This window comes from Gouania willdenowi, chromosome 16 (genome assembly GCF_900634775.1).
Source record: "Gouania willdenowi chromosome 16, fGouWil2.1, whole genome shotgun sequence".
Classification (NCBI taxonomy): domain Eukaryota; kingdom Metazoa; phylum Chordata; class Actinopteri; order Blenniiformes; family Gobiesocidae; genus Gouania; species Gouania willdenowi.
The window spans coordinates 3,036,039-3,274,597 of record NC_041059.1 but is presented as its reverse complement, the minus strand read 5'-3'; the positions used below and the strand labels follow the sequence as shown (position 1 = coordinate 3,274,597).

Here is a 238,559-nt window from a genome sequence, read left to right as displayed (position 1 = left end):
CTCCTCCTCCTCTTTCTCCATCCTTTGCTACTCAACAAATGACTTATTCTTGACGCTGCAGCTGCATTTTCAGCCCATTTTTGGTTATTTTTTACCCTTTTTTGCAACTCCATCAAACTTTCCATATTGTAACCTGTTTTCATCACTTTTTCTTTCCATATTTTTGCTCCTTTTAATGCATTTTTGCTACATTACTCCAGTTTCTGTCATTTCTTTGTCAAATTTCAATGCCTTTTCTGCACATTTTTTCCACTTTTAAGACATTTTAAACTTTTTCCACCACTTTTCCACCTAATGTCATATATTGACCCATTATTGTCATTTTAACCTCTTTTCACCAATTTTACCACATTCATGATTTGTCAGGGCCTTTATTTGCCAGTTAAAATTAATTGTTTTAATATTGACACTTTGAACCTTTTTTTTTTTTTTTTTACTGTTTTACTCTAATTTGCAACTTTTAACCAATTTCACCACCTTTTCCACCATTTTTGGTCACTTTAAACCCATTTTATTTCTGATTAAAACAAGTATTTGCATATTTAAGATGACTATAATAATAATAAACGTTCTGGATAACAGTGGATATTATTCAGATAAATAAATAAATGTGTTATCACAGATTCATAGAACAATGGACCATCATTTTACTGACTTTATGGATGGACCACAAAAATCTCTCCCCTTTATTCCCCCTTATAGATGGTCCTGTCTCCACATGACTGTTCTGTGTTCAACCACCTTCAGCTACAGTGGGGGTCAGTAAAGCCCCTCCTACTCCACACATCTGAGATAAACCATGCCTTTGATCATGTGAGAAAGAAGCTCATGCATTAAAGGAAAACAGCAGAAAAAAAGGACTATGAGAGTAAACATTTAACATCAATGCGTGGAAGACGTGATTAGATTAGTACTTGTGAATGGTGAGAAACAATTGTAAAAGTTACAATTCTGAAATCAAAATGTTGTTTCTCATTTTCCATGTTTTATATTTATCATTTATAGTGTCTGACAGGTGAGAGTTGTAACCTCAGTCGACGCCATCTTTGGTCTAACATTCTAACATCGTCAACAGGTTTAACACAGTTGGGTCATTCCATGTCATTTCAACAAATTTTCGGGACACCCCACACACTTCGGTCTCAAAAAATTCAGAAATTTTTACCACTTGTTCCGTGATTAGTCAATAGGCACACTGTACATTTTTACTTTGATCGGATTAATAATTTCTGAGATATGGACAATTTATTATAAGAAATTGCAATATTTGTGGAAAAACTTAGAGTTTTAAAAATATCTACAACTGGATTATTTGGTAATTTACACAATAATTCATGTTTTCACTGTCGTTTTTTCCTGCGGGCCACATTGGATGCTCTAAAGGGCCAGATTTGGCCCCCGGGCCATGAGTTTGACACATGTGGTATAAGATAAAAGTTGTGGAATGGAAATATGATATCATAAATGTTCTCATCAGTTTTCACTTTTCATGAATAAACATTGATTAAGGAGCCGCTCACTGCTTAGAGTCTCTATAGCACAAAGACTATCACTAATCATACTGATATTTATTCACTATTATTTTCAAACATATTAAACATTGATAAAGTCCATTATTAACTGAAACAGGTCCAAAGCATTCATTTGACGTAATTAACCACTTTGATTCATTCAAACGCCAACAGAGACAGAAGTGTGGGAGGAATGTGACTCTTTCATATCAATGATGACGTTAATGATGATGATTCTATTCATTCATCTACTTTTTACACTTGTTTATCTTCTTCAGGTTAGCTTATCTGTTAGCTTATCAACATTAGGGCCTATATATATATATATATATATATATATATATATATATATATATATACATATATATATATATATATATATATATATACATATATATATATATTCTATATTCTCTCGGGTAGAACCCTGCATTTGGTTTCATATCAGGCCAAAATATTAAAGTCAATTTGTAATTGCACAAAAAGACAATGTGAAAATGTCTGTTTTCATTTCACCTTGTTACAGTGTTTGCAGAGACTTTTTAGTCGTATCTTAAAAATAATATATTGGTAAAGAAAAAAATGTAAATTACCAAATTTAAAAGCATCTATTAGTGTGTGAATATAGACAAAATAAATATTTTATTTTTATTTTTGGAATATGGTTAAAAATAAATGTCAAATTTATTAGGTTTGATGAGTCTTTGAACAGAAATGAGCTTTTTTTTTAAAAAAAATAAATAAAATGCTATTGCACTGATACAACCGCCACTTATGCAGCAAGTTCAGAGGTCAGCCTGTGAACGGTAAAAAGTAAAGTTAACACTCATGTGGTGATGAAACAACAATAGCAAGAATGTTCAGAATGTCCCCAGAGAGAGAAGTGACCCAGCAGCATACAGTACAGTACAGTATATTCTACTGATTTCACTCTCTTCTGCTAATGGTGCATTCTAAGAAGCTGGAAAGAGGAATGAACTTCTTTTTCACAGTAAAATATGGGGCCCGGATAGTAAAGTTGTCCATGCTAAAATAAACAGCGACATTTAGCAACAAACTATATATTTTTTTCTCAAAAAAATATAATGTCAATGTTAAATCTAAATGTTAAATATTAAATCTAAATGTTAAATATTAAATCTAAATTAAAATGTTATATATTCAATCTAAATGTTAAATCTAAATGTTACATTGAAATCTAAATATTATATTCAATAGTTAATGTTAAATCTAAATGTTAAGTCTAAATCTAAATCTAGATTTAATCGAAACATTAAATGTAAAGCTTAAATGTTAAGTCTAAATCTAAATCTAGATTTAATCAAAACATTAAATGTAAATCTTAAATGTTTACACTTAAATTTCACAAATATCGCTGTAAATCTGGTCAAAAGTAACATGAAAAAAATATTCACATACGTTTTTTAAATGTGGTTTATTGCTAAATGTTGCAAACAGTTGCTGTTTATCTAGGCGTGCCCAACTTTATAATCAGCGCCCCATAGTAAAATCAAGGTTACTATGTTAACTATGTTAAATCTACCTGTAAATTTTAAATATTAAATCTAAATATTAAATCTAAATCTAAATGTTGAATCTAAATGTTACATTTAAATATAAATGTTAAATGTAATAGCTAAATTTTAAATCTAAATGTTAAGTCTAAATCTAAATACTGAATCGAAATTTAAACGTTATATTTAAATCTAAATGTTAAATCTAAATGTTAAATAATAAATGTAAATCTAACTGTTGAATCTAAATGTTACATTTAAATATAAATGTTAAATGTAAAAGCTAAATGTTAAATATAAATGTTAAGTCTAAAACTAAATGTAGAATCTAAATGTTACATTTAAATATATATGTTAAATATAAAAGCTAAATGTTAAATATAAATGTTAAGTCTAAAACTAAATGTAGAATCTAAATGTTACATTTAAATGCTAAATGTTAAATCTAAATGTTAAATAATAAATGTAAATCTAACTGTTGAATCTAAATGTTACATTTAAATATAAATGTTAAATGTAAAAGCTAAATGTTAAATATAAATGTTAAGTCTAAAACTAAATGTAGAATCTAAATGTTACATTTAAATGCTAAATGTTAAATCTAAATCTTACATTTAAATACAAATGTTGAATCTAAATAATAAATGTTACATCTAAATGTTAAGTCTAAATGTAAATGTTAAATCAAAACATTAAATACAAATCTTAAATGTCTAGACTTAAATTTCACAAATATCGCTGTATACCTGGTCAAAAGTAAATTAAAAAAAATTCACATATGTTTTAAAATGTGGTTTGTTGCTAAATGTTGCAAAAAGTTGCTGTTTATTTTAGCGAGCACAACTCTACAATCAGCGCCCCATAGTAAAATCAAGGTTACTATTTCATTTAGCAGATACTTTTAAACACAAGCACAGATGCTGAACATCCCACAGGTTGGATACAAATGGTTGACCCGCTTCCTTAACTGTTACAACTCCACCACCAGAGCAGGTCAGCTCAATAAATGACCACTTTAAAACAGCTGCCACATGATTGTCCTTCTTCTCTTTGGTTAGACGTGTTGAGCACCTGGGGGTGGGGACTGGGCGTCGCTGTTGCCTTTAAATAATTTACTGCTATCTTAGCTTTTGTTTTTTATGAGTGTGATTTAATAACACCATACATCCCGTTTCACCGTGTGGAGATTTAAAGTGTGGGAGAGGAACTTGTTTCTTTGTGTGTTTCTCACTAGGGTGCTGGGAAACAGTTTTTATAAACGATCAGTTTAGTCTAAGAGCAGTTTTACTCAAACTTCACATAAAAATGAGAAGGAAAAAAAAAGAAGATAAAATGACAAAAAACAAAACAATATGAACAATCTTTTTGAAAGATTTTGTAGGATGACTTTTTGGTATTCGGGGGTTAATGACTGACAGTTGCACCAATCCTTATTTCAAACTCAAGGCCCTTTAAAACATCCAAATTGCCCCACAATGGAATGTAAAAATGGCTGAAAAAACAGTGCAAATTGCTACATATTGTGGTTGTGGATATATATCTCAGTAGGATTGCAAAGAGAAGCAAAATATCTGACAAATTTCCAAAGGATGCAAAGCTTATGAATATTGGCAATATTCAAAATATTTAAACTTTTCGTGGGAATTATTTATTCAAATTAACCAGAAATTGGGAGTAATTTTGCATCACTGTATCATATCCAAACATACTGTAAATATTGGCATTCATGAAAAATAATAAACTTTAAGAAAACACAATGTTTCAACAGATGCAAGTTGAACTTTACAATTATTCAAGTGGAGTTTGCAGTTTTCCCATGCTTCTATAAGACAATGAAAGTATTTTTTACTCTCAAATTGTCCAAAGAAACCTCTTTTTTTTCCAGAATTCTGCTCAATCCATAAATTATTTGATAAAATAGCTGCAGTTGTTTTTTATTATTGTTGCTGGTACATAAGGTGGTTATTTATTTCTGCTGTTATATATTTTTTTTGTGATTGTGACCGTTTCTGTCTTTATTACTGATTTTCTTTTTTTTGTCTCATCTTTTTTTGTCTCATCTTTTTTTGTCTCATCTTTTTCTATTTTTTACTGTTTGCACCACTTTACGTAATAAAGAAATAAAAAATAAAATAAAAACCCACTATGAAACAAATAAAATGAAAAAAAGTACACACAAAAATCTGCAAAAATGATACAAAAACATACTAATTAACAGAAAATAAACAGAAATGAAACAATGATAAACAAAAGGAATACATAAATAACAAAATGACATTAATGAAAATAGACAAACTTACTCCATAAACACAACAGACAGCTACAAGTAAATTTAAAAATACACCAATAGAACAGCAAAAACGACAGAAATACATAAAATGACCCCAAAAGTTAAAACAAGAACACACAAAACAAGAGACAATATATACAAAAAATCAACAAAAATTTACAAAATTAATCCAAAAATACTCACACACAGAAAAAAATAAGTATTTCCTTTACTAATGCTCAGATTAGTCATTCTAAAGGAAAAAATAATGAATCAGAATCAATTTTATTTGTCATTGTAAATGTTACAGAGCAATAGAAGAACAAAATGTCATTTCAGTTGTAGCCCGTCCAAGAAAACATGAAAAGACAATCACACTTAACATGGGGCAGGCAGGACAGAGAGGGGGATCGGATAACCAGCCGCTGGGGGGCGCGGGCGTGCAGCCTCTCTTCTCACTCCTCCACAGACACCTTCCCTGAGCTGGGAGTGAAGGGGAAACCTTTGCACTCTCTCTGATACAGTCAGATGTTATGTGGCGACCTTGCAGAGTTGGCGCCAGCCAGTATTAAATGGGGGGGCATTAAGAAAACTGCGGAAAAATATGAAGGCATGTAACTTTTTTGTGAATGCGTGGGTCCACAACCTCAGCAGTAACGGCTATAATGTAAACAAACATGTAAAACATCTTAATGACGACGTTAGCCTGACAGTCAAGGATACATGAGGTTTGTTTGACACATGTGTATATATATATATATATATATATATATATATGTCTTTCATCATGATAGTCTGAGAGTTCAATGCTCATTTGTTTGGTCTCAAATGGACCGCAGATTTTGGATGAGATAAAACGAGCAATTATCAACATTATTGTTTTTACTTTCTCATATTACTGATGATGTGTTGCAAATATAAAGAGTTCTGTTCTAAAAGCCTCTTCCATAATAATGCTGCTGTTTTTCCATCTCTCTGCAGTAACAGGTGGATCAATGGGTGCTAAAGTCCTACAGTCTTCCACTGGAAATGAGATTCCACAGCATAGAGCCTCCAGACCATGACGTAATGGATAAAACGTGCTATCAGACAGAAACAGGGCCAAAACACGTGGAGTTATCCTTTCTCTCTCTGCTGCCCCTGGGGGCCCCTTCCTCTCCCCCTCCCTCCCCTTCTGCTCCACCGCACTCTCTGTTTACCAGTGCATGAATCGCTCTATTTCACTTTAAACAACTCCCAGCCCACCTTCAATCCCACCACTGCTTTTATAATAAAAGCGCCCCCAACACACAGGCACACACACACACACAATCCCTTCCATTGCTTTCATCTCCATGACAACACACCATAGGGGAAAAGAGAGGGGGAGGGAAAAAAGAGAGAGTGGGAGAGTCTTCGCTTGACCTTTGGATTCATTTGTAAAGAGGGAAACCTTCACTGAGTTGAGTTTATTGTGGAGTTAAACTGGTCAGTCAAGAGTGCTTCCACAAAAGCACCTGTGTCAAACTTAAGGCCGGGGGGCCAAATCTGGCCCTTTAGACCATTAAATATGGCCCGCGGGAGAAAGTTAAAAAGACAGAAAAAACATAAATATTTGTCCAAATTACCATATAATACAGTTGTAGATAAACCAGCTCATATCTAAGTACACAAATTCCCACGCTTCTTTCACATGTCATTTTAAATTTGAAATTATTTCACATAATTTCCGCAAATTAATTAAAAATTGCTCACAAAACTTATGAAATTTAAAAGAGAAAATCCTCCAGGGACTGATGTCTGTCACTAACTGTTTGGATATTGTCGGTGCTTTACGTACTTTATGTATAATTTATACGTTGTATAAAGTACAAACTTGAGGACATTAATGTATATCTTAGAGAAAATTCCCAATTTTTGCTGTCTGAAAAGAGTTTTTATTGATCATTATTTTATTCCATAGTCTCTGCAGAATTTTCTTCTCTCTCTCTCTCTCTCTCTCTCTCTCTCTCTCTCTCTCTCTCTCTCTCTCTCTCTCTCTCTCCCTAAAATACCCCCTGTAGTGTCATTGCGTACCCCCAGGGGTACATGTACCCCTATTTCAGAAACATTGCTGTCACTCATTCATTCAGCTCTTCATGAATGGGTGACACAAACATGGCAGAGATAAACAAAGGCTAAAGGTCTTTAGGTCAAGTCTCAGGGGGGCTTAGCCGTCGCACACATTCATAGGATTAAATATATTATTTAATTCAAGTCACTAGATTAAAGCCAGGATTAATTTCACCCTCCTGGTGGGATAGTGTTCCACTATCAGGACTGTGTGTATTCTCTGTGGGACCATGTTGTTCCCTGCTTGGCGCTCACATTACACTCGCTGCTTGTTACGCTGCTAATCTCAGTGAAATGATACTGTATTGGTTTCCCGTTAACTACTCACACAATTGTTCATCCTCCTCCTGAGGATCATAAAGTTTTACAAAAGTCCCACGAGGAGGACAAATACTCCAGCTGCAATTAAAGGATTCATGTTCACGAGGCAGGAAAATAAATCTGAATCAAAGAATGACATTGTTTTCAACGGTGAATTAAAGTATTTATGCAGTTTTTAACATTGTGGTGTAATTATAGGGACATTGGTGGTGATGTGGTCACATTGCTTGCACCATTTGTATACAGTTCTTGTTCTTCTACTGCAGACATGAGCAACTGGTGGCCCTTGGTCTAATTTTGTGTGCCCCCAAATTAAATACACATAATGACCCCAAAAACACTCAAAATTACAGAAGTACATGCAAAGAAATAGCAAAAAAATATACCAAATGACTGGAAAAAAAAACGTACAAAATAACAACAACAATACACTAAAAAAGACTCAGAAAAACACACAAAGCAACAAAAAATAAACAAAAATGACATAAAACACACAAAACAACAACATAATTACATAAAACGACAATATAAATAAACAAAAATGATAGCAAAACCCTTAAAACTACAACAAAGATTCCCTTAAAGCAAAAATGACAAAAAAGTAAAGTAACTTTATTGATCCCAACTCAGATAAAGTGCAACAAACAACAGAAGGCAACACACAGAAACCCAAAAGACACCCGAAAAATAGTGCAATGACAGATATAAAATATGATACATATATAAAAAGAAATATAAATAGAAAATATATATATAAAATAATATAAAAAGTATATAGAATATAGATATATTTTCTTATCCCATAAGAAAAAAACACAAAAACCAAAACAAATTTTAATACCAACAACAAAAATGACAGAAACACACACAAAACAACACAAACCCTTTGTTCTGCCCTGTATTAATGTTCAGATTACAGTTAATAACACTGACATGTATGTTAATAATGTGGCCCTTGGATCAGACAATCACATTTTTGTGGCCCCCGCTGCGGTAAAAGTTGCAGCTTTAAAAGATGATTAACATAATGCGCCAGAATTTGGGCCTGGCCAATCAGAGCACAGCATCCGGCTCCGGTTCGTTAACGTTGAACCGCTGATTATTACGGGGTCTGAGTCAAGGCCACGGTCGCTACCTGTTACCACAGCGGTTTGTAGGACTTCTCCTGGACTACAACCTGTCTTTATTTACCGTGGTGAATAACTGAATACATATTCAGAGTTAGTTCGACTCCTCGAAGGAGCTACATTACTAGCATAGCATAGCTAGCCTTACCTTAATCTTCCCATTGCTTTAAGTCTATGTGCATAAAACGTTTATAACCAACTGGAAACGCTAATAATACATGTTAAGACATGTTTAGAAGACCGTTAGCATTAGTAAACGTCTGAACTACTGGGTGAGGGTTTACCCGCCTGAGCTAAACGTGGCCTGTGCTAAAGCTTGAAGCTAACGGTTAGCTGCTAACCACGTGTTGAAACATCTCAGTGTCTTTGCTGTAGTTTACACTACCACGTACAATTAGAAGATAAAAAAATATGCACGGTACTGATAATATCCAAGCAATAAGTGACAGATTTCAGTCCCTGCAGGATCTTCACTTTATATTTTTTTGATTTTGTAACCACTTTTTATGTAATTTGGGAAAATTTTGTGGAATAATTTGAGGAAAATTCTTGCAGGACTTGAGTTTGAGGTGTGCTAACTCCTGAAGCTAACCACGTGTTGGAACATATCAGTGTCTATGTGCTAAATTAGCACATTTAGATATTGCTTAATTAATTTATCTATTTATGGCACATATATGTTTTCAGTGATTCATTAATTCTTTCATACGGTATATTTATTTGTCATGTATCTGTAGGTATTTTAATATTTATTCATCTATTCGTCATAGGTTGTTTCTCACTCCTCACATGCTGGAGGCTAGATCCGTTCCACACATATCTACTATCCACAAATGGATGATATATACATATATATATATATATATATATATATATATATATATATATATATAGACCAATAAAAATGTAATCCACTGTTCAATGCTCAAAGTGAATGAATAATGTGAATGAAACACCACAGTGAAACTTGATAGCTTTTAATATTCTGACCCCACACCCCCTCCAGCATTGCTGCAATGTGTCAAATTGTTTACTTTTAATATTTGGTGTCATTAAAAAAAAAAAGGTTTTTCCTGCCAAATTCTTGCCAGCCTTTAGACCCTGATATGATTTGGACACAATCTTAGAGGGTGTTTGCTCGTATGCTTCTGTTAAAACCTTAATAACCTTGCTGCCCTCTACTGGTAACTTTCTTCTCATCCCTTTGTCAAAAAAATGTCAGCTGTAAATATCCTGCATATATCTGCAACATCTTTAACACAAAATCCTCTCTGTGATTCTTGAAAAACCTTGTCAAATTATTTGAGTTAAATGGATAATTTAATTCACAAACGTATATCAAGTGCAGCAGTTTTTAACTCGTCTGTTTTTATCTTTGTGAGTTTGAATCCTGGCAAATAAATCCGATTTTAGATGAAGCTCATTGATGACTAGTGCTCAAAGATTCTCGCAAAGCTCATCAAAAGTCTTGTCCAGGAGCTCCTCAACGCCATGGCACTGGTCATTCTACACATTTTATACCATGCTGCAGAGAACGATACATGTACCACAAATGTTAACTAAATACCTGTTGAATCTCCACCTTTGAAAGTTCTGAAATAATTTTAAGTGAGAAAGTGACTGTAGAATATCAACCTGTGTTTTTTTTTTTTAATCAATAAAACTCTCGTTATTTTATGCTGACATTTCACAGATCTTCAGAGACCCGCCATTGTGCTACACTTCCTCACAGTAGCAGTGCTCGATTAGACTGATTATCCGGTAGGTGTCAGACTCTGCTTTGTTCAGTGACTTTCCTGCTCCTGCTTCCTTTCTGTGTTTGTCTGTGCCACCAGGTCTTGGATTAAATATCTAAATACATCTGTTGCCTCTGTCCCTGCTTCTGAGTCCAGATCCGCACATTTCAGACATTCCCTGATGACTGCTCAAAGACAAGGACGAGCCATCCTTCGCCTCCTTAATCATATTGGGAATGTTTTGGTTTCCCTGCAGAAGTAAGTCAGTATTTGTCACATCAAGACATTTTAATTTCATAGCAAAGTTTTGTAATATAAGGATACTTTGATGTAGGTGTTAAACGTAGGGGCCCTCTACGTTGTGATTTTGATCCACTATGACAGACAGGCAACTGGAGGCCTCGGGGCCACATTCGGCCCTCGGTTTAATTTAATGCGGCCCTCAAAGCAAATGTACAAACTGACAGAAAAATCCGCAAAACAAGAGCAAGAATGCATAAAAAAACAAAGAATTAGCCAGTAACATTGCAAGAAAATACAGTAAAAGACGAGATAAAAACACAGAAAATACTCAAACACACAACTACTATAAAAATGAACAAAACAGTAATACACAGAATTACTCAAATATACACAAAATTACAGAAAATGACAACAAAAGTACACCAAAGACCATAAAGACGTGAAAAATGACACCATCAATCCACAGTATTAACAAACAGGCTAACAGAAGTACACAAATGACTCCAAATAATGCTAAATGACAGCACAAATACACAATGACTCCCAAAAACATACATTTTACAGGAAAAATACACATAAAATGCACAAAATGCCTCACAATAAGCAAGACAACAAACACACAAAATTACTATAAAAATATAATATATAAATATTAAAAGTTACCTACGCTGTTTCAATCAGCGTTAGGGGCTTTTTTGTTGTTTTGTCCTTTTTTTAATCAGTACCATATTAATAATTGTTGCACACTTGGTCACAAAAGGGACTTCCAGGCATGCTTGTGTTGTTCAAACTCTTTTAATCTGCAAAACCGAGAAACAAATACATCTGCTGCACCACGGAAAATAACGTCCCTTTGTTTACTCTACATAATCGTTTTGAAGCCCTCTCATACGAAAATGGAGACAAGCGTAGTCCAACTGAGCGTTCTAAAATGACCTTCCTCCAACTTCACTCATTATTTGTGATTTAATAACTAGAAAGATCAGATTCTTTAATGCGATCGCACACTGTGTTCCAGGTGCTACAGTTCACACTATCTAAAACAAACTCAACTAAATGCTCCCAACAACTGTTATTAAAATAGTGTTACATGTAGGAACAAATGATAATTAAATCTACTGTTCAAAGCTGAAAGTGACATAATGTGTCTGAAATGCCTTCATCACGAAGGGGCTGTTCATTAATTCCCCTGTTGCGCTCGCCTCCCGCTCCGGAGCTAAACATTTCGAATTTACCACCCACAACACGGGTGAATCTCAACTAAAACGTCAGTCCAAAATTTTTGTGTTTTAGAAAAACTGATATATTAATAGGTTAATTAAATAATTGTTTCCTTGTGAAGGAATCAAGGAGGAGGGGCACAAATTGTGGTGCTCCTCCAGAAGGTGCTATTGGGCCCTGAAGGCGGTCCTTATTTTAATGATCACCATGATGTTCATCTTGGGTAAGATGAGTTCTGTTAGCACTGTGCTACACACTTTGACTGCTGTCACCTCATATCACATCTCATATCATACAGTAGCACAATCTTTCTTTAAATGTAGAAAACATTCTTAAAATGAGATCTTTATTCATACTTGGTTATTATACCTTAGGATGCGTTCACACCGAACGCGACTGAAGCGACTAGATTACATTCAAAGTCAATGTAAATGACGCAACCTCCCTTCAAGCGAACCGACTTGTGAAAGTTGAAAAACTTCTTAAAGCGACTTTAAATGACAAGTCCCCGGCACACACAAATGTGATGAAATTAAATAAAAACTAGGGAAGACCTGTGTTTGTAAGGCAAATAAGTGTTTGGCAATTAGAAAAATTGAAAGTAATGCAGGAAAAACAGAAGACCTTGACTTTAAATATGACCTTGAGCGAAGGTCAAAGTCACTCATTGAAAGGAAATGTTCAATGGTACCAGTCTGAGCACTGTATCAATTTGTGGCCAAGTTATAGGGAAAAAAGTTTTTTTTTTTTATGACGTCATGAACTCTGACCCCTACCGATCTTTTTTACTGGTGCGTCATACAGCTTCGGTTCAGATAAATAAAATACTTCACTTGAGATGAGCTTTTCATAAATATAAGCATCAAACTTGTACGATAAATATTTGTAGAGATGTGGCAAAACTTTCGGACACTTGACGCGACCATGACATTTTGTCTTCAAAAAAGTTAATGCACATCCTTGATATGGTACAATGTATTTGGCAATTTTCAATTGCCAAATACATTAAATGAAATATTGTTTACAGCCCTGGCGTCCCGAGAGAAAGAGGGGCCCAACCGGGCAGAGATTTATAACTTTAGAATAAAAATGTGTGGCTTGCCTAGATTTGGGGTTTTCATTGTAAAAGGCTCTTGTCACCAACAGGCAGTAGGACCTGAATAACAACAGGAGATGTTTGAGAGCAGTTTTAAACAAACAAGAGTTCACAGGCTGACATGTTGGGAACAAAGAGTGTTTAGAGTTGAGCCTTATGTGTTCATATACATGGGTTCAACTCCTACACACCTACACATCTTCCCCTACTCTCCTGCTGACGGACTCAAACATTCACACACACACAGTATTTATATTGTTTTAGTTTGAGTCTCAGTATTTAAATTATTGCACAACGTCACTTTAACTGCTGTGCGAAAACACATTTTGGTGAATCTGCTTGATCTGTAAAAGTGTCAGAATTGGAATTTCCTTCCTGTGGATATCAGAGGGTCTGACAACATAAAAAAAAGAAAAACACGGCTCAAGCCTTGGTTAAATTTGTCTTTTTAACCATTATTGAGCAACTCAATTTCAGGTGAAAGTAGCTGATTACAAGTACTCGCTTTTCTGTAATGAAGTTTGTTTATGGGTACTTGTACCTTTTGAGTGTATTTCTAAATCAGTTATTTTACCTGTAACAAATTACTTTTAACACATACTTAAGTACATTTCTACACCCATTGTGAAACTACAAAAAAAAAATGAAATAACCAGACAACAATCAAATGCATCACATCATAGCCCACCAATCAGATTAAACTTCATGTACAGCACCAAAGCAGCATTGAATGGAGGTTATTTTCTCAGTTTTAGAGTTCATAAATTTAGCTATACATGTAGCCTGATCATTTAAATTTAATTATTTTGATATTATTTAAAAAAATAATTGTACATTTTGACAAACCTTTTATTTTATACATTTGCCTTTATGGAAAATAAGTTCTGATTGTGCAAGATGTAATCTCCTCAAGGGAATCGTGGCAAGAGTTATTATCAAAAAATGCATTCTTATATTTAATCATCAGACTGTTGGGTAAACTTGTCTGTACATTCTGTACATTCCACTGATCTTAATGTACGCTAGGCAGGAATACAGCCTTGACAGGACACACAGCCCCATGTGGTGCAGGCAATTTAAAGATTCCGATGAACCAACCGTGCATGTCTTTGAAGGTTGAGAGAAAACCAACACAAATGGTAAATGAACTTGATTTATATTGTGCTTTATCCCTGCACTGAAGTAGTCCCAAAATGCTTTACATATCAGCTTATTCACATTCACACACCAATGGGACAGAGCTGCCATGCAAGACACTGAACCCTAAGTTCACTGAGGACACTTCGACACATCGACTGGGATCGAACCCTTAACCTGTCGATCAGAAGACTACCACCTCAGCCACGGTCACGACAAGCAGTGTCCGCCCCAGGACTTGAACTTGACACCCGAAGTTTAATCATGAAATCAAAGGTTGAGGTGGAATGCTCAAAGATACAGAACCTGCATCAGCGCAGGGGACCATATAGAGTCAAGCTACATCATTGTCTTGTATATTTATATTAGGGGTGTGCATTGCCATGAATCTGACAATACGATACGATAATATCCTGATACTAAATACAATATTTTGCAATATAAATCCCAAGATCAATAATTACAAATTTCCCTTCATAAGTACAAAATGGTATGAAATACAATTTATTTATTTATTATTATTATTTTTTATTTTTTTAAATGCGAGGACAAGTATTAATATAAAAAACGAGTGGTATGGTTATCAAACTGTCAAATTACGTTTTTTAAAAAGGTTTAACTTTTGCTTCTGCAACAGATTCTGATTCTGTTCTCAAATAAAATAAAAAGTAACCACACATCTATAAAGGTGTAGTTCTTTAGCGTCTGTAACGCAAGTCATTTTTCCCTGTGATAATTAAGTTCTTCTTTTATGAAACTAAATTCCAATCAACTTTCCAAGCTAAAAATGTATTGTGTACGGTAATTTAACCAGATCTGATGGTGCGTTCACTGACACAGTGGTCGGGCGTTTACGTGCTATGCATATGTTGGCACAATTACTTATTTTTTTAAGTAAAAAACACAATTTAAAAAATCAATTTGAACATTTTTTTGCTCAATACCGTAATCGTGCGGTGAAATATTGCGATATATCACTAAAGCGTTTTTTTTCTTACTGTACGCCCTTAATGGATATTGCGGGATTGTACATGGTTGTGGTATTCTAAATTAACCCCACAGACTCCACAGAAAATAATCCCAGAGCCATTTACAAAATTTTACTCAAAGCTTTCTTGATGTGAGGTAAAAGATTCAACCAATAAAACTGTTTGTGCTGCCATATTTATAAAAATGAGCCCAGAGGAGGCAGCGTTGGAACCACCATTGCTGGTGATTCATTAATCTAAATGTCTCTGATCATTTTTGAACAGCAGTATAAGTTTAAGTGGGTGGTACCTTTAATGCTTTCAAAGATTGAAGTATCTTTCACCATCTTTACAGTACACTTTGTTCTGTGACAGCGATGACATCTTGGAGACGACCTTTGTGTCGTTATGGCAGAACAATGAATAAGAACATTTAAACAGTATGTGACGACGAGCAGGCTTAGAGATTGTCACTGTCGTTACGTAATGCTAAGACCTATTACTTATTTGAGAGATGAAGAAGCAGTTTTTCACATGTCTGGCATAACTTTAAACAAAGCTTTGCATGCATGGTGACCACCATGTACAGTGAAATATTCAGAACCGGTTTTGTGTTGTTTTCGCGATGCTTTAAATCTTCGCCCAGCTTCATAAGTCCCTCATTCGCAACTGAGGAAAAGATCGGCGTGGTGGCAAAAGGTAAAAGTACACTGGCTTTCTATTGGTTTTACCATTCTGAGTTAAATGCTTCTGATCTGTTCTATTTGTTTTTTAAAGGTTCACCATGGCAATTAAAGGCTACTTCTTCTTTTTAATCAACTTTACTCTCTTATCAGTTGTCATCTCACATCCAGTAAGTGGTTACAAGTTAAATTAATGTCTGAAATTTACAGTTGTACATCAATGAAGAATAAAATACTTATTACACCGATAATAACAGTAACCATGTTACAAGCAGTACCTGGTTCATGCATTGTTTTATCACCTAAGCCAATACGTTTAATTTTATTCCTTATTCTCATTTTTAGATTGAAACAGATGCATTCGGTAAGTTGGAATATATTTTTTTGCAAATAATTGGTTCTGCTTTCATGTAATGTTTAATGTTTGTCGCTCCTTTGTAGAAATTGGCGAGGAGAAAGACATTACAGAGATAAACAAAGGTAAAATCAACTATATTTTGAGGATAACACAACACATTGCATTATTACATTTCAGTTTTAAAATATTTTCTTATGCCTTTTTTTTAGGTTTAATGGTTGATGATATTGTGGAGGTGAGTTAGGCTTTATTTCTTGAACCTTATTAGAAGCATTTGCCATTAAAGTCGTATCAATGTGTAAGTATTTTACAGATACAAAAGACTTTTTATTTTTATTTTACTGCATGTATTATATAAAGGAAACCACAGGAAGGAGTGCGACGACCAGTGGGAGGCTGTGGACATCCCCGATTGCTTATATAATGCAAAAGGACCTAGGTAAATATAGTTTGATTAGGATGAAATGTTCAGCTATTCTGTGAATATTACAGGCTTTTTATGTGTGGCTCAGTGTAGTCTTGATTTTTATAGTTTTGGACCTTTAGCTCATTAAATATCAATTACACAGAACCTGTGGAGTCACTGGAGAAGAGAAATGGAAAGAGGACAGAGCAGAACTAAGCTCCCCTGCAGAGAGTCCGACTGTGCAAACCACCACTACATCAGCATCAAAGAAATAAAGACTCATTCCCACCCGTCTGTTGAAGTTAACTGTATAATTTTTCTTTCTTTACTATCCTTGAATGATGAAAGATGTCAACAACAAAGGAGTCATCCTGAAAGCCATCGAGCAGTTTAGGTTAAAGACCTGCATCGACTTCAAGCCAAGGGACGCAGAAGAATATTACCTTCATATCCAACAGTTAAATGGGTATGATTTATTTTATTTTAATTTATATATATATATATTGCAAATTAAAGGAGCATAGGGCTAATAATTTTAATTTTAAGTCTTTTAATCCTAATGGTTGATGAAACGCTCAAAACCAAAGAGAATGAGCCACACACATTTCTACGTATTGCCTTGAACAGATTGTGTGATTTGTACTGCTGTTCTGGGGCCGATTTCCCACCGCAGCTCTGCAGGCGTCAAGTCAAATAACGCTGGTGCGGGTTCTCAACGACGTGGAAATACCCCGGAAATAAAAAAGAATGAGAAGAAGACGGCTTGGAGACTGAAAGAAGACAAGCACGGTGGACTAAACTACTGTTTGGTTCCACAGATGTATGCAGAGGCATGTGCACAGATCTTGCAGTAAACTGTCACATGAACGGCAAGTAAATAAATAACCATGTCACGGTTAGTGTGGATCGGGCTGCATTTTGTCATCTGGGTCCGACCCAACAGTAAAAACCTTAAACAAATGACACATTTATGTTTGTTTTAGTGGTAAGCACTGATTTTATAAAAAAAAACTGTTAATGTAAACATCAGATCAAAGCACGGATAACAAGCGAACGTCAAACACAAATGGGCGCAGTGCACGCAAGAGACCCATCAGATCTATTTACATAATCCATTTATCAAAGAAAAGGGTAATCCATTGTCCTCCTCTGCTCCAATCTACATCCACTGGGATCTTGTTCTCACTGTTACAGTTAAAGCTGTATTCTTCAAAGCTACAGCAGCTGCAGCAGGAAAGAAAAAACGCTGCGCGCAAACGACATGTGACTAAACCCAACCCAAAGTTATAAATATCTGTCAGAACCCGACTCGTCCGGTGCTGTTGGGTCTCGTCAGGGAGTGGTCAGGTATTCATCCTCTAGTATCAGCTTTGGTCCTAAAGAGTAGATCCACGCTCCTGCGGCAGCTTGGCTGATGACCATTGTGGTGTCACTATGGAGTCTGATTTCTAGATCCTGTCCTTTGCTTCTTTAAAAATGTCTTTGCTTTACACATGATGGTGATTAGTCTCCTTTCAATTGTACAAGAATGAATCTGACAACTGATAAGAACTATGAATTACCGTTACTAATCACCAGTAATTTCCATTCCAGATGTTTTTCAGGAATCGGACGTCGTAAACCTAAGCCTGAAGGACAGACCCTTTCTATTGGACTAAACTGTGGTGAAGTCTCCACTGTGGAGCATGAGTTTCTCCATGCCCTTGGCTTCTACCATGAACAGTCCAGATATGACAGAGATGAATATGTGACAATTGTCATGGAAAACATCGAGCCAGGTTTGTTGTTTGTTCTTTGTGATTAGAGATGATTAATATTAGGGAAATGGTCGTACTGAAAGGTCAGGTTGGGAAAGCCAAACAATATTATGTTCCACCACTAGGTAGCACTGTTTAACCATAAACAAAGTAAATTCAGAGGCTTGAGGCAGAGCAGCAGGTATGGATTTTCAATAACCAATTTCAACCACTATTACATTTTATGGAAAATTTAGGCCGATATTATCTTCCAGCTCAATTTGTGATGGTGCATGCATGTTTTTCATGTACAGACAACAATGACGTTTGTTATGTTGAACTTGGTGTCTGCAGGGGTCTCAAACTTATTCTTTAAGCAAAGCTAGATTTTACAGTTTAAGGACAGCTAGTTTATTAGAATTTTTGTCGTTGTTTGGTCAACCTGCAACAAGACTCTCCACTTGAGTTGTTATTGTTTTCATGTAGCTAGATACCTTCAAGGATAGTAATAACCTCTTAAAGTAAGGTATTTTGGAATAAGGTAACAATTTAAACATGCAGGACTGATTACCTCATGGATGGAGTTGAAGACCTCTGTGTATCATGAACAAATACTACTTGGCATCATTTCATGGCAGCTTCAAAGCAATGCACAATATTTACTTCATACTTTTCTTGTGTATTTTCCAGGTTTTGAAAATAATTTCAAAAAAGTTGACAGCTCAAAAAGCACCACCCAGGGAATTGAGTATGACTACACATCAGTGATGCATTATGGCCAAAAGGCATTCAGCATTGGAAAAGAAAACACAATCATCACCAAAGACCCAGCTTTCCAGAACGCGATTGGCCAAAGACTGGAAATGAGCCCAAAAGACATCCTGGAGTTGAACCTCCTCTACAAATGCAGTAAGTGTTTGATGATATTAAGTAAAAGCAACCAAGTATTTGTTGTCACCAATCATATGAGATCAGAATTGGTTTGCGACACTAGAGCCATCTTTGACGGTAACATTGACATCATCAGAAGGTAGATTTCTTTAACTAGACACCACTGAACTGTCAGGCTCTGATGATGCATGTTTTAATTAATCTCATGTAGTTCAAGAATAGGTAGTTTTAGATAATATCGTTTCTTCAAATGTCAGTGATTATATGATCTCCATAACAGGGCATCTATGAGTAACCATTTTATATTAAGTATTAGTGGTTTATGTGGTGGTTTAGTGGTTGATGTGAAATTGGGAATGACTGAAGAGGTAATGGAAGGAGTACAAACTTATACTTAAATATCTAGCTTGCTTTGCAGCAAAACTCACACTAACAGGCACGAGGTAAACTTTAACAGAAAAACCAAACTAACCCAAATATATTTAGCAGGGTATTATGCTGGTTTTAAATATGCTGACACCTCAAGATACTAAGCAAAAGGCAGAATTCAGTGGTGTTATGCTACCGTAAATCGTCCGAGCAGACAACAGACAGGAACAGATTGTAAGTCCCTGCTCTACGCTGTGATGACCTGAGCTAGACATAGAAGTCCTAAGCAGAGCCCTGCAGCTAAGATGTTTACCGTGAGAGAATGAGGAGATACACGTATCGAGGAGATACATGTATCAACATTACTAAAAACAGATTAAAAAAATAATTCCCATTTTTATCTTTCTCTGTTTATGGCCCTAAACATAGCGTTATTTCTTCACCTCCACAGACTCAGCCATCACCTTCCAGATGTTCTGTGGCTTCATTGATGAAAGCACCTGTAACATGACCAAGTGTTCGCAAAGTGAACTTCAATGGGAAATGGTGACGAGCGTTTCTGACGGTCCTACATCTGACCACACCAATCTACCCAGTGGAAGTGGTGATCATGGTATGACTTCATAACGCTTGTAACTTGAAGATGAACATACTCATTTTTGCACCACTATGACCATGTTTTCAGGTGACGGTGCAGGTAATTTCATGCACGTCAGCACAGCATCAGGAAACGAGGGTGACTCGGCGTGGCTGGAGACCAATAGGATGAGCCCCAAAGGGAAGTGCCACGTTCAGTGTCTCCAGTTTTACTATTACCACACTGGAAATGAAGGAGACCAACTGAACATCTGGATCAGAGAGTTTGATGATGAAACGGACACTAAAGGAACTGCCCGGGTCATGGGACAAATTACTGGTAATGTCAAACTGACCAATCATCTGTAAAGCTGAAAAAACTAAACTGAAAAAAACTTTTTTTATTATTCTTGTGACAAAATGATGAGTTAATACTTATTTGACATCCTGACCTGTAATAACAGCAATAAATAAGTTTAGCTTAAGGACTGACAGTAAGAATACAGTGGGTGAGCATCAGTTTACGATTAAATGCCCAGTGCATAGCACATTAGCTTCTTACTGCATTTTCCAGACACCTTAACATAGCTAAATAGTCTTTGAAAACGGATCCCATCAAGGAATATCTCTAAATCATCTGTTAACCTCTCAGGCTAAACAGCTAGGGGCAATTGCTAACCAGATGTTGTTCATGAACCACACTGATGGAAAATGTTTTGAATGTTTGATACTTTTTTTGTATTAATGGCCAGTTAAAATTGTCTCCAGGTCCAGCTACGTCACAGTGGAAGCTTCACCATGTTTCACTGAACGCCATGAAGCACTTCCAGGTGGAGTTTGAGGTTCTCAAAGGCACTGGGAGTTCCACAGGTGGCTTCTCAATCGATGACATTAATCTGTCCGACACAGAGTGTCCCCATGTGACGATGCAGATTGACGATTTAAAGAAACGATTAGAAAGTGAGAAACGGGGAACCACCTTATACAGCCCACGTCAGTACTCTCCAGACGGATACGCTTATCGAGTGGCCGTGAGGCTCTATCGGCTCCATTTTGGACTCTTTGTGCAGCTTGTGTCGGGTGACAATGATGACAAGCTGGTGTGGCCTTGTCCGTACAGACAAGTGACCTTTAAAATGTTGGATCAGAACCCAAACATCCAGCTGCAGATGTCCAAGCAAAGGAGCATCACCAGTGACCCAGAAGCTGTTGATGACGATGGTAAAGTTACACACAAAATAAATCGTTAATGTAGACCTAATAATCCTACAAACTACAGTGGGTGCTTTAAAGTTTATCACACCCTGCGGTAAACAGGTCTGTATTTATGGGACAATCCTCGGAAATATGGAACAACATTTTTGGATGAGAACAACAAAGAAGCCTTTGCCGGACCTCTGCTTGGCAAAAAACATTTTGGTGAGAAGGACGACTTGGCTTTTCAAGACTATGCCAAGGGATCTACCATTTTCACATTCAGCTTCCAAGGCATGAATTTAATATTTCCTCTAAAGTTTTACCTCTTCACTCTGCAGAGGTCATTCTGACGTGTGTGTTGTTTACATTTTGATAGACATCAACCCTCTGTTTGAGGAAACTGAACTTCCCTGTCCTGTTGTGGGGCCAGTGAGCATCACACATCCTCACAACGGTAACGATGACGGCCCATGCTTCACGGGGTATGCTTTCTTAACCATCTACCAAACCACTTACCACCATACCCACGACCTGATTTTTTCTGTCATGACCAAAAGCTCATGACAATAGGTGTCAGCCTTTAAGCTTCATTAAGTGTTTGAATGAAGTACATGTCAAAAGCGTTTATTTGTATTTTTATATTGACAGGATCCTTCCCTTCATACTTCCTACTAGAACAACAGATGACAAAAGGTATTTTTCTTCTTTTCTTAGTTTAAAAATCGAAAAGGACCTTTACACTTTTACTGCTGAGGGTCATAAAAAGCACAGAATCATCTTTATAGAAGCGAGTTCCTCCTGTCAGTTCAGTCGGTTCCCCTGATTGCACAGGGATCTGGATCTGTTAATAATAATGCACTGGATTTTATATAGCATTTTATCATAGACACTCAAAGCGCTTTACAGTATTAAGGCATTATTCTTTCATTCTATTGTAGCCACAACTGCCCTTGGGCAGGCTGACGTGAGGCTGCCATAGTGCGCCATCGGCCCCTCCGATCACCACCAACACTCACTCATACACTGCATTCATACTCGGCAATGTGGGTGAAATGCCTTGCCCAAGGACACAATGACAGATAACACTAGAGCGACTGCCACCCCACTGTGGCACCTGGAATTCTCAGTGGTCTCCATCCAAATACTAACCAGGCCCAGACCTGCTTAGCTTCAATGAGTCCATAGTTGGTTGGTCTTTACTGTCAGGGTGTATCGTGACAGACAGAAATAATTAAAGGGTACCTGTAGTGATGGGCCACCCCGATCAACGAACGTGAGTCACATCCTGACCAAAATGGTGGCTCTCCCTTATTCAGGACCCAAGGTATATATTTTTCTAAAAAGTCCTTTTAATGTGTTGTTTCATAATTTTTAAAAAAAGGTGCACATATTTTCTTTATTTTTAATGCATTAAACACATTTTTTGTTATACTGTATACTACGGATGTAACGATTAATCGTAAGGCAGTTAAAAATCGATTCATAGATACCACGGTTCACATCGATGCTCTGAAAATTGAATTGCAGTACTTTTTTGAAACAGCAGAGGGCGCTATATATTAATCCTTCCAGAAGCGGACGTTACGGGCGGAATCTGCTACTATTTTCTTTCTGGCCGCCATTTACTGTTAAACATGCTCATAAATAATTCATTACCCCTTTAGCACCGAAAGAATATCTGTAATATTACGTGAATATCTGTAAAAGTCACGTTTTTCTATTAGCACTGTTGCTAGCATAGCTTCTCTTCTTTACTGGTGGAATAACTGCATGCCAACCGACCACTGGGATACTAGCGCCCTCTGCTGGTCTAAACAAATATCTGACGTAAATACAGTAAAATGACTGTTTTTTTTTGGGGTTTTTTAAGTCCAATTGTTAAGGCACAAAATACATTTTCAGTTGCACTTTTAAAAAGAAAAAGAACTATTATGCAGTTTTGAATTGTTTACTATAGAACCAGAATTTTAATTAATAGGTTTCTTCTTCATTTGTATTATTCATTTATTTATTTCATTCAAGATTTATTTTTAGTTAAATTGCATCATTTTGAATAGTTTATCAAGGAATTCTTTTGACAATGAAAAATAAAAGGAAAATAGTACAGTATTTTCCCCAAAAAAATAAAGGGATATTTTTCAGTCATTTGTCAACATTCCCATTTTGTAAAATAAATCGTGAGAAAATCGTATCGTGAACCCAGTATCGTGAATCGAATCGTATCGGGAGTTGAGTGAATCGTTACATCCCTACTGTATACATTTCCCCAAAAGGTACCCTTTAAACTCATATTTTTATTTGACAGACTTCTGAACAGATTTTGTTGATAAGTCACCATTGATAATAAGCATCAATTAATGCACTCATTCACTCCTAAACTCAACATCAACTCAAATAACTGAATATACATGTTTTTTTTTTTTTTTTTTTAAATCTGTGTTAAAATTATTGTTTTTCTTTTTACAGTACCCAAACCTCCCTACCGCCTATAACAACAACAGATGACAAAAGGTACCCAAAATAAAAACAACTATTCATACACTCGTTTACTCCTATGGGTAATATCACCAAAACATACATGTTTAGAACATTTTCTTATTGTTACAAATATTTTATTTTTTATTACAGGATCCACACCTCCCTGTTGCCTATAGCAACAACAGATGACAAAAGGTATCTCACTTTTTTCTTCAATATTTAGAAAAAACAACATTATAATCAAAAAAATAAGTCATAGTCAAGTTAATAAATACCCTCGTAACAGTAATATCAGGTAACATTGGTGTCGGTTCTCCTACTGATATAGAAAAACTGATGCACTTTTGTTTAAGTTGCTATAAATAAAAGTGTCACTTTTTCCAATAACTGAAGTTGAATGAGTCTTATTTTGTACTGAGGATGTTTTATGTAGAATGTGTGTTTTTTGTGATGTTATAAGCAGGATGTTTTATTTTTACTTTTACAGGTTCAACGCCACCTTACAGCATTTTACAACTACAGGTGATAAGAGGTATTTTCCATCTTTTCTTCAGTCTTAGAAAAAAGGAAAACATTTAAACAATTAATGCTGGTCAAACAGAAAGATCAATAAGGACAATAATGCCCCAAAACATTCTCATGTTCACCAGCTTAGCCTGAATTGAGTTGGTGGAGCCCATTCAGGCTAATTTTGGTAGCTCTACAGGGGTTTAGATTTAAGACATAGGAGCATATACTTTATTAATCTAATCAACCATCCATCTTCTCTACCTGCTGATCATAGTAGTCAGGGTCAGGGTGCTGATCTCCATCTCATGTTGGCTGTCAGGCAGGTTCACAGAGCCAAGCTAATGATAAAAACAACAATTCACACACGTGTTCACTCCTATGGGGAATATCACCAACTAACAATAATCTTAATTTTACAGGATCCACACATCCCTGTTGCCTATAGCAACAACAGATGACAAAAGGTATCTCTCACTTTTTTCCTTGATATTTAGAAAAACAACATAATGATCAAAAAATAAGTCACAGTCAAGTCTTTAAACACCCTCATTCTTAATAAACGCAAAAATGTAACAAGGTTTCTGGAGCCCACCCCAGCTGACTTTAGGCTCTCTGTAGTGGAAAGCCTTGGGAAGCAGTAAATTATGGGTGATATTATTGGCTGATATTTGCAATGAACAGTAATATCTTGTGACATTGGTGTTGGTTCTATTGATTAAAACAACCATTCATACACTCGTTCACTCTCATAGGAAATATCACCAACTCCATTTATCCTAACATACATGTTTAGATCATTTTCTTGTTGTTACATATAGTAATTTTCAAATTGTTTACTTTTACAGGATTCGAACCTCTATCCCTTTTATTGCAACAACAGGTGACAAAAGGTAATTTCCTTCTTTTTTCAGTTTTAAAAATGAGAAGGACCTAAAACTTTTCATGAAGGTCAAATAAAATAAACACATCTTAATTAACTTTGAGTGATCTGCAAGCGTAAAGCCAAAAAAAATGCAACAACATATAATGTTCTATTCTATTTTCCTTCTTCTGACCGGGTCAGTGTTGCGAAGGCAAAATTCTTAGCAGAGTAGCCCAATCTAGGTCTACTCTGAGGTCTCATCCCCACTGGACATGCCAAACTCTCCTTCTTGACTGGCTCCTCTGGATGTGGAGGAGCAACAGCTCTACTTCACATTCCTACCTGATGTTCCATGTCCTCGCCCTACCGCTCAGGCTAAGCCTGGAAATCATGTAGAGAAACCTCATTTCAGCCGTTTAAACTCGTGATCTTCATCTTTTGAACTTTAGCCAAAGCATGTGGCAATAGATGAGTGTTGGAATGTTGAATGACAGGTAAAAACTTTGCAGAACAAAAGAACTGGTTAAGCTTTAGCATTACTGTAAACACCGCCCTGGTTTGCCTGCCATCATTTTGTTTCCTTGTACCCACACTAGTGAGCAAGATCCAAAATAAAACCTCTTCCTCTTGAGGCTGGACCTCTCACCTAACATGGAGTGGACCATGGCAAGAACCATGGTCTCAAAATTAGAAGTGATATGAGGTGCCATGGGGCCAAGATAACAACGGAGTGTAATTTCTCTGACCCCTGAGCTAGCCTCCGCCCCAATCCCACCCCCAACTGTGCCTGAATATTCTGTCCTTTAAAGTCCTTTACAGATGCGGTAACAATGAGCCACTCTAATAAATTCCAACTATCACTAGGAAGAGGTCAGACAGACCTGCTCCTTAGGTTTAGAAACTGAATATCCGCTAGCAAAGGACCAAACAACCGATACTCCCAGAGCTCCCTGCACAGGATGCCCCAGAGGACCTGGTTTTAAGCCTCATTTAAATCCACAACACATGTGGAATAGTTTGATAACCTCTCATGTCCCGTCCGGTGCCCCTGCGAAGATAAAAATTACATCCACAGTTCCGTGTTAAGGATAACAACTACATTAATGCACTTTGAACACGCAGGGAAACAACCATCTTTTCCACTAGGGTTAAGCCCAATGTACAGGTCTTAGAGTCTGGAGGGAGTCACAAAGCCCCAACTATCTTCTGGATCAAATACTGCCAAAAGAGAAAGCCCAGCTCATTTCATAGACTTGGTTTTAAAGCCAATGCTGAATGTGGAGGTAAGGCCGACTATATTGAGTCGGTAACTAGACCTCAACCTTTTCAACCAGCTCCAGCACCTTCCCCACCAGAGAAGTGACAGACTGTTATGGTCTCCTCAAGGAAAGTACAAAAAGAACAAATGGCTTGAAATAAGAAGATCAGAACATAGTTAAGGACATCACACAAAGATTCATTTAAGTGTTTTTAATTAAATAAATCAAAACTCACAAAAAGTGGAAAAACTAAAAGGGCCTGGAAGCTCCAGCTGAAACCAACAAAATGCAGGGGGAGGCAGGCCGACCCCTATAGGGCCGTTGAAGCTACTCCCCCTCCCTAAATTAGAAAACTGGGATTAAACTAAATATATAAATGAAAACATTGACTACCGGTCACTCCCAGGCCAAGCTAAAATATTAAACTAAATAAATACAACAAAATGAAGCATCTGCTCAGCCCAGCCCTGCATCCTCTCCAGTCTGTCCCAGCTTTCCTCACAGAATGAAGGGCAGGCCTTAAATAGCCGGCAGACTCCCTCCTGCAGCCAATCAAGCAGGTGCTCTTGATGAGGTACCTGCTGAAAGAGAAAAGATTTAGGGGAGAATGTCATGGCCCCATGCAACACAGACCATGTCTCAAAAGTCAGTTTCAGCTTGTTTTTCATTGCCTGGGGTTTATGGTGCCTCAGTACCTCATTCATTTGGGTTGGGCTAGGCCAGGCTCAATGTGCTAAAGCCCGCACATTGGGCCCTCCCTTACAGGCCTTTGCTCCAGGCCAGGTACAGAAGCTAATGTTTCTATCTATCAGTCTTTGAACGCTTATTTGTCTTGCCTTTTTACAATTTGACTTGGGTGACCCTCTCAGGGTCTGGATGTCCCCAACATAGCCCATATGATGAGGTATGATAAGGCAACAGTTCAAGGAGGAGATATAATAATGTAACAAGCTTGATCTTTAACACACAAATGTAAAACATCTTTGCCTTGATGTACAAAAGCGAAATAAGAATCCCCTTTTCTGTTGCAGTATTTTTGGTCTGTCTCCCCGAATGGTGGCATCTCCTGTTCTCATCTTTCTACTGGCTTTGATTTTGGTGCATTGATGAGCATCTCCAATTCATCTAATATTATATGAACATCCCCTGCAAATAAGCATTATTTTGTGAAATATTGGTTGTGGTTGATAATACGATTTGATAGTGTTTATGTATAAAAGAGAAAATATTCATAGGACGTTGTGGGGTTTGGAATGGTTTGAAATCATCACAGCTTTCCTTTTCTGTTGATGTTTTAGGCCAATGCACAGTGGTCTGCTTCTGTGGGTGGGTCATAATTGTAATATTTTATTACATTACTATTGTCTCTCAACAGAATTCTCATAATAAATGTTTGCAAAACATCATCTTGATCTGCTTTTATTTGCAAAAACGAGAAAAAAAGGGAAAAAGAAATCAAGCCCTGCTTTCAGTCCTCGACTCTTGCCTTTCTCTCAACAGACCTTTCTCATAATAACAGGAAATACGCAATTGTAGTGTATGCAGACTTCCGGTAAAATGTAAACACAGCAGAAAGCCGGAATCAGAAATGGATCAGAGAGTATACACAACTTCTTTCACAGATTTGCCAAAAATTACCTTTGCCGACGTGGCAAGAGTTGTGGAGGAAAACTCCATCACCAAGAAGAAGAAACTGGATGAAGGATACAAATATTTTCACAAAGAATTTGTCCATAAGTATCAAGGTAAGTAATGTCAGAGTGCATTCAGGATAACTGTTACTGAAATGTTAACTAGAATGACAAATCATTAGTGTGTCCGCTACACAACAACATAACTAGGGAATTAGACACATCGATATGAGGCAAGGAATGCCGTTTACATCTTTAACTAAGCTGTGGCAAAATACTGACAAACTGTTACAGTGATTGAAGAAGACAACACACTTCTCTACCATAAAGACATAACGTTAGCATTTAAGGAGGTAGAATTTCTTATCTGCGGGCGGCGACGTTGCATAATCTTGGTCCTGTTTCAAAGCTTTCTATGCAATCTCTTTTACCTAGACTCCTACCGACGTTAACTGCTTCTGCTTTTGGAACCGCTCATACACAGACTCCCTTTTTCCTTTAGAGGTGTAATTGTTCCAAGGAATAAGGCTCGGGACAGACTCTGGTTTCGAGCGGCGAACAATGATCCCCAAGACGTAGTCTTCTGGTGTAAAGTGTCTGCTGCAGACATTGTACTCCCCTTTTTAATTGTAAATGTTGGACCTTCATCCTGCCGAATAGCCTGAACCCATTTTTGTCTAGCTTCATCGTTAACAGGGGAGGAGTGGAATGATAGATAAGGCTGCTTTTGGACATTACAAGAACAGTCCGGTACGCTACAAGAACTCTTGCTTGTTGCTTGTTTACCCATTGCCCTGACCACAACAGGAAGTAGGTTTCCACAACGAGTGCTTATTTTCGGTACAAAAAACGGAAGTTGTGAGAGAGGTCTACAGTTGTCCAAGTTCTACCGGTACCCTGTAGGTCAACAGGACCGATGGCGCGCATTGTTAACCCAGGCCTCGACCAATAAACCGATCTGATATGGAAGTCATTGGAGTGATAAACATGTTTAATTTGGAATAGCTTTTACGTCCGATGCCCTTCCTGACGACATACTGGCTTGTGCCCTCCTTAAGGTTGTATTTCCCCCTAAATTCAATACAATTCAACTTTATTTATATAGTGCTAAATACAACAATGATCATCTCGTAGCGCTCATCACAAAATATAAAACTGTTTAAAAAAAAACAACACTTCCACATGAACAAGCATCAGTTACGGTGGGGAGAGAAATCTCTCTTTATTGGGAAGAAATCTCCAGCAGAATTCTTTTTAATCAAAGTTAATACTAGTGTTTGAAGTATTTTCAATCTGCTCCAAAATACCTTTTTTGGCTGATATGCCTAAGCAATCCCCCGCCCAGAGCCTAAAGAGAGCCGGAGATTGGCACCGGCAGACCCCCGCGACCCTGAAAAACAGGAACAAGTTTGTCTGAAAATGGATGGATGGATGGATGGATGGATGGATGCCTAAGCAATCACTCACAAGAGAATGTCCCTTACCAATCATGGAAAACTTGATGCGAATGTTTAAGAGAGCTTTATTTTTATTTAGAACTATTTCAACATTTAGATGAATCGCAACTGAACTAAAAATAGCACTTTTTCTTTCACAAAAGGAAAGAAAACAACAACAGGCAAAACTGACAATTAAGACATAATTACATGATCAACCAAACAGTTTCGCTCCATTGACATCAAATTGTTATAATTATTACTTTTGATCTATTAAATTCCATGTGCCGTGTGTGACCTGGACATGCTGACATGCTTGTTAGTTGCCCTTAAAGCAATCAACTCCAGTGTTTTCTACCACATACTGTGGATGGAGCGGCTTCTATCTTTGTCGTACTTTCATTGATTACAAATACAGTTTCTGGCAGCAGATACTGAATCTACATCGCAGCTAGACAAAAACATTCATAAAAATAACATAGTAGAGCCTGTGATCCCCAAAATAAAGGTCCCAGGGAGTGGAGACCCCCACTGTAGATGAAGTTGGTTGAACACAGACATGAACATTGAAGAACAGTCATGTGGAGACAGGACCATCTATAAGGGGGAATAAAGGGGAGAGTTTTTTGGGGTCCATCCATAAAGTCAGTAAAATGATGGTCCATTATTGTGATAACCACATTTATTTATTCATCTGAATAATATCCACTGTTATCCAGGAACGTTTATTATTATTATACAGTAGTCATCTTAAAGATGGAAATGCTTGTTTCAATCAGAAATAAAATGGGTTAAAAGTGACCAAAAAAAGTGGTAAAATGGGATTTTAAAATCCACAAAAATTGGTTAAAAAGTTGCAAACAGTGGCAAAAAATGGACAAAAAAAAGTGGTAAAAAGGGTTCATATTGTTAATATAGATTTTAAAGTGGCAGAAATGGGTAGATAATGGGAAATAAAGGGCATGATAAATTGTGAATGTGGTTAAATTGGCAAAAAAAAAAGCATTAAATACAATGAAAAGAGGTTAAAAGTTACAATAATTGGTCAACATATGTGACATTAGGTGGAAAAGTGGTGGGAAGGGTTTATAAGTGCTGAACATGTCTTGAAAGTGGAAAAATTGTGCAGAAAAGGCTTTGGAATTTGATGTAAAAGTGTCATTAATGGGAGTAATGTAGCAAAATGCATTAAAAAGAGCAAAAATGTTGCACAAAAAAGTGATAAAAATAAGTTTTTGAGTAGTTACAGAAAAAAAGTAAAAATGGGCCCAAATTGTTCAAAAAATATGTTTAGTTTGTCTTGCAACCTCAAGGTTGAGAACCCCTGCAATAAAGTAACAGTACCTGAGGAACTTACTTTTAAAAGTTATGCATTAGAGTATTAATTACCAACAAATGTTATAGCATTACAGTATCTTATTAGTCCCAACACTGGTGTTGAAACCATCATCTCTTACTATCTGATATTTTTTGAGCAGCAGCATAAGAGATGAAAGCACACATTTGTCAAATAACCCAACCAAGTCTGTGACACACCCAGTAATGACATTATAATAAACACTAGATGCCCTTTGTGTTGATAATGACAGGTTGTACTGTACTGGTATTTAGCTTTGTTTTTAGCTGTTTCCTCGTCACACAGCCAAACCTTCTCATATGCAGCTGAGGAACAGACATAAACACATTCTCAATGAACTAAACTGAGACTTAACTACATCTAATTAGATTAAATTCTCCAACTAATAATAATTTTGATTTGATTTGTTTATTTTTTTGATAAAGACACTGACAATGAAGGGCATTTTTTTCCTTTTGATCATCTTGAGTATTTCAGCAGTTTTCCTCTCTGATTTGGTAAGTGTATATACATTATTTTAAACTCTTAAACTTTATTACTATTTTCATTTCCAGGCTTTGTTGCAGTTTATGGTTTTTGTATGATGACAATTTGCTTTTTTATATTAACTGTTTAGCACTTAATAGTAGCTGCAGATAGTGACTGTTACGAACAGTGCCTAATGTATGGTAGTTTTTTTATCATCTAAACTAAAAAACTAACTACATTTTATTTCATTTTTAGATTGAACCAGACACTTTTGGTAAGTGGGAAAACATTTGTTTGTAAATATTTGATTTTGTTTCCTTATAATTTGTTTTTTGGTGCTCTTTTGTAGAAATTGGTGAGGACAAAGACATAACAGACATAAACAAAGGTAAAAGCAAGCATCTTTTGTGTATAAAATGTAATAATTTATTAATTTAATTTAGCGTTTTATTAGTAGGCTTATTATCTTTCTTTTTTCTTTTTCTTTTTAGATTTTATGACCGGTGATATTCTGGAGGTGAGTAACCTTAAAGTGTTTGCCATAAAACATATCAAAATGTATGCATTACATCTCTATGTTTTGGGCCACATTTTGCATGGTTTTACTGCGTGTATTATTTTTAGCCAATCATAACAAGGAGTGCGATTATAAGTGGGAAGCTGTGGACATCTCCAGTTCCTTATGTCCTCAACAGTAACCTCGGTAAATATATTTTAATTAAGATTAAATGTTACACTATTCTGTGAATATTAAAGGCCTACTTCAAAGATCAGCTCTTTGTCTGTTGCTCATCTGGGGACTGTGTGAACCACCACTACATCAGCACCAAAGAAAAAAAGACTCACCCGTCTGTGAAAAGTTAACTGTGTAATCTTTCTTTGTTTGCAATACTTGAACAATGGAAGAGATCAACGCCAAAGGAGTCATCCTGAAAGCCATGGAGCAGTTTAGGTTAAAGACCTGCATTGACTTCAAGCCAAGGGAAGCAGAAACATATTACCTTTCCATCCAAAATCTAAACGGGTATGAACCTTTTTTGTTTTCAAATAATAAAGTAATTACTACAAATAAATTAATGGTGCAGTATGATATTTTTCACCCATCTCCATTTGTTCTAAGAACCCCAACAATATAGTATTTGAGGTTTATTTTCCAAAACTCGCTTGTTTTCCATAGTTTTAGCCTCTGAAAAGTGACTTTCTGAGCAGTTCTAAAAACGGGCTGTTTTGGGGCCTATTTATGCATATTCATGAGTGGGCGTGTCTGTAGATGCAGACTTTTTGCGAGGGGGATCAGTGATCACCACAGCTATTTTTTTTTTGCTATCCACACACTTGTTATTCCATTCATTCATTTTCAGACCCTCTTGTTCCTGTTTTTCAGGGTTGCGGGGGTCTGCCGGTGCCCATCTCCGGCTCACACTGGGCGCTAGGCCGGGTTACACCCTGGACAGGGTGCCAGTCCATTGCAGACTCTTGTTATTGTTTTCAGCCATAAAACTGCACATTACAGTAAAACACATTGTTATTTGGTTATTTAGGCGACTATTGTGATTGTGAGTCAGACGAACAATGTTTCAGAATGTGTGTGCACCGTGCAGAGTAAATCAGCTGAGTCAGCTGCTTCAAACATTTACCGGAGCTGCTACGTTGCTTTCTTGTCATCATCTACTGATTACAGGAATGGTCCATTCAACGTGAAAATCCACTGTTTTGTCCAACCACTGCATCGTATTGCGTCAATATAACGGGTACTAAAAATGCTCCAGATGCCACTATTGCTGCCCACTGCTCCTCAGGGAGGGGTTAAATGCAGAGAACACATTTAGTGTATGTAGCTTTATATACTGAATATGACAAAGTATATTGTATATTAAACCACAGTGTTTGTTTTAGCTGTAAGATAGTTTAAGAGGGAGGAGCTCACATTCTTATAGGGTAGGAGGAGCCAAGATTGTCAGGAGGATGAGTTTCCGCAATGTGATGTCACGTAGTGAGAAAAATCTAACTGGCCCGTTTAGAGATGACTTTGTACAAACTGTGGAATAACAAGGGAGGGAGGAATGAAGCTAAAGGAATGTACATCACTGTAGCAAAACCATTATAAAGTAAATTTTTCATAATACTGCCCCTTTAAACTTGTCTTTGCCAAAAGTTACATAAAAGGGTGATTTCATTTTAATGATTGTTAGGATTCTCCTTCCTTCAATCTTAGCATTTTGAGAACTGATGATTTTATAACTCTAAGGGACCAGTAATGATACTGGTATTTTCCATTCCAGATGTCAATCATTCGTTGGACAACAGGAGCCTGATGGACAGATGCTTTCTATTGGACAAAACTGTGACACAGTTGCCATTGTTGAGCACGAGCTTCTTCATGCACTTGGTTTCTACCATGAACAGTCCAGATTTGACAGAGATGAATATGTAACAATTATAACAGAGAACATCGAAAAAGGTTTGTGTATGCATTATTTATGATGTCCAGACTGTAGATTGAAAGCTGCTGGGTTGAAATTTGGAATATTTTTTGCTGGTGTTATTTAATATATTGGCCACTGGCCTGTGAATGGGTGAATGAGCCGATATTGTAAAGCTGGTAATAAAGTACAATATAAATCCAGCCCATTTACCATTAAACTTAATGGAAAATCTGATGCACTTGTATGAACCTCTGGTACTTGTGTAGCACACTTCTCAGCAAAGAAAATAATCAAAGAGAGGAAGATGTCTTCATTTCTTTGTTTATCTATGGGAGCAACAAGGTGGTGGGAGGCTGAAGTTCTGGTGTTCAGATTATAAACAAAGTATTTGGTTTTTGATTCGTTCCAAAGCTCAGTTGCGTGTTTGGTGAACATAAGGAAATTAAGTAAACTCACCAAAGTTAATATAAACATGCCTTTGTTGTTTTTGTTACCTGTTACAAGACACCTGGTGCTTCAAAGTGATGTAATGTAATAGACTCATGGCTTTTGTTGTGTATGCTTCAGGTCGTGAACAGAATTTTCGTATAGTTGAAAGTTCACAAAGCACCACCAACGGAGTGGAGTATGATTATTTATCAGTGATGCACTACGGCGCAATGACGTTCAATAATGGAACTGGTAATACAATTAACACCACCGACCCAGCGTTCCAGGATGTGATTGGCCAGAGACTGGATATGAGCCCAAGAGACATTTTGGAGTTGAACCTCCTCTACAGCTGCAGTAAGTGAATGAAGACACAAGGGAGTTTTTAAAAAAAATAGATATTAAAGATCTAATCTAATGAGATCAGATTAAATTAGAAATCTAGAGACATCTATAGAGTGTACATTAATGTCTGTACTTCATGCTTTTTGATTAGATGGATTTCTGTTAAACCCAGCGTTGCTTTAAAAATTGTATTTCTAAATTTAAGCACATCTACAAATACGAACAGACGATAGGAACAAACGTTTAACCAATGCTAAATTGTGACAAGGACTGTAAATAAACAAGAAGTGATTAGAAAACTTCACTGTAAAAACTGTTTCACATTTTTATCTTCTAATTTTTATCTGTTCATGACCCTAAAACCAGTGTTCTTCTCTCACCTCCTCAGACTCAACCATTGCCTTTCAGATGTTCTGTGGCTTTATTAGTGGAAGCACCTGTAACATGACCAAGTGTTCGCAGAGTGAACTTCAATGGGAAATGGTGACGAGTGTTTCTGACGGTCCAGCATCTGACCACACCTATCTACCCAGTGGAAGTGGTGATTCTGGTATGACTTCATAATGTCTACTATCAATATTAATTCAAAAGTAACTTCAATATAAATGTATAACCTCTGTCTTTGCACTGATTTGACCATCTTTTCAGTGGAAGGTGAGGGTTATTTCATGCACGTCAACACAGGGTCAGGCCAAGAGGGTGACTCAGCATGGCTGGAGACCAATAGGATGAGCCCCAAAAGGGACTGCCACATCCAGTGTCTCCAGTTTTACTATTACCACAGTGGAAATGAAGGAGACCAACTGAACATCTGGATGAGAGAGTTTGATGATAAAACAGACACTAAAGGAACTGCCCGCCTCATGGGACAAATTACTGGTAATGTCAAACTTTTCAGTAATCCTCAAAACTGATTTACCATTGTTTACAAAAGAAGAAAAAAAAACTTCCACACTGAGAATATAGTAGTTAGTAATTGGCAAAGTATTTGCATTATTTTCTCTGAATAGCTCATAGTTAAGGTTCAATTTGATCAGACAGAAATCTAGGTTTAGTTTCTTAATAGTCACAAGCCACTTCTGAAACAAGGGGTCAAGGTCGGCCGTCACTTGTTCTGCTTCCCCGTGGTCAGCATCTTCTGCAATGTATTGACAATGTCTCCCCGACGAGCATGTTTCTTTTTCTCCTGGCAACTCTACAAAGATTCGTGAAGAAAGTGACCTGACCCAACCTCAAGATATTCTTCCAATGTTTCTGGCCATTGATGATATACTGTAAACAAACATTTTGTCTCTTCTTGAATGTAGCAAACACTTCCGAAACAAGGGGGGATTGTAGGCCGTTGCGTGTTCCCTGCTACGTTCTCTAGCTAGTGGGCGGGATAACACTACAGACAGGATGACAGCACTAGAGATGATAAAGAAACCTTCTTTTGAGGAAAAACGACAGCTTTTAAAAGTTGGGAGACCAACATCTGAGCTACCAGACCTTCAGCAAATGTTTCTTATTTCCACAGTGAATGGAACAAAAGGAAGGATTGGCTTTGTGGATGCTCCTCACTGAGGCTGTTCTGAGTTGTTGTTACATTTTCTTTGTGTTTCTGTGTTTCCAACACTAACAAAGGATGCGTTGCCGTGTCATGAGATATATCTTATTGGGAGACTATGGAGGCTATATTAAATAATTGTTTGTTTCTTTAATGGTATTTTACGATGTTGATTTTGTTAGATTAACACTTGCCAGCAGAAACATATAAAATTGTCATTGGTGTCGACATTGGTCGTCCCGATTTGCAACACCCTGCCTACCCAAACCTAGTGGTCATGACACGTCACTGAAGGATGCCCAGTTTAACTCTTACCAGCAGAAATACCGGTCGGGTTGCTGATTGAGTAGTCCACAATCTGACCCGTGTCACAGGTTGGTTCATTTTGCAATAGCAGATCAGCTATTGTCTGTCAAACTTGTATAAAAGCTAAACATAAAACAAATACATGTAAAGTTCACTGTGAGCAGGAAAGTACAGTAGAGTGAAGAATACACTGTATTATGAGCTGTGTTTCCATTACCCTTGGAAATGCGCAAAATCTAAATAGTGCAATAAAAACTGGTCATGGTGTCACGGCAAATTTGCAGTTGACCTCATTTGGAGACATGATTTATTGCTCTGGTTGAATGATGGAGTCCAGGCGAGGCATTGATGATTTTATAAAAAAGGTTTATTATAAAACTAAATAAAAAGGAGTACAAAGATGGACAAAATTAGTGACCGCCCCGGGCGGACGTCCAATGACAGAGTGGCACAGTTCTAACTCATCACGTATATTTCCCTCCTCCCCCCAGGAGATAAAGAGGACAGGGTGGAGGTGAAAGAAGAGGGTGAAAAGAGACAGTTTCTTCTTTGGGTCAAAACAACCAGTTCTCTGGTATCTCCTGATTGTCGTGAGTGTTGGAGGTGTGTGCGTGTATGGTGTTTGTGTGTATGAATGGATGTGTATTGGGTGTGTATGTGTGACTATGTGAGTGTGTGTAGGCATGTGAGTGTGTCATGCCTCTGTGTCTGAGGGGTAAGATGTGTTTTGGGAAGCTGACCTCGAGAAGAGAGCAGAAAACATGAGACAGCAGAAATGAAAAGTCTCAACTTAAAGCCTTAAAAAGAATAAGGTCTATGAGTAAATATGTTAATAAACATAACTAACAATTTTGCCCTGACAATGGAAACGCCTGAACTTTGAAAAAACACTCAAATATGGCTTAAAAGTTTTTGCGCTTTCGTGAGGAATTTCAGACATTTTGAAATTAAAATGTGTTGCAGAAGCTCTATGGAAACACTTTTTCAGCAAATACACGTCACAGAACGTGACGTACATGGTCACATGATGTGACGTACATGGTCACATGGTCACCAATTCTCTCCAAGAAAACATGGCGATGTACGTCTAGACAGAAGAGGAGACCAGGATATTTCTTAGCATTATACTTATTATAATTATTAGTGCCACATTAGATGTGAAACTACAAAGAAATACAGAGTGTTATAAGGAGGTTTGGAGCGTCCATCTTTCTGCAGCGAATTCTCACGGGATGAGATTTCACGGGAGTTACGAGGCTCAAAGCGCAATTGTACTTTGTCGACATTTAGAAATATCACTTTCATTTTGCAAAAAAGTGTAATGGAAACACAGCTATGGTCTTCTTCTTCTTTCTTGGTTATTGGAGTGTTGCAACCAACTTGAATAGGTGCATATCGCCACCTACTGTATATGTTTTCATTTCATTACTTTCAACATCAGAGGTCAACCACATTAAATGATATGTTGTTATTGTTTGTTGCACTGTACTGGAGTGTGTCATCTACATCTGGTTACTCATCTGTTCTGCATTTCCCTTTGCGTTCTGCCTATTGCATCATGGTGGATTGTTAGCATCTTGTAGTACATTAACAGCTAATAGCTTAACATTGTAAGAAGACCAGATTTAGGTTGTAGAAAACCTCTGATATCTTGCTTTAACTTCTTAGGCTAAGTGATAAGAACTAACCAGACTTGTCTCCACAGGTCCAGCTACATCTCACTGGAAGCTTCACCATGTTTCACTGAATGCCACCAAGCACTTCCAGGTGGAGTTTGAGGTTCTCAAAGGGACTGGGAACTCCACAGGTGGCTTCTCAATCGATGACATTAATCTGTCCGACACACAGTGTCCCCATGGGAAGATGCAGATTGACGATTTAGAGAATCGCTTAGAAAATGAGCGTAACAGAACCATCTTATACAGCCAACGTCAATACTCTCCAGACGGATACGCTTACCGAGTGGCGGTGATTCTTAATTCTCAGACATTTCTGGGACTCTATGTGCAGCTTGTGTCAGGGGTAAACGATGACATGCTGGAGTGGCCTTGTCCATACAGACAAGTGACTTTAAAAATGTTGGATCAGAACCCAAACATTCAGCTGCAGATGTCCAAGCAAATCACTTTCACTACTGACCCAGAACGTATCTTCAATGGTAAGATTACAAACACAAAGGATTGCTGAATGTATTCATTCTACAAACTTTAAAGTTTTGCATATTGTGTGTTCATAGGTCTGTATCTATATGACAATCCTCGTAAAAATGGATCAACATTTATTGACGAGAACAACGAAGTAGCCTATGGCGGATTTCTTTCAGGCAGAAGAATTTTTCTCACTCGTGATGACTTGAAATTTCGAGAGTTTATCAAGGGAGGTTCAGGAATTTTCACATTTAGCTTTGAAGGCATGTGTTTCCTCTAAAACATTTACACTTAATATATGTCAAATGATTTCCCATACAGAGGTCATTCTAATGTTTTTTTGTGATTCATTTTTGATAGATATCAATCCTCTTTTTTTGGGAAATGAACTTCCGTGTCCTGCTGTGGAACCTGTGACGATCACACACAGTCACAACGATAATGATGACGGCCCATGTTTTACACGGTAAGAACTTAAAGAAATACAAACCCTGAAAAAAAGCTTAGAAACAAAAAACCCGCCATTACGTGATGCTTTTATTTCACCACTCGTCTGCCTCCAACAACAACTCAAGAATTTGATACGAATATTTTCACCTATTATTTCTTGTTGATTAAAATAGCTCAGTTTAGAGTTTAATTCAGTTTAGAGGGTACCTGCAGCAATTTTAAATAAAAGATAAGGTTCACTAAAATAAAATATGTAGCATGTTAAGGTTTTTCTTTTATTCAGACAACTTTTTTCAGGAAATTTACTTTGATTTCTTGACATGTTTTGACTTCTTCCTCAGAGGCGTCTGCTGATTTTATGTTTTTCTGTCATTTGTGAATTATTGTTGTGGTTTTTTCTTTTTTTTTCCTATAGTTTTTGTACATTTTTTTTGTATTTTTATGTAATTTTGTTGTTTTTTTGTGTGTTTTATGGGGGTTTTTTTTGTGTTTTTGGGTCAATTTTTGTTCTGATTTTGTATATTTTTGTTGTTTTGTGAGTTGTAGTCATTTTAGTGTACTGTTGTTATCCTTTTTCTTGTATTTATTTGTAATTTTGTATGTTTTTTTCTAGTCATCACTCCTCTATATCTGTTTAAATTGATCAAATAGCTAAAGCATATCCTATTTACTAACTTGGGGTGCTCTGCAATGTTAGAAATATATTATAAATAAAATTACAGAAAGCCAGTAACTGTAATAATGTAGTAACAAATTAATAAACGTGATCCTGACCATCGAAGAAACAACTTGTGTGGTAATAGTTTAACAATCATATTAAATAGAGCAAGTGTTATCATTAAAATGTGTTCAATATCGACCAAACTCTCGTCACTGCAAAAGTTCAATATCTTCTTATATCTGTGATTCAGTTTTTTTATATTCACATCACAGGATGTTCACCACTATTGATCTGCCTCCATCAACAACCTCCGAGAAGTATTTATAGTTCATTTCACATTTTATACTTTGATGAATTCCCTATTTTTAAGTGTTTCTCATCTATTGTATCACAGGGTTCACACTTCCTCATCACCTACATTAACAACAAAGGACAAAAGGTATTATTTCCTTTTTTTTCTTGTTTTTTTTTACATGAGGATCTTTACATTTTTGCTGCTGATCAAAGAGGAGGAAATGTTCACGTAGATGGAAGTTTTCTCCCAGTGTGTCACGCGTAGATTACATTATTCTAATATGTATTTCTCATTCATTTATTTTGTAGGATGTTCACCACCACTGATCTGCCTCCAACAACTGCCTCTGAGAAGTATTAGAAGTTTATTTCACATTTTACACTTTGATACATGCTGTTACACATAGTGCATTAATGTATTTTATTCTTTAACAGGATGTACAACACCACCTCACCACCTGCAGAAACAACAGAAGGCAAAAGGTATTTTGTATGATGTCATTCAAATTTAAAGGGGACATATTATACCCATTTTTCAGATTTTAAAATGGTTCCCTGTGGTCTAAATGACATATCTGTGCTGGGGTTTGGTCAAAACACAACATGAATCAAGCAACAGAAGAGGTTTAATACCCTGTATAATCCAGCTCTTTCAAAGCGCTCCGTTTGGGGGGTGATTCAGATTCCGAAAATTTTATTTGTCCCCGAGGGGTAATTCAGTTTCAGTTACATCCCGACCAAGAAACATGAAGTATAATAACATATCACATGGGGGACAGGTACGGGAGTACTGCAGCGCTCCGTGTCTTAGATAAGAAATATGAAACAATGGGTGAGAAGAAGAGGTAAAAAAAAGGCAAAATCCAAACTGGGCCCTTGAAGAAAGGGGCGGAGTTTGGGATCATGAAAAAACTCTTCAGCAAACATTGCGACAAAAACCAACAAATAACATTCAAATTCAATACAACAGCACGTTGGGTGTATCCCTGGAGTTGCAAACACCTCCCCCTCCCCCTACCCCTCTCTTCTGCGGCACACTAAAGGTGTGTTCACACCAAGCGTGACAGAAGCGACTGAAGCGACTAGATTAAATTGAAAATCAATGTGAATGATGCGACTTCAAGCAATCCAACGTGCACTATTTCGGCGACTTGGTCCTGTGTGTGACCTAGTCACTCAAAGTTGAAAAATTTTTTAAATTTTCAAACAACGTCAAGCGATAACTGCCCCGTCCTTCACTGTCTGTAGAGCCGAGGCACAGCCCCTCCCTCCCGCTACAGTGACACGGCTGCAGCAACTGTACACTTCCTCAATTTACCGGGGCAAAATTATAGCGGTTAATTTCTTGAATAAGCCTACATTCTGGGTGAACTCATCCTTTAGTAACTCTGTAAGTTGATCATTTAAATTGTAAAAGCGGCGCTGTCTATAATACGTGTTGTAAACGTACGACCAGAGAAGAAGTGACAGGCCCTCTCTCTCCCCTGTCACCAGCTCCACACACACACACACACACACACACACACACACACACAGTTCCCTGGTCACCACATCACTGGAGCAATGAAGTGACCAAAAAGCTCCACTATGTTGACTCATCACGGTTGATTGAAGTGACTGCAGTCACTACAGTCGCGTTCGGTGTGAACGCACCTTCACTCCTTCGCTAGCGAGAAAAACAATGGTGGACTTTTGCAAAAGTTTTCATCAGGTAGGGGGTGGAGTCCATGGGTGGAGATACCAGCGGAGGGGAGGCGATTTTTTTTCCCGATTTAGCGTGTGACATCACAAGGAGGAAGTGGTCGATTTAAGTGTTATTTGCGTTCACTTCAACGCTGGGTTAAGAATAAAGACTGATCTGAATATTATTACAGGACAGAACCAAGGGTTTGTGTGTTTTCGTTTTATTTGTGTTTCTGTCATTTTTTTTTTTTTTTTTTTGTGGTTTAATGGGTTTTTCTGTCATTTTTGTATATTTTTATTAGCGTTTTATGTTATTTTGTTGTTTTGTGTGTTATTGGGGTAAATTTTTACTCTGAACTCTCCTCTGTATCAGTTTAAATTGAAACACTGCAAAGGAATGAAACAAGTTCAATATCTTCTTATATCTATGATTCAGTTTTTTTATATTCACATCACAGGATGTTCACCACTACTGATCTGCCTCCATCAACAACCTCCGAGAAGTATTTAAAGTTCATTTCACATTTTATGCTTTGATGATTTCCCTATTTTTAAGTGTTTCTAACCTATTGTATCACAGGGTTCACACTTCCTCATCACCTACATTAACAACAAAGGACAAAAGGTATTATTTCCTCTTTTTTTTTTTTTTTTAATTTAAAAATGAGAACCTTTACATTTTTGTTGCTAATCAAATAGGACGTTTTCTCCGTGTGCCACGTGTAGATCATAATATTTTCTATTATCTACTGCAGCTCACTCACCACCACTGATCTGCCTCCAACAACTACCTATGAGAAGTATTTAAAGTTTATTTCACATTTTACACTATGATACACATTACAAATAGTGAATTAATTCATTTTGTTCTTTACCAGGATTCACACGTCCTCACCACCTACAGAAACAACAGAAGACAAAAGGTGTTTTGCTTCTTTATTCTTTCAGTTTTAAAAACCTTGAAAAAATATGGCAAGAAATAGTGATGAAAATACTGTAGGTAAAATATGGCAAGTTTAGTGGAGCTGCAGAAAAAAATAAGCAAAAATGGGCTCTAATTGTTAAAAAAAATATATAATTTTAGATTCTTGAAGACATCTGGTGACCCCCTCCCTCCCGGTGTCTCATGACACCCAAATGGGGTCCTGACCCCAAGGTTGAAAACCACTGGTTTAGGGGAAGGCTTGTTTTAGAAATCTATCTAACTGAGCTTTTCAAGTAGCGACTCCTAAAATGAGTATTTTAATACAAAATAAGTTCTAAAATAAAAAAAATATATCATCAAAGGCGATTTTGTAATTTTCACCAAAATAGAAATCTCGATAAGTCCTAAATCTTGATATATCACCCAGTTCTAATAATCAGACATGTTTTATTCTGAATGAATGAACAGTTAAAAGGACAGTCAGTAGAGGGCAGTAGAACACCTCATTCATTAATTAATGTTGCAGTAGGAGAATAACTATAGTTTAACTAACAAACTGTATGAAAATGGTGTTTAACAACCAAACTGTCATCACTGAAATAATCTAATATCAATGTTTCAATCATTTACTTTTGCAGAATAATCACCACCACTGATCTGCCTCCAACAACTACTTCTGAGAAGTATTTAAAGTTCATTTCACATTTTATACTTTGATGAATTCCCTATTTTTAAGTGTTTCTCATCTATTGTATCACAGGGTTCACACTTCCTCATCACCTACATTAACAACAAAGGACAAAAGGTATTATTTCCTCTTTTTTTTCTTGTTTTTTTTTACATGAGGATCTTTACATTTTTGCTGCTGATCAAAGAGGAGGAAATGTTCACGTAGATGGAAGTTTTCTCCCAGTGTGTCACGCGTAGATTACATTATTCTAATATGTATTTCTCATTCATTTATTTTGTAGGATGTTCACCACCACTGATCTGCCTCCAACAACTGCCTCTGAGAAGTATGAGAAGTTTATTTCACATTTTACACTTTGATACATGCTGTTACACATAGTGAATTAATGTCTTTTATTCTTTAACAGGATGTACAACACCACCTCACCACCTGCAGAAACAACAGAAGGCAAAAGGTATTTTGTATGATGTCACATTCAAATTTAAAGGGGACATATTATACCCATTTTTCAGATTTTAAAATGGTTCCCTGTGGTCTAAATGACATATCTGTGCTGGGGTTTGGTCAAAACACAACATGAATCAAGCAACAGAAGAGGTTTAATACCCTGTATAATCCAGCTCTTTCAAAGCGCTCCGTTTGGGGGGTGATTCAGATTCAGAAAATTTTATTTGTCCCCGAGGGGTAATTCAGTTTCAGTTACATCCCGACCAAGAAACATGAAGTATAATAACATATCACATGGGGGACAGGTACGGGAGTACTGCAGCGCTCCGTGTCTTAGATAAGAAATATGAAACAATGGGTGAGAAGAAGAGGTAAAAAAAAGGCAAAATCCAAACTGGGCCCTTGAAGAAAGGGGCGGAGTTTGGGATCATGAAAAAACTCTTCAGCAAACATTGCGACAAAAACCAACAAACAACATTCAAATTCAATACAACAGCACGTTGGGTGTATCCCTGGAGTTGCAAACACCTCCCCCTCCCCCTACCCCTCTCTTCTGCGGCACACTAAAGGTGTGTTCACACCAAGCGTGACAGAAGCGACTGAAGCGACTAGATTAAATTGAAAATCAATGTGAATGATGCGACTTCAAGCAATCCAACGTGCACTATTCCGGCGACTTGGTCCTGTGTGTGACCTAGTCACTCAAAGTTGAAAAATGTTTTAAATTTTCAAACAACTTCAAGCGATAACTGCCCCGTCCTTCACTGTCTGTAGAGCCGAGGCACAGCCCCTCCCTCCCGCTACAGTGACACGGCTGCAGCAACTGTACACTTCCTCAATTTACCGATGCAAAATTATAGCGGTTAATTTCTTGAATAAGCCTACATTCTGGGTGATCTCATCCTTTAGTAACTCTGTAAGTTGATCATTTAAATTGTAAAAGCGGCGCTGTCTATAATACGTGTTGTAAACGTACGACCAGAGAAGAAGTGACAGGCCCTCTCTCTCCCCTGTCACCAGCTCCACACACACACACACACACACACACACACACACACACAGTTCCCTGGTCACCACATCACTGGAGCAATGAAGTGACCAAAAAGCTCCACTATGTTGACTCATCACGGTTGATTGAAGTGACTGCAGTCACTACAGTCGCGTTCGGTGTGAACGCACCTTCACTCCTTCGCTAGCGAGAAAAACAATGGTGGACTTTTGCAAAAGTTTTCATCAGGTAGGGGGTGGAGTCCATGGGTGGAGATACCAGCGGAGGGGAGGCGATTTTTTTCCCGATTTAGCGTGTGACATCACAAGGAGGAAGTGGTCGATTTAAGTGTTATTTGCGTTCACTTCAACGCTGGGTTAAGAATAAAGACTGATCTGAATATTATTACAGGACAGAACCAAGGGTTTGTGTGTTTTCGTTTTATTTGTGTTTCTGTCATTTTTTTTTTTTTTTTTTGTGGTTTAATGGGTTTTTCTGTCATTTTTGTATATTTTTATTAGCGTTTTATGTTATTTTGTTGTTTTGTGTGTTATTGGGGTAAATTTTTACTCTGAACTCTCCTCTGTATCAGTTTAAATTGAAACACTGCAAAGGAATGAAACAAGTTCAATATCTTCTTATATCTATGATTCAGTTTTTTTATATTCACATCACAGGATGTTCACCACTACTGATCTGCCTCCATCAACAACCTCCGAGAAGTATTTAAAGTTCATTTCATATTTTATACTTTGATGAATTCCCTATTTTTAAGTGTTTCTCATCTATTGTATCACAGGGTTCACACTTCCTCATCACCTACATTAACAACAAAGGACAAAAGGTATTATTTCCTCTTTTTTTTCTTGTTTTTTTTTACATGAGGATCTTTACATTTTTGCTGCTGATCAAAGAGGAGGAAATGTTCACATAGATGGAAGTTTTCTCCCAGTGTGTCACGCGTAGATTACATTATTCTAATATGTATTTCTCATTCATTCATTTTGTAGGATGTTCACCACCACTGATCTGCCTCCAACAACTGCCTCTGAGAAGTATTAGAAGTTTATTTCACATTTTACACTTTGATACATTCTGTTACACATAGTGAATTCATGTATTTTATTCTTTAACAGGATGTACAACACCACCTCACCACCTGCAGAAACAACAGAAGGCAAAAGGTATTTTGTATGATGTCACATTCAAATTTAAAGGGGACATATTATACCCATTTTTCAGATTTTAAAATGGTTCCCTGTGGTCTAAATGACATATCTGTGCTGGGGTTTGGTCAAAACACAACATGAATCAAGCAACAGAAGAGGTTTAATACCCTGTATAATCCAGCTCTTTCAAAGCGCTCCGTTTGGGGGGTGATTCAGATTCAGAAAATTTTATTTGTCCCCGAGGGGTAATTCAGTTTCAGTTACATCCCGACCAAGAAACATGAAGTATAATAACATATCACATGGGGGACAGGTACGGGAGTACTGCAGCGCTCCGTGTCTGAGATAAGAAATATGAAACAATGGGTGAGAAGAAGAGGTAAAAAAAGAGGCAAAATCCAAACTGGGCCCTTGAAGAGAGGGGCGGAGTTTGGGATCATGAAAAAACTCTTCAGCAAACATTGCGACAAAAACCAACAAACAACATTCAAATTCAATACAACAGCACGTTGGGTGTATCCCTGGAGTTGCAAACACCTCCCCCTCCCCCTACCCCTCTCTTCTGCGGCACACTAAAGGTGTGTTCACACCAAGCATGACAGAAGCGACTGAAGCGACTAGATTAAATTGAAAATCAATGTGAATGATGCGACTTCAAGCAATCCAACTTGCACTATTTCGGCGACTTGGTCCTGTGTGTGACCTAGTCACTCAAAGTTGAAAAATGTTTTAAATTTTCAAACGACTTCAAGCGATAACTGCCCCGTCCTTCACTGTCTGTAGAGCCGAGGCACAGCCCCTCCCTCCCGCTACAGTGACACGGCTGCAGCAACTGTACACTTCCTCAATTTACCAGGGCAAAATTATAGCGGTTAATTTCTTGAATAAGCCTACATTCTGGGTGATCTCATCCTTTAGTAACTCTGTAAGTTGATCATTTAAATTGTAAAAGCGGCGCTGTCTATAATACGTGTTGTAAACGTACGACCAGAGAAGAAGTGACAGGCCCTCTCTCTCCCCTGTCACCAGCTCCACACACACACACACACACACACACACGCACAGTCACCACATCACTGGAGCAATGAAGTGACCAAAAAGCTCCACTATGTTGACTCATCACGGTTGATTGAAGTGACTGCAGTCACTACAGTCGCGTTCGGTGTGAACGCACCTTCACTCCTTCGCTAGCGAGAAAAACAATGGCGGACTTTTGCAAAAGTTTTCATCAGGTAGGGGGTGGAGTCCATGGGTGGAGATACCAGCGGAGGGGAGGCGATTTTTTTCCCGATTTAGCGTGTGACATCACAAGGAGGAAGTGGTCGATTTAAGTGTTAGTTGCGTTCACTTCAACCCTGACATTTATGTCAGGGTTAAGAATAAAGACTAATCTGAATATTATTACAGGACAGAACCAAGGGTTTGTGTGTTTTCGTTTTATTTGTGTTTGTCATTTTTTTTTTTTTTTTTTTTGTGGTTTAATGGGTTTTTCTGTCATTTTTGTATATTTTTATCAGCGTTTTATGTTATTTTGTTGTTTTGTGTGTTATTGGGGTAAATTTTTACTCTGAACTCTCCTCTGTATCAGTTTAAATTGAAACACTGCAAAGGAACGAAACAAGTTCAATATCTTCTTATATCTATGATTCAGATTTTTTATTTTCACATCACAGGATGTTCACCACTACTGATCTGCCTCCATCAACAACCTCCGAGAAGTATTTAAAGTTCATTTCATATTTTATACTTTGATGAATTCCCTATTTTTAAGTGTTTCTAACCTATTGTATCACAGGGTTCACACTTCCTCATCACCTACATTAACAACAAAGGACAAAAGGTATTATTTCCTCTTTTTTTTCTTGTTTTTTTTTACATGAGGATCTTTACATTTTTGCTGCTGATCAAAGAGGAGGAAATGTTCACATAGATGGAAGTTTTCTCCCAGTGTGTCACGCGTAGATTACATTATTCTAATATGTATTTCTCATTCATTCATTTTGTAGGATGTTCACCACCACTGATCTGCCTCCAACAACTGCCTCTGAGAAGTATTAGAAGTTTATTTCACATTTTACACTTTGATACATGCTGTTACACATAGTGAATTAATGTCTTTTATTCTTTAACAGGATGTACAACACCACCTCACCACCTGCAGAAACAACAGAAGGCAAAAGGTATTTTGTATGATGTCACATTCAAATTTAAAGGGGACATATTATACCCATTTTTCAGATTTTAAAATGGTTCCCTGTGGTCTAAATGACATATCTGTGCTGGGGTTTGGTCAAAACACAACATGAATCAAGCAACAGAAGAGGTTTAATACCCTGTATAATCCAGCTCTTTCAAAGCGCTCCGTTTGGGGGGTGATTCAGATTCAGAAAATTTTATTTGTCCCCGAGGGGTAATTCAGTTTCAGTTACATCCCGACCAAGAAACATGAAGTATAATAACATATCACATGGGGCACAGGTACGGGAGTACTGCAGCGCTCCGTGTCTGAGATAAGAAATATGAAACAATGGGTGAGAAGAAGAGGTAAAAAAAGAGGCAAAATCCAAACTGGGCCCTTGAAGAGAGGGGCGGAGTTTGGGATCATGAAAAAACTCTTCAGCAAACATTGCGACAAAAACCAACAAACAACATTCAAATTCAATACAACAGCACGTTGGGTGTATCCCTGGAGTTGCAAACACCTCCCCCTCCCCCTACCCCTCTCTTCTGCGGCACACTAAAGGTGTGTTCACACCAAGCGTGACAGAAGCGACTGAAGCGACTAGATTAAATTGAAAATCAATGTGAATGATGCGACTTCAAGCAATCCAACTTGCACTATTTCGGCGACTTGGTCCTGTGTGTGACCTAGTCACTCAAAGTTGAAAAATGTTTTAAATTTTCAAACGACTTCAAGCGATAACTGCCCCGTCCTTCACTGTCTGTAGAGCCGAGGCACAGCCCCTCCCTCCCGCTACAGTGACACGGCTGCAGCAACTGTACACTTCCTCAATTTACCAGGGCAAAATTATAGCGGTTAATTTCTTGAATAAGCCTACATTCTGGGTGATCTCATCCTTTAGTAACTCTGTAAGTTGATCATTTAAATTGTAAAAGCGGCGCTGTCTATAATACGTGTTGTAAACGTACGACCAGAGAAGAAGTGACAGGCCCTCTCTCTCCCCTGTCACCAGCTCCACACACACACACACACACACACACGCACAGTCACCACATCACTGGAGCAATGAAGTGACCAAAAAGCTCCACTATGTTGACTCATCACGGTTGATTGAAGTGACTGCAGTCACTACAGTCGCGTTCGGTGTGAACGCACCTTCACTCCTTCGCTAGCGAGAAAAACAATGGCGGACTTTTGCAAAAGTTTTCATCAGGTAGGGGGTGGAGTCCATGGGTGGAGATACCAGCGGAGGGGAGGCGATTTTTTTCCCGATTTAGCGTGTGACATCACAAGGAGGAAGTGGTCGATTTAAGTGTTAGTTGCGTTCACTTCAACCCTGACATTTATGTCAGGGTTAAGAATAAAGACTAATCTGAATATTATTACAGGACAGAACCAAGGGTTTGTGTGTTTTCGTTATATTTGTGTTTCTGTCATTTTTTTTTTTTTTTTTTTTTTTTTTTTTTTGTGGTTTAATGGGTTTTTCTGTCATTTTTGTATATTTTTATTAGCGTTTTATGTTATTTTGTTGTTTTGTGTGTTATTGGGGTAAATTTTTACTCTGAACTCTCCTCTGTATCAGTTTAAATTGAAACACTGCAAAGGAATGAAACAAGCTCAATATCTTCTTATATCTATGATTCAGATTTTTTATTTTCACATCACAGGATGTTCACCACCACTGATCTGCCTCCATCAACAACCTCCGAGAAGTATTTAAAGTTCATTTCATATTTTATACTTTGATGAATTCCCTATTTTTAAGTGTTTCTCATCTATTGTATCACAGGGTTCACACTTCCTCATCACCTACATTAACAACAAAGGACAAAAGGTATTATTTCCTCTTTTTTTTTTTTTCAATTTAAAAATGAGAACCTTTACATTTTTGTTGCTAATCAAATAGGACGTTTTCTCCCAGTGTGCCACGTGTAGATCATAATATTTTCTATTATCTACTGCAGCTCACTCACCACCACTGATCTGCCTCCAGCAACTACCTATGAGAAGTATTTAAAGTTTATTTCACATTTTACACTATGATACACATTACAAATAGTGAAGTAAATCATTTTGTTCTTCACCAGGATTCACACGTCCTCACCACCTACAGAAACAACAGAAGACAAAAGGTGTTTTGCTTCTTTATTTTTTCAGTTTTAAAAACCTTGAAAAAATATGGCAAGAAAAAGTGATGAAAATAGGTTAAAATATGGCAAGTTTAGTGGAGCTGCAGAAAAAAATAAGCAAAAATGGGCTCTAATTGTTAAAAAAATATATATTTTTAGATTCTTGAAGGCATCTGACGACCCCCTCCCTCCCGGTGTCTCATGACACCCAAATGGGGTCCTGACCCCAAGGTTGAAAACCACTGGTTTAGGGGAAGGCTTGTTTTAGAAATCTATCTAACTGAGCTTTTCAAGTAGCGACTCCTAAAATGAGTATTTTAATACAAAATAAGCTCTAAAATAAAAAAAATATATCATCAAAGGCGATTTTGTAATTTTCACCAAAATAGAAATCTCGATAAGTCCTAAATCTTGATATATCACCCAGTTCTAATAATCAGACATGTTTTATTCTGAATGAATGAACAGTTAAAAGGACAGTCAGTAGAGGGCAGTAGAACACCTCATTAATTAATTAATGTTGCAGTAGGAGAATAACTATAGTTTAACTAACAAACTGTATGAAAATGGTGTTTAACAACCAAACTGTCATCACTGAAATAATCTAATATCAATGTTTCAATCATTTACTTTTGCAGAATAATCACCACCACTGATCTGCCTCCAACAACTACTTCTGAGAAGTATTAGAAGTTTATTTCATGTTTTACATTTTGATACATATTACAAATAGTGATTTAATTCATGTTATTCTTTAACAGGATGTACACGCCCTCACCACCTACAGAAACAACAGAAGACGAAAGGTATTTTGGTTCTTTATTTCTATTTTTAGAAACGAGGCAAATTCTTACAGTTACGAGCATAATTATGATTTTTAATTTCACAAATTGGTGACCCCGACGTGACCACAAAACATGTTCCTGATAATAAAGTGATAACTTTAGAGAGGAGAAGAATAGTGTGACACCCAAATAGTGGTTAGTGTTTGCTAACTTATGACATTCTGCATGTGTAAACGTATAGTCATCTAATATCTAATTTAATCTGTTATCTTAATGAAATAAATCACAAATGAATAATAAAAACTCTCCGTTTTGTTTCTGTTGCAGTATTTTCAACCTTTCTCCTACAATGGGGGCTTGTCCTGTCCTCATCTTTCCACTGGCTTTGATGCTTTTGCTGCCCTGATGAACATCTCCAATGCATCTTTTATTATTCATTATTATACGAACATCTACTGCAAAGATACAAAGAGAAGATTGAAAAATAAATGTTAACGGCTTAAATTTTGGGTAGGTAGTTTAGAACAAGTTCTAATTGTAAATGACATTCAGCCCTATTATTTACATTTATCATGTTTGTATGATTTATTATGGTGTTTATCAACCAATGTTCATATTTTCATTGAAATAAATTCCAAACCACACCACCAATCAAAAATGTTTAAAAAAAAACTAATTTTGTAGCCTATATTAACAATATATACAGTCATTCTTGAATAGGAATCAAATAAATGCTAATAAAAAAGTTTTTATTATCTTTCATATTTCTTCTTTCAAATAAAAAGTTCAATTAACAATCTGTGTGTTTTTAATAAGAATAAAATGAACAACAACCAAAAAATCTATTGTTTATTTTTTTCAAATAATTAACAATATGCATATGTCATTCTAATCAAAGTGTCTTGAATTCAAATATAAAACTAAGCGTTAAATATGATTTGAACTACAAATGAACCATATTATGTTCAATACATATGATTGAGAGGGAGATTTTTGTTCATGTTGTTGATCTAATGTGTTTGTTGATGATTTGAATTGATTTTACTAATGATTTTAAATGTTCTTATTGATTTTAAACAGTTGAATCTTTTATCATGTAAAGCACATTGAGTTTCCTTGTGTATAAAATGCTCTATACAAATAAATTTGCCTTGCCTTGCCTACTGTTTTGCTTTATATAATGGATTTTTTTTAAAATATTAAATTGTTTTACATTATTTCTATAATATATGTAGATATAGATAGTAAATACATTTATAGTAAATGAATAAATATAGAAATACATTTTTATAATTCAATTTTGTTCTGTGTTAAACTTTAAGAGTTTCAGTTTTCAAAAATGTTAGGTAAAATAATAATTTCCCATGGCACACAAGTGTGCCCCGGCCCAGTGGTTGAAAACCCTGGTTTATCATCATGTTTCTAGAATAAACAATTGGCTCCACCTGTTCATACACCATATCTGAGTTCATCCTGCAGAGAACCCCTCAAAATTATGACTTAGTATCTCTTTATTATGACTTAGTATATCTTAATTATGACTTAGTATATCTTAATTATGGCTTAGTATATCTTAAGATATAATGGGAAATAAAGGGGCATGATAAATTGTATAAATTGTGAATGTGGTAAATTGGCAAAAAAAAAAGCATTAAATACAATGAAAAGAGGTTAAAAGCTACAATAATTGGTCAACATATGTAACATTAGGTGGAAAAGTGGTGGGAAGGGTTTATAAGTGCTGAACATGTCTGGAAAGTGGAAAAATTGTGCAGAAAAGGCTTTGGAATTTGATGTAAAAGTGTCATTAATGGGAGTAATGTAGCGAAATGCATTAAAAAAGAGCAAAAATGTTGCAAGAAAAAGTGATAAAAATAAGTTTTTGAGTAGTTACAGAAAAAAAGTAAAAATGGGCCCAAATTGTTCAAAAAATATTTTTAGTTTGTCTTGCGACCTCAAGGTTGAGAACCCCTGCAATAAAGTAACAGTACCTGAGGAACTTACTTTAAAAAGTTATGCATTAGAGTAATAATTACCACCAAATGTTATAGCATTACAGTATCTTATTAGTCCCAACACTGGTGTTGAAACCATCATCTCTTACTATCTGATATTTTTTGAGCAGCAGCATAAGAGATGAAAGCACACATTTGTCAAATAACCCAACCAAGTCTGTGACACACCCAGTAATGACATTATAATAAACACTAGATGCCCTTTGTGTTGATAATGACAGGTTGTACTGTACTGGTAATTATTCAAAGCTTTGTTTTTAGCTGTTTCCTTGTCACACAGCCAAACCTTCTCATATGCAGCTGAGGAACAGACATAAACACATTATCAATAAACTAAACTGAGATTTAACTACATCTAATTCGATTAAATGCTCCTAATAATAATTTTGATTTGATTTGTTTATTTTTTTTGATAAAGACACTGACAATGAAGGGCATTTTTTTCCTTTTGATCATCTTGAGTATTTCAGCAGTTTTCCTCTCTGATTTGGTAAGTGTATATACATTATTTTAAACTCTTAAACTTTATTACTATTTTCATTTTCAGACTTTGTTGTAGTTTATGGTTTTTGTATGATGACAATTTGCTTTTTTATATTAACTGTTTAGTACTTAATAGTAGCTGCAGATAGTGACTGTTACAAACAGTGCCTGATGTATGGTAGTTTTTTTTATCATCTAAACTAAAAAACTAACTACATTTTATTTCATTTTTAGATTGAACCAGACACTTTTGGTAAGTGGGAAAACATTTGTTTGTAAATATCTGATTTTGTTTCCTTATAATTTGTTTTTTGGTGCTCTTTTGTAGAAATTGGTGAAGACAAAGACATAACAGACATAAACAAAGGTAAAACCAAGCATCTTTTGTGTATAAAATGTAATAATTTATTAATTTAATTTAGCGTTTTATTAGTAGGCTTATTATCTTTCTTTTTTCTTTTTCTTTTTAGATTTTATGACCGATGATATTCTGGAGGTGAGTAACCTTAAAGTGTTTGCCATAAAACATATCAAAATGTATGCATTACATCTCTATGTTTTGGGCCACTTTTTGCATGGTTTTACTGCGTGTATTATTTTTAGCCAATCATAGCAAGGAGTGCGATTATAAGTGGGAAGCTGTGGACATCCCCAGTTCCTTATGTCCTCAACGGTAACCTCGGTAAATATATTTTAATCAAGATTAAATATTACACTATTTTGTGAATATTAAAGGCCTACTTCAAAGATCAGCTCTTTGTCTGTTGCTCATCTGGGGACTGTGTGAACCACCACTACATCAGCACCAAAGAAAAAAAGACTCACCCGTCTGTGAAAAGTTAACTGTGTAATCTTTCTTTCTTTGCAATACTTGAACAATGGAAGAGATCAACGCCAAAGGAGTCATCCTGAAAGCCATGGAGCAGTTTAGGTTAAAGACCTGCATTGACTTCAAGCCAAGGGAAGCAGAAACATATTACCTTTCCATCCAAAATCTAAACGGGTATGAACCTTTTTTGTTTTCAAATAATAAATTAATTACTACAAATAAATTAATGGTGCAGTATGATATTTTTCACCCATCTCCATTTGTTCTAAAAACCCCAACAATATAGTATTTGAGGTTTATTTTCCAAAACTCACTTGTTTTCCATAGTTTCCATAGTCTTTTTTGAAAAGTGACTTTCTGAGCAGTTCTAAAAACGGGCTGTTTTGGGACCTATTTATGCATATTCATGAGTGGGCGTGTCTGTAGATGCAGACTTCTTGCGAGGGGGATCAGTGATCACCACAGCTATTTTTTTTTGCTATCCACACACTTGTTATTCCATTCATCCATTTTCAGACCCTCTTGTTCCTATTTTTCAGGGTTGCGGGGGTCTGCCGGTGCCCATCTCCGGCTCACACTGGGCGCTAGGCCGGGTTACACCCTGGACAGGGTGCCAGTCCATTGCAGACTCTTGTTATTGTTTTCAGCCATAAAACTGCACATTACAGTAAAACACATTGTTATTTGGTTATTTAGGCGACTATTGTGATTGTGAGTCAGACGAACAATGTTTCAGAATGTGTGTGCACCGTGCGGGGTAAATCAGCTGAGTCAGCTGCTTCAAACATTTACCGGAGCTGCTACGTTGCTTTCTTGTCATCATCTACTGATTACAGGAATGGTCCATTCAACGTGAAAATCCACTGTTTTGTCCAACCACTGCGTCGTATTGCGTCAATATAACGGGTACTAAAAATGCTCCAGATGCCACCATTGCTGCCCACTGCTCCTCAGGGAGGGGTTAAATGCAGAGAACACATTTAGTGTATGTAGCTTTATATACTGTATATGACAAAGTATATTGTATATTAAACCACAGTGTTTGTTTTAGCTGTAAGATAGTTTAAGAGGGAGGAGCTCACATTCTTATAGGGTAGGAGGAGCCAAGATTGTCAGGAGGATAAGTTTCCGCAATGTGATGTCACGTAGTGAGAAAAATCTAACTGGCCCGTTTAGAGATGACTTTGTACAAACTGGAATAACAAGGGAGGGAGGAATGAAGCTAAAGGAATGTACATCACTGTAGCAAAACCATTATAAAGTTAATTTTTCATAATACTGCCCCTTTAAACTTGTCTTTGCCAAAAGTTACATATAAGGGTGATTTCATTTTAATGATTCTCCTTCCTTCAATCTTAGCATTTTGAGAACTGATGATTTTATAACTCTAAGGGACCAGTAATGATACTGGTATTTTCCATTCCAGATGTCGCTCATTCGTTGGACAACAGGTGCCTGATGGACAGATGCTTTCTATTGGACAAAACTGTGACACAGTTGCCATTGTTGAGCACGAGCTTCTTCATGCACTTGGTTTCTACCATGAACAGTCCAGATTTGACAGAGATGAATATGTAACAATTATAACAGAGAACATCGAAAAAGGTTTGTGTATGCATTATTTATGATGTCCAGACTGTAGATTGAAAGCTGCTGGGTTGAAATTTGGAATATTTTTTGCTGGTGTTATTTTACATATTGGCCACTGGCCTATGAATGGGTGAATGAGCCGATATTGTAAAGCTGGTTTTAAAGTACAATATAAATCCAGCCCATTTACCATTAAACTTAATGGAATATCTGATGCACTTGTATGAACCTCTGGTACTTGTGTAGCACACTTCTCAGCAAAGAAAATAATGAAAGAGAGGAAGATGTCTTCATTTCTTTGTTTATCTATGGGAGCAACAAGGTGGTGGGAGGCTGAAGTTCTGGTGTTCAGATTATAAACAAAGTATTTGGTTCTTGATTCGTTCCAAAGCTCGGTTGCGTGTTTGGTGAACATAAGGAAATTGAGTAAACTCACCAAAGTTAATATAAACATGCCTTTGTTGTTTTTGTTTCCTGTTACAAGACACCTGGTGCTTCAAAGTGATGTGATGTAATAGACTCATGGCTTTTGTTGTGTATGCTTCAGGTCGTGAACGGAATTTTCGTATAGTTGAAAGTTCACAAAGCACCACCAACGGAGTGGAATATGATTATATATCAGTGATGCACTACGGTGCTATGGCGTTCAGTAATGGAACTGGTAATACAATTAACACCATCGACCCAGCGTTCCAGGATGTGATTGGCCAGAGACTGGATATGAGCCCAAGAGACATTTTGGAGTTGAACCTCCTCTACAGCTGCAGTAAGTGAATGAAGACACAAGGGAGTATTTAAAAAAATAGATATGAAAGATCTAATCTAATGAGATCAGATTAAATTAGAAATCTAGAGACATCTATAGAGTGTACATTAATGTCTGTACTTCATGCCTTTTGATTAGATGGATTTGTGTTAAACCCAGCGTTGCTTTAAAAATTGTAGTTCTAAATTTAAGCACATCTACAAATACGAACAGACGATAGGAACAAACGTTTAACCAATGCTAAATTGTGACAAGGACTGTAAATAAACAAGAAGTGATTAGAAAACTTCACTGTAAAAACTGTTTCACATTTTTATCTTCTAATTTTTATCTGTTCATGACCCTAAAACCAGTGTTCTTCTCTCACCTCCTCAGACTCAACCATTGCCTTTCAGATGTTCTGTGGCTTTATTAATGGAAGCACCTGTAACATGACCAAGTGTTCGCAGAGTGAACTTCAATGGGAAATAGTGACGAGTGTTTCTGACGGTCCAGCATCTGACCACACCAATCTACCCAGTGGAAGTGGTGATTCTGGTATGACTTCATAATGTCTACTATCAATATTAATTCAAAAGTAACTTCAATATAAATGTATAACCTCTGTCTTTGCACTGATTTGACCATCTTTTCAGTGGAAGGTGAGGGTTATTTCATGCACGTCAACACAGCGTCAGGTCAAGAGGGTGACTCAGCGTGGCTGGAGACCAATAGGATGAGCCCCAAAAGGGACTGCCACATCCAGTGTCTCCAGTTTTACTATTACCACAGTGGAAATGAAGGAGACCAACTGAACATCTGGATGAGAGAGTTTGATGATAAAACAGACACTAAAGGAACTGCCCGCCTCATGGGACAAATTACTGGTAATGTCAAACTTTTCAGTAATCCTCAAAACTGATTTACCATTGTTTACAAAAGAAGAAAAAAAACTTCCACAGTGAGAATATAGTAGTTAGTGTTTGGCAAAGTATTTGCATTATTTTCAGCTCATAGTTAAGGTTCAATTTGATCAGACAGAAATCTAGGTTTAGTTTCTTAATAGTCGCAGGACCACTTCTGAAACAAGGGGTCACTGTTCTGCTTCCCCGTGGTCAGCATCTTCTGCAATGTATTGACAATGTCTCCCCGACGAGCATGTTTCTTTTTCTCCTGGCAACTCTACAAAGATTCGTGAAGAAAGTGACCTGACCCAACCTCAAGATATTCTTCTGATGTTTCTGGCTGTTGATGATATACTGTAAACAAACATTTTGTCTCTTCTTGAATGTAGCAAACACTTCCGAAACAAGGGGTGAGTGTAGGCCGTTGCGTGTTCCCTGCTACGTTCTCTAGCTAGTGGGCGGGATAACACTACAGACAGGATGACAGCGCTAGAGATGATAAAGAAACTTTCTTTTGAGGAAAAACGACAGCTTTTAAAAGTTGGGAGACCAACACCTGAGTTACCAGACCTTCAGCAAATGTTTCTTATTTCCACAGTGAATGGAACAAAAGGAAGGATTGGCTTCGTGGATGCTCCTCACTGAGGCTGTTCTGAGTTGTTGTTGTTACATTTTCTTCGTGTTTCTGTGTTTCCAACACTAACAAAGGATGCGTTGCCGTGTCATGAGATATATCTTATTGGGAGAGTATGGAGGCTATATTAAATAATTGTTTGTTTCTTTAATGGTATTTTACGATGTTGATTTTGTTAGATTTACACTTGCCAGCAGAAACATATAAAATTGTCATTGGTGTCGACATTGGTCGTCCCGATTTGCAACACCCTGCCTACCCAAACCTAGTGGTCATGACACGTCACTGAAGGATGCCCAGTTTAACGCTTACCAGCAGAAATACCGGTCGGGTTGCTGATTGAGTCGTCCACAATCTGACCCGTGTCACAGGTTGGTTCATTATGCAATAGCAGATCAGCTATTGTCTGTCAAACTTGTATAAAAGCTAAACATAAAACAAATACATGTAAAGTTCACTGTGAGCAGGAAAGTACAGTAGAGTGAAGAATACACTGTATTATGAGCTGTGTTTCCATTACCCTTGGAAATGCGCAAAATCTAAATAGTGCAATAAAAACTGGTGATGGAAACGCCTGAACTTAGAAAAAACACTCAAATATGGCTTAAAAGTTTTTGCGCTTTCGTGAGGAATTTCAGATGTTTCGAAATTGCAGAAGCTCTATGGAAACACTTTTTCAGCAAATACACGTCACAGAACGTGACGTACATGGTCACATGATGTGACGTACCTGGTCACATGACCACTTCTCTCCAAGAAAACATGGCGCTGTACGTCTAGACAGAAGAGGAGACCAGGATATTTCTTAGCATTATACTTAAAAATTATTAGTGCCACATTAGACGTGAAACTACAAAGAAATACAGAGTGTTATAAGGAGGTTTGGAGCGTCCATCTTTCTGCAGCAAATTCTCACGGGATGAGATTTCACGGGAGTTACGAGGCTCAAAGCACAAGTATACTTTGTCGACATTTAGAAATATCACTTTTATTTTGCAAAAAAGTGTAATGGAAACACAGCTATGATCTTCTTCTTTCTTGGTTATTGGAGTGTTGCAACCAACTTGAATAGGTGCATATCGCCACCTACTGTATATGTTTTCATTTCATTACTTTCAACATCAGAGGTCAACCACATTAAATGATATGTTGTTATTGTTTGTTGCACTGTACTGGAGTGTGTCATCTACATCTGGTTACTCATCTGTTCTGCATTTCCCTTTGCGTTCTGCCCATTGCATCATGGTGGATTGTTAGCATCTTGTAGTACATTAACAGCTAATAGCTTAACATTGTAAGAAGACAAGATTTAGGTTGTAGAAAACCTCTGATATCTTGCTTTAACTTCTTAGGCTGAGTGATAAGAACTAACCAGACTTGTCTCCACAGGTCCAGCTACATCTCACTGGAAGCTTCACCATGTTTCACTGAATGCCACCAAGCACTTCCAGGTGGAGTTTGAGGTTCTCAAAGGGACTGGGAACTCCACAGGTGGCTTCTCAATCGATGACATTAATCTGTCCGACACACAGTGTCCCCATGGGAAGATGCAGATTGACGATTTAGAGAATCGCTTGGAAAATGAGCGTTTTGGAACCATCTTATACAGCCAACGTCAATACTCTCCAGACGGATACGCTTACCGAGTGGCGGTGAGGCTTTTTCAGACATTTCTGGGACTCTATGTGCAGCTTGTGTCAGGGGTAAACGATGACATGCTGGAGTGGCCTTGTCCATACAGACAAGTGACTTTAAAAATGTTGGATCAGAACCCAAACATCCAGCTGCAGATGTCCAAGCAAATCAGTTTCACTACTGACCCAGAACTTATCTTCAATGGTAAGATTACAAACACAAAGGATTGCTGAATGGATTCTACAAACTAACTTTAAAGTTTTGCATATTGTGTGTTCATAGGTCTGTATGTATTTGACAATCCTCGTAAAAATGGATCAACATTTATCGACGAGAACAACGAAGTAGCCTTTGCCGGATTTCGTTTTGGCAGAAGTACTTTTCTCACTCGTGATGACTTGAAGTTTCGAGAGTTTATCAAGGGAGGTTCAGGAATTTTCATGTTTAGCTTTGAAGGCATGTGTTTCCCCTAAAACATTTACACTTAATATATGTCAAATGATTTCCCATACAGAGGTCATTCTAATGTTGTTTTGTGATTAATTTTTGATAGATATCAATCCTCTTTTTTTGGGAAATGAACTTCCGTGTCCTGCTGTGGAACCTGTGACGATCACACACAGTCACAACGATAATGATGACGGCCCATGTTTTACACGGTAAGAACTTAAAGAAACACAAACCCTGAAAAAAAGCTTAGAAACAAAAAACCTGCCATTACGTAATGCTTTTATTTCACCACTCGTCTGCCTCCAACAACAACTCAAGAATTTGATACGAATATTTTCACCTATTATTTCTTGTTGATTAAAATAGCTCAGTTTAGAGTTTTATTCAGTTCAGAGGGTACCTGCAGCAATTTTAAATAAAAGATAAGGTTCACTAAAATAAAATATGTAGCATGTTAAGGTTTTTCTTTTATTCAGACAACTTTTTTCAGGAAATTTACTTTGATCTCTTGACATGTTTTGACTTCTTCCTCAGAGGCGTCTGCTGATTTTATGTTTTTCTGTCATTTGTGAATTATGGTTTTTTCTTTTTTTTTTCCTATAGTTTTTGTAAATTTTTATTGTTGTTTTATGTAATTTTGTTGTTTTTTTGTGTGTTTTATGTTTTTTTTTTGTGTTTTTGCGTCAATTTTTGTTCTGATTTTGTATATTTTTGTTGTTTTGTGTGTTGTAGTCATTTTAGTGTACTGTTGTTATCCCTTTTCTTGTATTTATTTGTAATTTTGTATGTTTTTTTCTAGTCATTTACCATATTTTTGCAATTTCTTTACTTTGCGAATGCAGTGAAAACTAAATGGACAAAGAACTGAGAAACAAAATTAAAAACAACCTTTACACTTTAAATTATGTCTGAAACAACAGATCTGCCGGGTCATTAACCACTGACCCAATCTCTCCTCTATATCTGTTTAAATTGATCAAATAGCTAAAGCATATCCTATTTACTAACTTGGGGTGCTCTGCAATGTTAGAAATAAATTATAAATAAAATTACAGAAAGCCAGTAACTGTAATAATATAGTAACAAATTAATAAACGTGATCCTGACCATCGAAGAAACAACTTGTGTGGTAATAGTTTAACAATCATATTAAATACAGCAAGTGTTATCATTAAAATGTGTTCAATATCGACCAAACTCTCATCACTGCAAAAGTTAAAATTCTACTTATATCTGTGATTCAGTTTTTTTATATTCACATCACAGGATGTTCACCACTACTGATCTGCCTCCATCAACAACCTCCGAGAAGTATTTAAAGTTCATTTCACATTTTATACTTTGATGAATTCCCTATTTTTAAGTGTTTCTAACCTATTGTATCACAGGGTTCACACTTCCTCATCACCTACATTAACAACAAAGGACAAAAGGTATTATTTCCTCTTTTTTTTCTTGTTTTTTTTTACATGAGGATCTTTACATTTTTGCTGCTGATCAAAGAGGAGGAAATGTTCACATAGATGGAAGTTTTCTCCCAGTGTGTCACGCGTAGATTACATTATTCTAATATGTATTTCTCATTCATTCATTTTGTAGGATGTTCACCACCACTGATCTGCCTCCAACAACTGCCTCTGAGAAGTATTAGAAGTTTATTTCACATTTTACACTTTGATACATGCTGTTACACATAGTGCATTAATGTATTTTATTCTTTAACAGGATGTACAACACCACCTCACCACCTGCAGAAACAACAGAAGGCAAAAGGTATTTTGTATGATGTCACATTCAAATTTAAAGGGGACATATTATACCCATTTTTCAGATTTTAAAATGGTTCCCTGTGGTCTAAATGACATATCTGTGCTGGGGTTTGGTCAAAACACAACATGAATCAAGCAACAGAAGAGGTTTAATACCCTGTATAATCCAGCTCTTTCAAAGCGCTCCGTTTGGGGGGTGATTCAGATTCCGAAAATTTTATTTGTCCCCGAGGGGTAATTCAGTTTCAGTTACATCCCGACCAAGAAACATGAAGTATAATAACATATCACATGGGGGACAGGTACGGGAGTACTGGGGAGCAGCCATAAGAGCAGCGCTCCGTGTCTGAGATAAGAAATATGAAACAATGGGTGAGAAGAAGAGGTAAAAAAAAAGGCAAAATCCAAACTGGGCCCTTGAAGAGAGGGGCGGAGTTTGGGATCATGAAAAAACTCTTCAGCAAACATTGCGACAAAAACCAACAAACAACATTCAAATTCAATACAACAGCACGTTGGGTGTATCCCTGGAGTTGCAAACACCTCCCCCTCCCCCTACCCCTCTCTTCTGCGGCACACTAAAGGTGTGTTCACACCAAGCGTGACAGAAGCGACTGAAGCGACTAGATTAAATTGAAAATCAATGTGAATGATGCGACTTCAAGCAATCCAACTTGCACTATTCCGGCGACTTGGTCCTGTGTGTGACCTAGTCACTCAAAGTTGAAAAATGTTTTAAATTTTCAAACGACTTCAAGCGATAACTGCCCCGTCCTTCACTGTCTGTAGAGCCGAGGCACAGCCCCTCCCTCCCGCTACAGTGACACGGCTGCAGCAACTGTACACTTCCTCAATTTACCAGGGCAAAATTATAGCGGTTAATTTCTTGAATAAGCCTACATTCTGGGTGATCTCATCCTTTAGTAACTCTGTAAGTTGATCATTTAAATTGTAAAAGCGGCGCTGTCTATAATACGTGTTGTAAACGTACGACCAGAGAAGAAGTGACAGGCCCTCTCTCTCCCCTGTCACCAGCTCCACACACACACACACACACACACACACACACACACGCACAGTCACCACATCACTGGAGCAATGAAGTGACCAAAAAGCTCCACTATGTTGACTCATCACGGTTGATTGAAGTGACTGCAGTCACTACAGTCGCGTTCGGTGTGAACGCACCTTCACTCCTTCGCTAGCGAGAAAAACAATGGCGGACTTTTGCAAAAGTTTTCATCAGGTAGGGGGTGGAGTCCATGGGTGGAGATACCAGCGGAGGGGAGGCGATTTTTTTCCCGATTTAGCGTGTGACATCACAAGGAGGAAGTGGTCGATTTAAGTGTTAGTTGCGTTCACTTCAACCCTGACATTTATGTCAGGGTTAAGAATAAAGACTAATCTGAATATTATTACAGGACAGAACCAAGGGTTTGTGTGTTTTCGTTTTATTTGTGTTTGTCATTTTTTTTTTTTTTTTTTTGTGGTTTAATGGGTTTTTCTGTCATTTTTGTATATTTTTATTAGCGTTTTATGTTATTTTGTTGTTTTGTGTGTTATTGGGGTAAATTTTTACTCTGAACTCTCCTCTGTATCAGTTTAAATTGAAACACTGCAAAGGAACGAAACAAGTTCAATATCTTCTTATATCTATGATTCAGATTTTTTTATATTCACATCACAGGATGTTCACCACCACTGATCTGCCTCCATCAACAACCTCCGAGAAGTATTTAAAGTTCATTTCATATTTTATACTTTGATGAATTCCCTATTTTTAAGTGTTTCTCATCTATTGTATCACAGGGTTCACACTTCCTCATCACCTACATTAACAACAAAGGACAAAAGGTATTATTTCCTCTTTTTTTTTTTTTCAATTTAAAAATGAGAACCTTTACATTTTTGTTGCTAATCAAATAGGACGTTTTCTCCCAGTGTGCCACGTGTAGATCATAATATTTTCTATTATTTACTGCAGCTCACTCACCACCACTGATCTGCCTCCAGCAACTACCTATGAGAAGTATTTAAAGTTTATTTCACATTTTACACTATGATACACATTACAAATAGTGAAGTAAATCATTTTGTTCTTTACCAGGATTCACACGTCCTCACCACCTACAGAAACAACAGAAGACAAAAGGTGTTTTGCTTCTTTATTTTTTCAGTTTTAAAAACCTTGAAAAAATATGGCAAGAAAAAGTGATGAAAATAGGTTAAAATATGGCAAGTTTAGTGGAGCTGCAGAAAAAAATAAGCAAAAATGGGCTCTAATTGTTAAAAAAATATATATTTTTAGATTCTTGAAGGCATCTGACGACCCCCTCCCTGCCGGTGTCTCATGACACCCAAATGGGGTCCTGACCCCAAGGTTGAAAACCACTGGTTTAGGGGAAGGCTTGTTTTAGAAATCTATCTAACTGAGCTTTTCAAGTAGCGACTCCTAAAATGAGTATTTTAATACAAAATAAGCTCTAAAATAAAAAAAATATATCATCAAAGGCGATTTTGTAATTTTCACCAAAATAGAAATCTCGATAAGTCCTGAATCTTGATATATCACCCAGTTCTAATAATCACACATGTTTTATTCTGAATGAATGAACAGTTAAAAGGACAGTCAGTAGAGGGCAGTAGAACACCTCATTCATTAATTAATGTTGCAGTAGGAGAATAACTATAGTTTAACTAACACACTGTATGAAAATGGTGTTTAACAACCAAACTGTCATCACTGAAATAATCTAATATCATTGTTTCAATCATTTACTTTTGCAGAATAATCACCACCACTGATCTGCCTCCAACAACTACTTCTGAGAAGTATTAGAAGTTTATTTCATGTTTTACATTTTGATACATATTACAAATAGTGATTTAATTCATGTTATTCTTTAACAGGATGTACACGCCCTCACCACCTACAGAAACAACAGAAGACGAAAGGTATTTTGGTTCTTTATTTCTATTTTTAGAAATGAGGCGAATTCTTACAGTTACGAGCATAATTAGGATTTTTAATTTCACAAATTGGTGACCCCGACGTGACCACAAAACATGTTCCTGATAATAAAGTGATAACTTTAGAGAGGAGAAGAATAGTGTGACACCCAAATAGTGGTTAGTGTTTGCTAACTTATGACATTCTGCATGTGTAAACGTATAGTCATCTAATATCTAATTTAATCTGTTATCTTAATGAAATAAATCACAAATGAATAATAAAAACTCTCCGTTTTGTTTCTGTTGCAGTATTTTCAACCTTTCTCCTACAATGGGGGCTTGTCCTGTCCTCATCTTTCCACTGGCTTTGATGCTTTTGCTGCCCTGATGAACATCTCCAATGCATCTTTTATTATTCATTATTATACGAACATCTACTGCAAAGATACAAAGAGAAGATTGAAAAATAAATGTTAACGGCTTAAATTTTGGGTAGGTAGTTTAGAACAAGTTCTAATTGTAAATGACATTCAGCTCTATTACGTTTCAAAAAATAATAGATTCACATGGACTATACGCACTGTATCATATCATTATTTTCATTTTTCTGCACATTTATCATGTTTGTATGATTTATTATGGTGTTTATCAACCAATGTTCATATTTTCATTGAAATAAATTCCAAACCACACCACCAATCAAAAATGTTTAAAAAAAAACTAATTTTGTAGCCTATATTAACAATATATACAGTCATTCTTGAATAGGAATCAAATAAATGCTAATAAAAAAGTTTTTATTATCTTTCATATTTCTTCTTTCTAAAAAAAGTTCAATTAACAATCTGTGTGTTTTTAATAAGAATAAAATGAACAACAACCAAAAAATCTATTTTTTTTTTTCAAATAATAGTGTAATTAACAATATGCATATGTCATTCTAATCAAAGTGTCTTGAATTCAAATATAAAACAAAGCGTTAAATATGATTTGAACTGCAAATGAACCATATTATGTTCAATACATATGATTGAGAGGGAGATGTTTGTTCATGTTGTTGATCTAATGTGTTTGTTGATGATTTGAATTGATTTTACTGATGATTTTAAATATTCTTATTGATTTTAAAGTTGAATCTTTTATCATGTAAAGCACATTGAGTTGCCTTGTGTATAAAATGCTCTATACAAATAAATTTGCTTTGCCTACTGTTTTGCTTTATATAATGGATTTTTTTTTAAATATTAAATTATTTTACATTATTTCTATAATATATGTAGATATAGATATAGTATTAGTCGTAAATACATTTATAGTAAATGAATAAATATAGAAATACATTTTTATAATTCAATTTTGTTCTGTGTTAAACTTTAAGAGTTTCAGTTTTCAAAAATGTTAGGTAAAATAATAATTTCCCATGGCACACAAGTGTGCCCCGGCCCAGTGGTTGAAAACCCTGGTTTATCATCATGTTTCTAGAATAAACAAGTGGCTCCACCTGTTCATACACCATATCTGAGTTCATCCTGCAGAGAACCCCTCATAATTATGACTTAGTATCTCATAATTATCACTTAGTATATCTTAATTATGACTTAGTATATCTTAATTATGGCGTAGTATATCTTAATTATGCTTAGTATATCTTAATTATGGCTTAGTATATCTTAATTATGGCTTAGTATATCTTAATTATGGCTTAGTATATCTTAATTATGACTTAGTATATCTTAATTATGCTTAGTATATCTTAATTATGGCTTAGTATATCTTAATTATGGCTTAGTATATCTTAATTATGACTTAGTATATCTTAATTATGGCTTAGTATATCTTAATTATGGCTTAGTATATCTTAATTATGACTTAGTATATCTTAATTATGACTTAGTATATCTTAATTATGGCTTAGTATATCTTAATTATGGCTTAGTATATCTTCTATATATTTTAATACTGTTTTAGCGTAATTTTATTGTGGTTTTATACTATGTACTGTTGTGGTTTTATTATGCACTGTAAAGTTATTATTGTTATTAATTGTGACTTAGTATCTCATTATATAACTTAATATCTCGTAATCATGGCTTAGTATGTCATCATTATAACTTAATATCTCATTATTATAACTTAGTATCTCATTATTATAACTTCATATCTCATAATTATGACTTAATATCTCACTTATGACTTATTATATCATAATCATGACTTAGTATATCATAATTATGACTTAGTATCTCATTATTATAACTTAATATCTTGTAATCATGACTTAATATGTCATCATTATAACTTAGTATCTCATTATTATAACTTCATATCTCATATATATGACTTAGCATATCATAATCATAAGTAACTGGGATACTATCTCATAATTATCACTTATAGCTCAATCATGACTTAGTATATCATAATTATGACATAGTATTTCTTAATTATGGCTTAGTATATCTTAATTATGGCTTAGTATATCTTAATTATGGCTTAGTATTTCTTAATTATGCTTAGTATATCTTAATTATGGCTTAGTATATCTTAATTATGACTTAGTATATCTTAATTATGCTTAGTATATCTTAATTATGACTTAGTATATCTTAATTATGGCTTAGTATATCTTAATTATGGCTTAGTATATCTTCTATATATTTTAATACTGTTTTAGCGTAATTTTATTGTGGTTTTATACTATGTACTGTTGTGGTTTTATTATGCACTGTAAAGTTATTATTGTTATTAATTGTGACTTAGTATCTCATTATATAACTTAATATCTCATATATATGACTTAGCATATCATAATCATAAGTAACTGGGATACTATCTCATAATTATCACTTATAGCTCAATCATGACTTAGTATATCATAATTATGACATAGTATTTCTTAATTATGGCTTAGTATATCTTAATTATGGCTTAGTATATCTTAATTATGGCTTAGTATTTCTTAATTATGCTTAGTATATCTTAATTATGGCTTAGTATATCTTAATTATGACTTAGTATATCTTAATTATGCTTAGTATATCTTAATTATGACTTAGTATATCTTAATTATGGCTTAGTATATCTTAATTATGGCTTAGTATATCTTCTATATATTTTAATACTGTTTTAGCGTAATTTTATTGTGGTTTTATACTATGTACTGTTGTGGTTTTATTATGCACTGTAAAGTTATTATTGTTATTAATTGTGACTTAGTATCTCATTATATAACTTAATATCTCGTAATCATGGCTTAGTATGTCATCATTATAACTTAGTATCTCATTATTATAACTTAGTATCTCATTATTATAACGTCATATCTCATAATTATGACTTAATATCTCACTTATGACTTAGTATATCATAATCATGACTTAGTATATCATAATTATGACTTAGTATCTCATTATTATAACTTAATATCTTGTAATCATGACTTAATATGTCATCATTATAACTTAGTATCTCATTATTAAAACTTCATATCTCATAATTATGACTTAGCATATCATAATCATAAGTAACTGGGATACTATCTCATAATTATCACTTATATCTCAATCATGACTTAGTATATCATAATTATGACTTAGTATTTCTTAATTATGACTTAGTATAATTATGACATGGATTTTTACAATGATCATTTTATTATTTATTTATTATTTTTTACTTGTGGGAATGATCTTCTATATGTTTGTATGATTTATAATCACGTGTGTATGTTTTATTATCCCGTTTGTACTAAATAATAAACACGTGTCTACACCTGTTCATACACGATCTCTGAGCGCGCGCGTCCTGCGCAGACTCCCTGCATCCCCAGCATCACTGAGGGAGGAGAACAGCACCGGACACACGCACGAGCAGACAGACGCACGCACGGGCCTACGCACAGACGAACAGACAGACCTACGTACAGAGACAGACGCACGCACGGCCACCCCTATGGACGTAAAGTGACCGCCCGGTGGGTCTCGGTCTGTCCGCCTCTACTCGCTCCTTCTCCGGCTCGGGTTCGTCCTCCTCCCGCTGAAAGCCTCTGAAATGGCGGACATCATCGAGCTGGGACCGGCCAACGGTGAGCTACAGACGACACTAACTAACCCCGGTCCCGGTGTCCATGTCCGGTGGTGGAGAACCGTGGTCCTCAGCCTCTGAGTCAGGCCCGGTCTGACGCGCACAGGCCGGGGTGCGTCCACGCAGGATGACCGCATCAGGCGTTTCCCCGGTTGGTCGGTAACAGACGGTCATCAGACGGTCTACTGACGGATATTTAAATCTATTCTTTCATTCACCGTCACAATAACAACCGATCACACCGGATTTTCATCGTTTTTTAGGCGTAAAAACGAGATTAAACGCAGTGCGCTGTGTGACGTCACTCATGTACAAAGAAATACACATTTATTGTTTACGTTGTGACCTCACACACACACACACACACACACACTCACACACACACACACACAAACACGCATTTATCATAAACGGGGCGTTTGTGTGCTCTCATACACGGGCGCGTGCGTGACAGTTGGGGTGGGTTACTGGAGTGACGTCATGTCTGTGAGTGGCGTAAGACTTTATTATTAATCTATACATTTTTTATTCCAAAGAAGGTCAAATAAATCAATAATAAATAATAAATAATATATTTCCCACTAATTCTTACTTTTCAAAGTTTGCTGAGATAATTGTGACAAACTGAAAACAATAAACGGCTCATATTTTATAAATGTTCTGGAAGGATATGGAACATTATTTGATCAATGATTTGAAAGGTACATTAAGTCTGACAGCAAAAGATGCAATTTTGTTATACGAAAACAAAACAAAAATAACTACAACAAACAATTCCACATCCATAAATCTTACAGCATTCAGCATTGAGTGTAAATAATAAATATTACATAGAATCCATCAAATTAATCAATAATAATAAGTCTATCCACACATTCAATTTGATTAATGATTTATTTAATTATTAGAATTCTGCTTTGTTATTTTTTTACCTACACTGATCTACCATTTAAAATGCTGCTATTTTTTATTTTCTATATTGCTGTTGTTCATGATGTCATGTTTGATACACTTATTTTTGTACTGTTACTAAATATGAATGTATTGTGCATAACATTTAATTAAAAAAAAAAAAAAGTATTATTATTACTATTATTATTCAATTAAACTCAGGTTGTATTCATTTATTTATCTTTTTGTAGAGTATACTTCTGTTTTTTCCTTGTTTTGCACCTTCTATTGTTATACTGTCTTGGCTGATTTGTTGTTTATTAATAATCATAATCATAATATTCATTTTGTTTAAAAGTGCCTTCCAGGCCACCTGAGGACACTTTATCATAAAAACAGAATAATAAATACAGTGTATTATATTATAAAACAAAATAGTACACAAAAAAAAAAGAATAGAAAAAAGAGAAATTATGGAATGTGAATTATAGTGAATGAGTTTTGTAATTTTTTCATCAGACTAAGGGACATGCATAATAATTCCATTGCACCTGTTCTTTTTAACTTGTACATATGACAATAAACTTTATGATATAGGACCAACTACAACAATAGTCATCTCATAGCGCTTATCAAATATGAAACCAATAATTCCACATGAATTGTTGGGTTCAAAATAACCACAAAAATGACTAAAGAAAATATTACACACTGTAATACACAATGTACATGTCTAATATACTATAATATATGCATGCAATACACACCATAGTACACAATAATACCCATATCTAAACTGTAAAACACAATAATAGTTATTATTATTACCAATGGGTCATCTGTTTTATATCAATGATTTATTCAGTGGGTTTGTTTGTTCATATCACACATTATATACATGTTTTTATGTAAAATGTGTTTAAATAACTTATGTCAAACAGAAACACGTTTTAAAACTTAAAAGAGAATTTAGTCATCTGTAATATTTCACCATAAACAATCACACACACACACACACACAGACACACACAGACACACAAATTCATGTAAAACAGCATGTTCTATATCACTGTTAAAAATGTGTACACAAAAATCTAAATCTAAATGTTAAATCTAAATGAAAAATTGAAATATAAATGTTAATCTAAATCTAAATGTTAGATGTAGATGCTAAATCTAAATATAAATGTTAAATATTTGATTTGGATTAATTTAATTTTTATTTTGAACATGAACACAACAGCAGTGTATCTCACAATGAAAAATGATAATATAATAATAGTGATAATAATATTAATAATAATAAAAATGAAAATTAATCAAACTAAGCAAAGACAGAGCAAATGGTACAAAATCCTGCTCGTGAAGCCTGTACATGTTCGAAAAGATGTAGGAGGAAGTATAGACTTATTAAATATAAATCTAAATGTTAAATCTAAATGTAAATATTGAATCTAAATGTAAAAGTTAAATCTAAATGTTAATCTAAATCTAAATTCTGAATCGTAAATCTAATTGTTAGATGTAAATATAAATGTTAAATATAAATCCAAATGTTAAATATAAATCCAAACGTTAAATGTAAATCTACATGGCAAATGTGAATCTAAATATAAAATTTCATCTAAAGAAATTAGATTTAACATTTACTTTGTGTAAAAAAGCGTGCACATTTTTAACAGTGATATAGAACATGCTGTTTTACATGAATTTCTGTCTCAAATGAAAGAAAAATGAGCAAAATGTTCAAAATATGTCAGCTATGAAACAATGAGTGAGTTTTTACATTCGGCACCCCATAGACACACACACACACACACTCATCTGAGAATGTGTGCATGCGTGTGTGTGTGTGTGTGTGTGTGTGTGTGTGTGTTGCCAGGCAGCGTCTTTAGCTGCTTCCAGCATGACATCATCTGTTAGACTAAAAACAATGAACCAGAAAAGACGATTTGACGCTTATTTTTGGATCATTTTTTAGCTTGTTTTTCAAACTGTGATTGTTCTCATGCGTTTGTTTGTTTGTTTGTTTGTGTGTTTGTTTGTTTGTTTGTTTGTTTGTTTGTTTGTTTGTAGAGCTCACTGTGTTTGTTCTATCACAGACCTCCAGTCTACCTACATCTTTCCAAACATTCTCTGTGTGATTCAGTGTAATATTGATTTATTTTAAAACTATAAAGACATATTAATGTCTATTTACATTTAAATAGCACTGGTTATTGGTTGATTTATATTTTGGAGGTTTAATAATTACAAACAGAAAATAAGATAAAAACCAAAATAAATAGGAATTCACTCAAAATGTACATTTCTAATTTGTTTTAAATAGCGGGGTTTGAACCTTTTAAATAGTACACAAACTGCCATAAAATAGGCCGACCGCATGGAGGCGCGTTTCACGCATGAGTTGGAAGGATCCGAAACGATCAGGCCCGAGAAGGGTCTAGTTGCGGAACTGTACAAGCCACGCCCCCACAACCACGCCACCTACTACAAACCACGCCCTATCCAGCCCCCTGAGCCAATACCTGGACATGAACCTTTTCACTAACCTTACCCACTACTGCCTCCACTTCCTGGATAACTTTGAGGTTACATTGAAAAATTGCTTCACCGTTGCACACGTGGGCGTGGCTCACAGCATGCTTGCATGGCACATGTGAACTGTTTTTTACCGACTGCGAGGGCACGGTTTGTAGTAGGGGCGTGGTTGTAGGGGCGTCGCTTGTACAGTTTCACGGGTATACAGCTGGGTATACTTGGAAGGTCCGAGTGTGTACGCGTTGCCCGCACACGTTGAAAGGATCTGAACGGATCCGGTCCATGAAAAGATTAGATACTAACACCTCCCACATTGTGTCTGAACATTTCAACACGTGACCACGTGTTCATTACTCACTTCCTGTTTCCTGAAGGTTCACAGTCAACCAACAACTCATCTACCCCTGTTTATTGGTTAATCATGCACGCACGCACACACACACAGTGTGAAAAAGCAGCAGAGAGGAGGAGACTGAGGAGGTCTTTGTATGCTGTGCACAGAGGAGCATTGTCGCACAATCACCATGACACACAGACACACACAGAGACACATAGACACACACACACAGATTCTCATCATTTTCCCACAAGTCGCTGCTTAAAACCACGACTGCAGGACATTTTTTATTGCTTTTCTTTCATAGCTTTTATTTTGAAAAACAAACTGTTTTAACGTTGATCTCTTTTAAACCGAGTTCAACTTATTTATTGATTAGTTGATCATTGATTTTCATAATGATGAGTACATAAAATGAGGACTCTGTCACTGTTTAATATGATCACCAGTTGATTTAAACCATCACTAACTCCTTCATTTCACACAGCTTGTTAATCTCAGCTGTTTTAAACTAGTCCATACTCAACAGCAGGAGCTGTGCTTACACATCATTTTGTGTTTCTATTCTTTATTTGTGGCTGTTTTGTATCATTTTGTCATCTTTTTGTGTAATTTTTTGTCATTTTGTGTACTTTGATTATTTTAAAATCTGTTTTGGTGAGTGTTTTAGTCTTGTTTTGTTTTTTTGCCATTGTTTTCTGTTTGTTTGGTGTTTCTGTGTCATTTTCTCATCGTATTCGATCTTTCTGTTGGTTTTTTTTTTGTCTTTTTTTTGTGTGTCTTTTTGCTGTTTTTCTTCCCAATTTCAAAGTGTGTTACTCTGTCAACAACTTTAAACAAATTACAAAAAATAAAAAAGGGCTCCACAAAACAAGCACAAAACAACAGCTGTGAACAAAAACAATACAAAAGAAAAGGAAAAAAAACAGAATTAAATGTATAGAGCGTCTTGATATTCGCACCTACTTCAATATATGTAACATATACAATAATACAAAAATTATTTGTAACATAATTTAATTTATTTGTAACGCTTTCTGCTTTATTTTTGCTGCAGCACCATAACATGAACTGGTGGGTGCAGTGTCGTTTCACCATCTACATTGTGAAGAAGAATTGCGCAACAGAAGAAGAACCAACCTAAAGTCGTTCCATCAATAATAATAATAATAATAAAAAAAATTTATTTATAAGCATTTTTCAAAATCTCAGACACATTACAGTTGTTAAAACAATTACATACAGTACAAGTCAAAAAAAGAAACTAACAACAATAAACGTGAATACAAAAAAATACATAATTATAAGTTAAAAGCTTGGTAGAAGGAGTGTGGAAGCAAGGGGCGTCTGTCGCTTTAATACTGTCTCTCACATTGGTTTTACAAAACTGCTCAGATCAGCAGAAAGCCAGGTTCCCCCAGTCTGAATATGTGCGTCATTCCCGGGTAGAGTCCGAATTGCACCCGCAGTGTTTTAATCAACCAGGGGTCACCTGTGTGGAAGCAAGATGACTGCCTTTGCTTCAGTACTGCTGCTCCCATCGGTTTTCAAAAGTGCTTGGATCAGGCCGAATGTGGTATCAGTGCAAAACTCTGTGTAAATATGTGTAATATTAATAATATAAACACTATTAAAACACTAAAGATCTCTGGAGTAAAATAATAAACACAGTTAAATTGGAAATATCAACAGAGTGATCTTTTACCCCGGATGTCACGCATGCACAGTTCCAGAGTGTGAAAAGGCTTATTCTGTGTGTGTGTGTGTGTGTGTGTGTGTGTTTCAGCCATGTCCCCGGTCCTGGCCGGGTTCCTGGGTGCCGGTGTCCTGGTTCTGCTGGTGGTGGTCCTTGTCCTGCTCTGGTCCTTCTGCCAGCGGCGTTACCTTCGTATCTCCGGTCGCTACAAGCTGCACGGCGACCGTTACTGCGACGCCGAGGACCCGCCGTACAAGTTCATCCACATGTTGAAGGGCATCAGCATCTACCCAGAGTCTCTGAGCAGCAGCAACAGGATTGTCCGCGGCGTCCGGCGAGCCGAGCGCGACGCCGAGCGCCGCGGGATGGTGCTGGTGGACGCCGAGAACAACGTCCTGGATGTCCCCGGCACATTGCAGATGAGTCACCTGGTCCCGCCCACATCCGCAGGCTCCGCCCACAGCCAGGCGAGGGTGGAGCGTGCGCTGCCCGTGCGCGGAGATTTCTGCTGCCCAGACAGCAGCTCGGCCGGCAGCAGCAAGACGGCGTCGCCCTTCACGCCGGCGTCTGACCCTGAGCCCGAGCCCAGCCTCGGCGCCATCAGCCTCACCGTTGACTACAACTTCCCCAAGAAGGCGCTGGTGGTCACCATCGTGGGCGCCCGCGGTCTGCCGCCCATGGACGAGCAGGCGGGCTGCTCCGACCCTTACGTGAAGATGACCATCCTGCCTGAGAAAAAGCACCGCGTGAAGACCCGTGTCCTGAGGAAAACTCTGGACCCGCTGTTCGACGAGACCTTCACCTTCTACGGTGTGGCCTACAGCGCGCTGCCCGAGCTCACGCTGCACTTCCTGGTTCTCAGCTTCGACCGATTCGCTCGAGACGACGTGATTGGCGAGGCGGTGGTGCCGCTGAAGGACGTGGACCCGAGCACAGGACGAGTGCACCTGAGCCAGAAGATCACCAAGAGGAACATGCAGGTGACTCTCGTTACTTTTGCTTTGAAGGAACAATCCTTCATCCTTTCACTTTCCACAAACTGTAAATAGCCAGTAGCTACGTAGCTGCAATGTTTACTTCTGGAAGAAAGTATGAAAATGTGTACATTGGTGGTTTTGAGTAGCTGAATTTATTTTTAATGGAATCCACGCTGACAAACCAATGGTTCCCACTCAAAATCAAGAAATTCAAGATGGCCTCTATCAGTATTGCCAATTTGAGATAAGTTGTGATAACTCTGGATCTATTCGACATAGAAGCATGATCTCAGTGGTTATTAAAATACTGTAAATTGTGCTCAGAGCAAGATACAAGATGGCTGCCATTTGTATTGCAATTTTTTTTCCAAAAATAAGGTGCCTTTTGTATTTTGAAAGTAGAGGCTTAGATTTATTTGGTATTTTTAGGAAAACCATTGTCATATGTCAGGATAACAATATGTGGTTATAACGGGAATCAATGGGACCAAATCGGTCCTGAACACAAAGATTGTCGGTACAGTTTATATCTCCTGTTCGATACATCTTGCAATAAAAGTTATCATGGAATTATGAACATGATGTTAAAAGAAAATTCTTTAAACTGATTGAGATATTGAGAATTTAGAATACGTACACGTTTCGTCCCCAATGGTTAAAGCATCACAAGATAATAGGATGACCAGTCGAAATGATACACCAGCAGGTTGTGTAGTCGTTGTCTGTCGGTGGTTTTTGAACCGTGTCCTTGTGCGTCCTCAGTGTGAGAGTCGTGGGGAGCTGCTGACGTCTCTGTCCTACCAGCCGGTGTCTCACCGTCTCAGCGTGGTCGTCCTCAAGGCTCGACACCTTCCAAAGATGGACATCAGTGGCCTGTCAGCCAGTGAGTGACTGAATCCCCTTTTCTGCGTACAGTACCTACTAGGGTTCTCGCCAGTGCTCTTGAGCAATGGGGTCCCCCACGGTGTCATTTTGATCCCCAAGAGAAATGATAACAGTGTAGCTTCAACCAGACATAACGTGTAGCAACGCATGAAGCTTCTGGTCATGTTTATAACTATTCTACATGTGCACACACAGGTGTGAATACTGTCTGGTTGAAACGGGTTCAGGCTTAAAGAGACTTGTTCTGTCAGGCTAAGGCCCTATTAAAGCTCTACTGTGTGCTTGTTGTGTTACCAATAATTACTGTTCAATACAAACAGTGGGGGGAAGGGGAGGGCGTGTCCATAACAGTATAATATTACTGCAGGTCCCACATAATACCTCATTTATATTTGAAAAGCATATCTTCAAATCAGTCTTTTCAATATTTCAATGTCTCTACAGTAACTACATTCATCATGACCCTTCACCAATTCAACAAATAACTTTCTGCTTTAAAGTAAAGCTGGAACAAAGATGAAAAAACAAAACAACTAAAAGTTTAGCTTTACGTTTGCCGTGTGATCCCCCTATGCTGTGAAAAGTTCCTGGTGAGAACCCTGAGGATCTACAGTACACGTCCTATTGGTAAATCTTTCCTCAATCCCTCCTCCTCAGATCCGTACGTGAAGGTGAACGTTTTCTACGGTCGCAAACGAATCGCGAAGAAGAAAACCCACGTGAAGAAGTGCACCCTGAACCCGGTCTTCAACGAATCCTTCATCTACGACATTCCTCCCGAGCTGCTTCCCGACGTCTCCGTGGAGTTCCTGGTTGTCGACTTCGACAGAACCACAAAGAACGAAGTGCTGGGTCGCCTGCTGCTGGGCCTGCACAGCCCGTCGCCCTCTGGCTCCTCCCAGTGGAGGGAGGTCTGCGAAAACCCCCGCAGGCAGATCTCCAAGTGGCACAACCTGAGCGAGTACTGAGGAAGAGGAAGAGAGGAGGAAGAGGAAGAAAAATAAAACTGCCGTTTGAGCGGCCGAGAATGCATCAGAAACAACACACACACACACACGTATAACTACATCATGATATACACACACACACACACACGCACACACACCCATGTATAACTACATCGTGATACACACACATAAACATACACAGTCTCTGTTTTCTTCAACGTTTGCAAATGTAAATTCCTCCGTAGGCGACAAACAAAAACAAAGCAGAATCCATTACCCCTCCCCAAAGAGGAAGGAGCTTGCTGGCTTCAAAATAAAAAAGAGAAAAAAAGGATAAAAAGTCCCCCCGACCACCCCCCCACCCCCCTGCTGTCTAACGCATGTCGTCTGAAAAGCTACTGACCTACTGAGGAGCGTTGGAAGTCCTCCGTCTGTGGACCTGGATGAGTTTATGAGTTTTTCAAGTTATTAAAGCATGACAACATTCAGCGTCCACCAGAGGGCGCTGTGGTTGCAGGAAGCTCACGTTTTCATGGTGTTTATTTTCTGGTTAAAAGTAGTTTTTTTTAATGTAATATTGATCAGAAAAATGACAATTTTCTGCTTCTTTAACTTCTTCTTCTTCTTCTTCTGCACATTAAGCTTCATGATCGTTCTGCTCTCTAAACCAGGGGTTCTCAACCTTGAGGTCAGTTCCCCATTTTGGGTCGCCAGAAGTCCAAGAAATGAACAATTTTTTTTGAACATTTTGAGCCCATGTTTTGGATCACTTTTTGTTGTCATATTTTTGCTCCTTTTAATACATTACTCCCCTTTCTGCCTCTTTCAATTTCAAAGCCTTTTCTGCATTTTTTCCACTTTCAATAAATGTTCAGCACTTATAAACCCTTTCCACCACTTTTACCACCTAATGTCACATATGTTGACCCATTATTGTCACTTTTTTTTTTTTGCCAATTTAACCACATTCACCATTTGTCATACCCATATTTTGCCAGTTAAAGCTAATTCTTCCTCTTTTTTTTTTTTTTTTTCCCTTTTTACCACTTTTTCTCCCCATTTTTGGCAACTCTATTTTCCAACTTTTAACCAGTTTTTGTGTTTTTTAAAATCTCATTTCACCACCTTTTCCACCATTTTTGCTCACTTTTAACCCATTTTATTTCTGAACAAGGATTTCCATCTTTAAGATGACTATAATAATATTAAACGTTCCTGGATAACAGTGGATATTATTCAGATGAATAAATAAATGTGGTTATCACAGATTCATAGAACAATGGACCATCATTTTACTGACTTTATGGATGGACCCCAAAAATCTCTCCCCTTTATTCCCCCTTATAGATGGTCCTGTCTCCACATGACTGTTCTTCAATGTTCATGTCTGTGTTCAACCACCTTCAGCTACAGTGGGGGTCCCCGCTCTCTGGGACCTTTATTTTGGAGGGTCGTGGGCTGAAAAGGATGAGAACCCCTGGTCTCTAAACACACACACCCTACGCCTCTGTCTGCTCTCTGATGTAAACTCTTCATCTTTTGCACAGTTTGTGAAACCCATGGTTGTGTTTCTTTTGTATCGCTGTCCCCTGACGCTCGCTGAGCCTTTTTTTAACGCTCCTTTTAGTCCTTTGGCGTGACGTTAATCCCCCTCAACCCCTCAGAGGAGAAGAATAAAAACCCGGCAGCAGACTCATGGATCTGCACAAAGAGACCTTCTTGTCTGATGTCCTTGGAGCTTTCGTGTGTGTGAGCGCCCCCTGCTGTAGACCCAGATGCTAACCTCTGTGTTGGGTATGTTAACTCTCAATTGGACGTGAAAATAAAATGAAGTTAGCCCAAAAATCAAGTGTCATTCATTAATTTGTTGGTACTAAGTTCATGTGTTTAACTGGAGGTGCAGTCATTGTTAAACTAAGTATGTACGAAGATAATCCATCTGTTTTTGTCCTGGTTTCCCTCCTTTACGACCATCAATTAGCGCTGGGCGATATGGACCAAGACTCTTATCTCAACATATTTTCTCAAAATGGCGATGTACAATATACATCTTGACAATTATAATTCAAATAAAGTTTGACCAGAAAGACTATTTAGGGTTAAATTTGCTGATGCAAAATGCCTCACAGGTGTATTTATTAACGAACAGATGTTCCACTTTTGGCTTTTTCTCCTCTAAGGCAGTGTTTCTCAAATGGGGGTACACGATGGCACTACAGGGGGTGCATGAGAGGCAGAGAAATGCATATGAACAAATAAAGTGTCAGTCTTGGTCCCCACCCAGGTCGTGAGGTGATCATAAACGTAGGGCAGCAGATCATCTTAGCTTTGAACTGAGCCTCTGTCTTAATGTCCATATTAGAACTTTAACCATTGTCTCCTTCTCTTCTCTCTGTCCCTGAGTCCTCCTCATGTCCCCTGGATAGTCCTCCTGTGTCCTGATTTGCTACAGGTGCTGTTAGCTACGCTAATCGCTGCTGCTGCTCTTTTTTGCGATTTTCACAGGTACATTATTACAAGGAGTGCTATTAATGAATGTACAGTACTTTAAACAGATTAAAAATGACCTTCCTAAAGATGGAGATTAGCTCTCACTATAGTCACATCTTTTCATGTTTATGTGTATTCATTTATGGTGCACTGAGCCTTTATGAAACTGAAGGAGGGTAAAGTGACCCAGATACAAAGAGGATAAGATATAAACAAAGTGATGTTATAGTTTTTGTGGGTAAAATAACCATAGAGATCAACAAACTCCTGAGATGACGCTGTAAAACGTCTCTGTTCCCTGATCGTCTCCAGTAAAAACCACCAAATCCAGTGTGGAATCATCTGATCACATGAAGGGTGGAGGCAACAGAGACACTATTCTCCTTCGGCCTCAGGGCCTTTGCCAAATAAACACCACAGTGATCAGGAGGAAAACAAGTCTGAGTGGATGAAATCGTACACTGAGCGGGTTTGACGTATATAAGCATCTTTAAAAGGGTTCCTGTTTCTGATCTTATTTAACTAACTTTAATTATATGGAGAAAAAAGTTGGTTTCACAACAAAGTGACTTGATCTGAGAGTCCAGTGGTTCTCAACTGGTCTGGCTTAGGGACCCACTTTCCATACATACATACATACATACATACATACAGAGAAGGCGCAACCCAAATCATGCAACATTTTCAATATCTCAAATGTTTTTAATGAAAACTTGTTGCAGTTTGAACCTGACATACAGTATAGTGCAAGATAATGCAGTATTCCAATACACAAAATTCAAGTTTAAGGTGAATAAAAGGTTGTCATCGTGCTAGTGATTAACAATCAACTATTTTAATCAAAAAACCAAAAAGTGTGTCTTGGGGACACAACAATGTACAAACAACTCTGAACCTTAACCTAACCCCAGTGACATTTTTTTTATAACTCAGTGTTTCTGCTGTTGGCCTTTTTATTCATAAACTCAAAATATATGAATCAAGGCACAACCGAAATTTACAGAGTTAACTTTGTTCAGTTTAGCTGCTAACAGCCTTATCAATAGGTAAATCCAGGAAAACATTTGAATCCTTACATGGATTTTAACAAATGAATGAGAAAACTGGGCCATGGTCGTTGGTAAATGAGAGCAAATCATGGGATTTCTTCTATATGTGAAAGGTAGGAGACCATTTGCATTTCCACGTGTGTTTGGAGAGAAATGAAATGTGGCTGAAACACATAAACGTGTTCATCAAACTCTTTCTCATAGTCAGCGAAGATTCTTGTTGCATCAGAGAAAACCTTCAAACCAACATTCTCTCTGAACCGCACCCAGGCCCAGTCCTGTTCATTATGGGATGTGGTTCTCCATCAACAATCAATAATCGATTAGCAGGCCTCCCTGAGTATGCAGACCATAGAGCGCGTGAGTCTGATGTTGGTCTTGTGTAAGTGAACATTGCTCGTCCTGCTGTTATTATCTAAAGAGTAAATAAACGCTGAGGTTTTGGCTGAAAAAAAATCTAGTCAAAAATGTCTTGATTATGGGCGGGGCTCCTGGAACAGTTAGAACACACCCACTCTCAACTATAAAATGTCTAAAGAACAATCTATGCTATGCAAACTAGCTACTCAATACTCACTATAGCTTTCTAGTCACCTGTGGCCTCTAAGCTAGGGGATTTCAACCTTTTCAGCCCGTGACCCCCAAAATAAAGGTTACAGAGACCAGGGACCCCCACTGTACACATGAGCATTGAAGAACATGTGATGGAAAAAAAATAGTGGGAAAAGGTGGTGAAATTGGGATTTTAAAAACCACACAAATTAGTTCAAAGTTGCAAATTAAAGTGGCCCAAAACAGACAGAAAAAGTGGTAAAAAGGGTTAAAAGTGTCAATATTGGCTTAAAAGTGGCCGAAATGGCTAATGTACTTTAAAAAGTTGGAACAATTAGATTAAATTAAAAAGTAATGGGAATGACAAATGGTGAATGTGGTTAAATTGGCCAAAATAATCATGAAATATGGTGAAAATAGGTTAAAAGTGACAATAATGGGTCAACATACAGTATGTGACATTAGCTGGAAAAGTAGTGGACAGGGTTTATAAGTGCTGAACATGTCATGAAAGTGAATTTGCATATTAGCTAAATATTTAGTTTCACCCGTGACATGTTTAAGATTTAGATTTAGATTTAATGTTTAACATTTAGATTTTAGATAGTATTACCTTAAAAGACAAATCTAACCCACCCACTGTCGGGTCCAGATTTGGTGAAGATTTAATTCATTTTGTGGTGTTTATTGTATTGATTTGTTTCTCTGTGACACAAACAAATTCCTGAAGTTATTTCTCACACACTTGGTGAAGTTTTGGTAAATTATCCTAAAAATGTTTGGGATTTTCTCCGTAACCAGCGGCTCACGCTGGAACTTGACATTTTGTGCTGATAGTTGAAGTTCAGCTGCGTCTCATCTAGTTTACTTTGTGAATCCTTCCTTTCATTGATCCCAAATCGATTGTTCAAGGACACAAACAGCAGAGCGTTTATTCACTGAGTCAAATGAGCACCAGCACGTTATAAAGACTGGGAATCTTCTTCTTCTTCATCATCACTCGACTCTGCCTCTTCCTCACTGACAGCTTTCTGATGGGGTAAGACTGAATATATAGAAATAATAACATCGTAAACATGTTTGATAAAAGATTCCTTTAATAAAACTTGATTTTATTACAATTTATTTTTAATTTAAAAAAGTACATTTGAACAGAGAAATGAATTAATACTTTATTTATGACTACAGGGATTTCCTTTTGAGCTGTTTTACTAAAGTTAATTTGAACAGTTTTTGGTTCTCGGGCGGGGCACCTGGGACTTTTCTTCGTGGAGTTTGCATGTTCTCCTGGTACTCCAGTTTCCTACCACGGTCAACAAACCTGTATGTTGGATTATGTTAATTTAACTGTGTGAAAGAATAAACAGGAGTCAGAATTAAATTAAATTAGATTAAATTAAATTAAGGATAATTAAAGCTACATGTGAATTAAAAAAACAATGAATAATTGGCTCACTTTAAACCTCTTATATTCATATTATTTATGTTTACCAGTTCTCACTTTGATCACACAGTTCTTTAATATCTGACTGGTTGTTAAATCATATATATATATATATATATATATATATATATATATATATATATATATATATATATATATATATATATATATCATCAGTAAATCTGTCCCGACTGTGTCTAAATTATGATACATTTTCTTTTGAACATAACTAACATAAATCAACATATTCATAAAGGATTATGATTAATGATTATACTGTTTTATTTCAAACAAATTGCAAATGCAATAATACATGAAAAACATTATTACAATAAACAAAATATTTGATGCAGATGGCTTCCCTCCAGTTAAAAAACAAAACTATAATTACATATATTACTGCATACACGTACGTTTTGTGTTTGAAAGGGAGTGGAAGTATAAACTTATTAGTCCCGCCCCTTTTCCTACATTACAGTAACAAATTTCTAACCATTGCTGTTGTTAATAAATTAATTTTGTCAGATTTTTATGTAATTAACAAATTAATATTTGTTTGATATTTGTACACTTTCATTTCCACTGACAAACTGTTCCAGAATGTTAATCCACATACTGTCCTAAAATTAATTTTACTTCTCAGTTTAAAAGCCACTCCCTCTCAATAAAGAGCTTTTAAATGTTTTCCGGAAATAATTTATTCTTGGGTTTAAATCCAACTTGAATAGCTTGAAAAATGACTAAATCTGCAAATTGATGTAACTTTGACTTGAAGAACAATGGGTTTGTATAATCTAAATGTCTAGCGTTATAAATATATAATGTTATTGCTCTCTTTTGAAGTTTAATTATTGATTGTAAATTTGTTTTGTAATTATTTCCTCAAACTTCTGCACTGTATGTGAGATAATATGTTAGTAACAGTGAACAGTAAATCAAACTACCATGTATATATTTCATATTAAAATGAGTGTATCAAAGTAAACCTACAGGAGGTGATTGTATTTCCACTGGATTCAGCAGCTGACCTTTGACCTCTGTTTCTACCCACAGACTGGGAGAAGGAGAAATGTCCGGTTACGAGGTGAGTTCATCAACTACGGCCGTTCTTTCGTTACAACAGGAAGTTAAAAATGTTCCAAGTGGTCAGCTGTTGGTTGGTTTAAGATTGAACTTTTGTAAAAGGTGGGGTTGGTTGGTTCTTGGTATAGTTGGGTTGGTTGGTGCTAGATTGAAGTCTTGCTTGGTTAGTTGGCAAATTAAAATGTGTGGTTAATTGGTTAGTTGGCTAAGTTGGTTGGTTTGTGAAGGATTGAACCGATGGTGGTTGGTTGTTTCTCAGGTTAATTGGTTAGTTGGCTAATTGAATGGTCAGTGGGTTGGTTGGTTGGTTGGTTGGTTAATTGGTTGGTTGGTTGGTTGGTTGGTTGGTTGGTTGATTGGTTGGTTGGTTGGTTGGTTGGTTGGTTGGTTGGTTAATTGGTTGGTTGGTTGGTTGGTTGGTTGGTTGGTTGGTTGGTTGGTTGGTTGGTTGGTTGGTTGATTGGTTGGTTGGTTGGTTGGTTGGTTGGTTGGTTGGTTGGTTGGTTGATTGGTTGGTTGGTTGGTTGGTTGGTTGGTTGGTTGGTTGGTTGGTTGATTGGTTGGTTGGTTGATTGGTTGGTTGGTTGGTTGGTTGGTTGGTTGGTTGGTTGGTTGGTTGGTTGGTTGGTTGGTTGGTTGGTTGGTTGGTTGGTTGGTTAATTGGTTGGTTGGTTGGTTGGTTGGTTGGTAATGGGTTAAGGTTATCTCTGTAACAGTTCACCTTTGGTTTTAGACCAGCGCGGTGCTCAGAGCTTCACGGCTCCCTCTGGTTCGCTCAGCGGTGAAGTCGATGACTTCAGTGTACTCAGAGGTCAAAGGTCGCTACCCTCTCCTGGGCGTGATGGGTAGTGTGGCCGAGGTTGGAGTTCGCAGCGTTTCCTATGAGGCCATGAAACGAGCCACTCCTATTCTTCAGAGTCTGGAACCACAGAGTAAGAGGAAGAGAATGACGTTCATCCATCTTGTTTTTTGTTTTAAATCTGAAAAATAAATTCATGACCTTTTTTTTCTCTTATCTGCAGTTGAAGTGGCCAACAGTTTTGCTCTTGTTGGTCTCGACCGTCTGGAGAAAAACTTTCCCATCCTGAACCAGTCGACAGATGAGGTGAGTCACACAGAACCAAGTCAGGGTTTCCAGATTTCAGGTCACACTTGATTTGTTCACAAAGAATTACAACAAAGTGACCATCATTAAGTTAGTTTTACATTAGTCAACTCAGAGTTTGTTACTGTACAGTTAGCTTGAAGTTTATTCATAAAATTGACTTGAATAACTCAGCCTTTGTTAAGTTGGTTTTTGTTGAGTTAAACTCAAAGTTTGCCAACCAGTCTAACTTTAGGATTAGTTTGTCAGCTGTTGTTGTTCACCTAGGGCCTGTACGACAAAGATGGATTTCCTCTGATCGCGTTAACTTCTATGATGTGTTCGGTGTGTGCTGTCCTACGATGCTGGCTAACGTCTTACGGAGCTAAATCACCACGGTAACTTAGGCTGAACACCTAACCTGGTCAATAGTAGGTTTTGTTCTGGATAGGATCTGAGCGAGTATGAAAGCCCCGCCTACTGACCAATCAGTTCTCTTTGAAAACTACCTGCAACTTTTTACCGATGACATCCAATAGGAAACACATATATTTTTATCTGATGGACTGACCTACATTAGTCAGCTGATAAAGCCTGTGTGTGTCGGGCATTTTCAGACCCATAAATGAATTAATTCATTCATTCATATAGTGTTGTTGACGACGCAGAGAGCCTTAGTCCTGTAAGATAATATAAAACATAAATAGTCCACCTTATGATGTAGGCTGAGCTGTATGAACACAGCATCAGAGCCACAGACAAGGTGTGAGCCTTAATAAAGTGAGACTGATCAGAGTGTCTGTTTATTCTCCCATTAATTAATATTATATAATTTCACTAATTTGAGTATTAACACTCATCGATTCCTGCATTACTTCCTTCCTGCTTTTTTCTTGCAGCAACAGTGTTGTTTTTGGTCTGAATTATGGTTTTGAATTCCTCATATTTAAAAAAAAATATTCCTCAAATGTGACGTAAGTTGAAAGTAACACCCCCCCCCCCCCAGTTCTGCTGGTCCAGTGTTCGCCAATCAGTACCTTGAGATGAGGTCCGGGTTGGACCTGGAGGCATTCTTGGTTGGTAAGGACAAAGTTCGTGGTGCAACCGTAGTTCTGTTGGCATAATAGAAGCGCTCCTCAGCCGATCCAAGGCATTCGAGCCTGTCGCAGCTGTGTGGATTAGGGGCGGAGGATATCTCAGAGGGACTACTATTGGGGCCGCGGTCTGGACTTGGCAAATCGTTTTTTACGCACGTCAACAAGAACATAGTTTCACTGCAGAACAAGGTTAGTCTGAACTTGCTCTCGCTCCTGCAAAAAACTAACTTGCAGCTAAAAAGAAATAAAAAAGGAAAGAAATGAACGATGAAGGAAGGCGTTTGAGCATGAATGCCGGAGTTCAAAAACAAGGGTTTTCTGGCAGAGCGCGTCTTTTTCAAAGGAATTGGAGATGCCTCTCTCTAGGAGGGGCTTCGTTGATTGTCCAGAAATCATGTCGGTGGTTGGCTGGTCAGACCCAGTGTGTCGGCTTACAGCTGTAGTATGCGTGTCTTTCGGTGTGTGGTTATGTGTTGACAGATAATCGGAGGGGTTCTAAACATAACATAAATGATGATAATTAATTCAGCGTAATTCAAATCAGCTTTTCAACATCATATCTTGAGTTATCATGTGTTATGGGACAATTTGATATCAAACACAGCTGGAAAATAGCACAGTATTACTTCAGAAACCGGTTAATGAATTTTATTGGTAAACATGAGTGTCAAAAATCATGTTATGCTTTTTCTTTATTATATGGTAAACATGTAAATACCTTAAACTAACTTTTGTGATGTTTTCTGGTATTTTAAGCACTTTTTAAATGATGAAACATTTAAAACAGCATTCTGTTGGGTATAGAATTACCTGAAAAGAGTGGCATAGGACAGACAATGTTTGCAATTTCTATTTCTGCAGGAACCATTCCAATAATGTTTTCTTTTGTGACTTTTCAAACATAGTAACAATTTTTTTGTTCTCATTTTGGAGGGGAAAACGATTAGTGTTTTTCCACCCAGCCTCTTGGGGAAGGCCTGGGATGTGTCCGAGGTAACAGTGGTCACCACAGGGGGTCAAAGGATCAAAGTTTTAGTTAGAGTTCCAGTTATTGAGAAGCAGACTCCCCTTTGCTTTTTCCCTTTCCAAGTGGGATGAAAGAAGGGTCATATAAACAGTTGGTGATAAGAGATCCCTTTTGTTTGTATGTCCCTTTTGTTCAAACCTGAGGGTCAGGTGAGGGTCAGGTATGCACTTCAAAGTTACTGAAACAGCATTCTGTAAACAGTTTGTGATAAAGAAACAGGCTCCTTGGTAAACCCTGTTAGAGAGGGGGTCTTTAGGCCAAAGTGTCCCTACATATTGATCTAGCTTCAGAGGACAGGCCATTATTGTTCATCTGTTGTTGTTGTGCACCTACTGCTCAGGTGGTCGGTCACCTAAAAGATGCCTTCTTCGTGACGCTGGATGATGTGCAGATGTTGGTGACGGAGGGACTGGACGGAGCTCTGGATCAAGTGGAGCGTTTGGCGGACGCGGCTCGTGAGGCTGTGCAGCAGCTGCAGGAAACGCAGGTGGGACGAGCAGCGATGACTGGGTTGGACGACGTGATGAGCCGTTTGGAGGATGTAACGGCCTTCTACCTGCCCCTCCCCCCCACGCTACGTGAGTACACATTAGAATCTTTCGTTTTAACCATATAAACCATTCTGAGACACAACCATCACAGCAAACACAGTCAATTGTTTTGTCAAGCTTGGAAAAAAAATGGTGACACAAACAAGTCGGCACTCCTCAACTTTAAAGGCATACTGCCTCCCTTCATCTTTTGATTGTGTATGCAGACAGTAGTTGATCTGTAACTTTGGGATAAGGATTGGCTCTAAAGGCTGGGGCGGTTGGGGCAAACGAGGGACGGGCAACCTGGTGTGCGGGGCGGCATCCGAAGGCGGGTTGACGGAGGGGGCCAGGTCTTGGCGGTGTCTTTTAACCTCCTCAGAAGCAGTTTTAAACTTTTTGCTTGCCTCGGCCATGACCAGGAGTCGAACAGGCGGGAAAATAGTAGCAAAAGCATTAGCTCATTGAGTATATCAGAGCCTGTGGTCATGTGAATGCCATAAAGTGATACGTCCTCCAGGCATTCTCCAGGTCACATTACGGACCATCTCTCCAAACTTACATGGTTGGTATTTCAAGAGGAGCATTGATGCTGTCAAGCGCTGTTAATTGGCCTGAGGAATAATTTAATATAACTCATATGGGTCAACTCTTTAGGTCACAAAGTCTATGGTATGACTTTAAAGTGATGCCATGTTTGACTGAATCAAAATATTCCATCAAAACTGTTTCAAAGTCTTTCTAAGACATTCAAAAATCCAATGAATCCAGCATTTAGTCCAAAACACAGTAAAACTGCTGTAAAAAAAATAAAATTGAACGTCTTATTTACAAGAAGAAAGCATCTCCGCCCTGATTTCCTCTTACTTTTTTAGCTCTGTGAGGCTGAATTGTGTCATGAATTCATGATAAGATCAGGCCGGCGGCTGCTTTCTGCTTTCTGCACCATTTACATTGTGAAGAAGAATTGAGAATAGCAAAAGAACCAACCTAAAGTCTCAAAAGTTTGGGACTATTTCACCCCCCCAACAGCAACTCTGCGTATGCTTCTTATCTCAATTCTTATGATAAAATAAATAAATTTGCTTTAAAGAAAGATCAATATTTATTGTGCTTCCCTAATAAACATCTCTTCTTGTGTCCCTCCGTCAGGCCAAGAGTGGGAGAGGGGGATTCAGGAATACGAGGACGAAGATGACGATGAGGAGCCCAGTCTGTGGTCCAGACTGCGCTGCCTCCTGCTGAATCTCAACCTGCAGTTTTACCATCGCCTGATGAAGCTCAGGGAGCAGCTGCAGAAAGCTGTCGGAGCGCTGGGAGAACGCGCTGATAAAGTCAGACCAATGTTTAAGCAGTTGACTATACCTTGATATCTGAATTGAACTAAGCTAAGACTAATGCACGAGTGACTAAAATCACGGCTAAAGTTTTCCCTCAAAAATAAATACTAAACTTAAATGTTCCATAACAAACAATAAATTGTAACAACGGCTTCTGTCTAATCAGTGACTAATGTTATGGGGAGGCAGGGGCATGATGTTACATGTGAAAAAGGATAAGAATCAGAAAGGATCAGGAATGATGAGTTAAATCATAGTTAGAAGCAGGGCTGGGCAATATATATAGAGATTCAAGATATATACATTTTTCTATTTTGGTGATATAGAAAATTACAATATTGCCTGTATCTATATGTTTTTATTTTATAGCATATTTTGTATTAAAATACTTGTTTTAGGAGCCACGCTTTCACTACTTCTCAAAAAGCATTAAATGCTCAGTTAGTTGGATTTGTGAGTGTGTCCTAACCCAGACCTTCATCTAAACAAGCCACACTACAGAACTCACTCACAGGTGCTGTCCCTTATAATAGAAAATGCCAAAAGTGACACACATTGTGCAGCTGTTTATTAATAAATGTCCCATTGTGTATTACTTTCCTCCTTTTGTGTTATTTTTTTTATTTTTTTGTGTGTAATTTATATTTTGTGTTAATAAATGTGTCATGTATGTTGTTGTTGAATTTTTGTTGTCCCATTGTGCACTTTTTCTGCTTTTGTGTCTTTTGTTGTCCTTATGTTTGTTTTTGTTCATTTATATATTTCTGTTGTCCCATTGTGTATTTTTTTCTCTTTTTGTGTATTTTTGTCTGTGTGTTTCTATTTATTTGTAATTTTTTTTTTGGATCTTTGTTGTTCTATTGTGCATTTCTCTGTTATTTTGTGGTTTTGTAGTAATTCTGTGTATTTTTTTTTTTTGCTGTATTTTCTTTTTTTACTTTAAACACGGTGATGTCATTTTAGCTTGTGTGGCATTTTACATCAGAAAATTTAACCCTGAATTGTCTTCCTGATAAAACTTTATTTTAATTATTGAGATTTACTGTATATTGTTTATCGCCATTTTGAGAAAAAATATTGAATATTGAATTTTGCTACATATCGCCCAGCCCCAAATAGAAGTAATTTTAATCGATTAAAGCCTCCACAGGTATAGTTGAAACGAAGAATCTAGCTGGTAAAAACAGACAATAAGATAAAATTGGGTTTCCTAATGTTCCATGTCTTCATGCTTCAGGTGGGGCTGGGTCGGGTTCTCCAGCTGGTGAACGGCCTGCTTCAGTTCATGCAGAGCCTGCTGGTGGCGCTGGTTTACCGAACCGAGGGTCTGAAAGAGACGACAATGAACGGAATCAGGAATCAGGCCGCGGCGTTAGCCGAGCTGCCTCCGGTACATCGGGTTCTAGAGCTGCCCGTTCAAGTCCAGCAGCTGCTCCGCGATCTGCAGGAGGTCACCAAACTGTTTGTTCAGCTGGTGATCAATGCCACACCGCTCTACAACATGGTGAGGAAATAAGGAAGAGCGACTGATAGCACACGGATTATGCTAATACACCTTAAAATACTAAAACATACCTGTAATCACAACGATAACAAACCTCGAACACACCTGAAAAATACCTGAAACACATCAAAAACACCTGAAACATTCCAATTTCATACATTTTTGCCAAATAACTGATGAGCATGCTGCATCTTCTTTTAATAATATTTTACTAATAGATGCTTGAAGTCAGGCCTGTACAACAACAACTGTGCCTTCTTGTTGGTAGTAGCAAAAATGCCAAACTTCTTACTTCTAGTTTCAGACGTGAACTTTCTCTATGTTTCAGCTGCAGCAGCCATCGGCTCAGGATCTAGAAGACTTCCTAAACCAGGAAGATTTCATGGCCGAAAGCTCGTCCCGTCGCAACTCGGTTAACAACCTCTTTCTGAAGGCCATGGATGGACGCACTCGTCGCCGCCGGAGTCTCTTCAAAAGTGGCGGACGAACCTCTGTCAGTCCTGAGACCTCTAGCACAAACCGACGCCCCAGTTTGAAGGATTCCCCGACTGCCACCAACCGACGCCCCAGTTTGAAGGATTCCCCGGCTGCCTCTGACCGTCGATCCAGCTTTAAGGATTCCCTGGAGGTGGAAAGTCTTGTTGTCCCTTCCGAGACCCTTGCATATCGGCGACCATCGGCCACCGAGATCCTCTTCACGCCGCTCAAACAGTTTGTCACTCAGAGCCAAAAGGCCTTCGAGTACCTAAGCCCCAACACCTCCAACGACACCGTCGAACCAGAGCAAGACAACTAATAAACTTCCAGCTGAAATTAGACCACATCATTCCGGAGTCTTTACTCCTGCCACCCCGTACGATCAGCCAACCGCAGCCCCAACTCACCGACAACCAAGCATCAATGCCTCAGCTACTGCTTGTTGGTGCATTTGAATTCAGTCGCAAAGCCATTGCCAAGTTATCGCTCAATAACTAATGCTTTATTTTAATGTGTTGAAACATACCTGAGATCCCACCTGATACAAAGCCCTGAAACAAACCTGAACCAGGTTTCCCACTGCCCCCAACCATTGTTTCAGCTTGAAGGAGGTACAAAGTCACATCATGCCTTCTACGAGCTTGGCACACTATTTGGCCGTTGAATTAATGACGTTACAGAGATGAACGCATCCTAAACTTCCAGTTAACATTGACCTTGTTGTTCCACGAGCCTTCACTCATGCTATTCCTCATAAACAACCAACACCCCCCCCCCCCCCTTGTTCCCCAACAATTTGACTTGAAGAATTCCCCAACAGCCACCTACCATTGTTGCCTCCTGAAGGTATCTCTGGAGGTGGAAAGTCTTGGGATCCCTTCCAAGATCACTAGCCATCGGTCACCGAGCTGCTTCTCACACTGCTCAAACAGTTTTTTGCCCTGAGCCAAAAGGCATTTAAATACCTTTTAAGCCCAGATGAGCTATTTCCATGTCTTACAACAAACAACAACAGATGCACCGACTACTAATCTTTGATGCTCCCCATGTTGCTGCTTGTCTGCGCATTTGCATTCACTCGCAGAGTTATCTCTAATTAACTGATGCTGTATTTGCACATTAAAAAAGTGACTCAAGGGATGAAGAAGCCAATAATAATTTAATTTCCTTCAGGTTTTCCTAAAAGGCTTCAACTCCTGGTCCAAAGTTTTCAAACTGGTAGATAAAAGTGAGTCCTGTTTTCAAAAGTCATGGAAAAGATCCTGTGATTTCAAGATAAGATGAGATACGCTTTTATCCTTTCACAGTCTGGAAATTTGGGTTGTTACAACAACAAAATCCCTTACAGTAAAAAACTGTGATAAATTTGTTACACCTAATTAGATTTAATTACTGATTTGGGTTGTTATCAGAGTTATGGCGGCAAATCTGAAAAATCATGATTTTCTACCGAATCAGCATTAAACTGACCTGTCTGATAATAAAAAAAAAGTGCTGACTCATACTATGTGTCTCTGCTGTAAACATTATTTTGGAGTTGAATTTATGAGTTGAACATCTTTTTTCCCCTTCTTCAAGCCTTGTGCAATATTTAAGTTTGGAAAACAAATATTAACTAACTTTCCTTTATGTTTATGAATATAGTTCAAAATACAGTAGGTTGAATTTCAGGATGGAGATCAAGAATCGTTCTTTATAAGTCAATAAAATTATTGTCCACACAGTCCAACAAACAGAGCAGTGGGCTGCTATTCCTGAAAAATTGTGTAAGAGTGTTTTTATCGCCTGGCATCTTCTACTAGAGTTCCTGCTCTTATAATTATAATTATATTCTCATATTATTGTTTTTTATTATCAATAATTTATATTATAGTTACTGGTATTATTATTATTATTATCAATAATAATAATAATAATAATAATAATAATAATAATAATAATAATAATAATAATAAATGTCGTTCATTATTAATATCATTGTTTTTATTATTGTTACTGGATTCTTATTATATTATTATTATTATTATTATTATTATTATTATTATTATTATTATTATTATTATTATTATTATTATTTCATCATCATTAATTATTGTAGCCAAAGAACTGAAATATTCAAAATGTGGGTGTGGAGATTAAGTGTTGAGTAGTAAAACCAGCATTTTAAATATATCAAAACACCTTGTATCCTAGCTACATCTGTGACTTTTTCTTTTAAAAAATTAAACAGTTTGGAAATCGGTTCAAAATTCAACGAATAATTCTACTTAGAGATTGAAAAATACCTCTTTCTTTCGTAATGTCCATGCACCGCTGCCTCCACCAGCACCGTTCCAAGATGGCGGCGCTATAGACGCGTCCCTTCCATAGATTTTATACACTTCTATTATGTCTATGTTAGCGTGAACCTGAGCTGCAGTTCTATTTGTGGCCATAAGGGGCGCCTGTGTTCCTTAGAGCTGAGCCTCTCACGCGCCCTGGTCTCAGTGAAGAAGTAGAGGTTTGTGTTCGGAGTGAAAACTACAACAAAGCATCACTTTTTTGCCACTTCAAGTTTGTAATGCTTCAATTTCGTCAAACCGTGAAGATTCCTTAGTGTCAAAATGTGAATTCGGACCTTTTAGAGGAACTTTTTAATGTGTGGCTGTGTCGAGGAGGTCGTTGAGGGGAGAGAAAAGACAAAGTCAGGAGGTAAATCCGAGCTAAAGTCTGTGTAGTACCAGTGTCTACAACTGCATTAACTGTTCAACTACTTATCTTTTTCATCATAGTTTTAATAATAATAAGTACAAGTTAATGAATTAATACACTTTTCATAGTTTAAATTCCTCAATTTTGAAATGCTTCTCAACGTGCGGGTCGTAGACTGCCTTTCAGTGGGTCGTGGGCCCCAAAATATATGCAATTATGTAGATTTAGTTCATTTATTTTGAAGGGGATTTCTTTCTGAAGCAGAGTGTGGACTAAGCACGAGAAAAACAAAACAACTGGTGCTTGCTATTCAGCTTTAGGTGTGGGAAAACAAGCAATTTTAACTAGAGCCGGGCGATATGGAGCAAAATTCAGGTTTCAATATTTTTTTATCAAAATGGCGATATACAATATAAATACCGATAGTTTTAATTCAAACAAAGTCTTACCAGGAAGACAGTTCATGGTAGAAATTCATAGAATAACATCACTGTGCTTTAGGTAAAAAAAAAAAAAACAAACATAAAAGTTGTGCGTGTGTCACAAACATGGGCAACTCGCGGCCCCCAAAAGTTAATGCACAAAATGACGAGCAAAAAATACACAAAATTAATATGAAGCACAAATTAACAGAGAAACACACAAGAGAAGAACACAAATACTTAACAGGACAACAAAACACACGAAAGGAGGAAAATAATGCACAATGGGACAACAGAAATACATCTATCTTTAAAGCATGGAATCTCTGGGTGTGTGTGGCTCAAATATCTCTGCGGTTCAAGGACAGACAGAGCTGAGACTTTGAACATGGCTGCTGCTTGGTTCAGTGGTGTGCAACGTCAGATTTGATTGGACGCCCCACCTCCTGAGTAGACGGACTCATTGATGATTAGGTTTGGGCCCTGAGAACTGGAACTGTTAAAAAGAGATGTTTGTATTTCGATTTGTTTTTCGGTCCTAAATGCCCGTATTAGTTTGTTTCTGCGGTTTGTATTACTCCGCCCTCTTTGCTCCATTTGTTTACCCGGGGTTTGTATAAAGGTGCGTTCACAGCGAACACAACTGCAGTCACTTCAATATAGTGGCGCAAAGAATCGGAATCGAGAATTGTTTAGAACAGGAATCGATTTTGAGAATCGGAATCAGAATCGTTAAAATCCAAATCTCTCTCTCTCTCGCTCTCTCGCATTGCCAAACAAAGTGTGACATAGAACGATGTACACACAAAAAGATTAAATGTTTAAAAAAATAGCTACATTTGTGATGTGCAAAACAATAAGATAAAGTAAAAATAAAAATAGGCGTTTAACTATATACTGTACATGTTTAACAAAATTTACAATTAAGTTATGAGTGTTATAAAAGGGGAAAAAGTTATGTACGAAATTTAGCATATATCAATATACACACACACACACACACACACACACACACACACACACACATGCGTCCGATTGCACAAGTACATACATATATATATATATATATATATAAATACAGTACATGTACATGAACACCTACGTTAAATAATACGTTAAACTGATAAAAATGTATTAGTTTCCACAGCTATGATTATATTATGTTATATTGTATACTGTATATTATTATAGCTTTTGATAGTTTCCTGAGAACATTTCTGTGTTTTGTAAATCTGTTTATTGATTCTTACCAGAATCTACTTTATCTCACAGGAGGAGAAACATGGAGACGCCAAAGGAACCAGTAAACGCTCCCAGTTTGCAGGTAACTTTTTTGGCTGTAAATGTTAAATTTCCTTCAGGGTAATTTTTAGTCATCGCCTCGTAAAGATGAATGAATGATTTCACTTCCGCTGTTTAAAATAAAACTTCAGTTCCTGTTTACCACATCCAAACCACACAAAATACTCGTTTCAGGAGTTGCTGCTTTTGCTACTTTTCAGAACAGCATTAAAAGGTCAGTTAGATGTTTTGTATCCCAGCCCTTTATCTAAACAATACACACCACACAGAGCTCTACACTATCTTTCTCAGTTGGTTGCACCAGCACACAATTTGGTCGCACCCTTTTATCCTTTTTTTTTGAGCGAGGGTGGGGGGAGTGTACAACATAGCCACGCAAGCTAATGAATAGTTGACTTAACTGGCGTACCGTAGTTTTGTATGAAGTAAAGATTGATTATGACTTGAGATATATTTGCTTAATGTTTTGGTGTCAGTATTAAGTTTTTCTGCAACAACCAGTGGCTGAAATAACAGGTCATTTATTTTATACAGATTTAAAAGAAGACGTAACAATTTTTTTTTTTATTTATTTTTTTTTTTTAATTAACACCAAAGCAGGTTTCATGTATTCTGTTTTTAATTTTTTTTTTTGCAGAAATGCTGTACTTGAATCAAGTTAACAGTAGCATAACCAACTTAGCATTTGTATTTTTTCACCCCATGGTATTAAATTCAGAGGGTCCAGTTCTTATAGTGGGGTCTCCTAACCCTCTTCCCCTGGTCAGGGGTCTGCAACCTTTGATTGATTGATTATATTTATTAATCTCCGAGGGGAAATTCAGTTTCAGTTACATCCTGACCAAGAAACATAAAGGACATTAACATACAGTATCACATGGAGGACAGGTACGGGAGTACTGGGGGGCAGCCAGCAAGAGCAGCACTCTGTTTCTTAGATGAGAAATATGAAACAATAAGGAGGAAGAAGAGGTAAAAAAAAAAAAAAGCAAAAACCAAACTGGGCCCTCGTAGAGAGGGGCGGAGTTTGAGATCATGAAAAAACTCTTCAGCAAACATTGCATCGAAAACCAACAAACATAACATACAATTCTATACAACAGCACGTTGGCACAGGGAATGGATCTTTAGGATGGGTAGTTCACAGGTCAGCCACAGTATGGCGCTGCCCTTGTGGCACGCCTCCTACTGCCAACCGCTCGGAAGGAGGAGGGGGTGGAGCCAGAGGAGACGGTGACAAAGACAGGATATGTAGTGATGTAGTAGGAGTGAAAGTATTCGTTGAGATAAGCCTGTTTAATCAGACTCTCACATAGAGATGACCTCGAGAGTTCGTTAGCAGGTCCAGGTGTACATGAAAAGTGAGGGTTAGGTCAGAGCGTCTTATCAACATTCCGTCCTTGGAGAGTTTGGCTCCTTTCGTCGTTAACGACGGCTTCCAATAGTGCTGCCATCGTAATCCAATTTTGCGATAGATCAGGAAAATGCCAGATCCAATCAGCAGAAGACCCAATATCATAAATTCCATTGTGGTGGTGGAGGTCTTCCATGTCCTCGGGACTTGCAAACTCTCCCATTGCCCGTCCTTCTAGTAGAGAGATTTGACCAAAAGCGAAGAGAAAACAGATAATCAATTCCATGATTAGATTCAGGATCAGGATGCTGAGAGAGGCTCCTGTTAGATTTGAACAAGACAAAAGAGCAGCAAGCGGGAAAAATAGCATTCTTCTCCTCTGAGAGCAAGCAGGAAAAAAAAACTCTCCAAGGAACAATTTAACATCATCTCATCTAGATTAAAGTCCTCCTGGAGCTGAAAAAATACCTTCTCAATAATGACAATACAGTGTATTAAATTCTATACAGTTAAAATTATATAGAATAATGTTTGATTTGATTTTCATTGATCATGTAAATGGCAACTTAAAAACAGTTTAAAATAAAATAAAATAAATTGATATCAAGAAATAAAACAGTATCTTCATCTTCAAATTCTTACACATCTCAGTTTACATGAACACAATGTTATATAAAGATTTGTTTTTTAGTTAATATGTTTGAAAGACTACAAAAAGTAACTTGATAACACATGATCATGTGATCAACACATGCTAATTGCTCATTTCTTGCCACACATAAAACATGCATATTTAACCTGTATATTGGTAGTTAAATGAATCTGTTCCCACACAATTAAAATCTCTATTTTCTTCCAGAATAGTCTTTTTGTTGGTTTAATTATCTTACCAGGGATTTAAAACTTAAGGTTAGCCACAGGTGCAGGAAAGTTGATGGTCTGTAGATGTTGTAGGAGGTGAAATAGGAACGTGCTGAGTCATTGCACAACGTGATTTTTTTTAGGTTAACAAATTGTTATATTTTATTTGTCATTAATCATTAATAGCTTCTGTAAAAAAAAATATTTATTTCAATAGTGTTTTTTAAAGCTATAGGGAGCCATTGCATAAGAGTCAAAGGGCCACATTAGGTTCCAGAGCCGCAGGTTGCAGACCCCTGCCCTGGGTGAACCACAGCTGAACATCTGTCCTGGCATCATAGTCCATCAGTTCTGGTCCCTCCATGATGATTCTGATGAGCATGTACGTTCTATCGCTGAGCTCAGCACGTTCTTCCTTTTTACTGCTGCTTTCAATGTCTGCGCGCACTCAGTGAGCGGCTCGTTATGTCTGGCTCAGTTCATAGCGGACCACACTCACTCCAAAGGAGCACATTGATGTTTATACCCCACGCATTCAAAGTTGCATTACCCGCAGCCAAGTTGCATGAGCGGGCACCGTTTCCTCAACTGCAGCGCGGAGCAAGAGAGAGAAGTGCTATCAATTTTGGAGATCCCACTCCTACTGTAATGCCATCCTAACTCTCTCCTCAGCTGTGTGGTAACTGTGACGTTGCCGCTGCTGCCGTCTGGTGTTTGGACTGTAATGGAGGTCTGTGTGATAAATGCGAGCTGGCTCATCGACGAGTCTCTCTGACCAGAAACCATCGACTCCACAACCAGCTGGTACAAGGTGAGGCAGCGGCTCGACCAGCAGGTTTAGATCTCACATTCATCCTAATTCATGTAATGTTCAGATAAACCAGGACCTCAGAGCAAACACTGTGATCAGCATCCATCTGAGCTGCTGGATCTCATCTGTCTCACCTGTAAGACGTTCACCTGCAAGGACTGTCAGCTGATGAACCACATGAACCACAGGTAACCTAGCAATAGCATTAACTTAGCATTAGCAATAACCTAGCAATGACATTGCCCTATCAATAGCAGAAACCAAGTATTAGCACTTATTTAGCATTAGCATTAACCAAGCAATAGCATTAGCCTAGCATTAGAAGTTACCTAGCAATAGCTTCAGCGTAGCATTAGCATTAACCTAGCAATAGCAGTAACTAAGCATTAGCACTTACCTAATATTAGCATGAACCTAGTAATAGCACTAGCCTAGCATTAGCATTAGCCTAGCAATAACATTAATATAGCATTAGCATTAACCTGGCAATAGCAATAACCTAGCAATAGCACTAGCCTAGCATTATAACTTACCTAGCAATAGCATTAAATTAGCATTAGTATTAACCTAGCAATAGCATTACCCACTAGGGATGTAACGATTCACTCAACTCCCGATACGATTCGATTCACGATACTGGGTTCACGATACGATTCTCTCACGGTTTTTTCATTTACAAAATGGGACTGTAGACAAATTTTTTTTTTGGGGAAAAATTAGAAAATACTGTATTATTTTCCTTTTATTTTTCATTGTCAAAAGAATTCCTTGATAAACTATTCAAAACAATGCAATTTAACTAAAAATAAATCTTGAATTAAATAAACAAAGGAATAATACAAATGAAATTGAAGCCTATTAATTTAAATTCTGGTTCTATAATAAACAATGCAAAACTGCATAATAGTTTTTCTTTTAAAAGTGCAACTGAAAATTTATTTTGTGCCTTTACAATTGGACTTTAAAAAAAGAAAAATATGTCATTGCACTGATTTACGTCATATTTGTTTGGACCAGCAGAGGGCGCTGGTAACACAGTGGTCGGTTGGCATGCAGATATTCTAGCAGTGAAGAAGAGAAGCTATGCTAGCAGACAGAGCTAATAGAAAAACGTGACTTTTGCAGATATTCAAGTAATATTACAGATATTCTTTCGGTGCTAAAGGGGTAATGAATCATTTATTAACATATTTAAGAGTAGAAGGCAGCCAGAAAGAAAGTATTAGCAGACTCCGCCCACCGCCAACACTTCCGGATAGCGCCCTCTGCTGGTTAAAAAAAGTACTGCGATTCAATTGTCAGAAAATCGATATCAACCGTGATACCTATGAATCTATTTTTAACTGCCTTACGATTAATCGTTACATCCCTATTACCCACGCATTAGCACTTACCTAACATTAGCATTAACCTAGCAATAGCCTTCACACTTACCTAGTATTAGCACATACATAAACATTTATCTAGCATTAGCCTAGTATTAGCATTAACCTAGCAATAGCATTAGCCTTGCATTAGCACTTACCTAGCATTAGCATTAACCTAGCATTAACACTAACATATCAGGGACATAGCAATAACATTAGCCTAGCATTTTTACTAACCTAGTATTAACATTAGCCTAGCAATAGCATAAGCTAAGCATTAGCAATGACCTAGCAATTGCATTAGTCGAACATTTGCACTAACCTAGCAATAGCATTAACGTAGCAATAATTACCCTAACATCAACCTAGCAATAGCATTAATGTAGCATTAATTAGCTAAACACTAACCTAGCAATAGCTTATAAAGATTTCCTAATAAACCTTGTGTGAATAAACCAAGTCTTAAATTGTAATGCTACACAATTACAATTACAATGATAATTGAGCCCAACCCTGGCGTGATATGTGTGGTTATTTTCACACGGTCCTGAGTTAATTCACTGATCGTATCTTCCACCCTCATCTTCGTACAGTTCCATCACGTCCACCATCTTTCACTTCCTGTTTCAGCTACCAGTTTGTCAGCGAATCCATGGCCAACGTGAAGAAGCACATGTTAGCGGCCGTTAACCCAATCAGAGCTCAGGCAGACACGGTGAACCGGAGTCTGAGAGACATGGAGACAAGGTAGATGCTCAGTTACACAATGACACGCCTCTGTTCTACAGTTTGTATTAGGGATACACCACGATTCTCTGTCCAAAAACCTGCTCACAGCGACTGAAAAATGTGCATGTATCACAAACATGGGCACATAGCACCACTCAAATGTAAATGTACAAATGATGGAAATTAACAGTGAAATACACAAAAGAACAACACAAATACACACAAAAAAAACCAACGGCACAAAAAAATACACAAAAAAACACAAAAAGAAAAAAAATGCACAATTTAACAACAAAAATCAAAGAACAACATGCAGTACATACAAATAAATGAATACACAAAACGACTCAGAAAAAAACACACAAAAGAACAATGAAAATTCATAGGACAACAAAATACAGTACACAAGGCAAAAAAAATTCACAATGGGACTTTTATTTATTTATTTATTTATTTATTTATTTTGGGGACATTTATTAACAAACAGCTGCACAAAATGTATCACTTTTGGCTTTTTCTCCTGTAAGGGACAGCACGTGTGAGTGAGTTCTGTAGTGTAGCTTGTTTCGATGAAGGCCTGGGTTAGGATGCACAGTAATATATCTGACTAAGGTTTGTATTAAAGTTAGTATTTGAATACAGAATAAAATATGAATATATATATATATATATATATATATATATATATATATATATATATATATATATATATATATATATATATATATATATAGATATATGCGATATTGTAATTTTCTATATCACCAAAATAGAAAACTTGATATAGCTTGATTCTCGATATATTGCCCAGCCCTAGTTTAGATCAGTGGTAAGGTTGTGCCAAAATATCGCTACGATATATCGCAAGGTTTTGTCACGCGATACGTTATGGATTCACTGGCGCCAAATATTGTGCGTGTGTGTTTTACTGGGCTGTCATTCATGTGAAATTGATTGACAATATAATTAGTATTATTATTATTAGTATTATCTATCTTGCTTTATATTTTTACTACTGCAATGTGTGTGTATCTAATCCTTATTTTTAACAGTCTTGTACTTAATTAAACACTTCTTTAACATTTATTCTTTCTTTCATCTTTGTTAAACGTTTTATTCTTTTATTTGGTTTTTTTTTTTTCTTAAGTGGCTGTAATAAAAGCAATTTCACCCTGGGATTAATAAGGAATTCTGATTCTGATCAAGGGCAAAAATATTGTGATTTATCATATCGCAAGGTACCTGGCGATACCCAGCTCTAATCAGTGCTTATTAATGTGTTTCAGAGTTTTATTTGAGTTTTCTTTAGTAAACGTATCAGTAAAAGTATTAGTAAGTAGTTAAAAACACAAGCCGTGCATGTGTACTGTATGTGTTTGTGTTTGGTTTTAGGTTGAAGTACATTGAAAAGAGTAAAGCTCACCTGAGGAAAGACCTGCTTCATTTCTTCAACATGACCATAAAACATCTTAAAACCAAGATGATGGACATCGTCAGAGAGATCGGGGTAAAGTATTGTCTTTCAACACACAATAAGGTTAATTGTTCAATTCAATTCAAGTTTATTTGTATAGCGCAATTTACAACAAAGTCATCTCAATGCGCTTATCAAAATATAAAATTCATAATAAGAAAGATCCACATGAACAAGCATTTAACGAAGAAGAAACAACTTCCTTTTAACGGGAAGAAATCTCTGTTAGAACCAGGTTCAGAGGTGGCAGCCATCTGCGTGGACTGGTTGTGGTTAGAGGACAGAAGGACCAACAGAACAGGATAGAGAGATAGAACATCAGAGTGTCTCAGACTAGTTGAGTCGTGAACCACAGATCAGGAACTGACATCATCAGCTTCACGACACCTGAAACAGAGCAGAGAGAGAAGGACGAGGAGAAGACACTGACTGTAGAAAAACATGATACATTATTATCAAGTCAGCCTGTCTTGGCCTTGGGCCTCACTCCCAGTGGCCTAGTCAGCACTTATAAAGGTGACATATCTCTTTCCGTTTAATGGTAAGTAACAGTGACTCCAAGGTCTGTAAATGTGACCGTTCACAGACGAGCCCATGTCTGCTCTAGTGGTTAGATTATGTTATGATTCAGTCCTGTTTATGTGGACTGTAAATCATAACCAGCTACATCAGAATACGGAGTAATGGGCCCCATTCTTATTGTAATGTTTTCAATAAAACGTGAGACTCCACCTTTTAATGTAAACAGGAACAGCTCATAACATTATTCTTCTACGACACTTACTCCTGTGTGTCTATGCAATATAACTGTAGACACCAGTAGAACTCAGGCTGACACCTAGTGGATGGGAGAGCTAATCACCACACATATATTGGTATGTGTCAATGATTCGATAACACCAACTGTCGCAAGATTTGACTCACAAATAAATGAGAAAACGACTTTAGTGGAAATAGCCGAAAAAAGAGGGGTGGGCCCGTCAGGCCTCTAATTGAATTGTGGGAGGCATAATCGTAATCTACGTTGCATTACCTTTGAAACGATATATCACACGACTATGTTCCCATAAATTTGGAAATGACCAGAAATGGGAGGTGGGCCGCATTTCAAAAAAAGATCTCTGAGCGTTTCATCATATTTATTTATAGAGCATTCCTACCAAACTGCATTCAGATCTAACGAGAACTAACAGAGGAGTAGTTGTGGTGCCCCCGTGACACGTACGGGGTAATGGGCCCCATTTATATATTGGTATGTGCCAATGACTCGGTATCACCAACCATTGTAATATTTGACTCGCAAATAAATGAAAAATTGACTTTCGTTTATTTTTTTCTTTTGGGCCCCCCTGGGCCCTAAATCAAAATTCGGGGTCTGAGCGTCAATGCATACCCATCCATAGATTATAGCTACCAAATTTCAGCTCGATCCTCTCACGAATAACAGACGATTAGTGATTTTAACTAGTGTACACAGCAAGAAGAACAACAACAAGAACAAAGTGAGTGGTGTTTTGAGTCCGGTAGCCCTGCCTAAAAATGATGAAAATACAGCATTTCTTGTTGCAGTCAGTCCAACTTGGGTATGGCCCCGCCACTTGTTTTTCTCACTCAAACAGAGCTATAGTTTTTTGTTACATTTAGCTCATTGCTGGTTTCTATAATGTGTTTTGCGTGCAGGAGAAGAGCAACCTGGAGAGTAAGCAGATCGTCAGTCGGATGGAGGCGCTGAAGCAGCTGCAGCGGAATCATGCGGAAATAATGGAAGCCTGTGAAGAATCTCAGTCCACCACTGAGTTTTGGATGGTCTTGATGAACTGGAAGAAGGTACAGTGCAGGTTTCATTTGTGACTGACACAATGACAAAAAGACAAAGGGTTAAAGACAAAACAAACAATTGTAATTCAATTGCAATTTCAATTATGACACTGAACAGTTACAAAAATAACATAATTGAGAAATCAGACTCCATAGTGACGCCACAGTGGTTAGGGTAACGGCAGTCATCAGCCAAGCCGCTGCGGGGGCGCGCATCAACTGTTTATCACCGGAGCACAGCTGATATTTTGGTTTGCATGCAGCGTTCTTCCTTTCCTGCTGCAGCTGCTGTAGCCCTGGAGAATGCAGCTTTAACTGAAACAGTGAGAACAGGATCCCAGTGGAGGGAGGATGGAGCAGAGGAATAATAACATGGTATATCCTTATCTTTGATACATGTATTATGGAAATAAATCCCATGGGTCTCTTGCGTGCACTGCATCCCTGTTTGTGTTTGACGTTCGCTTGTTACCCATGTGCTGATCTAATGTTGACATTAACTGTCTTTAGCCTGCGGGACTTTATAACGGCAGGGGATCTAAAACTGTCATACTCAAACAAGAATTCCCCCTCTACCTTGTCACCGAAGCTGGCTGCCTATCCTCTATTATTGTTATCTAATAAAGAAAAGGACTAAATGTACTTCCTCCTATTGGAAGTCTATCCTATTTTTGGTCTCTGAGTAGTCTCGCTATAGTTTTGTGGGATTGATATTAAGACCCATCCAATATAGGTCGAAGCTGGAAACAACTCTTTTTTACAACAGCATGAGTTAGCCCACCCCGGGCACCCCTATTAAGAGGATACCAAGGGCAGGCTCACTTACCAGAGGCCTAGAAGTGTGTCCTCCACTCAGGCGCCGTCTCAGATGTGGGTGTTTGCAGGCGGTTAATTTAATCAAGTAGGCTTCTTAATAGTTAATGAATTTTTATTGTAGGTTTACAAAAATTAAAAGTCAATCAAAAAAAAAGTTTCAAAGTATCAAAGTCTTAAACTATCAGCCGATTGAGAAAGAAGGGGGTTTCATGAACAACTAGAATGTCCATGTAAGAGAAGCCCCCGAACACAATATATCAGTGGTATAAATAGCCTGAAGCATGGCGTGATAATATGTCATAATACATGATCTGACCACCTATGCGAATAGAAAAATAGGACAAAAGTTCACACAGATGTCATGGCCCAGCTGGCGTAACAGGTGTTCACAAAGGGTGGTTTCCATACTAGTTGTTGTTGTTTGTGGTTAACACTTGATACATAACAAGGCGTTGTTTTCCTGTTAAGTAAAGTGTGACTTCTTACACCTCGAGGTGATAGTTTTAGCACCTTCTGTGGAAAACAGGTGTTGTTTTGGGTATCACTTAACATTTGCTTTGCATCTGTGTCTTTACAAAAAGCTGTAAACAGGTGTGACATGTCAGAACAGGCTAATAGCTGTAATGGTTAAATAAGCATTTCTTTTGCAGAATAATGAATGAATGATTAATACACCCCATACAACATTAACAGTTGTTTGTTTATAGAATCAGTACTTACCCTTAAAATATTCTTTAAGGAAAAAATTAGGTTTTCACTATTGGGTCGGTCTCGGACGAGAAAATGCGGCCCGATCCACACTCTAACTGTGACACGGTTATTTACAGTATTTACTTGCCGTTCATGTGACAGTTTACTGCAAGACCTGTGCACATGCCTCTGCATACATCTGTGGAACCAAACAGTAGTTTAGTCCACGGTGCTCGTCTTATTTCAGTCTCCAAGCCGTCTTCTTCTCATTGTGCTTTATTTCCGGTATTGGGACGCCTCTGCAAGCCGTCGAGAAGGCGTACCAGCGTCATTTGACATTACGTCTGCAGAGCTGTGCTGCGAAATTGGCCCCTGAACAGCAGAATAAATATGTATCACACAATCTGTTCAATGCAATAGGGAAAAATGTGTGTGGGTTCATTCTCTTTGGTTGTGAGGGCTTCATCATCATTAGCAATAAAAAAAGCTTAAAATGAATGTTTATTTTTCGCATATCCTGCCCTGTGCTCCTTTAAGTGTTCAAAGAATATTTATTACAGCAGGGGTCACCAACCTTTCTGAAACTCTGAGCTACTTCAAAGCTAGTGAACAGTCTGAAGGGCTACCCGTTTAAAACGCACTTATATACTAAAGTTTCATGTTTTGACTTGAGGTTTCCAAATGCAACACTTTATTTCTCCTAATTCATGTAATCGTTTCATTTTCATTACATTTCACAGGAAAACCCCGTGTTCCTATTTCACTAACAACTTTAAATAATCGAAAAACGTGTTTGTACAATTTAACCATTACGTAACATTTTTCGAAGATCCACTTTACATTTAAAAAAAATATCTTATCCCAGCCCATATCCTAAATCTGCGACACCTAAAATCATTTGTCATAATGTTTTAGTGAAAATAAACATTTAAAGATTTTAATTTAATATAAACAAATATGCATAAAGTGCAGTAGTATGTATCTCTACTAAGGCACTGACTACTTTTTAGTGTCCGTAGCAGTTCAGTTGCAGTGCACTGCATTTGTTTACAGAAGGGAACATACTTAAATAATATTTGTATTGCTGCTTTGCACCTTTTTATTATTTGCATTCAAATCCATTTTTTGTATTTTTTGTTTTGTGCTAAAGTGAACATACTTGATTGTAGTGTTTGAAGGATTGTATTTATGTTTTAAGAACATATAATTTATATTGTTTTGTACAAAAAATGAATAACTTTTTGATTTATAAATTATCGTGATTTCAATTATGACTAAAATAATCGTGATAATTGTTTTTTCTATAATGGAGAAGCCCAAATCACCAGTTGATTTAATACTCAGTGCATATCTTTGAACACTTTCTCTTAGATAGAACAGACTCACCTAAGATTAAACTAATAATTCAGCACGCACACACACAAGCACGTTGACGTCAGACAAGCGAAAACATCTCCTCCTCATGACCTTGGTTCATTTCTCATTCACAGATAAAGGAAATCCTGAAGATCACAAGGGATCAGGATTTGTCTCCTCCTTCAACCATGTCTCACTTATTAGTATGTACTCAACAGAAAACGTCTGAGATAATAGAGAGAATGGGTAAGTTGGTGGAACCATCCTTCATACTTCTGTGAAGGCAAAAATACTTCTTTGGAAAAAATAATGGATGCTCCTCGTTGTAGGACTTGTAATTGTGTTAAGCCATGTAAGAATCAAGCAATATCACACTCGAGGTCATTCCGTTGTGCTGAAATATCAGCACTGGTGTCGTAGATAATCGCACCAAAGTTGATTTATTGACTCGAAAGACTTGTATGACAGGAATTAGTAACAAAGTTTTATTCGATCATCTAAAGTTTTCTTTTACGGTGCTTTCACACATGCCTCTTTGTTTTTTCCATCATGCTTCGCTTCCTCGGATTCTCCGGTCTTTTTGCGATATGTGAAACGTCACTGGAACTCTGGTGCGGAGCTAACAAGCAAACTCTGGTCGTCTGAAAAATGTAGGTCTCGGTTCGGCTCAAGTGAAGCATGGTGCGGTCTTTAACCATGTGAGAAAGAAACCAGGACCAAACATAGGACTTTACATTGAAGCACACATTCACAACCCAGTGCTCCAGTAGCAACACACACACATCCATCCATCCATCCATTTTCAGAGTCGCTTTGTCAGCACACAAACAAACACGTCACATTTCCTCACTTCCTTCTGTATTTCCTCCACATCATTTATTTATTTCACTCATCTCTGTTTTCCCAAACTGTTCACATGATCAGCAATAGCTTTGTTTTATCTGCGTATATATTCTCATTTATTCACACATTACACATCCTTACCGGTAAGTTACCGGTGACATGAGGGCTCTGAGTGCTGACAGGTGGAGACGGAGCGGAGTCACCTCTGTGTTTATGTAGAGCATTAGCGCAGGTTGTGGCATCGTGTGATTATGGGTTATTTTGAATTATTATTAATGACTTTTCTGCAGGGATTGTTTTAGGATTTCCTTTGGAAAGGAAGAGAGACCAAATATAGGACACCAGGTACAGTTTAACACAGTACAAGGAATTTAACTTGGCAGTTGGTGCAAAGAACATGCGCACCAACACGCCATCTGAGGCGCCATCATGTTTACATGGAAAAATAGGAGGAAAGGAGAGGGGAAAAAAGGCAGATCCTAGACTGTGTTCCCATAGTAGAGTGCACAGTGTAGGACTAGGAAAAAGCTCCTCATCACATAAGCAACGAAACACAATTACAACAAAATGCAAGGGCAATAACCTAGTGATAGCATTAACCTAGCATTAACGTTAACCTAGCAATGGAAGGCACTAATCAACCATTGCCCAAGGACACATAGACTGGGATTGAACCCCCAACCGCTGGATCAGAAGACAACCCCTCTACCACCCGAGCCACGGTCTCCTGTAAGGGGTTGTCAGTAACGATGGTTTATGGTGGTACTGATGCAGCTTTTTAGATGTCATACATTCAGATTGTTTGTCTTTTGGTTTTCAGTGTTTCTTCAAACTGGTTGGATCCCCTTCGCTGTGCCTCAAGAAGAGGCCATTAAGGACAATGTTGCTCAATCTGATACCATCATACCAGCAAAGTCATCCTCATCAGAGCTTTGTTCCACTTCCTCTGCTTCCACATCATCCTGCAGTTTCACTTCCAGTGTCCTCCATCAAAACACATCCACCTGTGACGCCGATGCCAAACAAACGACCAGTATGGACTCCTCTTTGCTTGTTGGAGGACCTACTAATGTGATCACTGACCCGGTTGTTCAAAGCAGTTCCACAACTTCCATTGCAACAATTCATGCCCCGAACAAGAGTCTTCCCTCAGTTTGTTCACAGAAATCCAGCTCCAAAATCCAGACTAGGAGGTCTGAAACGGACTTGTTGGGTCCCACTATTGACCTGTCAAACTACAGTGTATCGTACCCCGAGACGATCCCTCCTCCGTATTTGTCTTCCCATTGTGTTACCTCCTTTCAGACGGCTTTGTCCCCCCATTTTCAAAGTAACTCTAATTTTGTATGTCAAACTGTTCCCAATACTTCCTTCAGTGGTTCTTCACTTTCTGTCACTAATCCCAATGCCACAGTGTCAAAAAAGATACAATATTCTCCTCAACCTGTTTCCCCAAATCAAATAGCCAATCCCACCCAGTCTTCCCGTGATTTGACATTTTCTAAAAGTACTACGACTTTTGCCAAAATCCCACCAGAAGTCAGATGTCCCCTTATTGCAGGTCTGTTGGAAGGTTCAATCCCAAAGATTAACCAGCCTCCTTCGGTTCCCAGCCATTACGTCAACCAGACTTGCAGGGTCCAAAATATCCAAAAGGCTTCAAGAGTCCCTGACCAGAACCTGGTCCGGGCTCCTATTTCGACTTGTGCCCGGGCTACAAGAGATTCAAGCCAGCATTTGGTCCAGGCTCCCACTTTTTCCAGTCAAGACTTTATCAGGACTACAGGGGTCCGCGGCCTCAATGTCGCTGCCAGGGCCCCCACCCAGGCTGTCATGGTATCCAGCCCTAATGTTGTCCAGACTCCCATGGTATCCACCCGTAATCTTGTCCAGGCTCCCATTGTGTCCACCCCTAATTTTGTCCAGGCTCTCATGGTCTCCAGCCCTAATGTTGTCCAGGCTCCCATGGTCTCCAGCCCTAATTTTGTCCAGGCTCTCATGGTCTCCAGCCCTAATCTTGTCCAGGCTCCCATGATCTCCAGCCCTAATGTTGTCCAGGCTCCCATGGTCTCCAGCCCTAATGTTGTCCAGGCTTCCATGGTATCTAGCCCTAATGTTGTTCAGACTCCCATGGTATCTAGCCTTAATGTTGTTCAGACTCCCATGGTATCTTGTCCTAATGTTGTCCAGGCTCCCACGGTATCCAGCCCTAATCTTGTCCAGGCTCCCTTGGTCTCCAGGTCTAATGTTGTCCAGGCTTCCATGATATCTAGCCCTAATGTTGTCCAGGCTTCCATGGTATTCAGCCCTAATTTTGGCCAGGCTTCCATGGTCTCCAGCCCTAATCTTGTCCAGGCTCCCATGGTCTCCAGCCCTAATGTTGTCCAGGCTTCCATGGTATCTAGCCCTAATGTTGTTCAGACTCCCATGGTATCTAGCCTTAATGTTGTTCAGACTCCCATGGTATCTCGCCCTAATGTTGTCCAGGCTCCCACGGTATCCAGCCCTAATCTTGTGCAGGCTCCCTTGGTCTCTACGTCTAATGTTGTCCAGGCTTCCATGGTATCTAGCCCTAATGTTGTCCAGGCTCCCATGGTATCTAGCCCTAATGTTGTCCAAGCTCCCTTGGTCTCCAGCCCTAATGTTGTCCAGGCTCCCATGGTATCCAGCCCTAATGTTGTCCAGGCTCCCATGGTATCCAGCCCTAATGTTGTCCAGGCTCCCATGGTATCCAGCCCTAATGTTGTCCAGGCTCCCATGGTATCCAGCCCTAATGTTGTCCAGGCTCCCATGGTATCCAGCCCTAATGTTGTCCAGGCTCCCATGGTATCCAGCCCTAATGTTGTCCAGGCTCCCATTTTCCCTAGCCCGACCTCTGTTCAGACTACAGGGGTCCTTGGCCACAATGTCCCTCCCATGGTCCCCACCTGGAATGTTGTACAGACTCCCATGCTATCCAGCCCTAATGTTGTCCAAGTTCCCATGGTATCTTGCCCTAATCTTGTCCAGGCGCCCATGGTATCCAGCCCTAAACTTGTTCAGACTCCCATTTTCCCCAGCCCGACCTTTGTCCAGACTACAGGGGTCCTTGGCCACAATATCGCTCCCAGGGTCCCCAGCTGGAACATTGTCCAGACTCCTATGGTATCCGGCCGTAATGTTGTACAGCCTCCTATTGTCCCCAGCCCAAATGTCTTTCAAGCTCTGCAGTTCCCCGTCCCGACTTCCATACAGGCCGTGGGTGTTCGAACCCAAAATTCTGTCGAGGCTAACACAGCCCCCAAACATCAGGCTCCCGGGGTCCCCAGCCCAAACACTGTCTCAGCTTCAGTCGGGTCCTTGGTAAAAACCATGGCTCCCAGCATCCCGTCATTAGGAGGACCCTGTCCTGTCCTCACTGTTCCCCAAACAGAACTACTTCCAAATGTAAGGGCTCTACCCTTCAACGTCCAGGGCTCTCTCGTCCTAACCAACTCTGAGACTTTGTGCATCCCAGTTGTGCCTCAGTTTCCTACAGTAGCTCTTTATACTTTATCCAAAAATACAAGTCTCAGTGATGACTCGGAAGATAACACCTCAAATACATTGGATCCAGTCTCCTCTGGTGATCAGACTCTTGGCTGCAATTTACATCAAGAAGACAATGTGGACAATGAACCAAGCACCACTGTGTCTGAAGAACCTGAACCAAAACCAAGAGAATCTACAACCAAAGTAATATCTGAACCTGCAACAGCTGACAATGAACCTACCTCAACAGTGCCAGAAGATCCTGAACCAGATGAAAATGAACCAACAACCACCACCACAGAGGAATATGAACAGATCACCTCCACATATGATATCAAAGCAGAAGACAAACTATCTACTGCTGAAAGGGCAGAGTTGGGAACTGTGATTGAACATCAGGACTTCAAAATGAAGCTGTTTGATCCACGAGTGTCTCTGCTTAGAATCCCAGTATCCAACCACAAGCCAGGGTGCCCACTGCCCAGTTTTCATGTGGTTATTGAAGAAAGCAACGATCAAAATTACTTGAAGGAAACTGAGGCGTATCAGTCCCCAACCCCTCATCCATCCTCAGACTTTATAGACCTAACAGACTCTACAGATGAGATGGACCAGGATTGTGTGATAATGGACACCGTCCTGAATAGTCCTGTAGAGGATGGTTTGGATCTAATGGAGCCTTTGCTACTTCCAGAGTCGCCGTTTTCTCTTGAAGTTCTTTCCTGCTCTGTGTGCACGTCGTCTGAGTCTTTAATCATCTGCTCTGTCTGCGCTCGAGGATTCCACAGACACTGCCACGTCCCCAAGGTCAAATCTCTCTCCATGTAAGACGTCTCCTGAATAACAAGTCTGCCAGGTGTCCCTTTATCAGGGAGCCAATTTAGTTGTTATTGTCTGGGGTTAGTTTGGGTAAAAATGTTATTTCAACAAAAGTTCAAACAAAGGCAAGATGGCTAACGCTCTGGACCAAATGCATGACATTTCAACAAAAACTAAAATATAGGCCAGTGGCTTCCAAACAGGGGTAGGTTATCCCAAGGGCAGTCATAAGCAACTAGCGGCCCTAGTAAATGTACACAATGACAGAAAAATACATAAAACAAAAGCAAGAATACATAAAAAATGACAAAGAATTAAAAACATTGCAGGAAACCACAGAAAAAGACAGGAGAAAAACAAAGAAAATACACAAAACCAATCCAAAAATTAGCAAAACAACAGAAATACAGAAATATTATTAAAAAAAAAAAATGCAAAATGGCAGCACAAATTCACAATATAACTCCAAAAAATATATCTTTTTCAGGAAAAAATTACAAAATGACACCTGAGGGGTATTCCATAAAGCAGGTTATGTTTAAACTCTGAGTATGTTCAGGCTCAAATGAGGGAAACTCTGAGTATCTCATTCCTAAATGCGTGGTATGTTCTTCTCTGAGTATGTTACCATGGCAACATTGTCCGTGAACTAAACCTGGTTGCTCGCAGGTTTTATCGAAGAAACCCTGAGTTTCTATTAATTTTTTATTTTATTTATTCAGTTTATTTCCGACATGGTTACATTCACTTTTTTTTACTTTTTTTTTTTTTTTTTGTACATGCCGAAAAAGGAGACGAGAGAAGCAGTTTGCTTATCTAGGTCCCGTCCCCTGTTTTGTACATCGAAAATTTACATGGGTTTACATGTCTCTCTGGTCAAACATTCTTCTACCTGGTTCCGCCCACCTGAACATCGTTTCTGAACACTTTAATGAACCTTAACACTTCTCTCTGAAACACATTAGTCACATCACACACCACAGACGTGTTCACATCATTACTAATGTTGTGTTGCTTTATGTTTTTTTTGTGCAAACGGTAGTTTTCTTTATAACATTGTGGATCCGTAGTAAAGCTCCCTGAATACAAACCTGTGGATAATATAAAGGAGGAGATGATAATTTAAATTACTCCACTTTTAAGGCTCGCTTGTTGTTTTATATTGTTATACAGTTAAATCTGTAGATCGCACATCTTTGAAGGTATGATGGCGCAGTGAATTGTGACGTTGGTTTTGGAAGCAATGGGTTGCGGGTTCGTGTCCTGCTTCAGTGTTTTTTTACAAAAATTTTTAGGACGTTGAGATGACTCTGGTGACAATATTACATTAATTATTATTATTAAATAATATTAAATAAAAAAAAAAAACGCCTTAAATCACTCTCTTCCGTTTGGTTGTCATGGCAGCTCGAGTCATCTCTGATCCATTGATGATGGCTTTTTATCGCGCGCGTGCATGTAAGTAACCCAAGGTTTACATACTCAGGGTTGATTGACCCACTTCATACCAGCTGTAATGGAATCAGATACCCAGAGTTTCCCATCACTGGGTATGTTGACCCAGATTTTATGGATAGACTCAGAGTTTGTTAACCTTCCTTTATGAAATACCTCTCAAAAATGCACAAAATGCCTCACAATGAGCAAGACAACAAACATACACAGAATGGCAGAAAAGAACACATAGTTACTATAAAAACTATTTGTTCTTTCCTGTGTTAATGCTTAGATAGCTCATTATTCTAATTGCTGACATGAATATTGATCATGTGACCAATCAAACAAAATTCTTTTTGTGGCTAAGCTAACATAGCAGCACAAGCTAATAGATTTTTTTTTTCCCTATTGATGACCATACAGTAGGTCTAAATGTATGTGCAAAACGCATCAGGCTAATTGAGAAACCAACACAACAAAACATAGCAAGTCAAATTTCATAAAGATCAGTTCAATACAAATCTTCTTTAATTACAGCAATAATGAGAGATTAATTTTTCAGTTTTTGAAACTGATCCGTATCCCCTCCAAAATGTAATGGAATCTTCCGTGGCCTAAGGTCTGTCTTTGGTTACAGTTTTGGCAAAATCTGTGAAATTCTTTAACGTAATCCTGCTAACAGACAAACAAATAAACATTGGTGGAAATATTAACTGCTTGGCAGAGGTCATGATATTAATACATTTTATTTGAATATACAGTAAGTGCCTTTCAAGACAACCGAGGAAACTTTACAAAACTAAACAAACATGGTTTGACCACAGTGAAATAAAATACAAAGGTCATAAATTAGAGCCGGAAGAGGATCTGTGGGAATGAGAGGGAGTGAGAACACAAAGTAGGTCAGACCGATAAGGAGGGCGGAGGTGTTTCATAAATGTTTCTATTTTGATTCATTCGTCCCAGAAATGCTGACTCAGCAGAACAGCTGTTTCCCTGTTTAAGAGAGGAGATCTTCAGTGTCTAATTAGCTTTACAGAACATTTAGATCTCATTTAATTTGGAAAACAAAAAAGTGATGTATTTCTGCTAGCTTGTTTACTGGTGTTTGTGTGGCAGGTCCAGCTGGAACTGTTCGTTGTGTCAGGATCTGTCCAACCAATCAGATCCTTTCAGCTCTGAGAGACCTGCAGCTCCTGAAGACGGACTCAGCCTTCAAGACCAGAGAGTCAGTCCACCACACACCTTTTAGCCGCCATGTGGCTCCTCCCCCTTTGTACAGGCAACGTCATCCAATCTCTGCTACATTCTTGCGCTTCTGGGGAATCATTAGCTTTAGCTTTTAGCTGTGATGTTCTTCAGAAAGTGGCATTACCTTTTTTATGATAAATGTATGGAAGCTTGTTCCCGCCATTAAAAAAAATCACCACGGCAAGTCATAATTAGGAGATAGAAAGTCATAATTATGAGTTTGTAAAGTCATAATTATGAGTTTGTAAAGTCATAATCATGAGATAATAAGAGTCATGATTGAGATACAAACTGAGCATTTGTTGCTGTCTACCGATACTGACTGTTACCATTTTTATTATGCTTTTAATAATAATGAATTAAAAACACATTTGGACTGTTTATTCAGTTCTTAGAATTCAACACATGGCACATAGTTGTAAAATAGTGGAAATACATAAATGTCTTTATTGCAAAATTATTTTGTCGCATTTTTGTATTTTTTTTGCAACTTTACATGAAAAAGATCTTTCTTCTAATTATAACTTTCTATCTCATAATTATGACTTTCCATAGTAAATATTTTATTTTTTTAATACACGTGCAAAAATGTTAAAGAAAACAAGGAGTTACTGATCGTAAACACTTTAAAGTCCTTGTCAAGCAAATTCAGCCATTTTCTTCTAAACACATTGAAGCAGAACTTTACCTTAATAAATCCTTCTCGTAGTCCCTGTGAGGGTAATACAAGTGTTTATGGGGTGATTGGGGACACGCACAAACACACACATTTCGACACTTCTTTCTGTATTACTCCCACATCACTCATTTATTTTTCTTGTCTCTCTTCCTCATACTGTTCACATGGTCACATGGGACTACATGTGTGAAAGCACCCTTAGTGTCACTGTTGGATTAGGATTTATCAGTGATCGGTTGTTACTGTCTTGGGAGAACAAAGGTGCACATGTAGCTGTGGGGCGGGGCAGGCGGCAGGGGGTGTGAGTGTTTACGACAGTGACATAACCAAAAGGACCTTTAGGCACAAGTTATGTAGTTCTGCTTTAAATAGGTCATAAATGTTTACCTTAAAACCTGTAAAAAGCCATTCACCATTTATAATGTCATTGTAGAGCTAGGATTCACAAACTGTTTCAAATTTCTGTGTTCAGGATTTAATGGGCGGGTCAGAAATCAGGGCCGCGTTACGTAACGTAGCCATCATTAGCATAAACCTGACCCTGCTGCTGAAGCACAACAAAGTTTTGTTTCATCCAGTGGGCACAATTTGGCCCCTAGCCAAAATCAAACCACATATTTGGAATAAAATGTGTCAGCTGGTGCCACATTTTCGACGAAATTAGCACTTTTTTTGCACCGCGATTGTGCGTTTCGCCTCTATCGGGTGCAGATCTGACTCTACCCGGGAGAGATGCACATTTTCAGACTCAGGTGGAGCAGACCATTCCGCTGACCCCTCGTTTGGCCTGATCCAAGCACTTTGGAAGCACTGTCGACGCTGGAGCCACTTTCACACTGCTCTCTCCCATACACAGTACAAGGAGGCTCAGGGGTTTCTGTGGTGTGACAAACTCATAACACACATTTAATTCTGCTTTACATGGACTTTAACGTTTGCGTTACTGATTGTAAACACTGTTTGTCTGTTTCAGAAATGCGAGACTCTCCTGCTATTCCTCAAAGTCCAGACCAAGGTCAGTGTGTTTTCAGCACAAAGTGAACGTAGCCTCCATAAAATCAAGTGTTTCACAGGTTTTCGCAGTTTTGTTGTCGGGATCAACTCAATAGGCTTTAATTACTACATCTCTGGATGGATTGGGAGTAGGATTCAGTCATAATTCTATGAGAGAATACTCGAGTATGATCACACTGGACTTGGTTGTTCGTCTCTTATGGGCCCCTGTGAAAATGGGGCATACATTCTGATTCTACAACCCTAAATAGCAATGATGAAAAGTCATGGGAAAGTTATCACCTGATGTCACTAACTAGTACATACAGTGGGTAGGTGCACTAGCAAACAATTAGCTGGGTTAACACTACGTCTTATTTCATCATTTTTGTGTGAAAATAAAAAACAACTGTTTGAATTCCACCTACTTCTTACATTTTGCAAGATTTAAATGTTATTTCAATTGAAATAAATGAACGTTGTCTGTGACATGCACATATTATATTTGAAGATGAATGGTCAGATTTTAGGGGCCGTGTTTGACACTAGAGAATCTTTTTAAAAATCTGAAAAACAAAAACATGCCTTTTTTTTTAACCCCAAAAGGAATGATATTTAACACAGGGGGAGGGGTTTTCATTGAAGAAGTGTTTTTTTTAGCCACCTTTCGCTAAATGTTACACCATGGAGCGTCTAACAGAGAGTTTATGGGTATATTAGTACTGAGATGGACTAAAGCATTCAGTAGGTGGCGCTATACTCTGCTAAAGCTGACCATGTGTTTGGTTGTTTTCAGTTTCCCATGGAGCAGATCTCCAAGCGTCTGACGCTACATCATCCTTCTCCGTATCGAAACGTGGCTCAGTTCTTCTCAGACGTGGAAACGATGTTTAACGACATGTCTCAGGTTTTTATTTACAAACACACCTGTGTCACTAGCTGATCCACGACACCAGCTGATCCACGACACCATCTACGTCTAACAAAACACATTATTTTGCACGATATTCGTTTTATTAACTTTTAAAAATGGGACTACTGTTGTTTCTTGTGGTGTGGATGGTGATGACAAAAAAGGTGGTGAAGGAAAAAGTCTTCGGACCAATGACTTGTAAAAAATATGCAGTTTATTAAATACAATCAGTGTCCTGAACAAGTAACAAAAATGAAACCTGCTGAGGGCCAGATCAATGCAACTCTGAGGCTGGTCAGAGACCGTAAACGCATATATGCTTCAGAGGTATGTCCTCCAATCTTTAACATTAGCTCATCACCATATAAGGAGTCAGCTCACTTCTGGGTTGTTGATGTAAAGAGAAACAGTCTATTATCATGTGGAAACTAAAAACAGGAAATTTGAGCCTGTCACCCCAACACGCACAGTAATACACAGATTTGTGGAAAACAAGTCACATCTGGATCAGTTCTTAGGTTTTCATGTCTCTGAATAACCACTAACACCTGACTTAACATTCTCTTTGCCCCAAAAGACGTACACCTCCCCTTAATGTCAAAATAGGGTACCTCTAGCTCTCATAATTTATTACTCAAGAGGGACTCTGCAGACACAGTCTGAATGCCTGTTTCTTGCCATAGCATCCCCAAATTCTTGTGAAATTACTCATGGAGTTACTGCTTAAACAGGGCCTCTTGTTTAACCTATAGTTTCACATATGCATCTTGCTGGAATCAATTCTTTATTGAAAAAGGACTATAAACCTTCAATATCACATGTTAAATGCTTTAATACACATCACTACTTTACAGTTTTAGAGCCTGTGTTCCTCCATCTTGAAATCATGTGACTGATGATGTCACACTGCCTGTAAACATCCCATTGTTTTCTATTGGAGCGAAACATTCAGCCTGATTTTTAGATCATTTAGCAGCTTTTTCAGTCACAATAACAACTTGTGCTACTTTTGGTCTAAATAATCAGGAAAAGTTAAAGATGTCGATGTAAACATCTTTTGTTTGCTGAAAGAGGATAAAAACATAATTAACTCTTCCCCACCGTCTCTCCTCCCTGTTCCCTTCCCCCCACCCAGGTGTAACACTGCCCTCTCTTTTTATGTCCTCCCTAAAATAAAATGTTTCTTACCCTTCCTTAGGGAGGGCTGGTGACGGTCACAATTAAGCAATAAAATAAATTCATTTATTTCGTTGTAATAACAAAACATACGTTGCTGTCTTATAAAGATTGCACTTCTTTTTAAGACAGACAAACGCTTTGTCTGCAAAGTGTTTGTCCTTTGCAGAAAAAGAAAAAAAAAAGTAGTGGGCGTGGCCTGTGTCCATGTCGTCTTATTGTCAATAAAGTTCTTAAAATTATTTTTGTCAAGCCTGTGTGTGAACATGTATTTTTGTTTCTCTCTTTAAGGACAAGGCTTCACATGGACTGAAGAAGCGTTTCCTGGAGAAGTTGAAACAGACGTTTGGGCCAGAGTTTGATACGTCGCCTCTGACCAATGAGGGACAGGCTGCAGAGAAAAATGACCAATCAAAGCAGAACCTGAGGGCTCTGAAGAGGAGGCTGAGGAACTTTCTGGACCAACAGAAAGCCAAGAAGATAAAGATGGAGTAGATTTAATTTAGTTTTGTTTGTTCACTTTTCACCCACTGATGATGATTGGTTATTGGCCGTATTTGCGAATAAATGTTTTTCTAGTATTTGTGTGTGAGTTCTTTCTTTAACTTTTATCTTCTAATATTACGGAGTCTGACGCATGTTGACCAAGTTTTAGTGTCAGACACTTTGTTTCTTTGTTGAATATTAAAATAATTCATTGATAATTAAATCTTGACCTGTTCTCTAGCGCCACCATCAGGACAAATTTTAATATTAGAATTATTTTTTTATTTATTTATTTATTTATTCAGTTCATTTCTGACATGGTTGCATTCACAGAAATTCATTTTGACATTCAGAGCAGAATCACATCATTGTTTTTTTTTTGTCCTTTTTCATGCCGGAAAGGGCGACGGAAAAAAGCATTATGCTTATCTAGATCCGTCCCCTGATTTGAACACAGATAATTTTACATCAAACCTCGTTTCTTCCCTTGTCAAACATTCTCATCTTCTTCATAATTTCATCATTAATGTTTTTTTTTTTTTTTTTTTTTTTGTCCTTTTTTATGTGATGTGTTCTCGTCTGCAGTCATTGTTCCTGTTGTTACTCCTCCTCACTGTCCTTTTTTTCCGTATCTCCTCGAGCTTTCTTTTCCAGTCGTTGTTTACGTTCCTCCAACTCTCCAAACGAAAAGTTCTTCTTTCGGAGAACCTTCATATCCTCTGAGAGTCGCCTCAGCTTACGATCCATCAGAAAGGCACATGCACATACACATACCCCCATCATTAGCAGGCCAAAGATCATGACCCCTAGCAGATAGATGTCCTCCACATATGTGTCCTTTGGACACGCTGATTCGTGCTGTAGCAGTTGCCTTGTCGTGAAGATTTTGTCAATGGCGCTCAATGACCAGTTGATGAGTTCCATGTCGTTGCTGTAGAGTTCGATGAAGAGTTGACTTGAGATCTGTATGTGTGTAGAAATGTTCTCCGTGTTTTCTCCTTAAATCCTTTCAGATTTACGGATTGTTGTGTCTCTGCGTCAAGCGTCTATCTTAGATAGATTTCATCCAAATGTTCTTAAATTTACTGACAACATTAATGACCACCAGAGTATGAACCCATTCAGAACAGCTTTGCTGAACTTTGAACATGAAAAATAAAAAATTATTTTATTTTTTTTATCTATTTTTTTTTTCAGTTTTTAAATTAAGAACTTAATGACTGTACTAAACTTTGTAATTGCAAATTTGATGTTATTTTTATGAGATTTGAAGAAGAATAGTCATGGGTGGGGCAAAAGGGGTGGCCCTAAAATCTGATTGGCCACCCCATCCAGATTCACAAATGAAATTGTAGCTTGGAAAAATATTTTTTGTTGAAACGGTGATAAATCTACGACCTTAACTAATATATGTTTTTTTTGTCAGGATAAATTATTTTTATGCTTTTCAAATAATTAGTCAAGCATTCATCACTCTTAATATTGCATGGAGATTTAAACCTTTGTAGTGCGTAGGAACTTTCAACATATAAGGAAAACGACCGTGTCGCAGATAATTATATCATTTAGGTTAAACAGTATTATTCACTTTACGTGGTTGATTTATTATTTAAAATTGAGTGTGCCACCATAATCTGAGTCTGTGCCCCCCTAACCAAGATTTCCTAGACTCACCCCTGAGAATAGTCCAATTTATTTATTTATTTTTTTACCCTTTTTTCTCGTGATGGAAATGTATATATTTACCCTTACTTTGTCATAGTAAGGGGACACTGTACCACTATTAAATAATAACCACGAGATGGCATGAAAGTCAAAAGAAAGGACAACTGACTAGGGACATAACAGAGTATTTATACTTTCAGACATAACTTTATTTAAATGATTTCCTGTGATCACAGCGCCCTCCTGTGGCTGTCAGTAGAAATGATCTATTTTCTGCTCCTTCATGTTAAGGCTTTTATTTTGAAGTTTGTGTCTGCTGCTCCTGCTGCTGCACATAGGTTAGCTAATGCTAGCTTATGCTTCTTATTTATTTGGGGACTTTTTATTGTTTGTTGTGTGTTTCTAACGGACTTTGGTCTCTGTGGGAATAAGAACAGCAGCACTGTTTGTGACAGTTTATTTACGGCTGGAAGCTAAGCTAAGCTAAGCTAACCTCTGCTAGCTGCTAACAAGTCTGTTAGCAAACTTTACACGCTTTTATTTTAAACTAAAACACTTTGTTCGTTTCCTGTATGTTTCGTCTTTGTGATTTAATAATGATAATGTTAATTGAGAGTTGTTTATTTTACGTGCTGTTATCTCACTGTCACTGCTTACGATAGTATCTGTCACCTTATTTTGAAATCCACCGGAACTAAAATAAATAATTACAAAAAATAAAACAAACATTGACGAAAATAAGGATATTTTTGTATTTTAATAAGGTGACCCTGTTTCATGTGTAAGTATATATGTGTTCAATAAATATAATATATAAATATATTAAGTGCATGTAAGTCACAGCAGGGCTACAAAAAACCTGATTGTATCGATCCGCGTCATACATTATCAACACTGTTATAATATTTATAATATGAACATTAACAGAGGAAGTTATTTTTGTCATTTTGTGTATTTTTCTTTTTTTCTTTAGTTGTCATTTCGGGCCTGTACTCTGTACTATGAAATAGGATATAAACACGTTTACTAACAAATGAATCCTGGAAGTCAGCGTGATAAGTGGAAATCCAGCTTCATAGTACAGGCTCCTAATTGACATCTTGCTTCAGTGACTTACAGACTTGTCTGTGACTTTAATCTCTGCAGCTGTTAAAGGTTTGAATCCCAGAGGAACGTCAGGGAAGTCACGAGGATGGACAAAGTCCGTAGAATCCTGGTCCATGTCTGCAGAGATGGAGCAACTCCACAGAAAGTCCACTTTGTGCAGGTCAGTCATTGCATACCACGTGGTGCATTCAGGTGCCTGGTTGGTGTGACGTGGTGCGTTCAGGGACCAGGTGTGTGACGTGGTGCATTTAGGGACCAGGTGTGTGACATGGTGCGTTTAGGGACCAGGTGTGTGACGTGGTGCGTTCATGAACCAGGTGTGTGACGTGGTGCGTTCAGGAACGAGGTGTGTGACGTGGTGCGTTCAGGAACGAGGTGTGTGACGTGGTGCGTTTAGGGACCAGGTGTGTGACGTGGTGCTTCCCTCCTGTCAGAGTGTGACTGGTCTGCTGGGTGACGGAGTGGAGGACCAGGTGGAGGTGAGCTGTTCCCTGGACAGAAACATGTTTGTGCTGCACAGAGACGAACGAGGACCTCGAACGCCTCTTAAGGTCACACCCTTTGGTTTTTGATTTAATGATGTAAAACCAAACAAATAATATTTCTTAAGAGAATATATTCCAATAAGAATGATGTAACAATAATATTTAATTTCCCTCCCAGCGTCCCAGCTTCTGTCCAATCAAACACCTCCCAGCCTCTGAGGTTCAAACCATCCCATTGGACGTCCTGCAGCGTGGGGTGGATGTGGGTGTGGCCGTCCTTCTGCAAACAGCCAATCAGAGGGTGTTGCTGACGCGGCGAGCGAAGACGCTTCGAATATTTCCAAACGTGTGGGTTCCACCAGGTACACACACACACACACACACACACACACTGACTCACTAACTCAGGTGTTGTGTGTGTTTTCAGGTGGTCACCTGGAGTCAGATGAGACAGTGAGTCTTTGTTGGTCACGTGACTGGCCATGACTGATGTTAGTCATGTGACTGGTTTTGGTCATGTGACCTGTGTAACAGCTGCTGGAGGCGGGGCTCAGAGAGCTGAAGGAAGAAACTGGACTTGAACTGGATCAGAACCACGTGTGTCCACAGATACTGGGAATGTGGGAGGTGAGGGACACACACATTAACACACACACACACACACACATACACAGAGTTACTCAGCACTTGTGTGTGTGTGTGTGTGTGTGTGTGTGTGTGTGTGTGTGTGTGTCAGTCCGTGTTCCCTCCCTTCTTGTCCCGTGGTTCTCCTCACAGACATCACGTCGTGGTCTACATGCTCCTGCACTCGCCCCTCTCTCACCTGCAGCTGCAGGTCTGTAATGACCTTTGTGTGACCTCTGAGCAACCTCTGTGTGACCTCTGTGTGACCTCTGTGTGACCTTCAGCCCATGCTGACTCCGTCTCCCTCTGAGGTCAGTGCCTGTCTGTGGGCTGATGTTCTGCTGGTTTCTGCCATCGTCTGTGATGTGGATGGAGAGGACAAGCTGCCCCCCAGCATCAGGTGACTTAATGACTCAATTAGTCAATGACTTAATGACTCACGTTCTTCCCATGAGCCATCCTCACTCTAAACAATAAACACACACCAGCATCACTACTAATATATGGAAAATGATATGTTTTCTAATACTTTATATCAGTGGTTCTCAAACTTTTTTGGCTCAAGTCCCCCTTTCTCTTATTTCTGAATCTAATAAGTCCCCCCTTTATGTCCGACGACTACATTTTGCTCAGAATTCTGTGAAAAAACAACTATAGATCATAATAATGGAATGAATCAGTGATAACACGCATTTTAAATAATCTAGCCATGTAAATAAGTGGAATGAAATAGTTTTTAATGCCTTTTTTTAATCATTTTCGGCCCTTTTCTGGTTCATGTTCGAGAAACAAGATAATTTTCATCATCATCATGATTATCATTTTTAGCTAAAAATATACAACATAAAACCACATATTTTCAATGTTTTTATTAGATAAATTTCCTCTCTCTCTCTCTCTCTCCCTCTCTCTCTCGTACCCCCTGTAGTACCATCGCGTACCCCTAGGGGTACACATACCCCCATCTGAGAAACACTGCTTTATACCATGCACTTTTATACTGATGAACTTTTTATTCTCACAGACTTTTACTGTAACTTATGTAGTTTTTATGATGATTGTGTCTGTCGATAAAAATGTCTCTGATCGTGAACCACAGAGTGTCTGTTTTCAGTCATCATGAGTTTCTGTGAACACTCTGATGAGCTGGTCCCTTTAAATGTTTTCACCGCAAGGAATTGTGGGTCATCATTATGTGGTCTCCTTTGGTAAAGGATGCATCAGTGTTTCCTAGGATTTATTACGGTGAAAAAGTTACTTAGTTCTGCTTTAAAGAGAATTGGAACGCTCCTTATCATGGCCGCCACTTAAACACTTCCGGAGTTGAGGAAAAGTGGATTGGAAAGGAGATAGGAGGGACTATTTAGACACAGCCTGACTGATTTGATGACTTGTTTACTGACTTTGACCTTTGACCCTGTCCTCAGCGTGTCGGAGGTCTCTGCAGACGGCGTGCTGACCGACGCCTCGCTGCCTCCGTCCGTCTTCACCAGTCGTGCTCCGGCCGAGGGTCCGGACGTGGAGCGAGTCAGCACTGGGACTAAGTTTGCTCTGCAGATGTGGCTCAGGAGCCTGGACGCTTTACTTTGAAATCCTGCTCAGATGTTTCTGACGACCAACAAGGACTCAGTCTTAGGTTTGTTGGTATTAGTCTAAATTCAGGGGTTTTCAAAGTGTGGGGCGTGCCAGAGTTCTTCAGGGGAGAAAAGAATAAACTAGAAGAAATCGTGGTCATCATTATCAGAAAAAGTAGAAGAAGAAAAGAATGAAAGTGTCTGTGACAGACTGTAACAGGTATTTCTTTCTCAGCTCAGCTGGTTAACGTGTGTCTATGGTGGTTTATCCAGCGTTTGACCACATGTGTACGTGTGTGTAGGTGTGCATAGGAGTGAGATCATTGGCCAATCACATTCACTCTCCCACACATTGAAAACTTCTGCTCTAACTTATTAAGTCATTAGCTGTCATAGCTTTAAGTGTTTGTACGTTTCTAAATAAAATAAAATAAATCATTATCTCTAAATAATTACCAACACACTGACTTATTGATGTATTTAATGATTTTCTGACTTATTGATTTATTTATTGACTTCCTGACTTATTTACTGACTAAGCAACTCACATCTATGAACTGAACTGTGGATTGTTTTAGACTTTTTTTTTTACTAACTTGCACATTTATTAACTCAATTGCAGATTTTCTTATTGCTTATTGCTCACTTATTTACTCTTTTGATTTAGTCAAATTTTAACAAGTTTTGTTGTTGCTGGCTTTCAAATCACACACACACAAACACACACACACACACACACTGGATAGGGTGGAGAAAGCCCCGCCCATACGTTAATCGTCACTTTAGAAATTCTTTCTAATGCCGCACCTCGTCATCAACACACACACCAAAAACACACAAAAAAGTGAGTCACAGAAATATTATTATTATTAAATACTAAATAACAGTAATAACTGACAGCTGATACATTTATTCATGTTAATATTGTCTTAATTCAAACTTCCCAACAGAAACAGTGAAAACTAACACTCTTTAACGTGTAACAACACAGCACAAAACTGAATAATTAATAAATATTTGTATATGTATTTATTATAAATAATATATTTTTATATCATAAATATAATCTCATATTTATAATATATATATATATACTGTATACATTTATTCAAAAATACATTATAAAAACAATTGTAGTTCTAATCATATTTAATGTTTTAACTAATATTATACCATCATAAGTGCACATTTGAGCTTATTATTCATTCATTATCCATTATTCCAGTTCATATATTATTTATAAATGTAAAAAAGCATCTAATAAGCGCTTATTAACTGTCAATTTGATTTGTGGTTTTTTAAGTGCGTATTAACTATTGATTGTAAGTATGAAAATAAAATTTGTTTGCTAATTTAGAAAAAAACAGTTTGTCACATGACTGTTACATTAAACCCAGCGTGAAAAATAAATCATTGTTCGTATAAATGTCCATCGTCCCTGTGATTTCTGTCAAAAATGTATCTTTATACAATATTACAGCAAAAATATAGAAAATCTGAATATTTTACAGTTCATTTAATGCAGATATGAGTTGTGTTTCTATCATTTGTGCACACAGACAATAATACGATACATGATGGACTGTTTGTCCTAAAGCTCCACCTTTTTCACTGAAGTAATAAATTAAAGCAGATGAAATGTTGGAGGACGTCACATGACTCAGTTCTTGGATTTGTCCAAATCCCCCTAAAATAAAAAGACACAAGAGTTCAGAAAACACAAAGCTTTAAGGTTTAAGTTATTAGATTTAATAGTTCCCTCAATTATTACAGTTATTAAGTCACATAACTACACAAAATGACTCCATAAAAAAACACAAAATTATTCCAAAAAACACACAAAATAACTCCAGAAAATACACAAAATTAATTTAAAAGACAAAAAACAAAATGATTAAAAAATACACTAAATCATTTCAAAAACGCCAAAAATTACTCCAAATAAAATACACAAAAGGAATTTAAAAAAAGTATGATTAAAAAAAATTATTAAAAAAACACACAAACACAAAATGAATAAAAAAATACAATGGCTCCAAGTATTTCATGAAACAACAACAAAAACACACAAAATTACTCCATAAACGCCACAAACTTTACAACCCTTGTTTCCTGCGTTAATGCTCGGATTTATCATTATTCCAAATGTTATTGAACAGATACTGAACAATAACATTTCTGGTCCTGCTGTGATAATCCCTTTGTGCCTGAATAAAAAAAAAAGATCACAGTAAAGCAGAAATATTTTGCACACACACTTAATTAGAGCGATAAAAAAAAACAACAGGTTTTTTAACGTTATGTAATATTATATTTCTCATCATTTCTAAATGAGTTTAGAATGGATTATAATACGGTTATAATGTTAACCAAAGTGCGACAAATTGCGACAGTGATACAATTAATTGTTATATTACAACGTAATAATCTTTGTTACAATGTCATAACAATCAATAATAGGATAGTTTAACAAACAAAAGTGTAACAATGCGTAGTAAAAGGTAACAAAACACACGAGTTGGACTAAAAAGAGTTTTTCCAAACAGACATTGCATACACTGAGTCATGTGACTTACATAGGGCTTCCCATTGGTCGACCAGAGGTGGCTGTGTGTGGTGTATAACGGGATCTCGTGGTCGTACGGGCTGAAGCTGTTTTGGCGTCCTCCACCGCAGCACCACCAAACCAGCTGAGAGACACAGCGGAGGTATGAGTTAGCAACATGCTAGCAACATCTGAATGTTCACGTCTGTCTTCCTTTTTCAGAATTTCAAAATAAGAAACAGATTAATGGTTGAAAACCTGATTTATTGAGAAATCACACACGTTAAAGTGTTGCCCCGCCCCCTCAGTGACAGAGAGCGCACATTACTGCTGTACAAACAGTGATACATAAATTAGCCTAGCAGATATGTAGCAATATGAGGCGAAGATGTTCACTTCTGGAAAAAAGCATGAAAATGTGTGATTTTGAGTATTTGAATCCATTTTTAATGGGATCCACAGTGGAAAACCAATGGTTCCCACTCAAAATCAAGAAATCCAAGATGGCCGCCATCCATATTGCCAGTGAGATTGAAATTCGCAATATGGATGGCGGCCGTCTTGGATCTTGCTCTGAGCACAATTTACGGTATTTTAAGATATATTATTGAATTCCTTGCCCCTGAAAACCTATAATTTACCACTGAGATCATGTTTCTATGTCAAATACAACCAAAGTTATGACAAAATGTTCTCATCTTGGATTTCTTGATGTTGAGTGGGAACCATTGGTTTACCAGTGTAGATCCAACGAGATCGAAGGGTACCGAGTCCTGATAATCTAATCGCTAGCTAATAGTCGGTCTTGCTAAGTGTCATTTCAGTAAACAAGTAAGCAACTTTTGAGACATGCATTTCTTGCGGTATGTGGTGATTAGCGGCGTTAGCGCTCACCAATGCGATCAGCAGCAGGAAAAGCAGCAGCAGAAGAAGAGACGCTAGAACCAGCAGCGCGATTCCCCACCCGGGAACACCGCCGCCACCAGAAGGCGCTGCCGACACGGTGCTAGCTGTGGAGGCTTGCGTCGCTGCCGTGATGTTAACGGAACTAGCCGTTGAATTAGCAGAGATAGCTGTAGCATTGACAGTACTAGCTGTAGAATTTCCGGGACTGGCTGTAGCATTAACAGGACTAGTTGTAGCATTTACAGGACTAGCTGTAACATTAGCAGGACTAGCTGTAGCATTAACTGGACTAGCTGTAGCATTAGCAGGACTAGCTGTAGCATTAACAGAACTAGCAGTAGCATTAACATGACTAGTAGCATTAACAAGACTAGCAGTAGCATTAATAGGACTAGCAGTAGCATTAACTGGTAGTGTTGTGGTGGTCTTGGTCTCGAGACCAAATTTTAAAGGTCTTGGTCTCGTCTCGGACTCTGAAGCATTTTGACTCGGCCTTGTCTCGGACTCGGGATTTTCCGTCAAGACCGTTCGAGACCAGCACTAATTTCTGCTATTTTTAAACTTTTTTATAATGTGATAATAACACGGAGAAGAACGGGACAAAACAATCCTTTATTCATTATTTAATCCACCCCGTATAATGACCACAACCTTCCTTAATGTGACTGAGTGACGTGTGTGACACTCTTACGTGTGTGGCTACGGTGTCAGTTTGGACCGCGGAGCGCAAGGGAGTGTGTGTGCATGTGTGTGTGTGTGTGTGCGCGTGTGTGTGTGTGCGTGTGTGTGTGCGTGTGTGCGTGTGCGTGTGCGCGTGCGTGTGCGTCTAACTTCCAAAATACTTGAGCTAAACACTTCAAACATGGACTGCTTTCCCCAACAGATATCGTAATCTTATGCAAATATAATTTGTGATTTAGTTTGTAAATTAGAGCCATTATAGTTAGTATAGTATAGAAAACACATGATTTCTGCCTTTAAGGGATTTTCACAAATGGAATAAAGTTGTCACAAATCAGAAACCGTGTTCACTTAAAAGTATGACATTTGTGGAACAAACCAGCCCAGGTTTAGAGAGTCTAGCTCAAGTATTTTAGAAGTTAGACAGTGCAGTGTCAGAATGAGAACGAGAAACACGTCGACTGTCGCTCCGCCTTCAATTAAACCTATCGGAGGCTGGAATCTGACACTTAATTTCATCTTTGTTTTAATCGCCATCTCACTCACCTTTTCTGTCTGGAACGATTCCGAGTAAATGGGCAAAAGTTGTAGAGAGGGGCTTCTCGGGGACTTTCTAGAGAAGTGGTAGGCATATTTGCAAACGCGTTACCTGCGTCGCCCACGGCACATGGTCCACGATTAAACATTGCATTGACTTCTTCCTCCGTAGAGCGGTGTTCGACACGTTTAGTTCCATTATTCTGACCAGCACACGCACTAGCCAGCGAGTTAATGACGTCTGCATTTTTTTAAATTGCAGACACAAGGTTTCGTGCAGCTTCACTCATTGTAAAAGAAGATGTAAGTCCGTGAGGAAAAAAATGACTACAAAGATTTTTCATATATATATATATTAAGTCTTTCCTATATATATTAAGTCTTTCTTATATATATATTAAGTCTCATATATATATATATATATATATAAAATTTCCTGAACGGCTTGCCATAATATATACATATATATTTTATTATTATTATTATTATTATTTTTTTTTTTTAAAGACAAACTAAAAACGTGAATTAACTAATGAATTGAGTAAATGTATTAAGTATAAAGTGTTTGCCTTTTCATCATTTAATCTTTGACCACTCATACTAATACTACCATGAAATACATATGTCATGAAAACCAGCTGATTAATTGTAGCCTATTGAAGTGTATGAGGGGAACATATACATGATTGTGATTTACGTCTCAGGAAGTGTAAAGATCCATGATGGAAAAGGGAAACTGCTGTTTTTCAATGTTCAATTGGAAAAGGGAAAAGGAGAAAAGGACACGGGAAAATCGGGCCAATTTGGATTTGTTTTATGGTTTTTTGATTAAAACGGTAAAACGGTTTTTTTGTTTTTTGTTTGAAAAGGAGAGGAAGAAAAACGGCTTTTTAATTTTGGGTTACAGATGAATTTGGGATTATCCAATGATACTCAGAACTGTGGGGTTCCTCAGGGCTCTGTTCTGGACCCCTTCTTTTTAGCCTTTATATGTTTCCTTTAAGACAAATTTTACAGAACTGGTTGATTATCAGAGCTACGCAGATGACACACAACTATATCTATCACTGAACCCAGATGACTATGGTCCCATTGTGGTGTTGTGTGACTGCTTAGAAAAAATAAACTGCTGGATGAGTGAAAACTTTCTTCACCTAAACCTAGACAAGATGGAGGTGATTGTCTTTGGTAACAAGGAAAAGAGGACTGCTGTCAGCAATTATCTGAGTCTGGATCTTTAAAAGATAAAGACCAAGTCAAAAACCTTGGTGTTCTGATTGACTCAGATCTGACATTCAGCAGTCAGATCAAATCTATCACAAGAACATCTTCTACCACCTAAAGAACATCTCCAGAGTGAAAGGTTTATTGACTCAGAAAGATCAGGAGAAACTGGTCCATCCTTTTATCTCCAGCAGACTGGACTATTGTAATGGTCTTCTGACAGGAATCCCCCAAAAGAGCATCAAACATCTACCGCTGGTTCAGAACGCTGCAGCTCAGGTCTGAACCAGAACAAAGAGGTCAGAACACATTACTCCAGTTTTAAAGTCTTTACATTGGCTCCCAGTCAGCCTCAGAATAGACTTTAAAGTTCTGCTGGTGGTTATAAATGTGTGAATGGGTTTGGTCCAGAATACATCAGTGAGATGTTAGTCAGGTATGAACCCAGCAGGTCTCTCAGATCTATGGACACAGGTCAAATAGTGGAGCCCAGAGCTCACAGTAACCATGGTGATGCTGTGTTTAGTTGTTATGCTGCAAAGAAGTGGAACAAACTGCAGCAGAGGTGAAGTCAGCATCACATGTGAACATTTCTAAATCAAAGTTAACGGCACTTTTTTTCTCTACTGCGTATGATTAAGAGAGATTTTTGGTCATGTTGTTGATGTCATGTGTTTGTTGATGATTTTAATTGATTTTACTGATGATTTTGAATTTTCTTATTGATTTTAAGCTGTTGAATGTTTTATCATGTAAAGCACATTGAGTTGCCTTGTGTATGAAATGCGCTATACAAATAAATTTGCCTTGCCTTAAAAAATATGCATATTGTGAAGCATTCTGTATGCAATAGATTCCCTTCACCTGTTAAACAAAACCAAAGTCAAAACTGTAGAAAACATATTTATTAAAAACATACAGTTTTACAGTAAATCTTTAGAACCTGAGGAGTCTTGCCTGAGGTTTTTTCTGAACAACCCCTAAAATCAGAGCCCGAACACACACAACACAGCCTGGTAGACTGTGAGCATGGAGACGAGAGGTCAGACTGGAGACGGTCCGCTTTGGTCAGCAGGCTTGGTCTTCGGGGGGACACCGCAGACAGCCGTGGCAGTAGGTGTGCCGTGATGAGTGGTTCCACCGAGGAGAGGGGCTACTTCCGTTTGTTGTGAAAAAGGTCTTTTGGGAGAGGAAGAGGAAGATGACGCCTTCATCACTTCGGCCCGGGATGCACTGCCTTCCGCCTCCGTGGCCTCCTCATGAGAGGCTCAGGGAAAATGGCTCCTTTGATTTCAACAGCGTTGTTCAACGTGCCAGCTTTTTTGTTCGCTGATGCGAAGGCAATTGCAGCGGCAATTACCCGAACCAACAAACTTGATTAGGGGCATCAGTTCTTCCCTGAAGATTATATCCAAAGCTATCAAGACAAGAAAAGAAGTAGCTTTGTGAACTTACTGCTATCAACAACATATGAAATATAAACATTGTAATAAAGAAACCTAATTTAGTCTGCTAAAATATTTGGAATGTTTAAAGAGAGGAATGTTATAAACCTTTAAATCATACTTTAACATGCTGATATGTCATAAATAACAGATCTCTCTCATCTAAATTTCTCTTAGTGAGTGATCTTATAGTTTACCATCAATTTAAATATTTGAAAAGGTGAATAATGATGTAATTTGCGCTATAGAATAAAAGTTACTAATAAGTCAATATCAAAGACTTAGCTCCTTACCAGACAGGGTCAGGGATACTTGGCTCCCAATCCATAGGCTCAGGACTTTCGCTCCGACTGTTGAAAAAATAACCATAAAAATTTGAAGAAAATTAAAACACAAAACAATGGAAAAACTATTAAATGTGGACTATTAAATAACAGATCTCTCTCATCTAAATCTCTCTTAGTGAGTGATCTTATGATTTACCATCAATTTAAATATTTTGATAAGTGCTTAGAGGTGAATATTAATGTAATTTGCGCTATAGAATAAAGGTTAATGTGATGTCAATGTGAAAGACTCAGCTCCTTACCAGACAGGGTGAGGGATACTTGGCTCCCAATTCATAGGCTCAGGACTTTGGCTCCAACTGTAAATAAAGCAATTTCTCCACATGATGTATTCTATGTTCAATACAACTTTTAGAAAATCTGTTATGTGAAAAACACTGCTAACGCTCACAGTCACTAAATACTACTAAAGATGAAAGAGAACTGAAGATGGAATTTGCTTTGATCTAATGGAACAAGTTCTAAAATTTCTTAGCTCTGGTTAGGCCAGGCACCGCTGCGACCCGTAGCCTTTGATCTGATTGGTCAACACAGTTTTTTTAACCTTAACAGCTGCTGTTTATTATTTTACACTAAAACATACATGTCAGACTATGTCAGAATATACTGTGTATATATATATATATCTATATATATATGACCACAAAGTCTGGTGGCTGCTCATAAAGATATATATATATATATATATATATATATATATATATATATATATATTTATGAGCAGCCATTTTTTTTTTGGGTGATGGAGATATAAAACTTTGCTTCAATATATATATATTTTTTTTCTATCTTCCTTTTTTTTTTTTACTTTGTCTGCACATGCAACACTTTATTAAAGGGAGGATGTAAAAAGAGAGGGCAGTGTTACACCTGGGTAAAGGGGTTGAGGGGAGGGGGAGGGGGAAGGGAACAGGAAGGAGAAACTCAAGGTAGGAAATGAAAAGGATGGGGAAGAGTTGATTGTTTTTAAGTGTAAGTGAGATGTGAAGTTGTAGTTGTGCATATTGTGTTGTGTAATCAAGTTAGTCTGGTGGCAAGTGTGAAGCTTAGGTATAATGGTAGTGGCTGTGGACAGAGGGAAGTAGTCAGTGGTAATACCTAGAATAGGTATTTGGGATCAACGTGTCTAAAGTTAAGCCCTGTACGAGGTGAATATTAATGTAATTTGCGCTATAGAATAAAGGTTAATGTGATGTCAATGTGAAAGACTCAGCTCCTTACCAGACAGGGTGAGGGATACTTGGCTCCCAATTCATAGGCTCAGGACTTTGGCTCCAACTGTAAATAAAGCAATTTCTCCACATGATGTATTCTATGTTCAATACAACTTTTAGAAAATCTGTTATGTGAAAAACACTGCTAACGCTCACAGTCACTAAATACTACTAAAGATGAAAGAGAACTGAAGATGGAATTTGCTTTGATCTAATGGAACAAGTTCTAAAATTTCTTAGCTCTGGTTAGGCCAGTCACCGCTGCGACCCGTAGCCTTTGATCTGATTGGTCAACACAGTTTTTTTAACCTTAACAGCTGCTGTTTATTATTTTACACTAAAACATACATGTCAGAATATACTGTATATATATATATATATATATATATATATATATATATATGACCACAAAGTCTGGTGGCTGCTCATAAATATATATATATATATATATATATATTTATGAGCAGCCATTTTTTTTTTGGGTGATGGAGATATAAAACTTTGCTTTAATATATATATTTTTTTTTCTATCTTCCTTTTTTTTTTTACTTTGTCTGCTCATGCAACACTTTATTAAAGAGAGGGCAGTGTTACACCTGGGTAAAGGGGTTGAGGGGAGGGGGAGGGGGAAGGGAACAGGAAGGAGAAACTCAAGGTAGGAAATGAAAAGGATGGGGAAGAGTTGATTGTTTTTAAGTGTAAGTGAGATGTGAAGTTGTAGTTGTGCATATTGTGTTGTGTAATCAAGTTAGTCTGGTGGCAAGTGTGAAGCTTAGGTATAATGGTAGTGGCTGTGGACAGAGGGAAGTAGTCAGTGGTAATACCTAGAACAGGTATTTGGGATCAACGTGTCTAAAGTTAAGCCCTGTACGAGGTGAATATTAATGTAATTTGCGCTATAGAATAAAAGTTACATCTAAGTCAATGTGAAAGACTCAGCTCCTTACCAGACAGGGTGAGGGATACTTGGCTCCCAATCCATAGGCTCAGGACTTTGGCTCCAACTGTAAATAAAGCGATTTCTCCACATGATGTATTCTATGTTCAATACAACTTTTGAAAATCTGTCTTGTGAACGGCACAAAAACACTGCTAACGCTCACAGTTGTGTAAACTACTAAAGATGAAAGGGAACTGAAGATGGAATTTGCTTTCATCTAATGGAACAAGTTCTAAAATTTCTCAGCTCTGGTTCGGCCAGTCACCGCGGCGACCAATAGCCTTTCATCTGATTGGTCAACACAGTTTTTATTTTACCTCAACTGCTGCTGTTATTTATTTTACATGAAAAAGTACATGTCAGAATATACTTTGCATATATATATATATATATATATATGCATATATATATATATATATGCATATATATATATATATATGCATATATATATATATGCATATATATATGCAGGGTTCTAATCAGGGATTTTTCACAGAATAGGGGGATCGCGTGGCATGTGGCATGTGGAAACTTAAAATGTATAATTTTGATGGCCAAATTTGGTAAAGTAAAGCTAAAATTCGTTTTGTTTTTTAAATCTTTGTTCCAGCCCTACTTTAAAGCTAAACATTATTTGTTTAATTGGTGAAAGTGATGATGAATGGAGTTAGACAGTTATTCATGCTTGGTATATACTGTATCCTGTATATGTTTATATACAGTATATATATATATTGATCTTCCACTTTGAAATACTCACACACACTCTATAGACAAGAAATTATATTTTATTCAAAAGACTGATTTCAAAATGTGCTTTTCAAATATAAATGAGGTAATATGTGGGACCTGCAGTAATATTGGAATTCACACACGCACGCGCAAAGGATGCACACATTTAATCAGGCCGAAAAAAGAAGTCCCGGCTCGAGAGAACACAGCCCAAAGCTGTCCAACCAGAATGAAGCCAATGTCTGTGAAAAATCCACTTTTGCAGTTTTTTTGATCACATATGAGGTACCCTGAGTGTCCACTGGCACACAAAATGTGAAATAAAACCATCCAGTTGTTTGTTTGTGGTCTGTGTAAGTCTTGTAACACAGATAATATTGCTCTGTTTCAAATTTTCCAAGTATGTGACGTCACAAGCTAAATCGAAAAGAAAATACCCTCACCTCTGCTGGTAACTCCACCCATGGACTCCACCCCCAACCTGATGAAGACTTTTGTGAAAGTCCACTATTCTTTTTCTTGCTAGCAAAGGAGTGTAGGTGTGTTCACACCAAACGCAACTGTAGCGACTGCAATCGCCTGTGATGAGTCGCTTGAATATAGTGGTGCTTTTTGGTCACTTCATTGCTCTAGTCAACTGTGTGTGTGCGTGTGGAGCAGGGTGACAGGGGAGAGAGAGGGCTGATCACTTCTTCTCTGGCCGTACGTTTACAGCACTTATTATAGACAGCGCCGCTTTTACGGTTTAAATGATCAACTTACTCAGATACTAAAGGAGGAGTTCACTCAGAATGTAGGCTTATTCAAGAAGTTAACCGCTTTAATTTTGCCCCGGTAAATTGAGGAAGCCTCCCGCTGCAGCCATGTCACTGTAGCGGGAGGGAGGGGCTGCTGCCACGGCTCCACAGACAGTAAAGGACTTGGACGTTGTTGCTTGAAAAGTTCAAAATGTTCAACTTTGAGCAACTAGAACCTCTTGAACTTGCGTCCTTTACATATATTTTAAATGTAATCTTGTCACTTCAGTTGCGTTTGGTGTGAAGTAAATGCACCTTTAGTGTGTGCCATCCCACAGAAGAGAGGGGCGGGGAAGGGGGAGGTCTATACAAAATCCAGATACACACTCCCCAAAAACAGAGCGCTATCAAAGAGCTTGATAATACAGGGTATTAAACCTCCCCTCCCCTTATGTTTTGACCAAACACCAGCACAGATATGTCATTTAGACCAGGGGTGTCCAAACTTACTTGATACTTGATACACCTCATGGGAAAAAAACCCATTAAATATGATTAGAACTAAAAACTACAATATCTTTTAGATTATTTATATAAATGTATTATATAAATAATCTAAAAAAATATTGTTTTTAATAATAATAATACATGTATATAATTCATTTTTGTTCTGTATTAAACGTTGAGTGTCAGATTTGATCCAATTGCTGTTATTGAGGGATGTGACTTTCAAAAGTGAACCAAATCTAGTTTATTAACATGAGTGATTAGAGCTGAATGACAATTGTCTCCTGTAAAGCTGACTGTCTGTGCGCTTTTGAAAGAGAGTGGGGGTTCACGGCCGCACAATGGCATATTTGCAGACAATAACAATATAATAATAATAATAATATAAAAAATAAAGTAGAAAAAAAGAAGACTGCTTGGAAACTGAGATAAGACAAGCACGGTGGACCAAACTACTGTTCAGTTCTACGGAAGCATGCATAGAGGTCTTTCAGTAAACGGTGAGTAAATAATTAACTCTATCAAAGTGTGGATTGTGCCGCAATTTTTTGTTCGACCCGAACCCGACAGTCAAAACCAAATGTTTTCCTCATACAACTGACATATTTACATTTGTTTTAGTGGTAAGTTTGCTTTCATTAACAAACAACTGTTAATGTCAAACAAGTGCGCAGTGCATTCAAGAGGATAATCCATGTTATTGTACAGAAAAAGGATTGTTTCAACACTAGATGGCTTTATAGCTGTCCTCTGCTCAATGATCCTGTCTGTAGCGCTGAAGCTTTGCTCACTGCTACAGGAATGAAAGAACGCTGCGTGCATGCATGGACACTGTGACCAAACCCAGCCACCAGTTCTAAGTATCTGTCAGAACCCGACTCGACCCGTCGAGTAACGTCGAGTCCCATTGGGCTTTAGTTGGGTATCCATCCTCTAGACACAGCATCAGCTGTGGTGCTGTGAAGAGTTTACGCGCGCCCCCACGCTGGCTTGGCTGATTACCCTAATGGCTGTTGTGTCACTATGGAGTCTGATTTCTTGATCCTGCCCTATTTGCTCCTTTAACATTGGCATAAGTGTGATGGTGAACCATAATGCAAATCAAAATGTTTCTGATAAGAAAAAGATTCTGTTTTATTGCCCGTAAGCAGAGTTTAGTCTGGATGAAGCTGTAAAAATACTGTATCAAAACTCATCCTATTGATAAACAGGCTGTTTTTACTCAGACTTTACACACGAGTGCAGATAATTTTTCAGTATTAGTTGTGCTTTTCTGACACAAAAACTCTCAATTACATGGTTTACCAAAGAAAAGATTTAACCTATGCTCCTTAGCGCTTAGAAGCTTAGCTTGATGAAGCCCATGTGATTTAAAAATAGCTACCCTTTGATGCTACTTTCTATGTAGATGATGGCTGCTTTAAATGACATTGACGACAAATGCACATGAAATCTGTCAGACCACAAATTCAATTTAAAATTTATTTCAGATTTTAGTAAAGTGGCTCCTTCAGGTGTATAGGGCCATCTGTTGATTTTTAATGATTTTTTTAAGGAATCGTGAGAAGAAAAATACATTATGCAAATGAGCGCACCTCAGTGGCACAGCTGCTCGTTAGTGTTAGTGTTAGCACATGGTGACTAACTTTTGATAGGAAGGTGCCACAAACTTGTGCTTTACATCTTTGAAAAGGTCTAATTTAGCTCTACAACATATAAAAAAATCCAGAACTCCAGCGCCTTCTACTGGCGAGTTAAGCAAGAGGAAAGATTTGAACATCCATATGTGAAGACGCTGGTATCTCGGCTTCTGTTTGTGCCACAGACTCATATTTCTGGAAAGCTCTAAGTGAGTTCTACAACATATAAAAAATTCAGAAATCTAGCACCTTCCTATCCAGCAAGAGAAAATATGTAAAAATCCATAGATTCACATGATTGTATCTCAGCTTCTACATATGCCACTGACTTGTGATTGGTATCATTAGAAAGGTCTTTTCGAGCTGTAAAACATACGTGAATATCAAAATAATACCTTATTCCACTGTGGAGCTATGACTTCATGATTTTCTCCCATTCACTTCAATGGAGCAGAAACAAAGTGTCGTGTAACTTTTAAAGGAAAGGTGGTAGAAACTGGAGACGTGGACCATCAGAAGGCTGTGGTCTTATAACATAGTGTGTATATTTTCAAGTGTATAGGGTCATCTGTTGATTTTTAATGAATTTTTAAAGGAATCGTGAGGGAAAAAAATAATATGCAAATGGCCGCGCCTCAGTGGCACAGCTGCTCGTTAACTCCACTATATAAATAGAGCAGCTCAGTTTCTGAGCCTTTTGAGCTCTGATCACTGCACTGAGAGGATCTCTTAAAACACATTTAAAACATCTATAAAACTCCTGTAAAAACCTGGTATTTCTTTATTTCTGCTGTGTATTACCCCTATTACTTACCTGTGTGTATTTGTTGATTGATTTATTGTACCTGTGCTTGTGTTTACCTGTTATTTTTTTAATTACATTACCTGTGTTAAAAAACAATGGATTTTTGCAATCCAAAAACCTTTTTGAAGAGGTGGCTAAAACCAATATTGATAACCTTGTGCCAAGCATCATGACCTTTGATGGGGACTTGGGGGATTGGCTCAAACACAATGACGACAGAATTCCTCTCTACGCAAGCAATGTTGAGGACCCTGATTCAATGCTTGACTTTGTATATGACCTTGATGGTATTGTGGTGGAGGTGTCCACGCTGGCAGGTATTGCCGCTGGCTTCCACCACCTGCTCCTGCCAGAGTTCATGCAGAGGCACCTCCAGCCACATTACCATCAAATTAAAAAACATTTGAATCTGGACGGCATCCCATCTAAGGCCCTGGAGTGCCTGAAACACACTCAGGGCTTTCACATAGGGTGGGTGGATGGTGGCTATGTGGTGTCTTTGGTCTTTCTCCCGAAAAATCCCCGGGACCCATTCTGCCGGTGGGAGCAGGAGAAGTGGGTCAAGGACACCACATTGGGGATTCTGAGGGACATCAAGGTGAACTATATTCACCGCCTCAAAAATCTCCCCCCCCCCCCCCATGAACTTTGTCGCCCCACGCTGCAGAAAAATACACTGTGGGAGCCACATAGGATGGATGTGTTGGTGGAGGACCAAGCATACATCTTGGGCCTGCTTGACCAAAGCATTGTTGAATGCAGCCAAAACCCACACATCCATCTCATGGGTCAATTTGAAGCCTTAAATTTTTTGTGTAGCTTTACATATTGACGTAACTATTCTAAAGAAAACTTGCTATCAGAATTAACAGATTTAAATTTCAATTATTTTATTTTAACGAGACAATGTGTAACATTAAATGTTAAAAAAACCAAAAAAAAAAAATCATTATTGCAGCCAGAGGTTGATTTACATTGGTTGTCCCCCTGCCAGATGTTGCCAATGTAAGTACCAAATGTGTAAAGGCTGGCAGATTTGTCCGGGGTCCAGCGATGGCTGCCAGAACAACAACAGCAGTTCCTTGCGGCCAAAATCTTATTCATTTTTTATATTGCGGAAGAGTTGAAGAGTTATAATTATTTGTCTAGAAAGATAAATCGTTTCTTATTTAGTTATATTTTTAATATAATTCTAGACCCGAGTAAACTTGCCAGAATTACCTACTTCAACATCAAACCAGTGTTGTTGGCAATGAGGGTGAGGATGTCTTACAACTTCATGTCAAAAAATTAGATGGTTCTATCACCTTCATCACAGTCCAGCTGTGGATTACAGCTGAATTCCTGTCATGTATATCAGAGTAAAAATGAGATCCATAAGGTCATAAGAACTGCCCCAACAGCTCAGACTTGGAGACAGAGTTGTAGAAGGAACAGATATTGACAAGGCTAGAAAAAAATCTGCTGCCTTTATTGTTTCTAAGAGCTCAGTAGTCTGAAAGAAGTTCAGGTCAACCAGGATTGGCCGTCCAGCCAAACTGAGCAGTTGGGGGAGGAGAACCTCAGTGAGAGAGGTACTGTAACTAAGATCAATCAATCTCAATCAATCTTTTATTTGTATAGCGCCAAATCATAACCAATGGCATCTCAAGGCACTTTACAGTAGAGCAGTCTTAAGGACGGACTCTTCATTTTATGGATACACACATATGCATATATACGTATATACACATACATATGTATCCCACACCCAACATGAATTCATCATGGCGGCAAGGAAAACCTTCTGTTAAGCAGCAGGAACCTTGTGAGGATCCCATTCCTATGATGAACAGCCATCCACATTATGCTGTGTTGGGTGTGTGCAGAGAAAAGGGTGGAGACAGAGCCGCTGAGACTCTGTAACTCCACACTGAGGATCCCACGGATCTGCTAGACAAAAGCCAGAAGGAGTACAGGAGCAAACACACAAGGGAAGAAGCAGACATAGAGGGAGTGTTTGAGAGAGGAATGGGACCCTCTCCGGTCCCTCTCTAGCCTAAATGACCTCTCTCTTAACGCCCTCTCCAACCGAGCATGCCAGACCTCCCCCCCCCCCGGCAGTCTATGCCTATTGCATCTTAATTATGAGCTATGAGCTGGTTCCTAACTAAAAGCTTTACCAAAGAGGAATGTTTTGAGCCGAACCTTAAAGGTAGAGAGGGTGTCTGCCCCCCGAACCGTGGTTGGTAGATGGTTCCAGAGAAGTGGGGCCTGATAACTGAAAGCTCTTCCTCCTATACTACTTTTAGAGACAAATGGAACAACGAGTAGTCCAGCATTTTGAGAGCGTAGTGTTCTGGGGGGATTGTATGGCACTACAAGCTCCTTGAGATAGGCTGGTGCCTATCCATTTAGGGCTTTATAAGTGAGAAGAAGAATCTTGAATTCTATTCTATATTTTATGGGAAGCCAATGCAGAGAGGCTAATACAGGAGTAATGTGATCTCTTCTCCTAGTTTTAGTCAGTACACGTGCTGCAGCATTTTGAACCAGCTGAAGCGTCTTAAGCGACTTGCTCGGGCAGCCTGCTAAAAGAGAATTACAATAATCCAGTCTAGAGGTAACAAAAGCATGGACTAGTTTTTCGGCGTCGCCCTGAGACAGGATAGATCTGATTTTAGCAATGTTACGGAGATGAAAGAAGGCAGTTCTTGAAGTTTGTTTTATGTGAGAGTTGAAGGATAAATCCTGATCAAATAGAACCCCAAGATTTCTAACAGTTGTGCTTCGTGCCAGAGTAATGCCATCTAGGGCAGTTAGGCTAGCATAGGTTTCTCTAAGGTGTCGTGGGCCCAGTACAATGACCTCAGTCTTGTCTGAGTTGAGAAGAAGAAAATTTTGGTCCATCCAGGCCCTAATGTCCTTTAGACAGACCTCAAGTTTAGATAGCTGATTTGTCTCACCTGGCTTCATTGATACATACAGTTGGGTATCATCAGCATAGCAGTGAAAGTTAACAGAGTATTTTCTCATAACATTACCAAGGGGGAGCATATAGATACAGAAGAGGATTGGACCTAGCACAGAGCCCTGAGGAACCCCGTAGCTTACTTTAGTGTACACAGAAGACCTATTATTCACGTGTACAAACTGGTACCTATCAGATAGGTAGGACTTAAACCAGTTTAGGGCAGTCCCTGTGATTCCAAGTAATTTCTCTAATCTCTCTAGTAGAATATAGTGATCTATAGTGTCAAAAGCTGCACTAAGATCTAATAAAACCAGCACTGAGAGTCGTCCTTCATCTGAAGCCCAGAGTAGATCATTAGTTACTTTAACTAAAGCAGTCTCTGTGCTGTGTTGAGCTCTAAAGCCTGACTGGAAGTCCTCGAACAGGTTGTTGTTTTGAAGGAAGTCACAGAGCTGAGCCGCCACAACTTTCTCAAGAATCTTTGAAATAAAAGGAAGATTAGATATAGGCCTGTAGTTTGCTAAAGTGCTGGAATCAAGAGTAGGTTTTTTGAGAAGGGGTTTGATTACAGCTACTTTAAAGGACTGTAGCACGTAGCCTATTGATAGGGATATATTTATTGTCTCCAACAAAGATGGGCAGACTAGGGGAATAACTTCTTTAAACAGCTTAGTTGGGATCGGATCTGAAAGGCAGGTCGATGGTTTGGAGGATGAAATAATAGAGTTAAGTTCCTGAAGTCCTATATGTGTGAAACAGTTTAGGTTAGGCCTATTTACATTTAATGGTACAGCAGGCCCAGGTGAAGGCAGGGAGTGGCTAATTTTACCTCTAATCTTATGAATTTTATCGTTAAAAAATGTCAAAGTCCTCACAGCTGAGGGCTAGAGGAATCATGGGCTCAATAGAGCTCTGACTTTGTGTTAGCCTGGCTACCGTGCTGAAAAGGTACCTCGGATTATTTTTATTTTCTTCAATTAGTGAGGAATAGTATGTAGATCGACTAGGTCGTAAGGCTGTCATGTATTTACTATGGCTTTCTTGCCAGAGTATTCGTGACTCCTCTGTTTTATTGGAGTGCCACAGTCTCTCTAATTTACGGGTTGTTTGTTTGAGTGTGTGAGTTTCAGAGCTAAACCACGGAGCTTTCCTCTGACGTTTAATAGTTTTTTCCCTCAATGGGGCAATTGAGTCCAAGGTGGATTTTAGTAGACTAGCAGAGCTATCGACAAGCAGATCCAGTTGAGAGGGGTTATAATTAATATCATAGTTATTTATTGGATGGTGCACTGAGTCTAAGGCAGCAGGAATGGCCTCTTTAAATTTAGCCACAGCACTATTGGACAGATTTCTACTCGTAACTATTTTATTGCACAGTGCGAGATCCTCTAGGATAATGTTAAAAGATATTAGAAAGTAATCTAATAGCAGAGGATTTTCAGGGTAGACTTTTAGTTCATTAATATCAAGGCCATATGTTAGAACAAGATCAAGAGTATGATTTAAACGATGAGTAGCTTCATTAATAGTTTGAAAAAAGCCAACTGAGTCTATTAGGGACATAAAGGCTGAGCTCAGGCTATCACTATCTTTGTCCACATGGATATTAAAATCTCCTACTATCAGTATTTTATCAGAACTGAGGACTAAGTTTGATATAAACTCAGAGAATTCTGATAGAAATTCAGAATAAGGGCCTGGAGGACGGTAAATTATCGCAAATAAGACTGGCTGGCAGGTTTTTGATTTGGTATGAGATAAATTTAGAACCAGGCTTTCAAAGGAAGTGTAATTGGCCTTTGGTTTAGGATAGATTAGGAGAGAGGAATGATAAATAGCTGCTACACCACCTCCACGGCCTATGTCTCGTGGCATATGAGTATTTAAATGACTGGGAGGAGTGGCTTCATTTAAACTAACATATTCATCTTGGTACAGCCATGTTTCAGTTAAACAGAATAAATCAAAGTTATTTTCTGAGATAAGGTCATTTACTAGTAGAGATTTGGATCTCAGTGATCTAATATTTAATAGAGCACATCTAATGGTTTTATGTTTTGGTGTTTCTAGATTTGAGATTTTAATTTTTTTCAGATTTTTATAATTGATAGCTCTTTTATTTGATTTTATGTTAAAATCATTGTGAAATATGGGTCGGGGGACAGACACCGTCTCCATAAAATAATATTCATCACCATCACAACAGTTGCCATGGCGATGAACACAGCTATCATAGTAGCAATGGGAGGGAAACTGTCCTAAGGCAAGCGCAGAGGGGCGTGGAGGACTCCCCCTCTGTAACATGGTCTCATTCATGAGATGTCATAACAGTGACTGTGCCATGTTTTCTGATAGTAGAGATGCTCCCTCCAAAGTAGGATGGATTCCATCTCTTCCTATCAGGTTCGGTTTTCCCCAGAAGGATCTCCAATTATCAATGTAGCCCACCTCGTTTTCTGGACACCACCTCGATAGCCAGCGGTTAAATGATGACATGCCATACATGTCATCACTGGTCAGATTTGGTAAGGGACCAGAGAAAATTACGGAGTCCGACATTGTTTTAGCATAAGCACAAACTGATTCAATGTTCACTTTGGTTGCTTCCGACTGACGACGTCGGGAGTCATTAGTGCCGACATGGAGGACTATCCTATCAAACTTACGATTACTCTTTGCCAGCAACTTTAGATTTGATTCTATGTCGCCCGCTCTGGCCCCTGGGATGCACCTCACGATGCCCGCTGACTTCGCTAGCTTCACGTTTCTCACTATGGAGTCGCCAATTATCAGAGTTTGTTCCCCGGTGAGTGTGTTGAACCTGTTTGAGACGTGAACATGGTGGTGTCCCGAGCGGCTTTTTGACCTGCGACTATGCTTACCACCGACAGTAACCCAGTCATTGCTGGCCGGGTGGGAGGCTAAGCTAGAGTTAGCACGGTCCGCACCGGCAAGGTCCTGCTTGCTAGCTTCGGTTTTGGTATCAGGGGTGCGGAACCGCTTCTCCAGATTGTTGATCCTCGCCTCCATATCTAACAGTACGCTACACTTTATGCAACTACCATTGTCCCTAAAGGAGGACGAGGAGTAACTAAACATCTGACACACCGGGCAGGAGAGCGGAGGGGAGGAGAGAGAAGCCATAGATGCTAAATTTAAGCTAAGCTAAGCTAAGAACAAAAGGAAGTTTAAAGGAGATTACACTGCCTATAAGAGGCGAGATTGCTTTTTACTTAACCTTCGTACGTTTAACTCTACGGTAAAAAATTAAAACAAGCGTTTTCAAGGCTAAAATATCAATGACAACAAGTTTGATTAGAGTTAGCAGAACACAGTAGTAGAGCGCTGCAAGCAGCGGTAGAGCGTAAACAGGAAATGATCGATACGTCAGCACGTCACCAGCACCGTATGAAAGTTCTATTCTGTATACTAGATCTGATATTAGTCTGAAAACGACTTTTTTTTTCAATTCATTTTTTATTTATTATATTCAATTATAGAATACTGTAGATATTATGTTGAAGGTTAAAATTTATGTAACCAATTGGTTAATAATAAATTGATCAGCTTTTCTCATGCCTATCGTTGCTGACTATTGTTCTCTGTTTGAGTAACAATCCACACTACAAAATAAGTAATTCTTTGTTTATTGAAGAAAAGAGAGAGAAAGTATGTATGATTCATGCTGATAATGGATCAATATTGGTATCGGCTAATACGCAAGGCTGCAATATTGGTATCATATCAGAAATGAAAAAGTTGTATCTGGACATCCATAGGTGTATTCATACTGACAGCTCAAACCTTTCCAAGCTCACAGCAGGAATCCCCCCTCAGTTGTAATCATACCCACCCGGTTCTCGCAGACCATCATGTCATCCTGTTCTTAATTCCAGGGTAAGGGATACTTTTCTTCCAATCCATAGGCTCAGGAGTGAAGGCTGCAGCTATCGATTTTTTTTAATTGATTAAAGTAGCACTTTATCGATCAATCATATTTTTTTTTTCATAATGCATAACAAAATTGACTGTAAAAACATTAAGCATTTGGCTTTTATTTCTCAAAAAAAAACATTTGGGGAAAATCCTTTGGTGTGACTGTGCATCACTTGTTGGATGCTGATGTTGCGTTGCTATGGCGACGGGATGCTGTCACTGTTTGTTCTCGGACATTAAGGAGGAAGAAATGGAGTGAGAAGCTGCTGTTATTGCTCTTTCTCACTCTGTGTGTGTGTGTGTGTGTGTGTGTGTGTGTGTGTGTGTGTGTGTGAGCTTTCAGATTTCTGAACAGTTTACAGTTGCAATGGAGAAACGTCAACAAATCCACATGCTCAGCACTTAGGCTTGCCCTACGTTTTGAGGCAATGGGTGTGGATGTTGCTGGGATCCCCAAGAAAGCCTTTGCCAGCTGTGCCAAGCTTGGATATTTTGCTTGATGTATTCTCCACCATTGCAGTGGATTCTCTTTCTTGGAAATAGGCTGTTCACCAAAATACTCCAAGACCTCCCTCAGCACCGCTCTGCTCATCTGCTCACCCCCATCCTCTTCTTCATCCTCATCCTCCTCTGATGATGATTCCAGAATACTTTTCTTCTGATGTGATCCAGTGTGTGTAGTTGGTGTGGTCATGGCAGTCACAGTGTCTATCTTAACCCTTACATGTGTCTGTTTTGAGTTCTTTTTAGCAGCTAGTGCCATTGATTGAATAGTAGTTTTGACCTTCAACACCTCTTCAAGTTGCAAGAACTTCAGTTTTCTAAACCTGGGGTCCAAACCAGCAGCCAGAAGGACAGGGGTAGCCACGATCCACCCACCCTATGTGAAAGCCCTGAGTGTGTTTCAGGCACTCCAGGGCCTTAGATGGGATGCCGTCCAGATTCAAATGTTTTTTAATTTGATGGTAATGTGGCTGGAGGTGCCTCTGCATGAACTCTGGCAGGAGCAGGCGGTGGAAGCCAGCGGCAATACCTGCCAGCGTGGACACCTCCACCACAATACCATCAAGGTCATATACAAAGTCAAGCATTGAATCAGGGTCCTCAACATTGCTTGCGTAGAGAGGAATTCTGTCGTCATCGTGTTTGAGCCAATCCCCCAAGTCCCCATCAAAGGTCATGATGCTTGGCACAAGGTTATCAATATTGGTTTTAGCCACCTCTTCAAAAAGGTTTTTGGATTGCAAAAATCCATTGTTTTTTAACACAGGTAATGTAATTAAAAAAATAACAGGTAAACACAAGCACAGGTACAATAAATCAATCAACAAATACACACAGGTAAGTAATAGGGGTAATACACAGCAGAAATAAAGAAATACCAGGTTTTTACAGGAGTTTTATAGATGTTTTAAATGTGTTTTAAGAGATCCTCTCAGTGCAGTGATCAGAGCTCAAAAGGCTCAGAAACTGAGTTTCTACCACCTTTCCTTTAAAAGTTACATGACACTTTGTTTCTGCTCCATTGAAGTGAATGGGAGAAAATCATGAAGTCATAGCTCCACAGTGGAATAAGGTATTATTTTGATATTCACGTATGTTTTACAGCTCAAAAAGACCTTTCTAATGATACCAATCACAAGTTAGTGGCATATGTAGAAGCTGAGATACAATCATGTGAATCTATGGATTTTTACATATTTTCTCTTGCTGGATAGGAAGGTGCTAGATTTCTGAATTTTTTATATGTTGTAGAACTCACTTAGAGCTTTCCAGAAATATGAGTCTGTGGCACAAACAGAAGCCGAGATACCAGCGTCTTCACACATGGATGTTCAAATCTTTCCTCTTGCTTAACTCGCCAGTAGAAGGCGCTGGAGTTCTGGATTTTTTATACGTTGTAGAGCTAAATTAGACCTTTTCAAAGATGTAAAGCACAAGTTTGTGGCACCTTCCTATCAAAAGTTAGTCACCATGTGCTAACACTAACACTAACGAGCAGCTGTGCCACTGAGGTGCGCTCATTTGCATAATGTATTTTTCTTCTCACGATTCCTTAAAAAAATCATTAAAAATCAACAGATGGCCCTATACACTTGATAATTCACACACTATGTTATAAGACCACAGCCTTCTGATGGTCCAAGTCTCCATTTTATACCACCTTTCCTTTAAAAGTTACACGACACTTTGTTTAGTAGTTTTTCGTGACTGTGAGCGTTAGCAGTGTTAGCAGTGTTTTTGTGCCGATCACAAAACAGATTTTCAAAAGTTGTGTTGATCTTAGAATACATCATGTGGAGAAATCAAGTAAGGTAAGGCACTGAGTAGGGTTGGGCAAAGAGGTACGTCACGTTCTGTTACGTATTTTTGCAGAAAAATCACTTTTGAAAGCTCTCTCACACACACACACACAAATGTTTTTTTTTGAGAAATAAAAGCCAAATGCTTAATATTTGACCTGAACTTCTTTCATATCAAAATGTTGGAGACTACTGAGCTCTTAGAAACAATAAATGCAGCAGATTTTTTTCTAGCCTTGTCAATATCTGTTCCTTCTACAACTCTGTCTCCAAGTCTGAGCTGTTGGGGCAGTTCTTATGACCTTATGGATCTCATTTTTACTCTGATATACATGACAGGAATTCAGCTGTAATCCACAGCTGGACTGTGATGAAGGTGATAGAACCTCATGAGATGGATGTGTGGGTTTTGGCTGCATTCAACAATGCTTTGGTCAAGCAGGCCCAAGATGTATGCTTGGTCCTCCACCAACACATCCATCCTATGTGGCTCCCACAGTGTATTTTTCTGTAGCGTGGGGCGACAAAGTTCATGGGGGGGGAAATTTTTGAGGCGGTGAATGAAGTTCACCCTGATGTCCCTCAGAATCCCCAATGTGGTGTCCTTGACCCACTTCTCCTGCTCCCACCGGCAGAATGGGTCCCAGGGATTTTTCGGGAGAAAGACCAAAGACACCACCAGTGGCGGATGCTTTAAGACTACAAGGGAACCTCAGCTTCCCCTAAAATCAGTGGTCAAATATGTAGTGTTGTGTGTACATTTCATTGACTAAATATATGACAGAACACATGTATGTTTAGTTCAGAATCAGCTTCTTATAACAGGAAACTGACAGCGTGACGTTCTTCATTCATTACCGCAGCGTCACAGTGTTAATAAACAGTGGTGAAGTTCAGCTTCAATTGACTTCAATGGGACAGGATTTAGGGGTTGATCCACTGCAGTCAAACTAGACGCTCATTGGATAAATGCTCGGTTATGACGCACTTAGTCCCGCCCATCGGACGCCGGGCTTCACAGGAGGTCTATGGAGCAGTGGGCTGGATCTGTCTGTTCCGGACGCTGGAATAATGGATGATGATTGGATGATCTGTCTCAGGCTAATTCAATTTTGATTGACAGCGAAATGAGCCAATCAGAGAGTATGACGTTGTAAGCACACAGGTGGAGTTTTCAAATATTTCAGTCCGTTTCTCTGTGTTGACACGGAGACTTTGCTGATCCTCTCATAGCGAATCAACTTCTGACAAACCTAGTGTCTGTTTTTGGTGTTTGTGGAGACTGTTACTGCTTGTGTTGTGAGACTTTTCACCAAACACTCACACTCCAGCGCGCAGCAGCTACGCGCGTGCGTGCGTGCGTGCGTGATAATCTACAAATAGTTGTTGACAACAAAATGTGAATTCTACTAGAATTCACATTTAAATAAACAGATACATTTTCTGAAGTAGGCAGAAAATGAGCTTCCCCTGCATGAAAGACCAGCAGCCGCCACTGGACACCACATGTTGGGAGCATCAGGTAGACATTCATACAGCCCTTTCCAACTCGTTTTGATCTCCTCTACAGCAGAAGTCTGAAATTCCTTCACTGGTTTAGTTTCAAGTTCTGCAGTCTGTGTGGACTTTTTAGGGTTTTAGACCAGCTGTGGAAGGGCAGAGAGGGTGACATACTCTTCTCCACTAAGAAACTCTGTAGCTCCTACAAATGGCCCAAGGACCTGTGTCAACTCCTCAATGATCTTCCACTGCTCTGGCTTTAGTTCCAGGGAGTGGCGTTTCCCTGTCGGATTACCTGCTGGATCGTAGAGAGCTGCAGTCACAGGCCATCGCTGTTCCAGGAGTCCTGACAACATGTGATGTGTGCTATTCCACCGGCTGCTGACATCTTGTATCAACATGAGTGGTGGCTTTCCCATCTGCTGTTGTTTTTCTTTAAGCTTAGTGCAGGCCAGTTCGCTTTTTTTGAAGTGTTCCACTAGGCACCTAGCATAACCCACACAGCTAGCAATTGCTTCATTGTTTTTGAGTGTGTTCGGCACAACTAAATTTAAAGTATGCCCTGCACATCTTACAGAAGCCCACCCATGCATGTCTCTAAGAATTCTTGCTGCTGCAACCACATTGGCTCCATTGTCATGAACAACTGCCTTTACTTTTTCATATGGATTCTGATATTTGGCAGTTGTCTCCTCTAAACAGTCCACAATATTGTCTGCAGTGTGTCTCTTTTCTAGGGGCATTGTGGTTAGGGAAAGGCACTTCATCTCCCAATCTTGCCACAGGAAGTGGCATGTCACCCCGAGGTAGGCCTTTGTTTCCACACTTGTCCAAATGTCTGTTGTCAGGGCAACACACTCGGTTTGCTTTAGGACAGCTATCATTTTCTCTGTGATGTCTCTCTGTTTCTTCTCCATCAGTTGTGTGAAATATGTTCTTGATGGCATGTTGTATTTAGGATTTAAACTTGAGATCATGTCTCTAAATCCCTGGTCCTCCACCAAGGACAGTGGCCTCATATCAGTCATGAGCATGTTCAATATCTTCTCTGTAAGAAATGCAGCCTCTTGAACAGTGCATGACTGAGCTGGACGAACAAAGCTGTTCATACTTTGTTGTGAAGTGCTGAGAGGGAGAAAAAGAGGAAAAGCTATTTAATTTATTTTTTACACTTGCAGCATTTACCATTAGGCTGTGAGTTAAAAATTGACGGATATAACAATTTACAGTAAAAGCATGAAACCTAGCTCAATGTTGACAGGTAGTCATGGTAACTCAGGACAAGCTGAATGCTGCTTAGAAGTTTTGAGAACAGCTTAATGTAGGGCCCTATAAAATCTGTTTTATTTGTTTCCAAATTCCGTATTGTATGTCAAAAATAAAGTACATACGATTAAAAGGCAGATATAAGTTGTAATGACATGGATTATTCTGACTGCTCCTTTTTAATTATTTAAAAATGTCATAAAGGTGTATGAGAATAGCATTAATGTCACCTGATTTCCTCTCAGGGATCAATGATTTACTGAATCTGATCAGGTTTAATGATTAAGTTCTGATCAACTTAGTTTAAATTAACCTAAATTAAATGATCCTATCTTCTGTGTAATGTGGAATTTGACGTTGACTAGATGTTGCAATTTGTTACTTTTGTCTCCCATAGTCAGGACTAAAGTAACACCGTGAAATACAGTGAATTTAAAAAACAAAAGAAAACAAAACATCTTTTTCAGAAAAACAACAAAACAAAGCAATGTTCTGGCTAATAAGCCATGCACTCTCTAAATCGAAAAAAAAAAAAAATACCTTTTTCATTGCTTAATTAAAAAAATAAAATAATTATATATGTATGTATATATTTATTATCCTAAGCCAATATCTACTGACTTGTGTACTCATTTTACTCATTTGGGTATTTATTTCAATAAACCAGGTTGTATTCTTTTCTTCACTCATGTACTACTTGTTTTTCAGCCTAATTGAGAATCGATAAGAAAATTAAAAAAAAAACTAGATCGTTAAGCATGAATCGATACAGCATCGGAATCGATACATCCTTATCAATAATAATTTATCTCAGGACTGGCACAAAAACAGGAGCAGAACAATTTGATCTTTGAATGGTGTAAATCGGTTAAGATTTGATCGATTAAAAACTACTATTGTTTGAGGGTGTGCTCACAATGCCAGCTCGGACCGTTCCAAACTCACAGCAGGAATCCCTCCCCCCCGCTGTTTTGTGACAGAACAAAAAACAATGAAAAAAATATTAAATGTGGACTATTATTTATCAGATCCCTCTCGTCTTAACCTCTCATAGTGAGTGATTTTATAACTGACCATCCATTTAAATATTTTGATAAGCACTTCAAGGTGAATATTTTTGTAATTTGCGCATATAAAAAAAGTTATTTAATAAGTCAGTGTCAAAGACTCAGCGCCTTACCAGGGAGGGTGAGGGATGCTTGGCTCCCAATCCATAAGCTCAGGACTTTGGCTCCAACTGTAAATAAAGAAAATATTCATCTCATGAATGGCACAAAAACAAGAGCAGAACAATTTGATCTTTGAATGGTGTAAATCGGTTAAGATTTGAATTAAGCATTAAAAAATTCATATAAAATTTTGTTGTCAGAGTTCAACCTCTAAAAATTACTTGGAATTGTAGATTAGACAGTGGGCAACATTTTAGTGCTAAAAGTGTGTCTGTGAGTTAAAATTTGACAGATATAGCAGTTTACAGTAAAAGTATAAAACCTATTATTACATTAAATGTATAGGTGTGAGATTTGTTTTGACTGCAATGATACTGTTTATAAATTATTTCATTGAATTATCCACCGGGAGCATTGCAGAACAGCTCAATCTTGACAGGTAGTCATGGAAACTCAGGATAATTTGCACTATATAAAAAAAAGTTACATAATAAGTCAGTGTCAAAGACTCAGCGCTAGGGTTGAACATAGTTTGGATTTTAACGATTCTCAATTTCGATTCCTGTTCTAAACGATTCTTTGAGTTGTGCAGGTCAACAGGTCACAGATTTCACAGGATAATTTTTTAATTTGAAAAAGCCTTTAAACAGGCCATTTTTATTAATTCACTTAGTTGATACAGTTTAATTTGGTTGCTGTACTAGGGTATTCAATTACAAAGGTCCCCAACTGTAACTGTAAAAGTGAAACTTGCTGAAATAAAACTACAAACAAGTTGGCAGCAGTCTAAAAAACAAAGAGCTACAGCCCAGGTAGATGTGAAACTAAATAAAACAAACTTAAACCCTGGAGCAGTCATGTGACAAATCAATCAACAGTTATTGTTGAGAACGATTATTATTATTCTAGATACAGTGGAAACAGAAACTATAATTTCTATAGTTCTATTGTGAACCTGTTTATATTGTGGGGAAGATATTATATACAAATATGTAATTTGAGTCTATAGCCACAAAAAAACACCACTTTAAAAAGAAAATACACAAATATAAGACCTCTTTACAGTTATTTGGGTCATTCTGCCCTTGCGCGACTTGCGGTGATGACGCGCTGGTGACAACATAATCCAAGATGGCGGCGGGCCGGACGACAGCCGACACTATTTAATTAGAGCCTTAAAAGACATGGATATAATGAAAACAGTGGACGGACAGACGCAAAAATATGCAGACTTTCACACCAACACACACGGACCTCGGTAAAAAGAACAGGTTTCATCGACTGGCAGACCCGTCCCCGTACTGCATGTACAGGCTGTAATATCACCAGTTTATCATTTTACCAGTTGTTAGAGCTACTATATTTACCAGGGAAGAAATATTTATTTCTGGTTATTGTTTTCCGGTGTTTTTCTTACCGTAGCCACACACAGACACACACTGCAGTCGCGTTCTGAACGCATCTCATATAAACCCCGCGTAAACAAACAGAGTAAGCCGTGGACACAAACTAGTGCAGGCATTTAAGGAATCGAAAAACATAATCGAAATGCAAACATCTTCGTAACGTTCTGGAGCCGGGCAATATTGAAATGTGTCACAAAAGTGCTTTTTCTGCAAAAATACGTAACAGAACGTGACGTACCTCTTTGCCCAACCCTACTCAGTGCCTTACCTTACTTGATTTCTCCACATGATGTATTCTAAGATCAATACAACTTTTGAAAATCAGTTTTGTGATCGGCACAAAAACACTGCTATACATATATATATATATATATATATATATATATATATATATATATATATATATATTTATTATATTTTTTTTTCTGTTTCACTTTTTTTTTTTTTTTTTACTTTGTCTGCACATGCTGTCAAAGTTCAACACTACAAGAAGTGCAATCTTTTTAAGACAGCAATGCATGTTTTGTTATTGCAATTAAATAAATGAATTTATTTTAATGCATAATTGTGACCATCACCAAACCTCTGTTAAAGAAGAGAACACTGGATGCCTCTATACTGGCTAACTATAGACCAATCAGCAACCTTCCATTCATAGCCAAGATCATTGAGAAGGTGGTCTTCAACCGAGTCATTTCTTCACATTCAAAAAATTATTTAATACATTTCAGTCAGCTTTTTGTTCTCATCACAGCACTAAAACTGCTCTTATCAAAGTGATCAATGACATAAGGTTGAACACTGATTCAGGAAAAGTATCTGTTCTCATTCTATTGGATCTAAGTGCTGCATTTGACACTGTAGATCATACAATTTTGTTGCATGATCTACAGTGTGCAAGAAGCGCGCACGCATGTGTGATAGATAACGCATGGAGGAGATGGCTGGCACACACGCACACACACACACACACAGTATTTATGATAAAAATATACTAAATGAGCAAAATAAAACTAAAAACGAAACAATATTTATACAAAAAGTACACAAAATGACAACAGAAATGCATTAAAATATACAAAAAGGCTCCAAAAACACACAAAATTACTCCAAAAAACATATATTACAGAAAAATACACCAAACAACAACAAACATATGAAAATGACTCAAAATACACAAAACTAAATATTCATACAAAAATAACAACATAAATGCACAAAACTACACTAAAAAAGATACAAAAATACACAGAAAGATTCCAGAATCACACTGCAATGGCAACAAAAAAACAATAATTATACAAAAACTGCACAAAAAGACACCAGAAAGATACAAAAACACACACAATGACTCCAAAAACATACATTACAGAAAAATACATCAAACAAAAAAAATATAAAAATGAGTAACAAAAACAATAATTAGACAAAAAATGCACAAAAATACGCAATTATACCCCTTATGCTCCCACATGAATGCATACTTCCGACGGGCACCGTACTAGTTAGTCTAAATTCAGGGGTTTTCAAAGTGTGGGGCGTGCCAGAGTTCTTCAGGGGAGAAAAGAATAAACTAGAAGAAATCGTGGTCATCATTATCAGAGTCAACCGCAAATTTGCCGTGACAAGATTTACTTATTGATTAATAACTTGCTCACTTATTTACTCTTTTGATTTTGGTCAAATTTTAACAAGTTTTGTTGTTGCTGGCTTTCAAATCACTTACACACACACACACTGGTTAGGGTGAAGAAAGCCCCACCCACACGTTAATCATCATCTTTATCAAACACTTTAGAAATTCTTTCTAATGCCGCACCTCGTCATCAACACACACATCAAAAACACACAACAAAGTGAGTCACGAAATATTATTATTATTAAATACTAAATAACAGTAATAACTGACAGCTGATACATTTATTCATGTTAATATTGTTTTAATACAAACTTTCCCCTGTTGTGAAAACAAACCCAACAGAAACAGTGAAAACTAACACTCTTTAATGTGTAACAACACAGCACAAAACTAAATTATTAATAAATATTTGTATATGTATTTATTATAAATAATATATTTTTATATCATAAATATAATCTCATATTTATAATATATATATATACTGTATACATTTATTCAAAAATACATTATAAAAACAATTGTAGTTCTAATCATATTTAATGTTTTAACTAATATTATACCATCATAAGTGCACATTTGAGCTTATTATGCATTAATTATCCATTATTCTAGTACATATATTATTTATAAATGTAAAAAAGCATCTAATAAGCGCTTATTAACTGTCAATTTGATTTGTGGTTTTTTAAGTGCGTATTAACTATTGATTGTAAGTATGAAAATAAAATTTGTTCGATAATTTAGAAAAAAAAACAGTTCGTCACATGATTGTTACATTAAACCCAGCGTGAAAAATAAATCATTGTTCGTATAAATGTCCATCGTCCCTGTGATTTCTGTCAAAAATGTATCTTTATACAATATTACAGCAAAAATATAGAAAATCTGAATATTTTACAGTTCATTTAATGCAGATACGAGTTGTGTTTCTATCATTTGTGCACACAGACAATAATACGATACATGATGGACTGTTTGTCCTAAAGCTCCACCTTTTTCACTGAAGTAATAAATTAAAGCAGATGAAATATTGGAGGACGTCACATGACTCAGTTCTTGGGTTTGTCCAAATCCCCCTAAAATAAAAAGACACAAGAGTTCAGAAAACACAAAGCTTTAAGGTTTAAGTTATTAGATTTAATAGTTCCCTCAATTATTACAGTTATTAAGTCACATAACTACACAAAATGACTCCATAAAATACACAAATTGATTAAAAAAAAAACACACAAAATTATTCCAAAAAACACAAAATAACTCCAGAAAATACACAAAATAATTTCAGAAAACGCCAAAAATTACTCCAAATGAAATACACAAAAATAATTAAAAAGAAGTATGAATTAAAAAAATGATTAAAAAAAAAAACACACACAAAATGACTTAAAAAAAATTACAATGGCTCCAAGTATTACATGAACCCTGTTTCCTGCGTTAATGCTCGGATTTATCATTATTCCAAATGCTATTGAACAGATACTGTACAATCATGTTTGTGGTCCTGCTGTGATAATCACTTTGTGCCTGAATAAAAAAATAAATAAAAAGATCAAAGTAAAGCAGAAATATTTTGCACACACACTTAATTAGAGCGAAAAACAACAGGTTTTTATCGCTATGTAATATTATATTTCTCATTATTTCTAAATGAGTTCTCTCTTGTTTCTACGTACAGTGAAGTTTGTGGAACATTTTGGTGGAATATGAATAAAAAGGATACATGCATATCTGTGGGATAAAAGGAAAGAGTTTTACTCTAAAAAAACCATAAAAAAGGTGAAAATAATCTGCATACATCAACAGATCTGTAAAAGTGTGTGTGTTTGTACAAAGACACACACACACACACAAAGGTCCTGTGCTGTTGGACGATAACACTGATAGTGAATGTTTGAGTTGCTGCGTTAATCATCTGAAGTGTGGCTGTGATTTCTTTACAGTCACTGTTCAAACTTTGACTCATTAAAACTGTTAAAGTTCACAAATACACACACACACACACCCTAAGAGGGTGTGACGCACAACAGGAACACACAACTCAGATGTTACAGTTAAACCTCACGTTAAACCAGATGTTGTCTTTGTTTATGTGTTTCTTTCTTCATTACAGTCACTAAATCTGTTTAATTATTAATTTTTCATGTTTGTGTTACAAAGTGGGACTAAGTATGACATTAGAAACAGTCAGTGTGTAATAAAAAAATAACCATGTTCTGCAAAGTATTACAAGATGTTACAAAGCGTTACACAGCTAAAAATGTGTTACTGCGCAATACTGCAAATAGTTTCTATGGACTAAAAAAATCAAAATAAGACATTACAATGTATGACAATGTGCTAAATGGCTTTAAATAGTGTGGGAATCATTTTTACATCCTTTATATAAGATTATCAATAACAATATATAAATGAAACAACATCAATATATGCGAAGAAGTGATAGAATGGATTATAATACGGTTATAATGTTAACCAAAGTGCTACAAATTGCGACAGTGATACAATTAATTGCTACATTACGATGTAATAATCTTTGTTACAATGTCATAACAATCAATAATAGGATAGTTTAACAACCGAAAGTGTAACAACGCGTAGTAAAATGTAACAAAACACACGAGTTGGACTAAAAAGAGTTTTTCCAAACAGACATCGCATACACTGAGTCATGTGACTTACGTAGGGCTTCCCATTGGTCGACCAGAGGTGGCTGTGTGTGGTGTATAACGGGATCTCGTGGTCGTACGGGCTGAAGCTGTTTTGGCGTCCTCCACCGCAGCACCACCAAACCAGCTGAGAGACACAGCGGAGGTATGAGTTAGCAACATGCTAGCAACATCTGAATGTTCACGTCTGTCTTCCTTTTTCAGAATTTCAAAATAAGAAACAGATTAATGGTTGAAAACCTGATTTACTGAGAAATCACACACGTTAAAGTGTTGCCCCGCCCCCTCAGTGACAGAGAGCGCACATTACTGCTATACAAACAGTGATACATAAATTAGCCCAGCAGATATGTAGCAATATGAGGCTAAGATGTTCACTTCTGGAAAAAAGCATGAAAATGTGTGATTTTGAGTATTTGAATCCATTTTTAATGGGATCCAATGGTTCCCACTCAAAATCAAGAAATCCAAGATGGCCGCCATCCATATTGCCAGTTTGAATATTTTGTCATAACTTTGGTTGTATTTGACATAGAAATATGATCTCAGTGGTAAATTATTGGTTTTCAGGGTCATGGAATTCAATAATATATCTTAAAATACCATAAATTATGTTGAGAGTAAGATCCAAGATGGCCGCCACCCGCATTGCAAATTTCAATCTTACCATAAATTCTGTTTCGGTAAAATGCAGGATTTGGGGACTATTTGTCATGAAATAATTTAAAATACTGTAAATTACATCTATAGCAAGATATAAGATTCCACCACAATGCTTTACACATGGAAAGAGTGAAATTGTGATTTATTTGCAGCCACAAATGTTTATGACAAAGATGTCTTTTAAAGAGTGAATGATTTGATTTAAATGCTCATTAAAACATGAATTAATATTTCTATTTTCATTTATTTCTCAGGCAGATTATATCTTTTGTGATCCTAGTGCATAAGCATTCATCTGACGATGTGTTTGTTTTGAAGCATTTGCCAACATGTACTATGATTAAACTCAAACTTTTGACGTAGATATCTGATTAATATTTAAATGAGTGTAACAAATGTTTCAGTTCTCCCAAAAACCTACATTTTGTTTCTACGTCAAACAGAACCAGAGTTATGGTGAGATTGAAATTCACAATAAGGATGTCGGCCGTCTTGGATCTTGCTCTGAGCACAATTTACGGTATTTTAAGATATATTATTGAATTCCTTGACCCTGAAAACCTATAATTTACCACTGAGATCATGTTTCTATGTCAAATAGAATCAAAGTTATGACAAAATGTTCAAATTGGCAATACGGATGGCGGCCATCTTGGATTTCTTGATGTTGAGTGGGAACCATTGGTTTACCAGTGTAGATCCAACGAGATCGAAGGTTACCGAGTCCTGATAATCTAATCGCTAGCTAATAGTCGTTCTTGCTAAGTGTCATTTCAGTAAACAAGTAAGCAACTTTTGAGACATGCATTTCTTGCGGTATGTGGTGATTAGCGGCGTTAGCGCTCACCAATGCGATCAGCAGCAGGAAAAGCAGCAGCAGAAGAAGAGACGCTAGAACCAGCAGCGCGATTCCCCACCCGGGAACACCGCCGCCACCAGAAGGCGCTGCCGACACGGTGCTAGCTGTGGAGGCTTGCATCGCTGCCGTGGTGTTAACGGAACTAGCCGTTGAGTTAGCAGAGCTAGCTGTAGCATTGACAGTACTAGCTGTAGAATTTCCGGGACTGGCTGTAGCATTAGCAGGACTAGCTGTAGCATTAACAGTACTAGCAGTAGCATTAACAGGACTAGTTGGAGAATTTATTGGATTTGAAGTAGAATTTACTGGATTAGCAGTAGCATTGATTGGATTAGCAGTAGCATTGATTGGATTTGCTGTAGCATTAGCAGGACTAGCTGTAGCATTAACAGGACTAGCTGTGGCGTTAGCTGTGACGTTAGCCCGTTCAGCGGTTGCGTCCCCTTCGGCCTTGGAGGAGGAGCTCAGCCTCAGCCAATCAGGGTGGACGTAGATGTTGTTTTTGGGCAATAAAACATCTGGGCTGATGTTTACTGATGCTGAGGTGAAAACAGGAAGAGAAACTAAAGAAAGGAGAAGAAAAAAAGTCACTTTTCTGTTTATGAAGCTCCAAAAACTAAATGTCCCTAAGGATAGGAACGGATCTACTATTTATATGTCTGTAACAAACAACAGGAACATATCTATTCTTCATATGTCTGCAACAATGGACATGAATAAATCTCTTATTTATATGTCTGTGACAAACAACAGGAACAGATCTATTCCTCATATGTCTGCAACAATGGACATGAACACATCTATTCTTCATACGTCTGTGACAAACAACAGGAACAGATCTATTCCTCATATGTCTGCAACAATGTACATGAATAAATCTCTTATTTATACGTCTGTAAAAATTGACAGAAGGACAGGAACAGATCTATTCTTTATGTCTGTAACAAACAAGAACATTTCTATTCTTTATACATCTGTAACAGATCTATTATTTAACTATGTTCATGTTTTATGTGAAAACCTTATTGATCTTCTTAAGCCTTAACATAAATACATTTGTTTGTTTATTGATCATAATTTACTCAATTACACATATTTCAGTAAAAAAAACTAGTGAAAACGTTTCCTGGATTTGATTTGAAAATAAAATGTGTTATTTTAATCGTCTATGGCCATAGAAGCTGAAAACGATCAGTTATCACGTCAGTGCTTCACTAATGATTTAAAATCTGAAGCTTTGATTATTTTTCAGTTAAAAAAACCTTTGATCTCACCTGAGGCGACGCCTGTGAGCGCCAAGCAGAGTCTGAGCAGAGCCTCCATCTGTGTGTGTGTGTGTGTGTGTCTCTGTGACAAAGATGTCAGTGTGTGTGTTCATCCACAGAAAGGCTCCTTTATACACCTGAACACAGGTGAGCTGTGGGAGGAGCTTAAAGTACTCATGACCTCAGAGCACCACCGTGTGGAACCACTAAGCTGGGAAATGATTCCATTTCACCTCATTGGTCTAAAAAAAATAACATTGGTAACGTTTAACAACGCAGAACAAAATTTAATTTATTTTCTTTCTTTATTTATTTTTTATAAATATTGAAAAAAAATTCCCAGGCCCACCACCAACCGAAAATGTAAAAAAAATGGAACTTTGTAGCCTATATGAACAATATAGTCATTATTATCAAATAAACACAAAGTATAAACATTTTTATGATCAAGTGTAATTAAAGATCTGTGAGTGTAAATTATTTATATATTTTATATATATATTAAAAAGTGTATTTAATAATTTGTTTCATTCTTATCAAAGTGTCTTGAATACAAATATAAACCAAAACGTTAAATATGATTAGAATTACAATTTGACTTTATTCTATTAAATATTGTCTTTTCATATAATGTATTTTAGGTACATTATATATAACTAAATCAAGTTTCTTCGGGTCATACAAATAAATGTATCCTAAAACAAAAGTGAGATCACACTTTGTATCGAAAATTGACGCGTTTTCTAAAAAATGGCACCAATTTGTCAGAATTACTTTAGAGCCCATATCTCTGCTTCTGTTACATCTATAATGACACATTTGGTTTCAAAATTTACATTTTTGGAGTCAAGGAATCCAATAAAATAGGTTTCAAGTTTTCCCCTTTCTATGACAAAGTAACATTTCACAAGAAAAAAAGGGGTTAAAAAGTATGACCTTTTTTTGAGAAAAAAAATACAAATTTGGACTATTCTTCAAATCTCATAAAAATAACGTGAAATTTGCAATCACAAATTTTAGAACAGTAATAAAGCTCTTTATTAACAAAGCACAAAGAAAAATACATTTTCGGTTTTTCATGCTCAAGGTTAAACAAGGCCATTGTGATTGGACAGTGTTTTGGCGTACTTTTTGTCAATAATAAATAGCATATTTTACCTCCAGTTGTCATGAAAAGGGAAATACTGTTGTTTTTTTAAACTTGAAACCTATTTTATAGGATTCATTGACCCCAAAACATGTCATTATAGCTGTAACAGAAGCAGAGATACAGTATGTATGGGCGGTGGCCATTTTTAAGAAAGGCAGTGGCCATCCGTATGGTTGCCATATCAATATACCGACATTCTTTCCGTACGCAGCGCCCCTCATTGGCCAGTTTAGGACACGTGAGTAAGACTAACCCTAACCCTAAAAATTGCTGAGATATAGGGTTATAACCTAACCTTAACCCTAAGACGCTACGTACGCGTTTTTCGGTAAACGTACCAATAGCACCTGGGGCTGTCTGTACGGCAACCGTACGAATTAACACTTTCTTTAAGAAACGTGTCTATATTAGGTACAAAATGTGATCTCACCCGTGTCTTAGAATAAATGTATTTCTATATACCTTCATTTAATGTTTCAAAGGACATGTATTGATTTGCCTTATATTTATAATTATATCATGCTTTAATAGCGATTATATATATATATATATATAATCGCTATTAAAGCATGATATAATTATATATATATATATATATATGTGTGTGTGTTGACATGATGTGACGCCATTACTGTACATGGACATTTTAAGATGTTTTTCAGAATAAAATCCCAGACTGGGGACGGTTCGCTGGGGGTCGACTTTCATTTGAATTTCAATCAGAAATTAAAGTTAGTGTTAATCCTCAGGATGGAAAAAACCTACAGTTATTTTATTTAGAAAGATGGATTTAAAAACAGGAAGTGAGTCAGCGTGTCTGATGTACCAAGGAAACTTTTTAAAACTCTGTGTGTGTGTGTGTGTGTGTGTGTGTGTGTGTGTGTGTGTGTGTGTGTGTGTGTGTGTGTGTGTGTGTGTGTGTGTGTGTGTGTGTGTGTGTGTGTGTGTGTGTGTGTGTGTGTGTGTGTGTGTGTGTGTGTGTGTGTGTGCGTGCGTGCGTGTGTGTGTGTGAGACACAGGCCCAGTCAGTGTGTGTGTGTACTGCTCTGATCATGGACGTGTGTCTGTTCTGCTGCACTGTCAGTTTGCTGCTGTCCGCCACTGCAGGTGAGAACATTAATATTTAAACATTTACAGTATATATGAAAACATCACATACAGTTAGCCTTGAGTCCTCAGACACTGTTTGAGGTCAAATCTAATAACATTAGACTTTTAAAACAAATAACAACAACTGTTTTATTGCTGCTTTAGAGACAAGACATAGTTTATTCCTTCAAATGATTGTTTGTTTACTCTTTTTTATTTTATTCTATTTTTTTACAAATGTGGCCTACAGTCTTCTAAATGTACTTATTAAAAATTCTATGAATAACAAAACTTGTTATTACGCACCATATTTCTTTAATTACCTTTTTAAAATAGGACTACTTTACAGTTTTTGAGCCTGTGTTCCTCCATCTTTAAATCATGTGATTGGTGATGTCACACGGCCCACTGCCTGTAAACATCTCATTGTTTTCTATTGGAGTGAAACATTCAGCCTGGTTTTTAAATCATTTAGCAGATTTTTCGGCTTTTAACTTCTGCTACATTTGGTCGCTCTAATTAATCAGGAAACATTAAAGATTATGATGTCAACCTCTATTGTTTACAGAAAGAGGATAAAAACTGTTTTGACCCGAAAAGACAGTTCTAACTCTGAGGTTTGTAGAAGACAACAGTTCGGTTTGCATTACAGATTTTCCCAAAATAAAAGCGATATTTCTAAATGTCGACAAGGTATAATTGCGCTTTGACCGTGTTACCATTGAACGTTGTTATGGGCAGGAGCCTCGTAACTCCTGTGAAATCTCATCCCGCGAGACTTCGCTGCAGGAAGACGGACGCTCACAACGTCCTTAGAACACTATATATTCCTTTGTTGTTTCACGCCTAATGTGGTAGTAATAATTCTAAAATATAATACTAAGAAATGTCCTGGTCTCCTCTTCTGTCTACACATACCGCGTCATGTTTACTCAGAGAGAAGTGGTCATGTGACCAGGTACGTCACGTCCTGTGATGTGTATTTGTGGAAAAAGTGTTTCCATAGCGCTTTTGTGACACATTTCTGTATCAAAGTGTATCAGAGTGTTTTCCATTACCAGTTTTTATTGTACTATTTAGATTTTGCACATTTCCTTGGGTAATGAAAATGCAGCTAATGAAGCATAGAAGAAAAGCTCTCCTAAGGGACCATTTCTCCCCCTTAAACAGTGCGCTGACACGCTCTGGTGGCTAAAGTTAGCGAGTAAATCACAGACTGTTGAAGACACACAATCCCTGAGAATAGAAGTCATTTTGGGTGGGAGTCCTTCAACTGTCAATGTTTTACTCTCTAACTTCAGTCACCAGAGTGTGTCAGCGCACTGTAAAAGTGTTTTAGGAGAGCTCTTCCTCTCTGCTTCATTGCCTTCTACCAAACCGCAGAGTTTGAACTGTTGCCCCCTGTGGTCACAAATCTCTATAACTGTTTTAATGTCTTTTGGTAAACTAAAGAGGTTTACATCGACATCATTTTTAACTTTTCAGGATTATTTAGAGCAACCAAAAGCAACATAAGTTTCCATTTTGACTGAAAAAGCTGCTAAATGATGTAAAAAGCAGGCTGAATGTTTCACTCATATAGATATTTCTGTCTCTCCTCAGTGTCTTTGGACTCCGGGGACGACGGTTGGTCGATGAAGGTTCAGGCTGAGGTCCGTGGCATCGAGGGCTACCCGGCGGTGCTGCCCTGCACCTTCAGCCACCCCCTGCACTCCCAGCATTCCTCGCTGCAGGTTTCGTGGCGTCTCGGCCACGTGGTGGTGTTCAGCTGCACCAGCCGACCCGGGGCGTCGGCGTGCGAGCCCGGGCCGCAGCAGGACCAGCGGTACCGGCTGGAGGGGAACCCTCGACAGCACGACCTGTCGCTGCGCATCAACAGCGCCGCCCTGCAGGACAGCGGCCGCTATTACTGCAGGGCGGAAGTGGCAGGACGGGAGCACGTGAGCTTTGAGGATAAGATGGGAACCAGGCTGAGAGTGGAAGGTGAGGAACCTGGAACCACTTTAGGGAAGATGCAGAACTTTCATCACTGAGCGCTCGCAACGGTTGATGTTATGGTTTCAGGTAGTGCTGATATTTATATCCTGAAATAGTATTAATTCCTTAGAATTACATGAAATAAATTGGAAATTGCTATTAATTATATATTTTATTATATATATAAAAATAAACAACAAACATCCCAAAATGAATGATAATTTTCCTTTAAGAATCTTCTCAATGAAGGAATATGTGTGACTTTTGCGACATATACTGTTGTCACGTGTTCTGATTTGTAAATGTATATGTGGGAATGCCACCAGGGGGTGCAAAAAACAACAATAATAGCCACTGTTATGGTTTTAAACTGTACCTGTAGTGAATTTTTACTCCATCACAGATCATATATAACACTGTCTGTTTGTTTATGGCTGTTGAAGTTTGAGTCAAAAGAGTATAATTATTTCTGAGTTTTACTGTGGGACATCTCTTCCTTAGTTCTTTTCCAAATATTGTGCTCTTTCCTGCGGACCAAGTCCTTCCCTGTATGCCTTTGCAACTATAATGCATTTTGAGGACTAAGTCAATCACTTTTACATTCCTGTGCTGTTTGCTAGGTGCTAGCTCAGATTTGAGGTGGAATTCTTTGATGTAGATACAAGTTTTCTTCCCGAGTGCACAGCGGACGCTAATGTTTTTGTCGTCTTTTTTACGGAATCAAACTTAAATTAATGTCAGTACTTCCAAGAATTAAAAGCTGCTTGAACATGCTCTCTCTCTCGCACTACATTTTCGATTTTAGATGACGTCACAATGTAAAAAGACGCACAATTTTTGGTGGTTTAAACATTTTCTGTTAGGCAGGTCCCTTAGTTTATGGTTAACATTGTCAAGTTTTTAAAAATGTTAAACATAAAGCTGCTCTTGTTTTTATTGAGCATTTGCACATACTATTTTTGTCTTGACACATTTTATTTACTAATTGTATTTATAATGTGTGCTAAATTCTCCAGGTGTTCAACTTTTTTCCATGTACCAGTTTTCTACAAATTAACAAAATAAAAAATATGGAATTTGCTGGGGAAGGGACATTTGTTTTACTTTTTACTTTTTTACTTAAGTACATGTACTTTTTTTTAAACTTTTATTCAAGTAAGGGAGCAACTTCAATACTTTTACTTTTACCATTTTTTATTCAAGTGTCTATACTTTTACTTGAGTTTGAAGACTTTTCGGTTTCATTCACTATTGCAGTAACACAGCCTGCTTGGGGGAAAATAACTGTAATCTAATTATTGTTTATTAAATTATAATCACTTACTTTACTTGTTAAATGGGAAAAGTAATCAGATTACAGTGACGCGTTACTTCTAAAGCTTTAATGCCCATCACTGATTATAAGAAACAACCAATGTTGTAAAAACCTCAATAAAACAGAGGCTGTCATGGAGAATTCTTCATATCTTTCTCATACTTCAGGAGAACAGGGAACCTGTTGGTGTATCACTTCAACTGATTTGGTTCCTCTCTGTGCTGCAGCGCCCCCTCACATCCTGTCGGTGTCGGTGCAGGGCAGCCAGCAGACGGGCTTTCAGGCTCTGTGTCAGGTCCAGGGCTCCCCCCCACCCGACGTTCAGTGGCTTGGCCCCGACGAGCTGCTGCAGGAGGCCCAACCGGGAGCTCTGGTCCAGGACTCCTCCCACTTCCACACTGTGAGTCAGCTGACGGACGTGGAGCCGGGTCAACAGTATTCCTGCAGCGCCTCCAACCCGCTGGGCCGGGACCGGGCCGCCCTGTACGTGCTGCACCCCCAACCAATGCCCCACCCCACCACGCCTCCAGTTGTGCTGCTGCTGCTGCTACTGGTGTCACTGGGAGCCAAAGGGCTGCTGCTGGTCGGAGTGGGAGGAGCCATACTGAGGAGGAGGTGAACCTCGTCTAATAAAAACCTTCTTCAACAAACCTGTTGTTTTCTCATGTGTTAAAGCACAGTTACCACCATAGATTTCATCATTAGTGAGGATGCAGGATCATTTGTCTGTGTTAACTCCACCAACACTGTTTGTCCGATTTTGACAAATAAGCTATCAAAAAATTCAGAATGTTCCTGAGATTTATGCTATCGCTTTTGTAATTCGTACCTTTTAAACTTTTTGACTTATTACATATTTTCTTTCTCATTCATTTCTGTTCGAAATTTCAGCTTTTTCAACCTTATTGCTAATGTTCAGCTATTGCTAGGTTAATGCTTAGCTTAAGCTAGGTTAGTGGTAATGCAAGGCTGATGCTAATACTAGGTTAGTGCTAATTCTAGGTTAATGCTAATGTTGAGCTAATGCCATTGCTAGGCTAATGCTAATGCTAGGCTAATGCTAGGCTAATGCTAGGTTAATATTATTACTAGGGTAATGCTAACACTTATGATAACGCTAAGCAATGCAATGCTGATGCTAATGTTAGCTGATACTAATGCTTATGCTAATGCTTGTTACTCTTTTTTTCAACGTTATAGACTTTTTAAATTGAAAATCTAGATTTATCTTAGGGATTTTACTTAACTGACGTGTTTCTCTCATTACGTGAAAATGGCTTGGCTTAGTGGACATGTTGTATATTTTCATCCAAAACAGCTGATCAGACTTGTTTCTACAACTTTATTACATTGTTCAGATTACCCATGAGCAGCAACAGAACAAGAGACAAAAACAAGTGCAAAAAAACAACGCTGATACATATTCACTATGTTAGCTTCACAGAGGGATCAAGGGCAGATGTGGCTGATCAGTTTGTTGGTGTCGACTCTCTCTACCCTCTATTGTTCTTCTTCTCTAGTACATGCAGTTCTATAAGTATTTGTCTTTATTGTTTGGTCCTAAATGTTTGAATAAATGAACTATTAAGAGGTTGAGGAGGTGTTGGGGGTTTGCTGTAGCTGCTACAGTTACATGAGCATTAGCGATAAGCTGGACTACTTTAACACAGAAATAATGGAGAAAAATTGGAGGTTCAGATTGGGAAGAGCAGCACTGGACTGTTGCATACCGGCTGTGCAGCTTTACAGCACGCTTCGTCTCTCCAGGTGAATTCTTGATCTTTCTCCATCATGACACAGTGTCCGTCCTGCACCTGGCCGGGCTCGCCCTCGGCCCAGCTGGTGTCGACGAGAGGGCAGTCGCTCACCCAGTACCAGGCCCCAGTTAGAGAGCTGCGGCGCATGCCGATCCAAAGGTCCTTCAACCCGCTGTGGTTCTCAGAGATGAACCTGTTGACTTTCAAGCGGTGTTTTTCACTGGAGAAGCAGATCAGATCCATGTTCTGCTCCCGGCAGTACTGCAGAGACTCACGCCAGCCGTTGGCAACATCGCCAACATGGATGATCTCAGGTTCGATAACACAGCCACGGAAATCTGTGTCAGAAAATATAAGCACAGCTCTACAATTCAGGTGGAACCAGTTCAACACGGGGACTGGACAAACATCGCAGATCTATGACATAATTTTACCTCATCAAAACTCAAGATATCTTCAACCCCAGTTTTAGATATCTGTAACCAATATGCTGTTTAACTTTGTGGTCCAATGATTTTGATTTAATTTCACCTCAAACAGTTTTTAGCTGTGTTTCCATTACAGATTTTCGCAAAATAAAAGCGATATTTTTAAATGTCGACAAAGTATAATTGCGCTTTGAACGTGTTTCCATTGAACGTTGTTTTGGGCAGGAGCCTCGTAATTCCTGTGAAATCGCATCCCGCAAGAAAGATGGACGTTCCAAAGTATAACGCTAAGATATGTCTCAGTCTCCTCTTCTGTCCAAATGTACCACGTCATGTTTTCTCGGAGAGAAGTGGTCATGTGACAAGGTATGTCACATTCTGTGACATGTATTTGCGAAAAAGTGTTGCGACTCATTTCTACATTGAAACGTCTGAAATACCTCCTCATAAAAGCATCAAAACTTTTTAGCAATATTTCAGAGTTTTGATTTCGAAATTCAGGCATTTCCATTACCAGTTTTTATTGAGCTATTTAGTTTTTACGCATTTCCAAGGGTAATGTAAACCCAGCTTGTGTCTTCATTATATCCTTAGTGGTTCATGTGGCCCTATGCAACTGCACACTCTGCCTATAGCCGGAAACACCTGTGTCTTTAACTTACAGATGTCTGTAATGACGTATCCCATACACATAGACGAGTACAGCAGGGGAAGGCAACTCCAGTCCATTAGGGCCGGATTCCTGAGACTTTTAGAAGTGTCCCTGCTCCAACACACCTGAATCAAACTAATGGCTCATTATCATGCTTCTGCAAAGCTTGAAGACAAACTGGTTCCAACCAGGTGTGTTGGAGCAGGGAGACATCTAAAGGTCTCAGGAATCTGGCCCTCGTAAACTGGAGTTGCCTTCCCCTGCAGTAGAGTGATGTAGTTTTGCTGAGGCAGCAAGATGATGTAAATATGGCTAAAAAAGACCAGAATAGCTCGTGGCTACCAAAGGTTAAAATGGGTTGCCAGACGTGGATGTAGGCGGAGTCTCTGTGAGTGTGACTATGGCGGAGTTTTGATTCATACCTGGAATTTTACTTATGATGGGAGCAGGGGTCCCCATATGGAATCCGTTTAAGTCACTCATCAAGTAGACGGCCATGGTGGCGTCAGCGTGCCAAATGACATTCTTCTCAATGATGATTTCGACTTCTGCCGAAACGTAATCAGTTCCTTTCAGATCCTGCCAATCCGAAGCCTTAATGGGGGAACTTCCTATATGAACGCCCGTCTTCTTATCCTTGTGGACTACGATCACCGCAGTGTTCATCAAGCCTTGGATGCTGTTGACAACGTAGCACGCAGCGCCGTCCTGCTCTGCGATCAGAGGGAGAAGCAAACCGGGGAGTTGCAGGAAGGCTGTGCCTTTGCTCTCCACCTGCGGCGAGGTGTCATCGAAGGGCTCGGGCTGAGTTTGGACTCCATCTGCCTTAAGGATGAAGGTTTCTGCAGCGTTCTTTACCAGAACAGGAGGAATGAAGAAGTTGAGATTCTGGTCTTTGACCGGAGGCAGCATGGTGTACAGGAGGCTACAGTTACACTCCTTCTGGACCAAACATGGGTGGCTTAAGTAAATCCCTATCGGTTTATCAGACTCCACCACTGAGTCTGAACTATCCAACCAGATCTGAGCAACCTGATTGGATTGGAGCGTCACTTTTCTGGTTGTAGAACCTTTCACAGTCACTGTGGTTTTCTGGTCGCTGACACAAAGTAGTCTGAAAGGGTTTCTCTCGGTCACCTCGTTGATGACATCCGTGATTCTGCTGACAACGGGCGGGATAAAGAACTTACTGCCGAACTTATCGTTGGGGATCACCAGTACAATCTGCATGCTGTGTTCTTTGACACTGATGACCTGAACCACGATGTCTAAGTTGCTGGTGATCTGGTAGGTTTTGTTGGAGATGTCTTTCCTCTTCACCTCCATCTCTCCACTAATTTTGAAAGAATAGCTTTCTCCTGCTTTCATCTGTTCTTTACTTTGTTCATCATTAAACGACTTGATGGTGACTTTAGTCTCGTTGTGCAAAGCTATCACTTGGATTTTGTTGTCGGGCACCATGGGATAATAATGTGCAATGTTCTCGGGCCAAAACACCAGAAAATTCTTGCCGTAGTTGGTTTCACTGTAAATATCTGGAGAGAAATAAAAGAATGTGAAAGTTAAATAATTACTGTATATGATAAGAAATCTACTGCAAAACTAAATTGAGAGCGATGGAAGAACGTTGAAATAAAAGTGTCTCGTTTTAATATATTACTAATATTTGATGAAAGTGTGCACTCATTAGAAAAATACCTTTCAATACTTTTAATCCTTGGGGCGGAACCGTAGGGGAGCAGCTGTTGTTGATCGGATGTTTTCAGTAATCTGTCTTTGCGACTGTAACTGAGTAGTTCAGTGTAACTCGTATTTCCAAAATAAGGATTGCTACATACATATTTACCAGAGGTGTAAAGAGTACTGATATCTCCTACTCCAGTAGAAGTACTGTTATTTGTTTGAAATTATACTAAAGCACAAGTACAAGTAAGTCATACATAAAATACTCAAGTACAAGTAAAAAGTAGCTCAATGAAATAGTACTCAAAGTAAAAGTTACTAGTTATTTTCATTCCCCATGTTTATTTTTGCTAATAAATGTTGTTGCCACGGTTCCCTTGCATACAGTAAACATCTCATGTATAAACTTAAAAAGGAAGAGACCAAATCCTAATCTATTTTCCACAAAGGCTGCATAGAATAAAAGGTTTGTCAAAAAGTACAATTCTTTAAAAAAAAAATAAAATAACACCAATGAATTAATTTCAAAATAAAAGATTCTCAGGCAAGTATAAAGACATTTACTTTGAAACTGAGAAAATAACCAACATTTAATGCTGTTTTGGCTCATTGTCTGTTGATCATTTTAAAACAAAATATAATAATTTACTCAGTAACTGTTGGGTGTAGAAATGTAACAAATTACTTTACTTCTTTTAAAACGTACTTAAGTAAAAGTAAAATTACAGATTTAGAAATATACTTATTACAAGTACTCATGAAAGCAACTCAATTACAGTAACGTGAGTACTTGTAAACTTTCTATGCATTAAAATGAAAAACTAATAAAGCGTTCCAATTATTAAATATTTGGTTTATAATTCCTGGAAAAAAAATAACCGTCACTATGGCAACATTCAGGTAGAGTATGTGACTTGTCGCCAGGTGAAACTTATTTATTGATTTTTCTTTAAGTTAAATTATTAATTTTGTGAGACACTTACAAAGGGACATAGAGTATCTAAGGGGTGGTTGTGTGTGTGTGACCTGCACTAATCTAGTGTTTTCCATCTCATCTGAATGTTCTCTCTCTGCGTCTGGGACTTCATTTCTACTTTGTTTGTGGATTTTTCTCTAGATTCATCGTCTGAACTTCAGTTGGAATGAAATGATCTGCCATCATCACAACATACATGGCTGTAAACGCACCCCCCACTCAGCCTAATCTTATAATAATGAATACATTTACAAACATTTAGAAACTACAAGTTTGCATATTCAATGAAATTCCCCGATGTATGTTTTACGTGATTGTAGTCATTTTAATTTGCAAAATGTGGCGAGAAATCTCAACTTTTCTGAAACTCTGGCTTCCTTGTGTATAATTCCACATATTTAACACAATTTTAAAGTGAAAGTGCCGATACCTGTGAATTATTGTTTTATTTAATTTTATTTACAACCTCAGACTACACTCACTCAAGATTTACGCCAATAATATTAAAATCTGGTGCGTAAGAGATATAAGAGAAGTGTTTTTTCTCTTCATTTATGTGTTTCTGATTTCGTTTTGTACCTTTTTTCTCATTTTTGTATATAATGGGTGTCATTTTTTGTGTTTTTCTTTTCATTTTGTGTGTTTTTGATTTCATTTTGTATCTTTTTTTCCCTTGTTTTTGTATATTTGGTGTCGTTTGGGGTACTTTTGTTCCTGTTTTGTGTAATTTCATTGTCATTTTGTATGTCTTCAGTCATTCTTTGTGTTTTTCTTTTCATTTTGTGTTTTTTACTTGATTTTGTACCTTTTTTCTTCATTTTCGCATATTCGGTGTATTTTTGTTGCTGTTTTGTCTATTTTTATTGTCATTTTTTATGTCTGGTCATATTGTGTGTTTCATTTTGTACCTTTTGTTCTCGTGTCAAAGTTACAACTGAACGTCTCAGACAGGTGCTATGTAAATAAAGTAGATTCTGCATACTAGATTTAAAATAGGGAAAATAGATATGTGTCTATAATATCAAGTTTTAAAAAACAAGTAAAACAAGAAATAATTATGGATTTTGAAATTAGCTGACTGTAAATGAGTTATGAATCACTTTATAGCAACAAATGAAGATGTTTGTGTTGTTGTTGTTGTTGTTTACCTGTGTTGGATGCCACCGTGCCAAACAACAGGAGGAAGAGGGTAAACACTCTCCAGTGTGTCATGGTGAATTCTTCTTTCTGCAACATTTACACACATTAAAACTCTCAGGTTTGACTTGATAAGACACTGGTAGAATTGTGTTTTTATTATTCAATCAAAAATAAATATTTTCAATCAAAGTTAAAAAAAAAAACTATTTGCTACTAAGAGCTTCAAAACTTTTTTCACTTCAATCAAAGAAAAAAAGTGTTTTAACTGAATAGTTTGATTGAATACTAATGACACAAATATACTACCTATAATATGGCCCAAATACAAAAATATGGCTTCAATCAAAAACAATATATTTAATTAACAAAAATATACATTTGCAATCAAAGAAAAATGGTGTTTAAATGCAATCATTTGGGTCTCAAATATTGTTTTGCATTTGAACACGTTTTTTTCTTTGATTGAATAATAAAGACAACTCTATTTCCATAAGACACAAGGTTGGAAAAAACGAGCAAATCAAAAGCTGAAAGTGATACAAACACAAGAAATACAAACTTACATGTATTGTACAGATACAGAATTTTGGTGTAAAGGGAGACGATGAATGTACAGGAAGGATAAAAATCATTGTTTTAACAGCAGCAGAGAGAGAAACACAGTGTAGTAAACACAATGTAATAAACACACAATGTAATAAACACACAGTGTAATAAACACACAGTGTAATAAACACACAATGTAATAAACACACAGTGTAATAAACACAATGTAATAAACACACAGTGTAATAAACACACAGTGTAATAAACACACAGTGTAATAAACACAATGTAATAAACACACAATGTAATAAACACACAGTGTAATAAACACAATGTAATAAACACACAGTGTAATAAACACACAATGTAATAAACACACATTGTAATAAACACACAATGTAATAAACACAATGTAATAAACACAGTGTAATGAACACACAATGTAATAAACACACAGTGTAATAAACACACAATGTAATAAACACAATGTAATAAACACACAGTGTAATAAACACAATGTAATAAACACAATGTAATAAACACACAGTGTAATAAACACACAGTGTAATAAACACAATGTAATAAACACACAGTGTAATAAACACAATGTAGTAAACACACAGTGTAATAAACACACAATGTAATAAACACAATGTAATAAACACACAGTGTAATGAACACACAATGTAATAAACACAATGTAATAAACACACAGTGTAATAAACACACAATGTAATAAACACAATGTAATAAACACACAGTGTAATGAACACACAATGTAATAAACACAGTGTAATAAACACACAGTGTAATGAACACACAGTGTAATAAACACAATGTAATAAACACACAGTGTAATAAACACAGTGTAATAAACACAATGTAATAAACACACAGTGTAATAAACACACAATGTAATAAACACAATGTAATAAACACACAATGTAATAAACACAATGTAATAAACACACATGAGTAATAAATACATAATAAACACAATGTAATAAACACACATGAGTAATAAATACATAATAAACACACAATGTAATAAACACACAGAGTATTAAATACATAATAAACACACAATGTAATAAACACACAGAGTATTAAATACATAATAAACACACAATGTAATAAACACACAGAGTAATAAATACATAATAAACACTTACAGTCAGAGCTCAGATGTTCAGCTTCTTATTCCGTGGCTAATGAAGACATAATGGAAGCAGAGTTCCCTGTGAGTGTGTGTGTGTGTGTGTGTGTGTGTGTGTGTGTGTGTGTGTGTGTGTGTGTGTGTGTGTGTGTGTGTGTGTGTGTGTGTGTGTTTCTGTTCTTTGTGTTTTTTATGCAAAGGTTTAACAAATGAGCTAAAGTTTGACAAACAAATGTGATTTTCTCTGAGTTTAGAGTCGTCACTCAGTGCGCACACACACACACACACACACACACACACACACACACACACACACACACACACACACACACACACACACACACACACACACACACACTGTGTATATCTGAGCTTCATTTGACTGTCAAACAGGCAGTGAGCTCAACAACACAATTTACACACAACACAACAGATGCATATGTTTTATGTTTTTACGCTGAAATGGTACGAGTTAGAATATCATTTACAAAAAAAACATAACATTTTGATTCTATTTCAACTTAAGCTTTATTTAAAACATTCAGTTGTTTTGAACGTTTTTGATTTTTCTTTAATCCATTTCATATGTTTTAACAATACAATAGCAAGATAAACAAGAGTTTTCATTATATCAATTAAAACAATAAAATGTACATTTTCTTTTTGTTTTTATTTGGGGGGAGGGGCCTAATCTCTCTTTTACTAAATAATAATGAAAATCATGAATAATCTTATTTTGAAGTTTGTGGTTGAGGGTCTTGTTTAGGGATGGATGTAAACATGTATATTATATTATATTAGTCATATAAAGAGAGAAAGCAACAGGCATGCTCTGATTGGCTGTTCTGTTCTGCATATATCAAACTCAAGGCCTGGGGGCCAAATTCGGCCCTTTGGAGCACCCAATGCAGCACGCAGGAGAGAGTACAAATGACAGAGAAAATGTGACTTATTGTGTAAATAAATTACTGAATAATCCAGCTGTAGATATTTCAAAATCACCTAATTAATAAAAATCTACAATAATTTTAGAGGCTTGTAGTTTCCCTTTGTTTATATTACATGAATGCAGTAATTTTTAATTGCAAATTGTGGAAAGAACACTGAATTTTTCCACAAATCTTGCAATTTCTTACAAACAATTCCACAAAGTTTATCTAAATTATACAAAAATTTGTTACAAAATCAAGAATTTTTTAGGCGAAAATCTGGCAGAGACTGGTGTTAAAAACTATGGCACGATTGAGATTAAAATTGTTTTTTTTCTAACCTAAAATCTGTGGCCCACTTCAGATCAAACTGATCCATATTTGGCCCCTGAACTAAAATGAGTTTGACGCCCCTGCATTAGTGTGTGACTGAGTGACGTCACAGGTGAAGCACCGCTCGCTCTTTTTCAATGGATTTCAACATTAAATGCATAAATTAAACGATTTTGAACTATAAAAATGTTCAAATTATACAGAAAACTAATTTATAGAGCTGTACCTGCATAGTTGGAGCACACGGTGCCTGAAGCAACTGTTAAAATAACCGGACATGAACCAGAAAAGCTTCATTTCATCTAAACAATCCTCATTGTGTTTAAACTCAGACTATGGTGTGTTCATGAACTGTTTGATAATGTGGAAGAAATGACTTCCCCGAGGCCACAATGTGCTTTGTGTTTCAGCCTTTCAAGTTATTTTAATATGAGGACATTTTTTCACCATCAAACACCAAATTACTGCGAGTCACAGAGGTTATAAACAATAGTCTAATCATACAAACATAGCTTATCACAATAACTACAACATATTTTAATATGGGGAGAAATTTGTCTCAAAAATGTTCACAAATATATCCAAAATGTTAAAAATTTTTAAGACTTTCGTGTGTTTTTTCAGATTTTCACTTTTTTTTTTGGTAATATTTTTAAAAAAATTTTTTATGAAAGTGTCTATTTGTACAGTTGCCGTACAGAAAACCCTTGTTGCTATTGGTACGGTTACTGAAGTACAAGTACGTAGCATCTTAGGGTTAGGTTATAACCCAATATCGCAACAATATTTAAAGTTAGGATTAGGTTTAGGTTTAGTCTTAGTCACGTGACGTAAACTGGTCAAATAGGAGCGCTGCGTACGGATAGAATTTCGGAATATTGATACAGCAACCGTACGAATAGCCACTGCCACTTTTTTTTATTTTTTTTATTGATTCAGCAGTGGGAAAATGTATAATAAAACAATTGTATCACACAAATATAGTTGTTTTCTATTTATATTTATAAATAGAAACAGAAAATATACATAGAGAAAATAATAGAAAAAGTATATAAATACAAATAGAAAAAATAATATAAAAAGTATAATGACTATAGATATTTGCATGTTTAAATTATGAGTACATTTGATTGTACCCCATAAAATTAGGTAAAGTCATGAAATATGAAGCAAAAAAAAAAAAAAAAAAAGAAGAAATAAACTATTATGTTTTGAATGATAAACATTGAATGGGGTCAAATAATCCCCAATGATATTTGGAGGATTAACATCAACTTTATGTTTTTGTTTTTACATTTTATTTGTCTTAATTGAAACGTAAATAAGACACAAAAAAAAGTTTGAACATAATGTTTGAATGGTTATATACGTCATTTTGTGATATTGTGATTAGTTGAAGTGATTTTATTCGCTGCTTATTATTCGTTTCCGTTTAAAATTGAATTACTGTTGGTTTTTCTCTCGGGATCAGCGATTGGTGAATGTAAGGCAGTCTCAGCAAGTCATTGGTCAAATCTACTCTCAATCATAATAAGGCGGGGCTTAAGGCTGAAGTTTATAAATACTCCTCAGCTCCACAGCTGTGGCGGTAGAAAACACAGAAGTTTGGCCGGAGGACAGCGAGCCGTCTCCGGGTTGGAGCCAAATGAGGCATCGGTAGCGATGGAGCGGCTGATGGAGGCTGACGGCACAGTGCTGATAAACCCGCTCCTCACATCGGTAAGTCCCGCCGAAGTGAAACAAACTGTTAACCGCGCTTTGCACCGCTTAACCGTCACCGGGAAGAAAGCGGAGTTTGTGTCCGAGCACGGTGCTTCTTCCCCGGCGAAAGTGTTCAGACCACCGCTAGGACTGTAAACATCTGTCCTTCACACATGGACGAGCTAAATTGGGTAAAAGAGTTTGAAATAATTAGTTTATTTTTGTTTTTTTACAGGAACACTTTATGTCAGGAAGTGAAACAACGATGCACAGAAACACAGGACACGGAACTCTTTTTAAAAATAAAGACATTTTACAAATTAAAACAAAAGTAACTCAATATACAAATTCTTCACAACATTGAATGTAACACAATGGCCAATACAGTAATTGGTTTACATTCGGCACTATTGTCATTTACACCCAGGTCCAATGTATTGCTGATATTCTATATTTTGTATATTTTGTAACCTAACTCTGCTGTCACTGCCTTTCTTCCCCTTTATGCTGTCTCATCACAGGCTTTTATTCGAAATCAAAGATAAACTTTAACCTTTAACAAGGTAAAGGTTAAAGTCAAGTCAAGCTGCTATTTGTGTATTTATCTGTACATATTATTGTGTCGTATTTAAATTTTCTATTGTTTCTGTTGTGTTTTTATATTTATTTTCTTCTCTCACTGGCACCTTGGAGTTGTACTTAAATTTCGTTGTACCCTGTACAAGGACAATAAAAGGATATTCTATTCTATTCTAGTTAGCTCCACATTTTTGGTAATCCATTGTGAGACTTACATTTTGGTGTAACTTGTTTCAGAAAACTGTAGCAAACTGAATTTCCAAATCACTCAAAAGAGTTCCTTAATGACTGCATCCTATTTGTTATCTTAAATATATATATAGCCTATTGGCATCTTCCAGTTCATGTACAAGGAAATAACATAAACATGACTTATATCATAAACACACACACATACATGCAGCGATGTTCTGTTAAACTTGATAAACAGGAGACTGAAAGAATATAAACTGGTTTAATATGGGTTTTTTTTTACTCCCTGATGCTGAACATCTGGGGAAAATCCTTTGGTGTGACTGTGCATCACTTGTTGGATGCTGATGTTGCGTTGCTATGGCGACGGGATGCTGTCACTGTTTGTTCTCGGACGTTAAGGAGGAAGAAATGGAGTGAGAAGCTGCTGTTATTGCTCTTTCTCACTCTGTGTGTGTGTGTGTGTGTGTGTGTGTGTGTGTGTGTGTGTCTCTGATGACTGAGATGACGTCAGCGTGTTGGTCCGTTGGCACCGGCATCACCGGAGAGCCGGTAACAGGATCCCAGAGGATGTTAGAGGAAGGTTAATTTTCTTTAACTTCACGTCTTCTGCCTGACTGGTCTACAAAACTACTGGAAATGGAAAGAAAAAGCTGTGAAATAAATTAAAAAACATAGAAAACATTTGAGAGGATCAAACTAAAACAAGAAATGTCCTTAAACGTGTAAAACGAAGAAATCTCACAAAGATAAAACTTCTCTAATAATGAGATTTAATTTTTTTTCTCCTAAAGAGACATTAATATTAAAGGTGATATTTGAATTACGGTAATTAAATTAATCTATATTAATAGCCTAACAATATTTGACACGAGAAACAATGTTTTCAATATTTAAATGTATGTTGGTTTATGACTGAATCAATGAAAACTATAAATGATCTTAAACTAAATAGTGCTTGTTATTTCTATCACTGAGTGCTAACATAATGTGTAATATGAATAAATAATATTGTGATTGCATTGTTCACAAAACACAAACTTAATTTTAACTAAAATATATTCATGCTTTTCTGGATTTTTTTCAGTAAACTTTCTAAAACAAATGTGTTTTTGTATTAAAATAAAAAAGTATGAACTGAACAGTGTAAAATAGTTATGAAATAAACAGAGCAACTGATGAAGCTGATGAATTTAGTTTGAAATAGTTTTCCTACAAAGCAGTTGATAAGTTGGGTCAGACCAGTGTTTCTCAAATGGGGGTACGCAATGTCACTACAGGGGGTACTTGAGAGAGTGGAAAATTACTATTAAAGTGTCAGTTTTGGTCCCACCCCAGGCTTGGTATGACTGAAAATTATAAAAACTATAGAAATAAATATATTCCGGAGCCACTAAAGGTTTTTCAACCTTGGGGTCGGGACCCCATGTGGGGTCACCTGTAATTTAAATGGGGTCGCCTGAAATTTCAGAAAAATTTTAATTGGTTTTTGAAATTTTTTAATGATCATTCTTGTTTCTTAATTAAAACAACACACAGTCTTAAAAAACTATTTCTATACTTTCACTTTGTGAAATATGAATCAAACATGATTAAGATAGATAGATATATACTTTATTCATCCCCAGAAGGGGAAATTCAAATGCCCAGTAGCATACAGTGTGCCACACAAATACACATGAATACATAAATAAACAAACTGCTTTATTTTTCTGATCAGTGCACAGTTTTAATTTAACTCAAGTATTTGATTTTAATGGTATTTTTTTCTTTTGATTATTGCATGTTTCTCATTAGAACATTAAGTAAAGTTTCACTGACAGTAAAAGCCATTTTCTCCTGCTTAATAAGCAGATTTCACACTTACTTTACGTGTTCAATGTGTGTTTGACGTTCTTTCTCTTTATATAATTTTGTAATCTAATCTTTATTTGCGTCAAAGTTTAAAACAGGGAAGTGTTGTGCACACACTGTATGACCACTAGGAGGCGCTTCTGTGTAACATACATATTTATACATTTATACCTAATGTCAGATATGGAATGGAAGTGAATGTTTTTTGGACTTAGGATTCTGCACTCAGTACTTTCACTTAAAAACTCAGGCTTTGTTAGTAAAAACTCAGGCTTTGTTAGTAAAAACTCAGGCTTTGTTGATGAAAACTCAGGCTTTGTTGATGAAAACTCAGGCTTTGTTGATAAAAACTCAGGCTTTGTTGATGAAAACTCAGGCTTTGTTGATCTTGACTTTCTCTCCCTTCTGTCGTTGTTTCCCACTAGTGATGTTTGTCTCGTGACATTTTCAGAATAAAAGAAAACCACAGAGCCATGTTTGAACTTCCTGTTCTTTGAGTCAATACAGTGTCAGAAGCCACTCCCCCTTTTGTGTGTGTGCGTGTGTGTGTGTGTGTGCGTGTTTTTTGCATATGTACCTGGTCTGGACTCACTCAGCTCAGAGCACAGTGTGTGTGTGTGTGAGGTGAACTGACAGCTATGGGGGACCCGTGGGGACACATGGACGGTGAGGGGACGTCCAGACGCTGCTCCACGGTACAGTTTATTTCCTCGTGTCACATGTTGATCCAGACGAGCAGCTACACACTGACATCACTAAAAAGTACACACTTGGTTCAAACCAGCCAAACTATGGTAATACTGTATCATCTCAATACAGGATGTTACTTTAGCATTAGGGTTGGGCAATATGGAGTCAGACATACATCATTTTCCTCAAAATAACAACATATGATATGAATCTGGATATTTTAACAATAATAAACTCTGAGCACAAAGATAATTCTGAGTTAAATTTACTGACACAGACACATTTATAAACATACTGCTGCACAAAGTGTGACACTCTAGTCTTTCTGACCTTCTAAGGCATGGGTTCTCAACCTTGGGGTTGCCGGATACCTTCAAGAAACTAAGAATATATATATATATTGAACAATTTACTTATTTTTACCCTTTTTCTGCAACTACACCAAACTTTCTGTGTTTTAACCTATATTTCATTTCATTTCATTTCATCTTTTTCTGTCCATTTTTCTAATTTAAAACTTTTAAAATATTTCTGTGGTTTTTTAAATCCCATTTCACCACATTTTCTGCACATTTGTTCCACTTTCAAGACTAAATCCTTTCCACCACTTTTGCACCTCATGTCACATACTTTATGTACCTAATGTAACCAAAGCAGTAACACTTTTATCTTGTAATGGATACGATTGTCTAAACTGTGTGGCTTCAAAACCCTGGTTAAAGTAGGATTTTATTGACATGAGTGTGTTACCTCAAAAACAAACAGAAATCAATGATTTGCTGCCTTGTTATGTAGCAAGTGTTGCTAATGCTAATGCTACACCACTTTAGTTAAACAAAGTAAAAAGAACTGTGTGACTAAAATAACGTGAAGTTTTGCATGTCAGTCTTTTTGTTTGATGTTAATTGTACTTGATAAATTGCTTACATACTGTACATTTCTTAAAATGTTTGAAAAGTACCCTGACTTCAATGATCTTTTATCCCTTTTTTTCATTTAAGTGGATAATTTAAAGTAGGTGAATTGGTTTGTTTTACTGGTAAATAACTTGAAAATAGTCTAAATGACCTGAATGAAAAAATTACGATAAAATTGTGATCGCGATTTTACAAAGAAAAATTCATTTAAATTTTTTCCGTAACGCCCACCCCAAGCGATTAAAGGAAACGCTGTAAATGTTGCTTTGACCTGATCCTGTGCAGTAATGTTTGTTTGTTTGTTTGTTTGTTCTGCAGAGAAACGATGAGGAGGCGGTGCTCGACCGGGGGAAGACCAGCTCCACCCTCTACACCAACTTTGAGAAAGAGGAACTGGAAAGTAAGTTTATGACACACACACACACACACACACACACACACACACACACACACTCTCCTGTGCTCCGCCTCCAGGTCACAGGGCGATCTACGTGGGCGTTCATGTTCCCTCCGCCCGTCAGAGCCGTCGCCGCCATCGGCACCGACACCACAGGAAGAGGCGGGACCGCCCGGAGCGGGACGACGGGCGAGAGTCGCCCCCCTACGGTCGGTACCTCAGCTGCTTTGTCGGTCAGAGAGTGAGGAGTGACGGTGAGTTTGTGTCCCGCAGACACACCGTCTCAGAGAGTCCAGTTCATCCTCGGCACCGAAGACGATGATGAAGAGCACGTCCCCCACCACCTGTTCACTGAGCTGGACGAACTGGACCTGAGAGAGGGGGGGCAGGAGTGGGAGGAGAGGGCCAGGTGTGACACACATGCACACACACGTATAGTATACGCATGCACACACACACTCGTGCATGTACATGCGCATACACGTACACATACACACACACCGAACAAACACATATATATATACACATACACACACGTACACACATGCAGATTTATACGCACATACAAACACACACACTCATGCATACATGTGCATGCAGACATACACGTGCACATTTGCACATGCTCGCAGGCACACGCTCGCACACATGCACGCACACAAGCACACGTGCACACATACACAGGTGTGCACACACACACACATTATTTAAAAAGTATTTTTAGTCAAACCACGTGTTGTACTATGATCATCAGCAGACCAGTGAAGGCTGCAGTGATTTTTCTGACACGGCAGTGAAAACTAGTGACGTTATTGTTAGATATTCTTGCAGTGTCTGTTTTTGTTGTTGTAGCGATGTTGCAATTTGCAGACGTTCCCTGGGCTCTGGTTGCTCAGCCAGCTGCACATAAAGACCAATGTTATTTCTGCTGTTTTTGATCAAAATGATGTCGTAGCATGTTGTACACCTTACAACGATGGTAAAGAGGCGTAATTTGTTTGCCGTTGCCTTCAGGTGGCTGAAGTTTGAGGAGGACGTGGAGGACGGCGGTGAGCGTTGGAGTAAACCCTACGTAGCCACGCTGTCACTGCACAGTCTGTTTGAGCTGCGTTCCTGTATTCTGAAAGGAACGGTTCTACTGGACATGAACGCCAGAGACCTGGAGGAGATCGCAGGTCAGCACGGGCACATGCTTTCTAGAGCAGGGGTTCTCAACCTTGGGGTCGGGACACTGGGAGGGAGTTGCCAGATGCCTTTAAGAGACTTTTTGCTTATTTTTACCCTTTTTCTGCAACGACACCAAATTTTCCATATTTGAACCTATTTTCATAACTTTTCTTGCCATGTTTTTTCTCCTTTTAATGGATTTTGCTCCATTACTCCCACTTTTGCCACTTCTCCATCACATTTCAATGCCTTTTCTGCTTTTGTCACATATGTTGACCTATTATTGTCACTTTTAACCTCTTTTCACCATATATTTCATGCTTTTTGCCAATTTAACCACATTCATGATTTGTCATGCCCATTCTTTGCCAGTTTAAACTAATTGTTTCAATATTGACACTTTGATCCATTTTTACCACTTTTTTTTGTCTGTTTTTGTCTACTCTAATTTGAAACTTTTAACCAATTTCTGTGGTTTTTACATTTCTCCACCTTTTCCACCATTTTTGGTCACTTTTAACCCATTTTATTTCTGACTAAAACAAGGATTTACATCTTTTAGATGAGTATAATAATAGTCTAATATCTTCCTGGATAACAGTGGATATTATTCAGATGAATAAATAAATGTGGTTATTACAGATTAATAGAACAATGGACCATCAGTTTGCTGACTTTATGGATGGGTCTTAAAGAACCACTGCTCTACGAGCAGTAAAAGCTTCTCCTAAGTTTTCCGAGTCCATCCAGATGTGAGGTCCATCTCTCTCTTCTCTCTCAGACATGGTGATTGACAGCATGGTGACGTCGGCTCAGCTGGAAGAAGGCGCACGTGAGAAAGTACGCGAGGCCTTGCTGAGGCGTCACCACCATCAGAACGAGAAGAAGCTGAGTCACCGCATCCCGCTGGTCCGATCTTTTGCAGACATTGGCAAAAAACACTCCGACCCCCACCTGCTGGAGCGGAACGGTGAGACATTTTTATCGTCCATTTTTCTAAAGAGTGGTGAAAGGTTGTTCTTCAAGGATCCCCAGCAGAGCTCCCTCTGATGTGATAGGGCTTCATTAACACTGTCCGTCCTGCTTTACCATGTGTCTCATTGTTTATGGTTAGACTTGTAACATGCACGCACAGCCCCTCTTTAGTTTAGAGCTTCAGCTCACTAAATCTCCATCAGTCCCCTGTGACCACCAAACAAACATAAAGAAAAACCGTTGTGAGAGGCTCCGTTTCTTTACTTCAAAACAATAATTGACATTTTCAAGATGTTCATGTCTGTGTTTAACTACCTTCAGGGGTCCACTGCAGATAAAACGCTGATCCAGACTTTAGAACAATAATGATCTGCAGAGGCAGTGATGACGCTTCATTGTCTTGATTGGACGGTTTCACGGGAAGCTGAGATAGACGGAAAATCACTGAGTGACCTTTGCTTTTTACAGGAAAGAGACGGAACCTGAGCTGGCGAACCTGAACGCCTCGTGCTGCTGATGCCGCGTTCCCTGAAAACTGTGAAACAAACCAACACTTGCGTGCAGATGTGTCATAAAAGTCCTCAAATCTAGTGACGCACCCATATTTCTTCCAACCAATTCTATAACTGACAAGAAAAATAAATGGTTTTCCGCCAAATTTTAATTATCATAAAAACTGGGAAAAATATTGTTATATTTACTGTTGATTTAAAAACGTATTTCCTTGCGTTCCTCTGACGGTATGTGCTGCTCTTCTGTCATTTTTGATGGCGTCATTTCAGGTGACGGATAAGGAAATGTGAAGTAGTTTTCCATCCTCTCTGAGTCTTTGTGTCTGATTATTCCCTCCTGGTAGCCATGATTAGGAGCGTTTTCTAAAATCTAAGGAAAGGAGGCTCAATGCTTCCTTTATAACCTCCTTTAGCCTAGGAGATCACATAATGCTGACCCACATTTCTTTGCAACAACAACATTTAAAGGGACCCGCTCGTCAGAGTGTTCACGGGAACTCACGATGACATGAAACAGACTTTCTGTGGTTCAAGAAAAAGGGATCTTTTTCTTATTATTTTTGTTTGATTCAACATATTTCATTCACCTAGGAATGCTTTATGTGGTTGTACATGTGTATATCTACAACGTTATGTAGGCCTATGTCTGCCATAAATTTAACAATTACATAAAATCCTACTTATTTTGGATTAATGTTGATTAGTGATTGGAAGGTGAGTGTGAGCAACCATTCTCAATGTGACATTCTGTTTGTTTCACTTTGGTTCCTCGTAGCCTGGTAACCTCTTTTCCTTTGATTTACATTCAAACCTTGTGATTTATTATGAGATTATATCAGTGGTCGTTAGAGGCACAGGGGAAAGTGTTAGAAATGTGCTTTAAGTCCATTTTACGAAATGTGTAGCTTTTTCACCATGGCAGACGCCACTAACCTTCTGATGTCAACGTGATGGCCTTTCCCTAACTCCTTTAGGAAGTCTCAGAACACCTTTACTTAACCCTGTGATGTCATCCATGGGTTTAAGGAAAAGTGCATAGGAAAGGAGATTAGGAGGGAATATTCGGACGCAGCCGTGAGTTCCATGTCTTGACTCTCTGGCGCCCCCTACAGGTCTGCTGGTGTCTCCACAGTCCGCTCCTGGAAACCTGGACAACAGTCGAGCCAGCGAGGGTCGCATCACCGGAGGCAGCCGTGAGAACAGCAGCGTGGACTTTAGCAAGGTAACACATTTGTTTTGAGGTGTTTTCATATGTTCTCATGTGTTTTGGGGTTTGCTCGTAATTTAAAGAGTAACTACACCCCAAAACCACTTGCTGCTTTTATCAGAGTGGTGGGGGTCTATTACTACTATTATTGGGCGTTAGGCGGGGGTACACCCTGGACAGGGCGCCAGTCCATTGTAGGGCATCACACACATACACACACACACTCACACACTGAAGAATTTCTGTAATTTTCCAAGAAAAATCCACATAAAGGCTACGCTCTATTGGCTAATGAAGGCGCCCTTTAAACAACTCGGCCAATCAGAACAGGCAGGTAGTTTATTTTTTAAGTATTTTTGTATGTTTCAGTATTTTTTAGTGGTTTGTGTTTAGTTTCCAATGTTTAAGTTATTTTGATACTAAAATGTCATGTGATGAGGGCCCGTCCAGCTTCTCTTTATTTGTCCTTGTATGAAGGTGTCACATGACTAATAGTGTAACATTATATGAGAGTGAAATCTATTGATTTTTTTTTTTTTTACACTGAATTTCAATGCTGAAAATTTTAAGTGATGAAAGATTAGAATGAAATTCAGATTTCCTTCCATACAGGGGATTTCTCAGCATAATGTTTTTAAGTAATAATGATAATAATGATAATGCATAAAATTCATATAGCGCTTTTTTGGAAACTCAAAGCTGCCTAACATAAGACAAACACAAATAAAGAAAAGAAAAAGAATAACAATGAAAATAAAAGAAAGGTTAAGACAAAGCAGGTTTGAACAGGTGTGTTTTGAGGAGTGTTTCAGATTTGTTTCTTTTCTTCGTCTGTTTCAGGTGGACATGAACTTTATGAAGAAGATCCCAGCGGGGGCCGAGGCCTCCAATGTTCTGGTTGGTCAGGTGGACTTCCTGGAGCGGCCCATTATCGCCTTTGTGCGTCTGTCCCCGGCCCTGCTGCTGAGCGGCCTCACTGAGGTGCCCGTGCCCACCAGGTGAACACCACCCTGCTGCCCTCTGAGCGTGCACACTCTGATCTGATCTTTTCTGATCTGATCTGATCTGATCTGAACTGGTCTGATCTGGTCTGATCTGGTTCTCTGCTCAGGTTTCTGTTCCTGTTGCTCGGGCCGTTTGGAAAAGGTCCTCAGTACCACGAAATCGGACGCTCCATCGCCACGCTGATGACAGACGAGGTCAGAAAGAGCTTTAAACAGCACGTGATCAATTTGAGCCCATTTTTACCCTTTTTCTGCAACTGCACCAAACTTACCACATTTTAACCTATTTTATCACTTTTTCTTGCCATATTTTGCTCCTTGAAATTTATTTTTGCTGCATTTCTCCCATTTCTGACATTTTTCTTTCAAATTCCAATGCCTTTTCTGCACATTTTCAGCACTTATAAACCCTTTCTACCACTTTTCCACCTAATGTCACATATGTTTACCAATTATTGTCACTTTTAACCTCTTTTCACCATATTTCATGCTGATTTTTTTGCCAATTTAACCACACTCTGCATTTGTTACCACTTTAAACGAATTGTTGCTGTATTGACACCTTGAACCTTTTTTACCACTTTTTCCGTCTGTTTTTGGCCACTCTAATTTGCAGCTTTTATGTGCCACTTGAGTCTTTTTGTCATCTAAGGCAGGGGTTCTCAACCTTGGTGTCGCAAGACATAGATATTTTTTCTTATTTTTACCCTTTTTTTGTAACTACACCAAACTTCCCATATTTTAACCTGCTTTCATTACTTTTTCTTGCCATATTTTTGCAACATTTAATGCATTTTGAGCTACATTACTCAATGCATTTTCTGCATTTTTAAGCCATTTCCACCACTTTTCCCTTTTCCCTTATTGTTGTCATTTTTAAACTCTTTTCTCTATTTGTCATGCCCATTATATTATTTGCCAGTTTAAACAAATTGTTCCAATATTGACACTTTAAACCTTTTTTTACCACTTTTTTGTCCATTCTATTTTGCAATTTTTAAACAATTTCTGTGGTTTTAAATCCCATTTCACCACCTTTTCCACCATTTTAAACCTGTTGTATTTCTGATTAAAACAGGGATTTACATATTTAAGATGACTACATACTATGGAGCAAATAATAATAGTAAACGTCCTGGATAACAGTGCATATTATTCAAATGAATAAACAAATGTGGTTATCACACATTCATAGATATTTTTATACTGATTTTATTTGAAATACATTACATCTTAATTTCAGAAAGTGAATGTATAGAATACAGTTTGAGTTTGTGTTTTAATTTGAAGAGAATTTTAGCTCTTTGTGCCTCTTCCTGCACTGCATATCTATTTCTGTGATATTATGTGTTTTTTTTTGTTTCATTTTTTAAATAAGTGAAAGAATATAATTAAAAAACTATTTCAATGTTATTTATGTATTTATCTTTTCGTCTATTTTGCACAGCAAAAATAACATATAATATCAAATTAAATTGGAATCAACAGCACGTAATTTTATTTCCAGGTGACCCCAAGGTTGAAAAACCCTGCAGTACCAGTACCACAGACCAGACACTCACACTCAGCTTCTCGCTCCACAGGTTTTCCACGATGTTGCGTACAAAGCCAAGGATCGTAACGACCTCCTGTCTGGGATCGATGAGTTTCTAGATCAGGTGACCGTTCTCCCTCCTGGCGAATGGGATCCAAGCATCCGCATCGAACCGCCCAAGAGCGTCCCGTCTCAGGTCAGACATACACACATTTATGATTGATGCACGAATATGGATTTATTCTAGCTGATCAGATCACTGACTAAAGGGTAAAGGGGCGGGGCTACGTCATTAATCCATAAACATCATTCCACTTATGAGGCTCTGTTTTTTGATTGAAAAAGCTGAAATGTATGTTGGATAAATGGGGGGGTGGCCGGGCGTGCTGGGAGCTATTTTTATGGACTTGGAAAAAAGCATTTGTCACAATAAACCATAGAATCCTTTTATCCAAACAAGGTGGTCGTAGTCTCTTAGAAGGTGCATTAAATTGGTTTCAATTATACTTGAGAGATAGAAAACACTTTTAGAAAGTTCAATTCTCCCTATTATAAAGTGTTTCTTACCCTTCCTTAGGGAGAGCTAGTGATGGTGACAATTATGCAATAAAATACAGTACATTCATTTATTTAATTGTGTAGGAGGAACTTAGACAAGGAGTGATAAGAATTACAATATTCTTTATTATTAATATTACAGTAATTTGCTTTAGGAGGTGCCATCTGAAATTGAGTTAAAGTGTGTGTGTGCGTGTGTGTGTGTGTGCCTGAGGAGTGCTCTTTTCAGCTGCCCACAGCAATGGCGCCGGGTCGGGAAATGCCCGTATGTTGTGACATCACGTGGGAACTATATATATATCCAAGCCTGTGGTCACGTGACTGCCATGAAGTGAAACGTTCTTCAGGCATTCTCCAGGTCACATGACCTGGCCAAAGACGGTCCAGCTTTTTTGTATATGACCTTATTTTAAGAATTCCTTGAGTGAATGAAAGAGTTAATGGCAGTTTAGAAAAATACATTTCAAACTTTTATCAGAAATTTGTGTCCAGGTGGGCGGGAAGGCACATGGTTCTTTAAAGTTTGTGAAGGCCATTTGTTTAGGGTAGCAAGAGAGAGAAGGGAGGACATGTCTTCCTACAATTGCAATAACAAAACATGCATTACTGTTTTAAAAAGATTTCCCTTCTTGTAATGTTGACCTTCCCTCATCTTTAATATTGTCTGTAGTAACTCATTTGGAGTTGGAGGAAATGCATTTCAACAGTAATTTTTAGCACGTCTTATAAAAATACTTTTCCTGTGAATACAATATTTTTTGCAAGTGAAGGACCAATATTCACAAAAAAAATTGTTAAAACCATTTACTATGTGCATGAGATTATTATAATCTCTAATGCCATCAGAAAAAAAGAATCTAATTATTATTTTTTTTATAAATGAGCAGCCCGAGCCTGGGATTACGGATGAACATGTGCTGCTTGTATTTATCTCTGGTCTGTGTAATACATTTATTGTTCAAACAACTTAAGTTTTTTTTTTTTTAACGACTATACATAATTGTGCACCCTAAGCCCCGCCCACTACTCTGAGACGTTTACTAATGTTTCCTGGTGGTCGCCCTCCACAGGAGAAGAGGAAGACGGCGTCCGTCCCCGACGGCTCCGCCCACTGCTACGACACGGCTAAGGAGGCGGAGCATCAAGCCGGTCCCGAGCTGCAGCGCACCGGTCGTCTCTTTGGAGGTTTGGTGAAGGACGTGAGGAGGAAAGCTCCGTTTCTGTGGAGCGACATCAGAGACGCCGTCAGCCTGCAGTGCCTGGCCTCCGTGCTCTTCCTCTACTGCGCCTGCATGTCGCCCGTCATCACGTTCGGAGGCCTGCTGGGCGAGGCCACGCAGGGAAACATTGTAAGGTTACCACGGCAACCAGGGTTGGGGTCAATTATACTTGTAGTTGCATAATTGATAATTAATTACGATTAAAACGTAGTTATAACTGTAATTGTAATTGAAAAAATGTGTTGCTGTTGTAATCTCAATTGAATTATAATTATAAATTCAGATAATTGATGTCATAATTGTAATTGGCATGATAATTCTATAAAAACTTTACCTTGTGTATGATGACAATAAAAGCATTATATTCTATAATAATAATAACTTTAATTTGTAAAGTTCTTACATTTAGCAATATCAAAGTGCTACATGGTTCACAACTGACCCGTTAGCATTAGAGATGCTAACAGAAAGCTAACACAAGAGGAAGGAGATTATTTATTAAAGGCTCAGTAATTGTGATTAATTGTAATTAAACTTCAGTGACTGAGGATGTAATTATAATTGACTTTCAGGAGAAAAATACTAATTGTAGTTTTAATTGGAAAAAGGCTGGTCACTATAATCGTAGTTGAAAATAGACAATTGAAAACATAATTGTAATTGAAAAATGTAATTGAGCCGAACCCTGACGGCAATTCTCAATTACTAAAGTTCAATTACAATTAATAACAATTACTGAGCCTTTAATATATAACCACATTAAATGTAACCTTCCTCTTGTGTTAGCTTTCTGTTAGCATCTCTAATGCTAACGTGTCAGTTTGACCTTAAATCAGCTGTAAAATACACTAAAAATATTATATACCATCTAATTATTTTCTCATTTCTTTGTTACCTTGTTATTCTAACTTATCAATGAAAATATTGGTATTAATATTTTTGATGTGGGCGTCTGAGCCTTTTGTCTGTCATAGCCCTAGATTTAAATTTATAAAACAAATTGCTGAAATGATCAACAACAAAACTGACAGGTAAAGTAAACATGTTTTAATTATTGTTAACTCTGTATGTTTTACGTTTAATTCATTTGTAATTGACAGTTTTTATAGAATTTCCATGCCAATTACAAAGTCAACGTGTGTGTGGTCCTAGTCTTATATGAAGCTGTTCTAAAGTGCGTTATTGTGTGCAGAGTGCCATGGAGTCCCTGCTGGGAGCGTCTCTGACCGGCGTGGTCTACGCCATGTTCTCTGGTCAACCTCTCACCATCCTGGGCAGCACCGGTCCAGTTCTGGTCTTTGAGAAGATCCTCTACAAGTTCTGCAGGTGAGTGTTCACATTCATGGCAATGCACACCCCTAGTTGTTATTTAAAGTTATAATGAACTGCGTAGTTTATTTATTTAGGCAAAGCATTATTTTAAGAAATGTGCAGTGAACATATTTTCCATTTTCCTCTGGGCTAAGCTGTTTACGGAACCTAGAAACACCAGTTGTGTGACATTTTAGGGACTGTGTGTGTGTGTGTGTGTGTGTGTGTGTACTGTATTGCAGTGAGCAGCGCCCCCTGCTGCCAGTCCTCAGTAAAAACCATGAGTAGTGGTGGTGTGTGTGTGTCGGTGCTCTTTATTATTATTATTATTATTATTAATGTGGTGCTCACATGGGGAACAGCAGGAAGCCACTGAACGTGCTGTGGTGGTTGCTGTTGTCCCAGATCTGCGTGTTGTGCCAAAGCTGCAGCGACAGTCGGTCGCCCTGCTCCAGCAGCAGGGTGGCGCCGTTGGACGCCGTGTCGCTGCCCTCGCCCGACGACTGTTCGTGAACGATGAGCTGGATGGATGCGTCGTTCTTGTAGAGCACGGCGCTCATGGGGAAGTGAGTGGGAGCGTTGGCGGTGAAGCGGATGTAGTAGACGCCGCGGATTGGAGCAGTGAACTCACCTGAAACCCAACAAATTAAGGACTCTTAATTGTCTGATGTCATAGCCCCGCCCCCTTTCCCTGCTCAGCCAGTGCTGCTACATGCTAAGCTAAACTATGATCCTCAAAAGTGTTTATAGCTCTGTGTCCGGCACCAGAGAAAAATGGGACACCCCTCCCCCCACCATGGTAGAACTAAACACAACTGTATTTTTTGATATATAAGATATATAAGTTATTCTTGTGGTCTCCAGAAATAGTGGCAGGGGTCTTTTTGAACACATTTTAATGATATACCATGGTCACGATTTTTGCGATTTATCAAAAACATGTGCGTGCGTGTGTGTTTAGTGTGTGTGAGGTGTGTTCACTGACCCGTCTCCACATTGTACGTCTGGCCGATGTTGGTCATCACGTCTTTGTAGATCAGCTTTTTGCTTCCGAGCACAGTTTTCTGCAGACCATTACCTCCCAGGGAGACGGAAAACGCCACCTTAGGCACATCTGAGGAGGAAGAGAGCCGTCATTTCTTCATCCTTTCACAATAAGAGCTCGCACTGAGTACATATGAAGCAGACTGACCTCTGATGGCTTTCAGCTCCTGCTCTGTGGCCTCCAACCTCTCCTTGATGTCTACAGACACACACACACACACACACGGTTGGTAAACATCCGTTGAGCAGAACCCGTTGAGTATTGACTAGTTTGTAACACTGGGCTTACATTGAGTCGAGCACGTAATGAGACTCCAGTGGCGTTTTAAACCACCTGGTGTCTCATGTTACCAGGTGACTAGTCTGAGTGATAGCTGGTCATTAAAAGTGACCAAAAAGGTTGGAAAAGGTGGTGAAATGGGATTTTAAAAACCACAGAAATTGGTTAAAAGTTACAAATTAAACTGGCAAAAATGGACAGAAAAAGTGGTAAAAATGGTTCAAACTAAGTGTCAGTATGGGCTTAAAAGTGGCAGAAAGAAGTAGTAATAATGTGTTTACACTAACAAATAATGGGAATGACAAATCGTGAATGTGGTTAATTTGGCAAAAAAAATAGGCATGAACTATGGTGAAAATACTTTAAAGTGATAATAATGGGTCAACATATGTGACATTAGGTGGAAAAATGATGGAAAGGGTTTATTAGTCCTCAACATGTCTGGAAAGTTGAAAAAATGTGTAGAAAAGACATTGAAATGTGATGTAGAAGTGTCAGAAATGGGAGTAATGTAGCAAAAATGCACAAAAGGAGCAAAAATATGGCAAGAAAAAGTGATGAAAATGGGTTAAAATATGGCATTTTTGCTGTAGTTGCAGAAAAAGGTGAAAAATATGGGTTGAAATTGTTCAAAAAATATTCTTCGTTTCTTGAAGGCATCTGGTGACCCCCTCACAGTGTCTCGTGACCCCAAATGGGGTTCTGACCCCTAATTTAAAGCATGGAGTGGTTTCTTTATGACTTAAACACAAATTACTGTTACTTTTGAACAGATGGTTAATCTGTGACTCGGCAAAATTGGGCTGTAGTTTTTACGTTAAAAAAACATGATTAAACTAATCAATTTGCACATTTTTTTTCGATACGATAATCGTGCTGTAAAATTTTTCAATATATATCGCCAAATCGTTTTTTTTTTTTTTCACCCTTACTAAACTAAACATTGATGTTTCTCAGTAAATCTGACATTAAAGAAACGAGTCTTTGATGAAAACGTAACAAACCTTTGTTCTGTGTCTGCATCACTTTTACTAACGCCTGAATGTCCTTCATCTGGGCGTCACCCTCAGTGTTTGGTGGCTGTTCGTCCACCCTGGAACACAAACGAATCACAAGTCAGTTTCCTTCCTTTAGCCCACAGACAACGCAGTGTGAGCTAAAGCGTGTAGTAGCATTAGCATTAGCATTACTGTAGTGCTCTAAACCTGTCCACGACATGTGCAACTGACTTTGTGTAAAACACTGACAGCAGATCATTTTGTCCAAGAATGCACAAAAGGATGAAAAAACAAACGCAAAAATGACTCCAAAAACAGAAAAAAACAAAAACTTGCAAAATGACTCGAAACGCACACAAAGAGACAAAAATAACTTTAAAAACACAAAATGACAACAAATAGTGAAATAATACAAATTACATAAAAGGACAACACAAATACACCAAGAGACGACAAAAGTTAAATCTGATGTTTCCTGTATTAGTTAATTATTCTGGGGTCATGACCCCTTGTAAGGTTGCCTGAAATGTCTAGATATTTATTTATTTATCTGAATAATATTCACTGTTATCCAGGATGTTTGCTATTTTTTGGGCCATAGTATATAGTCATCTTAAAGAGAGAAATAAAATGGGTTGAAAGATACAAAAATGGTGAAAAGGTGATGAAATGGGATTTTAACAACTACAGAAATTGATTAAAAAACGGACTGAAAAAGTGGTAAAAAGGGTTCAAAGTGTCAATATTAGAACAATTAGTTTAAACTGGCAAATAATGGGCATTAATAATGGTGAAAAGAGGTTAAAAGTGGCAATATGGTGTCAGCATATATGACATTAATATATTGGTCTGACTCTGAGCTCATCGTCGCCATGGCGACCTGGGTCAGAGGTGGGGTTTGCAGGTGCTCACATGGAGAAGAGCAGGAAGCCGCTGAAGGTGCTGTGGTGGTTGCTGTTGTCCCAGATCTGCGTGTTGAGCCACAGAACCATCCTGAGTTGGTCGCCCTGCTCCAGCAGCAGGGCGGCGCCATTGGACGCCGTGTCGCTGCCCTCGCCCGACGACTGCTCATGAGCGATGAGCTGGATGGATGCGTCGTTCTTGTAGAGCACGGCGCTCATGGGGAAGTCAGTGGGAGCGTTGGCGGTGAAGCGGATGTAGTAGACGCCGCGAATCGGAGCGGTGAACACACCTGTGGAGCAAACGGGATGCTGTAACTATGACGATGATGGGACGATGTGAACCAATGTTTGGATTTTGACAGTCTCAACCTGTCTCTGAGTTGTAGGCTCCGCCCACATTGGTCAGCACATCCTTGTAGATGAGATATTTGTTTCCTGTGGTGGTCTTCACCAGGCCGTTTCCTCCCAGAGACGCAGCGAACGCCACCTTTGGAGTCTCTGCACAACAAAAGCATGGCGTGACAGAATCATTCAATCAGAGCTGGGGTCAATTATATTTGTAATTCCTTAATTGATAAGCAATTACAATTATGACGTTTTTTTTTACCGACACAAAAGGTATACTGACAGAAAAAAGGCTCAGACGCCCACACCAAAAATATTAATACCAACATTGTTATTGATTAGGAAGCCTATCAAGGTAACCAAGAGATGAGAAACAAATAATACTTTTTATTGTATTGTACAGCTGATTTAAGACATTTTAAAATAGATCTGTTAGCGTTAGAGATGCTAACAGAAAGCTAACACAAGAAGGTTACATTTTATGGGCTTATTTATTAAAGGCTCAGTAATCATGATTAATTGTAATTGAACTTTACTAATTGAGAACGTAATTGTTATTAATTTTCAGGGGAAAAATAATAATTGTAATTTTAGTTGTAATTGGAAAAATGGCCCTTAATCGTAATTGAGTTGTAATTGAACATGGATAATTGAAGATGTAATTGTAATTGACCCCAATCCTGCATCAAGGATCTCTAACATCTGATTGGTCAGCAGGCTGATGTAGGTGTGGCTTGTGTGATTGGTAATCAACTGAAACATCTTGAACTGTGATTATCGTATGTTATCTTGGCTCTTACTAGTGGGTGTTACAGTTTGACTGGTAATCATGCTATTCTCTGCCTGTTGGTGCAGAGCAGGGGTGTCAAACTCAATTTAGTTCAGGGGCAAAATACGGAGCAGTTTGATCTGAAGTGGGCCACAGATTTTATGCGGGGAAAACAAGTATTGTGGCCTAGTTTGTACTTCTTCGTATACAGGGATGCTGTTGATTGGAGCTGGCAGCTTTCTGATCTACTGTAAAGTCTTTATTTAGTTGAAAGATGGGGCAGAGCATTGAACTCTCAGACTATCACAATGAACAAACTCAAAAGTAAGCATGAGGCTACTTTGGAGCGTTTGCGTGGAATCCCATTGATCTTGGAGAGAATGGAGAGGATGTCTTGGCTAATTGCTGTTTTATGCCTTACATTGGATTTACTGAGACTAGAGACTCCAAGGCTACTGAAAGAGTGCTAGTCTGAAACAAAAACAAATCGTTATCAGCCTTTGGCCTCCCCCCCACACTCCGCCCAAAGGTTGTGTCTAAATCTCACCATGGATGTTTACAGATCTGATGCCCCCCCCCCCACCTCCTCATCTCCCATTTGCCATCTGGACTCTTGTCTTCTGAACCAGGCCACATGATATCTGACTGTTTCAGAGTAGAGAGCAAAGGTTTTATTTTGTCTACGCCTTCACCGCACTCCACCCGTTCCCCCCTCCAGCTCAGGGAAGTGTGGAGAAGCACCCAAAGGCTGCACGCCCGTACCCCCCAGTGGCTATCCTCTTTCCCTCTGCAGCCCCCTACACCCGCCCCCGGATCCACCACCCACCCACACCTGTCCGTGCCATGTTTCGTGACTCTTTTTGTCTCGTGCCGAGGTGGTTTCTCCCGAGTGTTAAACTGCACTCCCCATAGGGAATTCAGTCTAAGACCTGCCTTTTCCCCCTCACCCCCTCCCTTTCCTACTGTTCTTATCCCACTTCTCGTCTATCTTATGATGGCGCCAAAAATGGCAGTCGCGGTGTGTTGATGTGTGTCTTTTCACTACAACGACCAAGTTAAATTCCTTGTACTGTTCTAAACTGTACGAATAAAAACCTTTGTGATTCTGACATAAAATACAAAAATATGTAAGAAACCAACAATATCCAAGCAAAAAGTGACAGATGTCAGTCCCAACAGGTTTTTCACTCAATTAAGGAAAAAAATAATGTAATTTTAGGAAAATTGCAGGATTTTGTAAGAATTTTGAGTTCTTTCCACAGTTTAACTTTAAAGATGTTATAAGCACTGGGAAAACTGAGAAACTGCAAATTACTTGTGGCCCTGCTATCTTGTGTATTTGTAGCGGTTGGTGTTATGGTTGGAGTTGTGATGGTGTTATTTTGTGAGTGCTTGCACCAGTTGTTATCACGGTGCGATTGGTGGCCGTGTTATCTCGTTCTGGTTTGCGTCTCACCTCTGACTCTCTTCAGCTCTCTCTCTGCCACCCCCAGGCGCTCGCTCATCACTGTGGAGGAAAAAACACACTTCTTTACTTTCCTGTGCTCCAAAGTAGTTAGAAACCAGTCTGACACCTGTTAGTGGTCTGTGGTTTAGCTGGAAACCAGTTTAAATACAGCCTTTATTGAAAAGAATTTAGAGGAAAACTTTAAACAACTTTAAACTTTTTTTTTTTTTTTTTTTTTTTAAGTGTTTAACGTTGTGCTTCAATAACGTGTATATGATAATAATATGTTATAAATACTGACTATTCACATGGAAATATTCACATTTATTGAACAACAATAATGCGTACCGTACTGTGTACATTTTAGGACATCCTCAGGTCTCAGGGTGAGGTATCAGGAAAACCTCTGTCATTTATCAGACCAAACAGACTCATGACTCAGCAAAACCTGCATCAAATGAAACGCCGTCAAATGACACGGCCTCAGGCTTCAAAATAAAAGTCGTCAGACTCAATGGCCTCAGGACGTAAAACACAACATGACGTTGTATTTTGAAGAAACCGGAAATACACATGACGTCATTAACATGTGCTGCTTCGGATACAAGAGTAAAGTTAAAAACAGTTATTTTCTATTTATTTTTAAACGTTAAGATGTATCAATGGTTTTGCTGAGTCATGAGTCAGTTTGGTATACAACAGAGGTTTTCCTGATACCTCACTCTGAGACCTGGAAAAGTCTGAAAATATGCACCATAAATGTAACATTTGTCAGGTTATAACTTTTGATCCCAGTGGATCTACAGAGACCAAACCTGTTCCCAGAGGATCTGGTTCTGTTCTGCTGTCAAGTTAAACCCAGTTTAGCCTTACCTTTTCCATCCAGCTTCAGTTCCTCCAGAGCCTCCATCACCTTCTTCAGCTCGGCCCTACTGTCCTCGGGGGGCGATGCCGGGCCGGAGTGGGCCAGGCCGAGCAGAACCAGCAGCAGCAGGGCAGTCAGGGGGCGAGGCATGATGTGAGACACAGGAGAGCCTGTATGTGTGTGGTTTATATACGTTTTTGTGTGTGCGCGTGGGCGTGCGCTGAACTCCAGGACAGCACCACAGATAAGGACCGGACTCTGCCCCCACATGAGGGACAGTTTTTAGATTTAGATTTTGGTCCATGTCCCTCCTCTTTGTCCAACAACTGAAGTTATACATTAATCCTCTGGGTCTTTCCAGCCTTTGAACCATCAGTAAACACCATCAACCACCGTCTGTTTACTCAGCCCTGACCTCACATCCTGACCTTCAGTAAAGGTCTAAGATCAGAGGTTACCTGGAGACACTGCTCCTATGTCCTCCCTGTCTATCTGTCCTCAGTGAATACCACCTGTCCTACCTGTCCCTGAGGACCAGCATCGGCCTGTGGACGGCCTTCTTCTGCCTGCTGCTGGTGGCCACTGATGCCAGCTCTCTGGTCTGCTACATCACACGTTTCACTGAGGAAGCGTTCGCCGCCCTCATCTGCATCATCTTCATCTACGAGGCCCTGGAGAAGCTGGTCCACCTGGGACACATTTATCCTGTCAACATGAACAACCACCTGGACAACCTCACCTCCTACAGGTGAGACTAAATGACCTACAGGTGAGACTAAATGACCTTCTACAGGTGAGAATAAATGATCTTCTACAGGTGAGACTAAATGACCTCCTACAGGTGAGACTAAACGACCTACAGGTGAGACTAAATGACCTACAGGTGAGACTAAATGACCTACAGGTGAGACTAAATGACCAACAGGTGAAACTAAATGACCTACAGGTGAGACTAAATGACCTACAGGTGAGACTAAATGACCAACAGGTGAAACTAAATGACCTACAGGTGAGACTAAATGACCAACAGGTGAAACTAAATGACCTACAGGTGAAACTAAATGACCTACAGGTGAGACTAAATGACCAACAGGTGAAACTAAATGACCTCCTACAAGTGAGACTAAATGACCTCCTACAGGTGAGACTAAATGACCTTCTACAGGTGAGACTAAATGACTTACAGGTGAGACTAAATGACCTCCTACAGGTGAGACTAAATGACCAACAGGTGAGACTAAACGACCTGGCAGCTGCATCTGAATGGTCCCTCCTATCTCCTTTCCTATCCACTTCTCCTCAACCCTGTGAATGATGTCACAGGATTAAGGAAAGGTGTTAGGAGACTTCCTAAAGGAGTTAGGGAAAGGCCATCACATTGTTTTGACAATCAGACGCACTTCCACTCGGTGACTTAATAATCCGACGACGGTGAATGTTAGTGACGTCTGCCGTAGTGAAAAAACTCCACATTTCCTAAAATGGACTAAAAGCACATTTCTACCACTTTCCCGTGCGCCTCGAACCACTGATATAATCTCATGAATCACAAGGTTTGAATGTTAATCAAAAAAAGAGGTTTCCAGGCTACGAGGAACAAAAGTGAAACTAAAAGACATTCAGAATGGTTGGTGGGTGGCAATCGAGTGGTCCATCTCAAAGGTGGATGCCGATCGTAGCTCCGCCCCTCTCTATCCTGTTATGATGTGTAAACCCGCAGCTTTAAGAGCCAATCCTGTGTCTCTTCATCAATGAAAGCATGTGTGTAATTTAAATGGATCTTTAAGTTGTGCTTGGACTCATGTGGTGATGATCTGTTCCAGGTGTGTGTGTTCAGCGCCTGCTAACGCCTCGGCTGATGTTTTACGTCTGTGGAGCAGCAGGAACCTGAGTGTGGAGAACATCGACTGGGAACAGCTCAGTGTCAAGGTCACAACCTGACCTTCAGCTCTCAAAGGATTGTTTTCAAACTGAACCAATGATTAATGGAAAAATATACATATTATATTTGATGAAAAAATGAAATGGTTTGAAACAGGTTTGGGGTCAATTACATTTTTCAATTAAATTACATCTTCAATTATCCATGTTTAATTACAACTCCATTATGATTAATTTGACCTGTCTATTTTCCAAATACAATGACAATTATTATTTTCTCTTTGAAATCAATTACAATTAACATCAATTATTAAAGTTAATTAAAATTCAATGAATGATAATTACTGAGCCTTTAATAGATAAGCCCATAAAACATAACCTTCCTATTGTGTTAGCTTCCTGTTAGCATCTTCTATGCTAATGAGTCAGTTTTGACCCATGTATTAAATCAGCTGTAAAATACACAAAAAATGTTTTATCTATCATTTAATTAGTTTCTCATCTGTTGGTTACATTGTTAGGCTTCCTAATTAATGAAGATACTGGTATTGATATTTTTGGTGTGGGCATCTGAGCCTTTTTTTTGTCAGAATACACCTAAATAAAAAAAAATAAATAAATGTTAAAATTATCCTCAAGAGAACTAATGGGTGAACTTGATATGAAACATATTTTAATAATTAACTAGGTCTGTGTACGCCATAGAACTGTAACATAGTTCCCCAGTTTTGCATTTAATTACATTGTAAAAAAAAAAAACAGCGTTTTTGGTGCACGTTTGATTCTAACAAATCAAGTTTTACATTTGAGCAATAGCACGACTGCAGAGTTTAAAATAGAGTCCCACTATCTGTGTGTGGTGTGTGTGTGTTTAGGAGTGTGTGGATCTGAAGGGCGAGTTTGTGGGCTCAGCCTGCAGCTCCGGCGGTCCCTTCGTCCCCGACGTCCTCTTCTGGTCCATCATCCTCTTCTTCGCCACCTTCTTCCTCTCCTCCTTCCTCAAACAGTTCAAGACTAAAAGATACTTTCCCACCAAGGTCATTGAGACTCAGCCAACACGTTTTTACATTCTTTCACGTCCTTTCATTTTTACTATTTTCCCGAAGATGGAATTGTTTGTAATAGTCTCTGATTTTTCTTCCTGTTTGAGGCTTTTTCCTGTGTTTCGTTGGGATTTTCTTGACAGTGAGCAAACGTGATGTGATTAGTCAGTCATTGCTGTGCTGCCCCCTGCTGCTTTCTATGTGTCCTAAAATAATTTATCTAAAACTAACCATAAATAATCAATTATTTTTTTATTTTTGAGGTCGAGCTCCATCTACAGCACGTGTCAAACTCAAGGCCCGGGGACCAAATCCAGACCTTTGAAGCAACCAATTTGGCCCACACGAGACAGTAAAAATAACATAGAAAACATGAATTATTTAAAAAATTACCAAATAATCCAGTTGTAGATATCTCAAATTTGACAATTTGATGAAACTCTACAATATTTGAATGCAGTAATTTTTAAAGAGCAAATTGTCGAAAAAACAACATTTTCCCACAAATTTAGCAATTTCTCATAAACGATTCCACAAAATTCAACTAAAATACACAAAAATTGGTTACAAAATCAAGAATGTTTTAAGTGAAGATCCGGCAGGGACTAATATTTAAAACTATTGCATAATTGATATTAAAATTGTTCTTTTTCCTCACCTAAAAAATGCAGCCCACTTGAAATCAAATTGGTTCATATTTGGCCCCTGAACTAAAACAGGAACCAGAGGCAGGAGAAATGTCTCCATCAAGTGTTGACAGTAAAAACAGATTCAAATTTCTTAGAATCTGGGCTTGGAGTTCATTCATTTATTATTTTTCATAGTAGGAAGCAGGTTGCCATGGCAACAAACAATGGTGTCGATCACCGTGGGTTGAAAACCTTTTCTCATCGTTGCTCCTCAGGTTCGATCGGCCATCAGCGACTTCGCCGTCTTCCTCACCATCGTGGTGATGGTGCTGCTGGACTTCATGCTCGGCATTCCTTCACCAAAACTCAGTGTTCCCGCCCGCTTTCAGGTAAGCCCCGCCCACTCTTCATCATGTGACCTTGAGTTATATCACAGGCTCAGCGATGAAGTCAACAACATGAACCTGAGTTAAAGTTGGGTTATTTTTCGGAACAGATCTATTTTATATACATCTAACTATGGACAGGAACAGATCTATTCTATACGTCTGTAACTAAGGATAGGAACAGATCTATTCTTCATACATCTGTAACTCTAAATGTTCTCTAGCCGACCTCCATCCATCGTGGGTGGCTCATCTCTCCTCTGGGACCCAACCCCTGGTGGACGCTGTTGGGGGCGTCCGTCCCCGCCCTGCTCTGCACCATCCTGGTCTTCATGGACCAGCAGATCACTGCCGTCATCGTCAACAGGAAGGAGAATAAGCTGAAGGTGGGCGGAGCCACGACTCACTATTAATAATGACGATGAATGATAAAGCACACACTGGGAGGAGATCATATATGTCCTTAATACGTAGAGTTGGTGGTGTTACTTCCCTCAATTACGGTGGCTGGGAAGTGTCAGGTGAATGCATTTACAGAGTTGTGGCCATTTTGCATGTGTGTTCATTTCTTTAAATGCATTCACCTGACACTTCCCGGCCACCGGGTTTCCGCAACGGAAGTGTTTCCGACGGATCGGTATTACAGACGGACACGTTTCTGGCGGATGTTTTTAACCCACCAGAACAGTTAAGAACAAGAAGAAGACATCGAAACGCGTATGAAAGTAAGTGAAAGTTGATTAGGATACTCTTATATTTTTCATATCAGGCTATCATATCATAATACCCGTCCGTCTGTAATACCGGTCCGTCGGAAACACTTCCGTTGTGGCCTGTTTGCATTTGTGTTTGTTTCTGTAAATGCATTCACCTGACACTTCCTAGCCACCGTACTCAATGACCTGCTGTCAGTGTTTCATACAAATATGGGTTAAAAACATATTCATCTATAGATCGATCTATACTCCTACATATCAATAGTTTTATAGTACAAATTTTACAAAGAACAAAATAACAAAAGCAGTTCAATTCAAAGTGTCATGGAGACACTTTCAAGTCTCATTGGCTTTAACGTGGACATGAAAAATGACATAGAAAAAAACAACAATAAAATATAGAATAAAAGCTTCTTAAAATCATAAAGAAGTGATGAGTCACATTTAGACTTAAGGGTTACTTTTAAATATTAAGTATTATTCTCAATAAGATATTACCATTACAGTTTCTTTCTGTAGAATGTTTTCTCCCAGCAAGTTTGTTTTGTCTTGTTTTTGAATAATATGTTAAGGTTTCATTTATTCAGACAACTTTTTTCAGAAAATTTACTTTGATCTCATGACGTGTTTTGACTGTCAACTCTCAGTCTTCCTCAGAGGCGTCTGCTGATCAAAGCGATCAAAATGTAACTTTAACATAATATTCAAAAAGAAGACCAAAAAAACTTGCTGGAGTTATTACACAGAAGTCAAGGAAACATCAAAGGAAACATCAAAGCGATCATCAGTTGACAGGCGAAACAAGCCAGGAGATCACAGTAAATTTACCCAGTCTCTGGAACCTTTATTTTGGGGGTCACGGCCTGAACAGCTTGAGAACCACTGGTATGTGGCCCACGTAGACCGCTATTTTAAGGGCAACATTCACTCGGGGTCATTTGATGGTCAAACGCGATCTGCAGCTCACAGTTTCACCAGTGTTTTGGTGAAACTGGTGTTCATTTTATCTAATGACTTGCTCCTGTCTGCAGAAGAGCTGTGGCTACCACCTGGACCTGCTGGTGGTTGCCCTTATGCTGGCCGTGTGCTCCATCATGGGGCTGCCTTGGTTCGTGGCGGCGACCGTGCTCTCCATCTCACATGTCAACAGCCTAAAGGTGGAGTCGGGCTGCGCGGCGCCCGGAGAACAGCCCAAGTTCCTCGGCATCCGCGAACAGAGAGTCACTGGGTTCCTGATCTTTGTTCTGATGGGCTGCTCAGTCTTCATGACCTCCGTCCTCAAGGTGAGCATCCTTTTTACGCTCACTGTTTGTTTATAAATGTATTATTTTTTATACTTTTATAGAAATAAACAACACTCAGAAATCAGTCACAAGATAACATAATCACGAGTTAAACTGTAACACCAATTGGTGCAATCGCTCACTGTGCAGAAACTAATCATGAACTATTTCAGTGACGCTCCATGAGAAAAGCTGGAACGTGTCAAAGTTCTTTACAGAAAAGAAAAGTGTGGATTCTAAGCTTCCAATAGTGTCACACAGAGAAATCAAAGAATATTTGAAGAAGTTATGGTCATTTGAATGTTGACAATCGCCACAGTACCGTATTTTCCGGCATATAGGACGTAATTTTTTTCACGACTCAATGTGATCATTCCTGAGCCGATAGTTCATGATAAGAATACATGACAGAGGGAGGAGGGGGATGTTAATTGGTTTTGATGAGTGTGTGCGCCGGATCATGGCGTTCGTTCATCACACGCACACACACACAGTATCCGATTGGCTCTCAGAGGTTCCTCTCCTTTCAGTTCATTCCGATGCCCGTCCTGTACGGAGTGTTCCTCTACATGGGGATGTCCTCCCTCAAAGGCATCCAGGTCAGTGTCCCTCTGTCGCCTTGTCCTTCTTGTCCTACTTGTCCTCATGTTCCAAGTGTTTTCTTGTCCTTCTTGCAGCTCTTTGATCGTATCAAACTCTTCGGCATGCCGTCCAAACACCAGCCAGACTTGATCTACCTTCGTTATGTTCCTCTGTGGAAAGTCCACGTCTTCACGGTGATCCAGTTGTCCTGTCTCATCGTCCTCTGGGTCATTAAGGCGTCCCAGGCTGCCGTAGTCTTCCCCATGATGGTGAGACCAGCTCTATGCTCCATCCCTCCGTCTGTCCTCCAAAGGTCCATCTGTAACGTTTGTCTGTCCAGGTCCTCGCTCTGGTCTTCATCAGGAAGCTTCTGGACTTCTTCTTCTCCAAGAGAGAACTGAGCTGGTTGGACGACCTGATCCCAGAGAGCAAGAAGAAGAAGGAGGATGACCGCAAGAAGAAGACAGAGGTGAGACAAAAGGACAGGACAACTGACTGGACAAAAGCTCAGAAAGACAAGAAGATGACAGACTCCATTAATGTACAGAAAGATGTGAGGAAGAAAGGACAAGAGGACAACTGACAGACAGAAAGCAGACAGACGGACAGGACAACTGACTGGACAAAACAACTACACAGTGAGACAACGGGACAAACGTCTCATCTCATTGGTCCACAGGATGTGCGCCGCCAACTGGAGGAGGAGGAGGAGCTACAGGAATCGTATGGGCAAAAAGACATCAACTATCCAATCAGAGAGCTGAAACAAAGGTTAGTCCAACACACACACACACACACACACAGACACAAAGACAAACTAAAGAACAAAGTGTGTGCGTGTGTGCGTGTGTGCGTGTGTGTGTAGCTCTGATTTCTCCGTAGTGAACATTTCTGATGAAATGTCTAAAAGTGGCGTGTGGAAGTCTGTCTCCATGACAACAGCTGACAGCAGTAAAGGCCTGAAACGCTCCAGCAGGTACAGACACATATTTACACTTGCGCCAAATGCGGTTGGTTGGTTGGTTGGTTGGTTGGTTGGTCTTTTGGTTGGTTGGTTGGTCGGTTGGTCGGTTGGTCGGTTGGTCGGTTGGTTGGTTGGTTGGTTGGTTGGTTGGTCGGTTGGTTGGTTGGTCGGTTGGTTGGTTGATGTTAATACTGCCAAACTGTAGAAGTTGTGTTCTTCTCTGAGACCAGGTCACTCAATGGGAAACTTCCCATCTCACTCTCTCTCTTTGTCGTCGTTTCTCTCTCGTCATGTGACAAATAAATTATATTTAATATTTAATCCTTATCTTATATATAACTTTTTAAAATGACGGTATTTAAACTGATACCGTTGCTATTTTTATGACCCCGCGGTATAAGGTATTAGCTGGTAGGCTGGTTGGTTGGTTGGTTGGTCGTTCGGTCGGTTGGTTGGTTGGCTGATAGGCTGGTTGGTTGGTTGGTTGGTTGGTTGGTTGGTCGGTCGGTTGGTTGGTTGGCTGATAGGCTGGTTGGTTGGTTGGTTGGTTGGTTGGTCGGTCGGTTGGTTGGTTGGCTGATAGGCTGGTAGGCTGGCTGGTTGGTTGGGGTTGGATGGTTGGTCGGTTGGTAGGCTGGTCGGTCAGTCGGTCGGTTGGTTGGTTTTTTTTGGTTGGTTGCTCGGAGACGTTTGTTTGACTTTAGAGAAAAAGTCTTATTACTTATATATTAAACATACAATAAATAATACGTTTTAGCCATTTAATTGATTGAATAATAGAAATTACTATAAAGATATATATTAAATGTATATTATCAATATCAAATCAATAAAAATAATAATGCGTTTTTGTCTTTCAATTGATTGTATAATAAAAACATTTTAAATGTATGGTAAATATGTATAATATAGTAATAATGTGTTTTAGTCTTTAATTGATTTAATAATGTTTCTTAATAATAATAATTGTAATGTAATTGTTTGTCAGTCAGGAGAAACTGCAGAGCGTGAACAACGAAGACGCAAGCACGCCGCTGTGACCAACCGCTGAGTGGGCGGAGCCAAGCGGGGCGTGGTCTATTACCAAGATGACCAAATCAGGTTTGGTTTTTTATCATTTTAAGGTGGAAACAAACACAGACTCCTCCAGTTTCTATGGAGTGTCTTCAATCAGGTCCTCAGCTGATTGGCTGCTGGATCCACCAGGACTGGAACGATTTTATACGTTTTACATCATTATCTGTTTTACCAAAGAACTCTGACAAATGTTATTCGTTTGTGAAAGATTTGATCACTTTGTGCACAAAAAGGATTTTCAACACAAAATAAATTATCTCTGTTTGTATTTAATGTTTTGTCTTTAATGTTTGTAAACTCTGGGTTTAAATACACCAAGCTGCAGTCGATCAATACTATTTTAATGATGTAAATATTAATATTGATGTGTTTATACTCTAACATCAAACACACGAGCCATAGAAATCATAGCTTTGTGCTTCTAGTTTCACATTGGCAGGAAGAGGCACTTTGAAAAAATAAAAGTCTGATTTATTTTATCCTTTATTTTGTGTTTTATAGACATTTTGAGCTTTTCAAGTTTCAAAGTCTGTTATATTTAATTAATTAATTCTATAATAATAAAGAATAAATACTAACTTTAATTTTTTGGTCCTCTTTCCAAAATAAAATGCTTAACATGACTAGAATTATATTTAGTTTTTGTCTAGTCTCAGATGACTAAATCTTTAGTCTTCGGATTTCAATTAATTAAATATATTACATATGTAATAAACATACAATTAAAATTAAGTTTTAACCATTTAATTGATTCAATGATAGAAATGTATATATGTAATAAATAATAATGATAAGTTTGTCTGTTAATTGACTGTATAATAGAAATTAAAATATCGAAATGTATTAAATGTATATATTCATAAGTCTGAGCCTTTCAATTGATTGAGTAATAGAAATTAAAATAAATAATTATATTGAATGTATATATTCAATATAAAATGAATTATAATGATAAGTTTTAGTCTTTTAACTGATTATATATAATTAATCAATAATAATATTAATCACTACAAATGAATCCATTATCTCTCGTCTCACCACTATTTATTTTGTCATAATTTCACTTTTTGAGCCACTTTTGAACAAACTCACACAAATTCATTGACATTCCACAAAATAATTTTTATATCACATGATGACAGTTATTTATCTTCTTAAATTGTTGGGAAAAAACTAAAAAAAAATTCAGAATCTTGCATTTTCCTTTAAATAATTCCACAAAATTTTCACAGATTAGATTAAAAAAAATGGAACTAAAATGAGTTTGACGGCCCTGGTTTAACATGAAAGGAACACATCATGAATAATTTAGGAGAAGAACATCCTGAGGATGGAGATCAGCAACAGAACGCTGGACACACGGAGCTGCTTTGATCCGTCTGAAACAAAACAAACACGGTCAGAGAAATGTAGCAATATTAGGATAAGATGTTCACTTCTGGAACAAAGCATGACATGAGAAGCTGAATCCATTTTTAATGGGATCCACATTAGAAATCCAAGATGGCAGCCATCCGTATTACCAATTTGGTTATTTTGTCATAACTTTGGTTCTATTTGACATAGAAGTATAACCATGATCTCAGTGGTGAATTATAGGTTTTCAGGGTCAAGGAATTCAATTATGAATCTGAAAATACTGTAAATTGTGCTCAGAGCAAGATCCAAGATGGCCGCAATCCGTATTGTCACATTGTGGAAACTCCTCCACCCTGACAATCCTGGCTCCTCCTACCCTATAAGAATGTGAGCTCCTCCCTCTCAAACTACCTCACAGCTAAAACAAACACTGCGGTAGAGTGTTGTCGAACTTCACCAAACGGATGGTTGCCATGTTAGATCTTTGTTTATATGTAAGATACAGTATTTTAAGCCATTTCATCACAATCCTTGTCCACAAAAACCTACATTTTGCCACAAATGTTCTACTCGGGGAGCACCGATTGCAATTTTCTGGCCGATTTTTTTCAAAGCCTGACCTTCCAATCCAGATTTTTTTTATAGTGGAGCACACGCCTTGAATGTTCCAATCTTATTTTATTGTAAAAAATTGAACTATCTATGAAACAATACAAACGTGTTGTTTTAACTGCACATGAGGTAGTTCTCTCAAATATAAATGAAAGATATGGAGCATTGCTGTCCAAAATACTAAATTATATCATTCCCTTAAGACCTTTGCGGAGGTAGAAAACATCGGTTTTTGTATGCAAGGATCGGCCAATCGTCAATCCCCCAAAATAAAGGAAATCAGCACCGATTGATCGGTGCATCCTTAGTTTCTACGTCTAACAGAGCCAAAGTTATGATGACGTTGAAATTAACAATACAGATGACGGCCATCTTGGATCTCGCTCTGAGCATAATTTACGGTATTTTAAGATATATTATTGGATTCCTTGACCCTGAAAACTTATAATTTGCCACTGAGATCATGTTTCTATGTCAAAGAGAACCAAAGTTATGACAAAATAACCAAATTGTTAATACAGATGGTGGCCATCTTGGATTTCTTGATGGACTTGAAACCATTGGTTTACCAGCATGGATCCCACTAAAAATGGATTCATCTACTCAAAAACACCCATGTACATATTTTCATGCTTTGTTCCAGAAGTGTACCTGCTGGGTTACTCGCTCAGCGTGGACTAGCGCCAGGACGTACCGTGGGGCAGCAGCATGCTCTGCGTGACGCTCAGAGAGCCGTTGTGCAGCGCCGGTTGGATTCCCAGCAGCTTGCACATGAGCGGGTAGGTGTGGATGCTGTCGAAGGGCGGGAACAGAAGGTTCCTCCTGAAGCTTGGCCCAAAGGCTCTGAAGATCATCTTCATGTCCATCTCCCCGTTATGGTAGCCATGGTCGCCTTTGTTCACGTACACGATGAATCTCTGCAGACCAGAAGAAGAAGAGTGACATCAAGTTTCTTTATTATTTTAACCAGCCTGAGAAACAATAGGTAGACCTGATACCATAGCTCCTCCCCTTTACCATTAGATCCTGCTCAAAACAACACAATAAACTAAACCACTTCAAAAACACAGAATAAGACAAAATTATGTTAAAAAATACATTAAAAAAAAAACTCTTAAAAGGGGCGGTGTTTAGCTCAGTGGGTTGAGCGCCCGCCCCATGTACAGAGGCTATAGTTCCTCACCTGCAGCGGGTCCAGGTTCGATTCCCGGCCTGGGACCCTTTCCTGCGTGTCATTCCCTGCTCTCTCTGACCCCTTTCCTGTCAAGCAACTGTCATATAAAGGCCACTAGAGCCAAAAAAATCCTTTAAAAAAAAAAAAAAAAAAAAAAAAAACTCTTAAAAACACACAAAATGACTACAAACGCACACAGAGCCACAGCATTAATCCGTAAACACACAAAACGACTTAAAATACACAAAATAATAAAATACACAAAACATTAAAACAAAAAACAACCTCAACAACAGACAAAACGCACAAATGACAAAAAAACAAAAAAGAACAACGTAAATACATTAAATGACCCTAAAAACATACAAAATGACTACGAAAATACATTAAATGATTCCAAAAACTCACAAAGCCATGAAATAATCACAAATGTAATCTCAAAACTCAAAACAACAACAAAAAATACAAAGCCATTAAAAACACACAAACAACATCAAAATATATACATTTTATCTTTTAAAAGCACATAAAACAAGAACAGAAATACACCATGTGACTACAAAACCAGACAAAACAACAACACAAATTCATAAACATGACCTAAACTAAACCAGAGGTTGGAAAACATCTCCCTGAAGACGCACACAAACGTGAGCATGGTGAGTGACACACACACACACAGTCCGTGGAACCTAATGGAGATGCTGTAAAGGTATACGTATGTTGTTGGTGAAGGTTTTATATGGAAAAGGTGTTTAGTGTTACAGTAGATGACATAGACACCGGTACCAGAACCGAGTGCCGAACACTGACCGAGTTGAGGTTGAATCCTAGATCTGCCACGACCACGATGGGGGGCAGGCGCTGACTGTGGGCCAGGTGGAAGCTCTGGGGCATCTGGTGCTTCCTGTAGACGGTGAGGTTGGGGGCGTTGGACAGGGCATCGTAGACTTCCTGCTCCTTCCCGGGTCGCGGCGTCAGGATGCCGAAGCCGCCGTAGTCCAGGATCTCGAAGCTGGCCAGCTGGAGCAGGTTCAGGTACTTGTTGAGGATGATCTCGTCCACCTCCGGACGCTTCTTGACGGTGGTCATGCCGTGGTCCGAGGTGATGATGACGTTGAGGCTGTCGTTGAGGCCGTGGCGACCGATGGCCTCCCTCAGGTATCCGATGGTGCGGTCGATCTGCCTGATGATCTGCTTCCTGTCAGGGTGGTCTGGGCCTTTGGCGTGGCCCACGTTGTCCGGTTCACCGTAGTAAAGCGTCACCAGGTCGAAGTCCTCCTCGGCGAACCAGCTCATCACCGTGTCGATGTTTTGACGCCACTCCGTCTCGTTGTCGTCGGGGTGACCGCTCTCCTCCACCAGCACCCGGTTTACTGATTGGCCGCCGTAGTTGGCCCCGCCTCCCGGGAAATAGTAGGATGCTGTTTTCAGCCCCTAAAATGAGAAGATTTCAGCACAAACATGTTAACCTGGTGACATAGGTTACAAAAGACAAAAAGCCTTTTCACGCTTAAGTTTTTACACCTCTCGACCCCTCAGTTCGCCGATACCGCTTTCGGCCCAATCCGAGCACTGAAAACCGATAGGAGCAGCAGATTCAGCAAGAGACATGCTCTCTTCTACACTATCTCTCCCATTTATGAGACAAGCAAGATATAATTCACGTATAAGTCCGTCACCATCATTGGTCAATTCCTCCGTTCCCTCCTTATTGGATCGTTTGATTCCTCAGTGTTTTCCTTTGTTTAATTTGGCTTTTGGTGAGTTTTCCTGACTAGGGTTAGGGTTGTATGAACATCAGTCCCTCAGAAAACTCAGGATTTGGGTTAAAGTGTGTTTCTGATTCAATTCTCTGAACGACAATGACCGACTTCCATTGTTCAGTGTTTCCAGTGTTTTTAGAGTTTACACCGAGAGTGTGAGAAGGCTTAATTAAACCATAAGCGGACCTGAAACCGTAGCCCCACCACTTTAAGCTTTGACCCTGCTCAGCCAGCACCGCTACATGCTAAGCTAACCCAAACGTGGGGTCGGTCGTTAAGGAGTTTCATTTTCTTAAAAGTCTGGGTTTGAAGAGTTAACTGGTTTTTGTTTAGGTTTAAATGAACCCACTTGGGTGGTAGGGGGTAGGGTCGGGTCACCTGGTTCTGAGCCGTGATCCATAACGGCAGCGGTCCGTTGTCCCACCACTCGGAGCGGGTCAGGGTCTTCTTGTGAGGAACCTTGAGGTTTGTAGTGGTGTTGAACATCATGTTGTGGACCACCTCATGGTCCTCTACCCACCTGCCTGACACACACACACACACACACACACACACACACACACACACACACACACACAGTGAGCCCCCTGCAGAGGCGCCTCGATACGCCGCCATCTTGGATGAGTCAATGCATGCTAACCAATGGAGGTCAAAGGGTCTCAATCATCTGAAGATTAATTATTCACTGAAATCACGCCTGATTTAGGAACGGTTCTATTTTTTAAGTCCTCGTATGAAGCAATAATGCAGAATACTTTGTAATGTATTGTACAGTCTTTTTATAGCAATAAAACAATATCATACAATAAAAAATACAATAAATTGTAATTAAGTTGTTTGTTTTTATAAGAACACACCAAGCGTTTTTGATGTTTTTGTATTTATATAATTCATGTGTTGCCTCCAAGATATTTTAGTCCATTATGAATCCCAAGAACCTGGAATCAAAAACGCGCTCAATTTTAATTCCATTTAATTCAAGTTTTAGTTCTTCAAAAAACTATTTTTTGGTTCCAAAAATCATGAATTTAGTTTTTTGCAATGTTGTGATAAATTGTTCATTTTTTTCCAGAACAAATTATGTCTCCAAATGAGGTCAACCGCAAATTCTGCCGTAACAGTTGTATCCAGGGTTGAGGTCATTTATAATTGTAATCGTGTAATTGATATTTAATTACAATTGTTGTGTAATTATAGGAATCATCATAGGAATGGGATCCACACAAGGTTCCTGCTGCTTAACAGAAGGTTTTCCTTGCCGCCATGATGAATTCATGCTGGGTGTGGGATACATATGTATGTGTATATACGTATATATGCATATGTGTGTATCCATAAAATGAAGAGTCCGTCCTTAAGACTGCTCTACTGTAAAGTGTCTTGAGATACCATTGGTTATGATTTGGCGCTATACAAATAAAAGATTGAAGATTGAAAGATTGATTCTAACTGTAAAAAATATGTCTCTGTTGTAATTGTAATTGAAGTGTAATTGAGTTCAGATACTTGACTTTGTCCTTGTAATTGTCATGAAAATTCTATAAACACTACAATTCAATAAAATAAAAACACAAAAATTGGGAACCATGTTAGTTTTATTGCTTACACATAATTAGTTAACAATTATTAAAACGTTTCATATCAACTTTTCCGACTACGTTTTAGTTCTTTATAAGTATCATTTTATCTTTTTTTTTTAAATAATTGAAATTGAGGGGTTTTCTTACAGAAAAAAGGCTCAGACGCCAAATATATTAATACCAATATATTAATTGATTAGGAAGCCTAACAAGGTGATGAAAGAGAATGTTTAGTGTATTTTACAGCTGATTTAAGACATGGGTCAAAACCGACTGGTTAGCATAAGAGATGCTAACAGAAAGCTAACACAAGAGGAAGGTTACGTTTTATGGGGTTATATATTTCAGGTTCAGTAATTGTTATTAATTTAATTTTAACTTTTGTCATTGAAAACATAATTATAATTTACTTTGAAAAAAAATGCTGGTCATCGTAATCATAATTTAGTTGTAATTGAACATGGATAATTGAAGACGTAGTTGAAAAATTACCCCAACCCTGGTTGTGTCGTCAGCAAACATAAACAAGTTGAATAGGTTTGATACATCACGAACTGTAAATCATTTAGGACCAATAACAGAGCCCTGGGGTACTCCACAAACTCTGTTTTTAAATCCAGATATTGTATTTCTGTTGCTGTGGTTGCTGTGGTTACCTGTGATGGTGGTGAAGTGTGACGGGGACGTCATGGTCAGGAACGGGGGTGTGACGTACTTGGCTTTGACTCCATCCTGGACCAGCTGGTCCATGTTGGGCGTGTCCACGTCCTGGTCGTAGTCCCACCTGAAACCATCGAAGGACACCAGCAGCAGCTTCTTACCGTCCGTCTGCGCTCTGCTCAAAGGCTTCCCGGCAGCACCGACAACCAGGACAAGGACCAACAGCTCCGACCTCATCCTCACTCAGTGTGTGTATTTGTGTTTGTGTGTGAGCGTCAAACTGCTCAAAGTTCAAATGTTAAGTGTAATTGATAAAAGATCTGCTGAGGGAGAGGCTGACCTTCACCTTTGGACTGAAGATATGCACACACACACACACACACACTCACACTCGTGTGTTTCTTAATAACGGGTGTCATTTTAGTTCAAATACGGAGCTGTTTGATCTCAAGTGTACCTCTTGTATGTATAAATAAAATACTAAATATGTAAGAAACTGACAATATTCAAGCAAAAAAAGACAGATATCATCAGTCCCAACAGGATCTACACTTTAAATTTGCTACATTTTGAGGCAAATTATGTAATATTACGTAATAATTTGAGATGATTTGTGAGTTTTTTCAACAGTTTAATGTTAAAAAAAATATATTGTGTGATATAAGCACACATAAGCAGTTTCATTTAAACAATGATTCATGTTTTCTCTGTCATTTTTACTTTGTCCTGTGGGCAGAACTGGATCCTCAAAAGGGCCAGATTTGGTCCTCAGGCCATGGGTTTGACACATAAGGATGCTGGAGTTGTTCAGATGTAATCAACGCTTACAGGGAAAGTTCTCATTAATGTGTTTGTTTTAAAGAGTTTTATTTTGTCATTCTCCTCATTCAGTAAAACTAAATCTGTTCAAACACAAATGTACAAACATCTGCTGTTGGATACTTTTTGAGATGTGGACAGTTTAGTGAGGGGTGTACAGTATGTGTCTATTTTTATGAGTCCTTATTTTTCTTCCATTTTCAGCTTCTGATATGTCAGGAACAACATCACATAGGAAAACTGATATTTGGTTTAGTAATACATCTACTACTTGAGTAGTTTATCTATGACTTGTACTTGAGTACAATTTCAATCAAGTAACTCTACTTTTACGTCAGCAGTATATATCAGTACTCTTTACACCTCTGTGTACATTTACAGTATACATGTATTATTTGTTACATGATACTTTACATAAATCTATTTTAGTGAAGTAATACAGAAAATTCATAACAAAAATAAGTATATCTCATTTATCATTGTCATATTGTTTATTATAGTAATATTTGGACGAATTTTATGATTTATGAATAATAATACATTTTATTTGTATTGCACTTTATATTAAAGAAATCTGCTACAGAAAGTGCTACAAAGAACATTTTATCATTTCATCATAATGTCGGTGATAAACTACATTTCTGCAACTTGTGAAAATTACATTTATTTATTTGGTTTCAGATTGTAATTAATTTGGTGTAAATGCAATATAAATAAAGAGCTTTTATTTTATTGTTTTTTACCGGTACGTATTAAAGTAAACTTTACATCCGGGGTTTTGCTGCTGATAATTTAAGTAATTAAATTTTAATTTTAATTAATATTTAATCTTTAAAAGATAGTTTTAAAGAAAAGCAAATTTTTGAGTTATTGGGTTAATATTGCTGTAAAATGATGAAATGTGTTCCTAACATTTATTTTCTGGAATTTAAAAAATAAGTACATTTTATTTTATTTTTTAAGGTAACATCTCTTATTTATTTCCGGGTTGTTTGGGGGTCACTAATGACAGTGTCCACACGATTGGATTAGAAATCGGATTTTTTCCCTTTTATGAATTGTTAATGGTTCTTTTAACACTTTAACACTTTGTTTTGTTTCGTTTGGACTCTGACGAGGTTTGTACGACCGGAAGTTGACATGTTTAACCTCTGTGCTGCTAGCTGACGTTAGCATTAGCTTAGCCATCTGCTACTTTATATCAGTATTCTTATCCTCAATGAGCGATAACTGAGTTATTATGTATATCGTTTTACATCTTTGTGGGGTTTAAAAACCACTTTGTCTTTTTTAAAAGCCCGTTTGATTACGGTTTTATTTACGTGATGTTTCTCAGCTCCAAACTTCGTTTAAAAAGTCTCTACTTTTGAAAGTTTAAGTTGATTCAAGACGTTTAAACTAGTCAAATATGTTCTGTATAATTTATCTGAAGCAGAAAGAGTTTAAGTTTTAATCGGTGCATTTAACAATCTGTGCCTGGGTGGGATTTATGTGTTAAAAACATCAATAACTGAAATACGTGAAATGTTGGTATAAATGAATGAAATACTCACATATTCACATCGATTAATGAATTTAAGCAGAATATTAGATTGTATTTAAGAGAAATGTATAGAATAACAACACTAATGTTTGTATAGAGCAGAGGTTCTCAACCTTGGGGATAGGAACCCTTTTGGGGTCACCAGATGCCTTCAGGATACTAAAAATATTTTTTTAAACAATTCCAGCCCAATTTTTGCTTATTTTTACCTTTTTTCTGCAATTAAACCAAACTTGTCATATTTTAATCTATTTTCATCACTTTTTCTTCTCATATTTTTACACCTTTTAATGTATTTTTGCTACATTTCTCCCATTTATGACACTTTTCCATCACATTTTAATGTCTTTTTTGCACATTTTTTCCACTTTCGAGACACCATATTTAATGATTATTTTAGCCATTTTTACCACATTTATGATTGATCATGCCTGTTATTTGCCGTTCTAAGCTAATTGTTCCAATAATAACATTTCAAACCCTTTTTACCACTTTTTCTGTCAGTTTTTGCCCACTCTAATTTGGAACTTTTAACCAATTTGTGTTTTTTTTTTTTTCTTTTTTTTTAAATCCTGTTTCACCACAATTTCCACCATTTTTTGGTCCCATTTGACCCATTTTATCTTTTGATTAAAACAAGTATTTATATTTTTATTATGACTTTAATACGTTAGTGCTAATACATGACTATTCTTCAATGTTCAGCTACAGTGGGGATCCCCGGTCTCTGGAACCTTTATTTTGGTGGTCGTTGGCTGAAAACATTGAGAACCACTGATATAAAGCACACATCTTATTCTATTCATCAAAATCCAGACTTGGGGTCCAAATTTGTCACGTTCAGATCGTCTTATAAATAAAACTCGTCCTTGAGTATAGGCTCCGCCTTTTTTTTTCTTCTGATATTACGACATTGCAGTTAAAATGACTAATAAAGTTTTTTTCCGTGTGTCTCAGGGATGTCGTTTCTGTGGAGTTTACGGCCCATGTTCACGTCTCTGATTCAAGGTGAGTTTAAACCGTCAAATAAACAAATAAAGTCTCATCTTTTCTATCAGCGCGTTAATATAAAACAACATTTTACTGATTCATTACAGCTCTAAGGTCTTATAGTAGGGTTTTTGGAGAAGCTTAGGTATTATTAGATCCAGATAATTATGGGTTATAGAAAGTTATAAATCTGTGCATACGTGAAATGAGAAGTGGTTCTCAAATATTGTCTAAATGATAATTAATAATTAATTAAAATTAATAATTAAATAAAAGATGATGGTATGAAAAACTAATGGGAAAATAAAGGTATGAAGTTAAGTTAAAAGAAAAGTAAGGTTAATATTATCTAGATAAGAGGATCTGAGGGTCCAATGATCAACATTCATGTCAGTATTTAGAATAATGACCAATCAGAGCCTTAACACTGTAGCTTTGTGTTGTTTTGTTGTAGTTTTGTGTCTTTTTCTGTTACTTATGCTGTTTGGATTATTCAATTAATTTTTTATTCTGTTTTGTTGTCCTCATTGTATGTTATGAGTCGTTTTGTGTATTTTTTTATTGTCATTTTATATGTATTTATTTAAGTTTTGAGGTTTTAAAAGTCATTTTGTGTATTCTTGGAGTCGTTTTTGATGTAATTTTTCTTTTAAATAATTTCTGTTGTGTGTTTTTGTTGTCATTTTATGTATAATTCTATAAGTTTTGTGGTTTTGAAAGTCATTTTATGTATTTTTGTTGTCATTTTGTCATTTTTTGTTGTTTTGTTTATATTTTTTTGAGTCATTTTGTGTTTTTGGACTGGTTTTTGTTGTCCTTTTAAAAAAAATTATTTGGTTGTGTGTTTTTTGTCATTTTCTTCATATTTTTTTAAGTTTTGTGGTTTTAAAAGTCATTTTTTGTGTTTACACGTGCTTGTGTCTCTAACATCAGTGTTTCTGTTGGTTTTTAACCCTTCACCTGCTCCTACAGCCTCCCAGCATGCATTGCAGCGTGGGACCATGGCCACACTGAACCAGATGCATCGGAAGGGGAAGCCCGTCCGGCCTCCAACCAAGCTTGGCGCCACTTTTGGGCGCCCGCAGCTGAAAGCCGTAGTTCTGAAGACCATGATCAGAAAACCAAAGAAGCCCAACTCGGCCAACAGGAAGTGTGCACGTGTGCGTCTGTCCAACGGGAAGGAGGCGGTGGCCTTCATCCCGGGGGAGGGGCACAACCTGCAGGAACACAACGTGGTGCTGGTACAGGGGGGCCGCACCCAGGACCTACCCGGAGTCAAACTCACTGTGGTCAGGGGCAAATATGACTGTGCTCACGTGGTGAAGAAGAAACAGTAGAACGTGTATTTTAATAAAGCCAAACTTTGTGTGTGTCATGTCTGCCCTTCTCTGACGTCAAAACACACCAAACGTTTTATTAATCCACAGCTTCATCATACATCTACAAACTCACACTTACTGTCCGCTCAAAGCTTTTATTTAGAATTAAACCTTTTATTGAATCAAATCTGGCCAATGTAAAGCAAAGAATTAATGCATTTCAGAATAAAAGCACAAGCAGCTGTTCCATCTCTCACACTTTGCACTTGATTACATTATTGCATCATCTAAAATAAATCATAATAATGGAAATAACTCAGTTCAGGGTCGATATATAGAGCACTTTATTTTAAGTGGGCCACAGATTCTAGGTGGGAAAACGAGTAATTTAATCATTATTGTGCTTCTGTGTATAAATATATACAATACACGGATAATATCAAAGCAATAAGTGACAGATATCAGTCCCTTCACTTTCAATTTGTTTGATTTTGTGACTCATTTTTGTGGAATAATTTGAAGAAAATTGCAGCATTTTGGAAAAATGTAGCATTCTTTTAACAATTACAGATAAAAAAAAAAAGCTACTGCCATCATGTGATAGAAATGTGGGGAGAAATGTGAGCCCTTCTAATATTGTGGAGTTTTATTGAAATCAAGTATTAATTTGGAGATATCTACAACTAAATAAGTAGCTAATTTACACAAGAATTCATACTTTCTCTGACTTTCAGATTCTGCTGCGGGATGAATTAAAAGCCCTAAAGGGCCGGATTTGGTCCCTGGGCCTTGAGTTTCAAATTTGTGCTTTATTTGCTTATTAAATGTGAAGGCTTTGGATGTGACAGTATCTCCACATCTGCTGCTGGAATATTTATTCATATCGCCCTGGGAAACAGTAGCATTTCACATGTGAGAAATGGTCAAATAAGTAAATTAAAATAAAATATATATGTCTTTGAAGTGTCTTCTATGGCTTTAGTGTACCACTGCGATCTTAAGCGGTGAAAATATGCAAATATTTGCAACAATTTGTTTTAAACCATAAAGATAAATTAAGAAATATGATCTTTTTAATGGTAAGAAAAAAATTATTTCATCAGTACATTTTTTGTGTGCATTCTCCCCTAAAAACAAATTTAACAAAAACAGTTTTTGCTTTTCTTTTTAAAGTAACCCAGAGAAAAATGAACACATTGAACGTGAATACAAGACAACAGAATACAAAATTATAATACCAAACCCACATTTTAAATGTAATGTTTTCATTCGTGTTTGAGTCTAAAACCATTAAATCAGCAGAATAATTCACTACTACAATAAACCTAGGCGTGGTATAATTTAAAATTAAAAATGATCCAAAAAAATCAACACATCTCATCGAGTTTTTTTCTAACATGGTGTATTTTATTTTGTGAAACACTTCACTTCCGGCTCAGTACCGCCTCCAGCGGTGCTAATTAGCATTAGCTTCCGTGAGGTGAAGCAGACGGAGAGATGTATCAACATCATCTTCATCAAACTGCGTCTGTTGTGTCTGTTAGCGGCTCTGGGACCGCAGTCTGCGGACAGAAGTGACGCCTTTACCGGTACGAATGTACACCACTGTCAACGTTTGACTTTACGGCTCTAAAATGCGTTCAGAGCTAGCAGGCTAAAGCTAACACCGAGCTGCTCTCTGATTGGCTGGTTGAGCTTCACCTGTCTCAGAGTGCGTAGGTTTGCGCGTGTGTGTCAGATCACACGTTGTCATCAAATCAGTTATCGACAAAATTTTTAAAAACAATAACTCCTTAATGTTTGTTCTACGTCGGTGTAGTGGTTTAACTGGTGTCACTAAACTGAACATACACATAGAATACAATTAGAACACAATTCTACGGAAGCCTAGAGCTGCCACAGGGGAAAATGTATTTTGGATCACTATATTGTATGAACAATGTAATTATATTGTCCATACAATATAATTATTTTGTATGAACAACATAGTTTACTGTACAAACAGGATATTATGTTGTACAAACAATATAATTCTATTTTAAAAACATAATGTATTATACAAACATGATATTATATTGTTTGTATAATATAATTATATTGTACACACATGGTAATATATTGTGCAAATATTATAATTATATTGTACAAACTTTGTACTATATTGTTCGTACAAAATAGGGGTGGGCGATATGGGAAAAATATATCACGATTTTTATCATGATTTGTTTTCATTCAAATCATTTAAAATATTTTAAAGTTATTTACCAATAAAACAAACCAAATCACCTTCTTAAAATCATCGCCCTAAATGGAAAAAAATAAATAAATGATCATTTAGGACAAGGTAATTATCTTTTTTTTATTGTATGTAAGCGATTCATTAAACTGGTTCTTAGTACAATTAACATCAAACAAAAACGCTGACAAGTTATTTTAGTCACACAGTTTTTTTTACTTTGTTGTAACTAAAGTGGTGTAGCATTAGCATTAGCAACACTTGCTACATAACAAGGCAGCATATCAGTCTAGTAATTTCTATTTGTTATTGAGGTAACACACTCATATTAATAAAATCCTACTTTAAGCAGTGTTTGAACGCCTTATTTCACACAGTTTAGACAATCATATCCTGTGTATGGACCACAGACATATGACGCAGACACGGCACCGCAAGGGTTAAAATGTGAACTACAGACGGTTCTACGATCTCTGTGATTTGGGAGATCGTCGTCATGTTGAAATCCTTAACAATCTAATAAGGATGTAACGATTCACTCAACTCCCAATACGATTCGATTCATGATACTGGGTTCACGATACGATTGTCTTTACAAAATGGGACTGTAGACAAATGATGATTGAAACAATGCAAAACTGTATAATAGTTCTTTTTCTTTTTAAAAGTGCAACTATATTTTGTGCCTTAACAATTGGACTTTAAAAAATAAAATAAACAGTCTGCATTGTATTTACGTCAGATATTTGTTTGGACCAGCAGAGGGTGCTGGTAGCCCAGTGTTCGGTTGGCATGCAGATATTCTCGGCAGTGAAGAAGAGATGCTATGCTAGCAGACAGAGCTACTAGAAAAACATGACTTTTACAGATATTCACGTAATATTACAGATATTTTTTCGGTGCTAAAGGGGTCAGGAATCATTTATGAACATGTTTAAAAGTAGAAGGCGGCCAGAAAGAAAGTAGTAGCAGATTCTGCCCGCCGCCTCAGCATTTGGACAAGAGAAGTATAAATAGATATAGCGCCCTCTGCTGTTTAAAAAAAGTACTGTGATTCAATTTTCAGAAAATCGATATGAACCATGATACCTTTGAATCGATTTGTAACTGCCGTACGATTAATCGTTACATCTCTATGATGTAATATTGTCAGATCGCACTCCCTTAGTACAAAATAAGTATGTTTGTAAATATGTTTTTACATTGTAATGTATTGTTCACACTATAAGTATAGTGTTTTTACAATATATCATCTTCATACAATATAGTGATCCTACTACTATTATTTTTCGTACACTTCAGATGACAGCTGTGCATTAATATTATACTGAGTGATCGTGATAGAAATCAGTCATAAGATAACATGATCTCCAGTCTCACTGTAACACCGACCCATATGAGTGCTCAGTGGGGTCAAAGGTCAGTGTGGGGACACGTCAACAATTTCAGGTTTTGTGTTTTGTGAGTTACAGTAAATGAGGTTTTGGTCCAGTGTTGTCTTCTTTTGCTGAGTCATTGTTTGTTTGTTTGTAGCAGACTGAAGCTGGAGGAGCAGGACGTAAACAGAGCATGAAGAGGAGGAAGCAGGAGGCTGAGGAGGAAGTAGAGGATCACAGTCCTGAACCAGGTCAGATTTTGATCATAAATATGCTCTTTATGATAATACCTAGGAAGGAACCCAAAGGAATATGATAATAAATTCTGTTATATATTAGTATAGTTACATTTATGACTCTGAATGTTAATAACCTTACTAGAATTAAAGCATTACAATTGTATACATTAATATTAATGCTTAAAAAAGGTTTTTAAATGATATATATATTTAGTAGTGACATCAAAACACTAACAATATAATATAAAATAAAATAGTATGTTTAACTTGAGTCATTCATGTACAAATTAAATCAGGGGTTCTCAACCTTGGGGTCGCGAGACACTGTGATGGAGTCGTCGGATGCCTTCAAGAAACTACCAATATTTTCTGAAGAATTCAAGCCCATTTTTGCTTCTTTTTGCCCTTTTTCTGCAACTACACCAAATTCACCATATTTTAACCTATTTTCATCACTTTTTCTTGCCATATTTTTGCTTCTTTTAACGTATTTTTGCTACATTACTCCCATTTCTGACACTTCTACATGACATTTTAATGTCTTTTCTGCACATGTTCAGCACTTATAAACCCTTTCCACCACTTTTGAACCTAATGTCACATATATTGACCCATTATTGTCACTTTTAACCTCTTTTTTTCACCATATTTCATGATTATTTTTGACAATTTAACCACATTCACCATTTGTTATGTACATTATTTTCCAGTTTAAATTAGTTGTTCCAATATTGACACTTTGAACCATTTTTACCACTTTTTTTTGTCTGTTTTTGACCACTCTAATTAGCAACGCTTAACCAATTTCTGTGGTTTTTAAAATCCCATTTCACCTCAATTTTCACCATTTTTGGTCACTTTGAACTTATTTTATTAGTGATTAAAACCAGGATTTCCATCTATAATAATAATAAACGTTCCTGTTTAACAGTGGATATTATTCAGATGAATAAATAAATGTGCTTATCACAGATTCATAGAACAATGGACCATCATTTTACTGACTTTATGGATGGACCCCAAAAATCTCTCCCCAGGACCATCTATAAGGGGGAATAACCCCCTTATAGATGGTCCTGTCTCCACATGACTGTTCTTCAATGTTCATGTCTGTGTTCAACCACCTTCAGCTACAGTGGGGGTCCCCGCTCTGTGGGACATTTATTTTGGGGGTCGTGGGCTGAACAGGTTGAGAACCACTGGTCTACAGTAATAACTGAGTCTGTGTGTAGTAGTAATAGTAACTGATTACAGTTACTAATGGTGTGTTTGCTCCTCAGATGGTTCATCTACGTTGGCTCATCGCTGTGAGGTGTGCAACCTGCGGTTCTCCCGCCCGTCCCGCCTGGCCGACCACCTGTCGACGCACTCGGGTCAGAGGCGTCATGTGTGCGGCGTGTGCGGCAAGTGCTTCACCAAGCGCGTCAACCTGACGGTGCACCAGCGCGTGCACACGGGCGAGAAGCCATACTCCTGCCCGGACTGTGGCGCCCGCTACGCCCAGCAGGGCTGCCTGCGGCGCCACCGCCACACGCACGCCCCCGAGAAGCCGCACCGCTGTCAGACGTGTGGGCGTGGCTTCACGCAGCGTCGGCAGCTGGTGCAGCACGAGCGCACGCACACCGGGGAGCGGCCGTTCGCCTGCCCGCTGTGCCCCAAACGCTTTGCCTCGCACTCAGGACTCAGCGACCATCGCAATGCGCACGGTGGCTCGGACCAGCTGAGGCGCACGTGCCCCGTGTGCCAGAAGGTGCTGAGCTCGCCGTCCGCCTACAGGGACCACACCAGGCTGCACACGGGCCACAAACGCCACCCGTGTCCCCTGTGCAGGAAGAGCTTCAGCAGACCTGGACTCCTGAGGAAACACCTGCAGAAACATGGCCAGCAGGGGGAGCAGGTCAGTCGCTGTAGCTTTAGTTGTCTGGAGCTGTAGCTGTAGCTAATCAGGGTTGGGGTCAATTACATATTTCTATTACAATTACGTGTTCAATTATCCATCTTCAACTACAACTCAAATACAATTGCGATGACTCGCATTACAATTAAAATTACAATTATTATTTTTCCCCTGAAAGTCAAATAAAATGACATTCTCAATTACTGAAGTTCAATTACAATTAATCACAATTACTGAGCCTTTAATAAATAACTATCTAACTCTTGTGTTAACTTTTCCTCCTCTTTATAATTAAAAATATAATACTTTACTGTTTTCAGTGTTGAGCGCGTCACCCCTCATGTGACACACTGAACACTGAAAAGAGTAAAGTATTATATTTTATAGCGTGATGAGGAGGAAGAGCTCTGCTTATCAGAGCTTTGTTATGAGACCTTGAGTAGAAACTGCTTTCTGCTGCCACTGATGAATACAGCGTGACCTGTGTCTGTACTGCAAGTACGTAATGTAATCTAACATGACTCAGCAAAGGAGCAATGTTTTTGTTCAAAAGTACAATGAATAATGCAGTCATCGTGTATAAACACATGAAGACACATTTGATGATATGATGATTAACATAATAATTGTTGTAACAATATGAAACATCATATTTTAATCATTGTTAACTACATATGTGTAAGACATAGAACTCCATCATGGTTCCCCAGGTTTGTGTTTAATTTAATTGTAATTGACAGTTTTTTATAGACTTTCCATGACAATTACAGTTACAAAGTCAATTTTCTGAACTCAATTCTAATTCAATTACAACAGCAACACAATTTTTACAATAACAATTATTATTATATTAACATCATAATTGTAGTTAATGATCAACTACACAATTACAATTATAACTGACTCCATCCCTGGTAGCTGTGTCCCCGGCCACAAAACACACAAAGTGACAGAAAAATAACTGAAAAAGAATAAAAAATGTAAAAATGACAGAAAAATTACTCCTACAACACAAAATGACTCCAATAACCCATAAGATAATTACAAAAATAACAATGAAATATACAAAACTACCACAAAAACAGGGAAACCCTTGGTTTTTTCTTGTATTAATATTAATGTTCAGATTGGTTATTATTCTAAATGCTGACATGAATGTTCATAACTTGGCCCTCAGATTTGACTAACATTTTTGTGGCCCCGCTGTGATAAAACCATCTCTGCTATAGTCTATGGTCTGTCTGTCTGTCTGTCTGTCTGTCTGTCTGTCCTGCTAGTGTCTGATGTTTAGTCTGCCCTGCTCTTTGCATGCAGGAGCTGCACTCCTGCATGTTGTGCCACAGGGAGTTTTCCTGTGAGGAAAAGCTCCAGCGCCACCTGTTGCTCCACCAGCAGCCGCAGAAGTTCATCTGCGACGTATGTGGGCGTGGCTTCAGCCGTGCCTATCGTCTGAGCGAGCACGTGCGCTCCCACACCGGAGAGCGGCCATACCAGTGCGGCGTCTGCAACAAGCGCTTCACCACGCACAGCGTGCTGTGGAAGCACCGCAAGATCCACCGCACGGCACCGAGGCCGGAGGACAAGGACCAGCCGGTGAGTCGGTAGCATCAGTGAAGGATTGAGACACCGCTACGTTTGTGTTTAGTACCTACAGCTGTGTGTGTGTGTGTGTGCGCGTGTGTGTGTTACAGACTACAGACGGTGAGATACAGACCGGTCCTCTCAGCAGTGAGTCTGTCTCTTCATTTAATGTTTGTTTGTCCGTCTGTCATTTTATCTGTTTTCTATCGTTGCTCAGATCTTGTTCTTTGTTTATTTTATTTATTTTCCATCCTTTTTTTTGGCAGACTTTGCAGTAGATCCAAAAGTTACCCGCTCAAATCAGTAGCATCCCTGCTACCATAAATCTAACCATGTACTGTAGATGTCCTCCACATCCTCCACAGAATGCTTGGACAGACACACGACCTTCCACTTATTCCAGGAATCCATCGTGTATCCGGCCGATAATGTTCCGTCTGGACACAAGCGGGCTCACCCTTGCCCGGTGTTTTTGTCTAAATAAAAATTTGATTGATTCCGTTGAGAGACCAGCTGACCAATTCCATAATTTAGGTTTTTGGATAAAATGCAGAGATCTACTAGATCCACAAGACAGCGGTGGTAGCGGCTGCTCCTCCAGCCCATAGACTGTAGCCGCAGCGCGAGCCCAGCCCTGAGAGCCCATCTTTATCCCGAAGTTACGGATCTGACTTGCCGACTTCCCTTACTAAAGAATCCTGGTTTAACTGAACTATCACGGGGATTAGTGCATCATTAACCCAACATGAAACTACCATATTGTTCTCTTATGGCTGTAAACAGAGGCTGATATTCATGAGAGAACTCCACCACAGTGTCTCCTAGCAACCCTCGTTGAAAAACACAATTGACTTATATATACGTCATTGGCAGCGAGTGAATTAAGGCATTACAGCCGATCACAATAATTGCATAAAATGCAAACTATCAGCCGATCAGATCGGTGTAAAGCCTAGTTTTTGTATAATGTATGTTTTGATGTTGCATTGTGGGTTTTATGTTGTACTTAAATGTTTAGTGTATGTGTGATTGCTCAGTGCTGAGTTTGTCCCTCTCTCTCTCAGCGTCCTCTGAGCGCCCCCACGTGTGTGCGGTGTGTGGGAAAAGCTACACGCGTGCCTTCAGGCTGAGGGCCCATGCTAAGGTGCACACTGTGGAGCAGGTGCACGTGTGCGGCGTGTGCCTGGAGGCTTTCAGCAGCGCCGGACGCCTGCGCACTCACCTGCGGCGCCACCTGCCGCCCAAACAGCACGTGTGCAGCTTCTGCTCCAAGAGTTTCAGGAAGCCCTGCCTGCTGCGCACACACCTGCTCACGCACGTCAAGGCCAGTCTGCGAGGGGCCCCGCCCCCACCACTGCAGCAGCAGGCCACGCCCACACCCACGGTGGGTCTGTCTGTTAGTTAGTGAAGCTGGTAGGGCTGGGCCATAAATTTGCAAAATGTCACACAGGATATAATAACATTACGCTGCCTTAATTCAGGCGATATTTATATATTAGAAAACTCGATATATTGCCCAGCCATACCTTCAGGGTCCTAGAGCCGCTGTGTTTGTGTGTTTCAGGTGTTTGTGAAGACGGAGGATGACGAAGACGGAGGTGAAGAGCAGGTGAAGATTGAATAGTTTTCCAAACAAACGTCTTGGCGTTGCACAGACTGATTCTTTCTCTCTCCAACCACGCAGGACGCCCAACCTCTGTCTGGTAACCATGGTAACCAGGAGGGGTCGATGACGGAGGACGTGAGCGGGTTGATTAACTCTGATGGTGAGGAGGAGGTGTGGAGGCCGCCGCCCACAGGTACCGTGCAGGACTGCAGTCTTCCAGGAACCCACGCTGAGAACGGGGTTCGGGTCACAATTACATTTTTCAATTACAATTACGTTCTCAATTACTGAAGTTTTGAACTTCTGAGCTTTTAATAAATAAATGTAACCTTCCTCTTGTGTTAGCTTTCTGTTAGCATCTCTAATGCTAACAGGTCAGTATGACTCATGTCTTAAATCATCAAAATATTATCTATAATTTAATTACTTACGTTTGTAAATGACAGTATTAAATTTAAATTGGTAGTTTGGATGGTGGCCATTTTGGATTTCTTGATGTTCAGCGGGAACCATTGGTTTCTCTGCGTAGATCTTATTAATAATGGATTCACACTCAAAAACACCCATATACACATTTTCATGCTTTTTTCCAGAATTAAACGTCTTTTTGATAAGATCTGCTGGACGTAGTTAATGAGGATGCAGGAGGCATCTGCCGTCGGTCGTTAACTCCTCCTACAGTCCTTCGGACTGCTTTTAATTTATAGTCATTTTAATGTATAGTCATTTTAATATATAGCCATTTTATCTTGTAGTCTACCTATTATTTATTACATTGTGTTTTTTACTGCAGTCTATGCCTCTGTATTTTTACTTATTGTTTATCTCTGTAAAGCGTCTTTGAGCACTGTAAAAGCGCTATACAAATAAAATGTATTATTATTATTATTACATCATTTTGACAAACGTTCAGAAAGTTCCAGAGATTTATGCTTGTACTTTTATATATATTTTTTTACTTTTATGCTTTTTGAGTTGTTGTATTTTTTGTGAAACTGCATTGACTTTTCAACTCCATTAGATCACGATCATCACTAAACCTTTTTCAACCTCATTATTAATGCTAGGTTAATGCTATTGCTAGGCTAATGCTAAGTTAGTGTTAATGTTAGGCTAATGTTAATGTTAGATTAATGCTCTTGTTAGGTTAATGCTAAGTTAGTGCTAATGTTAGGTTAGTGCTAATGCTAGGTTAATGCTATTGCTAGGCTAATGCTAAGTTAGTGTTAATGCTAGGTTAATGCTATTGCTAAGTTAGTGTTAATGCTAGGTTAATGCTATTGCTCAGTTAGTGCTAATGCTAGGTTAATGCTTTTGCTAAGTTAGTGGTAATGCTGGGTTAGTACTAATGATAAGTTAGTGCTAATGTTAGGTTGGTACTAATGCGTGGTTCATGCTATTGCTAGGTTAATTCTGTTGCTAGGTTAGTGCTAATGCTCGGATGTTAGTGCTCGGTGAACCCTACTGCTAGCTATTATTCTTGCTCGTTAATGCTAATGCTAACTTATACTAATATTGCCAGGTATTGCTCATGCAAAGTTATTCTAATGCTTGCTCACGCAAATGTTAATGATAGGTAATGCTAACTTAGGCAAATGCTAAGCTAATGCAGTGCGACGTGAACCAGCACCTGCATCCTCACTTCCATTTTCTTCAGGAAATGAAAATATTCTACTTAAATTTTTTATCCAGGCTGAGAGCATCTGCTACATTTACTCCAAACATGATGCTGACTCATGGTTTCCTCCCTCAGTGGTGGGGGGCGGTGCCCCTCCATCAGACAGACCTGCCCACTGCTGCCCTGTGTGCGGGCGCGACTGTTTCAAGGCGTCGGCGCTGGTCAAACACCTTCGGATCCACTCTGGGGAGCGACCGTTCCAGTGCTCCACCTGCATGAAGAGCTTCACCCAGCACGGACACCTGACAGAGCACCGCCGCATCCACACGGGGGAGAAACCCTACGGCTGCTCGCTGTGCGAGAAAACCTTCACCTTCTCCAGTGCGCTGCGGCGCCACCAGCGTCTCCATGGCGACGCGCGGCCGTACCAGTGCCACGTGTGTCAGAAGAGCTTCAAGCAGCCGAGCACGCTGAAGAGTCACGTGCACACGCACAGCAGCGTACGGCACCAGTGCCCTCTGTGCACGCTAAGCTTCAGCCGCGCACGGGAGCTCACGGTGCACGTGGATCAGCACATGAACCACCAGTTGGACCACAAGTTGGAAACAATATAACGCTGATGTCATGATTTCCAATTATCAGACAAAGTGAAACATCAAAGCATATTTGACTCTATCTGTGAAAATCCAGTTTACGTTTACAATTTATAGTATTTATAATTGTAGTTTAAAGGGATCTTCCACTGATTTTACACGTGTCCAAAAATCTTCTAAATGTACTCATTAGTAGATCTATGTCTAAAAAAAACATTATTATGCTCCATATTTGTTTTATTAATCTTCAGAAAGCCTGTGTTCCTCCATCTTGAAATCCTGTGATTGATGATGTCACACGGCCCCACTGCCTGTAAACATCCCATTGTTTTCTATTGGAGTGAAACATTCAGTCTGATTTTTAGATCATTAAGCAGATTTTTCAGTCAAAATAACAACTTGTGCTGCTTTTAATTGAATTCAATAATCAGGAAAAGTTTAAGATATAAAACTCTTTTGTTATTGAAATAGAATAAAAGCAGTTGTGACCCAAAAATTATCTGTGACTGCAGGAGGCGACAGTTCCAATATTGCTGTTTTGTAGTGAACAATGAAGCAGAGAAGAAGAGCTCTCCTAAGGGACCTTTACTCTGTCTTAAACAGTGTGCTGACATGCTCTGGTGGTTAAAGTTAGCCAGTGAATCAGACTGGTGAAGACACACAAACCCTGAGAACAGAAGTCCTTGTGGGTGCTAGTCCTTCAACAGTTTGTTGAACTTTCAACCAAAAGCAGCATAAGTTGTAATTTTGACTGAAAAATTAACAAAATGATCTAAAAATCAGTCTGAATGTTTCACTCCAATAGAAAACAATGGGATGTTTACAGGCAGTGGGGCCGTGTGACATCATCAATCATGTGATTCCAAGATGACGGAACACAGGCTCTAAAACTGTAATCCCATTTTTTAAAAAGGTTAATTACATGAAGATTGTGGAAAATAATATTTTGTTAGACTTAAATCTAGTAATAAGTACATTTAGAAGATTTTAGGCCACATTTGTGAAAACAGTGAAGAATCCTTTAATACGTTTGTCTTTAAACAATCTAAAGAATGTGACGTTTAAATCATTTCATCGACGTGTGTAAACTTTAGAGATGAACTTTAAAAAGTGTTTACGAAACAAGTGAATGAAAGTATTTGTTCTGTAGACAAATAAAAAACAAAGGAAATGTAAAGTGATTCTACTAATGACTATTTAATGCTCACATTGTATTATTGAGCTTTTATTTAATTCCACCTAAAAAATAAAACTTGATGTTTTTTGTAAGAGAAAGGAAGAAAATGCTTCAAAGGAAATATTTCTGTAATGTGACATCATTTATGTTAATAATGTAATAAAGTTTACTTCATTTATCCAGAGTGACAGAGATAAGAAAGCATTTACTTTTTTAAATAAAATGAATCTATCTCTAATTGAAATACTTTCCACTGACATGTGAAGTCTACTACACTAGGGGTTCTCAACCTTGGGGTTGGGACCCCTTTTGGGGCCGCAAGACACTGGGAGGGTCGCCTGATGCCTTCAAGAAAGTAATATTTTTTTTAAACGTGAGCCTATATTTGCTTATTTTTACCCTTTTTCTGTAGCAGCACCAAACTTGCCATATTTTAACCTATTTTCATCACTTTTTCTTGCCATATTTTTGCTCCTTTTAATGTATTTTTGCTACTTTACTTTCATTTCTGACACTTCTACATCACATTTTAATGCCTTTTCTGCACATTTTTCCCACTTTCCAGACATGTTCAGCACTTATAAACCCTTTCCACCACTTTTCCACCTAATGTTACATATGTTGACCCATTATTGTCCTTTTAACCTCTTTTCATCATATTTCATGATGATTTTTTGCCAATTTAACCACATTCACCATGTGTCATGCACATTATTTGCCCGTTTAAACTAAATGTTCCAATATTGACAACTTTGAACTATTTTTCCCACTTTTTTAGCCACTCTAATTTGCAACTTTTAACCAATTTCTGTGGTTTTTAAAACTTGAAATTTGGTCACTTTAAACCCATTTTATTAGTGATTAAAACCAGGATTTCCATCTTTAAGATGACTATAATAATAATAAACGTTCCTGTTTAACAGTGGATATTATTCAGATGAATAAATAAATGTGGTTATCACAGATTAATAGAACAATGGACCATCATTTTACTGACTTTATGGATGGACCCCAAAAATCTCTCCCCTTTATTCCCCCTTATAGATGGTCCTGTCTCCACATGACTGTTCTTCAATGTTCATGTCTGTGTTCAACCACCTTCAGCTACAGTGGGGGTCCCTGCTCTATGGAACCTTTATTATGAGGTTGAGAACCACTGCTCTACACTGAGTTTAATAATCATTTGAATAATGTGTTCCCACACAGTCACAGCTCTTTGGTCTCAACACGCTGCTGCTCCATCAGACTTCTCATGTTTCTCGTTTGTTTAAAGGATTCATCCGAGCTAAACGCTCCCTTATCCAAATCCTTCTCATTTTCACAAAGATTCAAACCACATATTTTACTGTCTGAGCCTAACTTTATTTATTCATTTATGCTCTTTCCTGTCCAGATTTAAGTCTATTTGATCTCGTCTCAATTTATTTTATATTTCACTTGTCTTGACTTAATCTAACTGAGCTTATTTTATATTTGTGTTTTATGATCTTGTCTTGATTTAACTTTGTTTCATCTCGTCATAACTCTCATCTTGACTAAACCTAACTTAACCTTTTTTTTTAATGTGATCGCGTCTCGTATGTGGGCGCTGATTGGAAAGTTGTGCATGCTAAATTAAACAGAAACTTTTTGCAACATTTAGCAACAAAACATATGTGATTTTTTTTTTGTTACTCTTGACTAGATTTACAACAATATTTGTGAAATTCGTGATTTTTTTATCATAAAAATATAATAATGTTAAATGTAAATGTGAAATCTAAATGTTAAATCTAAATGCTAAATGTTATATCTCGATCTAAATGTTATATATAAATGTAAATCTTAAATATAAATGCTAAATATAAATGTTAATATTAAATCTAAATGTGAAATCCAAATTGAAATTTTAAATCTAAATGTTAAATGTGAAATCCAAATCTAAATGTTGAATGTAAATCTAAATGTTAAATATAAATATTAAATATAAATGTTAAATAATAAACCTAAATGTTAAAAGTAAAATCCAAATCGAAATTTTAAATCTAAATGTTATATTTAAATGTTAATTGTCAATCTTAAATGTTTAATGTAAATGTTAAATGTTAAATGTAAAATCTAAATGTTAAATATTAAATTTAAAATGTTATATTTAAATGTTAATTGTCAATCTTAAATGTTAAATGTAAAATCTAAACGTTAAATATTAAATCTAAATGTTAAATGTAAAATCAAAATCTAAATATTTAAATCCAAATCTAAATGTTCATTGTCAATCTTAAATGTTAAATGTAAATGTTAAATGTAAAATCTAAATGTTAAATATTAAATCTAAATGTTAAATGTAAAATCCAAATCTAAATGTTAATTGTCAATCTTAAATGTTAAATCTAAAGGTTAAATATTAATATTAAATCTAATTGTTAAATATTATATCTAAATGTTAAAAATAAAATCCAAATCTGAATTTAAAATCTAAATCTACATGTTATATCTAATGTTAATTGTCAATTTTAAATGTTAAATCTAAACCTAAATGTTAAATCTAAATCTAAATGGTAAATATGAATGTTAAATATAAATGTCACAGGTAAATTTAAATATTTAGCTAATATGCAAATTCACCAGAAGTGCCAAAATAAAAGCTCATTGACGCAAACGATCGCTATCCGTGGTCTTTTCAGACCAAGTGACTGGTCAAAAGTTACATTTTTTAGCACACGCAACTTGTGGCTCGTCATAACCTTGTCTGGTCTTTAATTGTCTATCTGGTGTTGTCTTTCCTTACATTAACTAAGCTTAACTTGTCTTAGTTAATCTTGACTGTATTTGTTTAATCAGAATTAATGGGAGCTTCTCGTTTACATACAGGAGACGAGGCTCGTTTAAACAAATCCTGTTTCATTAACACAAGGATCTGATTTGTTTAATGAGTGTTTCTGAGAGATTTAAGGATCGCTTTGAAAACAAACCAACGGACTTGATGCTCGCTCTCATCAGGTAGGGCTCACTTTGATTCTGTTTCACAAACTTATACTAAATATTATTCAGACCTGTGTGAGTGTATTTAGGTATTTATTTTCTACAATAATCATTTTATAATATTTAATACAGTGGAACTTTCAGCATCTTCTTCTTTTTAGTTTGAATCCCACATTAGTGCTGTTTCAAAATGAAAATTATTTAGTTTCAGATTACATTAATGAATGTGCATTGATTAGAATAAACCAATATTTAAAAAATTATGTATATTTTTAAATAGCCTGTCGACAGAATAAAGTAGTTTATTGATCTTTTGAGATCAAAACAATTTTTTTTTTATTTAACTGTCTTACCTTAATTTAACTTATCTTATCTTATAGTATTTCATCTTGTCTTTTGTGAACTTACCTTGACTTTCTTTAGCTTAATTAAACTTGTCTTGACTTATTTTACCTTAACTGTACTTTATATGAAGTAATTTATAGACTTCATATATTTTAACTCAACTAATCTGAACCTAACGTGTCCTCCTACCTTATCTGGTCTTATTTGATCTGAACCAATCTTGATATCTTATCCTAACCTTAATCTTATCCTAATTCTTTGTTAAAAGTTAAACTTATCTGATGTTGTTTGTTGTGTTTCTTGGTGTTTGTGACGTTCTTTCAGTTCAGCCATGAGACGCTGTGTGTCCCCCGTCCTGCTGCTCTCAGGTCTGTCTCTGATTATTATTATTATTATTATTATTATTTATTTATTTTTTATTATTTACTCCTTTACATGAATAAATATGAGGCTTCGACATCACAGACACATGTGACCCTAAAGAGCTGAATATCATTAATATATAAGAACTGTATTAAGTGTCTGTGTCTGTCTGTGTCTGTCTGTGTCTCAGGCTGCGTGCTGTCCTTCAGTCTTTGTCCATTTCCTGTCATGGGACGTTTCCACGTTGATGACAGAAAGATGACCTGGTCTGAGGCTAAGAGGACCTGCAGACTCACCTTCAGAGACCTGGTCACCATCACTGACCTACAGACCATGACTGACCTACAGACCATCAAAGACCTACAGAAGATCACTGACCAAACCTTCTGGATCGGACTCTTCAGAAGCGCGTGGAAGTGGTCTCACGACGAGGCCTATGACTCCAGGCTGTTTGAGAAGGTCTGGACGAAGGGCGTGGGTGAGCTGTGGTGTGTGCTGATGAATCATCGCGGGGAATGGATCAGCAGGAATTGTAACGACACCAACTTCTTCTTCTGCTATGACGGTGAGTCCAAAAGATGATGCTTTTAATCTGAGAGTTTTATTCTCTATGCACATTGTGGAGGATGAATCCCCAGATGTGAAGAATGCTGTGATTCATTTTGGATGAAATGGTTTAATTAAGGAGGAATCTGTGGCGTTAAAGCAGGATTTCAGCATCTACTGAACATTGTGAGCTGTTTGCAGCCTAAAGTGATCATCACCACAGACCTCCAGTCCACAGAGCACACCTGAAATTCTCAAGGATTTAATCTGAATCAATGTTTGTCTTCAGCTTGTGTTGCCCTTTCACAAAATGTTCGAGAACATTCTCAGATCTTTCAGATGTTTGGGATGTGCAGGACAGCGACAGTTTTAGTCATTGCTCGTCCTTTCTTTCAGAGTCGTCTCAGAACCACGTCCTGGTGAGGAAAAAGAAGACGTGGATGGCAGCTCTGAACTACTGCAAGAACACATACACGAGGATTAGTGGCATCTTCAGCCTCAAGACCAACAACAAACTCAAAAATCTGTTGACCAATAGTCAAGAAGCAGAAAGCAATGAAGAAGAGTCTGTGGTGGCCTGGTTTGGTCTGTCCAATAATGGCTGGATGTGGTCAAATGGCAGCGACGCCCCCTACAGGCGGTGGGGGGTTGGGCAACCGTTGGATAAGCATTGTGTGATGATGGACATGGAGTCAAAGACTTGGTTTACCAGTGTGTGCTCAGAGAAGAGAGGCTTCATCTGTTACTCAGGTCTGTCTCCATGGATGGATGACGGATGATGTATGAATGGATGGATGGAAGGTTGATGGATGATAGATGGATGATTATGGATGGATAATGGATGTATGGATGGATCAATGATGGATGGCTATGATACAGGTCTATCTCCTCCACATGCAGTTAATTATAGATGGATAATGGATGGGAAAAAAAATAATGATGCTACTTTATATATATATATATATATATATATATATATATAATTATAACAAATATTCTATTTTTTTAAATATTAAATATTTATATATAACCTTTTATGATAATTATATGATTGTTTGATTAATTAATTAATTAATTAATCACTAATAAGTCAAATTAGTAGTAGCATTATTATTATTCTTCTTCTAATGTATTATTATGATCAGTGTTCTCTATAGTTTTTACTATATAATAAACATATTTTAAGTATTGATTACAGTTCTTTAGTGTGAATAGTTTGTGGTGGTGTTCTGCTGTTATTTTACTTTGATTCACTGAAAGTTGGTGTTATTTGTACTTCAAAGCATTTTCTGCATGTGTTTATTTGTTTGTTTATTTGTTTGTTTATTTGTTTGTTTATTTGTTTGTTTATTTGTTTGTTTAGATGATCAGAGTTATTCATTAAAAACAGTGAAGTTAAGTTTTAAGACGTCAGCAGACGTGAGCGACGCAGCGGTGCAGAGCGCCATCCTTCATCAGGTGGGAAATGTTTTTCAGATTTTCATGTGTTTTTTTAGATTTTATCGTTTTTTAGATTTTCATGTTTTTCAAATTTTTGCAATTTTAACAATTTTTCAGATTTTCACTTGTTTTTATATTTTGACGTTTTTCAGATTTTCATGTGTTTTTTAGATTTTCATGTATTTTTCAGATTTTCACATCTGTTTTTTAGATTTTAACATGTTTTTCAGATTTTAATGGGGTTTTTCAGATTTTCAGATTTTTTATGTTTTGTTAGATTTTCAAGGTTTTTTTAAAAATGTATTTTTACGTGTTTTTCACCGACACACAAATCTGAAAAATACATGTGAAAGCTGTGGATATATTTATGAATATTTTTGAGACCAGTGATGTAACCTGTGTTTTGCAGGTGAAGCGTGTGCTGAGCGAACGGGGCGTGGCCAACATGAGGTGGATCAGGAAGTATCCAAAGGAGGAGGAGACGGCGCCCCCTGCTGATGACCCCTGTGGGACAGCATAGCTCAGACTTACAGTAAAACACGTTTTAGAAGTAGTCAAACAAAATCTCATAGATATTTGTTCAAACTCATCTTAGACAATATTAACATCTCAGAACTTTGGCTGAACATCTGCACGTTGTTTAAAGTTACTTTGTTCTTTCCCAGATAGCACGCATACGTCTCGCCGACGTCGGCCTCAGATCGTGCGTCTGCATTCTTCTCCTAATGCGTCATTTTGTGTGTGTTTTTTCCCCCCAAATCGTTGATACGACTTATAAAATTGTAGAACTGTAAAATGTCACATCCATGAAGCTGTTTTTGTGCTGGGGCTCTTTTGACTATATGCTAAAAATATATTTATGATCATCATCTGTATCTCTCTTTATTTTGTCCACACATAATAAGCTAATTAGTGGTAGTATATTGTTTTTTTTTTGTGATATTGACATTTTCCTATCAGATTTAAGTAAATACTTGACTATGGATATGGAGATATTTATACTAATTGAATAATCCGAGCTAAATAAAGGTTAAACAAGTAATTCCAACATTATTGTCTTAGTTTGCACTTCGACGTATACATAAAATACAAAAAATGTGAGAAACTAACAATATCTAAGCAATAACTGATAAATATCAGTTTCAACAGGATCTTCACTTGAAATTTTCTAGATTTTACGACTAATTAATGGAAATATTGGGCCATGAGTTTGACACGCGCTTTAGATGTTTGCTCCTCCATAGGGTGCTGTTTAAGAGTGTGACAGCTAGAAGATTACAAACCAGGGGTCAAAGGTCACTGCGATGGTCACATGGTGAGGAAAACACTCAGGTCAGAGGACTTTAGAAATGACTTTTAATCTTTCAGCCTTTTACACAGATTGAGTATGCGAGAAATACCAGGATGTACACTATATGTGTGCACAGTAGTCATAGACTGTGTTTGAAATGTCACACTAACGTATCGACCAGACTCCAAAATAAAGAGAAACAGATCAAAATGGGTCAAAAGTGACTAAAAATGGTGGAAAAGATGGTGAAATGGGATTTTAAAAACCACAGAAACTGAGTTGCAAATTAGTGGCCAAAAACAGACAAAAAAAAAAGTGGTAAAAATAGTTCAAAGTGTCAATATTGGAACAATTAGTTTAAATTGGCAAATAATGGGCATGATGAATCGTGAATGTGGTTAAATTGGCTGAAATATACATGAAATATGGTGGAAAGAGGTTAAAAATTAAAATAATGTGTCACCATATGTGACATTAGGTGTAAAAGGGTTTATAAGTGCTGAACATGTGATGAAAGTGAAAAAATGTGCAGAAGACATTGAAATGTGATGTAGAAGTGTCAGAAATGGGAAAAATGTAGCAAAATTACATTAAAAGGAGCAAAAATGTGGCAAGAAAAAGTGATGAAAATAGGTTCAAATTTGTAGTTGCAGATAAAGGGTAAAAATAAGCAAAGATGGGCTTGAATTGTTGGAAATATTCTGAGTTTTTTGAAGGCATCTGGGAGCCCCCTCACAGTGTCTCGTGACCCCAAATCGGGTCCCAACCCCAAGGTTGAGAACCCACATTTTATAGACTTATGGAGACCCTCCATTGTGCTACTAACTAAATTGTTAACTTCAAAATAAGAGCCCTATATATAATAAGAGATAACTATTGTATAATTAGTGCTATTCAAATAAAGTTGAATTGAATACTGACTCTAAGGGGTTACGTTTCAATATTTGAACAAAAGCATCCACTCCCCGTTTGTTTCATAAAAAGTGATTTATTAACACAAACAATAGCACGATACACACACACACACACACACACACACATGTTAGCATGAAAACAGTTTTAGTCACGAGAT

General features: G+C 37.9%; 13 protein-coding genes across 37 annotated transcripts; 11 read left to right on the top strand and 2 right to left on the bottom strand.

Moving 5' to 3' along the window:
• Positions 1–15,870: 15,870 nt before the first annotated feature.
• Positions 15,871–27,965, top strand: LOC114478502 (meprin A subunit beta-like). 3 transcript variants are annotated; one of them, XR_003675861.1, is made up of 21 exons: positions 15,871–15,933; positions 16,012–16,087; positions 16,263–16,281; positions 16,359–16,397; positions 16,485–16,510; positions 16,636–16,714; positions 17,030–17,147; positions 18,275–18,459; positions 19,108–19,326; positions 20,129–20,290; positions 20,363–20,593; positions 21,022–21,474; positions 21,571–21,741; positions 21,827–21,932; positions 22,099–22,143; positions 23,917–23,961; positions 24,079–24,123; positions 24,416–24,450; positions 24,858–24,902; positions 25,284–25,328; positions 27,591–27,676. XR_003675861.1 is itself a non-coding variant. In XM_028471610.1 (21 exons), exons 2-21 carry the CDS (start codon positions 16,019–16,021, stop codon positions 27,664–27,666), a joined length of 2,223 nt encoding a protein of 740 aa, XP_028327411.1. In that variant the 5' UTR covers positions 15,871–15,933; positions 16,012–16,018; the 3' UTR covers positions 27,667–27,965. The 3 variants fall into 3 exon arrangements, 2 of the variants coding, with proteins under 2 accessions (XP_028327411.1, XP_028327412.1); XM_028471610.1 differs by having other exon boundaries at positions 24,416–24,460; positions 27,591–27,965; XM_028471611.1 differs by lacking the exons at positions 15,871–15,933; positions 16,012–16,087; positions 16,263–16,281 and having other exon boundaries at positions 16,361–16,397; positions 16,845–17,147; positions 24,416–24,460; positions 27,591–27,965.
• Positions 27,966–30,857: 2,892 nt separating this feature from the next.
• Positions 30,858–65,752, top strand: LOC114477920 (meprin A subunit beta-like). 9 transcript variants are annotated; one of them, XM_028470627.1, is made up of 42 exons: positions 30,858–31,480; positions 31,707–31,725; positions 31,801–31,839; positions 31,943–31,968; positions 32,076–32,154; positions 32,358–32,475; positions 33,734–33,912; positions 34,445–34,663; positions 35,040–35,201; positions 35,300–35,530; positions 38,209–38,661; positions 38,740–38,913; positions 39,011–39,116; positions 40,034–40,078; positions 40,156–40,200; positions 40,365–40,409; positions 40,491–40,538; positions 42,197–42,241; positions 42,319–42,363; positions 42,494–42,538; positions 42,617–42,661; positions 43,302–43,346; positions 43,761–43,808; positions 45,467–45,511; positions 45,589–45,633; positions 45,800–45,844; positions 45,926–45,973; positions 47,632–47,676; positions 47,754–47,798; positions 47,965–48,009; positions 48,091–48,138; positions 61,607–61,651; positions 61,729–61,773; positions 61,940–61,984; positions 62,066–62,113; positions 63,797–63,841; positions 63,919–63,963; positions 64,094–64,138; positions 64,217–64,261; positions 64,897–64,941; positions 65,020–65,064; positions 65,371–65,752. In XM_028470627.1, exons 1-42 carry the CDS (start codon positions 31,418–31,420, stop codon positions 65,447–65,449), a joined length of 3,222 nt encoding a protein of 1,073 aa, XP_028326428.1. In that variant the 5' UTR covers positions 30,858–31,417; the 3' UTR covers positions 65,450–65,752. The 9 variants fall into 9 exon arrangements, with proteins under 9 accessions (XP_028326428.1, XP_028326429.1, XP_028326431.1 ...); XM_028470632.1 differs by lacking the exon at positions 32,076–32,154 and having other exon boundaries at positions 31,459–31,480; XM_028470628.1 differs by lacking the exons at positions 42,494–42,538; positions 42,617–42,661; positions 43,302–43,346 and adding an exon at positions 43,635–43,679.
• A 3,134-nt stretch (positions 65,753–68,886) lies between these two features.
• LOC114478558 (synaptotagmin-11-like) lies at positions 68,887–77,580 on the top strand. The gene is made up of 4 exons (XM_028471692.1): positions 68,887–69,145; positions 74,700–75,589; positions 76,349–76,469; positions 77,129–77,580. Exons 1-4 carry the CDS (start codon positions 69,112–69,114, stop codon positions 77,437–77,439), a joined length of 1,356 nt encoding a protein of 451 aa, XP_028327493.1. The 5' UTR covers positions 68,887–69,111; the 3' UTR covers positions 77,440–77,580.
• Positions 77,581–82,459: 4,879 nt separating this feature from the next.
• plin6 (perilipin 6) lies at positions 82,460–92,560 on the top strand. The gene is made up of 8 exons (XM_028470934.1): positions 82,460–82,548; positions 84,007–84,037; positions 84,770–84,968; positions 85,059–85,141; positions 87,585–87,822; positions 88,927–89,108; positions 90,352–90,618; positions 90,947–92,560. Exons 1-8 carry the CDS (start codon positions 82,544–82,546, stop codon positions 91,412–91,414), a joined length of 1,473 nt encoding a protein of 490 aa, XP_028326735.1. The 5' UTR covers positions 82,460–82,543; the 3' UTR covers positions 91,415–92,560.
• A 984-nt stretch (positions 92,561–93,544) lies between these two features.
• Positions 93,545–118,988, top strand: LOC114477913 (mucin-2-like). 4 transcript variants are annotated; one of them, XM_028470606.1, is made up of 14 exons: positions 93,545–93,786; positions 95,481–95,532; positions 98,398–98,536; positions 98,601–98,724; positions 100,534–100,650; positions 102,025–102,139; positions 103,787–103,933; positions 106,921–107,032; positions 108,450–110,446; positions 110,480–111,963; positions 114,515–114,623; positions 116,299–116,340; positions 117,115–117,225; positions 118,699–118,988. In XM_028470606.1, the coding sequence occupies exons 2-14, from the start codon at positions 95,491–95,493 to the stop codon at positions 118,900–118,902; spliced, it is 4,743 nt and encodes a 1,580-aa protein (XP_028326407.1). In that variant the 5' UTR covers positions 93,545–93,786; positions 95,481–95,490; the 3' UTR covers positions 118,903–118,988. The 4 variants fall into 4 exon arrangements, with proteins under 4 accessions (XP_028326407.1, XP_028326406.1, XP_028326408.1 ...); XM_028470605.1 differs by having other exon boundaries at positions 108,450–111,963; XM_028470607.1 differs by lacking the exons at positions 93,545–93,786; positions 95,481–95,532; positions 98,398–98,536; ... (1 more) ...; positions 100,534–100,650; positions 102,025–102,139 and adding an exon at positions 104,210–104,299 and having other exon boundaries at positions 103,913–103,933; positions 108,450–111,963.
• A 1,835-nt stretch (positions 118,989–120,823) lies between these two features.
• nudt17 (nudix (nucleoside diphosphate linked moiety X)-type motif 17) lies at positions 120,824–125,175 on the top strand. Of its 3 annotated transcripts, none has more exons than XM_028471049.1 (9): positions 120,824–120,896; positions 121,705–121,825; positions 122,100–122,216; positions 122,329–122,512; positions 122,578–122,603; positions 122,685–122,777; positions 122,887–122,985; positions 123,059–123,174; positions 124,202–125,175. In XM_028471049.1, exons 2-9 carry the CDS (start codon positions 121,751–121,753, stop codon positions 124,362–124,364), a joined length of 873 nt encoding a protein of 290 aa, XP_028326850.1. In that variant the 5' UTR covers positions 120,824–120,896; positions 121,705–121,750; the 3' UTR covers positions 124,365–125,175. The 3 variants fall into 3 exon arrangements, with proteins under 3 accessions (XP_028326850.1, XP_028326851.1, XP_028326852.1); XM_028471050.1 differs by lacking the exon at positions 120,824–120,896 and adding an exon at positions 120,903–121,070; XM_028471051.1 differs by lacking the exon at positions 120,824–120,896 and adding an exon at positions 121,087–121,339.
• A 37,263-nt stretch (positions 125,176–162,438) lies between these two features.
• On the top strand, positions 162,439–166,386 carry si:dkey-11p23.7 (V-set and Ig domain-containing protein). Its single transcript, XM_028470428.1, has 3 exons — positions 162,439–162,493; positions 164,078–164,458; positions 165,995–166,386. The coding sequence occupies exons 1-3, from the start codon at positions 162,439–162,441 to the stop codon at positions 166,384–166,386; spliced, it is 828 nt and encodes a 275-aa protein (XP_028326229.1).
• Positions 166,387–167,208: 822 nt separating this feature from the next.
• LOC114478620 (uncharacterized) lies at positions 167,209–174,194 on the bottom strand. Its single transcript, XM_028471798.1, has 4 exons — positions 174,122–174,194; positions 172,412–172,490; positions 169,027–170,139; positions 167,209–167,862 (listed from the first exon to the last, which is right to left on the bottom strand). The coding sequence occupies exons 2-4, from the start codon at positions 172,473–172,475 to the stop codon at positions 167,462–167,464; spliced, it is 1,578 nt and encodes a 525-aa protein (XP_028327599.1). The 5' UTR covers positions 172,476–172,490; positions 174,122–174,194; the 3' UTR covers positions 167,209–167,461.
• A 2,735-nt stretch (positions 174,195–176,929) lies between these two features.
• On the top strand, positions 176,930–206,669 carry LOC114478619 (sodium bicarbonate cotransporter 3-like). Of its 3 annotated transcripts, XM_028471797.1 has the most exons (24): positions 176,930–177,086; positions 181,619–181,700; positions 181,775–181,906; positions 181,971–182,106; positions 182,712–182,872; positions 183,646–183,834; positions 185,464–185,573; positions 186,399–186,556; positions 186,670–186,757; positions 188,146–188,292; positions 189,725–190,003; positions 191,067–191,200; positions 198,338–198,583; positions 199,659–199,764; positions 200,592–200,753; positions 201,664–201,777; positions 201,999–202,160; positions 203,522–203,773; positions 204,304–204,372; positions 204,451–204,624; positions 204,696–204,824; positions 205,035–205,126; positions 205,221–205,331; positions 206,308–206,669. In XM_028471797.1, the coding sequence occupies exons 1-24, from the start codon at positions 177,030–177,032 to the stop codon at positions 206,357–206,359; spliced, it is 3,342 nt and encodes a 1,113-aa protein (XP_028327598.1). In that variant the 5' UTR covers positions 176,930–177,029; the 3' UTR covers positions 206,360–206,669. The 3 variants fall into 3 exon arrangements, with proteins under 3 accessions (XP_028327598.1, XP_028327596.1, XP_028327597.1); XM_028471795.1 differs by having other exon boundaries at positions 204,304–204,624; XM_028471796.1 differs by lacking the exon at positions 176,930–177,086 and adding an exon at positions 180,258–180,388 and having other exon boundaries at positions 204,304–204,624.
• An 824-nt stretch (positions 206,670–207,493) lies between these two features.
• LOC114478622 (ectonucleotide pyrophosphatase/phosphodiesterase family member 7) lies at positions 207,494–213,871 on the bottom strand. The gene is made up of 5 exons (XM_028471799.1): positions 213,544–213,871; positions 211,686–211,831; positions 210,355–210,978; positions 209,062–209,284; positions 207,494–207,775 (listed from the first exon to the last, which is right to left on the bottom strand). The coding sequence occupies exons 1-5, from the start codon at positions 213,782–213,784 to the stop codon at positions 207,705–207,707; spliced, it is 1,305 nt and encodes a 434-aa protein (XP_028327600.1). The 5' UTR covers positions 213,785–213,871; the 3' UTR covers positions 207,494–207,704.
• mrps12 (mitochondrial ribosomal protein S12) lies at positions 213,671–218,274 on the top strand. Of its 2 annotated transcripts, none has more exons than XM_028471801.1 (3): positions 213,671–213,795; positions 216,867–216,917; positions 217,872–218,274. In XM_028471801.1, the coding sequence occupies exons 2-3, from the start codon at positions 216,869–216,871 to the stop codon at positions 218,234–218,236; spliced, it is 414 nt and encodes a 137-aa protein (XP_028327602.1). In that variant the 5' UTR covers positions 213,671–213,795; positions 216,867–216,868; the 3' UTR covers positions 218,237–218,274. The 2 variants fall into 2 exon arrangements, with proteins under 2 accessions (XP_028327602.1, XP_028327601.1); XM_028471800.1 differs by lacking the exon at positions 213,671–213,795 and adding an exon at positions 215,350–215,484.
• A 1,394-nt stretch (positions 218,275–219,668) lies between these two features.
• LOC114478070 (zinc finger protein Xfin-like) lies at positions 219,669–229,642 on the top strand. 6 transcript variants are annotated; one of them, XM_028470877.1, is made up of 9 exons: positions 219,669–219,807; positions 221,991–222,081; positions 223,350–223,966; positions 225,281–225,559; positions 225,658–225,694; positions 226,612–226,931; positions 227,112–227,156; positions 227,232–227,346; positions 228,907–229,642. In XM_028470877.1, the coding sequence occupies exons 2-9, from the start codon at positions 222,024–222,026 to the stop codon at positions 229,383–229,385; spliced, it is 1,950 nt and encodes a 649-aa protein (XP_028326678.1). In that variant the 5' UTR covers positions 219,669–219,807; positions 221,991–222,023; the 3' UTR covers positions 229,386–229,642. The 6 variants fall into 6 exon arrangements, with proteins under 6 accessions (XP_028326678.1, XP_028326680.1, XP_028326681.1 ...); XM_028470879.1 differs by having other exon boundaries at positions 221,988–222,081; positions 225,658–225,667; XM_028470880.1 differs by having other exon boundaries at positions 221,988–222,081; positions 227,232–227,313.
• A 3,582-nt stretch (positions 229,643–233,224) lies between these two features.
• Positions 233,225–236,962, top strand: LOC114478432 (lymphocyte antigen 75-like). Of its 2 annotated transcripts, none has more exons than XM_028471520.1 (6): positions 233,225–233,520; positions 234,177–234,215; positions 234,401–234,775; positions 235,153–235,506; positions 236,120–236,214; positions 236,606–236,962. In XM_028471520.1, exons 2-6 carry the CDS (start codon positions 234,179–234,181, stop codon positions 236,714–236,716), a joined length of 972 nt encoding a protein of 323 aa, XP_028327321.1. In that variant the 5' UTR covers positions 233,225–233,520; positions 234,177–234,178; the 3' UTR covers positions 236,717–236,962. The 2 variants fall into 2 exon arrangements, with proteins under 2 accessions (XP_028327321.1, XP_028327320.1); XM_028471519.1 differs by having other exon boundaries at positions 234,172–234,215.
• Positions 236,963–238,559: the final 1,597 nt, after the last annotated feature.

Coding starts and splice junctions, on each gene's coding strand:
- LOC114478558 (XM_028471692.1), top strand. CDS start 69,112: ATGGCGGACATCATCGAGCTGGGACCGGCCAACG. Junction 75,590..76,348: donor TCACCAAGAGGAACATGCAG/GTGACTCTCGTT, acceptor GTGCGTCCTCAG/TGTGAGAGTCGTGGGGAGCT. Junction 76,470..77,128: donor CATCAGTGGCCTGTCAGCCA/GTGAGTGACTGA, acceptor CCTCCTCCTCAG/ATCCGTACGTGAAGGTGAAC.
- LOC114477920 (XM_028470627.1), top strand. CDS start 31,418: ATGAAGGGCATTTTTTTCCTTTTGATCATCTTGAGTATTTCAGCAGTT. Junction 45,634..45,799: donor TTAACAACAAAGGACAAAAG/GTATTATTTCCT, acceptor TTCATTTTGTAG/GATGTTCACCACCACTGATC. Junction 48,139..61,606: donor GAAACAACAGAAGGCAAAAG/GTATTTTGTATG, acceptor TTCACATCACAG/GATGTTCACCACTACTGATC.
- LOC114478620 (XM_028471798.1), bottom strand. CDS start 172,475: ATGACACACTGGAGAGTGTTTACCCTCTTCCTCCTGTTGTTTGGCACG. Junction 170,140..172,411: donor CACGGTGGCATCCAACACAG/GTAAACAACAAC, acceptor ATTTCTCTCCAG/ATATTTACAGTGAAACCAAC. Junction 167,863..169,026: donor CATCATAAGTAAAATTCCAG/GTATGAATCAAA, acceptor TTTCTGACACAG/ATTTCCGTGGCTGTGTTATC.
- plin6 (XM_028470934.1), top strand. Junction 85,142..87,584: donor TGAACCAGTCGACAGATGAG/GTGAGTCACACA, acceptor CCTACTGCTCAG/GTGGTCGGTCACCTAAAAGA. Junction 90,619..90,946: donor CCACACCGCTCTACAACATG/GTGAGGAAATAA, acceptor TCTATGTTTCAG/CTGCAGCAGCCATCGGCTCA.
- mrps12 (XM_028471801.1), top strand. CDS start 216,869: ATGTCGTTTCTGTGGAGTTTACGGCCCATGTTCACGTCTCTGATTCAA. Junction 216,918..217,871: donor GTTCACGTCTCTGATTCAAG/GTGAGTTTAAAC, acceptor CTGCTCCTACAG/CCTCCCAGCATGCATTGCAG.
- si:dkey-11p23.7 (XM_028470428.1), top strand. CDS start 162,439: ATGGACGTGTGTCTGTTCTGCTGCACTGTCAGTTTGCTGCTGTCCGCC. Junction 162,494..164,077: donor GCTGCTGTCCGCCACTGCAG/GTGAGAACATTA, acceptor GTCTCTCCTCAG/TGTCTTTGGACTCCGGGGAC. Junction 164,459..165,994: donor AACCAGGCTGAGAGTGGAAG/GTGAGGAACCTG, acceptor TCTGTGCTGCAG/CGCCCCCTCACATCCTGTCG.
- LOC114478432 (XM_028471519.1), top strand. CDS start 233,450: ATGAGTGTTTCTGAGAGATTTAAGGATCGCTTTGAAAACAAACCAACG. Junction 233,521..234,171: donor TTGATGCTCGCTCTCATCAG/GTAGGGCTCACT, acceptor ACGTTCTTTCAG/TTCAGCCATGAGACGCTGTG. Junction 236,215..236,605: donor AGAGCGCCATCCTTCATCAG/GTGGGAAATGTT, acceptor TGTGTTTTGCAG/GTGAAGCGTGTGCTGAGCGA.
- LOC114478070 (XM_028470877.1), top strand. CDS start 222,024: ATGAAGAGGAGGAAGCAGGAGGCTGAGGAGGAAGTAGAGGATCACAGT. Junction 222,082..223,349: donor GGATCACAGTCCTGAACCAG/GTCAGATTTTGA, acceptor TTTGCTCCTCAG/ATGGTTCATCTACGTTGGCT. Junction 226,932..227,111: donor AGGCCACGCCCACACCCACG/GTGGGTCTGTCT, acceptor TGTGTGTTTCAG/GTGTTTGTGAAGACGGAGGA.
- nudt17 (XM_028471049.1), top strand. CDS start 121,751: ATGGACAAAGTCCGTAGAATCCTGGTCCATGTCTGCAGAGATGGAGCA. Junction 121,826..122,099: donor AGAAAGTCCACTTTGTGCAG/GTCAGTCATTGC, acceptor CCCTCCTGTCAG/AGTGTGACTGGTCTGCTGGG. Junction 122,217..122,328: donor GACCTCGAACGCCTCTTAAG/GTCACACCCTTT, acceptor TTTCCCTCCCAG/CGTCCCAGCTTCTGTCCAAT.
- LOC114478622 (XM_028471799.1), bottom strand. CDS start 213,784: ATGAGGTCGGAGCTGTTGGTCCTTGTCCTGGTTGTCGGTGCTGCCGGG. Junction 211,832..213,543: donor ACACTTCACCACCATCACAG/GTAACCACAGCA, acceptor TGTGTGTGTCAG/GCAGGTGGGTAGAGGACCAT. Junction 207,776..209,061: donor GAGCATGCTGCTGCCCCACG/GTACGTCCTGGC, acceptor GTTTTGTTTCAG/ACGGATCAAAGCAGCTCCGT.
- LOC114478619 (XM_028471795.1), top strand. CDS start 177,030: ATGGAGCGGCTGATGGAGGCTGACGGCACAGTGCTGATAAACCCGCTC. Junction 181,907..181,970: donor GCGAGAGTCGCCCCCCTACG/GTCGGTACCTCA, acceptor TGTGTCCCGCAG/ACACACCGTCTCAGAGAGTC. Junction 191,201..198,337: donor ATCCTCTACAAGTTCTGCAG/GTGAGTGTTCAC, acceptor ATCTGTCCTCAG/TGAATACCACCTGTCCTACC.
- LOC114478502 (XM_028471610.1), top strand. CDS start 16,019: ATGGCAATTAAAGGCTACTTCTTCTTTTTAATCAACTTTACTCTCTTA. Junction 16,511..16,635: donor TGGTTGATGATATTGTGGAG/GTGAGTTAGGCT, acceptor TATTATATAAAG/GAAACCACAGGAAGGAGTGC. Junction 23,962..24,078: donor ACAACAACAGATGACAAAAG/GTACCCAAAATA, acceptor TTTTTATTACAG/GATCCACACCTCCCTGTTGC.
- LOC114477913 (XM_028470605.1), top strand. CDS start 95,491: ATGGAGACGCCAAAGGAACCAGTAAACGCTCCCAGTTTGCAG. Junction 95,533..98,397: donor TAAACGCTCCCAGTTTGCAG/GTAACTTTTTTG, acceptor CTCTCTCCTCAG/CTGTGTGGTAACTGTGACGT. Junction 107,033..108,449: donor TGAGATAATAGAGAGAATGG/GTAAGTTGGTGG, acceptor TTTGGTTTTCAG/TGTTTCTTCAAACTGGTTGG.